Here is a 288,358-nt window from a genome sequence, read left to right on the forward strand (position 1 = left end):
TTATTCTCTTCCGTATCTCTACCTTTCTCGTACCGAGGAAGACAAAGTCAACAGCCTCAGCCGCCAGGCGTACAAGTCAGCCCTGTCCCTTCCCACTTCTACTTTGACGGCTCGGTTACTGTCGATGGGCGTCCACAACTCCCTTACGGAGCTGACGGAGGCCCATCACACGGCCCAGCTCTTTCGTCTCTCATGCATCCGCCCGGGTCGTGCACTTCTCTCCACCCTTAACCTCTCCCCTCTTATTGCTCTTCCAACATCACTGCCCATCTCTCCCCATGTCTCCACCCTCCTAACCGTTATTCTCCTCCCTAAATATATGCATCCAGAACACCACCCCTCCCGTAGAGCAGCGCGAGCCTCCGCGCTCTGGCGTCAGTACGAACGGCAGGCCGCCGTGGCTTACGTAGATGCTGCCTCGAACCGCCGCTACCCAGCACATGCCCTTGCCGTCACTGACAATTTTCTCCGACCCACTCTTACTGCCTCAGTCTACACTTCTACCTCTGTCGAGGCCGAGAAGGCAGCTTCTTGCCTCACGCCCTTCTTGCCCTTGCCATCACGCAAACTTCCGCGAAGTACATCTTCAGCGACTCCAGACCTGCGGTCTACAACTACGCGGTTGGACGAGTGGCACACCCGGCCATCGCAATCTCTCCGCAACCTAACCTACCGTTCCCTCTCGCCCCATCCAAAGCATCTGGGTGCCCGCTCACGCGGCCCATCCTGGTAACGAGGCGGCCAATTCCATCGCTCGAGATTCGACTGACCGAGCAAGCTCGCCCCCGCCGGGAATTACGCGCGACGCGCTCCTCACGTACCGCGATATCACTTGGCACTACCGCCTCTCTCGTCTCACCTTCCCCCTCCGCACCAATCCCTTCCCCAGCACCACCAACACTTATGGCGCCACCTTCAGGCCCATACCTATCTTGTTCCAGCACTCCTTGCCCTCCTCTACCCCGGGACGCACTCGCCGGCCTGCCGCTTATGCGACGGCTCCGCCGACGATTACGCTCACGTCCTATTCTCCTGCCCGGCACACTTGCCCCCTACCTCTTGGTGCCTAACCAGTCCGCAGCAGTGGGAGGCTGCTTTGTTTAGCACCGAGCCGGATCTCCAACTTCGGCTGGTGAACTGGGCGGAGCACGTCGTGACTAGGCATGGCCTGGACGCCACAACCGGCAGCCTGAAGGCCGCCCACAACGCTGCTTTTTACTTTGTTTTTACTTTTGGCCTTCTCATCAATAAACTTTTTTCACCACCACACCACCACCTCCTTCCTTGAACGTTTCCGCAAGCTATCCGCTTTCCGTTCGGGAGCACCTCATTCATCAACAATTCAGAGGCTCTCCCACCCGCTCCACTAGGCGCAAATTTCACTTTCGCAGGCACGGCCAGGCCACAAGCACAACCTTCGCGATGCCTTCAGCGACTACCGAGACCCTGATGCTATCGGAATCCGAGATTTTGCCGCAAGCGGCCGCAGGAGAGCCTTCCGATGTTCTGTGCTCGTACCTTCCGCGGATGGATGGCCTACCGAAGTTTTGCCGGAGTAGCTCTGCCATCTGGTTTCTTCAGCTCGAGAATCACTTCTATGTCAACAACGTGAGTGACCAACACTTGCGCTATCTCGACGCCAGTCACGAGCTGCCAGACTGTCTTCTTTCGGAGCTCCGTCTTCTACCAGGCCTGGGCGTCTACGAGAACCTGCGGTAGGTCGCGATTTCGCACTGTGGCATCATGGTGGCTGCGCCTCGCTCACAACCTACGCTGTTGGGGCTGCCTATAGTACATATCTCTCGTACTGCGTGAACCCGACGTCCTCCACGCGCAATACATTGCGCGCCTGTATGCGCTGTTTCTGTTTCCACTGCCGACATCCCAATCAGGGCTGGACTTTTTAACCTGGACTTCTTAACCCACGCTACGCTTTCTATACGCGCCTTTCGCATGTCTTTCAATCGTGCTTCGCGCTAGGAGGGGGTTCCTGTAGCGGCGCTACTGTCGCCTGCAGAGCCGGTGAAGAGAAGGATGGGCTCACGTGCATGTCAAGCGCGAGCAATAGAACAAGCTAGCGCGCTCGACATGAGCGGCCGCGGTATCGGCCACTTCAGGGATCCCGCGGCACCATGGCTGGCCGGCCTGAATAAACCGTGGCTACCGCCGCTACCTCCTATAGCGCCGCCTTCCACAGAGATATGCAGTCAGACTTCCATAGAAAAATAACGTGAAACGTAATGAAAAGAGGAATGTCGCTAGAACCACACTGCGACAACTCACTCGACGGCTACAGAAGGACGAAAGTATACTCCGGCGTTACGACGGCTCCATTAGGCACATATTTTAAATAGTCGAGAGGCAGGAGTGGCCGAGGGACACTGCTGCTACATGCCACATCAGACAGTAGTAAGGAAGGTCGACAAACCACAAAGATAAGAATTGTATTTGATGCATCTTTATCATCAAAAAAGGGTTATATGAGAATTAAAATCTCGAAACAGGACCAAATCTCAATTACATTCTGGTGCATGTGCCGATTAACTTTCGGTACCACCACAAAGCAATGACAGCTCTAGTGGCCATCATCATCCTCCTTGACGCCCTTTTTATGTGGCACGCTCATGCAAGCTTGTCTCGTGCCGCGAGCTGCGAGGTCAGAAGAATAAAAAAAGAGCTTTTTCTGTTCCCGTCATCGGTCCGAACGGCATTTCGCTCGCTGACTCACACATTGTTGTAGTAGACCTAACCTCGGTCCCTATAACGTGGTGACTCCGAAATGACTTCAACACGCAACCTTCTGATCTGGTCCTATAACCTCGGTCCCTATAACAACTGGTCTGGAGAGAGCATTTTGACAGATTTCAATACACGAAGAGATAGATAGATAGATAGATAGATAGATAGATAGATAGATAGATAGATAGATAGATAGATAGATAGATAGATAGATAGATAGATAGATAGATAGATAGATAGAGAACAATATTTATTGAAATACACAGAATTCTGCCAGCTTATATGTAGGCGCCTACAATACTACTCTGCATAGGGAAGGGGATCGGTGACAGAGAAAGCCATATGAGGAGGAGGGCGGGAAAGAAAAAAGAAAGAAAATTTATGATCACAATATGTACAGGTGAAACAAAACCCCGCCCTGGTTGCTTAGGGGCTATGGTGCCTATAGTGGCTATGCTACCAAGGCTTGTCAAATCAGTAAAAACTTAGGCGAAAAAACGTGTTCGAAGCAGTGCGTCACATTGGAGCTTCTTAGCGCAGTCATTACGTCGGGGCTGCGTAGTTTGCCTGTTTTTCAATTACTTATGAAATACTCGCAGTAATATTGTTACGGGGATGTTGCGAGTATAGAAAGACTATATTTACAATATATATACAGGATGAGTCAGCGTAGTTAAGATGGCTGACCACCAACAACACGCAGCAGCCAGCGTCTCCGACTTATTTATTTATTTATTTATTTATTTATTAGGTTTCCTTACAGGTTTCGTCAGGAACAATGAGTAAGGGGGGGGCGATTGAATCAAACACAAGTTTCACAGAAGCAACGCAGTATCAAACAATACAATGTGGTTGCATAGTACAAATAAACAAAAGGTTAACGTGAAACAAGTACACTGTAGTTACAAAAAGGTTTTGGTTTGCAAAGGCGCAATAATGAAAGAGAGAGAGAGAGAGAAGGGGAAAGGCAGGGAGGTTAACCAGAGAAAAAGATCCGGTTTGCTACCCTACGCTGGGGAGAGAGGGGAGGGGTAGGTAAAGTGGTAACAAAGTAGAGATAAGGAAAGAAAGGAGCATAGACACACAATCACAGTCGGTCACTGTCACCGAATACTGTCAGCGCACAGCACAGTGACACTTGCAGCACTATCAACATCTGTTCAGGCTACAGCCGCTTGTCCAATCCTGTCGCCCTCAAAAACCGCAACAGTGCCCTCGTCGCCTTCTGCTGCGATGGCTTGTGACGGCGGTATTTTAAAATAAGTTCCTCTGTGATAGGTCTTCGGTCAAAGCGCGCTATCGCGATTGCGAGTGATTGTCTCTGTAAATTATAGCGAGGACAGTCACAAAGAAGGTGTTGAAAAGTCTCCTCGTTACCACAGTCCTCACACGAGGCGTCGTCGGCCCATCCAATTCGGTAAGCAAAAGACTTGGTGAAAGCCACCCCTAGCCATATTCGACAAAGCAGGGTAGCTTCGCGACGGCAGAGTCCAGCTGGAATACAAAGGCGTAGAGAGGAGTCAAGATTGTGGAGTCGGTAGTCGTGAAAACTTCCAGCGTTCCATAAGGAGAACGTGATGTCACGGCTGAGCATTCGAAGTTTTCTAGCGGCATCTGTCCTTGATAACGGTATCGGCTCCTCTTCGTCCCCTTGAAGAGCCGACCGAGCAGCGTTATCAGCGTGTTCGTACCCTATGACTCCGCAGTGACTTGGAAGCCACTGAAATCTCATGTGGTGTCCTCTCTCAGTTAAGGTATGGATTAGTTCTCTAATCTCAAATACCAGTTGTTCGTGTGGTCCGCGCCGCAGGGCCGATAGCAAAGATTGCAGTGCTGCCTTCGAGTCACTGAATATTGACCATCTTCGAGATTGTTCTTGGCTGACGAGACGAAGTGCAGCGCGAAAGGTGCAAGTTCCGCAGCCATTGGTGTCGTTGGGTGACATGTCTTGAAACTGATGGTGGTGGCTTTCGCTGGGAAGACCACGGCTCCAGAGGAACACTGAAGAGTTGCCGATCCATCAGTATAAATATGTACGTGTTCGGCGTACCTTTCGTGCAAAAGGAGCAGAGTTAGTTGTTTAAGAGCAGGTGATGACAGCTCAGATTTTTTTCTGATTTCTGGTACGGTGAGGTGCACTGCGGGTCGAGCCAAACACCATGGAGGAATCGATGGCTTAGTTGCGGGAGTGAAGCCTGATGGAAGGCAGGTGTAATACTCCGAAATCGTAGTACAAAATGATGCCTGCGGCCTTTCTGACGGTAGTGTTGCCAGATGGTGGGAACAGGCACGGGCAACGTGCCTAATGTGCACTCTCAACACTTCTACCGCAATGTGTGTTTGTATAGGTTGGACCCGGGCAATCGCAATAGTCGCTGCAGTCGATGTGCATTTTGAAAAACCAAGACAAACCCTGAGAGCCCGAGCTTGAATAGCCTGTAGAGCACGGAGATTTGTCTGGCAGGTGTTGGTCAGTACGGGCAAACTGTATCTCAAGAAACCCAGAAAAAGAGCCCTGTACAATTCAAACATTGCGTGCACTGACATTCCCCAAGTCTTTCCTCCCAGAAACTTGAAAAGTTGGGAGATTGCTGTCAGGCGCTGTTTCAAGTAGGTCACGTGCGGGCTCCATGAGAGATCTCTATCAATGATTATGCCAAACAATTTGTGAGTCTTCTCATAAGAAATTATTTGGCCATTTTTTGAGATGGCGTAGGGTGTCATTGGTTTGCGAGATGCCAATCTATCCATGCGACGTTGAAGTTTCTTTTGTAGTCGTCTGGCTGTCCTAAGGTCTTCGATGGATTTTGTACGCCGGTAACGCCGCTCCGCACGACGACGGAGTGCACGAAGTCGCTCCAACTCTATATACAATTCCGTGTGCTTCGACGAAACCGTGACCGAGCGCGCGGCGTGTAGCATTGCAGACTTGATTGCTTCCTCTAATCCAGAGGACAAGCCCTCTCGACGAGCATCTTCCATGGTGGAAGTAAAATTGGTCCAATCAATTAATCGAATGGTGTTCCGTGGGATGGGACTGGACATCCCTTTGATGACAAGGTACGTGGGAATATGATCACTCCCGTGTGTCTCGATATCCGAAAACCATTTAACATATCTTGTGAAAGTGCTAGAGACGAAAGCTAGGTCAAGACAGCTGCCATAATTCACGCCTCGTATAAACGTTGGGCTGCCGTCATTCAGGAGTGAAAGGCCGTGGTTGCAGGCGAAGTTTGCAAGTCTTTGCCCTCTTGCATTTGTCCGTGCGCTTCCCCTGCTATATGGTGCGCATTTAAATCTCCGATGATGACATATGGGGCAGGGCACACAGACAAGACGTTCGTTAATCGTATGGGATCAAAAATGCTTGAAGGCGACATATAAACGCCTACAAGTGTAAACATAAGTTTGCCCCTTTTTAATTGTTAGGCAAACGTATTGATTCTTATCATGAGGCGGAATAGGCTGGGGAACATAGGTCAGTTCTCGACGAATAAAAACAATGACTCTGCTGCATGCATCAGTTGTTGCGGATATAACAGCTTCGTATCTCGATAATCTGACTGCTTTTGACACATTAGGCTCACATATGACAATGATTGGGTACAAATTAGTATATATATACTGACGAAAGTCTGAAAGGCGTGATTTCAGTTCTCTTGCGTTCCACTGTATGACTGAAGCTGCCTTGACTTCTTCTCGAAACGACGGGCGATGGTTGGCCATGTCTCTATTCGAGGGACTCAAGCACTGGGCTTAAGGCGTCCAGTATTTTCAGTGCATTTTGAGCAGACGTAGTTCCAAGGCTCGACAGAATCACTCGAATGGCATCTATGAGGGGACGCAGCATTGAAAGGACTTGACGATCTGCTTTGGGCGTGTCATCAGCGGCAGCAGTAGGCTCCCGAGCGGGCTTGACAATCCGTAGTTCTGTTGAAAATTGCTGGCTCGGAAGCGCAGGGCCATTCTTCTTGAGACAAATTCCTTTCAGGCGACTTCCTTGTGCTGGTCATCCCCTTTTTGGCCTGATTGGAGAATGTGAGTGCTACATTGGAAGCGGCCCTCTCCTTTCGCGGCTCTGCCTTTTTTGAGGAGGTTCGGTGACGCCGACGCCGACGCCGGATCGCTGCAGCAGCCTCCCTGTGTGTCGAATTGTCCCGAACCATTTGCTTGAGAACAGCGACCTCTTTCTTGATGTGAGGGCAGTCCCTAGACGAGGCAGCATGGGAACCATTGCAGTTGCCGCACTTTAGGACAGTATCCCGGCACGTCTCCTGCGCGTGAGGTTCAGCACAACGGGGACACAGTATCGAGTTTGGGCAGACACCCTTGACATCATCATCATCATCATCATCATCATCATCATCATCATCATCATCATCATCATCATCATCATCATCATCATCATCATCATCATCATCAGTCTGGTTACGCCCACTGCAGGGCAAAGGCCTCTCCCATACTTCTCCAACGACCCCGGTCATGTACTAATTGTGGCCATGCCATGCCTGCAAACTTCTTAATCTCATCCGCCCACCTAACTTTCTGCCGTCCCCTGCTACGCTTCCCTTCCCTTGGGATCCAGTCCGTAACCCTTAATGACCATCGGTTATCTTCCCTCCTCATTACATGTCCTGCCCATGCCCATTTCTTTTTCTTGATTTCAACTAAGATGTCATTAACTCGCGTTTGTTCCCTCACCCAATCTGCTCTTTTCTTATCCCTTAACGTTACACCTATCATTCTTCTTTCCATAGCTCGTTGCGTCGTCCTCAATTTGAAAAGAACCCTTTTCGTAAGCCTCCAGGTTTCTGCCCCGTAGGTGAGTACTGGTAAGACACAGCTATTATATACTTTTCTTTTGAGGGATAATGGCAACCTGCTGTTCATGATCTGAGAATGCCTGCCAAACGCACCCCAGCCCATTCTTATTCTTCTGATTATTTCCGTCTCATGATCGGATCCGCCGTCACTGCCTGCCCTAAGTAGATGTATTCCTTTACGGCTTCAAGTGCCTCACTGCCTATTGTAAATTGCTGTTCTCTTCCGAGACTGTTAGTCATTACTTTAGTTTTCTGAAGATTAATTTTTAGACTCACTCTTCTGCTTTGCCTCTCCAGGTCAGTGAGCATGCTTTGCAATTGGTCCCCTGAGTTACTAAGCAAGGCAATATCATCAGCGAATCGCAAGTTACTAAGGTACTCTCCATTAACTTTTATCCCCAATTTTTCCCAATCCAGGTCTCTGAATACCTCCTGTAAACACGCTGTGAATAGGATTGGAGATATCGTATCTCCCTGCCTGACGCCTTTCTTTATTGGGATTTTGTTGCTCGCTTTATGGAGGGCTACGGTGGCTGTGGAGCCGCTATAGATATCTTTCAGTATTTTTACATACGGCTCGTCTACACCCTGATTCCGTAATGCCTCTAAGACTGCTGAGGTTTCGACAGAATCAAACGCTTTCTCGTAATCAATGAAAGCTATATATAACGGTTGGTTATATTCCGCATATTTCTCTATCACCTGATTGATTGTGTGAATATGATCTATTGTTGAGTAGCCTTTACGGAATCCTTCCTGGTCCTTTGCTTGACAGAAGTCTAAGGTGTTCCTGATTCTATTTGCGATTACCTTAGTAAATAGTTTGTAGGCAATGGACAGTAAGCTGATCGGTCTATAATTTTTCAAGTCTTTGGCGTCCCCTTTCTTATGGATTAGGATTATGTTAGCGTTCTTCCAAGATTCCGGTACGCTCGAGGTCATGAGGCATTGCGTATACAGGGTGGCCAGTCTCTCTAGAACAATCTGTCCACCATCCTTCAACAAATCTGTTGTTACCTGATCCTCCCCAGCTGCCTTCCCCCTTTGCATATCTCCCAAGGCTTTCTTTACTTCTTCCGGCGTTACCTTTGGGATTTCGAATCCCTCTGGACTAATTTCTCTTCCATTATCGTCGAGGGTGCCACTGGTAGTGTATAAATCTCTATAGAAATCCTCAGCCACTTGAACTATCTCATCCATATTAGTAATGATATTGCCGGCTTTGTCTCTTAACGCATACATCTGATTCTTACCAATTCCTAGTTTCTTCTTCACTGTTTTTAGGCTTCCTCCGTTCCTGAGAGCATGTTCAATTCTATCCATATTATACTTCCTTATGTCTGCTGTCTTACGCTTGTTGATTAACTTCGAAAGTTCTGCCAGTTCTATTCTAGCTGTAGGGTTAGAGGCTTTCATACATTGGCGTTTCTTGATCAGATCTTTCGTCTGCTGCGATAGTTTACTGGTGTCCTGCCTAAAGGAGTTACCACCGACTTCCATTGCACACTCCTTAATGATGCCCACAAGATTGTCGTTCATTGCTTCAACACTAAGGTCCTCTTCCGGAGTTAAAGCCGAATACCTGTTCTGTAGCTTGATCTGGAATTCCTCTATTTTCCCTCTCACCGCTAACTCATTAATCGGCTTCTTATGTACCAGTTTCTTCCGTTCCCTCCTCGGGTCTAGGCTAATTCGAGTTCTTACCATCCTGTCGTCACTGCAGCGCACCTTGCCGAGCACGTCCACATCTTGTATGATCCCAGGGTTAGCGCAGAGTATGAAGTCTATTTCATTTCTAGTCTCGCCGTTCGGGCTCCTCCAGGTCCACTTTCGGCTGTCCCGCTTGCGGAAGAAGGTATTCATTATCCTCATATTATTCTGTTCCGCAAACTCTACTAATAACTCTCCCCTGCTATTCCTAGTGCCTATGCTATATTCCCCCACTGCCTTGTCTCCAGCCTGCTTCTTGCCTACCTTGGCATTAAAGTCGCCCATTAGTATAGTGTATTTAGTTTTCATTCTACCCATCGCCGATTCCACGTCTTCATAGAAGCTTTCGACTTCCTGGTCATCATGACTGGATGTAGGGGCGTAGACCTGTACAATCTTCATTTTGTACCTCTTAAGTTTCACAACAAGACCTGCCAACCTCTCGTTAATGCTATAGAATTCCTGTATGTTACCAGCTATATTCTTATTAATCAGGAATCCGACTCCTAGTTCTCTTCTCTCCGTTAAGCCCCGGTAGCACAGGACGTGCCCGCCTTTTAGCACTGTATAGGCTTCTTTCGGCCTCCTAGCTTCACTGAGCCCTATTATATTCCATTTACTGCCCTCTAATTCCTCCAATAGCACTGCTACACTCGCCTCACTAGATAACGTTCTAGCGTTAAACGTTGCCAGGTTCATATTCCAATGGCGGCCTGTCCGGAGCCAGTGATTCTTAGCACCCTCTGCTGCGTCGCAGGTCTGACCGCCGCCATGGTCAGTTGCTTCGCAGCTGCTGTGGACTGAGGGGTCGGGGTTTGATTGTTGTGTTCATATAGGAGGTTGTGGCCAAGCACTGCACCAGGGTGGCCAATCCTGCTCTGGTGAGGGAGTGCGTTACCGGTTCTGGTCACCGGGATCAGGCCACACTCCAGGCCTGTTTGTGCAATTTTATCAACACGCGGATTTTTTTTAATCCGGTGGAAAATTGCCGGCACCGGGATTCGAACCACGGACCTCTTGCACGCGAGGCGGGTGTTCTACTTCTGCGCCACCCTTGACATGTCCAAGCCTAAAGCACTCATGGCATTGAAGAGGCTTTTGTACGAAGGGCCGAACAGGGTGTCGGGAGTGACTGACTTTGACGTGTGTTGGTAAGCAATCTCCTTTGAAGATCAGTTTGACGCAGCGCGATGTTCCAAGGCGGCTCACACGCGTGATGGCAACACCCTCACTTGCTGGTTTGACGAGGATAGACAAGTCCGCATTGGCAATGGCGACATGGATGTCATAAATGACACCTGCTGTGGGAAAAAAGGAGGACTGTCAACGCGACCCATCAACGCAAGCGAGCACGGTGACTCTGAAGTCAAGGCCTGAACGCTGGCCTCACGCCATCGTGTTCGTACCCGAAGAGCCCTCAAACAACCTCCGACTGCTAAACAGGCAAGAACTATCTGTTTTCTTGGAAGGGGTCGTACCGAATGAAATTAAGGACATTCGGATAAATGCACGAAAAAATGTCCTCGCAATAGATGTTACCAAAGAAAGTGCGCTCGAAAAACTGAAGCAAATCACGGAGCTAGGGCGCATCAAAGTGCGTTCATATATAGTAATGCAAGAATGTAAAATACACAAGGGGTGGAGACAGCGTGTTCAATGCGCAGGTAATAGGCGCACGGCAACAACTTGTACGGTAAAAAAGAGAACAAAATGGCGACAATACACCCCCACGTATTCAGAACGACACGCCATTACAGTATTAAAGATGTATAAAGCTGATGCACTTGGTTGCGGAACGATGCGTTCTTTCATCCGTCCGTAACAGAACCCCCGGGTGGCGAAGCGCCGTCTCGGCGCATGTATATAGGCGAAGAATTGCGAGCGAAGTATGGCTTCAGCCTCGAAACGTGCAAGACGTCAACAGGCGTCTGACTTGAAGATGCATCAAAGTGTAGAGGCGAAAACTTGCAATTTACGTCGTTAACTTGGCGTAGGACTTCATAAGGCCCTCTGTAGCGAGAGAGAAGCTTCTGGGAGAGGCCAACCCGACGACATGGTGACGAGAGGAGCACAAAAGCACCTGGCGCGAACTTAACATCGCGATGGCAACGGTTGTAACGCTCTTTTTGTATGTGCTGCGAGGCTAATAAACGAGATCGGGCGACTTGACATGCCACGTGAGCGCGATCGATGACTTCACGAGCATACTCAGTTGCAACACGCGGCACAGAAGGAAGGATGGTGTCAAATGGCAATGTGGGGTCGCGACCATACAAGAGATAAAAGGGCGAATATCCTGCGGTGTCATGTCGGCACGAGCTATAAGCGAACGTCACGTAAGCTAGCGTGGCGTCCCAGTCGCGGTGATCGTTGGAGACATACATCGACAGCATTCCTCTGTTATATCTGGGGTACCTCAGGGCACCGTCTTGGGCCCCCTTCTTTTTCTCATATATATTAATGATTTGCCTGCTAACATATGCTCTAACATTCGCATATTCGCTGATGATTGCGTTATCTACTGGCCGATTACTAACACCGATGACATTTTGTTTCTTCAGTCTGACATTCCGCACGTACTAACCGGGTGTAATTCATGGCTAATGTCCTTAAATGTGAAAAAAAAACATATCTGCTATCATTCCACCGACGTCACTCACAACAATCTTCAAGATATCTAATCGGGAATGCAGAAATCGCTTCAGTATCAACTTACAAGTAGTTAGGCATCCATTTGACACCTAATCTAAATTGATCTTTTCATATATCACAGGTTACTAACGAGGCAAATCACGTCCTTGGTTATTTTCGACGAACTCTGCGACTAGCACCCCCATCGGTGAGATCCCTTCTTACTTAACCTCATCAACATAACCTTTCCACTACTCTTGAATCTGTACAAAATCGCTCAGCTCGTTTCATTTTCTCAGCCTATTCCTATCATGCAAGTGTAACTGAACTAAAACGTAATGCTCATCTCACAACTTTAACGAACCGCCGAAAAATTTTCAGACTGTGTCTGTTTCATAAATTTTTTTATCATCCATCTCTGAACTCCATTATCAGCCCCGCACATAGCATTTCCAATCGCACAAACCACGGGAATAGCCGTCTACCCTCCCCCTGCCCGCACTTCTGCGCACCTCTCATCATTTTTCGTCCATACAGCAAGGGACTGGAATGACCTTCCAAACGCCATCGTTGATCAGATCGACTCATCGTCATTCAGATCGTCCATAGAAGCAATGTACTGCTGAAATTGCACCCCCTCATGTAATACCCCTTCAATGGGGCCCTTGAGGTACTAATAAATAAAAAAAATAAATAAATTGTTCGCTTGAGACGTTCCATAAGACCATTCGTTTCTGGGTGCACAGCTTGTGCTTAGTGACACACGAGCGGAGGAGGTCGTCGAGAACTCGAGATAAGAACGAGCGGCCGCGGTCTGTAAGTAACTGTCGAGGTGCACTGTGGTGGAGGATGACGTCGTGGAGGAGAAAATCGGCGACGTCTGTTGCGCAACTAGTTGGCAACGCCTTTGTTATTGCGTAGCGTGCCCCGTAATCAGTAGCGACGGCGATCCACTTATTCCCTCTAGTCGTCGTCGGAAAAGGGCCAAGCAGGTCAAGGCCTACGCGAAAGAACGGTACAGAGGGAACTTCAATAGGATGGAGTCGTCCTACAGGTGCCAGGGAAGGTTTCTTCCGGCGCTGACACATTTCGCAAGTTGCGACATAACGACGCACAGAGCGCTAGAGACCCGGCCAGAAGAAGCGGCGTCGTACGCGGTCGTATGTACGCAAAACTCCAAGGTGTCCCGCCGTCGGTGCATCGTGAAGTTGTTCGAGAACGACGGATCCCAGATGACGAGGAAGGACAAGGAGCAACTCAGGGCCGTCAGGGTTGATATTGCGGCGGTAGAGGATGCCGTCATGGAGCACGAAGATGAGGCAGGTGCCGTCGGTGCGGCCAGATTGCACTCCGGCGATGATGGAGTGTAAGGATGCGTCGCGTTGTTGTTCAGCGCGCATGTCGGTCATTCAGTCAAAGCCATCACGCAAGTCACCAGATCATGCGCAACAGGATCGGGAGGATCCACGGGTTAACGCGAGAGGCAGACAGCGTCCTTGTGGAGGCGTCCAGTCTTGTAATGGACACTAAATGAAAATTCCTGGAGCCGCAAAGCCCAGCGACCAAGCCGTCCAGTCGGGTCCCAAAGGGAAGACAGCCAGCAGAGTGCGTGATGGTCTGTGACGACCGAAAACTTGCTACCGTACAAATATGGCCGGAACTTGGCCACAGCCCAAACTAAAGCCAAGCACTCCCGCTCGGTGATGGAGTAATTTCTCTCGGCAGGTGACAGCAGGCGGCTGGCGTAAGCTATCACGCACTGGGTACCATTCTGTTGTTGGGCGAGAACAGCGCGGGTGCCATGGCCGCTTGCGTCAGTGTGGACTTCGGTCGGTACAGATGGATCAAAGTCGGCAAGTATGGGAGGGGTGGCCAAAGACCTGATGAGAGCGGCGAACGCGTGAGCCTGCTCCGGGCTCCATGAGAATGACGTGTTCTTCTTTAGAAGATATGTCAAAGGCCGAGCAACATCGGCGAAGTTTTTGACAAAACGACGAAAGTAAGAACACAGGCCGACTAAGCAGCGCAAGTCAGAAGCAGAACGTGGCACAGGGAAACTGCGTACGGCGCAAACTTGTTCCGGATCTGGTTGGACACCAGATGCGTCAACGAGGTGTCCCAACACGGTAATCTGACGGCGCCCGAATTGACACTTCGTGGAGTTCAGTTGAAGGCCGGCTTTTCGGAAGACCGCAAGAATTGCAGTGAGGCGAGTAAGGTGGCTGCCGAACGTGGGAGAAAAAACAATAACGTCGCCAAGGTAACAAAGACAGCTGGTCCATTTGTAGCCTCGCTCAAGAGAGTACATCATACGTTCAAATGCCACACCCGCAAAGTCAAATGCAAAAAGAAGTTTGCGTCCCCACAGAATCCTTGGCTGTCAGATAAGCTTCTAGCCTTGATGCGGAAAAAAGACAATCTGTACAAGGAAACGAAACTACGGCCATTTAACAGCAATTTGACTAGGAGGTACAAAAAGTTTTCCAACTTTATTGCTATCGAACTAAAAACCTAAATAACTTTATTACGAGAAAAAATTATTAGAATGCGGAAAAGACAGTAATAAGAAATGGAAGATAGAAAATGATTTTTTAAATAGGCGAAACAATCGCAATATTTTAAAGGACATTATTCATAACGACAGAGCGTACACCTCCTCACAAGGCATGGCTGATGCTTTTGCAAAATTTTTCTTTAGCAGCGATTCGCATATACCAACGCAATAAAACCATTTATTGCGACGCCTGCCTTACTCATTCTTTCTTTTTCTAACCACACCACAGGAAATAGAAAACATTATAGGAAATGTAAAAACAAGTGCAGGTCTTGATAATATGCATTCGAATAACATCAAGCTAATTGCGCACCTAATCTCAGATGTTCTCGCAAGTATTATTAACCTAGTGTTTAAGACTGGGACCTTCCCACAAGAATTAAAACAAGTTAGAATTACTTCTGTATTTAAAAAGGGTGACCGTGCCTTGATTACTAATTATAGGCCAATTTGCATTCTACCCTTCTTTAGCAAAGTTATTGAACGGCTCGTAGAAAAACGCCTAAGTACCTATCTAAATTTGGTGTTCTTTCACCATTCCGATTCGGCTTCCGCAACGGCCATTCAACCGAACTTGCTCTTATCGCCCTAGCTGAACAATTAAACAAGGCAATCAATAAGGGCATTTAGGCTGCATCAGTGTTCGTGGATCTAGCTAAAACCTTTGATAAGATTAACCACCGCTTTTTATTCTTTAAACTCGAATCTATCGGAATAACAGGTCCTGCTTTAACTTTGACACAAGATTACTAAAAAATAGAACACGAAGAGTTAAAATTAATGAGGTTCTTTCTAAATCAATGATAACAAACATTGGTGTACCTCAGGGATCCATACTTGGCCCACTCTTGTGTTTAATATATGTTAACGACCTGCGTAATTGCCTGCTTTCTTCTAACGGCATTCTTTACGCAGATGACACAACTATCTTTAACTCTGACATTTGTGTAGGGAACCTAGTATCTAAATTTAATACCGACTTAACGTGTTAAATTGGTGCAATACTAACCAGCTCAATATAAGCTCGTCTAAAACTAAATTTGTTTTATTCACGTCCCACCAACGCTCATCCGCATTCATTCCTTCGCTCTACCTTGGTAATAACCTTATCGCGCGTAGTACTTCCTGTAACTACTTGGGTGTAGAGCTTGATTCTAACCTTAAATTTCATCAACACATAGCCAACGTTAGGCAGAGGGCAACATATGGAATAAGGACACTTTTAAAAGCTCGGTAGGTATTTAACCAGGAAACACTACTCTCTTTATACTACTCATTTATCCATTGACATATAGACTATTGCATTGCATACTGGGGCAATACGAATCGTACCCACTTAACATCATTACAAGTATTACAAAACCAGGCTGTTAGAATAATTACATTTAGTCCTTAGCATTTCAATTCCAAACAGTTATTACGTAAGTATAATATTCTTACTGTGGACGAACTTATTAACTTTAGTCTTGGTACGTTTTTATACCGACAACTAGATAACGCTAACCGCAACAGTCTGATACGTCAATCTTGTCTAAATGAATACTAATCTTACGCGATCTGCACGAAAAATAAGTTTATTCTTCCCAAGGTACGCACAAATTATGGTAAGCAGAGTGTCTTCTTTTCGTCCGTTTCCTTCTGGAACACACTACGTCCTACTACTAAGTCATGTAAATCATTTCAATTTAAACGACAACTAAAACACCACACTTTATCATCTGCATACACATCAGTTAAGTCTTTTTTTTCCTTTTCTCCCTTCCAAATGTACATTTGGTTACGCGACACAAACAAAAGTTCATTTGGTTATGTCGCATGATTCATTTGCTTTCATAATGGCGATATAGTTCTGTAATTAGTCGAATGTAATAATTATTTACAGCTGATTTGTATTAGTACTGCCAAACCTAAACCAATACTAAGTTTGGTATTTTTTAATATTTTACACTATTTGTTGCAACTGTTGTTTATATTTTTACTTATACGCTGTAGAGGAGGTCCCATTACAGTCTTTGACCTCGGGACCTTCTCCTGTATATTATTCCCTTGTACTGTATCTCGCCTAATAATAATAATAATAATAATAATAATAATAATAATAATAATAATAATAATAATAATAAAACCTTATTCAAACGTCGCAGGAGCATTGCATAGGCCAAAGGGCATGACTTTGAACGGATATTAGCCATGCGGCGTGATGAAGGACGTCTTCACGCGGTCTATTTCATCAACTGAAATCTCCCAGTAGCTGGATCGGAGATCGATGGACGAGAAGTATTTAGCTCCGTGCAAGCAGTTCAAGGCGTCATCGATGCGTGGTAATGGGTAGACGCCTTTTCGCGTGATCTTGTTTAAGTGGCGATAATCGACGCAAAAACGCCAGGTACGATCTTTCTTTTTCACAAGGTCGACAGGCGAAGCCCAAGGGCTGGCTGATGGCTCGATGGCCCCTTTGCGGAGCATTTTGTCTACTTCTGATTGGATGACTCGACGTTCAGCATACGATAGCCGATAGGGACGCCGACGAATAGGATTCGTGTCTCCAGTTTGGCCTAAAGGCCTGTCACCGAAATCAAAGATGTCACTGTACGATTTAAGCAGGAGACCTATATATGTATGTGGCCTGTGCAGAGGTGTAGTCAGGTGCAATCATTTTCGCGAAGTCATCCGTTAAGGAACCAGAGCTGTGAGCTGCAATTGGCGCTAATAAGCCACTCTCGGCATTCAGACTCTCAGTGTCAAATTCGGAACCACTAGAAACGCTGGCCAAGAACATGCTGGCCGGAATCACTTGAGGGCACAGGCTGAAATTCAGAAGCGGTGGAACGACGTCGTTATTAGTAACCGTGACCATTGCAACGTATGCGGAACAGCAACGTTCCCGTTCAAAAGCACGTCGATGATGGGGCGAAGCACATGTTCACCGTCAGGCACCTGCGGCTGGGCGGTCAACGTGACGTAACTGCCTCGGGTGACAGACGTACATCCTGAAGCGAGCACAAGTGCGGTGGGGCGGTGCTCGGAGCATCGGCGAATTGAGGCAGTTTCAACTGAAGAACGCCGGTCGCGCAGTCGATGAGAGCAGAATGAGCGGATAAAAAGTCCAATCCAAGGATAACGTCGTGAGGGCAGTTGTCGATCACAGAAAAGAGAACAGAAGTAGGGCGGCCGGCTATAATTAAATGCGCAGTATGCATTCCAAGAACAACCAGCATGCCAGCGTCGGCCACACGAAGCGCTCGGGCAGCTGCTGGGGTGAGGACCTTCTTTAAACGTCTACGTAGGCTAGCACTCATCACAGATACGTGGGCTCCAGTGTCGACGAGTGCTTGGACAGGTACGCCGTATTTTAACGTTTATTACGCTTCTTCTTGTGGGCACAGACAGAGGATTTGCTGCGGTAGTAGGCAATGCAGCACCACCTCCGAGGGCTGCACCACCTCCGTAACTATATTAACATCAACGTGCACGTGAGAAAAAAGGTTGAACTAATGTATCACATTTTGCATTGTGTCGTGTACCTTCCCTCTCTATATACTCCAAGCGGCTTGGTGCCACAAAACATTCTCGTCTATGGTGTTGTGCTGCTAAGCACGAGGTCGCGGGATTGAATCCCGGCCGCGGCGGCCGCATTTCGATTGGGACGAAATCCGAAAACACCCGTGTACTTAGATTTAAGTGCACGTTAAAGAACTCCAGGTGGTCCAAATTTCCGGAGTCGCCCACTACGGCGTACCTCATAGTCAGATCGTAGTTTTGGCATGTAAAACCCAATAATTTAATTATAATTTTTCAGGTGAAACAAAAGCGATGGTGTTCATATATAGAGGCTAGAACGTGTTAATTAAACTGATGTCTTCAAAGAATATAAAAAAATTGACTCGCCGTCACGGCCCTGCGAAAGTGGATGTCCCGCGAAGCTGTTGAACACCCTCACTACAATTGCTGAGTGCGGTATGCGACGCTTTATTGCTTTAGAGTAATGGTAAAGTAACGGTAATCTACAGTAATCGTAGTAATGGGAGGAATGGTAATTTTGACTGCACGCCGCCGCTGGTCGTATTGCCGTTTCTTTTTCCCTTTGCCGCTCCTCGTATTCACGCTCCTCCTCGGGAGTCCTAACTATGGGTTGCTTACCCATAGCGGTGCTGCAATAACAGTGAAATCAGTTGCTAGGCCGCGTTCTTTTATATACGAAAGGCTAGTGACATCACTCCCCATGTCACAAGCTGCCGTCGCCACGGCAACTTGCACAACAGTCATCTTTACCGGGAAACGCATGTGGGGAGCGCAACGCGCATTGTTATCAGGAGCACCTTATAATCAAATATGTGGTTCGGATACTTGTTTTGTGTTTATAATTGATTGAAAGGAATGATGAGAGAGAGAGAGAGAGAGTGTGATTCTGAAGAGGAGGAGGCGCTATATTCTGCAGCCCTTTAGGGAGCACGACTCAGCGCCTTGGGGAAGGTGAGGGGAACATAAAAAAGAAAGAAAAAAGAGAAGAGAGAGAAGATCAAGACGATTGCTGTTCTGTATGTTGCATGCGTGATTCCAAAGAATGTACGCACTTCCAGCTTCACTTCGCTGAGTGCTTGAAGCCTGCGTCACCTCCTCCGCGGGTCGGCTCGGTATTTCACTACCTCCGGGATCGGCCCACATTTTTGCCCACGGACATGAGCACGAAAAATGCCGACCAACGAGAGGCTAACAGCTTGGCTGTAAAAGAAATCTTAAAGCTTGCCGTTGCTTTGAAGGAGAAAGCATATGACCTAGCATTTTCTTCTTAAACTAGTGGTTCTTGGAAAACATAGCCTATTTCTCCTAATATAACAATAACTTTCGTTTCTGTAACCTGGACATTCCAACAAAATGTGCTCCAAAGGATAGACGCACTGCGGTACGATAGAATTCCAAGTGGCAGCGATGCAAAAGTTACAACATGGAAAATGTCAAAAGCAACGTTTGGATCAGCTCCAAGCACTTTATTACTAGCAGCAAAAGTGCAACACCTAAGCAAGTTGAAAGATAGCTTTCTAAAAACAATAAAGCAGCCGAAGAACAACATCTCCATTCCCAACGTGATCTTGGGAGCCGACTCGCTAGAAGAAACAGAGAAGCTTGTAAACAGAGAAGCTTTGTAAAAAGGCAAAAATGCATTTTTCAAGTGGCGTTACTGATACAGCGAAAGTTCACGACAAATGAGCCTTGACTACCGAGAAATATAGGCAAACAAGACAAAGAAGCCTAGCCTGCAACCGAATAAATCTGGTTAGTACCAGATGAGTTTTCGTGCCAGATACACTGTGCCTCCCATCTTTTGACATCGTAAACATCGATTCAAGTGGTCAAGTAACGAAGAGGGAAATGTTGCGGCTCACAGCAAGAGTTTACGATCCGCTGAGCTACTTCACTTCCTTCACAGTGGCAGCTAAGTGATGAATGCGAAACATGTTGTGGAAGAGAACATTTTCGGATCACTCGTTGGCCATCAGATGAAACGACGTCGTGGAGGAAGTGGATTCAAAAGCTACTAGTAATTCAAGCATTCAGCATACCAATATAGTTTGACATTAACCATGTAGGGAAACCAGCCTCTGCGCACGGATATTCATTTGCTTTCTGATGTAAGCCCGTACATTTATGGGCAGCCGCCTACCTAACCAAAAAGAAGCTGAGCTACTCGTCGCCAATTTTAAGTTCACCAACGATTACGATATTCCCTAGTGCGAAATTTGAGTGTAGCTTTATACATGTTTTCATTTCGCGATATATTGCGGGCAATCTGTCTCGTGCGGCACATTGCAAACGGAGCGAAGAGTGGCGCAACTGCCTCGCTAATGAGGAGATCGCAAGAGGCATGCGCGTGGGTGACGCGTGGGCGCGATTCACAACAGCCGCCGCACACAGACCTCCGCTCATGCAGCTTTGTTTCCATATATGGTATCGGTCGACGGCGCGCTACTCTGCGCCTTCTCGTAGCGGTCGTCGTCGCAGGGCCCGTCTTGCGCGGCACTGTGCTTTTTTCTCAGCCTTTCGCCATACTCTCCTCCTCCGCTTTCTGCCTTATGCCCTCACTGTAGCCGCCTCCTCCACTTCCTTCCTCCGCTTTCCTCCTCGCGCTCTCCGCTATGGCCACCTTTCATCCCTCGCTGCGCGCCGCGTTCGCTCTTTCATCTTTCGCTGTGCTCGTTCGCTCAGTTACGAGGGACGCCGAGGCACGCTGACGCTCAACGCAGGAACGGGTGCCTAAGGGCCTGTTTACGTTTGAGCCGCGCATCGCCGCAAGCCGCACCGCTCGCGTGCAGTCGCGCGAAAAATTGCACATATCGAAAACTTGTGCACAAATTTCCGTTTACACTGTTTACACAGTGTAAACCGTACACATTGTAAACCGAAATTTGTGCAGGAGTGTTCGACATGTGCAATTTTCCGCGCGACCGCACGCGTGCGGTGCGGCTCGCGGCGATGGGCGGCTCGAGCGTAAACAGAACATAAGAGCTATGCTCTAAAAATGTCGTTGCCAAGATTCGAGCAATAACTGTAACGCTATCTGCACGCCTATCTCAATATATCAGAAGGGTATTGGCAAAAAACAAACTAAATAAACTAAGCTACTGGACAGGCTCGACAATTGTTCCGGGTTGATAACACGGAACGAAAGAAAAGGATATCTTGGTCAAAAATAAAGCGAATGCGGTAAACGAGAGAGAAAGAAAACCTGTCCGAGTGAAAGTACGTTTCAAGTGACCGAGATCCAGCTGATTTCATGAGTAGAGGTACGAGCGCAGAGCGTTGTTAGATTCAGAGCAATGGTAGCATGGTCCAAAATGGTTAGTTATGGATAAGCAAGCTGCTGAGAAGCAGACAAAAAGCAGAAGACACTGAAAATGACAAAAGCTATGCAATTAACGTATACGGGTCTATTGCAACAGTTGTATACGAACAGAAGTGTGTTGCACACGTACAATTGCTCAGAGTGACAACTTGAGTTCTCACGTATATTCTAATTATATATATATATATATATATATATATATATATATATATATATATATATATATATATATATATATATATATATATATATATATATATATATATATATATATATATATATAGCTGAAGAATGTACAGACAATCATAATCAAGCTATAACATAGACTCATACGAGAAGATATAGTACAGTGCAAGAGCATCCATACGAAGACAAAAATGATGTTTCTTCATGGTACAGAAGTCCTCGAATACAGGCAAGGTCTAAGACACAGAGGTCGCCCACTTCAAAGCGTATTAGCTTATAAAGAAAAAAATCAAGGCCATTCCACCCTGCGAAGGTGGTTGACCAGCGGAGCTGTACACATCGTCGTAAGAAAACTTGGGCCAAAGACTTCATTGGCATCCCTCATTGTCACTTGGTGACGACTGTCACAATGACTGTGTGGTCGCTGTGATATACACTGATCGGCATACTCGCAGCTGAAAACACATTCTTGGATAACGTAGAATCGGTGCGCGTACGCCGCTGGGTGGTCGGTTGGGCCAGATCGGTGTGGCATCGCAAGCGATATGTCTGAAACACGACACGCGTAAACTGGCTCGTCCACATTGAAATCACTGACAACAACCACAGTGGTAGTGTCATCGCAACTAACCACGCAAAGTGAGTAGTCATGAACTTTACGGGGCTACGAGCCATTGCATTTTTTGCTTGCTTACGAGAATGTGAGCCACTGATGACGACAACTTTTGGCATGGTGTTCTGTATGTTGTATGCGTGATCACAAAGAATGCAAGCACTGTTAGCTTCACTTTGCTGAGTGTTTGCAGCCCCTGCTTTACGGGGCTATGAGCTATTGCATTTTTTGCTTGCTTACGGGCGTGTGATTGCTAACGGGGGTATGATCCATTGATGGTGATAGTTTTCGTGTGCTGACTGGAAAATTCTATGGTGCCCTAGCCATATACAGCTTCGCTGTAAAACGTCATGCTGCAAAAATGGACGACCAGTACAAAGCTACTGGTACATTATATTGACCAACTCAATCTACATGAAAGAGTACGGATAGCATGATCGCAGCGTTGAACTAAGTACTGGATAATACAAGGAAGACAGCTGGTGAACAAGGTGATTCACGGATGTTTAAAGTGTGAACGACTTGAAGCCAAGTCCCTGTAGCAATAAACAGCCCCACATTCTGCTGACAGAATCAACAAGTGACATCCTTTCGAAATGGTCGGTGTGCGTTTGGCTAGTTCGATGTTTATTTTCAAAAATACGTGACAGGCGCTACAAAGAAGTATGTTGTAATATTTGTATATGCCACGACATAAGCTGTAAATATCGAAGTTGTGAACAACACGACAACATAATCATTCTTACAGGCATTAGAAGATTTGCAGCGAGTGGAGACGTGTTGCATCATACACAATGACAAGACAACGACGTTCAAGACGGCCAACAAGAACATCAGTCGTATGAGGCAGGAACTATAGGAAGGCTCCAACAGGGCAAACTAATTTGACATCAAATAAAACGGAAGTGTATCGCCAAACAGGCACATTGTGGGGAGGCTTTTATTTTTATTTAATTACTTGAATACCTTTAGAGCCCATAGGGCGTTACATAAGGGAGAAGTGACAATCAATAGAAAAAAATACACAAAGTGAATATTAGGTAACATATTTAAGCGCATTCTTAAAGTCACTAGGGTCCTTAATAGATACAATGGAGGTGGGCAAGTTCAAATCATTACAAGTTTGAGGAACGAAAGAATGAAAAGTTTTGGTTAGTGTGACAACGAGGAACAAACGCTTCATAATGATGGTCAATACGAGATGATATGAATGAAAGGTGGGAAAGTAATTCTTGCTTAAGACGAAGGTTATGGTAGTAAATCTTATGAAATAAGGAGAGACGTGCTATTTTCCTCAGTAAGGAAAGGGACGGAAGCCGTGACGCTGTTTTCATAAATGAAACGCTGGAAAGACGGGAGCAGTCGGAAAAAATGAAGCGTGCGCTACGATTCTGTACAGCTTCAAGGCGACTAATAGGACTTTCAGTAAATGGCTCCCACACAGCTGATGCATATTCTAGTTTGGAACGAACAAAAGCTTTATAGAGAAGGAGTTTAAGAGAAGGGGCCATTGAAAAATTACGGAGCAGGTACCCAAGCATGCGGTTAACATTACTGACGATATAATTAATTAAATGTGAAAGAATAGTACGAAGCATCAAAAAAAGAAGGCCGCCGTTTTCCTTGCACAGTTGAGAAATATTTTATTGAAAATAAAACTACTAAGTTCTTACGTATTGACCCTTCTTTCATGTAAGTTCAAGCTTATCTCGCCCTTTATACTACGTTAGTGTTCTGCCCCTTCAGTCTCGTTGTTAAGCTTTCTTTTCTGCAACTTTGTCAATTTGCATCATTTTAATTTTTATGAAAAATTTACGCAAATTTCATGTCTTGCTGTTGTTTTTTTCACAGTAAGTATAAATTGTTGTGATAATTTTAAACCTATTTAACGTAATAGTTCTGCGGAACGCCGGAAAGAAGTAATTACCAAAGGGAAAATGAGACACCCACCCAATCGCAGCAACCGCTACAAAGGAAACCCACACGGGTTCTTTGAAAGAAAAGCCTCGTAGGTGAGGAAAGATTCGTCAGAGTCCGGGACTCAAACCCGCGACCACCACCTTTCCCGGGCAGCCACTCTACCATCTAAGCTACTCCGAAGGCTAGCAGATGCCATGCCGAAGTCGAACTCATCAGCAACTCTAAGCAAAGGTTATGAAGCGAAGACTGCTATCAAGCGAAGATATGCAAACGTTCACAACTGATGTTGACAACTGACAACTGAGGTTCACAAGTTCGCGGGCGGTGATCTTTCCTTTATTGCCCAACAGGTCAGGCCAGTGGACCGACCAGGTGGACCTGTTGCCTGCATATATACAGGGTGTCCCGCATAACTTCAGTCAAGAATTTAAAAATGAAAGGCGCGTCGGAAGGGAATTGACCCGAACGCATACTATTCGCAATAGCCTATAGTAACTCACATTTTTTGTTTTCCCCATAACTCACTATTTATTTAGTTTAATTACCCAAACATTTTAATAATTGGCCGAAGACCCCAAGTATGATACGCAGAGTTGTAGAGCACCTTCAGAAACCACCGATCGAGTTGCTTCCTTTACGACACGTCTCCCGTAGTTCTTTTTTCCGGGTTGCAAAGAAAGCCCGCGAAAGATGAAAAAAGCCACGTGACGGAGCGTTTGCGCTGTGGTATCGTGCTGCTCTGAAGCGTGCGTTCGGTGAACAAGGTCGGCTTTCGTGGTATGACGGTGAAAATGCATGCTGCTGGCCGAGCGCTGCAGATGAGATAAAGAACGTCCTGCCGCTTCCTCGTCGCCAGTCACAATGCAGCCGACCTTTTTTTTCTTTCTGATATGATATGCCTGCATGATTTCTCTGGCCAAAGCATTTCCACTCCTGCTGAAAATACGAATACCGGAAAGAATTGGCTCACAGGCACAGGATCTACAACGCAGAGGCAAATGAAAAGAAGCTTTGTTAGCTACAGAGCGCTCATGTTCCTGCGCCTGATCATTGACGCATGGACCGGTTTGTCTGATACATACCTTTCCGCACTTAGGCGGGATCTCGTACACAACGCCAACGGCTTCTTCTCATGCAAGAACTGCAGTTCTTGCTGCACGCCGCCGTCTTCTCCCTAAGCTTGGTTTGGCGTTTTATAGCAGAAATTCTTCCGTAGCAAAACTTCCAATGCTCAGTTGCCCAGCAGCTTTAAACTATTGGAAGTTAATTTTGCCAGGGTCTTTCAATAATTTAATTTTGCTCTCATGGATATCTTGCAGAAAAATAAAGCCAAAGTAAATAAAACGCTGAATTGCCGAATCCTTAACAAGTTTCACCAAAAATTTCACCGATCAAGAAAACTATCTATAAAGTCTGACTCCTAATATTCTCAGTCAGCTATTGAGAAACCAGCAATGCTTAACATGTTACATGAATATATAGCAGCACTAAAACTTGGAACTTTGCTTGTTAAATTTTGGGGGCGTATTTCTACTTGAACTCCTGCAACCAAATATAATCAGAACTAACCTGCATGGATTGAAAGTACTATGTTGCGGAAAGAGTTCCGTTTTTGTGACGTGTACTAGAAATTTGATAATGAACCGGATTTTCATGTCGTGTTTGCAAAACGTGATGTCATATGGCATGTAAGAGTTGCCAGTGGAATTGGCTTTACAGTGGAACATGACACTCAAGCCTAGACAGGGCGCTGCGCTTGTCCTATGTACCTGCGTGTAGTGTTCCTTGACACAACATGCAACTTCGGCGAAAATGTGCTAACTAGCCTGACAAGATGTTCCGAAGATGTTTCTGCCTTTACAGGTTCTACACTGCCGCAGAGAGGCCAAAAGCACAAAATGTACTCACCAGAGATCGCAGGCGTCATCAACCCTCTCAGAGATGATACACAAAGGTATAGCAAGTCAGCGAAGTTAAAGAGTTGCCGAAAGGTTGAAGCACTAGAGAAGTTGATCTATCATGTGAGGCCAGAGTTCTACCAACTCTTGCAGTGCCAGGTGAAGCTCCATTATCGTAAGAGGAAGGGAAGGACATGTACAAATGTTTTCCGGAACACGCTGGTGTGGTCGAGCCGTTGTGCGGTGTGTGTGTCCACTGTACTGAAACATAAGCTAAAGAGCAGTGTACTATAAGAAATATTCTGCTGTAACACGTGTCGCATAGACGTACTGCTGTAGTTATGTTATGCGTGGCTTATGCTGCACATAAATGACATCAATCTCGATCTCAAAAAACAGCCTGAGAGAAAACCCACTGAAAAACTAAAGCTCCAAAAGCTTGAAAATGAAGAGAAGTTTTCTTACTGATATTTTAATATTTTTGTAATACCGATAGCTGTTAGGACAGTCTTCTGATTAGCCTATCTGTATAAAATATTTCGGCAAATTTCAATAGTTGCATAAACATCATGCAACTTATTCTTTGTGCAGACAGTCATTGCTCCCACACTTGCACCCTCCTCTTCAATGATTATTACGTAGCTACCATATGTGGATCTTGTGATGCTTTTTGAGCTTCCCACAGTAAGGTTGTGCTAGTGCGCATGTTGCTCAGCACTCTTGACTTCAGTGGTTTCATTAATATGGCAACCCGCCGTGGTTGCTCAATGGCTATGGTGTTGGGCTGCTGAGCACGAGGTCACAGGATCAAATCCCGACCATGGCGGCCGCATTTCGATGGAGGCGAAATGCGAAAACACCCGTGTACTTAGATTTAGGTGCACGTTAAAGATCCCCAGGTGGTCGATCTTTCCGGAGTCCTCCGCTACGGCGTGCCTCATAATCATAAAGTCGTTTTGGCACGTAAAACCCCATGATCTCAACTAATATGGCAAAAGCGGGAGGGGGGGGGTTCTCCTTTCGGCAAATTCGCGGATAATATTAATAAGCAAAGAGCATGCTGCACCAGAAACGACTGTTCTAGAAAGGTTGAAATGCTCTCACCTCCTTATGTGTCGACAGCGAAATCCTCATTACGGATGACCTCCAGCCAATGATGAAACTCGTAACGTAGCTCTAACACCTGTCCTATGCTTCAAACAAGTCGCACGAAACTGAGCCTATAGGCTCTGTCAAAGAAAGTGCGTAATGTACAATCAGCGTATTAGAGGAAGGTCTTGAAAACCATTCAAAAGAGAAATGTTCTGAGCAGGTAGCCCTGATGCATTGAATGCAGCCGACTTGCATTTCTTTTAGAACTTACTTCTCCATGTCCCTAAGCAACGCGTTCAATAATACCTTTGTGCATCACTCTGTCCTTGCCGAACCTCTACTGAAGAACAACCGCCGATTGACACATGCTTCTCCTGCATTTCCTGCTTCTCAAAACAAAAAACAAAACAAAACTTAGCGCTATTTGTTGTTATTGTCTTGGAACTGTGCCATTTATGCTTACATGACGATAGAACAAACGAAGTGCATTACAAATTTTTAGAAACATCTGCAATGTGCTCGCGAGGGATTTCGTATTGATACCTTGTTCGCTTAAAACAACAGAAAGCTGAGCTAGTTGGTAAGGATTCATAATGCATAGAAGGGGTAAAGCGTACAGACACGGACACACGAGAAGTGGAGTGGACAACACGAACGCCGACTATCAACTGAGGGAAGCACTGAGGGGAAAAATAAAGAAGACACAAAACTCATCTGCGCATGCTCTGGAAAGGTGGCACCACGTGTCGATCGGGTACACGTGCCGGTCTACGTGAGAGGTACCTGTTAAGGCATTTGATCTCTTCCTTATGCAAGATAATCGAAGGCTGACTCACGCACGCACTTCCACCATTCTTGATATGCCATGCCTCGACCACAAGACGCGTATCTTCATTCCTATGCCTGTACAATATCGCACATTCATCTAACTCACGCGTGCAGCTAAAATCTTGGCAGTCTTGGCAATGTAAGGAGAGATTAAGAGGCGATCCACCGGTTAACAACCTTTTATGTTCCATTAGCCTCTGATTGATACACCGCCCCGTTTGCCCTACGTAGAAATGGTCACAGCTAAAGGGGACTTTATATACCACACCCATACGACAACCGGCGAAATTGTTGTTCTTGATGTGCTTTGCACATCATGAATCCTTACCAACTACTAGAATTACAATCCTTACCAACTAGCTCAGCTTTCTGTCGTTCTAAGCTTCATTTGTAGTACTCTGAGCCCTTTTCCTTGTTCTCCTATTCATCTACACAATCCTGCTTTTTTAGCTTCCTTAATTGCCCCCCCCCCCCCCCCGATGTATATCTTCTGCTCTAGAACTATGTCGTGGTTTACTCGTAATCGTGTCGTCCCATTGGAATTTCAAATGATGTGCGGCTTCCTTCAACCATCAACTGGACATGCCAGGAAGATTGGTGCTATTCTTTCTGCTGAATCGTGGCGCCAAGTTAGGTTTTACGAGGAGTATTTCCTGCGGTCCTGCGAGACAGTTGACGTTGGAACCGCTTTTACGGCGATTATAACAGGTTAGCCGAGCAGCACGCGGACTTCTTGTGGAGGGCAAAACTTCCAGAGCTCCAACAAAGTAAGAGGAAACCCTCTTCTAATAATTCACCGTCAAATAAAGTACTGGTTCTCGGAGATGCCATCGTGAGTAATACTCATTGCAAAATCCATGCTTAACGTCCTAAACACTGTTTTAAACCTAACATAAAACCTGTTGACGTTTTAAGCCTACCGCGCTACATAACCAGGTTTGTCTCGGAAGAACGCACGCGCAGTATTTCAGAGCGCGTTGCAAGCATTAAACAAACGAATATTCATATTAAGATGCCTGACCCGGCACGACGTCGCGGGATCGAATCCCGGCCACGGCGGCCGCATTTCGATGGGGCGAAATGCGAAAACACCCGTGTACTTAGATTTAGGTGCACGTTGAAGAACCCCAGGTGGTCGAAATTTCCGGAGTCCCCAACTATGGCGTGCCTCATAATCAGAAAGCGGTTTTGGCACGTAAAGCCCCATAATTAATGTCTGACCGTGTCCAACCGTTGGTTAAGTGTAGCCTGTGGAGCTGTGGAGCTTTGTGGAGCCTATAAACTTAGACCAGTAATATCAGACAAGGAGGGTTTTTTTCGTAATTATGCCAGATGACATGTTTTCAGTAAAAGCGATATCAGCTATAGAAAAGAACTTTAAGCCAGTAAAACTCAAGCCTTCGGAAGTTACGCAACCTGCGGTTGACCTCCTTTCAACACATAATCTTGATAGGGTTGTCTCTAATGTCAAAAAAGCAAAATCGCTTACCTTAGAACTGTTTTTCTTGGCGAAAACCCATAGGCAAGAGATTCCTTTTCGTGCTATAAGTGTCAGAGAAAGGGACATGGCAGGTCTGTGTGGCTAGTTACCCACAGGACTTCTTACCTTCACTAGTTTTCTCAGACTCCTTTAGTCTTGCGTAATTATCAGGCATTAGTTCAGTTTCTGACGGAGAAAAATCCTGATGATTCTAGAGCTTTTAGTATGGATATCGAAGACTTGTATTGCTCCTTGCCACATGACGGGTTGTTAAACTCCGTAGATGAGTGCATTAAAGAACAAGTACAAGAGTCGGCTTTTATAGATAGATGCGGTGTTTCCACGGGTTCTTTTCTAGAAATTCTTTCAATGCACTTTCAAAGTCGACGCTGGTTCGGTGGAGAGATGGCGTGTTCCTACAGAAATCAGGAATCTGTATAGGTTCAAAGGCTGCCCCTATACTTAGCGATATTTACCTGAGAAAGATTGACAACTGCTTAGAGAAGGCGTTGGGCGATTGTGTTATTAAGGCATTTCGTTACGCTGATGATTACCTGATTTTCTGCGGTAAGGACGAATTTGATTCCGCTACTAACTCAGTAAGCGAGCAATTTAAACTTAATTGTGGAGGATTAAAGTTTACCAAGAAATTTCGTCAGAGACGCGTAATGCAGTTTCTAGACATTTCCTTGGTATTCGAACAAAATCACGTGTGTTGGCAGTACTCCCCTAGATCTTCGAAGCCATTGTTAAACTTTCAATCCAAGCATTCCAAAGTAGTAAAAAACGGAATCGCCATGTCGTGCCTTAAGTGTTCGCTCACCAGATCGTGCATGCACAAAATGAACGCCAGTTTCAGTGCACAGGTCCGGCGCGTATTTGAAGCAGGGTATCCTATAGCGTAGCATGCAGTGGCCACTGTGGCTGAATGCCTAAAGAAGTCGATTTCGATGGGGACGGACATGATTACAGAAGGCAGTAATAGCAAGGAAAGAGTAGTGGCTATTCCTTACATCCATTCAGTATCGCACAGGCTTAAAGAAGTTGCAAGTAGATATGGTGTTAATGTCGTGTCTTAAGTGTTCTCTCACCAGATCGTGCATGCACAAAATGAACGCCAGTTTTAGTGCACAGGTCCGGCGCGTATTTGAAGCAGGGTATCCTATAGCGTAGCATGCAGTGGCCACTGTGGCTGAATGCCTAAAGAAGTCGATTTCGAGGCGGACGGACATGATTACAGAAGGCAGTAATAGCAAGGAAAGAGTAGTGGCTATTCCTTACATCCATTCAGTATCGCACAGGCTTAAAGAAGTTGCAAGTAGATATGGTGTTAATGTCGTTTTCACTGCTCCCAATAAGTTAGGTAAGATATGCGCTGCCGTGCATAGCAGGTGAAAGGCCAAAAAAAAAAAAAGATATTTGTCCAGTGAAGCACATCAAGAACAACAATTTTACTGACTGTCGTATGGGTGTGGTATATAAGGTTCCCTTTAGCTGTGGACATCTCTACGTAGGGCAAACGGGGCGGTGTATCAGTCAGAGGCTAATGGAACATAAAAGGTCGTTAACCTGTGGATCGCCTTCTAATCTCTCCTTACATTGCCAAGACTGCCAAGATTGTAACTGCACGCCTGAGTTAAATGAATGCACGATATTGTACAGGCATAGGAATGAAGATATGCGTCTTATGGTCGAGGCATGGCTTATCAATAATGGTGGAAGTGCGTGCGTGAGTCAGCCTTCGATTACCTTACATAAGGAAGAGATCAATTGCCTTAACAGTGCCTCACGTAGACCGGCACGTGTACCCGACTGACACGTGCTGATACCATTCCTGAGCCTGCGAAGATGAGTTTTGTGTCTTCTTTCTTCTTTCGCCTCAGCGCTTCCTTCATTTGATAGTCGGCGTTCGTGTTGTCCACTTCTCTTGTGTCCGTGTCTGCACGCCTTACGCCTTCTTTGCATTATGAAACCTTGTTCGCAATGTTGCATATCCGAATGAAGCGCTAGTGCTCTTACACGTGTTGCCAAACAAAACTACACATGAAAAAATGCTATATACATTTTCAATATAATTTGCTGAATATTTATCGGCACATTAGCACAAGGAAAGCTATGCAGAAAATGGTCTAGGTACAGCATGTTGCTTGGATCTGCAAGTATACTCGTTGTTTGGAATAAAAAGTTTTTGTTACTGATATGCAAGAAATGTTGACCTGCTGCTCTTCATAGACTTTTTATTATTCACAAATAGCTGTTGTGACAAAAATGGCTTTGGTAGAGTTGTGTTATGCACAGCAAACAGACATGGCATCTGTAGCAATTTTCTGTCTATGAGAAATTGTAGGAAGCTGCCTTAGGTATGTATGATCGTAGTACAGAATGCGCCCATTTGTACTGACTAATGAGATACTCAACTCTACATTATTGTATTGTGTATTGCATGCTTTCCTCTGCGATAGGTTGCTAATAAGAACGGAGAAGAAACCACATTTTTTTGCCTACTTATGCTTTGTTGAAGCAATATAGCCGCGTGGCATGGCATGCTGGCTCGCGCATATTGAACAGAAAAAGATAAGTTTTCACACAGATGCGTTGCACACATGTCGTAAGGAAATTAGGAGCCGAAGGTGTTGAAAACAATCTGAAAGAGGAAAACAGATTGGAAAATTAATGCAAGCGGTGTTGGTTTTCGTTGCCGCCTGCAGAGGAAGTCGTGTGCTCGTCGAGAGCATAGCAGACGACAAACGGGATGGCGTTTCACCCTCACGCATCAAGAAAATCGTTGCCACGGAAACAGGCTTCATTTTTTTGTTTTTTTTTTCTCTCGGAGTTTGGCCTACCAAGCGCCAGGGGAGAAATTGGCGCTCGTGACGTAATTCCCCTTTACCTGGTAGGTATACCAGCTAACCTAGCCGTGGTTAAACTGAGCAGCGGCTGCTTGTGTAGCCGGCGCTGCTGTGACTTTGGGCTGACGCTGCAGGGGCGTACGTGAAGCTAGCATATGTGTGTTTGTGGGAGTAAGGGGGTGAGGGAAGGTGACAGAGATCTTGAGGAAGCCGCGTAGCTCCACGCGTTGTGATGCCGATGACTCGAACGGAGGCCGCGCGGTTGCGCGCTGCGTATCTTTTTTTCTGGATACATGCATTCGGGATTAAGGACGGTGCGCGCCGCTTCGACAAAGTTTTCGCGTTTCTGCCATCACCGCGATTTTAAAAATGACTTTTTCGACAATGAAACATTGGGAAGCAGCCAAGGCACCCTTAAGCGAAGTCATTTTTCGCTTTAATGCACAATTTAGCAGTAGATTACACATATACGAGAAAATTTTTATGTGCATATCAAAGAGGAAGGCAATTAAAGTGGATGTAGCTTCGACACTCATTACTTTGACAGCAGCACAGCCACCTAATTTTCACTAACTTGCTGAACAGACGCGTCATCTAATTAGGTGCTGTTTAAACGTGGCTAACAAGAAAAATATACAATTATCATCAATGCGACTTTGCCAAGATTACTGTAGTATATACTACTCAACTGCAACAAATTTAGCTAAACTAAAATTTGGTTGCAGTGGGGCCTTCACGACCTCAAGGCTTTAAAGCTTCACGCCTTGAGTTCCGGTGGATATTCCAACTCCAGTCATTCTGATCCGCAAAAGAACAAGATAGCCACTATCAGCCCACAGCAGGTTGACAAATGTTGTTTAGTACAGCAATGAAAGCAGCAAATGGCCAAGAAAGGCGATGCTTTAAATGAGATGTTGAAATATACTAATATCGCCATGTGTTTTCCTTTATGTAGTCTTAACAGAATTTTTAAGAATCGACTGTGTCAGAATAGCGCAATTCTACTCCTTGAGCAGGATAACTGGAAGTGCCGGACATTCCTTGCACGAGAAATAGAGCATAGTTGCTAATTATCAATATTTTACTGATTTCATGACTTCCTAACCAATCAGCTTAGGGCACCTCCCGTTGCCGCGTTTAAGTCTGTGATTTCTCAAGGCACCTCCACTAGGAACGAATTTTCAAACTAGCACTTGTTGTGACCTCATGCCATAATCGGACTACTTATGTTCACTGCAGAACGAAGGCGCCTGAAGCGATCTCCAATTGGCAATTACCCCTTCCTTGCGCAAGCTGACCCTATGTTGTACCTGCGAATTTCCTAATTTTATCAGGCCACATGCAGACGGATGTCTTTGACTGCGCTTCTCTCGGCACCCATTCTGTAATTCTCACAGAACACCGGCTATCCGCCCTACGCATTACATAGCCTGCCCACCTCCATTATTAATGCGAGATATTCTTGGCGAATTCAACCCAATTTTCTGTAACGACTATATATGGCAATTACCTGGGCGTTTTTGTGCGCGGAAAAAATAGTGCAGTCTAAAAATGCGGGCCGATCTCGAAAAGTACCAGGTATGTTTGCCTGGGGCCACTGGGTATTTCATTTTCATTTCATGTATTTATTTCCCATCACAACAACAAACATTCTCATCAGTGGGCCTCTTTAACGCCAACTTGGGGTGACGTGGGCCGTTCCCGTGGGTATGTGCCACTGGGTACGTGCCCCGTGATAGGTCGTTCCCGGGGATGGGCACACATGCCGCTGCAGGAACATGGCGCTCTTCAGTGAACCTCTTTGACGGTAACTTCCCGCGTGGCAGAGCGAATCGAGCCTGTGCCAATTCTGCCGCTTCACGCGCAGGCCTTCTCACCTCGAAGCTCTCTCGTAACTGGCGGCTGGGAAAGACCGAGAAACAGAGGACGCACGCACACTTTCTGCTCTGCTCAAATCGCACATTGGACTGACATTCGCTGTGTGACTTCAAAGCTGCGCGTAAGTATGCGCCGTGTTGCCATGGCACCACGCATGTTGCAATTCTGTAGAGGGACGAACTGCTGTCAGCGCGACACACCATCCGTCGCTCTCCGGATTATGCAGTCTGCAGCAATTAATGCGGTCTAAATATGTGTGCCGAGCCGAAGCGCGCTCGGTATGGGGAACTGGGTATGCACCGCTCTACATGCAGTGTAACTCTTTGATGCCAACTTGTATCAGTAGATATATCACAGCAAGCAAAGCACCATGCGCTGCACTCTGCATCAGTTCGCAACACGCTGCAAAAGCACTGACCGCTCACTGCAAGACAGTTATATGATTCGTAAGAACTATTCTCTACCAAAGCGTGAATGCTTCGCATTAAGTAGATGTCAAATGGAGTTGAGTATGCTTAAGCTTTCAACTAGAACACAGAAGTCTTCCTGTCTCTTAACGTTACGCCCACAGAGGATACGCCTAACATTTTTCCGTTGTTACGTCGCTCGTCGCGCGGTCCCTAACTTCTCAAGCTTGTCTGCCTCCCATGTCAGCACACCGGTAGAATGGGAAGATTGTGCGCTTTTCTTTTCAAGGATAGAGATAAGCTGGTAGCCATGGCTTGGTGATGCCTGGCGTATGCGCTTCAACCCATTTTTATTCTTCTGTATATCCCTTCTCGTGATCAATGTTACCTCTGAGTAAGTGACCTACATAAACGTATTCTTGCACAAAGTCTAGGGTCTGACGGACAGTCATGGATTCTTGTTCTTTTGCCAGGCTATTGAGCATTACCTTTGTCTTCTGCATAATAATCTTCAACCCCACTTTGCTAAGGTCCTTAAACATTTGTTGCAAGTCATCTCCAGCGTTGATAAACAGGACAATGCCATCTGCAAACGACAGGTTGCTGAGATATTCGCCGTAGATCCTCAATTATAACCCTTCCAAGTCTAATAGCTTCAATACTTCTAAGCATGCAGTGAATAGCATTGGAGAGATTGTGTTCCCTTGCCTGAACCCTTTCTTTATCGGTACATTTACCGCTTTGCTTGTGAATAGTTAAGGTTGCTGTGGAATCTTTACAGATATTTGCTGATATATTCACGTATGCTTCCTGTACTGCCTCTATAATTCTTGGCTGCTGGTATCTCTACTGAATCCAACGCTTTTTTTCGCAATCGATGAAAGTGTATAGTAAAGGTTGCTTGCACTCCGTGGATTTCTCAAATCTATGAGATGGGTGCGATCCATTGTTGAATATTCCATCCTGAAACCAGCCTGTTCTCCAATTTGGACTGTAGTCAAGTAATGCTCTGATTTCATCGGAAATTACATTGGTGCATAATATTCTGAAGAATACAGAAAGTAATCTAAGAGACCCATAATACTTCATTTAACGTTTCCCTTCTTATGAATCAGTATAATGCTGGCATTCTTCCAACTCTCTGGTACACATGAAGTCGCTAAGAATTGCGTATAAAGGGCAGCAAGCTTTTCAAGTATAATATCCCCTCCCCTATTCTTGATTAAATCGACTGTTATTACATCTTTCCCAGTCACTTCTCAAAGTCCTTCTAACCTCATCACTAATCACACATGGAGCTTATGCATCCTCTTCGTCCCTACTTCCAATCAAGGTTGCGTGACTGCTCTGGGTACTGTACAGGTCAGTATGGAATTCCTCTGCTGCCTTTACTATATTGTCGGAATTGCTGATGGCATTTCCGTGCTTATCTTTCACTGCAGTCTTAAGATAAGGGCCATGAAATGCACGGCTAACTGCACTGTTTTCCCACGTACTTTTTAAACAAAATACCTTCAGAAGCAGTGTAAGACAAATTTAACTGGACCGTCAATACATATCGCAGCACAACTTGGGAACGCAAATCTCGAAACTGCTGCCGGGCTCAGAATTTATAGGAAGTTGATATATGCCTTGCAAGATTACCGACTGCATAAGTTGCCAAATCGGGCCCTGTAGTGATGAGCTGAAATATATAATCAATGGAAGTCTTAATTATTCAATTATGAATTTCAATTTCTTGTGCCAGTAGTGTCCGCCTGTCTTAGTAATACATGCTCAAGGAGCAGAAGGCTGCTTTCTTCCACAGGGTATTTCTAAAAATTTCCATAACGTAAGAATATACCCTAAGTAAACAGAGCGTTTCTCCAAGTTATTTCTTCCCTAAAAAATGAAGAAATAGATAGAAATCTAAATCCGAACCCAAAATTTATTTTCCAAGAATGTTTTTGTCTCAACATTACCGCTCCGCGTACAGGCGTTGCTATATTTCGTTCGACTTTTCAGTTTAGCATACGCGTGCTCGTACTAACTGCGATTTCTGATAGCTGTCACACCCGCTATGTGTACGGCGTCGATTTGGCGTGTTCATCGACCTAAAATATTTCAAGACACATGCTCCTAAAGGTAATGCTACAAAATATGCATGTGTGGCAGACATCGCGTTTGTATTATGTATAAAGACAAAGAGATAATGGCTGAAGACGACAGCTTTCCCAGTGACACTCTCGCTCGAGGCTGATACCTTAACATCATTCAGCAGTATATGGAAGGGAAGGAGAACGGACAGGCCATGTGAAAATATGTGCAAAATTCGTAGTTCGAGAGTTCTCTTTTTTTCTTTTTTTTGTAATTTGCGCACACAATACCCTGGAAGTGTGCCCCCTTGTTCTAATAAAGCAGCCGAGTAAATACATTTCAATAGAAAATGCATCAGCCACATTAAAATCTTTCAAAATCTCACTTTTAACCCCATTTATTTGAATTACACAACCACGACAATAACTTCTTAACAACTTCGAGGTGGTGTTTTCATTGCTAGCTCGCATTTCATTTTTCCTTCATGTCTTCAGTCACAGCTTCCTCCTGAAAAACCGCAGCAGCCAGCCAACTATGAAAAAAAATAATAATAATGAAATATTAACAAATCAATTCGTTGGTGTTGTATATTTCTGTTTGGACTTGAGGAATGCATGGCTTGAAAGAAAAGCAATACTTTTTTCTCCACTTAATATTTACTCAGACAGTTCGGAATTAAAGAATTCGCGCTGTAGTTGGTTACTTTATTGTAGTTAACCTTTTTGTGCAATACACGCTATATAAGACTCTGCAGCAACGAAAGTCGGATTAATTACAACCATCGCTGGTGTCGTAGTATGCATCCAAATTAAGCCCAAGAGCACTCTGCAACGGTCGGGAATGTGGCCGCCCCGGCCGACAATCAAGATTCACCCTCCGCATATAGCAGAAAGCCACCGAGCCGTAGTAGCCGGTGCCACAGGAAAAAAAAAAAAACAACAACAACAACAAGAAACTATGCCATACATTTACGGCGAAAAAAAAAAAAAAATCACTGCCGCCACGCCCGCACTCAGCCAGTGAAAATACAAACTAATGGTTTTCCACCAATTGTTCATAACGCACCCGGAAGCGTGCCTATCTCGCCATCTCGCGGGAGACACATGAGCTTTGATGGTCGACGCTCACCAGCTCAACGTGTTTACGCGCGTAATGATGTATATCGGGAGATGGCGTGGCAGGCGTGTGGCGATGCCACGCGCTTCAGCGTGCGATATCTCGTAGAACATGACCGCTGCCTGTCGCTAGAGCAGCACTGTTTTGGTATCAACTTACGCATTCATATAAACTACGCCGATATCACGAGCGCACCATAGCCGAGCCCACTTCCGGGTCATTTGGAGCGGTACCCACTTGCAAAACGCTCAGGCAAGTGAATACTAATTTCATTCCAGTTTGCCCTACTGCTTTATCTCCATTCTGTAATGCACACAAAATAATCTCGCAATCATAATCAAAACAAAGCAGAAAGGCGAAGAAATGGACACTTGCCTAAGCATATAACAACGATGCGTTACATATGCAATAGGTGCGCCCGTGGCGTGGGCTCCTTTGCTATCGCCACTTCCGCGTCGACGCCGAAAGTCGTACTTCCAGCCGCATTGCGTCGTTCGTTCGCACTTAGCTGGCCGCCGCGTGCCATCAGCTGGACTGCACGTTAATGCGACGCGCGATGCCGCTGGGACAACCGTGCCCCGCAAAAACCGGCCTGTGCGGTGCTCCATCGTTCCCCCTCGTAAGCTCCAAGGTGTGCCGCACCGCGTCCTCAGAGGAGGGACTCACCATGACTCCCGAACGAAGCGGCGCCGCTGTCCACCGCGGCGGCCATGGCTCGCGCCCCGCGCTGCTCCTGTCAAACGCCAGCGCCACATAACCGATCGATGGCACTTGGATGAGAGCTGCGCTCACGAGAGGGCGCCGCAAGGCCGTTCCTCTTAGGGGATGCGCTTCCCGCTGTGAGGGAGCCCATCATCGAGTAGCACCTTCGGACTGCGGCAGCGCCCGTATCCCTCGGATCACGTCCTTTGGGGACGCCTCCCATCGTAGGGAAACAAGGCACCGCAGCGGCATCGTTCGCGAAAGCCAGACTGTGACGCGAAACCCGGCCGTTACGTCAAGTGGGAGCGTCATGCCCATCCGCCCGTGATATGTAGAGCAGCGGCCGTTGGGCAAAGCTCGCGGCCCGTGTGCGCAGCCGTGGGCCGGTGTTTTCCGCGACGCGCTTGGCTGCGCGCATGACTGCGGCGGTCGGTTCGTGCCTCGATCGACTGGACGCCACCGCCACTCCGCTGGTCGGGATCCGGGCCTACACGCAGCGGCCGGCAGTAGCACTGACCGGTGTGGACACGCGCTGCCTTGTCATCCCGTCTCGCTCGCTGGCCGGTCCGCGGCTACGCGGGCCGACCGGCCAACCATGTTGCCCTGCCCTTTTGAAGCGGCACGAGTGGGACCTGCCGCGGCAGGCTTCGCAGTGGCGCCTGCAGATGCCATGGCTGCGATGCCATGGCCACGATGAGGTGAGCCAAGCCCTGTCTTCGCACTCCTTACGCCCGCTCAACGGGTTGCTATAAATGCTGTTATCAGGGATCGGTGCCGTGCTAAAAGCGGCAGAATCAGTGGTGCAGTTTGGTGTAATGTCTATGACTGGCGCCTTAAGCAAATTCTGTGTAGGGGTGAAGTGGGGCCAGCGGCTCGACAAATATCGTATGAATGGATTGCGCAGAGGTACAAGTATGTTTCACGAGTCGCTAGGCTTCGCTTCAACTCACCACTATACTTTGCCTTCAAGCGCAGCCATCGAGTGTACTTTTCCTCTTTTCGAATCGTGGACCTCGCCGTTACCATATACGGCAACAAGCCCTGCTAATAGAGCCGTGGTAACATGCTAGGAACGTTTCTGTAGTGAAGAGGCATGGATGTGACTCGAAACACGCGATCAAGTGTTTTGACCGGAGAGTCTCGAATGTACGGCCGATATAAAGAGCGAAGACGCGTCATTGCGTTGGGGAGAAGCAGCTGAAATATAAAAAACACTTGTAATTATAGAAATACGTCTTCATTTGTGTGTGACCTAAACCAGGTATGAGCAAGCGCATTCTTGTCGGTAGCTTTCAGCAGCTGCGAAGAAGGAGACGTGAATGGAGAGTACATGTACGCTTTTTTCAGACTGAATTGTAGCATGTATAGTCGCGGCAGAACATATGCGGCAAGAAACATTGTATGCGATGTTTTCTTCTTCCCCATGGGTAAAACAGGGTGAAAGAAGTAAAATCGCTGTAACATGACCGCGCATGCTCCGCTCATGGCAGTAGCCGGTTCTGCCTTGCCTCAGTGATCGTGTTGTCTAAACAAGTTAAATATGCCGTGTAAGCAGATGCAAGACCTTGTCGAATGTTTATTCATTCTTGTCACTCTACAAACACTACCAATCTAATAGCGTGAAAATTCATTGTTAGCCTTTCGCCTATTTTCAAACAACGCCAAAGAGGTGAACTTGTGCGTCCACCCTCTTTGCCATAAAGAACAGGCCAGGCAGCGTTTGTTAACATTCATCGGCGATAAATTATTCACCGTGAGTGTCGCTACGGTGACAGGTGTGGAATGGATCGAAGGCCGCCAGTATGACGCTCTTCCGGTTTCAAAGTCTGCCCGCGGTTGAAGGCGAGTGCGTCCTCCTCCCCCAAGCAGAAGGCGTCTCTCCCACGGCCCGCCGGGAGTCAGCTGACTGCCTTAGGGGCGGTGTCCGCGCGCCTTCATTGGCCAGCGCTCGGGAAGGGCAGTGTGTCAGGAGGCCTTTGTTTACGCGAAGAGGGGAGGCGCCGGAGAAAGAGGGAGGTGGGATGCGCGGGATAGGAGCAAGAAAAGGCGCGCGCACCAGGTCATTGGCAACGTTGCAGGGCGCACGCATGCGTGGCGCGCGCCAGTGACCTGATTGCGTGCTTCCCGCAGGAGAGAGGGACCTGTGCGTCCCATAGAATTGTTGGGTGCTTAAATGGGAGCGTGAAACGCACAGGCACATTTGATGACGTGACAGGTTTTGTGACGATCTGGCGACACTGGCGGCTTGCAGCGGCTGCGGCGTGCGTGCCCTGGGAGATCAACGTGCTGGCGGGCGACGGGTCGTCGTGCCGGGCCGCCAGGCATGCGGTCATGCAGCTGCCGCGCTGGCTGCTGGCTTGCGCCCTGGTCAGCCTGGCGGCAGGCGTCACGGGCATCGTGCTGAGGCGCTGGTTCCGCAGCTACGCCATCGGCGACATCCTCTGCATCAGCGGCATGACACTCTTCACCACCATCCTGGCCAGCATCGCGCTCAAGCTGCTGGGCCGCGCGCTCAAGCGCCGCGTGGCCTGCTCGCGCTTCTCCGAGATCCTGGGCGTGGTGACTCTGCGCTCGGGCACGCAGCTCGTCGAGCCGCAGGACGTGCGCCTGCTGCCGGTCGGCACACTCGTCTGCGTAGTGCCGCCCACGCAGCCCGTCTTCTATCCGGACAACGCTGGCGACATGCTCACCATCTTCGAGGACTACGCACAGTTTCCTCAGCAGCCGCCCAGGATGTTCGACACGCACCGCCTGTCGCCGGTGTCCACGGCAAACCACGCCCTTGAGCGTCGCGCTGACACGCCACCTGTCGTCGTCAACACTTCTTCGTCCGAGGCATCCACGCAAGCCGAACCGCCTACCACTTCGGAAGAGGATGACGACGCGACCTCATCGTCAGACCGACCACCGTCCTACGCCCACCTGTGCGGTGAACCGCCGCCACCTTACAAGACCGACAGCATGTCCACCCTGAACGACGACATCGGCTAGCCACAGAGAACGGCCATCAGCTGCGGGATGTCCTTTATTGGTTCACGTCACGTAGACCGGAGGAGCGCTGGGTCCCGCCCGGAACAAGGAGCTGCCGTAGTTGAAGAGCCGCTGGGCACCGACGCTACGCTGATTCCTCGCAGTGGCGACCTGCGTGAACGGTGGACGAGACTGAACTGCGCGCGCCGTGCATGTATACCTGAACACCTCTCCCTTTCTTTGAGAGACCCGCACCTCACCCAAACTTCCAACTCTCGTGCTAAGCGAGCCTACCTCGCTCTCATAGGCCATGTTTTATCTTTGTTGTTGTTGATGTTGCTGTTGTGAAGAAAAATATCGGAGTTCTCTTCTTCTCGTTTACGAGAGACTCTGCGTTTTCTTGAGCGCAATGGCATTTTTGTGGACATAGCGGACACTCGGATTCATCTTGATTGTCCGGCTAAGTGACCACAGAAGCCACTGTGCCACGAATAAACGTTAATCTAAGGAATCGTTATGATTGGTTAGAGTACTTATTCTGTGGCGAAACTTGGAACACTCGTCAATGATCTTTGAGCGTAGTCATCCTTATGTTCAATCAGTGCTATTTCGGGAGTGCTGTCGTTAAGCGGGAAGGTTATGTTACATGACAAGGAATGATGATTCGGCTTCCTTTGTATAAATCTTCAACTTATAGCGCAAGAACATATAAGGTCAGACACGAAGGCACTTGTTCTGTTTCCTTCATGTCTGTCCTTGTGGTGGTGCTACAAACCTATGTACACATTAAACACATTTCTGCCGTATTTCCGGCACGACTTCAACCGGCGTTGGGGCGTTCATATCTCGCTGCAGAATGACCGCTGCGCTATTCCAATCGAAATGCACTTCATATCTTTGCCAATTGATGCACTTGCCCCGTAGCATCTATTTGGGCATGCGTTATTGCGCGGCGTGACATGGACAATTCTGTCGACGTGAGGACCGACTTTAGACGCGGCCGCCGTGTATGAGAACAATTATTAATTTGATCAATGTCACATTGGAAAAACCTTCTCTGACTTTGTCCTTGAGTCAGCGGCCACCACGGGTCTAGAAGGCAACTTTTATATGGCTTATTTGGCCACATTTTCTGATGAAAGCTGCCTTGTTGAAAAAATAGCGATCAGTCAGCGACATCTCTGTCATCCTCAGGGACTGAATTCGGAAGCAACTATTGCTGCCACTGGCATCGTAGTCAGGCATAGGATATATATAGGAGCACTCGGCACAGAGCCAAATGGGCAGGAAGAGCGCTCGTCCTGCCCATTTTGTTCGTCTCGAGCGCAACATTGCTCAAGCCTCGTAAACTGTCAACCAGACTTTTGGCTTTGCTGTTATAATTGTTTATTAGTCGACCACAAATGAAACGCCAGAAATGCGACGCGCGGCAACTCGCAGACGACGTGAATGTGCAAGGAGTTCCGATCCTGATTCAGTAGTTCAAAAATATTGTTTATGGCCTACGTACAAGGTGTCCCAGTTAACTTAGCCAAGCTGTTCAACGAAGAAAAAAAAAAGCTTTAAAAAACACGGTGAAAATTACAATGGTAAGACCTACTGTGTTCGATCATGAGACCTCTGACGAGCGAACAGCATAGGTCTTAAAATCTTGTCTTGCACCGTGTTTATTCAATGCTTTTGTCGTTGTTGTTGTTTTTAAAGCTAGCTTGGACACCCATAGAGGGTGTTTTCATTAGCAGAACCAAATTATTTAAAGATTGCCTATGGCAGATGGCACAATTCTAACCCTAGATCTAAGTTACTCGATGAGGCGGCCATAACTTCTACGAGGAATCAAAAGTTAAATTGAATAATTGATGTAATTATGTTAATTAACATTTCAATTAATTACTTTACCGCACATATTTGAATCTACGAATTGTATGGGTGACTTCGCACGGCGTATCCACTTGGAACGAATTCTTTGGCCAGCACCAGTTCCGAGATATTAATTTTCAGTGTCCGACGAAATGCATTGGCGGTCCAGTTATTTGTTTCAGAAACCGCTGTTTTATGCATTGAAGCGCGAAAGTAACGGGAACGCCAGTGCATTTCGTCGGACGCTTTGAAAATTAATATCTCGGAACTGGTGCTGTCCGGAGAATTCTTTCCAAGTGGGTACGCTGTGCGAACTCAGCGGCTATAATTCGTAGATTGAAATACGTGGCGTAACGTAATTAAGTAAAAAGTTAATTAGCTTAGGTGCGTTAATTATTCAACTGAACATGTTGATTTCGCGTAGAAGTAATGGCCGTCTCATCGAGTAACTTAAATCAAGGGTTAGAATTGTGCCATCTGCCATAGAAAATCTTCAAAAAAGTTTGGTGGAGCTAATAAAAACACACTGTATACTCGGGTTTTCTACTGTATATAGATTACTGGAACCTCCATTCATCACAGACCCACGAAAACTGTGGTCATGAGCACTTGAAGTAATCAAATTCTGCAGCCTTCTTCCAAGAAAACAGGCAGACGTGCCTGCTACGAATAAGATAGGCAACATCACAGTCAATATTTTATCTAAGGATTTCCTGCGGTATAGCGAAGCATACTTCACTTTTTTTTATGCGTGCTTTATTCGAGCTCCCACTTTCGGCAACTTCAGCAGTCACGTTCAGTTATACATTAGTAAAACGTAAACAACCGTATTTCCTTCTCCAATACTCAACTTTTGTTCCTGTGGACATCCGCGACTGCGGTATCTGGCTTCTCGCATATGTGCGGCTTGCAGAATGTAATTTTATTTGTATTGCATGTTTTTGTCCCCTGCTTTGGGGGATACCATTTATTTATTTTTTCACCCCCATAGTCTCCTTCAATGTGTTCTTCTCTTCTGCTTAACAGATTATTCACTCAGGAGATTATTCAGTATGATTCCATTCTACAATTTTACTTTTCATACGCCCAACCAAACAGCCTTCTTTTATACGTTGCGAGGCGCTAATGCATTTCGTGGAAAATTTTAGGAACAGATATTTCGTAACTGCTTTGTGCTAGTTCCCGGATTCTTAATGAAGAGACATTCGTAGAATTAAGCGCTTGTGTGTGTTTCTTGTCATCCTATCTTTGTTCGCGCTTTAAACTTAGTAGATTCAAGGCAGGCTTGAATTGCTCAATTGTAGTAAGTGCTATAAAGTAACTATTTATAAGGTAATTCGTACAGCTTGGTGGTTAGATAACTGCCCATAGTGATTTTTCGTGCAAATTACGCCCAACAGCAGCATTATTAGGCTGGTCAGTCTGACGACACTTATGTTCAATGTGCTGAGACAACGGGTTGGTCCATGCCCACCACAACGGCCTAGTTCCTTTGGGGTTTTGCTGCTGAACACGAGGTCGCAGGTGCAGCGGCCGCGGTGGCCACATTCCTATGGAGGCGGAACGAAAGGACCTCGCATACAATGCGTTGGGGGCACGTCCTCAGTGAATCCTAACCCACATGCACTTAAGCGACGTTGACCTCCATAATTTATTTACACTTAACTGGTGGTTCACACTGTTTCAGTGCTTTTGAAGTTTTCTAGTGTCCGACTCTGAATTCAAGTAATCGAGCAGAAGAGGTGGGCGCTATCGGCAAATATGCTATTTTTAAAAATTTTCTATTAAATTTATTAAAAAAGAAAGCAATTATATCGCCTAATATAAATCATGTAGCCAGTGTGAGCCTGCACTTATTATCTCCGGCTGTGTAGCTGTCTCTTCGTGACCCTCCAGAAAAGAGTACGTCCCGTGAGCCACGCCTAATTAAACATGTTTACGTTAGATGTCCATGAATGCGAATTCCAAAAAGGCGTTCATTTTATTGAAGTGCACTTTACTGGCCTGCTTGTAGGCCCACCTGTTCCCTGCCTTTGGGGGGAAAGCTGCGTTGTCAGTTAGTAGACCGCGGTGCAAGAACATCTGTGTATAATGGGTTCCTGCATGTGCCGCAACAGAGCATGCGCGTAACACATATCCATAGTTCAGGAAGCCTATGTAGTGCATTAGTGGCACCTTTTATGTACTTGTTGGTGACAGATAACTATGAATGTCAGTATTTCTTATGAAGGAAATTATTCATGGCATGTAGTACGTATTTTACTTCGCATTTGCGACTTGCCAGTCTTTGACAACTGACGCAAATAACAATTTGCGAGCGCATACGTCGAGCGCATACGAGATACATGCGAAAAGCGAAACACGCCAATCTGGCCCAGTACAGCAGTGTTTATATTCTTTTACACCAATTAATTTTACAGTTAGTATATGCGTCCCGCAGTCGCAGGTAACACGAGAGTAAAAAACAAAAACATGTGCTAAATGACACGTTATAATTAACGTCGCCATTGCTGTGAAGATACGAGAACTTGATGAGGAAGTTACATCGCCCACGCAAATGATGGCCTCCTTTTTTCGCATTCACAAAGCGAAAGCTTTTTCATCATACAGAACGTCCTGCCCGACGAAGCATACCTTATGATTTTCGTAACGGTACCTAGAAGAGCAACGACACATTTCTACCGTGCGCCCGTGTCGCGTGCAGTGGGGGCACGTTAAGGATCTCCTGGTAGTCGAAATTAATCCGCAGTCTCCCACTACAGGGCATGCGTCATAATCAAATCGTGGTTTTGGCGCGTATAAACCCCAGAATTCATTCATTCATTCATTCATTTCTGCCGTGTTTTCGCCGTGGCGACGTACCAACGTCCATTGATCTTCGTGCACGACGTTGCTTGTCTCCTAGATATTTCTGGTAGATCACGATACATATGCACATTTTTTTTTTGCAAACGAAATGGCAATAAGTGAACATGCGCTTCACACGTATTTTCAGTGAGGGCTGTTCTATCGGCCGGCAGTCCCCCCCAATAGATACTCTAATTCACAGACCTCATCCGTGATTGGTAAATTTTTGCTTAGATTTTTTTCCTTAAGTGCACCCATGGATGAAAAGAAGGGTGCAAGATATCACGAAAGATTTGTGGGGCTTCCCACAGAATAATAATATTTGGGGTTTTACGTGCCCAAACCACTTTATGATTATGAGGCACGCCCTAGTGGAAGACTCCGGAAATTTTGACCACCTGGGGTTCTTTAACGTGCACCTAAATCTAAGCATACGGGTGTTTTCGCATTTCGCCACCATCGAAATGCGGCCGCCGTGGCCGGGATTCGATCCCGCGATCTCGTGCTCAGCAGCCCAACACCATAGCCACTGAGCAACCACGGCGGTTTTCCCACAGAAGGCGTCTATTTCAGGCACAGTAAATATTTTGGCCGTGTTTTTATTTATGTTTACTAACTTTGTCACGCCCGTCAAGCACACATAGTGCTATAAATACAGCACATACGCTGTAGGACATTCTGTATGCATGCACCGCATGTTGTGTTCAGTCTTTTTTCTTTTTTTGCATTGGTACGCAACAGCTTCTACATTACCTTAATGGTGTGATATTAAATCATATCTATTGCAACGCTTCGCCTCTCGTCACAAGAACTCATTGCGTTGTCATCTCCCAGTGCTAAACCATGCTGTGTTGCTGTTAGGACTACTTTAAGTAGCAGCAATAATTAGTCTCTCTTGTAATTAGTCTGCGATTCTACGTTTATAGGAATGGCAACGTGTGCTTCGAAGTGCGCGTGGTGGTTCGTTTGCGAACAGCAGTAGCGTGGAGTGCACCAGGGCATGTCAAGTGTCCCGCCCCGGAATGTTTCATACACTAGCGATCATTGCAGCAGACTCTGCATGGAGAGAGCGGAGCCATTACGTCCAGCACCTTGCAAGTTATCTACGCCGTCTCAACAACTTGCGCGATGCGCGCAACGAGAGAACTTCTGATTTTTCTAAGGTCTTCAGGCCTTAATGAGACTTTATGAACTTGAGTGTACGTGCGTGTTTGTAGGCGTATGTGCTGTTTGTGTGTTTGTGTGACCACTGTGTATAATCATATTTTTCACCCTACACCTGGATTAGCGTGCCAGGCCGTCAGCCAGGTTAACATTTCCAATTTTCATTCTCTCTCTCACCCGTCTCTCTCTCAATGCTGTCTCGCGAATCTTTTATCCACAAAGACTGCGTGCTTTAGGGACTTGCCTGAATAGGCTACTGTGCTCACATGATTCAAGTCGTTTTGTCCTTTCGAATGAAAACAAAGGTGTTCCCATTCATAGTGCTCCTGTGTGTACAGGTACCTCCAAGCAAAATTGTTAACTGGGACAGTTCGTGCGGTCGTGTATCGTTACAGGTCGAAAACACAGGTCTAATTACTTCTCGTTTTTCGTCCGCTCTCTTCTTCAGCATCACAATATGCACTTGTACTGCTAATAATAAATGACAAACATGTAAGCTAAGTTGGTCTCAATGAGTTATCAAGTGGTTCGCAAATGAATCTCTAACTTTTTTTTTCCATCGTTGACCATCATGAGTGAGGCGTATCACACATTGCAGATGCTTTGGAAGAGTATCACGGCCCATCTGACAACACAACCTAAAGATAGCTCGAGCCAGAGTAAAACGCCTACCTCGATAATGTTGCTGACAGAGGCAGGTGTAGCCACCCCTCTGGAGGTAGCAAATGCCCTGGTGCCGGCACGGGTTTGGAGAGCAAGGTCCGTGCCTCTCGTGTGGTTGCCACGAAGGAGCGTCCTTGGCCGGAGGAGGCACGTTAGGGCCGGCGAATTCTGCAAGTGAGCGAGGAGACTATGAAAGGAGACGTTCTGTCTTGGGCTTTTCACTTGTTCATGATAGCCACTTCGGATCCCAGTTCAGAACGAACTTATTCCGGGCCCGCGAGCTTCATCCTCGATATTTTGCTGACGGAAACAGACAGACCAAAGTAATCGGAGTTGTTGGTGCTGATGTTGAGCCCCTTAAATGACCAGGAATGACCCACTGCTCGTTCTAAAAGAGCCAAAACGGGTTTCTCATGTTTTTCTAGCGTCGAGCGAAGGTGGCAGTTTCTGGACACGACCGGGTGTTCCTCTAAGTCAGGCGTTCCCAAATTGGTTTCCGCGAAACCCAGGGGTTCCGCGAACGGCATTCTAGGATTCCTCGAGTGGTGAAAACGAATCCGACTCCATCCTTCCCTGGACGGATCTTTACATTATAGCTTGAATTTAAAAATAAAATTCATCACATTCGCACTTCGGTAGTCTTCGTGAGAAAGTTTTATACACCGCAATAATCATAGAGAGGCCATGGACAAGCACACCCGTGGGGAAAAGATGTAGGGCGCGTTCCGCGGAAGTCAGAAAAGGCAGGTGGGGTTACTCAAGGCCAGAAAGTTTGGGAATGCCTGCTCTACGTGATCGGAGCTATATGATTTCAGAGGACAGGATTTACGTGCGCGTCACCGGCTCAATTCACGGGAATACTTATAAAGCGTTTGTGCCTGAGAACGCAACCTACTTGGGCAACTGTCTGCGCAAATTCGCAACCATAACTCTTTCGAGCTCTCATTTTTGTTCTGGTTGTATAGGAAAATCAAGCTGTCGAGTAAACTTTTATGCACGGTTTGGCAACGTCTTTCTTTTTTTGAGAACACTTTGTCATTGCCTGCATGCATATATGGTGTCTTGGCTGTTCTCTTTTTGTAACGAGGCTAACGAATGCTGTCAACCTGTACATACCCGGCTTGCGTGATACCATCTTTGTGTATACGAGTTCATTTAGAACCCACTATTTCCCACAGCCTCGGTGGATACTCAACCACAAGGCCATACACAACAGGCTGTCCAGCGTAACCTGAAGTTTTTCCGCCAGATAAACGCAAATCCAATATATATATATATATATATATATATATATATATATATATATATATATATATATATATATAGCGTTGCTCTTTAGGTTCTTTAAGAGGTTACAAGGTTTGTGAAAAGTACACTCGGGGATTGTGCGAGTGTGCTTGTGTATCGTGCGCAAGGGTGTTTCAGCCCTTGAACCAAGGAAAGAAGCCTTAGTGCACTATTTGAAGTTAGTAGCGATTCTTCACGCATCACAGCACACATAAGCGAAGACGGACAGAAATGACCCGTGTCTGCACTTCGCAGAAAACCTAAGGACTGACTGCACCCTCGACAGACTTTTGATCGCCTAGGCCTGGCCATGATTCACGCAAGTCGATTCTTCTAAAAGGGCTTCCTGTGCGTAGTTTAAACGAGAACCAGGATTATTCCGTGCATGGAGCATTTGATCATTAAATGTATTCAGTATGTAGTCAGCAGAAATTGAAACAATTTTACTTCATGTTTGCTCACGATATATATGTTATTGTGAAGTGCTCTGAACACGTGGACAATACGAACTGGAACATATAAATAACAAGCGCAATTTTGTGGGCTTGCTGATGAACTATAATATGCCACTTAACATGGCATACCCAAGCGCTAACTAAATGTCTCTAGCTCACGTTGATTGCTTCAATGGAGATTGTTTAGGTCGTGGCTCTCTTCAGAACATTGATATTCGCTTTACCATTCGCATTGCATGTGTCTCCAGCATTTTTCTTATAATTGCGGTTGGTTTTCATCTTAACACCTGCGATGTAGCCATGTTCACTCTTTTATACGAGGTGTTCCTTTTTTAAATGATACAGATTTCTTATACAAAGGCTACGAGATAGTCAACATGCAATTTTTGTAGATAAGTTCTTCGGCGAGGCGGACGTACTTTTCCGCTAATAACCTGAGTATCAGAAGAATAATTTTTAGTTAGCTTTTTTGCTTGAACCTTTGGGACAGTTGTTTCAATGGCAAATTCTGAGGCAGTCTCGTTTTAATGGACCCAATTTTTTAAGGAATCCCGAAAATCATGCCTCCTTGAGAAATTCCATCATGGGATTTCAACGCTCAATCCAGGAAGTGTCGAAACCGAGCGTGCCGTACGTGAGTGCAGAAAAGGCGGCCCCGCCATAATATCAGACGGACAAGCCCCGTGAGGAAAAGCGCGACGAGGTTTGAAAGTGAAAGTCTTGGCCAATTACGGCTGATACTAATACGAAACGTTTTGTCTGGCAAGAGCATCTGCGGAGACGTGCTGCATCAGTATTTTTCGGGACGTGCCATCATTCAAACATCGTCACACATCGTCACACATCGTCACAGGGTGCTTCCGTCTGACGTAGCTGCGACACATGCTGAGTTTCGATATTGCTTGGATTGAGTGCTGAAATTCGATGATGAATATCTTGAATTAAGCGCAAATTTCGAGATTAAGAAAAGTGGTGCATTCAAATGTGACTGCCTCCAAGTTTGCCATTATACAGCTGTCACCAAAGCTCCAATCAAAAGTTAATTAAAGCTTGAAATTGGTCTTCCGATACTCACGTTATTAGCGGCAAAGTATGTCAATTCGCCGAAGAACGTATCTGTAAAACGCCACGTTCGCTACGCTTATAGCTTTTTTTATACAAAATCTGTATGGTAAAAAAAAAATTCACGAAGAAACTCCTCCAGGAGTTGTCTGACTGTGCCACTTGCTCATGTCCACGCAGCCCGGTGTCATTATCAACGTTATGAGACTTGATCCGAACAGTATAAACGACAGCGCTTCGGCGACATGAACTGCTGTGGACGGCGGTGCAAGGTGAACTGATGATGCAAGCAAACTGCTGCAGGTGGCAGCGCCAAGCGCGCTGATGATGTTGTAGCGAAGAGACGCAGCTTTTAGAGATCTGACGCATCAGCTCACCACGGAGACGAAGATGAAGGGGGATGAGCTCCGGCAGGGGCAAGTGCAGATTCGCAGGTACGGCGACGAGAAGTAGCATTCCAACAACTAGGTTTATTAAGTTGGCATTTACGTTAAGTTTACACTGTGCAAATATTTACATACAAAACGATATCATACCCGTCGTTGACGGCCTGCCCGACCGGCCTGGCCTCCCTTGGTGAAGTGCGACGTGTGCTGCTGTATCCTTGCCCCCTAAACTACTCAAACCATTCCTTAAATGACTTTCTGCAGCATTCAAGGGACCCGCGGACCGGCGGGAGGCGCAGGCTTCTCCACCAACGGGTTATTTCGACCAATCAGGCAGGCCGACAGCATCCAATAACAGCCAGAGTATAAAAGGCCAAAAATGGTCGCGTAAACACTCCGCATGCAAAATCAATTCGTCCATAACTAGCCAATATTTGACGCCCGATACAGCCGAGCGTGGGAAGGGGGCGCGACACGTGCACGTAGTCATATCTCAGGTGCGGCGGCGTCGGCCGGGCGGGAGCACGTGCCCGAAGCGCCGTCGCTGTTATTTCTGCACAAAGGCTTCTCCCGCATCGAGGGGCCCACAACATTTGTGGAAAGAAAGAAAAGGGGCCCGCGGTTTACTCTTTTCGCGACAATATACTGATCATTAAAAGCCATTGTCGCTCCTTAGCACCTTGTACACCCGCATCGAATCGTGATCAACCGTACTCCGATGGCGGCTGCGTATGGCGAACTCGAAAGCGATCTGCGATGGGGACAAAGCGCGCCGCGCGCTGATAGCTTCGTGTACGCTGTGTTCTCGCTGCTTAGTTTGCGTTGAAGCGAGAGTTAACAAGAAGGTGAATTCGCTCGCATCTGCGGGCCCTATCTTGAAAGCGATCATCTCCCCCTCCCCTGTGTAGCGCGGTTGAGGTGTCTTCTACTGAGAGACAGTTACTGCGCTGCACCTTAGCCCTATTTTTCACCTTTCCACCATAAGAATGTCCTTTCTTACATGACGGATGAAGGGATGGACGAACGGACGGACGGTCATACGGACAGATTTCCTCTTTGGGTTGGCATAGAAATTATTTAAAAAACGCTGTATAATGCTGTCGTTCGTGTGCAGCGATAGGTGTGTTATGATCGAATAAACAAAACGGTTTTGTCTTACGCTTAGTTGGCTCGCCTATTACACAAAATTTTAGACCTCCGCTGATGTTTTTTTTCTTTCCTTTATTATTTTAACACGAAGTACCCAAACAATCATGCATCATGCATGGGCCCTATAACGTAAAACTATTCCAATATGTTTTTATTCCAATCTCCTGACGTCAAATTTGCGTAACCGCCGACGCAAGCATCGGGCGTTGACCCGCAGGGCTGTCTAAAGAAACCAATCAAACTCTCTCCTCGTGTATAGGAGGTCATTTTTGTTTGCTTTAAAAAGGAATAACATTGCCTACACTGAGCGACTTGTCTTATCTAATTCACTGATAAGAGGCGAGGAGCACGCTCAAGTGGAGAGAGATTTGATGAGGCCGAGCCAGTGCACTGAAAATGGATAACCGGATGATGAGGGTGGTGCCGGAGTCTGCGATTGGTCCGTTTTCCTTTACTTAGCTTGCGGTGGCTCGTCGACAATCGCAGCGGCCTGCAACGGGAGGTTAAGTATACGGCTAAAACGAATCCTCAGCAAAAAAAAAAAAGTTATGCAGATCCCACGCACTGTGGCAATCGATGTAAATGAAGCTTTCCGTGCTGGATACTTTGATTCATGATAATTAGCGGTAATGTTGACAGCTAAAGCTTAATTTCTTTCTAACACGGGAGTGGTGAGTTGATGTTAATCGTTACCTTGCGTGCACCACTGCTGTGTGTCTGCGTAGTACACAGAACACACATGGAGAGGTGTTTACTTGAGGCGTTGTTGTGCGCCATATTTTATAACTTCTGAGAGGGTTGAGCGTTGTCAGTTCCTCACATGGCTCATCGCATTGTGGTAGAAGCATTAAACTTGGATTATGGGGCTGTACGTTCCAAAACCACACTCGGATTATGAGGCAAGCTGTAGTGGCGGACTCTGGATTAATTTTGACACCGTGATGTTCTTTAACGTGTCCCAAAATCTAAGTGCACTTGCGTTTTCTATTTCGCCCTAGGGGAAATGCGGCTGCCGCGATTGGGATCAAATCCACAACCTCTAGCAATGTCATAGCCTCAAAGCTAACGCGGCGGCCACAGAAGTGTTGATTTGACGGTCGATTGCTTCCTTAGTGTCTCCTGGACCCTGCGGTGCGCTTTAATTAATGCAGCTCTGCTTCTGCACGCCCTGCGTAAGTTGCCCGCTTGACATATTTGCATGGCGTTTATTTTTCAGAAATAGCAGCAACGTACAGTACCGTACCTTGAACATAAGCTTATCCTATTTCCCCGCAACCGCCGTTCTATAGGAGTGATGTATCCTTGCCTTTTCACGTCACCTCCCCCTCTCTTATATGGGAACTGCCTCTTCTCCTCCCTCTCGTCCGTCTTCTCCTCTCTACAGTTTTATGTGCGTCCCCTCTGACGTCGCACGTTAGTAGAAAGGGAAGCGCTGCAGTTTCTGCAATGCTTGTGAGGGAAGTCACGGTTAATTACGGCTGTCAAGCGGCTAAAGTGGCGACGGCCAGTGAGCTCCTGAGGGCATTGTGCACATTTGACGTGGTGCATTGGTGGAAGAAAAGTAGGGAAACGACATAAAACGGAGACGTACAAAAGCAAAATTCGCAATAGGGGAGCAGAAAATTTGGTTGTGGGAGATCATAGTGCTTTTTTGTCTTTTTACTTGTTTAACCTAGGTAGGACATTAGGCAGCAAGAGCTTGATGGCCCAACCCACCACCCCGTTCCAAAGGGGACGCTCATAACATGCATCCATCCACGCATCCGTGGTGGTGTGAAAACGAGTTTCTCCCGTCGCCTTTTCTCTCTTACTCGCGCTGTCATCTATATACACGCTCTGAACCACTCCACGACGCGGTGTGCGCGACAGCAGCCCACAGCAGCAGCAGCAGCAGCAGCAGTGGGAAAGTCGAAGGAGAGAGAGAGAGATGAATATAGGAAGGTAGGGATGTTAACCAGTCAAGGGTGTGGTTGGCTACCCTACGCTGGCGGAAGGGAGAAGGGGAAGAGAGAGAGAAGGTGTAGATACGTGTACGGACAGTACTTGAGTTAAAGCCGCTCTATCAAACCAGTCGTTCTGAGAAAGCACAAAAGTGCCTTCACTGCCTTCTGAGCCGATGATCGGTGGGGACGGTGCTCTAGTACTGTCTGTTCACTCACAGGACGATGATCGAATTTCCTGAATGCGTTCGACAAAGACCGTCTTTGTGCTTCAAATTGAGGACAATGGCACAATAAGTGGTCAATGTTCTCCTCGCATCCGCAAACATTACATGTTGGACTTTCAGCCATTGCAATTAGTGCTGAGCAGTCATTCGTGAAGGCAAGTCCAAGCCACAACCGACACAGAAGAGACGGTTCGCGTCGGTGCAGACCGGCCGGACATCTGAGTTGAAGTGACGGGTTTAGTCTGTGCAGTCTTGTGCGCCTTGTATGTGCGGTATCCCACTCTGCTAAGGAGATCTTGCGAGCTAGATTGCGATGAAAACTTTATTTATTTGTCTCGCGGCGTCGGTCCTTGAGAGAGGAATGGGACGCAGCGGTCTTCTTGGTTTGACATCCGAGCTGCCTTATCTGCCTCATCATTTCCTATGGCAACGCAATGACCTGGTATCCACTGAAAAGATATATCATGGCCTTTTTCTCTTAACTGATGGACAAGTTCCACGATTTCGCATGTGAGCTGATCGTGAGTTCCATGTCGGAGAAACGACTGCACACATTGCAAGGCCGGCCTTGAATCGCAGAAGACTGTCCATTTTCTAGCACTTTCAGCACTTATCACATGAAGCGCGTCACGGAGAGCCGCGAGCTCTGCAGCTGTAGACGTAGTGACATGGGAAGTCTTGAACCGCTGGGTTATTCTCATTGTTGGTATAGCTACAGCGCCACCGGAACTGGTTGATGTAGTTGATTCATCAGTTTAGATGTGTGTGCAGTCGCTGTATTTCTCGCACAAAAGAAGTAAAGTTAGTTGCTTGAATGCTGATGACGGCAAGTCCGACTTTTTCTGAAGTCCTGGGATTGTAAGGTTTACTTGAGTACAGCGCACACATCATGGAGGAATGGAAGGTCTTGCCGCATGTGTGTAACCTGACCTGAGAGAAGCACGGTGCGCGAAGACAGTCGCACTGAATGTCGTGTGGGGCCTATCTAGTGGGAGACTTGCGAGGTGGTGGGTAGGGGTCCGGGCGAAGTGTCTTATGTGCACACGCATCGTTTCAATGCTGATGTGCGTTCTAAGAGTGGAATCTTGAGAGACTGCAATAACTTCAGTCGCTGACGCGCTCCACGGTAGGCCAAGGCATATCTTGAGGGCTTGGCCTTGGATGCTTTGGATTATATTCAGGTTAGTTCTGCAGGTGTTGGGCATGACCGGTAGGCTGTACCGCAGGAATCCAATAAAGAGGACTCTGTACATTTACAGCATAGATTGTGTTGGCAATCCCCAGGTCTTTCCTGCTAGGAACTTAAACATATGGCAAATTCCTGCCAGGCGTTTTCTCACATAATTCACATCAGGGGTCCAGGAGAGATTTCTGTCAATGACCACCCTCAAAAATCTGTGACTCGTGCTGTACGAGATCAATTGTCCGTCGGCGGATATCACGTATGGAGATATTGATTTCCTGGTAAACGCCACCACTGCACACTTCTCATATGATATATGAAGTTCTTGTTATCGAAGGTAGGATGATGTTAAAGTGGCTGCCTTCTGAAGCCGCGCGCGAAGCTGCAGTCGCGTCACAGCCGACGTCCAAATGCAAATGTCGTCGGCATTGCTGGGGATCCTAACGGTGCATGACAGGATGTCGGCGAGTCCAATGAGTGTTAGACTGAAGAGCGCTGCGCTCACTAATCCGCCCTGAGGCACCCCATGGTTACTGTAATGCTGAGAGGTCGGGCCATCCTCGGTAAGCACGAAAAAGGATCTCTTATGTAGATAGTTACTTATTAAGAAATAGACCTTTGCCGCCAAGTCCTACTGCCTCTAACGCGTTGAAAATCGCTTCGTGCGTTACGTTATCGTACGCTACTTCAACATCCAGAAACAGGGCAGCAGATAGTCTTTTGCAGGACTTCTGGTGCTCGACGTACGCCACCAAGTCGATAACGTTGTCAATGCAAGAATGCCACGCCTGAAACCGGCCACTGCATCTGGATATAGCTGGTAATGTTCGAGGTACCATTCTAGCCGTGCTAGAACCATCATCTCCATTAGTTTTCCGATGCAACTGACAAGCGCAATTGGTAGATATGATGCAATGTCTACAGGCGACTTGCCAGGCTTGAGCAGTGGAATTAGGCGACTGGTCTTCCATTCCTGGGGAACCGTACCTGACTGCCAGGAGCTGTTGAACAAGAGCAGGAGCACTTTACGAGCCCCTTCGCCAAGATTACATAGGGCACGGTAGGTTATACCGTCGGGTCCTGGTGAAGATGAACGCTTGCACAAGGCCAGTGCAGCTTCGAGTTCGTCCATGTAGGACTGTTCATGCGGGGGTCGCGTGAAATCGGTGAGTGGTGGAGCATCGATGTTCCAGCGGAACTAGTTTCGCCAGCAATCCTCCTGCAGAAAGCTTCAGCGACGTCAGTCTCGCTGCATTGTTGGTGAAGGGCCAAAGACTTAACATGGTGGCACTGCTGAGGGGTTCCACGGAGACCACGAACAGTTCTATATATGTTACACAAAGGTTTTCGTGGATCCAAAGACTCGCAGAATGACTTCTATCTTTGCGATGCAAGTTTGTCCATGAGACGCTGAATTTTCTTTTGAGTTCTTCTGGCCAACCTCAAGTCATGCACAAACTGTATCTTTGCTCTGCACGGCGACGAATTGCACGAAGCTTCTCCAGCTCACTGTCATATTCGGTGCGTGTATAGATTCTCAGAAGCGAATGTGTGGCAGCCTCTATGGCACGCTTTATCATGTCCTCTAGGCTAGAGGACAAGTCATCACTACAGCTGTCTTCAACAATTGATTTGAACATTGGCCAGGCGATGCATTATGTGACGACGGCTAACTTGGAGCCCGTCAGCCCTTCAATCATAAGATAATTGAGTAGGTGGTCACTTCCCCGCGTTTCAATATACGAAAACCACCTGACCTTTCCAGGCAGCTACAGTAGGCAGTTTCACGCAGAAAGGTGGGGTTTCCATCATTTAACAAGCACAGTTCTTGTCCGGAGGCAAATGACACTAATCTTTTGCCTCTCGAGTTTATCTTAGAACTTCCCCAAAGATGGTGATGATCATTAAAATCTCCAGTCATCCCCAAAGGCTGCGGAGTCGCTGTCGTGATTCGCCGTAACCACTCGCAATCCAGCCGACTTGAGGGCGACATGTAGGCTCCAACTACTGGAAATTGAGCTTCCTTTTCTTCACTGTCAGACATACGTACTGGTTTTCTTGGTCAGGTGGCACTGGATGAAGGACATACGTAAGATCACGTCGTATGAATACGATGATCTTGCTGCAGTCTCCGTGGGTGGCGGACATGAAACACTCATACCCGGACAGTCTCATGTTATCTGATAGGGGGCTCGCAGGTGACGATGATTGGGAACTTATTCGTGATCACAAACTGTCGGAAGTCCGACATGCGTGATTTAAGTCCTCTGGCGTTCCACTGAAGTATCGATGCGTTCCGGACTTCGTCACGAAACGACGGCGTCTGGAGAGCCATGATTTCAACCAAGAGCTGCAAGTACTACACTCAATGTGTCCAGCACCTGTAGCGCGCTTTGTGCAGACGAAGATTTCATGTTGGTAAGTATAACGCGAATGGCATTCATGAGCGACCGCAGAATGTTGATGACCTGGAGATCATGAGCCAGCGTCGCTTCATCAGTTGCCGAAGCAGTCGAATTGGGTGCGTTTTGAGGCAACTTAGCAGGGAGTTGTGCCCTCGGTAGCTCAGGCCATTCTTCCGGACGGGCGAGCCTCTCCGCTTTGTTTGCTATCCTTGTATCTGTCTTGGTGGCACTGTGCGTTTACTCGGCAATCGAAATCGGAAGTCTAAGGAGGAGGCAAAAAAAGCTTCGCTTTAAAAGTTGACTGAGTGAGGTCGCCAACGTGCCGAAAGTGCTCGAAAGCGTTACATGGCCACGCGAAAAGTTTTATTCTACGCAAGTAAGCCCATGCTCTCCGGCAGGTGCGAGTAGCCAGTGCCTGAGTGATCGGCGGCAGCCATCTTTTATTTCTTTCGGAACGGGGCAGCCTCCGGCTATTCAGATAAAAATTCAATTTTGTTCGGCATATTAATGCATCTTTAACGCGCACACGTCACTTTGACGCTGCGAGTTTTCGCGGTTTCGTGACGTCGCGTGACAGGCAGGTGAAGTGGCGCAACCCGAAAACTTTTGACAAATAGACGAGGACTAATGGCGAAAAGGCGTCCAATCCGAAATAACTATTTTCCTTTGGTTCAGTCCAATCATGCGTAATCAGAGTACACACGTCATATCAGATGGGGAGCTATCGCGGTTTGCGTGACGTCGCTTGACTGACAGGTAAAGTGGGGGTGGCGAATTGTAGAGGGCTGATTGCAGAATTGGAATAGAAAAGTTTTGAATAGCTTTACGTTATAGCACCCCATAAGTGCATGTAGTTTGTGAAATCTGATCACTACTTACTCATTTTTACTTATTTTACTTGTTATTGCCAGATTTGTCAGTTTCCTATTTTCTGGTTTTACTCGCTTTCTACTTCTTAAGGGGAGGGAGGTTATTGAGGACGTCGTGACTGCCGGACCTTGCGTATATCTATCTTACAAGACTTTCATGACTGAATAAAAAATAAATAGAATTCATGGTCGCGGCTAAATTGTTCTATATTTGTGGACCGTAACATATGTTTACCGGATTGTTAGGTGACGCTAAGGGCACAGCTATAAAAAGCTGGCAGTACCGTCCCTTAATGTGTGCCGAGAAATGGTCATCCCGTCCTACTGATTATCCTTTTTTTCTGTTTCATGCTTGTTTCTTATAGGGCGTTTCTGCTTTTAGCGTTACGCACTCTTCGGCAAATGGGTAAGATTCTCGACAAGAGGCGCGATCATTGGAGTAGGACGTAGAATCAATGCGAAGCACTGCAGATGCAAAATTGCATGCCTGATCGTGAGCCACGACAATGTCACAAACGATGGCAAAATCATAAGGACGAATGCAAACGCAAGTTGAATTTGATTTGTTCGCATTTAAAGCTTGAGGATGGTACTCTGGAAACCTTATGCGGAATGTAAGGACGCAGAAAAGTTTTCGTATGGGCAATTTCTCGAAAGATGAAAAGGAAGAACGCTGAACCTATATAGGCATACCCCTGTACCTTATAACACTGCTAGGCTTTTTAAACGTGTCAAAGGGTTCATAGGAAGATGTAGGCTTAAACAGCTACCGTACAATGGAATTGCCTGAGACTGGAGCCAGCGTAGGCCCCCTGAACGAAGACCTAGTCGCCCTGCCGAAACGTTGCCTTCATGCTGAAACTTCCCATGTGTGGCCATTGTCACTAAATTTTGTCATTTATTGTCGGCAAGGCTTTGCATAAGCCCCAAGGTAACATTCGTTACCTTTAAGATAAGCTCGCCTATAGTAGGTTCGTGTACACGCTCAGAATTGGGTCTTTCTTTTTAGCGTAACCTGACGTTACCGCGTTGCCAATAGCTCATCTGCATGCAGGCACCTGCGTTCATAGCGGAACAGCAGGTATAATAGGCCCGTTCTGGCACGAAGCTCCTTCTACCAGACACAGGCGATCTCATTTAACGGAATCATGAAGAAACTTGTCCGAGTGCACCAATGCTATTGCTGAATGGTTAAACACTACATGGCTCAGTCACAGATTTATGTGCGTGATTAGGCTTGCACGGTCAATCCTGTAGATACCTACAAATGACTCTGCTTGTCTCTTCATCATATAAAGAAGCGCTTGTAGCTGAGAATACTAGACGGAGGCCTTCGCACATGCAGGCTGCACGCATTAGTTTGGTTCAAGCTAAGTATGAGTCGCAGTCACCTAGAAATGCTTGTTCCCATGCTACCTTCTTGAACTTGTTTTTATTTAATGTCTTGGAACCATAGGTTGCTCCAATTTTTGTGTAACATAGCAGGTTTTGGAAATTCAAAGAATTGGCACAGATGCGTATCGTGTTCTCAGGCAATGAATGGCTAAAGTCTAGAGGTTCCTAATGCAATCCGATTTCTCTGGATATTTCAGAGGCAGTAGAATGAAACGAATTGCGGCGAAGGGAGGAATAATTTCAGTAACTTCTTAGCCAGCCGCCTCAACGCAGACATCGCTAGTTGTCGTCTGAGCTGCTTTCAACTCTACTGCTCACATGTCACACATGCCAATTTTTTCTGTCACTCGTGCTTTCAGTGTGTCCATTCTAGTTTCGAGCGAGTGTGTCTATGCTCACCAGTGCAGTCCTCAACCATTTTGGCCCCTTCGAAGGAGAAAGTGTGCTTAGGGCAGGGCTTGCAGCTTGTCTGGCCCTCAGAGTCCTGGTAGTGGTTTTGTGGGCATGGGTGGCACGAGCCGTGCTCCTCGAATGTTCCACTCGGACATTGCACTGCAATATGGAAAACACCGAATGCAACAAAATGAGCCTAACGCAACCAACAAGACACAATATGGGTGCTGTACTGCGTAGCCTGCAGTGTTTGAGAAGGGGAGGCCCTAACTGTACTTTATGTGGACTTATGAATTTTACTTTCTTGTTTCAGATAACCTGAAGGTTCAAGAGCCGCCTGCCACTACTACCAAAGAAACATCTGCGTAACTGTATTACAATGGTTCTTTGATTCTAGATGCCTTGATGTATGACACTGAAGAAGTAAATATATTGCTTTGATTTTAAACCTTTCTCAGAAATGCTAATGGTATATGCAAGGCAGTTTCCAATCAACTGAAAATGATCAAAGGCAAGTGCAAAGCATTACTCGGCGATGAAAATTATTCCAGCATTTCTTAAGCTTCGGGAGGTGGCAGCTCGTTAGGTCACAGGAAGCTATAAACGTCGGATGATTTGAAGCCAGGGGATCTAGTCCTGCATTTTCATAGCCTTTGAGCCTATCTGGCACCCAGACTTCATGTGTAGTACAGTAGTGTAGTTGGAGTGGCGATGGAATGTAGGAATAGGCGGGTTTAGCCTGGTGACCGACACTTGCAATTGCACCGCCTGAGCGCCTCTTGTAATGTCGCTAAGGTATGTTACCACATGTCCAGCAAACCAGTGTCCCTTAGGAATGTAAGAAGGCGTCGACCTTCCTTGCGGATTATAGCGGGTCCCTCAGGAAACATAAGATCTTTTTTTTTGGATCTTCTCAAGAATAGAGTCCGTTTAATCATGTTAGCTTGGGCGCGACAACAGCATGTATGTGACGTCTCCTACCTCGTTTCATTTAGCACAGAGCGGTGAAGCGATACGCCCGTAGCGATTTTAATGTCTATAAGCATACAGTAGTCGAGAGGAAGCATCTGTGTCCTCCTCTCGTCTCTCTGCCGTTAGCTACAAGAACATAAATAACAAAAAGCAGCCTTGTGACGTCATAACCTATCATCTGAGGCAGACGGTGTCTGGTTTGGCACCGAAATCTACTCTACAGGAGCCCGTTACGAACGTAGAGATTATCCACCACTGATTAGGTGGAGTGTGACACGTGTGACGAGTGTGCTTGAGCCAAGTGTGACACTTTGTCGCTTAAGACGCTGGAAACCATGATGCACTTGAAACGTTGACACATTTATGACACCAGCATTTAGGCATTTGATTAGGCGATTAAACGATTACAACGGTTGTGCGTGGGACAGCAGCCTGAAAATCTCATTTAGGCCGCGTCGCGAACGCGACCAGCGCACTATAATTTTGATCACTTCTATGACCGTTTCTGGGTATAGGGAATGTGACACCCACCACAGTGAGCCGTGTTAGCGTCAATAGTGAAGCCGCGGCTGCCGCAGACCAACATGAACCTAGACTGGCGGAAGGAGTCCCGCCAAAGGTCACCGCCGACTTTTGCGATCTCTTGGTAGAAACCTGGATCCGACGTCACGATGTCGTGCGTGAGCACCTGGATCTGTTCGATCACTGTCTCGGCCTCGGGGATGTCATAGCTTGCGTTGACATTGTGCCGTGCCTGGTGGATGTGGAAAAGCAGGTGGAAAAAAAGATGTCAATTTAGAAGATTAACTTATATGCTACGCTAACTTCACGAATAGCTGTGAAGTATCATATACATAGGGACATTATTGATTGAAACACTGAATCGTAACTTATTTCCAGCACATTTGCAGTGTCATGGGGTCAGGACATTCGACCGTTATTTTGTGCGATTATACCTACACTGCGTAGTTAGCGTAGGCGTTGTTGGTAGTTTAGAAGACACTTTGTCCTTAGCCAGTCAGACCGACTTCACTCAATAATGCGATTATCTTTAGATGTCCTTGATGAAGTACATTAAACTGAACGCTCTTACGAGCCCTTACAATATTTTGAGATTGTAAAAATCACGCCTTACGCTTCCCATGTCTACATAGATATTGTCACGAGCATAACAGTTGGCCGTGTAGTGTGTTTGCCGCTTCTGCAGAAGCTGAGGCCAACGACGACGAATACGCACTCTCAGGGAAGGTGTCGGACGGGAACTGTCTGCTTCCATTAGATTAAACTTAATAGTTTTCTTCAAATATATATTAACGTGACTATATTGTATTGCAGATATGTGCACCACGAAATGGAGGAAACATTAATTTAGCTGCAATATTTCCGTATCTAAGGGGGAAGCTGTGAAATCATGACCTTGAACAAATGAAAAACGGGCGTTTACCTGTCGTGGCAAGGCGCAATGACATCATCATAGGAGCTGGGCGTTCTCTCCTACAAAGCTGCGACTGTTGCTGCTCATGTATTTTATCGCCAAGTGAGATCTTTAGTGCAGGCTGAATTTGAAAAAAATTCTCAAGTGCAAGACTACAGGCACTGCTAGCATGTATGGGGTATTGGGATAATGCGACAGTCGATTCTCGACAGCACGATATTGACAAAGTGACCCGTATCAATGGGCTACCGCCCCTTCGAATCGTTCCTTGCCGCACATATGATGCGTTGAGGGCTGTTCAAAAACTTTGGAATGATTTTAACGCCTTAGTAGTACACAAGCGGCTTAATATTATAACACCTCTTACACAATCTACTGTCGATCCGAAGCAGCTGGCCAATGACAAACATTTGTTGCGTATAAGCTTAGCGAATCCGGCAGTTTCGTAGCAACACGAGAGCCTTTTCGGCGCGGAGTCTCAGCGCCTTAAGAGGCGAACCGTGCCACTTTAGGTAAACATAGTCATCATAAAGGACTAGCGATCGGCAGAAGAAGTAGTACTCGGCCGACTCCTGAGGAACAATGGACGACCAACTGACCTGCACAGTCCAGACAACCTTCATAGCATCCGACGCGGAAGAAGGATCAGATGAATTGCGGAGAACAGCTGTCTCGCACATGAAGGTGACGTTGTCGCAAACAGCCTGCAGGCACACATCAGCCGCCCGGTCGAGCAGCGCCTCGGTCAGCGTCGGCATGAAGTCCGTGTGCAGGTTCTCTAGGGAGCAGCTCGGGAGACCCACGTGGAAAGCGAGGCTGCCCTGGAAGTAGGTGGGCGCTGGAAGGCCTGCGCCGAAAAGGACGTTCGGTGAACTCCTTTTCCCTATTGCTTGAGGCAGCAAGGAGCACACGGTAAGACTTCCGAGAACCAAAGTCTTCAGCCAAAAAGTGGAACTCGGTCATTACTGCGCGCGCTATTGATCGCATTGCCTGTGCATGTGCATTGCCGTACCGCTACTTCTCGAGTCACGTTATCTTACATATACTAGCATACCTGCCAACCTGCAAACTTTAAAGGGACTGTTGGCAAAGGTTATTAAAGGACCACTTGAACATGTCTTTGGATTGAGGTGGGAATGAGAAGATTGTGTGCCATATTCACGAAAACGAGCAAACCTGTAACCCATAAACAAGGAAATATATTTTTAACTTGGCTGTGATAGTGGTGCACGAATGGCATTTGGCGCGCTCGACTATGAAACAGTGCAACCATTCCGTGTACCGTCACTTAACCAAGAATCCGCACAGGGAGATTTATTTTTCTTGTATACAATTTCGCATTGCCTGAAATTGCACTTTGCGTTCTGCTAACTCTTTTTTTTTTTGGGTGGGAGAGTAATATCTTTCGTTTCCAGCTAGCGCATGTTGAAAAGTGGCGGAGCCTTGTGTAAACGAACTGAGTCAGGGTGGACGTAGTGGTTGGTGCATTAATGAATGCACTCGGAGATTACCATCGAGTCCAGTAATTAGCATTGTGGGCGTCCGTGCATGTTTTAGGAAGAGACAACGTAGATTTAAAAATTCTGTTTTAAAGAATTCTGCTCGCTTTACAGGGAAGCATTTGCACGTGTACACACTTCCATTGGTAGGCTCTTTCTATTGCGCTACAAAATAGAAGGTCCTTGAAAAATCGGTAGAGAGTTTCTTTTAAATTCGTAAACATGCCGTGCACGGGAGGTGGGGAGGGGGGAGGTAGCAGGCATTTTTAAGAATTTTGCCCTGAGCACACCCCATCTGTGGCATACATATAACTATGATGATTTAGCCTTAGATGCAGCACAGAAGCACTAGGAAACTTGGTGCAGGAGAGACTGCCAAGCAACACATTGTTGTTTAGATTGCAGAGACTTTTTCTGCGACTTTGCTAACGCTTTCACCTGCTTCAGGAACTTGTTTCAATAAACTCACCGGAACCAATTAAGTAGCCTTCTGGTATATGGCATCTTCCGCTGCCACAAGAAAGCAGCGCAAGTACCATCACAATTTCTTTTTTGCGTGCATTTCCTTCAATCTTGCACGGGCCCATCATTCAACTGATTCGATTTTTTTTTACAAATTGAAGTTATTGAAGCTCGATCTCCTGGAATCGCCGTCCCGGTGGCAACATGGCGGAATCGAGGTGCATGGCGCGCCTGATACCCCAGCTCGCGCGTTGTGACGGCCATTTGCCAAGCTCGATCTCCTGGAATAGCCGCCCTAGTGACAACATGGCGGACATGGCTAGCACTGTGTTTCTCCCGCATGGCGTAGAGTCGCAGTGCGAGCACACGTGACCCGGATACGCCCTAATCGGCCTCCCAGTGGCGGCCCTCGGGTACCCTCACCGCCCGAGCTTTCGTCTGCCGAGCGCCCATAAGAAATACGGAAAGAGAAGCAACATGCTCGCTGGAAAGAAAAAAAAAAGAAACTGAAAAGCTGGTGGAACAGGGAGATACGAGAAGCGATCGCCGAACGACAGAAAGCGTCCCGAGTGCACAGAGAGGCAAAATAAGCGCAGTTGCCGCGGGATGAAGTAGCCAGAAAATAGGAAATATACTGGGAGAAAAAAAATATCTATGATTCAAGTACGCATTCAATCAAAGATAAAAGGTGAAAGTAAACGTTGGTTGTCAGAGACATGTGAGAAATAGAAGGCCGCACCTAGAATATTTTGGAACAACATAAATTTATTAGCCAGGAAGTCTGGAACAAGATAACAACATATCCTAGACGAAGATGGAAACAAATTGGAAGTGGACGCGGCATTAAATTACGTCCGAGATATAACAGCCGAATCTTTCCAAGGCAATGACGAGGTTGTATTTGAGGGAAAAAAAGGCATGAAAAAGAACCAGATGCAAAAGGAGCTGGTGCTGACAAACTTCAACTGGAAGAAAGCCGAAGAGAAAATTCCTAAGCGGACAGCCACAAGGCTAGACGAAGTTCCCGTTAGGCTAATTAATGAACTAGGACCAAAGAGTAAGGAAGCCTCTTGAAAGCAGCAGAAAAAAAATTAAAAGATAGACGAATACCCGTAAGTTGGCGACAAACCAGAATGAATTCAATTTATAAAAGTAAGGGGGAGAAATATACAATTCACTCATATTACCATTACTTTCACTCGTTGACCATTGAATTCACTCGTTGACCATTACATCGGTAATATACACGCTAGCAATGCAGGCATTTAAATTAAAGCTGCAAGCATGGGCAGATAAAAATGGAATTTTGCGATAACTTCCGAATGGCTTCAGAATAAATAGGCGTCTATCTGGATGATAACTTATTTGTCCTTACTTAGTGTATTGAAATATCCAGAGTAGAAAGGAGGCCGTTATATGTGGCCTTTTTAGACATTACAGGAGCATGTGACAACGTAGACCGCAATATTTTGTGGGATATTCTGGAAGGGGAAGGCTTAGGCGACGATTGTATACAGCTTTTAAGACCTAGAAAATACCGTTTGCATTGAAAGGGAAGGGATGAGGAGCGAGAAGAAAGTTGATATCAACATAGGACTGAGGCAGGGGTGTCCTTATAGCCACGGCTATTTCTGATGTACATGGTGGGGATTAAAAAGGCGCCAGAGGGAAGTAGTATCGTGTTTAATCTCTCATACAAACAGGCGGGTACAGTAGTAGAGCAGCAGCTTGCAGGTTTGTTTTATGCGGACGACACTGTGTTGCTAGCTAACAAGCAAAGTGATACGCAACTTCTGGCTAATATCCGTGGACAGGAAGGCGAGAATTTAGGTCTGAAATTCAGCGTTAAAAAGTCAGTTGTTATGATATTCAATGAAAACAGTGAACAGACAGTGTCAATGCAGGGCCAGAAAATACCTCGTGTAAAAGAATATAAATATCTTGGTAAGTAGAGGGGAATAGAAAAACGGTCATAATGAAACGCACAAAGCTATGGCGATACAATAGGTACGATGTGCTCCGGAGTATGTGGAAATGTGTAATGGTTCCAGGGCTTACTTTTGGAAATGCGGTTGTTTGCTTGAAATCAGGCGTACAGTCCGGACTCGATGGCAACCAAAGGTTAGTGGGACACCTCACATTGGGCGCTCGCGGGACGACTACAAATGAAGCTGTGCAGGGTGATTAAGGCTGGACAAGTGTTGAAGTGAGGGAAGCTCGCAGTAAAATAATTATGAAGAGCAAGTGAGGAATATAGAAGAAAGTAAATGGGCTGGGAGAGTGTTCAGGTATTTGTACAGGAAAAACATTGACTCACAGAGGAGGAAAGGAACTAGAAAGCTTACCAGCAAGTATGCGACCTGTATGGCGAGCAACATGGCAACAAATAACGTCAAGCGGAAAATGAGAGAGACTGAGATAATCTCATGCGTGGCGGCAGTGGAAAAGAAACCTGCTATGAGTGACTACATAAGAGAAAAAACATGAAATCAGGAAGGAAGCATTTTATAATAACTCAAAGGGAAGCTCATTACGTTTCGAAGCGAGATCATGATGCCTTAGAACGCGCCCTTGTAAAGCGAGATATAAGAAGGAAGAAGAAGCATGTGCTTGCTGCGGTAAAGCTGGGGAAATGATGGACCATGTTTCATTAGATTGTGAAAATATCTACCCAGCGGTCGATTTAGGCACCTCTGGCCTCCTTGAAGCCCTTGGGTACAGCGAGAGCAGGGTGAATGCAAACATATCCGCAATAGAGATTAGAGGCGATTGGAAGAATGGTGGAAGAAAAGTAGGGAAACGACTAACCACAGAGGTGTACAAAAACGATAAGGGTTTCTGAAAATTTGATTATGAGAATTGGCCTCTTTTTTCTTCCTTTTCTTTTTTAACGTAGGTAGGACATTAGGCAATGTGGACGCTCGTAGCTCCATCCATTTTTAGCCTACAAACTTTCTCCCACACTTATCAAAGCGTTTTTATTGCGTAATAAAGAGTGCAAAATTATTATTCCTCATTATACATTGTACTCTTCAGTACTAACTATTTTTAGCCATTGTAAACGCAAAATAATGATCGGCATCATCTACCTCCCACCTGCCGTGGTTGCTCAGTGGCTATGGTGTTGGGCTGCTGAGCACGAGGTCGCGGGATCGAATCCCGGCCACGGCGGCCGCATTTCGGTGGGGGCGAAATGCGAAAACACCCGTGTACTTAGATTTAGGTGCACGTTAAAGAACCCCAGGTGGTTGAAATTTCCGGAGTCCTCCGCTACGGCGTGCCTCATAATCAGACAGTGGTTTTGGCACGTAAAACCCCATAATTTAATTTTTTAATCTACCTCTCACGTGACCTCTGGCCTGGATATAAAAATGTAATGGCCACGTTCGCGTGCACGGCGTACACAGATTCACCGGTTCGTACTCTTCAGCTGGTTGCTTATTTTGTGCTAAAACCAGTCTATTGTGCTTCGGCATATCGCGTTATCTAACTTGGGGTGAACTGACGTGTTTGCGAGCGGATGCGAGTCCGAAAGCTAGGTTTCGGTCGTGAGCCATGCTGTACACGTGTGCACCGAAACGGAAGCCGGATTCTGCTGAAACTGAGGACGGCAATAACGATGAGGCGTTTAATATCGCTGCCTGAATCATTATGTAATGTTCGTCTCGTTAACTTACAGGCTGAGACAAGCTAAATAACTAGATCTTGCATTACATATCGGCATTCGGGACACTCCATTGCTGTTCCCGAAATAAACCTTCAGTGGCGAGTCAGCGTCAGTGTTTGTCATCTTCTAATTCTTGTACTCCTTTATTACGCTATTTGTTCACTTTATGGAGATCCGTATGTCAGTGGGTATGAGAAACGTCGCACACTCGCAGCAGGAAGCAGCACACTCAATCACGAAACAAAGAGATAGCGATATGGGAACGCGCGTCACATTTTTCATCTTGTTGTAGCCGTGGCCAGCGCGACTGAGTAGCTCTATTTTTATATTGGCCGTGTCCGCTGGCAGCTTCTTTTGTCCCCAAAACTAAATGACTCTTTGGTAAATTGAAGTGAAAGTACTGAATCTAATGTGTTAAACAGTTGCAGGCATGGTGTGCGACTAACCGCTGAGCTTCTTGCCTGTGTTGTTGTGTCGTATGTGTTACTGTTCTGACCCAAGAGAGCCTGTACCAAGCATGTCTGACGGGGTCCTTCTGCACTAAGCTGTCGCCGAAGGTGCGTTCAGAGCTGGTGTGCGGTGAATGGCTTACCATCTTGTCTGTGTTATTGCCTCATGCGCTACTGTTCTGCCCCGACAGCGTCTGCGCCAAACACATATTGGTCCTCATCACAGGAGCCCCCGTCTACACCGGGGGACGGAGCCGAATTCGCAAGGTTTTTACTCCACCAACAAAAAAGCGTATGCAGAAGTATTTGGATGAGATATCAAGTCTACGGAGCACAGCGTCAAGACTGAAAAGAGCCTCAGCCATCATTCTCCCAGCACGGATATTGGCCGAGTCAACCAGGTACCTCAACAAAGACTTTCTAGAAGGTCTTCGTGTTCAGTTGCCCCTGCAACCTCTGAACTACTCCGGCCGACTCTGGCCAGAAGAGTTCTGTCAGATCGCCCTTAAACCCAACTTCACTAGCCCAAAGGTGTACAGGTACCTGGCAAACACACTGAGCCTTCAACTAGCAAAAAACAAAAAAATGACAGGCTCTCTTAAGATCTCTCCTAAGAGGTGAACGGCGAAATCTTCCTCTTCCTCCTCTTATCATTCGCCTCATTAGTAAGCATGTTTAGTCATTTGTAATCAGTTGTAGTTACAATTTGTCGTTAGAAATATTGGTCATTAGTAGTGATTACTAGTAATGTCAAGTGATTTCAGTCATAATTAGTCATTACTGCTCACTAATAAGCATTTTTAATCATTTGTAATCAATTGTGGTCATTACAAGCCGTCGTTAGACATGTAGGTCATATCATAGTTATCAGTAGTCACTACAAGTAATTTTAGTCATTATGAGTCATTACTGCTCATTACTAAGCATATTTAGTAATTTCTAATCAATTGTAGTCGTTACAAGTTGTCGTTAGACGTATTGGTCATTTCATAGTCATTACTAGTAATTACAAGTCATTTCAGTCATTATTACTCATTACTGATCACTAGCAAGCATTCTTAGTCATTTGTAATCAGTTGTGGTCATTCAAAGCCGTCGTTAGACATATTGGTCATTTCGTAGTCATTAGTAGTCATTTTAGTCATTACTACTCATTACTGACATTTCTATTCATTTCTAATCAATTGTGGTCATTAAAAGCCGTCGTTAGATATATTGGTCATTCATAGTCATTAGTAGTCATTTTAGTCATTACTACTCATTACTGACATTTCTAGTCATTTCTAATCAATTGTGGTCATTAAAAGCCGTCGTTAGACATATTGGTCAATCGCAGTCATTAGTAGTCATTACAAGTCATTAGTAGTCACTATTAGTCATTACTAGTCATTATTAACCTTTAACAATCTCTGTTATAAGGTTATCATTCACTAACTGTCACTATAAATCATTTTTAATTCTTTAATCTGTCTTTAATCTGTCTTCATATGACATGATGACGCTTTGGCGGACACTCCGGCGGTCAGGTCTGCCGACACAAACTTCACCATAAGCCTAGAAAGGCTTTCACCTTAAAAATATTAAGAACTTGGTTATCGGCAATATCACTCAAACCAGGATTGATGGCAGTGACACTGGATTTCGCAAAAAAAAGGGGGGGGGGCTGTGATGGATAGGGCATGTGTCCTTATGGTTAACGAAATTTCGATAAAACGAAACCTGCAATATGACTCCTAAGCATGATGTTGTTGTTGGCTATATTGACAGCGGCACTGAAAGTTCTGATCGTGTAGCGAACACGGCACTCTTGTTTCTAGTGTCAGGCATAGCGAAGCAGTAGTTCCAGCCTGTAGCGCTTATAACAGGTGAAGGCACAGTTCATTCTGGACCCGTTTTGAGTTTACTACGAGAACTAGTAAGCAAGCTGAAGGACTGTAGTCTTTATGCAAAAGCATTGATCTGCGATCAAGGCAGCAGCAATTGTGCATTTGAGACAGCACTTGGAATAACCCCACAGGATCTTTCTTTTTTTAATGGACGGGGCAAAAAATATATATTACTTTTGATCCACCGCAATTGTTCAAATGTACTAGGAACAACTTGCGGAAATGTGATCTCCACATTGGCAAGGATGTTGTTTCATGGAAACACCTATTCAAAATATACGAGTCCATCCGTCACCTCAAATTGAAACATCTACTAAATATCACTGACAGGCACTTGTACGAAACTTCTTTCGGCATCATGAAGGTCAAATTTGCCTCGCAAGTATTGAGCAACAGAGTGTATTTGGCAATTGAGGCCCTCATTGCTTTTAACGCTTTACCTCCTACTATCACACATATATGTAGCTTTGTAGAAAAAAAATGGACATGCTGTTCGCTGCCTTGAACAGCTCCGCAGTGCGCATAAAAAAACGGAAAACGAGACAAGCCATTAACTCCTCCACAGAGCGCATTGCATTTTTAAAGGCTTGCGGGCTTTGGATTAAGTCCTGGAAGTTCTATTGCCCTCGCCAACCTAGGACGATATTTAGATTGCGCATCACAGTCAAAGCAATCTTGTTGCTGTGAGAAGACCTCCAGTAATCATTAAATTTTCAATTCTTGTTGATATGGCCACTGAATCAGGATTCCCTTGAGAATATTTTCGTGCTCATTCGGCAACAGCACAGTTGCAGTGAAACTCCAAACCTTTACCAGTTTTCTGCCAGACTCAGGCACATTGTTGTATAAAAGCTTTTCGAGCTTTCTGACAAGGGCAATTGCGAGGAGGAAAAGGATGTTCTTTTAACTGAACTTATGGCGACTAACCTTAGCAGAGTGACTGAAGGGGCGCCTAGCTCCACGAGTGCTGCTTTTCCGAAATGCCCCTCTGAAAGCAGTTCAAAAGGAAGTGATGTGCTTGAGTCAAACGTAGTTTACCATGTGTGTGGATATTTGATACACACAATCAAAGAAAAGGCGTTGCAGTTCATGCCACGACCTCCTTAAGAGGAAGCTTTAGCTCGGGTGCTCCTATCTAATACCCCTGACACATGGGCAAAACTGAAGTCCTTTCCAGTAAACCCCTTTTGCTACTCTGAAGGACCATTTGCAGAAAGGAGTTGCGCATATGACACACGGCACCGCACTGAACTTCTTTAGGTAGTTCCCCAGATGAACGCCGCAAGAAAAATAGCGGTGGCTGTTAAAGCCACAAGAGAGAAAACATTCTTAAAAAGCTGCGTATTTAATTACACTTAGCTACTGTAGAACCTAAAAATATATTTTTTTCATTGTTGATGGCTAATAATGCTTATAGTCGTTTATTTTATTCGCGTTTTTGTGTTGTTAGCAGCCATTTAACTTGGTCCGGCAACTATGTGCAGTCGGTGTTTTGCTGTGCGTGCTGCTTATTCTGGCGATGCCCACGTTTCTGTCGTCCTTTTTCACGTCTTTGTCGTCCCTTCCTTTGTGCGCGCAGGCGTAACGTGTTTTATTCAATATGTTATTCCAACAACTGTGGTTTCTTCTGGGTATTTCCTGCGGGCGCTGATTGTGCAGTCTCCATCTCGCGACGTGAACACCCCACATGCGCGCAGCAAACGACGACGACGCTGCTGGAATTCAACATGGCGGCACTAGAGACGTTATGCGAGCGTTTGAGAGTATAGCTAGAGGAAATCTTCACTATTCGACAGCTAATTATTACCGCTAACAATTAAAACATTTTCGCAAGGTAAAAAATATACCTATGGGCACCATAGTTGTGTAGCAGGTTTCCTTCTATTGACGAGTTGTGCACGCTGTGTGCGAGAGTAACTCCTTTTCCGCTCGAAACGTAGTTGCGCGATCTCCTTTCCCGAAAAGGAACTTTGCCGTAAAGGAGATACTCCTTTGTCGTGTGTCACTGCACTTGAACGCCTTTCCGGTAGATGTCCCCTTACCTAAAGGACTTTGGAGTGCCCGTGTGTCAGGGGTATAAATACAACATGTAAAAGGAGAATTTGTTTTTCTAGGCAAAATTTGACGAGGTTTGTTGCATTCAAAAGAAAAACTTAAAATCTAGTGGCTGTTGGTTTCGAATTTTTGATTTAGATTGTCAATTTTTTATGAAAAATTTGGAAAAATCGCATTTTTTTCTAAAACAGAACTATCGAGTTTACAACTCCGTAACTCAGCAATGAAAAATGATATCACAATTCTGTGAATTGGATCTAATAGCACATCTAAAGCGAACAAATTTGATGTGTAACACATGATTTGCAAAACAATTAGTAATATGGGCATACAACTATTGCAGAACCTTTGTACACAACATACAGAATTCACGTAAGATATAACTTGGCATATCGGATTTGTCCGCTTTCAATGATATAATAGATACCGTTTACAGAATTGCAATATCTGTCCTTGATACAGATTTATTAATTTGTAAACTTGGTGCTTCTATTTTTCTAACTTCCGCATTTCTCAAAATTTTTCTAACAAAATTAAAGCCCTAAATCAACATTACACTACCAACAGTGCATTGCAGTGCAGACTGCAAGCAGCAGTTTTTGCAGTAATATGTTCACCTTCAGCTTCTTTGGCATTTGCGGTTTAAAAACCGCGATTCAAGTTTAACAAAAGCACTTAAATCTGCTGCCAAAAGAAAACTGAAGAAGCCGCAGTAGGTAGCTGTCAGGGTTTCTTGCAAAACTAAGCATAATAATGTCTTTAATTTTTTCTTCAACGACTTATAGTTTTCGGTTTCTGTTCCTTAATCAGTTTTCTTGCCTTGTCAAATTATTAAATTGGTGTTTTCAAGTATAACAGTTTTCTCTTTGAATACAAACTTTTTTCATTCTCCATTCATGTTCAACATCATTCTTCTTCCTCATCATAACATAAAAGTCAACCAATTCTTTGCTCATCCTTAATACCAGTCACTGTCTGGTAGCGTAATAACAAATTTGTAACATTATTTTCTAGTGTGATCTGATCTGCCATGTGCAATTCCTCTCCTGAAATAGCTGACGTCTCTTGCATTAACCATGTGGAGTTTGCATTAATATGTAGCGTTTGACTTTTCTCAATGTTTTGACCTTCAGTCCTCGCATAGCGGAGTGACTTCTTTGAAATGCAAGCTTTCTCATTCCCATATTAAGGCGGAAGCCTTTGACGGCTCATTGTCAGGGTCATCTGCTGTTAGCAGAAACTGTCACAGCTTTCCGGCCTCCTGATTGGTCTCCTCTGTGTCGTGACGTCACTGTCTCTAGGCGCAGGTGTGCGCCTCCTGATTAGCTCGCGTGGGTGACGTCACTGTCGTCAGGTACGGGTGTGGGGGTGGTTCGGAGCCGCGCGGGATGACTCATCACATCGTCACGCGTGGCGGCCGTGTGTTCGACGGTGCGCCCTGACGTCGCTGTCTCCAGGCTCTTGCGGTGACTTCCCGATTGGGCGTTGTGTGTCCTGACGTCACTGTCGCGAGGCGAGCGTGGCGACCGTCTGCTTGGGTGTGGTGTGGCGGGGGCGGTGGCGGCAGTTTGCGGTATCGTGTGGGAAAGATGCCTCGTCTCACCAAACAAGTGTCTCACAACACGAGACGTGCGGCAGCCCCTGAACGCATGCGGCGCTCAAGAGAGGCTGAGCGTATACGTCGCATGCATCAGGGCGGCGAGGCGCGTCCAACACCACAGAGTCCAGGGACGCGATGGGCCAACGCAAGAGAGGCAATGCGTTTGAAGCGACTCGCTGCATCTCCGGTACCAAGGCAAATGAAGCTCGGAAGCGCCGTGACCGCCATCTTGCCGCGGCAAGCCGAGCAAGTATAAGTCAATTGTGTGTACATTCCAAACACTCCACAGGGCAGGGCACTCGCCTTCATGCGTCGCGTGAACCCGCCGAGTTGTGTGCCTCCGTAGTGTTTCCGACGTAGCAAATCGCCATTGGCAAAGGTGTCAGGCTTCCGCCATTTCACACTTTAGTCTCGACAAAGTGTCTTCCGTTTTTTATTTCCGGATCCCTGTCTCGCTCACGATCGCTCTTCTTGCTTCATAGCCTCGGTTTTTCCGCGAGGTCCGCCGAAGTGATTGATCGCAGAGTCCGGTTTCGCTGCTGTCTCACTTGGTCATGGTCGTCGTGTTATGTTTCTAGGATGCGGTAACCTGGTCAGCTCCATTGCGAAACCGTCTCTCAAGGCAAGCACCTGCGCTCCTGCAGTCCGCACAGCGACATAGACTCCTTGTTTAGACGGAGTTTAACTGGTGCTCCCCGTTCGTCCTTTCTTGCTGCAGCCGTGGGCAAATTGTACTTGTGGCCTTCCTCGGCCGTGACTTGGCGTGAACGGAGATCAGCATGCGTGCTTAGATGGTCCGAAATGTATGAAGTAGATAGCCACGTGGTTGGAAAGGGAGGCAAAAGTGGCTGCCGAAGGTGATGCCCAAGAATTAAACCGACCATGTACATATTGAGACAAAGTGGGGCACCAAGTCTGAGCGTGCAGGTTGGAAAGGAGGCACCGCTAAAATGTCGGGTAGTCCATGTCGCTGTGTTAGCTGCGACAGCACATGCCCGCGTAACCCGATTGCTTCGCAATGCAAGCTAATTATCTTCAAAGGTGACTGTCGGTGCGAACAGATGGGACTAGCCGCCCAATCTGTTTGCGCTGCTGGTTGTCACTCATGACCGGACCGCCATGTGCGACAACGAAAATGCGCCGTTTACGAGCTCGCGTTAATGGTTTCAGAGTATTTCGACATACAAATTTTATTTTCGCTTTGGTAAGAAGAGGTGCACTGCTTGTACTCTAAATAAATTCGCACATCCTGCTCACTCACTTGTGGCTTATTTGTATGGACGTCAGTAGAGCTCTTTGATCTTCTGGCAATTAGAACGCACCAGCTACACGGTAGCCAAGGCACCGAGGCATGTCGCAAAGCCAGCAGGGCTAGCACGGCTGGTACACTGTAAAATAATTTGCACCCTTAAATGTGAAAAAAGGTGTAAATGTGTCTAAAACTCACACCCTTAGGGTGTCGGTTATATAAATCACACCATAAGGGTGTGAGTTATAGACACAGTTACACCTTCCTTCACTTTTAAGGGTGTAAATTATTTCACAGTGTACCAGTGTATGCTACCGGTAAAAAGCAGCCATATTGGATTTTCCATAAAGAAAAAGAACAAGTTCATTTCCGCTTCCTGTTTGAGCAGTGCCATTTGTCGCATTCTGTCGTAAGTTCCATGCGCTTCCGCTGTTTATTTTTCTACCATAATGTACAGTTTTCCTTCTCTAAAGTGGTTCTTTATTCAATGACAGGCCCTTAACAAATCGCTTACATGGGACCTCTGCTCTCGCGACTTCTTATCGCGCTTGTTGCAACGCTGCCCATTTAGCTAGCGCAGAGGGCGCGCGCACCTGATCAGTTTCGTGGATAGCCGTTCTTTGGCCGCAAGCCGTGACGGGCACACTGTGCTGAACTTTGGGTGAATAAACCGTGTTGGCGACCTGACTCTGGAGCCTTCTCTACGCCGTGTCGGAGAGTCAACGGACCTTGACGTAGCGACCTTTATGCGTTGCGGATTTTAGGAAAGTCGTGCTCTTTCCTGACCGTGGGTCATATTGTGAGCCTTGTGCAAACACATATCTGCAAACGTTAAGAGACAGGAACACAGCGGTGTAGCAAATGGGGGTAACCTATATTCCAATTCCCATTGAGAGGAAACAAGTGAGGCTTGGCGGGCCATGTAATGCGTAGGGGAGATAACCGGTGGTCTGTTAGAGTGACGAAACGTGTGTCAAGGGAGTTCCATAAGCGCAGTCGAGAGCGGCAGATAATGAGGTGCTGTGTTGAAATTAGGAAATTTGCAGGCCTAACTTGGGGGGGGGGGGAATCAGCTATATCCCAAGACAGGCGCAAGTGGAGAAATTTGGGATAGGCCTTCGTCCTGCAGTAGACATAAAAAATAGGTTCATCATGATGATGATGATAAATAAACGTCCATAGAAATTTCTCCCGCGTGAGAGCAGCCATCCTGGCCACAGCTTAAAGCGACGTGGAACCCATGGGAAGGCATCATTCAGTAACAAAGATATCAGTACCACGACAACAGTGCTCAGGTGGAGTAACAGCAGGAGTTACACGATGGACAAAAGTATACTTCGGGACTAGGTTGGGATCTATGAACTGGGACTGCAAGTTGTCACACAAGCCAGAAGTCCGTACACGCTTTCACCTACGGCAATAAAAACACCGCCGCCTGCGCGCATGTCACGGTCACATCGATAAAATGTTAATGAATTTTCGCATTGTAGAATTTCATAATCGGAAATTGTATCAGACAGCCAAGTCTCGCTGAGAATGTCTATATGGCGGAGCAAGTTATCAATAATAGAAGACGACGTGTCACGCTTGTTGCAGACACTGCGTGCATTAGTGTAAATGACAAACAGGCGTTTAACTGATTAGTTACGTGATTGCTAAGAAGAAGACAGTGGTGAATCCTAACACTTCGAAGGACTAACGAAGGGACGGTTAGCCGGCGCGGAAGTCTACATGGTTTTGGCCTCGCACGCGCGGTTGGCCTCGCACGCGCGGACAAACAACGTACCATTATTTTATTAATGCACACTCTGTTAAGACGAAAAGTGTACAGTTGGCCAGTGCTTTTTGCGTAATCCACAAGATTTTTTGGGGAGTTACATGTTGCGCTAAAGAAATCTTCCCCCTCTGAAATGCTGGAGCCACGAAGCTTTATCCGCTCAGAAAGCACACTTCCTTTAGTCTTCGATGAAGTAAGCTTATCGATGAGAACCAAGCCTATGGGTGCGCGATATCGTGTCATCCGATACGTTATTCACTCCATGTTTCGGATGCGCTGTCTGTAATGCCATCAAATGAAAGGTTGTCCCGACGAGAGTGGTCTTCAAGCTCATTTCACCGTATCCGTTACCACGCGTGGTAAATCAGCAACCGTTTGAACCGTATCAAGCGATTCAACTAGAGATCCCCAACCACTGCCACACCACTTGTAACGTCTGGCGCGCGCGCACAAACAAGCGGTAAATAGCTGCACAAACAGGCTGAACGACTTGTGCAGCGCTGCATTGTTGCTGCTTTCTTTCCAGAGGCAAGTGGAACCGGAAGTGTCTCCTGCAGAAGTTTGCGACAAGCGTCCATGGAATGAGTAACCATGATTGAAGGTTGTGAGAAATTCGTAGGTAGATAACATAAGGCTGCAGCCTTATGTTATAGGGACGGAGCAACCTAAGCGTTCAAGGGTACTGCGACCCTTTTCTCTGACACCTATAGGCGATGGAGACTGGTTGATGGTTGTACGAGTGAAACTGGTCGATAGACCTTTTTTGTCCACGCTGTGGCAGCAGTGCATTCATGACCCCAGAAAACTTCCGGCCATGCATTTCTGCAAGTCAAGTTAGCCAAAAAAACGGAAGTATTTTGCGCATAATTTACCGTAGGCACATATTGTTGATGTGTTCAGATATAAATAAAGTGCGACATGTGTCCATCTCTTGCATGGGCCCTTTTTTTTGCAGCGAACAACAAAATTCACTTCTAGAACGCCCCAACTTCACAACAAAACTTACGCCAGCTGGAGGGTTCTGTAATTTTATAGGCTATTTTAACTTGTGTTGTTCCAGAGGGCTTAACCGAAAGTCTTCTGGGAAGCCTGTTTGTAAGCATGAAAAGGGTCTATAGAGGCCACAGAGAAAGCCACTGTAGAATAGGAGCACTCGTAGCGATAAGCGGTTGCTGAAGCGTCAAGTAGAGGCATAAGAAAAGGGCAGTGAGAAAAAGCGCCGGCCTCTTGATATTTCTTTACAAAGCTTGTAGGTGATATCAAAATCATTCTTTTGAGCGAAAATACAGCTATCCAAACGTCCGGACTAGTTCTTGAGCGTGGAAACCCAGCATAAGGTGTGATGGTCTGTAACCATTGTAAAATGGTGGCCGTGCAGATAGGGAAGAAACTGCCGTATGGAACAGACCGCTAGACAACACTGCTCAGTGACAGCAGAGATAGCAAGGTTTAGAACTTGTGTGCTCGTAATGTGTAAACTGCCTGAAAAATATCATTTATAAACGTTAAAATTAACTAAAATATTTTGTGGGGAAAGCAGCACGGGCAGCACGAGTTGTGATTAATACCTATAGTACTACCGAGCGTTGTTGTTAGCTAACTGAGAGCTCCTGTGCGATTAGGAGTTCATTAAATGGGTCATGTACACGAGCATTTGGGCATTTCCTCCCCGCATTTCGACGGGGGCGAAGTGCGAAAACGCCCGTGTACTTAGGTGGACGTTAAAGTAACCCAGGTGGTCGACACCAATCAGGAGCCCTCCACTACCGTGTCTCTCATATTGCCTCAGTGTTGCTATGCGACGTTAAACCCCGCGTATCATTCAATAATCGACAGCTTCTATCAAACCTGGTCAATGGATAAATTCCCAAAGAATTTTTTAAGAATGACCATATTAGACCGGACATATAAACAGCGCAATGTTTACTTTCTTCATCGTTCTCAACACAGTTTCCTCTACGCTGGAGCGGCGCAGATGGCAATGTCCTGCCTACTGCTCCTTTGCTTTTTCTTTTTTTCTTGCGCTGTCTTCCTATGGCAATTAACCTTAAGAGTTGGCGTCCAACAAAAGTGCCAGAAAACCACACAGTAGCCGTGTAAGCACGGGCGGGACACATTAAGAACTGCCGCTTCCCTGTTTGCTAGAAGATCGCACGGGTGTGCATGCCTGCGTGAGTTTTCGCTACGGGAGCGGCCATTTCTCGCTGGCTTGCGTCTATAGGCTGTTGCGCTGGCTATGACGTCAGTGATAGCGGCAAAAGAGAGGGACGTGAAAAGCCGCATGAGATAGCAAGCGATCTATTATGAGAGGTTTTGAGCTCTCGGTACTTCGCGCAGTGGAACATATATATATATATATATATATATATATATATATATATATATATATATATATATATATATATATATATATATATATATATATATATATATATATATGGAAACCTTATTTGACAGGAAAATGTTTTAAGGAGGGGTGGTCGGAGCCCCCCAGTCGCGGGTCCCACTGGCCTCTGCCGCCTGTCTGACCTGGTTGATTAAGGGCTTTTGTCCTGCCAAGTCGGAACGGGCGAGCTGTGCCTCCCATTGTTCCATTGTGTTGTTGCTATTTGGCCTATGAGGACACTTAGTGCACTCCCAGATTACACGTATTAGGGTAGGTATGCCACCGCACCAGGGCAGTTGGCCCTATAGCGAACGGGATATATGGCGTTGAGCAATCTTAGATGGGGGAATACCCAAGCCTGTATTTTGCCCCAATCGGCGGCCTCTTTCCCCGATGTGGGTGAGGCGGCGGGTATTTTTTGCGGACTCCGCGCTGATGAGCAACGATGTTTTTGGCATTTAAATTGATAGGATTTTGAGAGGGATAGTGCGAGGGGTTGGGGTTAGAAGAGAGCGCCGTCGCTCGGTTGGTACACCCTCGAGCTAATGCGTTAGCCTGTTCGTTCCCTTGTACCCCCGTGTGTCCCGGGCACCAGAGTAGGCGATGGGGGTGGTTGAAAGATTTGGGAATAATCGCGAAGCTAGCCGCAGTCACGTGCCCCTTGTGAAACATGCCACATGTCTCCAGGGAGTGCGTGACCACAACCGAGTCCCTTTGCGAACGCCCTGCGTGAGCGAGGGCGATCGCCAATGCTAACATTTCGGCCGAGGTGGGGAATCTCGCCGTGGCCGACGCGGCTATTTGCTGCTGGCAGTTCCCGTTCACGACTGCGAGGGCGTACCTCCTTTGGTAGCGCTGTCCGTGTAGTAAGTATAGTACCTAGGGTTAGTAGAGTAGATCAATTGACTATGTTGTGTCCGTGCTTTCCGCCTTTCCTTGTTGTACTCAGGATGCATGTTCTCGGGAATTGGAGCTACTGTAATTTTGGATCTCGCCGAAAGAGGGAGAGGTACGGCCTGTTCGGTGAGATAAATGGGGTATTCTAGGATATTGAGCCGAGCCAATATTACCCTACCAGCTTTTGTGAAGCTGAGGCGTTCTCTCTATTGCATAGGGTGACCTGTCTGAGTTCATCGAAAGTATTATGTACTCCCAAAGCTAGCATGCGCTCCGTGTAGGTACATTTAGGCAGGCCCAGAGCCGCCTTGAAAGCTGTTCGAATTATCGTGTTTGCCTGCCTTTCCTCTCCCCTGTTCAGGATTTGGTAAGGTAAGCCATACGTAATTCGACTAATTACTAAGGCCTGTACGACCCTCAGGGCATCGTCTTCTCGCATGCCCGCCTTTCGATACGTCACTCAACGTATCATTTGGACTATGTCGTGAGCTGTGTATTTTAGGGTTTTGAGCGTCTGTGCTACTTTCCCGTCGATTTGAAGCCACAAACCCAGGACTCGCATCATGGATACCTCTTGGGCCGTGTGACGTGTGTGTATGTGTGCTAATCGATCATCTTGATTTGTAGCCTTTCCCGTGTATCCGGATGACCTCGGATTTTTCGGGCGCTCACTTGAGCCCGCTTCGCCGGCAAAATTTCTTCACCGCTAATACTGCGCTTAATTTGGAGCTCATATTCTTTATAGCCTAGGGAACCTCTGCTCACCTACAGCATGATGTCGCCCGCGTAGAGCGTGTAACCTAAGTCGGGATGCGATCCAGACCACGTGTGAGGCGACACATCGCCATGTTGAAGAGCAGAGGCGATATTGTCGCTACTTGAGGTGCTCCTTTGCTAGGCATCTTGAATATTTCCGATATGATTTGGCCAACACTGATGCATGCCTCGCGGTTGGAAAGAAACACCTTTATGTAATTGTAGGTACGGTCGCCAGAACCCGCGAGTTCGAGTTCCTCGAGTATTGCGGCGTGAGAGACGTCGTCGAAGGCTCCTTTGAGGTCTAGTGTTAGGACTAGTCTCTCGTCGCCGTAAGGTATATTAGTTGGAATTTCGTCTCTAAGTAGGAGGAACGCGTCTTGACACGATAAACCCGTGCCAAATCCTATCATGCAGTCCGGCAACCAGTTCCGTTCTTCCAGGTATCGCTGAAGTCTGCTATGGATCACCCTCTCCTAGAGCTTTCCCAGGCAGGACGTGAGCGATACCGGCTGGATTGTATCGATCGAGGAATTCTTTTTTGGTTTGGGAATCATGATTATTTTAGCCAATTTCCATTCTTGGTGCAAGTCACCCTTGACCCAGTACTCGCTATTTAATATCTGTTATTTTCGCTCACGTACTGGTCGTTCCCAGAGTCCCTGATAGGGTTCCGCAGAATGTCGCCCACTCGTTTTTAGCTAGCTAGTTGGCGTAGCATTGGGCTTGCTCTGCCAAGAGAGCGATGCGTTGTCTCAGGTGTTTCTTTAGACGTTGTTTGTTCCATCTCTTGGCCAGTTTCCGCCGCTTTTCCCACAGGCTGCCCAATGAGAGTCTATCAACGGTGCCTCCCGCTGCGCGCTCAATTGCTTTGGTGGTGTCCGCGCGCACTTGTTGAAGGAATTGAGTCCATTCCCGCGTGTGGGTCGGGGTGGTATCCGACTCCTCCAGCGCCCTTTGGAGTTCTCTATAACGAGGCCAGTCGGTTAGCTTAGCGGTCCCTATTGTTCGCCGGATGTTGGGCGTGGAGAGCGCTATACTGAGGATGTCGTGGTCGCTTTCGAGGTTTTCATCCAGGGAAATCCACTCTGACGTTAATTGTAAATGCGTGGTCGGGCGCCATGTCTCTGCTGACACTGTTACCCGTCCGCGTCGGTTTGCTGATTTGATTGATTGCCCGCAAGCCCACGGCCGTGGCGGTGCGCTCGAGTAGGAACCCTTTGGGCGACGCTTTCGCGTATCCCCGTGTGTGTGGCGTGCGTTAAAATCACCCGCTATCACTGCCTTACCCCTGGTACCCGTTAAATCTTTTGTTGCCGAGAGAATTTGGAGTAGGTCGTTCGTTTTGCTTTTGGGCCCATGAATTCTACACGTTTGTGATTGTGTGTGCCTTACTTCGTTTCTTTGGTATCACATTGATAACTCTGGAATTAGTATCTCCCTCAGTTTGTGGAAGTGTTAATAATTGAGCGTTTATAGACTTGCTCACCCGCGTGGCAACCTTCGAATTTTGGGGATCGCTAAGAGTGTAGTATCCCTGCATGTTGGCCGGCTTGGCTCCGACCTCCTGCAGACGTATCACGTCCGGAGCGATTTCAGAGTTTTTGATAAACTGTCGGAGAGCTGCCGCTTTCCTGGAGAAGGAGAGGCAGTTGCATTGCCAGATCTTCAATTGTTCTGAATTTGGTATTAATTGATTAGCCATGTTCCCCACTCTTATTTTATGCGCATGACGCTTGCGTGTCCGAGTCGTCGGATTCTGTTACGCAACGGCTTATTTTAGATTTTGCCGAGCCCACTCCTGTCGAAATTGCGCGTTTTTTGGTCGGAACAGCCTTCGTGACTGCCTTAAGTTGTTCCGCCACCAATGCTTTACGTTTTCCTAAGTCATTTGTGCATAGTTGTTGAAATTCCATTAGCTTTTGATTAATTACCGTGATCATTTCATGCATGAATATTTTCTTGTTTTCGTGATCATTGTTTGGATCTGCGCTGGAGTTGTTTGCGTGTTATTTGAAATTGGTGTTGTCGGATACGGCGCAGAGTCCGAGGTTATATCTGCCGCAGCCTTTGATTTGGCTATTTCTTTAGATTACCGCGGCATTTGCAACTGTTGTATTCTGTTATTTAGTCGCGCCTCTAACTGACATTTGTTTCTCTAGTGATTTTCGTTTGCGTTGTTCTTCCAAGAGCTGTTCTCTTAGCCACGCGTTTTCCTTTTCAATTTACTTGATGAGTTTATCATTTTCTCCGGTATCCTGTTTTGGAGCAGTGGAAGAAACAAGCCTCGCCCAGCTCACCTGCTGTTTTTGAGGCAGTGGCGACTTCGACCGCTGCGAAGCCCTGGAGCTGGAGGGGTCCCTCGATGGGGTATTGCTCTTCGCTCTGCTTCCGTGTGGCGATCTGGATCTCAATCGGCGTCGGCAGAAGTCCTCCTCTGTTGACTCGAACCAGCGCCCCGGTGCCTTTTTGATGTTCTGTCCGACCGCTCCGGCGATCGAGGCGTGGGAGTCCGCGTTCGGAGGCAATCAGTTTGTTCGGGCACCGACGTGTCTCGTGCCCCGCCGCCCACGGCGCACTTGACATTCGTGTCCTTGAGGTGGTGAATTTTCGAGTCCGCAGCACCGGCATATGTTCTTGGGGTTTGGACACACGTCTGAGCGGTGCCTCTCTTGCATGTATTCCAGGCACATTTGGATTGTCGGTCTGTACTCCATACACCGCATATCTACTCCCATGTAGTACACGTATTTGGGGCGCGTGCCTCGAGAGAAAGTGAGGAGAGAGGTGTTTTAGCTTCCTAGCATTCCGGCCTTTTCGATGGTCACTTCCTGGGTCTTCACTCGCAGGTGTTGCTGGAGATCTGCTGATTCGGTGTAGGCTGGGAATCCGTGCACCACCCCTTGTTGCTATCTTCTGGATCCGCTACGTATGCTTTGAAGGGATGTTTTCTCGCAGCTTCATGCATGTGATTCGACGAATGACGTCCGCCAGCTCCAGTGAGGCTGTGGAGACGATGATGATATTCGTTCCTTCTTGGATTCGCAGTACGAAATCCTCTCCCGTGATTTTTTGTTGGTTCGGTCCGTTTCCAGTGATTATCGTCCAGGTAGCCCGAATAATCGTTTGTGGTATTTCTATTCTCAGGTATTCCTTCAGCATGAGTCCCTTGTGGGGTTTCAGTATTATCTTGATGGCATTCTTCGGTAATTGTGGCAGAGGCTTCCCCTTCATCGGGCGCATGTTGCGACGACCGGTGCCCGTCTCACCGTTCTGCCCGTCTCCTTACGCGCCGCCATTAAATGGCTGTCCGTTAATCTTATTCTTGTTGTTGGAGGCATTTTGTCTGTTGTTGTGCTTGGTAGCCTCTCAGCGTCGCTGCTATACAACTAACTACCAGCTGTCCGTCGCCTGGTTATGGGCGGCAATCCCCTGGCTTTTGCTAGTCCCTGCTTCATACATTCCTCTTGTGTTCCCGTTTTCGTGCGTGTTGTTATTCGTATGCGGGGGAATTATTTCGAGATTCATATTTTCTGACGCAGCCATCTCCTACGCTCGGTAGGGGTGATCCGGGTATTAACAAGTGGCGAGGCGGTCGCTCGCACGTTAAGCCTATCGGGCCTCCGCCGCTTCAAATTTTCAAAGTCGTGTTGGATGATAAAAAATTCCCTCACGGACTTGAGCTTGGTCTTGAAACGTAGCTTTTGTCGAGCGGAATCCATAAGGATACTCGAGGCAGGTGCACTTGGTGATTTTCGGCTAAAAAGTCGATAGTCGGCGGAGCCCACGTGAATAACGTGTTCCTGCAGTGGAATAATTGGCTCGCATGACCATGGCAGCATCGTCTGCAGATAGCAAACGTCTTTTAGTGTTCAAAAATCGAACAGGAAACATCAGAAGATGGTTTTCTAAGTGGCTGCCCGATAGATCCGAGATATGCTGCTAGGACATTTGGTTAGTTCAACTGGTTAATAATACGAAGCGTGTGGGTGCTGTGTGCGGTCGTCTTCAGTCTCACGCTAAGAATAGGTGAGGAAACAGATCGATACATGTTCTAAATCTATGCTTATATCACCAGACACGTATCACCAGCGTATCGAAGCGCTGCCCGTGCTGCACATCAACCCTCCCCCCCCCCCTTCCTTTTTTTTTTTGGGCTATTACTAAACCAAACAGCTTTCTTTGGCTGCCGTTTTGCGGTTCCATGCTAGTCGGGTAAGGACATAATGAGCAGCCAGGTGGCGCTGCGGAAGCTCCAGTCAAGAGCGCCTTCCTTGCCGCGTTTACAGGTTTCGGGTAGTACAAAACAAGAAGCCCTGCGTGGGAACGCACGGCGCCACGTTACGTCTGAGCTGCACTGCGGTGGGGATTCTGGAGAATTTCATGCACGGGAGGCTTTGTAGCACGCCTTCCGTCGAGAAGGAAGCAATCTGTGGGTACTACACCGCAGCCGGAATGAAAGCCTTACGTTTCTTCTTCCTTCCGCAGCTGCTCTGTTTCTTCGCCTTCGTCTGGAAGCACCTTGCCATCCTTCGTCCAGGTACAGAAAGGCTCCCGCAGACCAGCTGTCACGGAATATGGGCAGTCAATTGCGCCAAATCGCAATTGACTGCGCATGTACAGTCATGATAATGAAAGGACGATTTTTTGGCCGTGTAAATATTTTTCTCGACTATGCATGCTGTGCGAAGTACAATAAATAAAAGTTATGAATATTCCACACACTGTAGAAATGCAATCTTATGAGAAGCACTTGGCAAGTATAGTCTGCCATCCAGCTCGTTTGGGGTTCTATAAAAGCGTTACCAGAATGTGGCTGCTAGTGCTACTGCTGATGACTAAACGGGGCGTGGTTATGCCCATTAAGCCAGTGCCATTGCTCGCTTTTTTTTTTCACCGGGCTCCCAGCATCCCTGTTAATACACAAAATATTGATAGACCACCACGTACGTACGTGTGCGTGTGTGCGTTTAATGCGAGCGTGTGTGAGACAATAACAACACGACAGTATGACGGCGATGGCATGAAAAATGACTTTTTGTACTTCTGGCCAAGACAAAAGAAAAGAATCGTCAACCTGCATCACAGATCGTTGTAAGTAGACATTATGAACATCGCTCCTGAAATGAGCTGTGCTATAGTGCATGGCATTACGTCGAGGCCATTGTGTGCAGAAGCATTCACAGCCAGGGTGCATCTCCCGCGCGACTGTGTTGGAGCAAAGTTCAGGGCACAAGCGTTTACAGAAGTCTCTCTCCCTGTTAGTATGAGCAATCCTCTCCTTGTCAGATGCTCTCTGGAAATCACCGTCTGTAACATGTGTTTTGCGTGTCCGGCTTTTAGTGCGTATCTTTACCGACCTTACAATACGCTTTTTTTAATGAGAAACATTCTTTGCATCATACCAGACACTTTGCGGCAGATCGTTAGGAAGGTTTGTGTCTCGCCTCCCTTCGGGCCTCTTCAAGAGAATAAAATGAATTGGTGTCCGATCGTGGGATTGAACTAGGGTCTCGTAGCACAAAAGCTCAATTCTCTACCCATTAGGTGACAGACGCATGCATCATACTCTTGTGCCACAGCCAACTAGCGCTTCGAGACGATTGGCACGTGCGCAGTGTGGCATAGCAATAAGTTCCTAAGAAATGTGAGAGCTCATGCGCATGAGCTGCAGGTGCAGTAATGGACCACGCGAATGATTGTCAGCCTTAACGCTGTCCTTCACGTGATTCATGTCGACTAGCAACAAGTTGCTTACAGAAGTGAGAGCGTGCCAGTTTTCTCACATTTTATCGCCTTCGGGATCGGTCCAGGTCGTAACAGAGCAGCTTGTAATGTTTTTTCACCTCAGTACCACGAACCGGGGATTATTCCGTCGCTGTAGCAGTCATACTGCATACGCTTTGTCTCAATTACGACAGTGCGCGCGACCAGAAAGTATTTTTATGCATAGTAGTTATGTAAAACTGAAGCAAACTATGTACTAGTGGCTTTACATACTGCCGCACGCAGGAGATCGATTTCGGCCTTTTAACATCTGTAACCGGTGTAGTTCGTGGAATATCAATGATTGTGAAAAAGTTACTACGTTGTCAACGTAATGACTGGAAATATTCAAATCGTACACGGTTTAACCGTTTTCCCAAGCGAGTCAGTATATATAAAGGATTGCTAATAAAGTTCAAAATATAATTGCAGTGAGGCTCGTCGAAGTTGGCTCGGTGGCATGCTGAGCAGCCCGCCGAGGTCGTGAGCAGAGTTGACGCCCTGGGTGGTTGAATTCGTCACCAAAGTCACTAGCGAGAAACAGTGCAGCTTTTACAGGCATATTCCTCGATGTCCATCAAAAATGTTTTTTTATTTTTAATGCGAAGCAGTTACGTAATCACTCCCAGTGTTCTCTTCGTACGTCCGGCGTCCGTGTTGGTAGCCGCGAACACGCCATAACACAAACATACGCATACGTTGGTGGGATGTGAACCAGGGTCCCCTAGCACAGTAGCCCGTGTTCTATCTATTAGGCCACAGATGCATGCATAGCACTACAGAAAATTAGCCTCACAAGTTATTCCCTTGTGACAGCGCTTTGAGACACTACGTAACACCGCACTGCCTTCTGGTTCGGCCAAGGCGGTATCAGCAAGGACGCGCCCGGTGTCGCGTTTTGTGTAGCACTACCATACATGGCAAAAACGACAGTCGCGCGTCTCGTTGTTGTGCCCGCACTGGACTGCCAGGTGCAGCCCGAACAGCCGCACGATACGACGGCGCTCGAAAGTTCGGCGTCTGCTATCATCGTTATAGCGTGGCACCGAGTTGAGAGAAGCACGTGAAATTCGGCATCCACGGGCATTGAAAATTACTGAAGGATAACACGTGTCCTTAAAAAATGCTTCGAACAACATTGGTAACCACGTGGCGTGGTACCTGCTTAATGCCTTCTTTTTGGTGCGAAGTGACAGTATCGAGGCCGCGTGAGTGATATCGTACAGAGCCCCTCGAGGACGCGCTTCTAGTCATGCCCGCACAGCTAGCGCCATGAAACCTGCCAGTGTTCGTGTCCCTGAGGACTTGGTGAAAAAAAAAACGCAGGTGCATTATCGTCGATGAGCTGCTTAATGTAGTCAGCATGGAGCACCTGTATGCGGAATACATAGCCAGAGATAATGTTCATTTTTTTACTTCGCATAATCATGACGCATGCAGAACCGTCTCAAACCCTTCATTCATAACAATGGTCTTGCCCTTCTGCAGTACGGCTCTGTCACCAATAAAGCGGTACCAAGTGCCTTGCTGGCGACGACGACCTTTGTAATGCTGCGTTGAGGATTCTGCAAGACGAAGCCGGAGGTGATGTCGCAGGTCTGAGACTCATTTTTTACTGTTAACGGCCATCGACGCTCAAAGCTTCGATTTGATAATGTGTCCGTAGCTACGCTGCATTAACAAGAGAGTGGAACGTGTTTGTCTCTGAAACGGAAAACCCAATTTCCCTCTCGAAAGGTGATGGTGATTACGTTATCAGGTGGCATTAGGCCTGCATTATTTAGGCGTGTATTTTGGCAGCCTATTTACCTGAATTTCAAGCGCAGGAAAACTTCGGCATGCATGTGTCCGGTGTTCCCCTCTCGCCTGGCCGTGTCCCTGCTCCTTGTACGAACTACTCTGACGTTATGATAGAAAGTAATAGAGAATTTTCATTTTATTCTTGTTTTGGCCGGCACGTAAAACCATAGAATTTAATTTTAAGAGAGTGTTACGTTTATATTTTTGGGTATTCTTCATATTCAGAAAGTGCAATGAAAATCAGCTTCTGACCTGGCTTGATTAAAGCAAATACGCCGTATTTGTAAGTCGAAGGCGATCATCTTGTAGCTTTCTTATAGCTGTATATGTGTCTGGTTCAATCTACCAGATGTAAAAGCTGCTACTTTTCTCACCTTGCGGTCACGACTCCAGAATCGATTGCAGACAGAGTCCCTTGTCGTTTTCTTTCGGTTCGCATCAAACACAGACGTATTCAATTGTGCCGCATATACGACCCTGTTTGTTCCAGCGAATAGTTGTAATTACGGCGGTGAACTAATGGCTCCCTATATTATTCAAAAATATTCAGCACTGTGAAGGCATATGAAATAGCAAAGCAAAGTGTGAACAGAATAGCATATATAGCCTTCAGAAGGTACTTCGTTTCCAGTGCATGTGGTGCATCTAATAGGTTAATTAAGCGTAAAGAGTCCTCATTTTGATGGTGGTATCGAGGCAACCATTGTGAAAAAAGTATAAAAAAATTAACAAAACCACACTGTGGAAGACCTAGGCAATGTGAATTCCAGCGAAATGCCGCTACAGCCGGCGCCAGGATGCCAGCAGTGATCTCGAGCCTAAACGAAAAGCGAAGACGGTCGCCCACTGTCTTGGCCATCTTTGGGCACAACACAAATCGTCAAACCAACGCCGTACCGGTTGGACAGAATGACCACCCTTATGGCTAATACAACGGCGGGCAGCAGGGGACACACATGCACCCTGAACCATTTATCACTGTGGGAGAGTGGATCCTAGAAAAAAAAAACACGTAAACATATCCTTACACAGCAGTTGTCGCCGTTCTTTTTGGACATGTTTAAAATAAGTTGGCCGTTGTAGAAAGCACTTATCGATCTTCTGCCGGATATCATGCGTTAGGTCACGAAAGTATAACAAGTCTGGAGTGTGACGTGGCGGCCTGGGGTGCTCGTACAGGTTGGGAGAAACGATCTGGAATGTGTGTGTGGTCCTTCGAGTTTTCGAGGTTAGCAACGAAGGTAGAAAACTCGGGGATGCTTAGTGAGTCCATCAACCAGCTACTACTTGTGCTCGATTTCACTTGACGCTGAACAGTGCTTAATCGTCGATCGCGTGCTTGGCGACCGAACACTTTTCTGCAAATTATACTCGTAAGAATGCCCATACGGCGTAAAGAAAGCTTGCAAGAGTGCGTCAGTGGTCGAGAAAAACCTGCATTATCCGCGCTATTTGGACGAATCGCACAGTGGTGGCGAGGTGTCACAGCGTGGAGAGAAACTGCTCGTCATTTGCTGCAAGCATACAACTTCTTACCACACCTGGAGATAAATTTAGCGCGCCTTCAGTGCGAGCTTATTAAGGGCACTGTGACTCCGTAGGAATGCTGGGATAATGTCAGCTTGTCTTTACGGGGCTTGGTGGCAAAACCAGACACGTTATGATTTCCTGGCTCTCCGAGAAAGTTTTCATTCATAAGCCAAAACTTCCTGACATTCCCACGCGTGAACTGTCACCGCAGCGCCACCTTTCTCTTTATAGACATGCTTTTGTTGGGATATTTATGGCTGAAAGTGCATTTTCATGGTGAGTACGTTTCATTGCTGTGGCGTTCTAAAGACTCTTTCTGCTCCACTTATACGAATCCGTCCCCTGGCGCACAAGCACCAACTGTCGCTCTCGTAGCATTTTGTGTTAACCACTGGAATACTTGATTATATAAAATGCTACGAGACTTGATAGGCGTATGAGAAACTCAAGGGGAAAAAAGCGTCTGTCAAGAGAACGAATGTGAGTGGGAACGAACGAAAAAAGTGCAAGATGATGCGAGACACAGCGCGGTCTTTCGTCGCATCACACGCAGCGCATGTGGGTAACTAAGGCATCTTGCAACGGTCCTCGACCACAACAGCGCACGCGACACAAGCTGGCAAGCAAAACGTGCCACGAAACTTGCTTAGCCTGAACCGGAGACAGGACGCCACGAGCCTCGGTGGGGCAGCAAAGGTGCATGTGTAACCTCCTAGCCGATCTGGATCCATCACGGAGGTATACTGCTATTGTGGAGTAGTTGCATTACATATGATACCACCTCAGTCTCTCACTGCTGCCGCATCAATATGCTAATCATGGAGTATTCGCGACAAGTTAGAAGGCTTTTGTATCCTGTTTCTGGGCTAAATAAATAAACAACTTAGTATACTATCAGTGACTACAGTTAGTAATTGACAGGCAGCGTTTTTTTCCTTAACCCAGGAATTTTCTCAGATAGTCGGGAGAACATGAAACCAACATTAAATAGAACACTGAAAACATACTGGGCTACATGCTTCCAGAGCACTAAAACGACGAGTGCAGTATAAAGCATTTTGTAGTGTAACCCTCGTCATACTGTCGCAGTTCACAAAGAACAGCTGCAAACATCTTTTTTTTCGTCGACAGCGCACGAATGAAACCGTCTTCCTGATCGTGTAAATGCTGAAGTCATGACTTGTTCTCAACACTTGTTTCATACAGCTTGTAACGAAAGCATTTGGTTTGCTTTAGTGTATTGAAGCGCTAATATGCTCTTATTGTATTGCATTGCATTTCTCTTGTCTTTTGCGTAATGTTATTGTACTAAAGTGATAATGAATTATTTTTGTTGTATTAATGTCCCAAAGTGCTATTGTATTGATGTAGTAATGAATTAATTTGTTACTTCTGCTCACCACTTCTATCTAGGTCAAATGTTGGACAGATAGTATCTTCAAACAAACAAACAAAGTGTAACAAACTATGACAGGCGTAAGCATTTATTAGAGCCGGTGTCGGACAAAGAAAATAATTCTAAAGGCGATTCAACCTTTAGTTGACGTCGATGTCTTCCTGAACGAGTTGCGGTGGAGCGTGGGGTATATGAACGATACAATTTATTCTGAGGCCCGCAGCGTCTCAACGACAGCGTCCAAAAACACTATGACACGAGGGGAAAATGCGAGAACGCTCCCCTTACCACTGTACCACCACACTGCGGTACCACTACCGTGCAGTGGTACTACATGGTTGCACCACCGGTACCAGATCTATTTTGGGGAACGGCGCACATTTTTTAGAATGCGCAGTCTACGGGAGTGGTCCACGAAAGAGTTTAGAAACATACCCAGACGTAAGGGAAGCAAAGTTTTCGCGTCTGTATACGTTCGTCTGTACATATCCGTGCAACCGGCGTCCCCATATACATTCCCCGTAAGACATTATCGAAAAGTCATTTTCATGCTGCGTTGATATGCACTGCGGGCGCGCTAGCTTCTCGTCGGAGCATTTTCGTCGATCGTAAATGCCTTTTTCAGGTGCGTTTTACTGCCGCGAAAAGTTTACAGGCCGCGAGTTTTGCGTAGGGCTAATACCAGCATAATTAGTACATGGAGTCCGTCGAACACTGCTACGTTGTGTTGCTGCCACATAAAAACGGGGATTGGAGTTTCAAATTATAAGGTGCGTTTCAAGGCTTTGTGGCAATCAAGCTTCTATGACCAGTAATCTTTGGACGCCAGCACCACTTAAGAAAGCAAACCGGAAATGGAGCATCAAGATTCGATGTGTTAACCATTTAGAACTTTAACAAGACGCTGATATAAGCGAAAGATATCAGCCCCCGTGCTTCGAAGTTCAAAGGCTGAAAAGCTTACTTGAAATGTTTGGTTGAGCCTGTTAACAGAGGTGTGCGAACGGTAATTTTTACGACCCAACCATATATACATCGAACAGTGCTACAAGCGAATCGAATCGAATAATGAACAGTCATTTTCACATTTAATATAAAACTGTTTACATTCTAGTTTCTCATCGTTAGCAAGCTCCTGTGATTGTACCATGCATTATGCAGCATTGTTTATTAAAAGTACAAATGAGCAGTTTGTTCGCATGCAAAGGACTCTTCGGTAAGCGAAAACAGTAGCATGGCTCTATAGGTGACCAATAGAACGCCATACTGCTCGTCGTTTAAGTGTATACTCTGGCCGCCATGCTGAAATTTATCGTACTTTTGCTCCATCATTATGTTCACAATTTAGAATATTCAAAATTGATTCGGAAAGTATTCTTATTCACGAATGGGACTATGCGCTTCGAAGATAAAATAAATTGGGGAATATTCCACACGTTATTCGAAATTTTCCAATATTCGCACACCATTACTTGTTAGTGGTGTGCGAATATGCATAATTGAAAGGGAACTCGAGCAGAAGTGCTCACAGAATGCAGGCTAGATATGCTCATTAACGCCTCAGTGCGTCTAGTATCGGTCTTGTCGCTCGGTAATTAAGTGTGATGATATATGAACAGACTAATGTGGGCTGGTGGCTTCTCCGAATGAAAGTTGGGGGCTACCGTTGTTTCCGCTGAACTTCCAAAGGTTTTGCACAGCTCATAACGACGCCTGCTGCACAACACTGTGTCTGTCAGAAATGATGAAAACTGGAATGGGAAAGACCGCAGCCAAGAGTAAGATAAAGCCTGCAATATCATAGTTAATGTCCAAAGAACTGTGATAACTATTATACGTATATAACACAATAACAACCTTGTTAAATGAGCAGAGCATTCTATTTAGGTTGGATGACAGACAGAGGTTTATATGTGTATGAATGCACTAACCGAGTAGTGAATGTAAGTTTCTCGCGAGTTCGCTTTAAATTTTAAACGATGTTTCAGCACAACTTTAGAGTGCAAACAGACTGGAATATGTCTCTACGATCGCATTCTCCGTCGGTCAGTGAACCGAGCAACACGTAAGATGAAACCTTCCAATTTTCAAACGCGAACACTTCTAGGAGAGTCGATCATCTTTCCGTTTAAATATGGAAGCAACTGCGTCATTGTAAACTTTGCAGCATCTTGAGGTTCCACACAGCAAAGCAGGTAACAATTGTAGGATAACAGTGCAGGCCAGTCACTTTGGGGTTTGCCGAATAACTAGTTCATACACTCTCGCTCACAGCGAGGTTCCCGTTAGATGATTACATCTGCAAATAAATAAAAAACCTCACTGAAACGCCAATGTTTTCCAACCTTTAAATTTTAGCCTCATTACCAGCGGTATTTCAATGATATTAGGAAATTTCGTAGAGAATCATGAATAGTCGGGCAAGGGAACAAGAAAGAGTGCAGGATTGCCAGTCAGCCTCTAGAGTCTGTGAAGGAGTGCGTTTACCTAGGTCGATTAATCACAGGGAGCCCTGATCATGAGAAGGAAATTCACAGAAGAAGAAAAATGAGTTGGAGCGCACACGGCAGACATTGTCAGCTCCAGACTGGAAGCTTAGCATTATCATTGAAAAGAAAGGTGTACACTCAGTGCATTTTACCAGCGCTTACATATGGGGCAGAAACTTAGAGACCGACAAAGAAGCTTGAGAACAAGTTAAGGACCGCGCAAAGAGCGACGGAACGAAGAATACTAGGCATAACGTTAAAAGACAGAAATAGAGCGGTTCGGATCAGAGCAAACGGGTATAGCCGATAGCCTTATTGACATTTTGAGAAACGAATTGGGCTGGGAAGGTCTTGCAATGCGCAGGTTAGATAACCGGTACACCATTAGGCTTACAGAATGGGTGCCAAGAGAAGGGAAGCGCAGTCGAGGACGGCAGAAGACTAGATGGGACGATGGATGGATGGAAAAACTTTAATAAGGTCCATCGGGGCGTGCACTAGCACGTAGCGGGCTGCTCCCACGTCGGGAAAGAAAGACCTATAGCCTCTCCGGCACGTCGCGGGCCCGTTGGACTGCCCATAGTTGAGATTCAAAATCGGGACTGCGTAGGGCGATGAAATTAGGAAATTCACGGGCGTTAGTAGGAATCGGTTGGCGCAGGACAGGGGTAATTGGAGATCGCTGGGAAAGGTCTTCGTCCTGGAGTGGACATAAAATAGAATGATGATGATGATGGCTTTCCATCCTAATTGCAAATGCGCAAATGCCATTCATCTGCATGATTAAACAGATACGGAATTGATTCGTCTGTCGACCCGAAAAAGTAACACCTTTCTTCCTACTTTGCGTTTTCAATAAGCGCCAGTTAATTTGCGCTTCACTCATTGCGTCTTGTGTGTTCGTGTCACTGTCCTTGTGTACGTAACGGTAGTGCAGGTATCACGGAACCTCACGAAATAGGCCAGTTGCATGCCCCATTCTCATTCAGAAACAGCTGCACACGCGAAACCTTTGCTTTGTGGGAACCCCACAAGGGAAGCCCACGTTCAGTCATTTTTGAAAACCGCTTTTTTTGCGTGTTTCTTCTGCAGTAGATCTTGACTTCGCAGGTAGACGACACGATATATACATTCACGAGGAGATATTCTTGCTGCTCTTCAAAAACCAGTTTCCATGTACTCTGATACCAAAGCGTCGTAGGCGAGACATGGTTGCGCGGATCATGCAGAAGTTTCCTCTGGGGTTAGGAACAGTTCATCAGCTGCGTATACCTTTTTCAACGCAATCAGAGTTGTTGCTGGGCATCGTGCTTTCCTCGGAATTTCATTGCGGCATCGCGTTCGCATCGTTTCAAGCGTCCACGGGTTGCGTCTTCAATCTATGCACATATAGTTAGGAGCGAGGAAGAGAGCGATCACTGACAAAAGGGTCAAGCAGCAACCCTTCGAAGCCTTTCTAATTCGTCAACTCTTGCGCTACAAACTAACTTGGTGGTCAGGGCACACACACTGAGCGAAAAATTAAGCGGAACCTCCATGAACGGGAACCGTCCGAGATATGCTTAGCATGATATGGCTGTCGGCCAGGTGGGGAACGTATTATGCGGGGTAATGTGTGTGTAGGGGTTATGCTGATGGACGTAGTATACGTTATTTATTTATATATGCGTGAGGAGTTCAAACAGAGAAATGCACATGTTTACATTGACGGACGTATACATTCTGCACCACACCGAGCGCCACACAATGTTACTCATATCTTCGACAGGGCTCGTTCAGGGAGATACCGCTTAATTTATTTGCGCAATACCAGGCGCAGTATAACCATAGACAAATAACCAGTCGTCATAGGCAGCGGAGGAGGAACGGTAACGCGTGCATGCGTAATGCACGAGTGGCGTATCTTCTCGTTTTGGGTCCCCTATAGTCACCTTCCATCTTCACTGGTCGGGTGTTTACCAGGGTGTCCCATACTGCATGCGATCCCTTTTTTTAGTATAGGCTTAAGCATTTCTGGACTAAGTTTAACGCCTCCTTTCTGCGCATGTCGTATGGAGAACTGCGAAAGGTGGACGGGCTCGTACAACGTTTTGCGCCGGCACGCCTATTGTTATCGCTGACGATGGGTCGTTCGTCACTGCACTCTGGATGGCAGCTACCAGCCGCACACCCAATGGGTTGCAACTGCGCATTTTCGCCCAGTGTATTGGAAACGGGTTTTCTGGCTTCACATTATTTTCTAGCAACTCGCTATACAATGCTACGCATTAAAATGCTCCGCTGTACGGTAACTCATTAGTGGCAGAGTATACGAGGCGTGCTGCGCGGCAGCCCGCGCTATTCTGCGGCCGAAAGAAATGGCCGCGCGGACAAAAGGTGGTGCAGGGCCCCCTTAACGTCCACGCCGGGGCACTCACGCGTGCAGGCGGGCAGCTCGTCGAGTCCGTATTCCTCCTGGAAGTCGAAGCGGTCTCGTTGGGCGCGGTCGCAGACCACGTAGCCCCTGGCCAGCAGGGGAAGCGACTTGGTGCTCATCACGTGGTCGGTGAAGCACGAGAAGCGGCATGTGATGAGCCCCATGCGCCGCTTGCACTGGATGTTGCCGTTCGCGGGCGCCCTTAGAGACAAACACTGCGACTCTGGAAACGACGCGCATGTTCAGTGCGAGCAGCCAAGCGCGCGTGCCCCGAGAGACGACCATCGGAGCTTGGTCTGTTTGCGCCGCAATCGTCAAGGGTCAGCCAAGGCGCACCCCAGGGAAACCAAGCCAGAGCAGGCCCAACAGTGGTATTGAAGCGCGCCATCGCGGTCAAGAGCAGGCCTGGAGCCATGCGGAGGCGCTTTTGCAGCAGCCACGAGCGGCGATGCAGCCATGCAGCCAGAGCGATTCTACTCACCCCGGAACTGCTCGATCTGCCTCGCGTTCACAACATAGGCACACTGTGTTTCTGCCTGGGTTTTATTGTCTCTAGCCGTACAGGTGACGTTGTACGCGCCGGGCCCAAGCAGAGTGGCCGGATCGCAGATGACCAAGGCGGCGCCGCCGGACGCCGCCTCGAAGGCGGGAGGCTTTAGGTGCACTGGATACTTGTCGTGGACTTCCTGGACGTCTACACAACCGGGCCCCGCTTCGCGAAGGCGGGGAACAGTTTCACCTGCAGGCACAAAAACGGCTCCTTGCACAAGCGCCGCCTCGCACACGGCCGGTCGCGCTCGAACCGCCGCGTGCTCCGCAAACTTCTTACAGCGGCGAAGGTGTGCTGCTGGCTACACAACGCAGCAATCGACGGGGTCTAGAACTGCTCCTATGCAACTTGGCAAAGGCAGGTCACTGTTCATTATTTCCACCAAACAGATCGATTATAATTAACGTTTCTTACGTTCCTGAGTTATTAGTGCGAATCATTATATAGAGAAACGAGAAGCGCAAGCCTACTTGTCGACTGCAGAACATAATAGAACAATTCATTTTCTTGCAACCAACTTTGGTCTACATGTCTGCAGAAAAACAGGATCTAGTTCGGGTCATTATTTGAACAATTTATTATGAATGACCTACACGGATAATTTCAACTTTTATTCATCGTTCACGCGGTTAAAGTTTAGTGGGAAATGGGCTCCCAAACCGCAAACGGTTCGCACATGGCGCTGGAGCGCCATCATCACATCTCCGAGTGCTGGAAGAAAGTTTGCCAGGAATGCGCGCCGCGGTGATCCACGCGCGAGTTCCTACCTTTGACTATTACCTTAAACGCGCAGGACGCCGACGACCTGAGCTCGTGGTCCTCCGCAACGCAGTTGATCTCGTGGTCGCCAAAGTCGGCCAGCATCTCCGGTGTGCAGGTGGCGTTGACTAGTCCGGAACCGGTGCGGAACACAGGCCGTGGCACGGTGGTGTTGCCCAGTTCGTCGGTGCCGAATTCCGTGTCCTCGCAACCACTTACCCGCACTGGGGCTAGTTGCTCTGCGCGAAGTCAGACGCACTTGCGGTCAGATCTGCTTTAGGGTACGAAGAAGTAGCTATACTGGAACAGCGAAGGTCGCTATGACTGTATTCTTTTTTTCTTAGAAGTACTAAATTCCCAGGCATACTTTTCCCTTGGCTGGCGGCAATGTCGCAGAGGACCATTTTCGTGAATAATGCTCAGATGTATGTCTGTCTTGAAGCCCCCAGGGACAGGGGTAGCCTCCAGACTTTCTTCTTTTAAAAAGTAGCAGTAGCTACTAGCTACCATGAACTATCGCACGTTACTTACGTATAAGTAACTGGAGTTAATAAGCATAGTGTTAGTAATAGCTGCCAATAAGAGAAGGTAGTAACCGCTACTTACACACCTGAATTACCACTATCAAAAGTATAGTGGCGTCTATCTTGTGTATAAGCGCTGCTTCCTCGCCTCAATTAGGTTGCTTATAGTTTAAAAGCGCATCCATGTGAAGGAAAAGAAGTAATAAAAATCAAGGAGCGCATTTGCACGTTTAGCTTTGTCATATTGAATAAACCAATAATTACTGCGACATAGTGGTCACACCATAAATACCAACAGCGAGTGACTACTCTGCACAGAAGTTAAGGCACCACAACTAAACGTGTCATAAGAGAGAACACTGAATCGCACAGCACACGGAATGGGCTACAACGCGACCCGTTTTGAAGCACAGCCGCAAACAGGCACATAGCCGCAGCACGTTTTGGAACCGCACATTGTGCCGATGCGTGTGCCGATGCGTATCTTTGTATTTGCTTAAATAAATGACGTTATGGGCATAAATCTGTACAATCGGATATACGCTACCGTGCGGTGAACGCATGTGCAGACAACTGTTAATCAACTCGAACTTAGAAGAAAAAAAACAGAGACTTGAATTCCTTAAACTACTACACACTAACAATTTATCCCTTGACCCATCTGAACATCGCAGCTATCGACCAGAACTACACGCCACCGCAAACATGATGCATTAACCCCTTACTTTACAAGAACAAACACATATAAGTTTTCTTTTTTTTCCTCGAACTGTAACCGAATGGAATTGTATTAATTGAATCCACTTCCTAATCTTGTTTTCCATCGTTCTGTTTGTTTTGTCAATCTGATTTTCTTTGTATGTACCATATGTCGCCCTCCCTGCTTGGACCACGTGTCCGCAGTATTAAATAAATAAAACTACAGCTCATTTAAATGTTCGTCTGAGATTACTATCACGTACCATAATTAACCGGGAGAGACAAGGCCATTATCAACTTAACCACGATTATATATATATATATATATATATATATATATATATATATATATATATATATATATATATATATATATATATATATATATATATATATATATGCAGTGAAGAACTAGTGAAGAGTTAGTGACTGCTTCAAAGGGCGATGCTATAGAGGAACATTAAGCGGACGCGACACACGCGCATGAACTCAGTGCTGAATTCAGTTGAAGTTCCGCACCTGTCTTGTGTGTTCCTTCTTTGTCCCTTGTTTTTGTGCGGTTACATGATGCATTCCACTAACTTGCCCCTTCTGCCTCGTGTGCCGAGCTGAAACCTCCGGTCGGTAACAGCCGCGAAAGAGCCCCGAAGAGCAGAATGCTGGCTACGTTGGCTCATTGGCGCATCAGAGAAAACAGCTCTCAGCGATCGTCGCCAGACCTTGCAACAAAAGGATACCTTATAATCACAAATTAGCCTTTTTTCCTTAATAGCCGCACTCAGCAATCACATGACCTGCTGCCTCAGACGGGTTTGGGTGCGAGCTAGTTGGTACGGATCATTCATATTTAAAATAGCGCCAAAAAACACAGACCTGCTGAGGTAGTTCAGTGGATGTGGCGTTGCGCTGCTGAGCTCAAGGTCGCGGGTTTCGGCCGTGGTGGCCGCATTTTGATGCGGGTGAAATCCAAAAGCGATTGTGTACTTAGGCTTAGTTGCATCTCAAAATAAAAAAAAGCCAGGTGGTAAAACTCTGTCGGGAGGCCGCATTGCGACGTGCCTCATAATCACATCGTGGTTTTGGCGCGTAAAACCCCCGAGTTTAGTTCACCGATCTCATTCTTTAATGACTGAGTGTTCCTGTCATTGATGGCATCAGTGACTCCAGTGCACATAGTTATACATATATGTATATCTATGTACATATTATACATGCACACGTTATACATATATGTATATATTCATCCGGCTAAGCATACTAACAAGCAAAGTGAAACATTTCATGGCGTGAGAGCTACAGGTTAATATACACACTAATATTCGCTTAGGCACTACATGCTTCAAAAGAATGGCCTACGAACAGAACAGCCGATTGTCAAGACTTAAGTGGCCACAGTAGAGAACAAACGAGGAAAAAAAAATAAGTCAGTGAGAATGAATTAGATATTGCAACGTATCTGATATAATTTTGTATTGGCTTTCTTTAAGGTACGTTCGTCCCTGCAGGAAAGGCCAGCTATTCCTCTTTCTGTGATGAAATTATACGCATGCTACAGACAATTTTACACACACATATTATATATATGAAGAAAAAGAGTACGGCGTACGTTGAATAAGCACAGTATATTTGAGTGACGTTTCGGCTGGTGGACTAGCCTTTGTCACAGTAACATGTACATGCATTTGGGCTTCCTTATAAACCCGCGATACATCAGATAAGGTTGTGCGCAATAATAACAAGAAAAATCAACATAAATATAGCGATACCACTGGCGATAGCGATATCACACACGTGGCCCACAGTGCAGAAATGAATCGTTCGTCTACTCAATATTACAATGCAAACCACTTTAAATTAACAATAAAAAATAATACAATTAAAAGAAACATGGAGATAATAGGGCACCGCGCGACACTACATTCAGGGTGCAGGTGAAGCGGACAGCTCAGTAGTCGTCATAGCGAGCAGGATGAATGACATGGAATTTTATTGGCCATGCGTACGCATACCAATAAAAGCCCTGATCATTCATCCTGCTCGCTATGACGACTACTGAGCAGTCAGTCCCCCCCCCCCCCCCCCCCCCCCCAACGTACGTCGTACTCTTTTTCTTCATTTTACTACTGGGGCCAGCGTGATTTTCTCAGCCATAACTATGTATGTATATATTACAGGGTGTTCAATGTTAGACTTTCGAGATTTTAAAAAAAAATTCGAAGAGGAGTATACAGAAGCTATTTTCCTACCTTGGTTATGCGGCTAGGCGGTGGCAAACTGTGAGGGTAATTGTCTTAATTTCAATATTTAATTAAATTTGATAATTAAATTAACTTTTTATTTACTGCAGTTAGCATGTATGTTTATATTGAAAACTCAGAGGCGATGCCATTTGGTGACTATTCCATTTTGTACAGTTTTACTAAGGCGTCTGTGTCCCGAGATATGCACGTCTGAAACTTCAGCCCAAGCCGCCTAGAGAGAAAGAGAGAGAGAGAGAGAATGAAGAGGAAAGGCAGGGAGGTTAACCAGATACGAGTCTCCAGTTTGCTACCCTACACTGGGGATGGGGGATAGGGGTCTAATTACGCATGCGAGACAGCGACACCCGCTATGAGGCCCCTCCCTAGTGTGACGCAGCTGTTGCGTATGACGCTCTGTCTGACAAGAATGCGGGTGGCAGGCGACGGTGATTACTTTTCGCTCTTGACCACCGTTTTCGTTCTTGGCCAGCGAAACAGAAGGATGACTTTGCGTGTCGGCTTGGCCAAGCTCTTTTTTTGAAGCAATGACTTGCAAAGTTGGCGAGAAAGCGCAGTGCCACCGTACACGTAATGTCGAAGCGATGAAGTGCGGGATTACAATACTAGCTTTGGTTGTATATATATTATTATGTTTTTTTGCATTTCGGAGGCTCAAAGTCATGCAAGCGCTAAGCATGAAACAAAGGTGACAGCTGCCGGGCAGCACCTTGGTTGCCAGTGGTGTTCCAGGGACGCTGTACCTGTTCGAAGTGTGTGATTTGAGGGCCCTGCATTGCCTACGCCTGAAAAACTGCTGTGAAATAGAAGGACGACTGTGAACTGGCGTAAGTAGTGCACTTCACAGGTGTAGATGCCTGACGATTTTTTTTATTCTTCGCGGTTTCGCGAAAGTGCCGAACAGATCAGGCATCGCCTTGCAAGCGCATCGAGTGAACCCCTGAGCTTCCATTACGTGCCTTTGCCACTGATTGCTTCTACTAAGCTGGGCCGTTGGACGAAGCAAACCCTGCGTTGGCACCTTCCGCGTTGAAAAATGGCTGCTTTGTCTGGGTCGAGGTACTTTTCTACGGCAAAAGAAAATTGATGATGTGCTATCAATGGCGGAGATAAACGGCAATGCGTCATTAGCAATGAGCCTGTACGCGTTTCGCCATCCGGATCGGTGAGTTCCAACCAAAGCAACATTTGTTAGCATTTTCAGACGTTTTCGCACAACAGGCTCAGTTCACCAAAAAAGACAGCCTAAGAAGCGCGTCATTGATGAGGACTTTGAAACTGACATCCTTGCCTGCGTGCATGCAATGCCAAATGGAAGTATTAGATAGATTTCTAAACAATGCGGGAAAAGCGTGGGAACAGTGCACAACGTTCTAAAAAAGCAAGAATTTCATCCATACTATGTGAGTCTTCATCAGACTTTCAAAAACGGGCAGAGTTTTGTAATTAGGCACTAACAAAAGTTGATCAAAATAAGAATTTCGTAGAAAGAGTGATTTGGACTGATGAAGCTCGATTTTGCAGGAATGGCAGAGTGAACACGCACAATGCTCACTATGGTCGCAAAGAAATCCTCACTGCCTGCGGCAACACAACCTATAAATTTAACGTGCACTTAGATCTAAGTACACGGGTGTTTTCGCATTTCGCCCCCATAGAAATGCGGCCGCCGTGGCCGGGATTCGATCCCGCGACCTCGTGCTCAGCAGCCTAACACCATAGCCACTGAGCAACCACGGCGGGTAAGAACGGAATCATCGTCGCCTATCACCGCACATTCTTGCCCAGACGCAGCACCATACGCAACAGCTGCGTCACACTAGTGAGGGGCCTCGCATTCGTGATTAGGCGGCTTTGGCTGAAATTTCAGACCTGCATATCTCAGTACACATGCGCGTTACTAAAATTGTACAAAATGGAATAACCGCCAAAGCGCACAGTCTCTGAGTTTTCAATACAAACATACATGCTAACTGCAGTAAATGAAAAGTTAATTATCGAATTTAGTTAAATACTGACATTACGACGACAATTATCCTCACCGTTTACGACCGCTTGGCCGTATAACCTCGCGTCTGTGTACTCTTCGCATATTTTCTTAAAAACACAGAAAATCTAACTTTGAACACCCTGTGTGTGTGTGTGTGTGTGCGTATATGTGTATATATATATATATATATATATATATATATATATATATATATATATATGCACGCACACACACACACACACACACACAGACAAGACGAAGGGTGTCGCGCAAGACCCAAAGGTATGGCATTCAAATATATATATATATATATACAGCGCGATATGTTCGATAGTTTCCAAAATGCAAACCTCCCTGGGCCGATGGTGATACCGGCGTAATGTTTAAGTCGAGTGTACTGAGGAAAGAACTGTATTGAAAAAAAAAATAAATACCACGAGTTTGCTTAACTCGAAGGAGAACTTTCACTTCAAATCACTTTCTGGTTCCGATGTATTCTCAGCAATACCTGCGCCATTGCCGTCGACATATTCCCAACGCCACCTATTCATCTCAGTCCAAATCTTTGCCGTAAAAACCCTACAACAGGCATTGCTTGAACATTTTGCTATGGAAACTTACCAGAGTTGATGAATTAGAAAAAATATATTATGGTGTCTCACATGCCATAACAGTGATGTCGGCACGTCGTAGTGGAGGACTTCGGATTTATTTTGGCCATCCGGATTGAAGAAAAAAAGTGAGTGCAAGAAAGGTTCACATCATGGGTGATGCCCGCTACTCCTCTCTAAAGCAAACAATACTTACCAAAAACTGCATGGCTATAATAGTCGCACACACAAAAAGATATACTACATCAACACAACAGGTAAATATCGGTGCGAAAGCGCAAACGCAGGACTTACATCGACGTCAGAATCGATAGAACGTGTAACGAGGTGTAACATCCCGGGGTCCTTTAGGGCGCACCGAGCTCTAGGAAAGTGAGCGTATTTTGCTTTTAGCGCCCATCGAAATGCGGCTGTCGCCATCGAACCCTCGACTAACTCGGCATGCAGAGCCACGCCACAGCCACCAAGCTGTGCCGCGTCGTGTGAGTGGAGTTGATTGCCAGCGCAGTTGATCGCTTAGTGATAGCGGTTCATGTGGGCTATCTTTGCGTCGTAGCAATTGACTTGAATACTTTAAACCAGCAAACCGTGTAATGAGGGAAGCCGTCATGGAGAGCGTCTCGATGATTTTCCCCATTACGTGCGTTTGCGCACGAACGGCGCACACAAGACGATATGAGAGAAGGAAAATGACTCAGCGCCGGGTCTTCTCTGTCGTCCTGCTTGCCATATTAGAGTTGCGTACTACACCGGTCGTTACGCTACGCCAACTAGCCCATCAGTCTGTTCTTTTGAATTTTCATCAAATGAAGAACCTCGAGATATTAGGAAACCTTCCCGCTCAGAGATTCTTCCGCGCCGCTTTATTATTACTTTTTGTTTCATTTAGTCACCCACGAATACGGCTGCCGCCCACACGAGCGGCGGCGTAGCCAGGAGGGCAGATGCAATAGAGAGGACTGGTTCACGTACTCTGGCACAGATGGAAGTCGTCGTTGCTCCAGGAGCCGTTGGGCAAGCACTCCTTCAGGGCCGAGTCGACCTTGCTCTGGGGGATGACGTAGCCGTGCAGCTGACAGATGTACTCGCACACGTCGCCCACTGGGTGCAGGTGACCCTCGGTGACGTTGCGGTCGGCAGAGCAGGACACCCGGCTGTACGGGTCGCTTTGCAGCGGCGGGCACCCGGAGGCTGCATTGGCCAAGTATCGCGAATACTGCCGAGTTCAGGCGGCAGTGTATACACACGTAGCGTCGCAAAGGGTTTTTGACCTTTGTACTGAGGGATCAGGAGGTTCTTTTTTCTTTCTTTAGGTATTACAGGAGCTTCACGTCACTCGGCTTGCTTCAGAGTGAGAAAGTTTAAAAAAAATGCGATTGGTTTTGGCTTTCATGCGGAAGAAAGAAAGCAGCAGACTTGTGCGAGCTTGCAGAATTAGAACCCTATTTCGAACGAAGCTGTTTCTTTTCGAGTAGTTGCAATAAGAATTTCAATAGCCTGCAATTGAATCGCATATTTTGAAACACTGCCAATATATGACTGGTCCGTTTAAAACTTTGCCTGCATATAACGATTTCGAGCACTTAAGAAATTTTTGCAATGACAGTATTACTTCATGCACACACATTTTACTTCGCCAGAGCATTGGCCAAATATAGCACTTGCCACACGAATGGGTATGTGACCTGTCGTGTGTTAAGTACTATATCGGTCAAACGGGACATTGCTTTAATGATCGCTTGAAGGAAAACTGGGCAGCGGGGTCAGTGCTTTAGGCGTTGGTGGCCGCCTGGCTGAGCATCGCCGTTGGTGCTCGTGCACTCGCGAGATTAGGAGGCGCCAGAGACAGGCTGGTAGAAAATTGGAAGCGCCTTACGTAAAAGAAAAAGCCCGTCGCTGGCTCTCACCACAAGAATGTTCGTAGCTGCAAAATAACCTGCGTGTGGGCTTGTTCAGATAGCTTGTGCGTTAAAGTCAGTGAAAGCAAGAAAAAGGGACAAAAAAAAAGATGGAAAGGAAGAAAATTGAATTTCGCTTCTTTGCGTCGGGGCTCTGCGCATCTCGTGAATTGTATACGTTTCATCGCAATAAAGATTCAGTTGAAGTCTAGCGTCGGGTCCTGTGTGCATCTTGATCTGTTCCCAAGTCTTTCTTGCGCTAGTGAAATATGTCTTAAGTACGAAGTGCACACCAACCATTCCCTACTTGTTTCTCTATAAAGTGGAAGCTTGGGCGAGTTGGTGATTCAATATCGACATGTCTGCATAGCGCTAAAGACAAGGACAGATGAAAGGACACAACACGGGCGCTGACTTCAACTAAGCTTTATTTGTGAAATCGGCAGAACTATATACTTTAGGCATGCGCAAAAAAAAAAACATTTACGTGATGTCACACATCTCACGAGACCTTATCGCGTCACAGCCAGCATGCGCAGTGGGTGTGGTTTACATGATTCCCCAGACTTGCGGAAAGAAATACGTCGGCCAAACGGGCAGATGCCTAAAATGAGAGATTGAAAGAGCATTTTTATAATGTTCACACAGCCGTTAAAGGACATCTCATTCACTGCAGAGACTGTCCTTGTGTCCCTGAATGTGAAAAATGCGTTGTAATCTCCAGACACCGCGAACAGCTTACCCGTTAAATCATAGAGGCTGACAAGATACAGCGGTTGGGTGAACTTTGCATCAGCATGCCGTTCATCGCCCTCACCAAAAACTAAATCGAGTATCTGGCTGTGATGCGATAGGGTTTCATGAGACGTGTGACATCATGCAAAAGCTTCTTTCTTCCTCATATCGAAAGCATATAGTTCTGGCGATTTCACAAATAAAGCTTAGTTGAAGTCAGCGCCTGTGTTGTGTCCTATCTACTGCCCTCGTCTTTTGCGCTGTGCAGACGATATTTCTTTAAGTGTAAAAAAGGTGCCATTTAATTTGTCGACGTCACCGGGCTTACCTAGGATAACCAAATACCAAAGAAACTATGGTTCAATATTTACTTGTGACGCCCCCAATGAGGCCAGAAGGGTTAAAATTCCACGCCACGTCGCCACTTAAAATTTCCATTTTTAACAAATACAAACTTGGTCTAACGTATAATTATCTCGAGGCATTGGGAAACATAGCTTACAACGGCCGCGTGACACTTGCAAACACGTGCTTAAGAAACTTTTAAAGCGTCAGCACAGTGGTGGGCCGATCCTGGAGATAGTAAAGACTACAGGTCATATGGGTGTGTGTCACTGGATATGTGCCATCGTCGTCACGCCACCGTCGTATGACATCGCCGTCGCAATGGCGACGTCACGTCGCCATTGTCGTTATAGCTCCTTCGCCGTTCCATCGTCGTCATTGATCGGGAGCGAAAACGCCTAGCAAACAGCACAGCTAACGCTTAAACATTTGCGTTACACACGCGTAACCGTCCTGGTAACCTCGCACACAAATGGTTTACAATGGTTAGTCGCTTTTGCTAAGTTCGGTGTTGATGACAGTTCTATTCATACCAGGGCTGTGTGCTAATTTTGCGCCATTTGTAAACGCCATAACGTTCTGGCGCGCTTGATTACCTGAACCATTTCTCCCGCCGTAATTAACTCAAACGCCTCGAACTTCGCCTACACATGACCCATTACGTGCCCGTTATTTTCCTTAAATATAAACTTGCTATAATGTAGGGTGACCTCGGGTCACTGGGAAACCATGTAAAATGGCTATATAACGTTTTCAAGCACTTGCTAAAGATATATTTAAGAAAGACTGAATTTTATGCACAAACATTCCACTTGCCATGCAAATTTGCCATAGCGTTCCCACCGTGTTCGCTAGATTCGAAGTCAATGGCATTTGTAGTTATGATAGGGTTGCGGGCTAAATTTTGCACCGCTCGTAAAACGAAGACCTAACGCTCCGGAGTACTTGCATGCGTAATTTATTGCAAGGGCCGCAATGAACCAACACACCTTGAACTTTGCCTACGCGTTACCCATAACGTACGCGTCCCTTGTTTTCGCAAAATAAGTATAAACAAGGTGCTTTGTTTAGATTACCGAGCGGCCCGGGCAAACCAACTGCTAACCTCGTGTAACGCTTAAAAATAAGGGGGGAAACAAGGATTCAGTAATAATTTGCATTGCTTCTAAATAGCTATAAAAATGGGAAATTTTTGCCACACATGTTTGGTTTTTACCAGTGGTATCCTTTTTCGTCTGTGTTCCTTTTTTCCTCATTTGGTATGTTTTCTGCTTAGATGTATTCTTCATAACCAATCCCCTCAACTGTTTCGTTCCTGAGGGTAAAATAAATGAAATAAATGAAATAATATTACGTTTACATTCCAAAAATTTTTACAGAATCCGAACTTTGTGTAGTGGATAGTTGTTTTAGGACTCTGGAAAACAGTGCCTATATTGCCAGAATGACAGTCTGGAACAGTTGAATAAGTAAGTTGAATAAGTAACTTTCTATAAAGGCTGCAATTAACCTACACAGAGTAAACAATTCGATTTCGTCACTCACAAAAAGCTTCCCACTTCGACAAAGTATAAATAAGGAGCCTCGCATAGTTCACCGACGAGACCAGGAAAACCAACTACACGCCTTTAGGACGCATGGAAATTAGGAGAAGACGAGTAATTCAGTAATTATTCTTAAAGCACACAGCCTGCACACTTCGAACTTTCGGCCCACGTCACCTATATAGAGGCCCCTATTTCCCCTAAATATGAAATAGCTGCTGTTTTCGATCCGCTCAGAGAATCGGCAAAACTTTGTAAACGGTAAACTTTGTAAATAGGCCGGAAAAGAGGGTTTAGCAAGTTTCTTTTCTCCCCTAAAGAACAAACACTTCAAATTTGTCAGCATATTGCCCCTAACATTCCGCCTAAAATATTCCTAAAAATATGAGCATCGTTAGTGATTTGGTTTTTTCAGAAAACCGTTAAAACAGGCATATAACGTGTTTTAACGTCTCTAGCTAGTCGAATTAACTGCTTTGCTGTAAAAAAAAAAATCATCCGCAGTATTCGAACGCGCTTGGCCATAGAATTCCCGAAAACATAGTGCCACTAACTTCACCATGATTTTTCTACATGTTGCGCAATAATATCTAAAATAGCGCCGTATATACCAGTTACACCAGTTAGACCACCCACCACCACCACCAGATATACACCAGTTAGAGTGGCCGGCAATGGAAAGCACTAGGACAACGGAAGCATTTAGGACTCAATGTAAGCAGAAGCCGACGGAAGGTTGGGTCGAAAGAAAGCAGGTGTATCAACACGTAGAGCGGAGACTCATGAGGCGAACGCATCTGCAAGCTAACCTTAATAACATAGCTGGGAATTTAAGCCTACTGAGCCAGTGAAAATTGCGCTGCAGCGCTGAATCCCGTTGAGTCAGTAGCGTGTCTTCTTTTTTTTAATGCGACACCATTAGGAGCGTCAGAGTGGAAGAAAGTAGGTGTGTGAAGCCGGTCACGTGGTGTGCATATATATATATATATATATAGTTACCCTAACCCGAAAAGTTAATGTAGACGTAATGCTTGTGGCAAAAAGGATGTTTCACATCCTCCGTCAAGGCCATAAGTGGTGCCGTTAGCTAACACTCTCAGGGTTAGTTATAGTAGATAAACATAAATACTCCAGAAAGTGGACGAGAAAATGGCGCCATGGTAGCTCAACTGGTAAGAGCATCGCACGCGTTATGCGAAGACGAGGGTTCGTATCCCACCTGCGGCCGGCTTTTTCATCACTTTCATTTCTATTTATTTATTATTTAGTTCCATGGAAGAACTGCAGATAATTTTCCCAATGCTGTTCTTGGTGTCGTTGTTTGTTGGCGCTTTAGCATATGACTAACAAAAATCGGGCCCTCTCAGTTTCCTTTCTTCTTGTTCGTATATACACGTTTTCAACTGAGTCTGCTCCGGATTACCCAGTTGCACTTAACTCCTCGAAGGGGCCGTGGGTGCGTTGAGTGAGGTATTGAACACATTGCAATGTGGGTTGAACGCGCGGTTTAAATCATGGATCCAGGACCCGAAGGAGGTGCGGCGTAATGCTCATTTCTCTCACGTTCAACGATAAATCGCCATTGATTGTTTTTCTTTAGATGCGCGTCACGTTGTCACAAAATCATACAAACATACGACATAATGGGCTCACCAAGTGCAGTAACATTGTACGTGCACGAAGATGTAGACTGAAGCTCGGTGTCGACGGCGTCGCAAACGATGACGTGCGTACCATAGGTGGTCACGTGCGTGGCGGTACAACGAACGGCGGCATTGGTGCCGTTGAATGCTTTGAATGTTGGTGCTTCGAGGGTGACTGGAAACGACACGTTGCGTCCATCCACGACCACCACTTCGTCTTTGCAGCCTTGAGATAGCTGGGGATCTCGAAGCTCTGCAACGAATGAGGCCGCAAAAGCAGATTTTTGCATGCATGGACCCGCAAACGTCACACTAGCGCGCCTTCCAGAGAAATTGATGCGTAAAGATGACTTTTGTTTTGGTAATTGTTTGTTATGAAAGACAATGACCCTGTTATGCACCACTTAAGGCATTAATTATGCGAACCAACGAATCGACTGATCAGGGGCTTTACACCACTAACAAAGCTTAGGGCAATAAAAGCTCCTTTGACAGTACTTCATTCCATGACAAAAGCTCAAGAACGCACATTTTGTTTTCATTGTGCTACACTGCGGACGCCTCAAGAAACGCCATCATTGCCGTCTGTACTGCCAACGCACCAATTACATAAGTATAGGAATATTCAACTGCAAAATCATGATTATCTATCTATCTATCTATCTATCTATCTATCTATCTATCTATCTATCTATCTATCTATCTATCTATCTATCTATCTATCTATCTATCTATGTATCTATGTATGTATCTATGTATGTATCTATGTATCTATGTATCTATGTATGTATCTATGTATCTATGTATGTATCTATGTATCTATGTATGTATCTATGTATGTATGTATGTATGTATGTATGTATGTATGTATGTATGTATGTATGTATGTATGTATGTATGTATGTATGTATGTATGTATGTATGTATGTATGTATGTATGTATGTATGTATGTATGTATGTATGTATGTATGTATGTATGTATGTATGTATGCGTGTGCGCGCGCGTGTGCGTCAACATACATGCTACTTGCTTCATGACTTTATTAAAGCCCCTACATAGGTACTTACAAAGTGTTAAGATAGAAGGATTTATAATGCCAGGACAAAGGCTGGTATAAGCAGATTCCATGGTCACGCCGACTATAGTAAGACGTGATGTCTTGAGCACAGCCAACATTCCTGCCCCGATCTGAATAGAGCTACAGACTAAAGCTACCCTTCCCCATTTGAAAGGTCACATTTTTCTCAACTGCTGCGACCGTGTACTTAAACCCATCTTTGATAGGTGTGCAGTCATCTCGACGACAGGGCACATAATTGTTGTGGAAATCGTACGTGCGGCCATGGTGTGCAATTGTTGCCCACCTTAGTGTGACTGCTTTGGGAAAGAACTCCATGTGGAAAATAATAAGTTAAAGAAAACCCAATTGCGGGATTTAACGTGCCAAGGCAGAAAACACGGTCTGCGAGGGACGGGGGAGTGGGTTGCGCCGCTAAAATGCCGACCAGCTGGGGCTCTTTAACTAGTGCCGTATGCATGTACCTGAACTGGTAGCGGAACTTAACTAGTTTCTTAAAGGTATTGGGACCTGTCAGCAAAATTAGTCATACAAAAGATGGCATAATTAAAGACCCCTACAGCATATACTTCGAACCAACCGATGCGGCGGAAATATGTGCTATATTTAACTCATTAAGAAATAAAGCACAGGATATCGATGACATTCAGATTGTTCCGATTAAAGACGTGATTAAAATATTAGCTCTAGTTTCGGCCTGCATATATATCCCATCATTATCTACAGGCTGTTTCCCAAAACCTAGGCAAATAGCTAAGGCTAGTATGCATATTAAAACGGGCAACAAGAACGACATGGCCAACTATAGGCCGATTTCTCTATTGCCTATTTTTTCTAAATGCTTGCAGAAAGTAATGTATAAATGAGTACTGAAGTTTTGCATGAAGTTTCAGCTTAGTCCGTCGCAGTAGGGTTCTAACCAAACAGGTCCACAGAAACTGCTCTGTTAAAGCAAAAATAAATAACTCAAGAGGCCTTCCAAATCAAAGAAGTACTTATTGGTGTATTTTCAAATTATTCAAAGGCGTTCGGCCGTATCAACCACCAATTACTGCTGGAAAAATTTGATTTATATCGCATTTGCGGAATCGCAGTTCTTCTAAAAACTTACCTACAATATCGTTGTCAGTATATAGCAGTAGGAAAGCGCATTTCTACTCGCCAACACATCAGCACAGGAGTATCAAAGGAAGCATTCTGGGACCATTGCTATTCATTTCATATGCTAATTATATATTTATTAGTGACAAGCCGAATTATATTCTCTAAGCAGATGACACAAGCTTCCTATTTAAGAACAACAGTATGTAGTCCCCCATCTCACTTAACAAAACAATGGAAAAATTCAGTTCATGGAGAACAGCGAACTGTTTGTTGATAAATTCCAAAGAAATAAAGGCTGAGATGTAGCATGTGCGTCAGAGCTCATTATCACTGCAACCCATGATAACGTTCGAAAATTCAATGCAGAAGTGGTAGGCATGCTAAAAACACTAGGAGTACTCTAACAAGAACATGAGTTCAGATCCTCATTTGAGTTCTGTTACGTCTTACTTAACTAAATGCGTTCGCATAGCAACAATGTTTCGCTCATACCGTCCTGTATCAGTAAAAATAATTATCTATAAAACGTTGTTCTTATCACATCTAAACTATTGCTTCTTGGCTAGGGGAAATACCACACATTCTAATATTAACAAGCTAGTAGTACAAAAGAAAGCAGTACGTTATATTGCCAATGTAGATTATAATGATCAAACTGAGGAGCTTTTTTCGGCAGTTTAAGATTATGCCAGAGTCCAAACTTTACAAACAATGCTTATGCATTAAGTATAAAGCACCTGTATATAATTGCGAGCGTAGCTTTTTTTAAATATATCATCTCTGAAAGCGAGCGCCGAAACTATATCTATTCTGTAACAAAGAATCCGGGTTGCTTTTGTTTTGTAGCAATAAATATGGACTACGAACGTTACGTCATATACTTGCATTGCTGCTGAACAAGCTAATCTGTTGAAATATTTTGGTTGAATTATGCAGCATACACAGTACTCGAGAACATTTCTTGGTGTAACTAAATTTTTTGACGCTACTATGTAATTATGCTGGACCTGTGTTTACTGTGAAGCTGTTCCTTTAGCATTACACTGTTCGAAGAAATGAAGCTCTTTTTAGAATTAGCTCTGTTGTATTTTACTTGTGTTCCTGATGTAATCTTCGTTGTATACCATGTATATACAGAGCTCGGGCACTCTGGAGGGAAAAAAAATTCACTTTTCGCCCGAGCGCGCCCACGTAATGATGCAAATAAGCAGAACTGGAAGCCGGGACCTCGTATTCAGCAACCGAACGTCATAGCTACTGAACCGCAGCGCGCTGATAAAGAGATCAATGAGCATATCATGTCATATGCATGGTGTGCCTGTGCATATATGCATGTGTACAGTATGTTAGTATGTAGGCTTTGTCTACTGAGAAAACGAGTGTGTTTGAACACAGTGATAGTCTGGGGGAGTTGGTGGTTTTAATTCCTATCGTCTTTTAGCATCTAAGTATAGACGAGAGAATGCACGTGCCTCATCGTGCCTCATCTTTCTCTTTTATGCCTTAGTTCACATATAACCATGAACCACTGATACGCCAAACTTCTAAGCTGGCGTTACATGTCTTTATGTGGACATGGTGACTAGATCTAGACCACAGCCAATAGAGAGCGCAAAGAGACCCCCCTCAGGTGAAGAATGTCAGGTATGGATTTTCACCATAAAAGACAATATTGTTTAAATCAACGAAATTAACACGTTACTTGGGCGCATACATATAGCGCGCATATTCAGGCAAACGCTCCTTGTTCATGATAAGAGCACTCACTGAGACACTGCAGGATGCCGGTCTCGTTCCACGTTCCATCGTCAAGGCAGGTAATATCGCCCAGACCGAGTTGGCTTTGCGGGATTACAAATCCATTATCACATATATGCTGGCAGGTTGTCCCGGCCGGCCAATTGCCAACTAAATTGGCACTTTCAGAGCAGTGAAGGACGGAGTTCTGTACAACCTGTGGGCTCTCACAACCAGTTTCTGTAAGGAACAGAAGCTTTATTGAAACGAATCCGCGGAAAGTATAATGTGAATAATGCTTCCAATGTAGTGTGGAGGCTCTGCTCGTGCCGAACTCAAGTAGTACGTTTCCATATAAGCATTGTGCTTGTCTGGGCCCCATGACAAACACTGGGCATGCAGTTTTAATTCGTAATTTTTGTAGTGACGGTCCTGACGATGCCAAAGCACACATGATAACGCCAATATCAGACTAGTTAAACTTGATTTCCTCCAACAATTTATGTCGCACACCGACTGCCAACACGATATGCCGCACAACGGATGCATACAAGGCAATCATTCCAGTGTATTTGGCAAAGAGGTATATAGGAACGCCGACTACTACAGCCTCTTTCATATAGAATAAGACACACAAATATTGCCTTAACGGGACTACCAGTGACACTAGCGGACCTGCCTGCCAGTTGACCTTGAGGTATGTCATACTTTGTCGGACGCCCTTCTCTCTGGCTCTCATTGCCGCAGACTTTCCAATTAAAAGGGATGCTGCAAACCAGGGTTCGTGGTATCCGTACTAGTATTTAATTATGATGTACAAAAGCTAGAAAATTGTGTAGGAAGCAAACGAAATCTACTATCTAAGCATCAATTCTTCAAGCAAAGTCTTAAGCTGGGGCCAGGGAGCATGCAATTGACACCTGGCCTACTGGGGCACGGACATGATCTACCTCCAATACAGCTCTTACATGTGCTTATGAGTGACACCTTCAAGAGGCTCGAGCTGCGCCTGGCGACATGCCACCTTGCAATGAGAAGTTTCAGCTAAGTGAACGAAACTCGGAATAATTCGTTGTGGGGCTAGTTAGTTCATAACTGTATGTTGCAACTCAACCGAAACTACGTAGTAGAAACGAGTAAGCAGGGCTACGACAAGCGGGACAACAGAATTTGCCTGTTTACTGACTTCTACCTCAGCCCTCGTCATTAACTTCGTGCTCCTTCATTCTACGCGATGAAAGGGGATGTTCCCATCGCTTTGAAGCTCATTTCGTCACTCGACCAGTAAAATACTAAACAATGATTACTTGCGTTGCCATCTACACATATTTCTTATTTCTGAAGTTGATTAACTCTTGTTTACAAGCGCAAATTGTTAATTTGTTTCATTCAGCTTGAGGCCGTTCTATAGAAACCCGTTTAGAGGCTCGCAAAATAAGGCAGCAGGGTTCCTTCGCTTGGGCGTTTTAGCCAAGTGGAATAGTACTAGCACAGTTTCAGCAAATTGACGTGCGCTTCTGATCCGCTTTCGTGCGACCACCGCAGTCATAGTGGCAGGTGATTAGAAAAATCAATTCCGCGGTTTGATGTGCCGAAACCACAATCTGATTATGAGGGACGACGTAGTGGGAAGCTCAGGATTGATTTTGACCACTTGCGTTTTTTTCTACAATGCGCCCTGTACGCACGGTACACGAGCGTTTTTGGATACCGCCTCCATCAGAATGCGGCTGCCACGGCCGACCTCGCGGCCTCGCGCTCAGCAGCGCAGCGCCATATGCCACCGCGGCTGGATAGCGGTCGGTGACCCATTCAGCTCGAACATAATATTGTTTTGAACTGAGCCACCGCTAAACCGTTCTTTTTGAGCTATGGCGATGACTGTACTCAACTCTTGCAATACGCGTTATGAGTGTTGCCCCTCATATATTGCAGTACACACAGAGTCCCACCGTTTCTGTGCTCTAATCTGTGCGACTGTAACACGAACACGTCTACACATGTTTGCGTATTGCAATATATTGACACGTGTGCTTGTATATCTTTTTCGGGTGACCGCTTTTCACCGTCTAACATATGTTATCCCTCAGCGCGGGACGCGCTCTCATGCATCGGAAGTTTCTGGAATGTTATCGATGGTTTTGTTGTCACCGAAGCTTGTGTAACCTGATTGCATGTGCGACGCGAATCGCGTAGAACTTTCTGGCACCAGCGATTACTCTGGAGCCTCCGATGGCCCATGTATAAAAGCCGATGCACTTGACCGACAGGCGAGATTTCGACGATCGACGATTTTGTCCGCCGCTATCGTTGTGCTTTAAGTGTAGCTTGTTCTTGTGGGCACAGGTTCGTCCAATAAAAGAGTTTCGTCATTCACAGTTTTGCTGCCTTCTTCACCGTCCCTACTACGGGACAATATAAAAGGAACAACACCCATGTTGAGAACAGGCATGAGTTGAACATACAGACGCCGCCAGGGCTCAAAAGAACAGTTTAGGCAGGAGGCCAGCCTCCAGAGAAAAAAAAAATTTGCCGGAGATAAGAAATACAGCTTACTAGACTGTGCTATAGAGTGCAATTTTTAGGCACACGCCAGCCTTATAATGTGTCTAACAATCATAATAAGCTGTAATTCGTGAGACATGACGGACGAAGCAGTAGAAAGATGCACAATTCATTATACGGCTCCCATGCACTTTTTACAAAACATTTGCATACGCCTTTGACGCCAGACATGCTTACTTAGGCATAGCAATTCCTCCTTCTGATTCCAAGAACCGTCTTCAGAACAAACGAATTGGTTGTGTGGCTCTAGGTCCAGAGGAACGGCGAATCCTTCATTACACACGTATGAACACACCGTACCAAATGGCCGTTTTCCTAAAGCATTAAAATTGGAGGAGCAGTTTAAGGCTGAGTGCGGCACCTTTCCTGGTTCTTCGCAGCCAGTCTCTGTAAGAAAAAAAAAGCAGCGTGTTTACGAATAAAGAAGCTAAAATGTTATGGAATGGATTGCTTCTCTTCCAGGAACGAGTGCACGTATACGAAAAGCGTGAGAAGGGAGGCTTCATGTAAAGGAAGGGGATTCTGAACATCCTTCACTGGTGGGAAATTTTAACAGTTATATTTAGGGTTTTATAGAACATTTTAAGTTGCCTGACAGTAGACTGCGTGAGGCTCGTAGTTATGTTTATGTGTAGATTTCATATTTCAAATATACTTTGTTACACTTACCCCGACAGTGAAGACCTTCCGTTTGATTCCAGGTGCCGTCATCAAGGCAAATAAATAAATTAAGATGAACTTCGTGGCGAGAAACTGCATATCCTTCGTCACATACATGTGAGCACTCGGTTCCCACGGGCCACCGTCCGAATGTATTAGCAGTTCCTGAACAGTTCACCATAGAAAACTGGACAGTAGAAGGATACTCACAGCCGGTTTCTGGTGAAGAGAAAGGTTAGAGCAGAAAAGCGCCTCGATTTTGAGCGTAAGATGTGACAAATTTAAAGGAACATGTCGAAACAGAGTCACTAAATTAACTAAATGTCATAGCATCGCAGCTGCGTTAATAGTAAGGAACTGCGATCCTTTTGCAAGAATACGTACTTTTGCAGCGCAGTTCTTCCGTTTGGTTCCACGTGCCGTCGTCGTGACACGCAATGCGGCTGAAAGGAAGTTGGTTCTTCGCGAGACCATATCCTTCTTTGCAATCATATGAGCATATCGCGCCTGTGGGCCATCTCCCTAAACTGTTGGCCTCCGCCGTGCAGCTGAGTACGGAGTCTTGCACTTGCGTCGGACTTTTACAGCCTGCTTCTGTGGAAGGACAAAAGTCAGATACATTGGTCTTTAATCGCACATTGACTGCCCACTGTGAAAGCTGCGCCACCTAGATTTTTGTGTGAGACATTTCACAGCCATTCCGCTAGAAATGTTGCATAGAAGTGAACTCGCCTTCGCAGAGCAACTGATCTGTCAAGCTCCACGTGCCATCCTCGCGACAGATGAATGAGTTAAGCCCATCTTGTATTTTCGGAACGGCGTATCCTTTGTTGCAATTATACCGACACAGCGTTCCGACAGGCCACTTTCCATCTTCGCTGGTGCCGTTGGAACACTCCAAGACAGAATTGGACACTTTGGGCGGGCTATCACAAGTAACTCCTGCAATGTTGTGTCAGGCTTGTTAAAACGCACCCACAAAGAGGAAGGTGCCAGAACTAAAAATATATACACTGAATGTGTTTAGCATTGACGGTTTGCCTGTGTACTCACTGTGGCATTCTAAATGGGTCTCGTGGTCCCACGTACCGTCCCCTTGGCAAACAAACTGGTTAAAGGACTGCTGGTTCGATGGAAGTGTAAATCCCTTGGAGCAAACAACTTTGCAAATCGTGCCAGTTGGCCGATTGCCGAGATTGTTGGCTTCGTTTGAACACTCAAATGAAGAGTTGGGTGTCAGATCCAGATTCACGCATCCGCTCTCTAAAACGCAATGCGTATCAGATTACACATTTTTCGAGCAAATTTGTCATAGTCACTCACTGATGCAATCTAACTGAGCTGTCTGGTTCCACACGCCGCCCTCCTGGCAAACAAACTGGCTAGAGGATTGATGGATTAACGGAAGCGTGAATCCTTCGTTGCAGCGTACTTCGCAGATCGTGCCGGTTGGCCGATTTCCCAGGTGGTTGGCGTTATTTGAGCATTTCAATGAAGATTTAGGTACCGGATCCGGGGGTGCGCATCCACTCTCTAAAATGCAATGCACATTATATTACGTGGTCCCAAAACTTTATCAAGGTTACTCACCGCGGCATTCCAACTGCGTTGTCTGATTCCACGTTCCATCTTCCAGACAAACAAAGAGGTTCAGAGACTGCAGGTTCAGTGGAAGTGAAAGGCCCTCGTTGCACACTACATTGCAGATGCTGCCTGTAGGCCACTTTCCAAGGTCTTCGCCATCTTTTGAACATTCCAGCGAGGCGCCAGGCACCGGGTCTGGTCTAGCGCATCCACTGTCTAAAATGTGATGTGTAAAAAAATCGGTATCAGGACATTGAATGAGTCGAAATGGAGAATAAATTGACGTTTCGAAAGTGCTAGGTACGTTGCTTGCTCACTGTGTGGTGAGCAAGAACATTTATCAGTTTAAACAGGCAATATAAAGCGTAACAGTTGTCAAACATTTACCGCCGTTTAGCGGCAGTATACTTGACGTTGCACTCACTGCGACATTCTAGCTGTGCTGTCTGATTCCACGTGCCATCTTTTTGGCACACAAAATTGTTAAGAGGCTGGAGGCTCGACGGAAGTGCAAGTCCATCGGCACACACAACTTGGCAGGCCGTGCCTGTAGGCCACTGACCGAATTGGTCAACTTCTGCAGAGCAGTCCAGCGAAGAGTCCGGTACTGGATTCGGACCCGGGCATCCGTTATCTGAGACATAAACGTAGCAATGAACACAATACAGTGGTCATAGATTACTTCAGAAGGAAGAATGAAGCGACTTGTCGGGACAGTGGAGTATTCCTTGTCCAATGCTAACCGGGCTAGCACAAGTCCTTTAGAAAGGCAGGATATGGCGTACTGATCGCGAGTTACAACCGATGCTTGACATTCGTAGCAGCAGATTGGCGGCTGTACTCACTGCGGCATTCTAGCTGTGTCGTCTGGTTCCACGAGCCGTCTTCTTGGCACACAAAATTGTTAAGAGGCTGGAGGCTCGACGGAAGTGCAAGTCCATCGGCACACACAACTCGGCAGGCCGTGCCTGTAGGCCACTGACCGAATTGGTCAACTTCTGCAGAGCAGTCCAGCGAAGAGTCCGGTACTGGATTCGGACCCGGGCATCCGTTATCTGAGACATAAATGTAGAAATGAACACAATACAGTGGTCATAGATTACTTGAAAAGGAAGAATGAAGCGACTTGTCGGGACAGTGGAGTATTCCTTGTTCAATGCTAACCGGGCTAGCACAAGTCCTTTAGAAAGGCAGGATATGGCGTACTGATCGCGAGTTACAACCGATGCTTGACATTCGTAGCAGCAGATTGGCGGCTGTATACTCACTGCGGCATTCTAGCTCTGTCGTCTGGTTCCACGAGCCGTCTTCTTGGCACACAAAATTGTTAAGAGGCTGGAGGCTCGACGGAAGTGCAAGTCCATCGGCACACACAACTCGGCAGGCCGTGCCTGTAGGCCACTGACCGAATTGGTCAACTTCTGCAGAGCAGTCCAGCGAAGAGTCCGGTACTGGATTCGGACCCGGGCATCCGTTATCTGAGACATAAACGTAGCAATGAACACAATACAGTGGTCATAGATTACTTCAGAAGGAAGAATGAAGCGACTTGTCGGGACAGTGGAGTATTCCTTGTCCAATGCTAACCGGGCTAGCACAAGTCCTTTAGAAAGGCAGGATATGGCGTACTGATCGCGAGTTACAACCGATGCTTGACATTCGTAGCAGCAGATTGGCGGCTGTACTCACTGCGGCATTCTAGCTGTGTCGTCTGGTTCCACGAGCCGTCTTCTTGGCACACAAAATTGTTAAGAGGCTGGAGGCTCGACGGAAGTGCAAGTCCATCGGCACACACAACTCGGCAGGCCGTGCCTGTAGGCCACTGACCGAATTGGTCAACTTCTGCAGAGCAGTCCAGCGAAGAGTCCGGTACTGGATTCGGACCCGGGCATCCGTTATCTGAGACATAAATGTAGAAATGAACACAATACAGTGGTCATAGATTACTTGAAAAGGAAGAATGAAGCGACTTGTCGGGACAGTGGAGTATTCCTTGTCCAATGCTAACCGCGCTAACACAAGTCATTTAGAAAGGCAGGATATGGCGTACTGATCGTGAGTTACAACCGATGCTTGACATTCGTAGCAGCAGATGGGCAGCTGTACTCACTGCGGCATTCTAGCTGTGTCGTCTGGTTCCACGAGCCGTCTTCTTGGCACACAAAATAGTTGAGAGGCTGGAGGCTCGACGGAAGTGCAAGTCCATCGGCACACACAACTTGGCAGGCCGTGCCTGTAGGCCACTGGCCGAATTGGTCAACGTCTGGAGAGCAGTCCAGCGAAGAGTTCGGCACTGGACTCGGACTCGGGCATCCGTTATCTGAGACAGAAACGTAGAAATGAACACCATACAGCGGTTAGAGATTACTTAAAAAGGAAGAATGAAGCGACTTGTCGGGACATTGGAGTTTTCCTTGATCAATGCTAACCGGGCTAGCAGAAGTCGTCATTTAAAAAGGTATGATATGGCGTACCGATCCCGAGTTACAACCGATGCTTGACATTCCTAGCAGCAGATGGGCCGCTGTACTCACTGCGGCATTCTAGCTGTGTCGTCTGGTTCCACGTGCCGTCTTCTTGGCACACAAATTGATTAAGGGATTGCAGGCTCGATGGCAGCGAAAGTCCGTCGGCGCACACTACCTTGCAGATCGTGCCTGTAGGGTGCTTGCCGAAACTGTTGGCGGCCATAGAGCATTCCAGCGAGGAACCAGGCACTGGTTTTGAACTTGCACAACCGATACCTAAGATGCAATGTGTTTAGGTCAAATAAGATGAAAGCAGCAAGGTAACGTATTGGACACTACTTACTGCTGCATTCCAGCTGTGTAGTCTGGTTCCAAGTACCGTCTTCTTGGCAAACGAACTGGTTAAGAGCCTGCATGTCCGGCGGAAGACCAAGACCCATGTTACACACAATTTTACACAACGTGCCTGTCGGGTGGTGGCCAAGGTGGTTAGCGTCGTCTGAACATTCCAGCGAAGAGTCAGGCACCAGATCAGGACTTGAGCATCCGCTTTCTAAATAAATAGATAAGCGTACTGGATTAGAGAAAACGTGTCGCTAAAAACAAGGCTCCGCTACTCACTGTGGCACTCAAACTCTGCTGTCTGGTTCCATGTGCCGTCCTCTTCACAAATGATCTCATTAACGTGTTTCTGATTTGGTGAAAGTGTAAACCCTTCTTTACATGCGACCTTGCAAATCGTTCCTGTAGGCCTGTTTCCGAGGTGATTGACTTGTTTTGAACAGTCGAGCAAAGAGTTGGGCAGAATGACAGGGCTGGCACAACCAATCTCTGAAAAAAAAACATGTTTCATAAGCTTTAGGATGTGTTAACGATGCAAGCAATACGCAGAGGCTTTGTACATTCACCGTATACTTTATGAACCCGTTAGGACAAATTTGTAGTTTCTCAAAAAAATTGCCACAATTTACACCCTCGCACTGTTTGCCTTTTTTTTTGTCATTAGCGCCTAATAAAGATGACTAAAATTACATGGGTAGCGTTTGTCGCTAATAAATTATATGAAATAATAATGCTTCACAGCTTTGCTTGACGTTTTTTCTCACCTACGCATAGACAGAATAAATCAGTGTTTTAATTCTGATTGGGCTCACAGCAGAAGAAGCCGCCTCTCGCTCTCTCCTTCTCGCTCTCTGACACACACCCACACACCTACTGCACGTAAAATACAGCTCCAACGTAACCCCGAAACTTAGGCAGACATGCAGCGTCTGCAGGCATCCCAATGGAGACAGTGTTCTTGCAGGCAAAGGCCTCCACCATGCGCTTCTATTTTGAAACACTCGCGCGCCTTGCCCGAAGACGTCAAAACAGCTGCTCATTAAAATCTCACACGAACCACGGGACACGTCGCCACAAGGCCAATATGAAGCTGCCGTTGTTGCAAGCAGAGAGGTCGGCTGCCCTGTGTTGCACACTCAGAAAATTCAATTAATGTGGAGTCAAACAAATACAAATGAGCATGCCACCATGCGGTGCGCTAGAATGCGAGTTATAATGTTCGGGATTGAGACCATCACCTTTAAACTCGTTAAGCTTTAAGATAAAAAGTACTTCAGGGGCAAATTCTTAAAGAAACATGCGGCTACTACATTCCTATGACTTCCAGAGCATCAAGGGCTACATCCTTCGCAGATGTATGCAAATCCGAGAAACCGATACATCAATATCAACGAAGCTGTATGCGAGAGTTGAGACACCCTTCGGGAGTCTTCGAGGCTTGGGGCGCGCCACCACCATAATCTACCCGAGAATTTGCGAATGCTTCCCTATATTATGTGCGATTTCTTCGCTGTACCCGAGTGTTTTTAAATAATTCACAGTATTTGAGCTTATTACTTCTATACTCTCCGCCATACCCTGTGCGTACGATATGCCTCTTCGATGCACAGCCACAAGTTGCTGCTGCCGCATGAAAACCATCGTGGAACTACCCTACGCAGTTTGGTTGCGAAACTCCGTCGTTATGCGTTCGTTGTCTTTCTACGGAGGCACTACAATAATTTCGTGCCTAACTTTGATCGCTGCTGCAATACAGGCGTGCAATACAGCAGAACACATACAGACGGAGGAGTGAAATTTACTGATGAAAAGTTGCACATCCTGTTGTGACTCCTACTTACCAGCGCTAACAACGCCTGGAGAGGCGGTAAGATAATCGAAAATGCGTTCCCTGTCATCAGATTCATTCGAGTGCATTGCAAGCCACATTGGAATAACGGTTAACGAAGCTTAGGACAGAATGAACACTGCGAAGCATACTTCCGATCAACTTACAGGTATACAATTTACTCCATCCTTTTCCAAAGCCGCACATAAAGGATTTAAAGGGACACTAAAGGAAAATATTAAGTCAACATAGACTGTTAAAATACCCCTCCATAAACCTCCCAGCGCTTGTTTCGTGCCAAGACAAGACCTAGTTTAAGAGAAAACCGCGTCTGAAGGCTCCGCATACTTTTAGCGCCATTCAAATCACTTGCCCTCGAGCTGGGGACTGCAAATCGTGTCCTGTATTTACTTCATTTTCTCGAACACAAAAACTTTGGTCACGGTAATATTGAAGCGTTAGACGTTCTGGAGCATTAATCTATTTAACTGGACTTATTATTCGCCCTTAGTGTCCCTTTAAGCGTCAATTAAAGAAGACCTCGAGGTTCGATGACCGGACACAATTGTTTCTTTTGTATAAGACCCTTTGCTACGATTCCCAGCAAACCTTAAGCTAGAACGGGCTCTAACACACTCTTGTATCATCTATGTTTTGAGGCGGTGTACAGACGTCGCTTGATATATATGATGCGGAAAAGCCTAGAGACTGCGTACATCGTGGCACCCCGGATGCTTCTATAGAATGCAACGTCATTGAATGCCCGCAATATGACGAACATGGAGAGAAACTTTAGTATGGTTTGGACGTATTAACTGTAAGGAAGCTGCTCGGACCTTGGTTCTGCCCCTATAAGCAAGAGAAACGGTTGAAGCCTAGAGCGATTTCCTTGTGGGCCGTGACGCGTCACCGGTTCCTTGTGACAGCGCTATTTTCCGGGCGTGATTTTTATCACGTGGTAACGTCACGATGACTTTCTCGTGTCTTGAGTGTTTGCGTATAATGTTTTTTTTCTTTCATCTTATTTTAATACAATGGTAACTTTTCTGCGTTATGCGCTTTATGCGATTCGCTGACAGAGCTATTTCGGCATGAGTAAAGACTACTCAAGCTTGTCATAGGTCCTGCGACGACTTATTACGCGCGATGTGTATATATATTTCCAACTCTATGTCAAGCGAATAGTATGTAAAGTGTTTTCCTTCAGACTGAATGAGTGCGAAAGCTTTTGATTATTTCTATTATTTATACTTATATTGTTCTTTCATTTAGCGTTTATTTGTTTTTTGCTGCGGTCTGAGACGACGGGCTTTTCAGTAGCCAACCTTTCTACACTGTCACAGTTAATAGACGTGAAACAAACATCGCAATGCCCAGATAGCTATACAAAATATTCACAATTCACACTTTATAATTATTACTCAGTGCACTTGTCGCGATTGCGAAGCACAAGAAATTTATTTCAACATTTTGGCCGGGGACTGACGTTGAACTAGCTGGTTATTAATCTACAGGCACGACCACTCTATGGACGAGGGCGAAGTGAGGGGATATAAAAAAGTCGACAGGCAGCGCTGATTGACAAGTGGTTTATTTTTGCGACCGAAAAACATTTAACTGCGTTAGAAAGCTTCGTACAAGGCATCAAAAAGAGAATCACAGGGTGCTCCCGGCCGAAGCGCGTGGTCCCAATTTTGCAGAACAAGTGTGCCATTTACATGCTAGTTAATGAAGCAGATGGCGTAATAACACATATGCTTTCAATTTTGTTTTTCGGCAGCCTTCGATGAGTCCCCGAGTCAGCGTGCCGTCGTATTATGTGGCTTGACTTCATTCTTGTCCTTAGCGCTGTTACCACCTGAAAGCGGCCTTCTAAACGAATGCGAAACTACCGTGTCCACATTATTCCCGCTTAGAAACGCTTATCGCAATTGCAGTAAACAGGACGCGTCAACGAAAAGAATTCCGAAGTCTCTTCGCTCTCTGTCACACACATCATGGTCTCACAGCGTCCTGTTCTGCTCGCCAATTCCTCCGCTCTTTGCGTGTTCCAGCAAAGACACAATTGCGGCTGTAGCGCGGATGCAGCCAGTGACAGAAAAGATGATGAAAGGAACAGTCTGAACACGAAAAAAGCATAGCACAAGCAAACGACAAAGGAATGCGCTTCTGATGAACAGCGACTGTCAAGTTTTTTCGTCGAGCTGAGTGTCGCTCCACTCCCGTCCCCCGCATCATGATCAGGCTACCATACACTTTTTTTTTTCTCCGCTAGGATTGGTAGAACACTTCTGGGATAGCGGACTCTTCGGTGGATTATCCTCTCAGGTTCAGATAATCTAGTAAACTAGTATAAAACTGTTTTTCGATGTTTCTGAGTGAGCTGTTACTGCTGATATCACAAGAAGCCAACAAACACTGACGCCAAGGACAACATAGGGGAAATTACTTGTGCTTAATAAATGAAATAAAGAAACGATAAATTAATGGAAATTAAAGTGGATGAAAAAACAACTTGCCGCAGGTGGGAACCGAACCCACAACCTTCGCATTGTGGGTTCGGTTCCCACCTGCGGCAAGTTGTTTTTTCATCCACTTTAATTTCCATTAATTTATCGTTTCTTTATTTCATTTATTAAGCACAAGTAATTTCCCCTATGTTGTCCTTGGTGTCAGTGTTTGTTGGCTTCTTGTGATGTGACTAATAAAAATCGGGACCCTCGGTTAACCCCCTCTCTCCTCGTTTGTTACTGCTGAGTTTTACGAACACCTGTGCTGCTGCTGCAACTTGAAGTGTTTCAAACGACTCGCCTGTTGCCATGTACGACATCCAGACAGTAAGTGAGAGAGGCATAAAGGCGACATGCTTCGACCTGCACCACTAATGTGTTGCAGGCACGACAACCAGACAATCGTCACTGTGAGGAGTCAAGATATTGAAATCTCTAGGGCGGGTTGCGAATTTCGAATATCCAGACATTCCAATGTCTCACCAGCGATGGGTTTGAGGTTAAAAGTAAATTAATGTAGGCAGCAGCTCTTCCGTTGAAATAGGTTAATTACAGCGGCGAGGATATTTCGCTAGTACCGAGAAACTCCACACCTATAGGAGTCACTGGCTCATGCGTGCTCAATGAAAAGGAAGCGAAAAAAAAAGTTATTCACCTGTCTGCGCCGCACGGCTGTTTTGATTGAATAAAAAAAAGCGTAAACTCACTGACACAATGCGGCTGATCTTCCTGGTGCCACTTTCCGTTGGCTAGGCAAGTGACTTGGGCCAATGGAAGTTGACTCGGCAAGACGTCGTATCCCTTGTCGCACACGTGCCTGCAGATCGTGCCGACGGGTCGCCTGCCCAGGGTGTTGGCATCGGCTGAGCATTCAAGTGCGGAGTTCGGCACCGGCGATGGGTCCTCGCATCCGCTCTCTGCAGTGGCACGTGTAAATGCGCTCGTGCTGTGCACCGAGAACTGTTATTGCGACACGTGACACCATTTCGTGCAATACAATGGCTAAAGAGAAGGCAAATAAAACAATAAAAATGAAAGGCAGCTTGAGTATGGCAACCTGTACGCGACAAGAGGCGAGGAAGGCCTGAGGTGAGGTCAACACCCTGTGCAGCGGACTTGCGTTCGTCAGTTTCCAAACATCTCTGTCGCGTCCTAGAAGGGAGGACAAGTCGGTGCAAGACCTCAAGAATTACGGCGCTGTTTGCGTCCGGTTTCCACTGTCTCGGTTGCATTTCTGTGCTGCTGATCTGAGCGTACGGCATGCCAGAACTAGCCATTTTCTCCCGAATAATCTGCCAGAAAGTAATGACCTCACTGACTATACCTTAAATAAAGAAAATGGCACAGACTCTGCAGCACCGAGTGAAATACTGCCCTAAGCAGCGCCAATGGCATACAATCCTGCTTCACATGACCTATACCAAACGATTGTATACGATCAACTGAAATACTCGCTGAAACAATGCTCAAGACTGGTCTTCACTTGAACGCCACTGTGCAATGCCCAGAGTCTGCTGTCACTTAGGCGTCTGCAAGCGAGCGATTAGGTAGCGACTCGGAATATCGGTGACGGAGAAATTTGATAGTATTCGGCGTGTCAGATACACGAGTCAAAAGAAACATCGACATAGACGTACACCTATACAGTGCGGGAGAGAAGTCATGAGTTGGCATATTCCGGTGCATTCCGATGTTTTAAAGTAATGCGACGAGCAAGTAGTCGAAGTTGCAGGGCATGATCAAGAGAGGCACACGCAAACGCTGGAGTTGTTCGTGGACGCAAGGCGCTGCTTCATCGGCTCTTTCGTTGACGATGATGCACCAGTGAACCGGCAACCACTGAAATTTGATACTGTTCCACTTTTACACCGTCTTGTCGCGACATTATCGTATTTGAGATACCATCTGTTCATGAAGGCCGTGAAGTAGGGCCGCCTTCGAATCACTGAATATGGCCTTCGACGGGTCACATAAATGCAGCGTCAGAAAATATGAAACGCCTTCTTTCATTCTGTCAATTAAAACTGAAAAGGACGGTTAAATGAACAACATGTCTGTATGGATCGATGGATGGATGTTATGAGCGTCCCCTTTGGAACGGAGCGGTGGGTTGCGCCACCAAGCTCTTGCTGTTATACTGCCTGTTGTCCTACCTAGGTTAAAGAAAAGAAAGAAAAAAGCCCTGTGAACTCCCACAACCAAATTTGCTGATCCCCTTTTGCGAACTTTGCTTTTGTATGTCTCTGTTTTTTGTCGTTTCCCTACTTTTCTTCCACCAATCCTCCATTCGCATCTTACTACTTGCATTTCACGAGCGTCGTCAAGCGGAGCGTGCCGAAGAGCATAAGCAAACTTCAGAGTCGGCTTATAATCCTGCCTGGTCTACCTCGATGCGACGCAACATTATTGCCCCGCTTGCGGTTGGCCGCCGCTTTTACTAACCCATTCTCTTTCCGTATATATATATATATATATATATATATATATATATATATATATATATATATATATATATATATATATATATATCGGCATGACTGACAGTGCGCCGTAGCACCTTTGTGACTGCGGCTGCGGCGAAGCCACACAATATATCTTATTTGTATATGTCTACTTATTTCCTTGTAAATCGATCAGTACCTTTAAGCAAGTGTTTCTCTACCATGTTTTCTAGGAGTACTGATCGAACTTTCTAGCACCGTTGTAATCTTTCTTGTGCTCATTAAATTTTGGACGTTCATTATACTAAACTGCGTACGCGCGTGCATGCGTGAGAGAGAGAGAGAGAAAGAGAGAGTGGAAAGGCAGGGAGACTAACCATATCCTAATGTAATGTGCGAAGGGCCCGTAGGGTAAATAAAAGAAAAAATGAACAAATATTCTGATTAACTGCTTCTTTTAAAAATGAGAAGTTGCTTTAACGCGACTGGACGACAGATCACTGAAGAAGAAAAAAAAATAACATGACTATGACCCCGACCGTCATTCACGCTTCAGGTCATAAAAGCACTGCTGGACTTCTTGGACTACTGAGTTCTGCGACCGCCTTTGATTCCTAGGTGAACACTTGGGCACGGGCGCGCGCGCATCACTTGTTCTCTCTTTTTCATTTTCACTTTCCTTTTTTGTTCGCTTCCCTCTCACCCAGTGCAGGATAGCAAACTACGTGCAACCTAGTTAACCTCCCTGCCTCTCTCTCTTTCGAAAGCGCAACATGCAGCAAGTATTGCGATGGCCCCGGCTTTTGGTCAGGTGATTCCGGCTTCAACGGAAGAATACTGCGAGTTTGTACTTGCCAGCTACGGGATAGGTCGGCGACACGTACATCTACACACCCTAGAGCACAGCGCCGTAAATTTCTGAGGTTGGCTAATTATCTTCTGCAAGCCCAGTTTGAAGGCGCTCGTGAATTAGAAGTCATAAAATACTATAAATACAAAATACAAGCCATAAAATTAGCACTGTTGAAGTGGGTGGAGAAAAATTATACAAGGTGTTTCAGCGAACACTTCCAAAAATTTTTTTAAGTTGCCTGTGGCAGATAGCTCAATTCTAGTTTACGAGCCGGTCTACTCGAAGCGGCGGGCACTACGTGCACAAAAAATTGAAACGCAAAATTGACTAATTAACAAGAGAGAGAGAGAGAGAGAGAGAATGAACAGGAAAGGCCGGGAGGTTAACCAGATATGAGTCTCCGGTTTGCTACCCTACACTGGGTATGGGGGATAGGGGTTAGAAAGATGACAAAGAGGAAAACGCTAAAGAAAAAAATAGAAACACGCACACATGGAGACACACACACACAAAAGGCGTTCCAGTTAAAGGCGTTCGAAAAGGCCGGTAGATCGCAAAGAGACTAATTAACAAGAATTCACTAATTAACTTAAGCTAATTCTTATGACCCATATTGCAATTCACAAATTCTAGGAGTGGACTTCGCAAGGCAGATCCACGCAAGGCGGCAGAAAGTTAGATGGGCGGATGAGATTAAGAAGTTTGCAGGGACAACATGGCCACAATTAGCACATGACCGGAGTAGTCGGAGAAGTATGAGAGAGGCCTTTGCGCTGCAGTGGGCGTAGCCAGGCTGCTGTTGCTGGTGCCGCTGCTGCTGCTGCTGATAATAACTTGTACTAACTCAGTGCATATAGACTTTAGTAGCTCAGAGTAAACTCTTATGGATAGCATTTTTTAGATATTAAGGGAGCCTACGACAAAGTAGACAGGTAATGGTTATGGAATATCTTAAAGCACGAAGCCATAGATAACGACTTCATGGAGCTGCTGAGGCAGATACACAGGGCCGACCGTACAAAACGTATGAGAAGGCCGGAAATGCAGTGATGTGGTGGAAATTGACCAAGGACTCAAGCAAGGATGTCGCCTGTCACCATTGTTCTTCACGCTTTATAATAAAGGCATAGAAAGGCAAATGGAGAACAGTGGATAAGGGTTTGATTTATATTACATTTGTAATGGGTAACGGGTTACTTGCTGGCAATGGAAATTATGGTCTTTAATGAAGAGACGAGTAATTACGTGGTGTAAATTGAACAGCACCTCATACGCACAGCCAAGCAATATAAATGCCTGGGCGTATACATGAACTATGGAAAGACCCGCTCAAGCACCCACCAAGATAATCTGAAAATAAAGGGGAAGCGGAAAGCAGCAATAATGAAACAGCGCACTTTGGGGACACAATAAATGTGAGGTAGTGCGTGGAATCTGGAAAGGAGTAATAATACCAGCGGTAACGTTCGCTATATCATTATGTGCTTAAAACCGGATAGCTTGCCTGGGTTAGAAGTTGAAGAAACATTGGTAGGCCGGCTGGCTTTGGCAGCGCACGGGAAAACGACAAATGAGTTAGTGCAGGGTGACACGGGTTGGGTCTCTTTTGAAGTCAAGAGAAGCGGAGGGCAAGATTAGTTTCGAAGAATGACTCAGGAACATCGATGAAAATAAATGGGTGGCAAATGTGCAAAAGTGTCTGTACCTGAAAAGCGTGGACACGGAATGTGGGCAAAGGTCAAGAAAGTTGGCAACCAAGCACAGGCTGATTTAAAGTGTAAATAGACAGACAAAAGCCATCAGAAAGAAAGCGAGAAAAGCAGAGACAGTAAATTGGATGGGAACAAAAAAGACGATGGAGAATTACAAGAATGGAAAGAAACAAATTAGAATGGAAATCTGTACGATAATACAAAGAGAAGTGCTTTGTTATTTGAGGCTCGATCAATCTGGTTGTCTCAGGACAAGAACACACTGGAGCTAATATTATCGACAAGACGAGGCACGACACGTATGCTTCAGAAAAAACACGGAGACCACTCAGCACATCCTAATTGAATGCGAAGGGATTGACCCAGTGAGACCGCGCAGGTAACGCACACCATCCAGAAGTGCTTGAATTTAAAGTGTATGGCAGCATCAACCAGTCAGCAGTCGAGATAACCAAGATAGGCTTAGAGTACAGGTGAAAAAAAGAAAAGATTGATATAACCAGATCCGTTACAGGCATAGGTAGCAGTACAAAGTAGAGTAGGAAGTTTTGAGGAAGAGAGAAAGAACATTAAATAAAGGTTTGACGTAGTAGTTCTGCGGAAACCCGCAAGGTGGAGAAGTAATGAATAAAGGGAAAATGAGACATCCACCCGTTTGTAGCAATTACTACAAAGGAAACCCATACGGGTTCCTCGAAAGAAAAGCCTCAAGTTGAAGAAAAATTCGTCCTGGTCCGGGACTCGAACCCGGGACCACCGCCTTTCCGGGGCAGCCGCTCTACCATCTGAGCTAACCAGGCGGCTAGCAGATGGCAGGGCGAAGTCGAATTTGTCGACAACACGAAGCAAAGGCAAGTGTTTGACGTAGTAGTTCTGCGGAAACCCGCAAGGTGGAGAAGTAATGAATAAAGGGAAAATGAGACATCCACCCGTTTGTAGCAATTACTACAAAGGAAACCCATACGGGTTCCTCGAAAGAAAAGCCTCAAGTTGAAGAAAAATTCGTCCTGGTCCGGGACTCGAACCCGGGACCACCGCCTTTCCGGGGCAGCCGCTCTACCATCTGAGCTAACCAGGCGGCTAGCAGATGGCAGGGCGAAGTCGAATTTGTCGACAACACGAAGCAAAGGCAAGTGTTTGACGTAGTAGTTCTGCGGAAACCCGCAAGGTGGAGAAGTAATGAATAAAGGGAAAATGAGACATCCACCCGTTTGTAGCAATTACAACAAAGGAAACCCATACGGGTTCCTCGAAAGAAAAGCCTCAAGTTGAAGAAAAATTCGTCCTGGTCCGGGACTCGAACCCGGGACCACCGCCTTTCCGGGGCAGCCGCTCTACCATCTCAGCTAACCAGGCGGCTAGCAGATGGCAGGGCGAAGTCGAATTTGTCGACAAACGGGTGGATGTCTCATTTTCCCTTTATTCATTACTTCTCCACCTTGCGGGTTTCCGCAGAACTACTACGTCAAACACTTGCCTTTGCTTCGTGTTGTCGACAAATTCGACTTCGCCCTGCCATCTGCTAGCCGCCTGGTTAGCTCAGATGGTAGAGCGGCTGCCCCGGAAAGGCGGTGGTCCCGGGTTCGAGTCCCGGACCAGGACGAATTTTTCTTCAACTTCAGGCTTTTCTTTCGAGGAGCCCGTATGGGTTTCCTTTGTAGTAATTGCTACAAACGGGTGGATGTCTCATTTTCCCTTTATTCATTACTTCTCCACCTTGCGGGTTTCCGCAGAACTACTACGTCAAACACTTGCCTTTGCTTCGTGTTGTCGACAAATTCGACTTCGCCCTGCCATCTGCTAGCCGCCTGGTTAGCTCAGATGGTAGAGCGGCTGCCCCGGAAAGGCGGTGGTCCCGGGTTCGAGTCCCGGACCAGGACGAATTTTTCTTCAACTTGAGGCTTTTCTTTCGAGGAACCCGTATGGGTTTCCTTTGTAGTAATTGCTACAAACGGGTGGATGTCTCATTTTCCCTTTATTCATTACTTCTCCACCTTGCGGGTTTCCGCAGAACTACTACGTCAAACACTTGCCTTTGCTTCGTGTTGTCGACAAATTCGACTTCGCCCTGCCATCTGCTAGCCGCCTGGTTAGCTCAGATGGTAGAGCGGCTGCCCCGGAAAGGCGGTGGTCCCGGGTTCGAGTCCCGGACCAGGACGAATTTTTCTCCAACTTGAGGCTTTTCTTTCGAGGAACCCGTATGGGTTTCCTTTGTAGTAATTGCTACAAACGGGTGGATGTCTCATTTTCCCTTTATTCATTACTTCTCCACCTTGCGGGTTTCCGCAGAACTACTACGTCAAACACTTGCCTTTGCTTCGTGTTGTCGACAAATTCGACTTCGCCCTGCCATCTGCTAGCCGCCTGGTTAGCTCAGATGGTAGAGCGGCTGCCCCGGAAAGGCGGTGGTCCCGGGTTCGAGTCCCGGACCAGGACGAATTTTTCTTCAACTTGAGGCTTTTCTTTCGAGGAACCCGTATGGGTTTCCTTTGTAGTAATTGCTACAAACGGGTGGATGTCTCATTTCCCCTTTATTAAATAAAGGTGTACAGAATTGAGAGAATGAAAAGTATGTATAACATACCTTACTAGCTCAAGCAGCCTAGGTGACTATTTGTAACCGCCTCGTTTCAAAGGGGATGCCAATAAATCAATAAATAATCAAATCATGATCATCATATACACATTTGGTTAAATTAACGGTATTTTCAGTTTTAAGTAAGGAAATAAATTTCATATTTCTCACGAAATTTTTAATGTGACCCATCAAAAATAATTTCCAAACTATGAGGAAAAGGTTATAACGATTTTTTTAGGAGCAATGCAGTGCGCTTGCGGACTCCAGAAGTAGAGCGCCTGTGTCACTACAGCTGTGGGCTTCTCGGTTCGGAAGTAAATAATACGAGAAGCTCCCGTCTAGGTTGTGGAGGCATTTATGTGATGCAACGCAATTTTAGAGACATAACCAGATTCCGGGTTTCAGCGCCACAAAGAAAAAAACGCATGATGCGAGCAACTGGTGTCAGCAAACGAATATCTGGTTTCAGAACATGCGTCATGCCTTACGAGAAAGTCCAGTACGATGATGAAGGACCAATATAAATCAAACAATAAGTGTATTAGGAGCTTTTTCCTAGAACTGCAATAAACGATGCCTGTGCCTGCTACATTGCGCATAGTGCATAGCCTACAATCCACGCGTCATTGTCATTCGAACTGTCAAAATAATCGTTACCCCCCCCCCCCCCCCCCCGAAGAGTGGCATTTCTTCACCTCTTTCTTTGAAATTCCCTTCCTGAACAATGCATCCATGAGTAACTGCGCCTGCAGGATAGTGTGGGTGTTATACCTCATAGCTTTTTTAGTCTTCAAATATGTCTTTTTTTTTTTTGCTTGGAGATGGCCGACTAGCAAACAAGTAAAACCTCCGCATTATCTTATTTCTTCGACCGTAAGAGCAACGACAGGAGTAGCTGAATTTCGGCGTTCTTTTCCTTGAAATCTTATCGACTCTTACTCGAGGAGGGGTAGTGACCGACAGGAAACATTGTTTTCTCACATAGTTCATAACACATTTTCCTTGTAACCCATCGTGTAGTAAGCGCCTGTCAGATTGCGCCAATGGTAGCTTATTTATTTCTACTTTTATTCTTCCACTTCCAGCATGAACTATAACTCATCTGGTAATCGCTGCGTTTGCGGCAAGGGCGGCTACAAACTCAAGAAGTAGGGGCACATGGTCTCCTCTGTTTGCAGACAATATAGACATCCAGCCCAACCAAGCCTGAACGGTTATTATCACTTTGCCAGAGACCTTACAGGGGCTTGTTGAAGTGTATGACACTAAACCTTTGTTACAGAAATAAGACGTCGGCTATAATGACTTCACTCTGGTTTCCAGCAGACGGATTCAGCAAACGGTCTGGGCTATCCCTTCGCTGCCGCGCTACTCAATCGCACAAAGACGTTGCCTATAGGTAGAAGATAGGTAGGACATTGGGCAAAATAATAACAGCAGCTTGGTGGCACAACTCACCACCCCGTTTCAAAGGAGACGCTTATATACCATCCATCCGTCTATGCGTCCATGCTCAAGGCACCTAGAGGCGGTGTTTCTGCCTGACTTGCCCGTCTTGTCGAAATGCAATAATCTTGAGTTTAGGCCATCCTATAGGCGTTCTCAGTTTCTCATTCCCAATGGTCCTTTCATCCCATTCCCAATGATCCTTTCAATGAGCTTTTCAGGTGCATAAAAATAAAGAAAAAGGATTGTTTCTTGTATTCCCTGGACATAATGATAAACTGCAGGGCGTGGATGGCCCGACGTCGCCTCGCTCGATCCTAGACCGTGACACGCCAGCGCCAGGCCCGTACAGCGGAAGCACCAGTGATGTACGGCAAATTCGAAACCGAGAAAGAACTTCCACGATGTATCGCCAGACCACCAGATGTCTCCCTTTGCTGCATGCATTGGCTGCTCCTGGAACCACAGCGATTCAGCGACCTGGACATGCGCTCTGTCCCGGCCAGTTTTCCTGTGTCCGCTTGGCTTGAGCGCTACGGCTTCAGCATCAGACCGACTAGCCCAAACGTATGTCCTCGTAAGCTGTTCGTCGTGCGTAGTGCGGTGCAAAATATTGAACTCGGCGGTTTTACGTGCCAAAATCACAATATGATTATGAGGTACACCTCCAGATTATTTTGACAACCTGGATTTCTTTAATGTGCACCTAAATCTACATACGTGAGCGTTTTTGCATTTCGCTCCTATCGAAATGCAGCCGCCGCGGCTGGGATCGAACATCTGACCCGCGTTGAGCAGCACAACGCTTTAGCCACTGAGCCATCACGGCTGATGAGCCTGGCTTTAAAACGTTTTGCGATATCATACGAAACTTACTGTGCGGTGTGGTACGGGGTTTGGGCGTGAAAGCACGTCAGAAGCAAAAATACCCACCACACAACTCGCGAATTTTTTTTTTCTTTCGCGGCCTAGGCATGGAGCCAGATATGAAATTGTACACGGAGGAAGTCTACTTATTAATCCAATGTGATGATGTATTGACGAAATTCTAGTTTGCAAGACTGTATAATATTTTTGTTTTTGCTGATCCTGACATTATGGTATCAAGTCTAGTGTCAAACGCCCCTCAAAAGAGTTGCACTTATATAATGCTTCACAGTGGCTACCAAGTTGACGTTTCCAAATTCCCCGAGTTTTCCAGGTTTTCCCAAATGGCTTTTGAAAATTTTCTTAAGTCACACAGAACTTCCGTTTTATCTCAAGACGGGCTGACACAATGACGTCTGATAAAGACAAAATATGGGGTTTTACGTGCCAAAACCACGATCTGATTATGAGATACGCTGTAGTGGGGGTCTCCGGAATAATTCTGACCACCTGCGGTTCTTTAAAATGCACCTAAATCTAAGAACTTGGGTCTTTTCGAATTTCGCCTCCATCGAAATGTGGCCGCCATGGCCGAGAGTTGATCCCGCAACCTCGTGCTTAGCAGCCCAACACCATAGCCACTAAGCAACCACCACAGCTTTATGAAGTATGATGCTGTCACTCTAGTAAACAGGCTAATGAATAAAAATGACTTAGTAGAGGTGCGTGAATATCAAAATTGTTTCTCCAAATCCAATTCCAACAGTAAGTAGTGTCGAATTAAAACAGAAGGGACAGGTTAGTAAAATTGTAAAAGTAAGATTGTAAAAGCTATTTCAAATTGAATCTATAGGAATAATCAAATGTAACTGCATACAAAGCATTTTAGAATCTAATACCTTTTATCTATTGCTAATAGACTGATTGGTTATAGGTCTCGAGCGCTGTCACAAGTGAGATTGCTTCTCATCAAACAAAGCTATAAAATCTAATCACGCAGACCAACGGTAGTTTACGGAGCCCTGCCAATTTTTTGAACTACGGAGACTAAACTCTAACGTTTTTGTTTGTTTGTTTGTTTTGTTGTTGCTGCGTATTTCTTTTAACACGTAGCGCCTGTGAAGCGTGATGGGTGGCCACTCCGTTCACAGTCCACAATTACAAGCGATATTAGGATGCTCGCCATCGATCGGACGGGAGATTCTTGCTCTCAGCCACCTAGAAAAGAGCGTACCCCCCCCCCCCCCCCATACGCGTCATTGCCGTTAATCTCCCCTCTTTACGAAAAGCTACATCTGTCGACTTTGGGCGCGTAGTGAAGACGCTTCCTAGCTTACGGCTTAATTGAAGTGGGCTCATATTCAGCAGTTTTTATGCCAGAAAAGTACATAGCACTGCTGCTGCAGGTCAAAATTATTTGCACTATACTATAAGACAGTGGCGCTCAACGCAAAAAAAGAAGGCGCCGACAACGGTGGGACAAGGTCGCACCGTTGTTGAAAACAGTGCCTACGCCTTACAACAAGCGTGAACATCAACTGCTTTTCGAGAGCCGAAATACGAGCTACGAATAACATTGGGGGCTGGAAAGTCATCCATAACCGTCCTGACACTCTCAGCTCGCGCACAAGGGCCCGTGAGCCAACATTTTTTTGTTACACATTCAAACAAACTGAACATAACGTGCAAAATCTTCGCGAGTTGCCACCCTTTTGCCGCGTGCCCGGTTTTGAACGCGCCGTTCAACACATGAAATCCACAGCTTCCAACACCAAGACATCGACGGCCGTCATTGGATGCACACAATTATTTTCTGATCTCAAGAAAAAATTGGATGTTTACGTTAGCTTCATATATGGATACCTCAACGATATTCGACCGTGAGAGTCCATCTGCGCCACGTTTAAACGTGGACACACCCGCGGTGGTTGCTTAGTGCGCGTTGTGCTGCCAAGCGAGAAGCTCGCGGGATCAAATCCCGGCCGCCGCATTTCGACGAGGGCGAAGTGCAAAAACGTTCATCTCTCGTGCATTGGGGCACGTTAGAGGTCCCCTGGTGGTCAAAATTAATATGGAGTCCCCCACTGCGGCGTTTCTCATAGTCAAATCATTGTGCTGGCACGTAAAACCCCAGAATTCAAACTAAACGCGGACACTAATTCTTTAGCAAACAAGCATGATGTCTGGTATCGCATTTTCACGCTCTCCTTTGCATCCGTCTAACAGCGAACTAAAATTTCCTCTTTCACGCAAGTTTGCTTGACGATTCGTCAAATGCCACCACGAAATAGGAGGCTTGGCTCACTTGCGACCAGTTCGCGCAGCTGTTACCTATTTATTATGAGCTGCAATTGCAAAAGGCCCCGAATTTCACTTCGATAGACTCAAAATGCGTTGTTTATTCTCCAAATTCTTTATATACAAGCTGACTGTTCCTGGTCAAGAAGCAGACAAAGATAAAGTGACAAAGTGGGCCTAAAGCCATTCCGTGAACGAGCCATGTTTTGAGGCAACAACAACAAGAACGTATTGCCGGCCACCGTTGTGGCCGGTGACGCACGGATTCAAGAATGCGTGCCCAGCGTTAGTAAAGCAGGGTTAGCGAAATTGCGGGCTTAAATGAATAGTTGGCAGTGCTCATGTGCAGGACACCACGGGCAACTGTCGTTTTGCGGTCGCTGCGTGGCTTGAGTGTGGCTAACCACGGCCGGATTAGAGAGTACAGGTGCGCGCGTCTTCCCTCACCCGGCCGTGGGCTAACGGGACAAGGTGACGGCCCATAGCGAATGCCACTGGCTTGTCATCCAATTCGCGGTCAATGTAGCGCTAGCGGTCCCGCTTGGAAAAACGCAAAGAACGGCAAGCCGGCTTTTATTCAGTTTTATCGTGCTTGGACGACAAATTACCAACAACTTGTCGCTGTCGAGACACATTCCATGCTCCAATGCTGTTCGGTCTGCTACGATGTACACAGAACTGCTTTGGACCATTTTTACTAGATGGCGCCGCATTCTGTAGCGTTAGCTATATTTGCAGCCTTCTCATCCTGGCCTGTTCTTATTCGAAACACGGTTGTTCAGTCGATGTGCTCCATGCGGTTTCGCAAAGGGCTGTTGGCAACACCGTTTCTTCCATAGAGGAATGCAGCTTAAGTTAGCGAAGTCATCGCGCCCCTAGGCGCTAGGCCGAATTCCCAGCCAAAAGGTACAGCCGCAGAAGTGGGTCACCCGAATATTACTCGTGAATAGAAGGGCCGAACAGCATCGCCGCTGCCTATGGCGAAAAGAAAAAAAAAAGAGAGAAAACAGACCGCAAATCTTGCACGGATAAAGCCTTGTCACGTAGGCACAGTTTATTTTTGCAGGCTTTATGCCCGGCTGCAGTCGAGAGCCCTGCGATGGCGTATACACTCACATTTCGTTCTCGCTTTCTTGCTCTTACGCCGAGTTGTTCAACCGCAGATGCTGTTAGGGCACAGCTAAAGTAAAACGCGAGAGGCACGGCACAACCGAGCGGCAACCTACTTCACCGGCGTACCACGCGCGTCGCATTCGGAATAAGACCGATGCGATGTACGCTGGCATTTACACACACCGCGCTTCTCTGCTCGGCAGAGAAGCGGGCCACGTGTGTGCCCCTGCACGCGTGCGTGTCTGCGGGCCGCCCGATCGACATGTTTGGAGAGGTGCGTACAGGACGTGTAATGGACGGCTAACGGTCTTACTCTTACAGACAGGCGCCGCCGTGTGGTTCCAGCGGTCCCCGAGGCAGCGCCCGGCGAGCTGCGCGGGGTTCTCGGCCACCGGCTCGTAATCCCGGTCGCAGGCAAACGCGCGCTGGGCGCCCGGCGCCACCACAGCGGTCCACCGTCCGGGCAGCGGCCGTCGGGGGCCGTCGCCGGAGGCGCGCATCCCTGGGGGGCTCGCTCCTCCGGAAAGGCGCCGCATCGAGAACGCGCTCGCCGCTTAGTTATGGTTGCATCACCTATATCATTCTCCAGTGTGTGCACATGCGTATGTGTGCACACATGCGTGACGGGCTAGATGGACCGGCGCCTTGTTTCTATTTGACCGAACTGAATTTCTATGTTCATTTTTCTTTTTCTCAGTCGTGCATGAAAAAGGGGCAGCACAGAACTAGTTTGCAGGGGTGTTGCTCACCCGTGATCAAGGCGAGCGCTGTTAGTTCAGGTTAGCGCATGTTAGCTCATCCAGCAAAGACAAATAATTGCTTTCTGTTCCCTTTTGTAGCAACATTAACACTCTCACTGTTTAGCTTCTTTAGCTATGCCTCATCCTGACGTGGACGACGGCAAGTGACAGAGCACAGCCACAGATCTAGTGTGGCGGAAACTACCATTGTAAACTACCATACTACAACGATGCTTGCACTGAAAACAGACTGACGGCCGTGGGGCGCAAATGCTAGTTTACTGTATACGCGTCACATAAAACTTGGCTGCATTTTCAAGCGTCTCGAATAGTCGAATCGACCCACGCCGATTTAACTGCTTTCAGCCGGCGCACAGCCGCAAACACCATCCGCAGACCGCGCTAGACAGGCCGGGGACGCCCGACTGGCGCCGTGTCTAGCACTGCGCGTGTCCGGACTGGAGAGAGCGGAGAAGCAAGAGAGACCCGTGAATAAAACTGCTCCCCAGCTCGCTCTCAGACGAGCTCACTCGAATAGTGACAGCCGTCTTACCTGGAGGTCCAGACACCTCTGTCACAACTTCTGCCTTTTCAGTGAGGTATACTGCGCTATACGAAAGCTGGTTTGGTGTGATTCAAGTAAGAATGAACTAATACAGACATGAGCAGGTTGTTGTCTTAGTTATACGTCGCCCAGATCGGCCACAGGGGGACTATTGCAGGTACTATAGAAAAAAGATTGAGCGAGAGAAAAACAGACGTCGTAAAGGCCCCATTTAGCTTAGCCAAATAGATACAAAATACCCGTAAGGGTTGGTGCACGCATGCATCTTTTCGATTGAGTTTTTCCAACCGTTTTTCAAAAATTTAGTTGATGCGACGTATGAAGCTCTTATTTCAGCGTGCAGAATTTTATACTATCACCCCACTTAACAACATTTGCGAGTTTTGAGCACCTGAATCTCTCTAATTCCGGATCATCGCACACTGCCGGCGGTTGCGCCAGTGCACATGTCCGTACACCTAGCTCTTATTTTGATTTAGCGCTGTCGGTTTCGTTTGTTTAGTACATCTATATTATATTACAATATTACGAATACCTCCCCCCCTCCTGAATTCACGAATGATGATGTAGGGTCACTAAATGCATCAAAATCGCATAATTTTATTCCAGGGCTGTGGATACTCCATTGAATGAAAGTGAAGGTGGAATGACCTTGTGCATATTCCAGCGAGTTTTCATAATTGCGTAGTAATTAAATATCGAACTAGCGCGCAGTCAATCAAAGAGTATATTCTCAATAAAAGTAATTAAAAAACCGACTCAAACCACAAGAAATTATTTTTGTTGTTGTTGTTTTTTGCCCGCTATGTATATACTGAACGGAACTGGCGAAAACAAGTCGCCTACAGTATGCCGTAACTGAAAAGGAACTGATATTGTGGTCCATACTTGTTAAATCTTCGCCTGCTTATGTCCTCGCCTTAATAGCATTGTTGTGAGCGCATTTGCGTAGTATTCCTAACATCATGAAAAAGATACACTGAAGGAGATCTTCAGAACAGGATTCGTGAAACGGGTTCTCAAGTTTTTCGTGCCAACAAAAGCAGTGGAGACAAGATCCTCTATACTGGAGAGACTGGCGCTGCAGTCGGCGTGACGTGGCACGAGCGATCACGTGGGCATAGCTGCCGCGTCGGATGCTACTAAGCTGGGCGCGAGATGAGAACGAAAGCATTAGCGACACTAGGCAAGCCTCAATGATGCTATATATCTATAGCTCGCAATCCACCTACGATAAATACTAAACCATCAAAAAGAATTCAGAGAAAAACACTAAATCATTGCGAAGGGCTATCGCATGTCCGTTGCGCCACGAAGGCTTAGCTACACAGCGAAATTATTTTCGAAGATCGGTGAAAGCGTTCGCAGAAAAATATTCGCTTTTGTCTTGTAATATGTTCATATGCTGCAAGCTAAAGCCCACGGCATGATGCAGATGCGCGCATTAGGTACAGGCATACCACGTTTGGGAGGAGAAAAGGAAAGCGAGGCTACACCGGTGCACAACTAGGCAGGGGCAGAGAAAACACAGCCGTGTCCTGTCCGCTCTTTATTGTCCTTTCTTAATCGTTTTTCGGGCATGGAGTCGTACACCAAGCCAAAAATCAGACTCCTTTGTAGTATACTGATTCATTTGCATTATACATATTATTTAGTTATAGTGAAGACGTTGCTGTAAACATCGATTTGAAAGCGCTTGTGGCCTGTGAGAGGGTTGATCTGAAGCGCGGCAGACGTTATTTCCACAGAAAATCGCAATGTACAGGGAGGTATACTTGGAAAGATTCACTAAATAACTTTTTATTGTTCACATGGTTAGATGTAGAAACCTTGAAATTGAGCAGTTGTGAAATCACCCCTGTCAGCGGAAATTCCACCATTAGCACCATAAGTCACACCTTCATCTCGAAAATTTGGTACGAAATACATTGGCCTTCCTGTTGGAAGGGTCACATGAGCTTAAGGAGGGTTTCGAGCGATTACTGCAGCACCAATGCATACTTTTGCAGATTTCGGGGATCAATATCTCGAAAGCGCATTATGCTGAAGTCTCTGTATTTCTGCTAGACAAATATGACTTCAATATGTTTCGGTTTTAGTCCCGCAATTTCAATGAGTGTATAATTTACTATGTTTTTTTAGTGCATCGTTTTAATTAGCTATATGGACACTTCATTTTCTCATTCAAGTAATGTCTGCCTCTTCATGTAATCCACTTGACCGGATCGACGTACATTACCATTCACTGGCGATCTTGCAAGAACCTGTTCAAACTAAAAAATAGATAAAGAAATGCGAGACACGCAGGCGGTACCGCTCGAAGCGAAATAGAAATATCACAGGATATTGTACACGCGCACGTTCAATTATTCGTTGAGAATTTGTGTGATCGCTGCATTAAGACAACATCGGCTGCTGATTTATAGTGAACAACAAGAATAGATTTGATTGCGTCTTTCGCGCAAAATACCAGCTCGTTGGACTCCATTGCGAGGACCGGACCCACTTGTGAATAGTGTTTTGTGAAGATGTGTCGTGTGTATAGTGATCTTGGTTTACAGTTTGCCCAGGTACACTCTTATTGCGTTTACCAACTTCCCTTATTTTGAAGCCACAGAACTGCACTGTGAGCCACCCGTGCGGTGTTTCGTTTGATCGCCGGTAACCAAATTATGAGGAGTGCGCCGTTTTATCCCAGATACCACGTCAGAGGCACGCTACCGGAAGATGGCGCCACCGTATGTTCTCGCTTCAAATAGTAAAATAATAAGGAAGCGCAGGTGGCCAATTTAGTGGATCAATTGGTTTTTTTTTGTTTGTTTTTTGTTTTTGTTTTTGGCCCAATTTCCTCCTGCCATTTGGTCGCGTTGTATGGCAGAAGCACACATAGTACAGAGCGATACGTGAGCTCGTTTCACCTCTCGCTTGCTTTCCTCTCACCACCATCTTATTAGAATATACAACAAAAGTTGCATGAAACGACATCCATTGAACCAGAGGAAAAAAAAATTAAATTATGGAGTTTTACGTGCCAAAACCACTTTTTGACTATGAGGCACGCCGTAGTGGGGCGACTCCGGAAATTTTGACCACCTGGGGTTCAACCAGAGAACAGGCACGGCACTTGTGTGTCGTTGCCACTTTAGGCTCTCAAAGAAGAAATAGCGGAACGGTGCGCGCAAGAGGAACACACGAAACCTCGTCTATCTTTAGCCTCTGCCAAAGGCGGGCCGAACGAGGGTAATTAGCCGAGCCCCAACCTGTTGTCCGGGGCAGCTCCGTGGGTGCCGGTTCTGTCGAAGCCTCCGGGGGTCCCGTGCAGCCCAGGGTTTTCCTTCCCTGCCACGCACCCGCCACGCAGGAGAAGTGCGTCACGACGCTCAGCGGCGCCCACCGGCACCCCTGGCGACAGCGGGTGCCCTCCCGGGCCACGACCCGGGCCTTGCGCGTCGCGCCGCGATCGCACGACACCCATCCGTGCAACGGCGCCTTGGGCCAGCGACAAGCCAGCTGCTTCCAGCGCTTCGGCGGCCGCGGGGAGCCGGTGGCCTGCAGCCGAGGGGCAACGTCGTCATGACGAAGGCGAAAATGACTGCCGGATAGACCCACAAAGAAAGCAAGGCAAATAAAACATCAAGGCAGGCACCCAGTACATGCAGAGTTGAGATAATCGTTCCATTATATGCGTTCACTGTTCATACCCCAGTGTACTAGGCCGTGCGACTATAGGCTAACATCTCCAGGTGCCATTAAACTCGCTCTATTTTCCAAAGTATGCAAAATGTAAAGTGGCAGACCCCATGAAGGCACTGGTCTGCGCTGTTTGGTCCTTTTTATGCGTTCCACTTTTTTTTAGCTGCTCCCTCCGCAACAGACATAAGACGTCGGTGGTCATTGTTTCACACGAGGCAGCACGCTGTTGCTTGAGGCGTGAAGGATCGCATTGAAAACAGAGCGAAGGCGAAGCTTTAGGAATTTCTGTGACTACACGAGCGGAGGCGAGTGTAAAAGAAAGGCCGCCTGTCGTGGCGGTACAGCGTAAAGACGTTCCACTTCCTCTTCAGTATATTGACAAAGTAAAAAGATTGTACTCTATGTCAAGACTGCCTACGAACATTTCATGGCCAATTGATGTTATGGGCGTAACTTTCTTTAGACGTTCGCTACTTTTGCTTTTTTCTTTGTCTTCTACTAGGCATACAGTGCACGGACAAGCTATCTGCAATGTATAATGTGCCTCTCAAGCTGCTCTGTTCAGGAGTTCCCGGAAGTGAGAGGAGTGAGAACGGTGCGAGCTATTTTTATATTTTCGACACCGTGAGAAGCCGAGGGCGAGCAGTCAGTTGCAAACGCGTCGGGCAACCTTTTTTCTAGAGAGCCCTGAAATGCCACCGAAAGTGACAAAACAGCGATCCTGATAACCGCACTCGTGGTGTGTATTCGTGACACCGAGCTAGAATTATCCAGGACACACGGTATCCATCAGCCCTCGACAGGCGGGGATTCTTTTCTAAACCACGCGAACAGATCATTAGAATAATTTTCTGAGTGTGCCGAGCCGATTTGAGCTGAGCACACGTGAATTATTCATGGATCATATTTCAGTGCTTTTGTTGCGTCCGCTGTTGGGTGAAGCACAGACAGCAACGGGGAGAAAAGCGAAACGTGGGCAAATATCACACTAGGAAGTTGGGCGTCGTTCTTGTCGCGTTGGTATTGTTTCTTCCCGAATGAAAAAAAAGATACCGATCTACGCGTGTAACTGACGCTTAGGGGCATAGTTGCCCTTGTGGTGCGCTTAAATTTTAGCGAGTTGAATTTCCCTCTAAAAAAATATTTTACCTAGTTTATGGTAGGGGGACATCGTTCTGTCATGCATACTATAACTGTCTCGGTCAGTGCGGACACCTAAAGTATTCCACGGCATAAGTGGAGTTATCAGCACTTGCCTTTGCCAAAGGCCGATGATCTCCCTCCACAAAATTGACCAAGCATGATACTTAAATTACGTGGCTTTACGTGCCAAATCCACTTTCTGATTATGAGGCACGCCGTAGTAGTGGACTCCGGAAATTTAGACCACCTGGGGTTCTTTAACGTGCACCTAAATCTAAGTACACGAGTGTTTTCGCCCCCATATAAATGCGGCCGCCGTGGCCGGGATTCGATCCCGCGACCTCTTGCTCAGCAGCGCAACACCATAGCCACTGAGCAACCACGGTGGGTAAGCATAATACTATACGTAGCTTTGGTGATCTCCCAAGAACCGGCGTACTCGGCGTGATATTGCCAATTGGAAGCGCTGTTCGTCGGTCTGTATTTGCTGTATGTGTACTGGGAGACGAAATTTCGGTTCATACGGTTATGCTTTTTGTTCTTTTAAGCGGATGTACGCGCAAGGTGAAATGTTTCTCGAATAAAACTTGAAGTACACGCGAGTAGAGGCCATTCCTTCCGTCATAACATACCAACAGCCTCATCCAACAAGTTTCACACAAGCTTCGAAGTCGAAGCTGTCGAACAGTCGAAGCAGATTCCTTTTCATTTTACAAAGCGTCGTTTTGTGGAACGAATATTTTAGACGTGCTTGTGTTTGCCACCTAAAGCACGAAACACAAGCGCGTGAAGACCATTTGACCCGTGGCTTGACAATAATGCCAACAACTTGTCCAAGAAGGCTGCAACGAGTTGTTCAACAGATTGCAAAGGAATTCCAACAGTCGAGCGACTTCTTTCGACGCGTCGTTGGACATTTAGGATGATCTTTACGCCCATGGTTCTGTGCTAAAATCTGAAGATGTATATATAGTCATTCGCCGTGAATACGAAGTCGTGGTGGGGTGTGCCTCCTGCAGACCAGAAGGCTCTATACTTTGAGAGACAGTGTGGCAAGAGCCACCAACACTAGCACACTTGCACTGTTGGCCTGAAATCTTTTTCTTTTCAAGAAAATAGTAGAAAACGTGCTAAAGAAACCAAATTTGCCAGATGACGCGCCGGGAAAAAAAGATGTTGGAACCCAGCAGAAGCTTGTGGAATGGAGTTAGTATATCAGTGGTGTGTCGAATATGATGGTATTTAGCAACAAACACATGGTGCCCTTATGCAAGATATATCCTATGTATGCGTACGCGTGGCTGGTACCAACAGCGTTCACGTTTCCGACAAGCGTGAACAGATTCGCATATGTTACCAACATGTTGCGCATAGAATGTAATGTCGCGCCGTACCATTTGTCTTCTTCACTCACGTGTGTCTCGAGCTTATATCTGCTATACAGCAGCGGGTTACACAGAGCCAACTACAGACAAGAATCTTTTAATCTCGCACACCCGCTTAGAGCAAGCGCACTTGATTTCGACCCCTGTGGTTAGCTGTCGGCGCAGTCCGCGCTGGACTGTGGGTTTGATGAAGGGGACAGCTGGCGACAAAGCCATGGCGAGAGAACGCTGGCGACAAGCAGGCGATAAGAACAGGCTGAGTGTTATCGCGGTTCTTTCGCTCTTTTCATCAGATGCCACAGTCGCCGGCAAAAGAATGCTGCCCCTAGAAGCACTACATAATCTGAGGCCGCTAATCTGGGCATTGTCAAACTCCGCTGTATCACTGACTTAGACATCCTGTCAGATATCATTGGCGGAGAGGGCTACGGCCTCTGTGGTTTGCTCGAAGTGCCGCTATTGCAGAATTGGGACTTAATATGGCCTAATTTGACAGTGTACAGAATAGCAACCCTGGTCTATAGGGGTTTAATTTTCTTTATCTTGGTCGACGGGACATCAAGTATCTCGCTGGTCGGAGCTCTTTGTTTAGGGTACTGTTTATGCTGATACATAGGCGGCAGTATATCTGCACTGGGACGTAGACTGGCACTCTCTCATCGTATAGGACTCACCATTCTCTGTAAAAATGGCGATAGCTAGATCATGCGTCTTTTGCATACCTTTCTGATATGCGGCTCACGTGTGCCCACGTCAGCGGCTGCCCCTGGTATAGTAGCGCAGCAGTTGAGCAGTGGCAACATAGGTGATAAGGCACAAGGCAAATACATAGCTGTAGATGATGGTATCTAATTAATAATGAAATATCCAATTATGTGGCTGCGTGAGAGCGTTTTACTGATAAGCTTGCTATTCTTCCATAAACGGCTATAGGCTGCTGTCTTGTTCCACCTGCTTCATCGAGCGCAATTTCCTCAAGAGAGAAAAAACTTTACTGCAGGAAAGAAGGTTTTATCGAACCTGCTTTTAGTGAAATACGTTCCACCTTAGGGATTACCCAATAAAGACTCCTGCGTGAGCCGAACAAACACAAAAGGGATACACACGTAGGTAGGGTGGGCGCTGTCCTGTGTGTATCTCTTTTGCGGTCGTCCTGTTCGTGCAGGAGTCTTCTTATTTACTGCAACGCGCCAAGTAGCCCTGCAACGTATATTGCTCAAGTACATCTTAGACATGTCATCCAAATTTTAGTGTGCCCCGACACGGTAATATCTGAAAGTATTGCACTGATTGTTGATTTAAAAATGGTTCAGTTCTCGTTTGATATCGGAAAGATTAGTAAACATCCTTTCATTGAGAGCCATATTGCAGAGGCCGTATCAAGAAACGTCGTCTCACTGAATGGTTTCATCGAACTACAATTTTTTAAAGAGCTGTTTCATATAATTTACAGTGCGTTTTAGTTTCATTTCGTCGCAGGATTTTTCAGATCTGTAACGACGGCTCCGAAAGCGAGAAGCCTGTAGTTGATCTTGCATTTGTTCGTACTTCTTTGTGAAAACTGAAAGACTAGAGAAACCATGGAGTACGCTTCTTCACATATAACTTTTCTTTCATAGCTTCCGAGCATGCTGCATGTGTAAGAAAACGAATTAAAAATGCAGGAGGGCAGGGAGGCCAACAGCTGCTCATTTCAGCAATACCCGCGGATACTGGAGTTGAAGAATAATGAAAATCCAGTGCTTTTAGCTTTACAGATAGCAGAAGGATACGTAAGACCACCTCTGAGTGAAACAGGCATCTCTTATAAAGCAAACTAAACGACTGTACAGCGCCATCACCTTCAGTGCGCATCATCATCTGCCATCATTGCGCCGCGTATATCGCGTGGCTCGACTCACGGGCACAAGAACACGCTCTCGACTGGGCTGGTCTACGCAGCCACCTCACTGCTGGCCGAAGCCTTCCCGAATAAATTTAGAGACGAAGGCAAGGCTCGTCGGACGACGTTGCGTCTTTCTACAATGGTGGGCCGGGAAAACGCGCCTTCAACCTTCCGCTCCCATGGCCTTTCCGCGGCTCTAACCGCCACTCCCACCGTTTCGGCCCGGAGGATGGTTCACCCAGCTGGACGCCATCCTGGCACTGAACGACGTCAGGGCGCAATGGGTGAAATACGCCATCCTCCTTGACACCATCCCGGCAGAAAACGTGCCCTCTTCGTCGTCCCGTCCACTAATGTGCGGCCCTACAACGCTCTGAGGTGCTGGCCTACACGGAGTCCGGTACTTCCAGCTCCCAGAGCTGAACCACAAAGTACCGGCCCTGTCTCCACCAACTCGTTCGGCGTCTACCGCGACAGGTGCGTCCCCCAAAGGTCTCTCTTCTTGCGCCATCCCGCCGCGCAGAAGCCGACCACCTTACTTCGGCTAGCGACCCGTGGACCGATAGGTGCGCTACTCCGGAGTACTCGGCCGCTGCCTTCCATGCGCTGACTCAGTTGTTATAGCCCGCGAACCCTCTTACCGTCACGAGTGCCGGTACACCACAGGTGCCAGCCGTGACACTGGTGAACGCGGTGTCAACGCCCGCGTCTGCAACGCACGATCGGCATCACCGCCGCCTGACTAATCCGTCGTCCCCCTGCCTGTTCTCCCATTAAGCAGGGAAACTTCGACATCCACCGATGAGCTCGTTTACTGGCCATCCGTCCCACGACCTTGCCCCTACAGCTGGCTTGCCCGTTTCCTTGGAACCTCCACCGACGCACGCCAAGCGACAAGAACCTCCACCGGGTCACTCGGCCCTATGAACCCTTTTCACCCGGCCGCCGTGTCTCGTGATCCTTGGACCAGTGCGGCTTGCTGCTGAGCCCTTCGCCACGTCATCCACTACCAGTTTATTGCGCGGCGGCAGCCTGAACTCCATCTAGAGCTGTCTACTTTACCATCAGCGCGCGATGCCATCTTCCACACGACACTCAAGCCGACGCTGCGGACGTTAGGTGCTCTGAAACTCTGCCACCCCGTGCTTACAGAGCTGTCTAGGGAATCCGCCGCCACTGAGGCCACCATTCGTCCGCTTCCTAATTTTGGCACTATGGCGTCCCCTTCTACGCCGGTTCTAAGCGTAGGCGCACAATAACGCACCGCAACCACTATCCCCACTCTGCCGGCAAGCCCGTAGGCAACGATCTGCCGCGTCACCAGCAGCGCCGGATCATCTTTTCCCAAGCTTTAGAAACATTAACCAGTGCCAACATGTTGTCGACCTGGACAGGCAGCCAACTTTGTATATAGGCCACATACTTATTCACTTGGGTTTCATTTATGCGATAATCTGTAGCGTCACCGCCTTTATTGGGCATCATCTGTCATCAACGTGTCGCGCACATCACGAGCATAAGACGAACGCATTCTCGACTGGGCTGGTCTACGCAGCCGCCACTCCGCCTTCCCGAATAAATCTAGGGACGACGGCACGGCTCGTCGACGGTGTGTCTTCCTGCAGGCCGTAACAAACTCCATGAAAAGCGCTAAGGCACATTTCTCTACCAGGTTGCCATATTTGCGGTACGGCGGTGCTAAAGCTTGCAAGTGTCTTTAAATCTCCTATATTTATAAGTATATTTTCATACCCTCAGCTAGCCTTTCGTTTATCATTAGTGGCGAAACGTGTGACAGGAGACTTAGTTATCTGTAGTTTCGTTTTCGATGAAATAGGCAGCTCTATTCTTGTTAAACGGCGTACGCCAAAACAGCGTAGCGTGGGTCACTGGCTGTCCGCTTCCACAAGCAGACACACCGAAAAAACAATTGAGGAAGAAACCATCCTTGATGATTGTCTAAGTCAATCGCATTTCTCCCCTGCACGTGAAACAAAGCCCGAACGAACTCGCGTCCTCCCTGGGAAACGCTCATTCGAGGACCGTCACATGCACTGGCCGCGACACTGATGACGCACGATCGGAACCAGGGCCGGTTTTCGAAAAGTACGCGTCTGCGTCCCGCAAGTGGTGATCCTCCAACGGGCGACACTTCGACTCGGCGGCCTGCGATGCGGCCGTTTGCTTGGCGGGCCGCTGTTCTTCGGCCTCGCGAAGCTTCTCTTGTTTGCGCTCCACGGACGCGCGTACCTCGTCGGCCCGTCGCTTCGCCTCCTGCTTGGACACTGCGGCACGCATCGCATACCTGCGCAGTGTCTGCAGGGTCTTGCATTCTTACGCTCCTTTTCCGCTTGATACATGCGAGGGCTGATTGTGGTATCTGCAAGTAGAGGCCTACGTGCGACATAGCCCAACGAAGCAACGTATATTTGTGGCGCGCACACCGGAACCGGCGAGTGGATCAGGGAGAGGAGGCGCCAAGCCAGTAGCAGTGTGCGGGCGGGCGCATGGGAGAGCACCCGGACGGCCTCGCGTTTGACCTTGGCTCCGACTAGGCGAAGAAATGCTTTGCATTTACGGAAAATCTCGCAGAAACCATGTAACGATCAATGTCACGTTAATGCGATTGACATGCATCGAAGCGATGTAGCGACACACGATATTGCCAACGGCGTAACGTCTATACAGCTGGGCTCGTCTCGGGCTTCTTACGCTTCTTACTGCATACACTGCGCCATCTAGCGCCGGGGCCGTAAAGTCCGTGCGTTACGTGGCCTCGCGTTTGACCTTGACTTCGACTAGGCAAAGAAATGCTTCGCTTTTTAAAAATCTGGCAGAAATAATCTAAAGTCGCATTAATGCGACATTCATACCCCCTGGCACATACCTAGTTACCCAAGTCAACATCAAAGAGGTTCTTGGAAGAGAAGCGCAAGTAACACACATACCCATTGATCTTGTGATAAAGTTGGCATGAAAACTGTTAGAGACATATATAGATATGCAGCCCGAGAACTTCCCTATAGATGCTAACCGCCTTAAAACGTGCACTTATCTCAGTAAAGCATATACTTGTGAAGCAGTGACCCAGGCTGGCGGAAAAATAATCGCAACGGCTGTGTCACGCCAGCAAAGCATATGTTTTAGGATTGCGCTACACAAACAGCATGGCTGTGTGTCACCCGAGCAAGGTCCGCGCTTGGCGCGGATTCGATTGGCATTGTTGGCGAGCATTGGCGTTATTTCTTTCAAAAACTGTTGCCCTCCCCCCCATCACATTATGTGCATTAAAACACACATTTAACACACAGGTATGATTAAACTTTAAAACACAGTTAGGACAACAAGCTTTACAGCTGTGTCTCACTCCAGCAAAGCAAATACTTGAAGGTGTCGGGACACGAACCATACGGCTGCATGTTATTCCAGCAAAGCAAATGTTCTTGGCAACTAAAAAAAAAGAAGAAATTGCCGACGAGTACGATACTTTCTCAAGCGAAATGCGAGCACAGCTCTATGCGTATTTTCATTACGCGACATATTGGCTGGCGCGGACAATGTATCTCGTGCGGCACGTTGCAAACCGAGCGAAGTGTGGGGCGACTGCCTGACTAATCGGACGATCGCGAGAGGCAGCGAGTGGGTGACGCGTAGGCGCGATTCGCAGCACGGACCTCCCAGGCGATTCGCGCTATACTCTGGCTCCATCTCGTAGTGATCGTTGCCGCACTATGCTTTTCTACTCACGCTTTCGCTATTACCCTCCTCCTCCGCTTTCCCGCTCGCGTCCTTCATCATCCACTGCGCTCCACGTTCGCCCTTTCATCCTTTGCTCGTTCACCCAGTTAAGCGGACGCTGACGCTCGCCGCAGAAACACGCGCCTAACAGCTGGGCTCTAAAAACTGGACTTGCTCACGAAGGCATTTACGGAAGCAGATTTTCTCGAGGATAAATTTTGTGACAGACGAGACGTTCCTAACAAGGACTCGACCTTTTATTACCGGCAGCGTCGCTATTCCCTCACGTTATGTATATGTATTATGCATTATGCATAATGCTTAATGCATAATGCATTATTATGCATTATGTATACACACAACAATGTGCTCTCCATTGGCGGCAGTGTCGCTACAAGGCAGCGTGTAACAGTGCTGTCCATTGGCGGCAGTGTCGCTACAAGGCAGCGTGTAACAGTGCTGTGCATTGGCGGCAGTGTCGCTACAAGGCAGCGTGTAACAGTGCGCAGCACTCTATAAACACTGGAGAACACTGGAGCAAACAGCAGTAAGCATAGATGGCCGTCATAGAGTCAAACTCTGTCATTGATCAATTGCAATCAATGGACGAAGAGAATGGACGAAGAGCAGAAGAGTAGAAGAGAAGCGTATATGAGGCGTTGCTTTCATGAAATTATTATGGCCAAGTATATTTTTCACTGAGGGACCAACTCTTTAGTTGAAGGGACGCTTTCTGCCAGTGAACGTTTGTGAACAGGAACACGAGACTTACAGGAAACACTTTCTTCGAAGGCGTCGTGGGCACGCTGGCCTCTGTTGCGGGCCGAGTCGGCATGACCGTATCCGGGACGATGGCGTTTGTCGTGGCGCTCGGTGCCGAATCATTCTTCGCTGAAAAGTTCGGGGAAAATATTAAGACTGAAAACGTAATAAATTGTAATGTTCCTTCCTACGCGTGACGTTTTATACAGCCTCGTCAGCTAATCCAAGAAAATCGCACCGATATAGAGGTCCAACGCCCATTTCAGCCTTCAGAAATGTATTTGATAGCTTCCCTATTCGCTCTTTAATCACATCACGCGGCGAAATTAAGTAAGCCATTTGATGTATCCGCACCTATCTTAATTCTCGGCGTACACGAAAAAAAAAAAAGGCTACTCGTGTCAGTGCGCATGCTGTAAAAGTGCGAATAATCATTTGTACAGCAAAGTTTCTGCTTTGTACGCGCGAGGACGAGTATATGCTTGGGTGCATGTTTGCATTACGCTTGGGAGGAATTTCAATCGCGTCCGTTTGTTAGGCCTTGCATTTTTTCGCTCTTGATGCGCGCATGCGCATTGTAAGCTTACAGCTGCGTTTTGTGTGGCTGGATACAGTTGTGAGTTAGCACCCATCCCGTTTCCTTTCTTGTCTTCGTGTTGTCTTGCGCAACCGCACTCAACGTCTGCAAGTCTTTGAAGGTTGAAATGCTTAGCCTACGTGCCGCTAATTTCTTTCTTAAGGCGTTCACCATTTTTACATAATCGCACACTGATCACGTAATGTACCAAATATATGAAAACACAAGTCGTTAAGCTTGCCGAACTGAATCATTACCCGGCAGAGTACATTTCGTTGTCTTAATGACGATTTTAAGGACGATGATTCGTCGAAATTCGGCTGGCAATATTTTTATGAGTAGAAGCCATTGCAGCGCAGAACCTGTAGCAGTGAACCCTGCTTTTGAATGCAAGACCCTTTCGTCCGTGTATAGTATAGACAGCATGCTAAGCCACCTGACGTAGAGACGCAATCCTCACCCCTGCAGACGGGCGCTGGGTGGGGCGTCCAGGTGACCCGCACGCCGTCATGTATGGCGCAGCGAGCTGCCACCCGCTGTTCGAGCGCGTAGCCCGGTTTGCAGAAGAAGCGACACCGGCTGCCCCAGTGGCGGCCTCGGCTGCAACGCGCGCCCCCGTTGTGGGGTCGTTGCAGCGCTGGACAGCGACGCACTGCAAACAGATCGAAAAGCACAGTTGACGTATAGAGACGATCGCCGATCCGGTGCGCTCAGACCCGCAGGAACAGGATCACTGCTACTTTGCGACAGTTGGGAACTGCAGTATTACAAGAAAGCGCTTCGACGACTAGATTAGCTCGCCAATATCTTGATTTGTGCGAAATACATACAGGACGTCTCAAGCAACATTCTGTCTTTTTGCTCGTTTCGAACTTCCGCGCTTAATTTACAAGCGTCGGAGATGTACTTCCATTCCACTTAAAGAAACTGAAAAACAATAAGGAAATTTATTGGAGTTGAGGTGTTATAAGGTGAAAACATTACCTGCAATCAAGTAACCAATAAGCGATTGGAAATGCAAGTGTTAGTATGCTAATAATATGGTGACATTGCTGTTAGCTACAGACACATTCATACGACCGGCGCGTCCTATCACTTCTTGCTCGCTTTGTTAAGGTTTTGCCTTTTGTGGAGCTAATCTTTCTCAGATACTTTTTTTCTCTACAGCCATCTGATGACTGCAGGAAACACTAAGGTACAATCAGCAGCGTACGTACAAGCTTACTAAAAGAACATGCTATAGACATGATATACAGAAGTGAAGCAAGTTTATTCGGTCATACTTTTTGCCAAATAGAACGAAAATATGATTGAATAAACTTTTATTATAACGACGCAGTGTATCGCGGTCAGTGCCAACTTAAAGTACCGCCTACATGTGTTTCTATAGATTTCAAGTCGCCAGCCACCAGTGCACTTGGACTATCTGCATGGAAACGGAACAACGTTCAGAAGTGCCACCGGCAAAAACTTTCTTGTAACTTCATACGTGTAAGCTGCCCAAGTAAAAGCTGCAGTGCTTCCAGGTGCAAACACATGCGTCGTGAGAACTTGGCCGGCACCCTGTTTCCATAATGGTCCGTCTTTTCCCTGGCCCCGTGCGATTACCCTTGGCAGCGGCTCTACGTGCGAGCAACGGAGCGCAGCTAGCTTACGTGATACGAATGAAGTCATCAGAGCTCCTATGCAACGTCCGTTGCAAAGCGCAAGACCCCGCTTCGCATTCTCCGTTCATGTGCCAAGGCTACAACGCGTACAGTCTGTTGACTTCCCAGAGAGCGTAGCTCGTGCCAAGTGTGGAGCCGTGCGCAGGGACTGCCAAGAAGTGTGTGTTAACGGCACGTCGCTCATCACACCAGCTACCACAATAGGCGATCTACTGAGAGTAGCCACGTGGGAGTGCGGCCACTCAGGAAGCTACGCAGAAGGAAATCACCACATCGCACGCATTCACGAATGCTATATGGCGCGCGTTGTGCGCCCCGTCACGCTTAAATCTACGTCGGCAACTACGTCGATCGAACGAAATCTTTTGCAGCAAAGACTTCACTAAAGAACACACGCGAATGGCGGGTGTTTACCTTTGACCCTGAGCTTGTAGTGACAGCTCTGGGGCGCAATGCCTGGCGCCTGGAACGTAAAGCCCATCTGGTAGACACCCTCCATGACGAGTGAGCCCGGCTGCGGCCCCGCGGTGGCTGTCAGGCGCACTTCTCCTGGAAGAGACGCAAGCCTAGAGAGAGGAGTCCCGCGCTGCTGCGCCCCGGGCCGACCCACCTGGAGCAAGGGCGCAACCGAGGCTTGGGCACCTCGGCGCACGAGAAGCCCGGCCCCACCCACACCGTGCGGTCCTTGGGACAGCGAAGGCACGTCCGCGGCTCGGCGGGCGACACGGCGTTGCTCGGTTCGGGCGCGATGAGCACTGCGTGGGCACAACGTAAAAATGCGCCTCGCGTTTTCTCAATGGTAAACGCCTAAACTGCGGGCATATGCTCATCCTTAGCTGCAATACATGTCACTAGAGTTGCTGCGAACCAATATCCGGTGCCTCTGTAGTACATCTGAAGCTCCGAAGCTCTCGAGATTGAGGGTGAGGGTTGTTTTTGGGAGAATCGGGAATCCTGTAGCTGGCCCTTCTCCACTTCCCCGAGTGATTTCCGGTCGCAAGCTGCTTGGCTCGCATACGTTTGACAGTGCACTAAACAGGGCGTAAAGATGACTAGCTATTATGGGTTCACATGTAACGGCAATTAGAGAAGACGTGCGAAAGTGCTAACAAAACGGAGAGAAAAATAATAACCGCACGTTTTTATTTGTCGTTTTGAGATTTCAGAAAGTCAGCTTATACTACACTGAACGGCGAGTCGATGCGCAGGGTAGAAAAATGCATCTAGATCCTTTATGGCTGAGCAGGAGCCGGCGGTTTCAATTCCTGCCCGCTGAGGCCACATTTTGATGGGGCGGAACGTGAAAACACTTGTGTGAGAAGTATCGCGTGCACATTAAAGAACTTCAACTGGTTAAAATGAATCTGAAGACCACCACCATTACTGTGACTCTCTTAGCCAGAGTGTTGCCTTTGGATGGTAAACCCCAAAAGTAAACACATAGCAACCTTCATGGCAGAAACTCCTGCGCGCTTCATTGAAGATCAGTATATGCTCAAGCACATTTGATAAAGAAAAAGAATATGCATTATATGCACAACACTTCATTCGTCGTAAGACGACAAAAAACAAACTGCAGCACATCTGCTCTTCATTTGCGCAAGTCAAAACTGGGATAGTCATCGCATTTCTCACCGCAGCTGCAATTGAAATGAGACAGCTTGTACAACAGTAACTTGAGAGACGTGTTGGAAGGTATTATGAGAGTTCGGCCGGCAGAAGTGACTGAAAAATATGCGGATCATTTTTACGCACCCTTGCATTTTCCTTGACCAGAAAGGAGACAGACGTTGGCGCACGAATACGGCGGCAGCTACTACTTGACTCTTCTAGATTTAGTGTTTTTCACATACTACGATGCTATACACTCATTTTTGTACATACATGCGACACATACATAAAACGCACTGTACGTGCATATATATGTAGAGCATGTTATATGCGCCTATGATACAGGACGCGCCAGCTACATTTAGCCAGACTTTAAATATATGCAAATGCCACGTAGCTCGACAGAACAAAGGTAATCTTTGCCGCCGCTTGGAGATGCTCAAATTATTTTTTCATTACGCCTAATTAGATTATTAGTCTTATTTAATTAATCAACTTCTCAAACATTATAGTTAGATGAAAAGTCTCAATGAGAAGATTGTAGAGCGACATGAAAAACTCCGGACGCAGCTTTCTGTCGCTCAATACGTGCTGTATAAAACTTGTTTCTTTTTTTTTGAGCGTGAAAGAAGCCCGCGAATACACGCACAGTACCTCGAGCGGTCGGTCTCGCGGCAGATTTTGCGTGCATTCGCGCGCTTCTTTCACGCTCGGAAAAACACTTTTATGCAGCCCGTATCGAGCAACAGAAAGCGGTATCGGGAGTCTTTCATGTCGCTCTACAATCTTCTCAGACATTCTTCAACTAATAATATTCGAGAAATTAATTAGGACTAATTTCTAATTAGGCGGAATGAAAAAGAACATAATTTCAGTATCTCCCAGTGACGGCAAACAAAATTACATTTGCTCTGTCCAGCTACGTGGCATTTGCATATTTTTTTTAAAACTCTGCCTAAAGTTAGCTGGCACACCCTGTATAACATGCTTTGATTTTCACGGTTCACCGACGTGGTAAAATCGCACGGTGCCGTACCTCTGGCGAAGGCGGTTCCCTCTGGGAAGTGCTCCTCCTGTCGCTGAAGATGCGGCGGCGAAGGTGGTGGCGACGGGGATGACGTCAGTCGAGGCGGAGGCAAGTACTGCGGTCGAGATTGGCGCGGTATCGTCCACACGTCTACATAGCCTGTGTAGGGCCCGACGTGGTAGCCTTTTCCCCTGTAAAGAAGCTTGGCCGCCGACTGGCTGCCGAAGCTATAAATTATGTCTGGCACCCTGTGACTGTGCGTCCGCCTTCGATGCTGATGCCTTTGGTGTCGCCTGGTGCTGTGGCCCGACGGTGTGGGCTGCGCTCGGTCCTCGTCAGGCGCGCCGTATGGCAGCGGTCCTGATGACGGCCTCGAGTCCAAGCTGATATGGCTGTCTTTGTCCTTTGTGCCTGGACACAGGGAACCGCAGGTGGCATCAATTTACGACACTTACAGTCCCAAACACGTCATGTTGGAAGACCGGTGAAGTTATCCTTCCTGTTTTACAGCCGGTATTCTACATATCATAAGGGGTCGACGTAGAGCTAGTGGGCGTTTCATTTGGAAGGGGAAGACGAAAACTAATGAAGAACGACTACACATATGCGCTGCGTTTTTCTAATTCTAGACATGATTACATCAAAGAGCGCAACAGATATTTCCGAAACAGGATAAATAAAAAATACCTGCTGAAAAAACGGTCATGCTGCCCAATCGGACAGGCGTTGTTGCCTTTCAATTTCTTCAGCGAAGTCAGAACTATCCTCGACAGCCTCCCACAAAACCACACTACCGGTACAATCCGAGTATCACCAACCCCTCCTTTCGTTTTTATTTTTGAAATACCGAAGTACTCTGGTGTCTGCACATCGCATCATTTTGCTCTTTACAAACGTTACGCGGAGAAGCAAGCACTCCTTTAATAGAGGTGCAACAAGCAGCCCGCCACTATTCAGCCAGTTAAGTTGGTCACACCAGCAAATGCTTTCGGACTGATCAAATCTCAGCGGCGGCGGCGGTCCCAATCCGATCGGCCCTGAAATGCAAAAACGCTCGTGTACCGTGCCATGCACTGGGTGCGCGTTAAGGAACCCCAGGCGGTCAAAATTAATCCGTAGTCCCCCGCTACACCATGCCTCATAATCAGATTGTGTTTTGGTGCGTGATACCACAGAATTAAATTTTGAAATCCTATCGCAGTGCGTGCCAAATACAGCGAAGGTGGGAGGTCATGCATCCTGCAAATAAACAACGCCCGAAAGCCTAAAGCACCATCGCAAAGAGCTGCAGGACGGAAACATTGGACTTAGGCGAGTCCTGTTACGTTGAAGTCATTTACTGCGACAGCAGCAGGTTCTTACAGCAGATAGCGCCATCTTGTCAAAGAACTGTTTTTTTTTTTTTTTTGCGATGCGCACAATTTCGTCCTCTTCAACAGCAGCGTTTCTTTTTGCGGCCTCTGAAATATATATATGCACAAACGAACGCAATAATTAGTGCGTCTATAGCTCCACCCTGCACATTGCTGCAGCCACATAATTTTTAATCCCAGTGGCATGGTGGACGGAAAAGCTTTGATTTTGCTCTATGCTGAAGGTGAAGCCGAGCTGTTAACCGGATATCAGTCGAGCTGATGACACGATAACGGCAACGGCCTGCGGCCGTCAGTGTAACCGAATGACGGGTGCCGCATATCCAGTTTTGAGCTCTAACTGCGGTTGCAGTAAAACGCATACAGCGACCACCTCGGTATGCTGTTACAATTTCAGTACCGGGCTTTCATTCCGACCCGAGTAGCTTCTTATCAGGTTTCATTCGCTCAAAAGACAAAGTGGTGAATTCGGGGTAACGCAATCTTCGCAGCGATAAGCGGACGGCACGCGCTAAGCTCGGTAATTCTTTCCGCGGGCAGCAGGCAGTAGCCTGGCACAATAATGAGATAAGTTTCTTCAGAGGTCTACTTTTTTTTTTTGTGAAGCATGGAACACGCGAATTTTGAAACGACTGTTCATCCAAAGAACTAGTAGAGTATGCAATATATTACGCTGCACCATGAAAGCGTCATTGTCTTCGGACTTTTTTTTTTCTAATGATAGGCATATCAAGGTTGACTTCCTTTTCTGCTTGTGGGAAGAAAGTGAGCAAGGCGGCATTAACAACTGCCACGTACTGATTTAGCCCCGACATTGAAACGCGTGTGAAAAGCACATTATGCGCGTACTTAGCGACAATATGGTGAAATTGCACGATATATGGTAATATGCCGCTGCTAAGCAGTAAAGCACGATTTCATATTAACAGGTTTCCCTCTATACACTCATGAACGAAGCTGACATGCTTACTCAAAGTTATGCATACTTCTTTGGCAAGCTATAGAAGTAAAGCTGTTCACGATGAATCGTGAATTGGGCATTATTTGTTCACGTTCACCGAATGAGTACGAGCATGTTTGAAATAAAGCTAACACGTAAGTTATTTCGTGTATCACAGCTCCCCTACGATGGAACATTGATGAGAAGTTCCTGATGAAGGCCATGCCAGCGTCCTCTACGCGTCTACAGCGCGCAACTTATTGACACTTACGCCTGTGAATGCCCATGCAATTGAAAGCCTTGCCTCAGTCCACCCGCCGGGGCAGCTTCATCTTTCGGTATCGCGGAGCGAGAGCACGTTATTTCGCACATTCGCTTTTTGAAGCATGGCGGTTACAACAGATAGCTAGGATTTGATAACTTTTTGCGTCACGGTAGTTTACCTCCGTCATTATCATACGCCATTTTCAACGTTATTGCCATTATTTCAACAGCCACACACCTGCCACCTGAATGTCAAGGTGGTGTGTGAATGATATGTTGAAAAAAGTAAACAATAACCAAGACAAGCAGCTGCAGACACAGTGTTACTCTCCGTCCATGGAAGCACAAAAAACTGTTTTGCAGGATTCCACGGGCACTTCACGGAGGAGCATTTTTGCATGACGGCTTCGTCTGCTGACCACCTCAAACATTAGTTTTAAAGCATTTCTTTTTCCTAATCCCACAGGTTTCTTTTAGCTTCACCGGCCATCTTTTTCAGTAACATCGTTTTTCTCATACAAGCGAACTCCCGTGCATGAAATAGTTAGGATGGTTCTGTTCACGAAAGTGAAGGTGCCCAACATTATGCGAGGGTACATGCGTTTTCCTGAAGAAAAATTAAATCAAAACTCTGCCCCAATCTAGCGTAGCAATTGTACCATGCTATACACAATCATAACCCTGCTGCATTCAGTGATGCGAGGCCGGATGAAAGGAAATCTGGACGCAAGCAGTTCCCTCGCTTGTTTCCTGTCTACGGAAAAACTGTTGTTTTCAAAACCACACGGCTACCGCGACCTGTGCCTCCTTACCGTATGTCCTTTTCAGGCATTATGGGAAAAAACACATGCAGCAACATGTTGCATGCCGACTGGTGCAAGGCCTTGAGAAGTGAACCGTTTGGAGACGCAATGTGCCTTAATGCTTTGCTTTTTTTAAAAAAAAAGTGTCTGCTTTCTCACAGATTACTGCTTACGCAAACAGACTAGCAGTGCATACTGCAGTGAGCATCTGCTTGCAAACTTTATTCCCGTTTTCTATCGCGCTCTCCTTCATATATGCTGAGAGGACGGCGAATAAATACAAAGAAGCCCCCCCAAAAAGGCTCTCAGATGGCCTCTTTATGCGTGCGGTGAATTTGCCTCCTACAAATGTATGAGGCTCTAAATGGTGCTAGAAGGATGGAATGTCCTCAGTGATACGCTGTTTTCCCAAACATTCAACGTATTCGGATGGCTCATTTAGAAGCGCGTCGCGAAGATAAGGCTTTCAGGTACTAAGCATAAAAATAAGTACTGCGGATCCCGCTTTTGCTTGCGCAAAACACATATCGTTTCTTACCATTAAGTGGAAAATTGCCTAGGAAGTGGTGATGCTCTGTATGGGACCTGAAAAAAATAAGAAAGCTTTAAATTTCTTTTTCCTGTGATCTGGAGATAAGATTTCACTTTTGAAAAAGCGAGCACCTGGCAGCCAGCCATCGTAAATCAGCATTTTTGTGTAACTACGTTTTGACTATGTACTACCTATTTATGAACGCGGCAACGTGAGGTTCACGGCATAATTCAGGAGAGACCACAGCTTTTTTGTGCTTGGTGGTGGCTTGTTCTGCGTGTAAAAAATTTTCAACCAGAGCACGATGTGGGGCTGCTATAAAACAGAGGAAGAGTGAACGAATGCCAGGACAATTTTTTTTCATTGCTTTGCTGACAACACATTCGTTTTTTCGTTATTCGTGCGATAACTCATTACGCCAGTGCAGTTCCATTAAGATAAGGCCTGACCCCTTTTCGTCGCCCTTATCAATTCATCTTTTCGACGACACGCGGACAACTAACTTCCATAATATGTTGGAAGAAGGCAATGGCAGAGCAGGAGGATATGCTGCTGAGCTAGTTGGTGTTTGCTTACAGACTAATTAACGCAGCGCAAGGACAACTACAAACAAAGAAAAAAACGCACAGAGACACAGGCGCTTCCGTCGTGTATGCGTATTTTTCTTCATGGTTGTGTTCTTGTCCTGCATTAATTGTGTCCGTATGCAACGTACACCCCTGAGCGCAGCGACTTGTAATCTCGTACGCATTTGCCTGCTTTAAAGCCAGAAAAGTATTTGATCCGGAGCCAGCGGCTATCTCGGCTGTTTAAATTCTGTGGTAAAACGACAGCATGCTAAACAGATTCACCATAAATGAATCATTCGTCTGCATACATCCTCTGTAGTACAAAGTACTTCAGCTAAACCTAGGTAATTTTTAGACACCGTACCCCCGATATAAACAGGTTATTTCTCGGCGACAATTATTCGCTGCTGCGGACATCAGAAATTGTGCGACAATCACCGATGAAGTTTTCAACGAATGTTATGCCTGTATTTTATATTATATATATATATATATATATATATATATATATATATATATATATATATATATATATATATATATATATATATATTTCCTTTCTTCAGGAAGCCTGTCTCACATGAATAATCGCAGCCAGTCAATGCTCGATGAATGTTGGCTCGGCAGGTGTCTCAATAATATCAGCAGTTTTGAGATACACATCCGTACGATTGTGGCTAAATGTCGAGGGTGATGCACGTGTCTTCCCCAAAAAGCGTCTTTGCTTTACACACTGCGGTACGAAGTTATACGAAACACGAATCACGATGGTCCTGAGAACAAGCCTTGAAAAACTTGCGGCCGTCTCGTCAGTCTCAGTGATTAACACGCCTTGAACACAGATCGGGTTTAGCTAAGCAGTTTAAATGTGCGTCCAAGGGCAATTATTTTGCAATCGCTAAGCTACGGCCGACTGCAGATATCCACCGGTGGAAGTGATGTGTTTTGGAAATAATGAATAATCATCTCTACTCTAGTAACCTCAGGAATTGCTTATTCAGATTGAAACACTCGGTATAAATAGGGTAATCATGCACGTTTGATAATACATATAACTTTGAGCAACATACTAGTGCGCCATGCCACTAGGATGTACCACGCTCCTCACGCTTGATTCGAAACGACAAACGCATGTAGCGTTGAAGAAGCACAGTTCCTAATTTTTTTTAACACTCACAGGCCTATATTTATCCCATATTGTTGGGGGCACACAATTTAAAAAAAAAAGGCTCAAGATCAATCTTTTTAAGTCACACAGGCTAGAAAATCTAGTGCCAAGGCTGAACTCTGCAGCGGATCCCGAATTTTCTTACAACCACAATAGTAAGGCTTTGGGGATCTTTCATGTTTTAGCTATACAGAACTAAGGAGTAGAAAGTCAGAGCTGGCTTGCGGGGTTCCCTTCGTCCTTTATTTTGCCTAAAAGATAAAAGCCTATCAACTCAGCGAACTCTGCTTCTGGAAAGGGCGCTATGTCTGATGCTGCAAGTGACACACGACAAATTTTTTGCCTTCTTGTCAAACGAGCAGTATACGACATAGCTATACGCCTGAGCTATACACCTGATAGGGAGAAGTGATACTGCATTTGTGGCTTGACTATCTCCCGAAATACATCACATCCTGTGGGCTAACAACTTACAAAATAGACACCGAATTCATTCTGCGTCAGCATTTGTTTATAAAAGAGTATAATTCGAGGGTAAACATCAAAACACTGAAGAAGAAAAGACAAAGTGCACAAACAAGCACTGAAAAGTGCAAGAGCATCATATAAGCGTTTTAACTTTGATATATCAAAGACATTTTTTGCCTAATTCATTAAAGTTGAACATGTTAAACCTTTCTTGCGACATATAGGTATTAACGTCTGGAAGAATTATTTCATGTGCGAAGAACACGGCAATGTTACTGTTGTTATTTTCCATGCCGCTGATTTAGTGAGTAAACCACAAAACCATGCAAAAATAGCCCACGTGATGCTCCAACTGAAACGTATTTTTTGAAAGAATATATTTATCGTTCATGCATTCATACATTTATCCTTTAACTTTCTCATTGTCCTAACGCCTGCCGTTTAAAGTGCAGTCACCCTAGGAAAGTTTTCGGCCCCACGCGATTTGATTAACCCGATAGATATGGACAAATTAGGATGGGGGCTCCTTGAACATTTTTCATACAGCCCCGTTTTCGCTCCAAAATAATGGACCATTAAACTCGTCTTGACGGTAGAAGCTTGAACAGAGACGAATGAATTTCAAGCGCAAAACGCGAATATTGCTGAGAAAGCGGATCGAGGTATCTTACATATGGGACCACAGGCGGAAAAATGAGAAAAATGTATTCGTGCACGTGGAGGTTCTCCTAAAGAATAAAAAATTATTTTAAATGAAGCCGCACCTCCGTGTGTAATTTAAGTCTTATATTTCACTTTTACCAGCTTTTCTCGTACGTCATTTATTGCTAACTACTGTTTCGAAGGCCTCCATTTCAGTCATCGACGAGGAGGCTGAAAATAAAGAGAAAACTCTTACACGGCGTAGTAAAAGAAGGTACAGGTTGTCATATGTTTCCAAATGTGACAATAAAAAGAAGAAAGAAACATTGATATTAACGGCCACTGAGATGTAGATTGAAAATGTGCAGCTAATTCGGTCGCGCGAATGAGGGAACCTGTTACATTTGGGTGGTCCGATAGACTGAAAGGAAATAAGATGCTGTCAGACTCGATATGCCTGTGTTCTTAATATTGCCGACAAAGAGCGACGGGCACACAAGATGCAGATGAAGTGAATACGTGCATCGGGACACGTACGAACAAAATGTCAAGGAAAGTGCTTCGTAAGCAGCAGAAGTGAATCCCTCCGTCGGTAGAGACGCGGTTTCCTAACATTGGGAGGGTTTCCTCGAAGGCGACGGGTATATACGCACAACGAAAGGACGAACGCAATTGTTTTGCTTAACAGACACTGGCCTATGGCCTATACGCTGAGATTCGCGCGGTGACTCGTGCTGAAATAGGTACAGGTACACATTAGTAAATATTCTTAGAGAAAGTTCCAACTGTCTCAATGTGGCTTACCGTCTAATGTGAGGGTGACGTTCATGGTGGTAGGTGCACGACACTGCGACCATGGCTGTTGCCACTGCAAGTAAGTGAGAGAAAAAAAGATATCAGACGAAAATGGCGTTTCCCACTGACGCCAATGATCAGTGAACGGAAATAACAGCATGACTACGTGGCACCCAGCTCCCTGCCGGTTTAACTTCGGCTAGGTGCTGCTGAATTACGAAAAATGCTGAAAGCCTGACGAGATCGAAGGACGACCGACAAGATGGATGTTGTTATTGTTGCTTCAAAACATCGCTCATACCCACGAGGGGGATTGGCCAGACTGGAGTTAACGAAAAGTGCACCCAACAAAATACAAAGTAAAAAGCAAACAATCAAAAATGACAGACAAATGAAACAAATTCTTGAGGGGGCTCATTGATAAACTAGAAAAAAGAATGAAGTACACCACGGTTGGTACCCAAGCAGCGTAATCTTCCGGATGCTTTCATGAACATATGCACGGCAGTAATAATAGAACCGTGGCTTGTGCGTAATTGACAGGCACCAAAGGTTAACAAGGTTGGTATTGTAAGTGCTATGTCCAGATTACCAGTTGGAAATGTGAGACATTCTGTGGAGGGAGGAGAAGCGATGGCAAGAGAAAGAAATAGTCAATAATTTCTGATTCGTTACAAAAAGAGCATAGGTTAGTTAGATAATTCAGAGCTATGAAGGTAAAAATTTAGGCGCGGAACTCTACAACGGTAGTTTGATAACATCTTGCATTATCGTGAAGGAAGTGATGGTGCTGATAATGATGATGATATAAGGAAATGACACAAACGCACGGCATGGTTACGGGAAGAATCGGATGGTAGTAGGAAACAACAAAGACAAATGAAAATCACAGCAACCCAATCATGATTGGAATAAAGGAACGCGTAAAAGAGTAGACGCCCTTGCAACAGTAAAATAACAAAAGAAAAACTGTCACAAGGAGGCCACCGAGACAACTCTCGAACATTATCTTCTTTCTCGACACACCGAGTGGCACTGTGTGGCGCACAAAATCGTGATCTCGTTCTTCGTGTGGTGCCGATGCAATGTTCATCATGATGGTTGATGGTTGCGTAACGACTTGACAGAATAATGAGCGTTGCTCGAGGCTTTACGTCTACAAGCTGCGCGCACAGCAGAACAAGGCTCCGGGTTTATTTCGAGCACCTCATGCTCTTATGTATGCGTTTTATCGACGAGCGTGTTCGCATTCGATGCCTATTGGATTCTGGTCCCCGTGGCAGGCAATCGAACTCGTGACCACATGCTCATAGAGGTGAAGCCACTGAACCACCTTCGGTGGGCTTCGCGAAGGCATCAGCGGCTTCGAATCCTTATCATAAGAAACGCACAATGTTTTCAGCGGAAGCGCACGTTTAAATTTCACCTGCTCACTTTAGTCGTTCGTGCGTCTTTCTTCCTTGCTATTGCTTCAACTCCTGTTTAAGGCTTTGCTTCATTTTTATTTTTTGTTAGAAATTTAATTGTATTCTCACAGGCAGCGTGTAAGACTATCAAAGGCATGGAAGCCGAGGTAACCAACAATACTTTGCAGATTTGGCTCGCAAAATAAGTGCTGGCGCCTGTGAAGGCCGTCAAGCGACTTTCTGAGCCCTAGACGCGGCGCCGAAAACGTCATGACTGCGTAGACTTTTCCTCCACACGAACAAATGGTATCTTCATAAGTGGGTGTTTGTGCCAATGGGTCCTTGAAGATTACACTTGATAACGCTTGAGCGCCGTTCCAGAGCTAATTATACTGTACTTAAAACATTAATTTCACGAAGCTTTCATTGATAAATGCTTCGTTTTGTAATTTAATGAGGCGGTGTTGTCATCGCTTGTTCTAGGGCTTTGAGTTATATTTCGAAACCCAAGGACTGTACGCCGCTAAATTAGCGTTAGCCTCTACATCTAACGTAGTTCGAGGCAAAAGGATTCAAGATTGTTGTCTAGGTTGAGGGGAAATAGTTTAACAGCGGCGTTCACTTGAACTGCAACAACGAACGCTAAAGGACTCTTCAGTTGTATGCTGACAGGCGTTGTTAACTCAAGGACGTTTCCACCGGTAGCCTTCAAGCTACACATTGAACGAAGCTGTGGATACGCGTCGTATGGTTGGGATCCCTTGAGTGCACGAAACCATCGCTGTCTCTAATATGCATTACTTTAGTTTTTTTTCTTTTTGCGGCTTGGAGTTTCTCATCACTGGCCTATGAAGCCTCTTTATTCTCAGCCCGTGCGAGAAAGCGCTTCTGCAGGTGCCAACTGCTACGGAGCGTGGTTCTTACGCGACAATGCACACAGTAAAAACTGACCAGATGCTATGACAGATGGGAGCTGAAAATTACATGGTCGATGCAAATCTGTTCGGGTTTCAAACATTTAGGGTTGTGACCTTGCTAAAACTATAAGCACCCACGCTCTGCTCAGGCGGCACCGAATGTTGGGGTATCAAGGCCAGCATCGAGCAAACGCTGATCTTCAAACACGTATCTGTGCAGCTAGTCAAAACTTATGTTATAAATTATATTTTCTAATAAATTAATAATAATAATATGTTATAAATTATCTTATTACATCTTATCTTATAAATTCAGCGGAAGATCAGCTTGTTTTGTTTTCTAACAACGTTCGTTGTGCGCCAAGAGCTCGTAATGATCCGAATGCCTACTCTGCGATTTCTTCCAACACTTTTATGCCAAGTTATATATTATGTTGCAATGGCAGTCAAGAGTCAAGTATATCTCAACAGCACCACATTCCCTAGTGGAAATGCTCAACGTGTTCATACTTTTCACGGTAGAAAAGATGCGAAACCACGTGAAGCACAGATCGGACCGGAAAGAACCTTTCGCGCGAAAGCATGAGAAGAAACAACCAGACAGGAAAGAACCTTTCCTGTCCGGTCGTTCTCATGCTTTCGCGTCTTTTCTATCGCAAGAAGTATGAGGTAACTAGCCCATCAACTAGTAGTGATTCATTAAAGCTCTACATGTGCGGTGGTAATCGGACCTGTAGATCGGATTCTTCGGGTCCAAATGTCCTCATACTATAACATCAGGGGGATGCGTGCGTCTCTCACAGGCACTCTTGCCTGCATTTACAACGCCCACCTAACGAGCGTGTCATGTTTTCCTAATCAAATATCCATCCTCACTAGCAGTTGCTTTCTGAAAAAAGAAAAAAAAACAGCAACTTACTATCGCCACGTCGAAAATAGACCCAATATCATATTTCACTGCCTGCCGACCAACAAGGTCGGCAACAGTGCCAGCAAGACAGCGGGCTCCGTCTCTACCAACGAGTTCGCATCGTGCGCCCTTGCCGTTGTAGAGAACGGACGCCGCGCAGCTTCGGCTACTTTCTCGTCGCAGTACACTATAAGACAGCGGAATTGAGCGGAATTCGCTCCCTCTAGTCTGCACTGCCTTCGATGCGATTTCAACGGGCGTTTGGCATAGCCCGTGCTGCACTAGTGGCGGTGGGACGCCGCGTTTAAAAGCCTACTTTTCTTCGCACAGGAATGGCGAGCAAATTTTGCGGCTGCGACGAAACCATCGAGCATGTGCTCGTCCATGTGCCCTTCTTTTGGCGACGAAATACATTTACCGCGTTGCACACACTAAGCCAATCGGACGGCTGGCCGCGCACAGAACAGTAAATATTAGGGCCCTTGTCTCAAGCGTCGTTCTCACAGAAAAATTGTAGAGGTCCTACTGAGCTTCTTAAGGACCACTGGAATGAGAGGCAACATCTTAATTGGCAGCTAACTGCGTTGCGTGTGCACCTTCTGTCACTTCTTCGACACTTTTTTTCTTGTCTTTGTCTTCGCCTTTCCAACAGTCTATGGTGGCAAAATACGAAACAGTGAGGAGAGTGCAGCCACTCTACGTTTCTGTTTCTTTTTCTCTCAACAATTGAACACTCAGTGTTTCAAAGTTTGCAATCTTTAACGTTACCAGTATCAAAAATCAAGAAAGGGGCTGACAGATGGAATAGCACACTGTGGTATAAAAGTTATAAGCAAAAACAAGGTGCCTCAGAAAGGCTGGCCAGCCTTTCTGAGGCACCTTATCCCTGTTTATAACCTTTATACTACAGTTACCAGTATCAAATCCATGAGAAACACTGCCAGGCGCCTCCGTATTCGCACTATCTTATCTAGCTAAACTCCTACTATCGCCTTCAAAAAATTTCCGGGCGCAGAACCTGCGAAAGAGTTATTTTCTTGGTCTGAACTTGATGTTTATTAACTGCATAAATATTTTGAATCAGAACAGCAATTTGGGCAATCTGCTCTAAGTACAAGATTGAAAAGAAGCACGAAGGGCAGAAATAAAAATGTACAGGTTAGATGAAAGAATAAGACGCAAGCTCTGACTGCCAGCTATTCGTTTTCGCTGAACTGGAATGAAAACCGGAACGGAAAAAAGTTTCGGTTCGACGCTCAGGTCAAGGACGATTTGTACACCATTCGACCCTTAGAGGTGTAAAGTGTTTTCCAGTGCATCATGCACGCCAGGGTAAAAAAAGCCATGTAAACTTTGAGATTGCGGCGACATGGTCGGGATGTCACGAGCTGCATTATAGGGAGTTCTGCTTACGCTGACGTAGCTATTAGATTGGTTGAAAAGAAGATCAATAGTCCATGCGAAGGCGCATGCTTTATCTCTATTTGGGTTGAGGTTTTCAGTTCCAGTATACAGGGCGTTTGTCTTGAGATGGAGCCACGAGTAGTGATGGCTCGGGCGAAAATTCCAAATGCTCATTCACTTCTCCAGCGTTGTGGATGCACACAGTAACGAACCCATGGTCATGAAGTTGCAGAATTGGTGAGTCAGCGCTGGTTCGTGGCAGCACGCACTCTCTGGGGACTGACCGCGCGACGTCTTCCCGAGAAAAGCGGGTCGCGAATGGCAGCTGCTGCGGTCAGGAAGGCGAAACGCGGCAGAAATCGCCCTTCTCCGGGGGCCCGCACCGCTGGAATTAAATTCGCACCCGGCGCTCTTCGGCGCGCCCGTGATGAATTGGCGCCGCGGCCAATGATCGCGACGGCGCCGACGGTTCCCGGCTGGCACGAAGAAACATTCCGAGGATGAGAAAGAAACGCCGGCATTCCTTTCCCTCTATACAACGACGGGCCGTTAGTGTTAAGTTATACGATCGGGACGACGAGAAGGCCACCGCACAGTGATTGCCGCAGCCGCGCGTACCGTCTGAAAACCGGCGAGCGCCCGTGCCTTGAAAGGCAGTCTCACGACGACAGGGGGCACTTACATGGATGGCGACGAGATCAGAAGAAATATCCTAAGAACTCCTGAGGCAAGGCACGTGCTTTATTTTTGGCCAATGACCAAAAGGCCAGCACCGCGCTCTGAAAATATATAGCACGACTAAACGTTTTGACCATACGGAAATGCGTTTGTTCCGTAGTAGCTCTTTTTCAGCTTACATGAATAGTGTTACTGTTAAGCACAACTACATGACTCAGGCTCTCCCGGCTCTCCCTTTGGGTGCCTGCGTAGAATTTCAGCTCATTTGGTTTGTTGCTAAAAAAGAAAGCCAGCGAGGGTACTGTGGCATGTGCAAATTAAGATAAAGTAACGCTCTTTCATAATCGCGAGTACATTTCTTTTGTTCAGGTATAACTCGAGAGAGAGAGATATATAAATGAGATGCGAAAGGCAGGGACGCTAACCGGAAAATACAGACAATCGCCAATGTGTGGGGCCCAAAATTTGCGTCTGTAATTCTTGTTCCAATGAAGTATACAGGGTAGTACAATGCAGACATTTCTTAAATAATGCTGTACGCGTTCTTAAAAGGGCTAAACGTTTGAGACTACTTTTAGGCTTGAAATAGCTTCTTTAGTTATTTCTTTGCAGCAATGAGTGTAACCCATATGCGCTAAATAGTGATATTGTTTTACAGGCATGTTTTGCTACGTGTTGTATTTTGTTTTGTCTCCTCTTTTCTAGTAGTATGCTTCAAATCATTGCGTACAATCCACCATAATATAACGCCCGCTGAGCATAAATATATCTGACACACCTTATAAATACACCTAATTTGTGGCACAGAAGTGGTGATGCACACAGCCAACAATAACCATTTTATTACACCCAGTGCTTTGAATATTGCTTAAGTAATGTATTATCCAAGGACAGTCCCACAGATTAGGTTCACAGAAAACAGTATTGCATATAACGTGCATACTCGGATGTGTTCCGCCTTTAGAGCAAGACAAAGACGGAAATTCCAATGAAAGCATGCAAACCTTCCGCCGTAGACCGAAACGAAACGGCACCAGCCAAAAAGCTTCCGAGTCATGGTGCAAGGTTCGAGGATCTCAGATGAATCTGCCGGCGCTGAAAGCTCATTAACGGCTGCGTATATATGTGAAAAAAAATATCAGCGAGCTTCTTCCGGTTTCCCAAACTCGTTTCTTGGTGCTGAATGACGTTTCAAGAAACAGAAATACAAACGAGCGGGAACGACGTGTCCATAAAAGCGATCAGTATGTCATGTACGCCTTCCACACATGGTGCACGGTAAGCTCGCGAGTGCCAACTCTTGAAAACGAAAGGATGAAAACAGGCCGATCCACCACCGCGCTTCACATCGAATCCATGTCGGCGCTTGGCGACTCCGTGCACTATGCTCCTTGGCTCGTCCACATCAGTGCTTTCTTGATGGAGTCTCGCACGACATACATCTACGCGTAGATAAATGCCAAAAGAATATTTTCTTTATGTGTTTCTTTTACTTCATCTACGGACTTACACCGACATTTTGTTCATCCAGAAAATGTATAAGAACAGTGCTCAATGGCGTTGATGAATCGCGTCAGTTTTAGACAAAAAAAAAGTATCAAATAAATTAACACACCTCGCGGCTACTGTTATAAAGCATAAAACATAGCCGGGGTTCTCAAGCACTTTCTATCAGGGGCCTATAATACACGCATGTCAAAACATGGAAACATTTATCTCGCAGCGCCGGAGTGTGCGGCGTCTTTTCTCCCACGGCGCCTGTTTTCCACTCGGAAGATTAACGATAAGCACACGCATGAGAAAACCTAGAAAATGGCACTACGACCACGTGCAGCAGTTGGCACGCTCGTCATAAGTGGTGAATATTAGGGAATCGGGAATTTATTAGACAGGGCGGAGAGAGACCCCGACAGCGAGAGAAAACAATTAGGGAGCCTGCGATAAACCCAAGGCACACGATCACGCCATACATGTCCTCTCTGGTTGCGGAGACACGCTCGCCTTTCCGGTAGTAGCACACCGGCGAAGCTCCGGGCTTTGTAGGACATTTTGCCCGCTTCCCCAGGCGCGTTTGAGGTGCCCGATGCATACCTGCATTTCAGAATTTAGGAACGCGCAAGCGAGAGACAGCTCCCGCTGGTTGCGCCCCTGTGACGCTTCACTTGCCCGCAGGCTTGGCACGCGAAACGCAACGCCTCTAACTTCTAACTAAGCTTCTCGCTGTAAGATCGTTGCAAGCAACGACAGAACACGACTCCACTGTATAAGTAACGCACATCGGCGCTACACAGGCGATGGTGCGAAAACAAACACTTGTAACACACACACGCACAAAAAGAAGAATTGACAGTCACTTGAGCATACGCTAAAGAGGATGAAAGCTAAAGCCTGCGCGCTAACGAACTTGACATTCTCATTCGAATGCGTTGTTACCTCCTATAACTTCCACCAAAGGTGGAAGTTATAGTTTTTATAGTTTTCCTATAACTTCCACCAAAGGTGGAAGTTATAGGAAAATTAGGCCAAAATTAAGTAGTGAGTTTGAGTGCCTTAATTAACTCTATCTTAATTACTGTGCCTTAACATCGCCTTAATTACCCCAAAAATCGTGGTTATGTTGTCTTAATTATGGCAAAGGTAATTAAGGAACAATTAATTAAGGGAGAGTTAATTAACACCAAAGGTCGAGGGTTCGACCCCCTATTTTGGTGCCATAACACTGGACGGTCAAATTTTCGTCCCATGAGCCACCTAAGGCTTGCGCCTTAATAACGAATGAATTAATTCAATGAACTATGACATTTCAACTTTCCCTTTGCCTGACATTACATGTTTAAGAACAGCCCATTGCAATTCTGCGGGTACACTGAAACGACCATAGCATTGCGCTCCCTGTTTTTCACCATTCACAACCGCATGATCTTCGTCCAACCGATAATCGGAGTTGAAACTATCGCATTTCAATTACTAGAACGTTTTACGTGGTCCTGGCCAATGACTTGGGGAACCAGATCTCTAACACGATGGACGCGCCTAAACTTGTGGAAAAGAAAACACACGGCTGAAGCTGCGCTGCAGCTTGTAAACTATTTTTTTTTCTACCAACCGCTGCTATCTCAACTGTGGCCAGATGGCGTGGCGGTGACCACAGTGGCATTATTTTCCATCACCACAGCGGCGACGCCATCTGATGAATAAGGTTTAATTTAGCAGCGCGTATTACGTTTGTGCGATGTTTATCGGATGATTTGCTGCATAAGCCACGCAACAAAGCAATTAAGTACATTTCTTGGTTTTTGATGAAAGTGCACTAATAGAAGAGCGCTTCTAGGTCGATATTCCTGCACAAACTGTACAGTTAAACCTTTAAAATTGCCTGTTCGCACGTCTTAGTCAGCCACTGCAATGACTTGCCTTCACCTTTCTCTGCACCTGCTGGACATCATTCAGGCAACTATAGAGCGGCCAAGAATGACCCAAGCTGTCCCTGAAAATTATTATGCTTTGCCGTCCGAGGTGCTTCCATTCGCAACATGACCCTGACCACTGTCGTCTCTATAGTGCTACTGAGGTTTGTCTTTTTAAACTTACAAGTGCGTTGTAAGCGTTTGTTTCTGAACCGCACCCGCCGTGCTTGCTTAGTGGCTATGGTGTTGGGCTGCTGAGCACGAGGTCACGGGATCGAATCGCGGCCCCGGTGGCCGCATTTCGATGGGGGCGAAAACACCCGTGTACTATAGATTTGGGTGCACGTTGAAGAACCCCAGAAGGCCGAAATTTCCGGAGTCCCCCACTACGGCGTGCCTCATAATCAGATTGTGGTTTTGCCACGTAAAACCCCACGTTTTTTTTTTCTGAACCGAGCCTATAGTCTCCGGTTGTTAGTGTACTTAAGCAACGTACAACTGATTTCGCAATGCGCGGGCAGCAAAGCGCCGACGTGACCGCGATGGCGCGCCGCGATTCCGCTTGCCTTCCAAGAGTCATGCGCTCCGCGCGGCGACGCTGGTGCAATTATACAGGCGTGGTGTGCGGCGCCAGCCAGCCGGACTCGCCTGTGCACGCGCAGCGCGTGGCTGAACGCGCTCGGCCGTCGTTGACCGCGGCGCCGATGGGCGGTAAATAAGGAAGTCATTTGTCCCACACCCGTGCGAACCAGCCCGCTAGAACGCGCACCCAATGGATTCAGTGCGCGGATTTAGACGAGAAAACTCCCGCTTGTTGAGCAGTTGCAATTTTTCGCACGTCCGCAGAATGCAGCGCCCGTCGAAGCTGCTGGCATGTACGACGGTTGCAAGAAGTGGCGATAATAATTCTTAATGACGGAGGGTGCACCAATAGGACTCTCAGACAGCTGGCGAGGGTTTGACAAAGAAAGGCACGGGCAGCCTTTGGAGTGCGAATAAGCTCAAGAAGAAAGCGGCACACCATTGCCAGAGCCGTCCATCGTCCGCGCAGCCCATGGCCCAAGAACTTAGCCTGTCTTAAGATGCAATATCTGGAAGCTACAGATCAGCTGTACCACGCAAGGCCGAACCCGGTCTCAAAGCATAATCAACAACTATGAAGAAACGCTGTTAACAACGATAAAACTTTGCGTAATTCTAATCTGCTATGCGCACCTAAAGAGAAAAAAAAAAGCGTAATTTATCGTTAATTATTTTGACAACTGTGTTTCTCTTCTCTGTAGCTTTGAGCTAGCATATTAAAACTTTACTTTTGTTTTTTTCACTATCTCAAAGAAATCTTCTGTCCTACCGTACTGTCACGAATAATCTTAAATCATTGTTGGTTGAGACGTCTCTGCCAGTACGGTATTTTTATTGTCATTTTCAAATGTACTACGTTATTCGTGCTTGTCCGCAAAAGTATACTACTACTGCAAGTATTCAGAATTCAGTTCAAATAAGGCGAACACCTTGGCTAATTGGACTGTAATCTCTATGCGCGCTTACGGATGCACGCGTCCTTGTTAGACACGTGTCCTTCTTTCTTTCTTTCCCTCTCTTAATCCAACTTCTCCGTTTTCTCTCTCATCTTGGAGTGCGCATATACTGAGTACACCATTGGTACGCACTTCATTTATTTCAGACTGCGTGGCGGCCCCTTTGCCTCAAGTATGTGGCAGTGTAGGGCTTTTTTTATGTTTTATTAAGAAGGGGGGTATATAAATGCGGGTATTGAAAAGGGGAATATGAAGGGCGATGATATACTTAATAAATTATGTCTTGTAAGGATTGGGAGGCCAATCCCACCGCTCGTAACCAGTTGTCAAGATTGGAGTCGGGCATGAATTAGATGGTAGCTGGCCCATGCCGTCGTCCAACTTATCCACGCTGAAGACGTTGTTGAAGGGAAGGACTGCTTCTCATCGAGAACGAGGAATATGGGTTTATTTACAGTATCTACATAGGGACGTTGCAGTTCATCAGTCTAGCATGACTACGAGAGAAAGTACCCTGAGCAGCCGCACAACAGCGCTTTATAAACACTCGGTCCTCCCTCGATCCCTAGGTGAGGGAAACGTTCGACCAGTAGACGAGCCGCCTCTCTGCGGCAGGGCTTACACACTTCCGCACAGGTTCACGGTCCCCAACCGAGGTCAGACGGTCTTCGCAGGACTTGGGGCTTACGTCAGGAAAGGCGCATCTTATTCCCCGAGCTGACCCCCGCAGCGCGGCCGCCGGTTCTCCATTCTCTTGCGTCCTGAGAGGCGCGTGGGAAGGGGCTCCCACTACGTTCCCTCGGGGACTCCCTTGCTCACAGCAGACCGAATCGGCGGTGGCGTGTTCCGTCGCAAAACCTGGTTCGTCGAACTCATCTCGGCTCCTGCGACGGAGAGTCGAGGACGCGGCGTTGTCCTCCGCACACAGTAGACTTGTGACGCCGTGTGGCTAGAGGGTTGCGGTGGCTTTCCAGGAAAAAGTCGACGCCGCTCTCGCACCTGGCTGGCAAAACTTGCGCCTCAGCGGGCCGTTCTTAACAGTCTCTAGACCGCTGTTTTTCGATTATGCCAAGTTGATCCCGTTGCTTCCCACAGCACCATGCTAGCAGTGGCGTAATTGTTGTCAACACTTGTTCAGGGCCATTCCAATGCACAAGAAAAAAAAGTTAAGCTGTGAGGATGGAAGCTATACACGCATATACAGGAACGTCCCAGTTAACTTTAGCCAGAGCTTAAAACTATGCCGATGCACTCTGAGACGACGCGACCAAATGCACGTTGCTGATAATTGTATGTAGTAAGCCGCACTATTTTTGTATTCTGCTTAATCGCATATTTATTCAAGATTAATTTTAAAAAAATAAATTATGGGGTTTTTCGTGCCAAAACCACTTTATGATAATGAGGCGCGCCGTAGTGGAGGACTCCGGAAATTTCGACCACCTGGGGTTCTTTAACGTGCACCTAAACCTAAGCACACGGGTATTCAAGATTACTTAACAAACTTCTGAAGCAACGAAGTTAGGCAAAAAATTCAATTTAGAAAGTTGTGGAGCACTTTGAAAAACTTGCGAATAAACAATTTGTAAATTCGTATTTATTAGGTATTACTGTTTTTCCGCTTCTTGCAGATACTCGCGAAATACAAAAAGATGCCCGCTTGAGCGTTGTGACTGCAGGGCTCTCAAACGTTTCTCACTCACACGAACATAGCACCTAGCAGGGTGTGCTGCCGCTCAAACGGCGACAGGGCAGTGACGCGGGCGTTGGCTGTGCGATTTACGCCACCGATGTGCTGCCCTCGCTGCGGTTCATCATGGCGAGAAGTAGGCGCAGCGGCAGCACACCCGGCTAAACGCTATGTTCGTCTGTACTCTGAGTGTTTGGAAGCTTTGCAATCACGGCGCGCCAAACGGACATGTCACGTGGTATTATTTGTTTTTTTCCCCGGGGGAATCTGCACTAAGCGGAAAAAAAAAAACTCATGCCTAATGGATAGAAATTTAGACACTGTTTAATCGGACGTTTGCTATGCGCTCTACCACTTCCTAATTGGAATTTTTCGCCTAGCTTCGTTTCTTCCGAAGTTGGTGAATAAATCTCGACTAATTATGCAATTAAGCAGAGTACAAAAATAGCGTGACATACTCCATACAATAGTCAGCAACATGCATTTGGTCGCGTCGTCTCAGAGTGCATCGTCACATTTTAAACTCTGGCTAAAGTTAGCTGGGACTCCCTGTATATATACGAACACCTTCCTTCAGTCTCACCTCCAGAAAGAAACAATTAATAGTTACAAAACAAACTCCCGCTCCGACTAGCTTTAGTCCCATTAAGAAAATACGAAGCTGGAAAGTTAATCCAGCAGAAGAAAAATTCAAAGAAAGCAAGAAAATGCTGGCACAACTTGACGAGAACACGCTTTGTGCTTCGTCCTAGTATGCAGAGGCCGAATTTCATCTCCCTTGAGCGTGGTCCATGGGTCGGCCCTCGTTAAACACGCGATCGAGCCTCCGTCTCGACGTTCATATGAGCACGGAGTGATTCCTACGCGCATAGACACCAGGAGAACAAGACCGCATTTTGCGCCCCAACGTGGATCGAATCTCGGTGACCATGCGCTGCGATGAGTTGAAAGAGCACAAAAACCGGATCGAAAGCAGGCTATGGCATAATCTGTTTGCGTAGCGACAATTTGGCCGCCCGCCCGGTGTGTGCACACTTCCCCATTCACCGATTGCGAAGGGAGGCGCAACGCTTGGCCTCTTCCATCTTAGCTCCTAACTGCGCATGAGGCCCTAATCGAGAAAGCCTTCAATTATCGACGCATAGGAGGTTCAGTGGCTATAATGCGCGCACGCATAACACCGCCCGTCAATGTCTCGCTTAACGAGCTGCTTTGCGGCACACATTAGCCTATGATTACGGTGCGGTGCTTCCAGGTTCCTTTCGAATTAATTACAAGAACACATCTCCTGGTGTAAGAGTTGTGGGCGTGTTGATTCGTTTTCGATGTCATGAACGTATGCGCTCTCTCGTTCTCGTGTTAACAGGCTTATTATAACTGCAGAGGAAATTCCATGAGTAGCTTTTGAGATCGGACTGGTGATTCCAAAGCGCGTACCTATACGTTAACACGCTTTCACCAATATAATCGTTGGCTGGGTTACCTAGAGCCACGAATTCGCCGCTTTAAGACAGGTAGAAGGGCACTCACAATATAATGCGCAAGCGAGCAAAAAAAAACAACCAGACAAACACTTTCTACGACCTTTGCACGTTTCATAGCCTGTTGTCGCGCCGCGATGCCAACGATAACAAAGAGTTAAATGACTAGAAAATGGACTGCTGTCGGAAGCAAGACCGAACGCCTTACATCCTTTGGAGTGGATGCACCCTTATTGTATATGCTTGACGCGTTCGGTAATCAGTGGACATCGAGGCAAAGATTGACAAAATCAGCGCAGGAAGCGTTTCGTACAAGCCACGTCATCCCGAACGTGATTCGCGGCTTCTTTATACGAAAAACAGAGATTTGGCCCACGCCGCGAGGCCAGCGCAAACACATTGCTCTTGTCAAATAAGCTGCACGAACACTTGAAAAGCGCCACGGCACGTCTGCTCCGCAGAGCCGCGCTCCCCAGCCCGGGAGACACGCCCGAAACAGCGAGCGTACCCTGACCGCGGCCGGGCCCCATCTGAGGCTGCGTGCGCGACTGCTGGTCCGGTTGCTGGCACCTCTTGTTTATTGACCCGCAGCATCGCTGTTGCTAAAATGCCGGTGGTCCTGACCGCGAGAGCTCGGTGTTTGCCCGGTGCGCAGAAAAGAAACCACGCAGGCCTCCTTTCTCGGCTCGCCTTCCACGAAAAAGCGCGGCCTCCTCTTTGGATCGGTGATCGAGAGCCACGGCGAGTGTCCGCTCTCGTCTAGCTGCTCGTTACTCTTGCCAGCACTTACCCGCAAGCGCTTGCGCGGCGGCGCGGGAGCCCGTGCAGCCATCATAGACGCTCATCTGGCTGTCCGTACCCGGCTGAGTGCGTTTGGATAGATAGCCCGCTGACTCTCTTTGGAAGCGCTCCCTAATCGCATATGGCCGTCCGCGTTGAACGGCAGGCTATGGCGGCGGGAGTAAGCTATTCGTTTGTCCTTGCAAATCTCCTTTCCGTTCCCCATTCACTTACTTGCTGGTCCTGCACGTAGACAGAGGAAGCGGCCCGTATTTATGGTCAAACTTGGACTGCTCGCTTTAAATTGTCGTCGTTGTCCCTTCAATGATTGGTGCAATGTAAATATAATCAAGTGCTATGCTAGTGCTGTTTATTCCTTGAAAATGGCGCATCGAAGCACGCTTTACATTCAGAAAACTACCTAGTGCAAAGTAGTTTACTGCTAAACACGGCACAGAAGGTCATATACATTTCTCCATAATTCACCTCGATGCTAAGATTATAATGAACGGAAAAAATAAAGTCACAAGAAAGTCAGTTGGGCCCTGAGCGTGCATGTACTGCACCCCTCATACAGTGCCGCCGGCGCGGAGACGCCGACGATTCTTTCCTTTTCTTGGCTGCTTTCTCAATTTATAATATTTACTTGCAGTTTTTATTTCGTATTGTGCAGGCAAATGCATAAGAAGCTGCCAGCCCCGCCTTTATAAAAGCCTAGCAAATGACTGGTTGCCAGCAATACGTACGTGCACGTCACAGTTTTCAGAATGTATCATACACGCCCCAGTCTTGGAAACATTGGAAACCAACACGAAAACGTCAATGTCGTCCACCACGCTGAAATACACCAGGACCCCGACATTCTGCTCGCCCGTGACGGACTTCACCCCAATTTTCTTGGCGTCAAGGTAATGGCTAACAACATCAAGTACAGGCTCAGGAACTCTTTTAAATCGACGCAACCTACAACGCCAATAGATCCTGCGTCCCAGTTAGCTTCAACACAGGAACACACACCTGAAATTTACGACACCAGCTCGCACGCACGTTCCACCGAAGCTAGAACCCAAGAAGCATCTACACAAACGGTGGACGCGGAACCAACACCACCTTTACAACATCCGCGCATACGGAAGCCCACAACCAACCGCGAAGCCTTCACGCAAACAGCTACGTACACTAATAAGCAAACCGATACGCAGACAGACATCGGTGCAGGCCTCAACAAGAAAAGTAAGCGTAAAAAGACACCACCTGAAGATTTTTCGCCCCGGAGGTCTGCCCGAACCAAACAGAAATGACTACCACGCAATAGGGATAGCACACGCAACAACAAATCTCGCCCTTTCCTCCAATCCCGCAAACTCGTCGCCAAACAAACAAATTACATATTTCACCTAAAAACTTACACTAGCTGCATTAAACAGAGGAAAATCCCAAAAGGTCTCAGAATTAAGGTTAGATGCGCCCTTGGTTCTTTACCCTCCAGGCTATTATTAAAGTGGAATGCTGTCCTAAAATATGCATCGCTCTCCCTTATCGACATTCTCGAAGAACACTGCAAAGAACAACTTATGATAATCTCTGATCAACTCGACAGCATGAAGTTAACTGAAATGGAAAGAAGAGAACTTAATCAATTCGTCCAAACTAAGGAGGAAAAATTACTAGATAAATACCAGTGCACAGATATTAGAGCTGCAGATCCACCCAAAGAAACTAATGTAACCCCTGCAGCACGTAGCTCTACCGACAGTCCTACAGGCGAGCATCCAGAGCACTGCAGCAATGTAGTAGACATATCCCAGAGTCTAAGCCCCGAAGAAGTTGATCTCCTGAAACGTGGTCTAACGTTTTGTCCGACGAACAACGCAGTAAACGAATACGAACTCCACAAAGATATAACAGAGTTTTCACGACGCATGCGCATGAAGGAGTTCTTTTTCGGTAAACCAGATGTAGGAAAAGAAGATAGAGACTCTCTTAGACCACCTAGCACGTGGACACCGGAAACCGAACAGTGCCCAGACCTCGATTTATACTTAAAACTGATATCAAAGGAAATTCTAGAGTCAACGCGGCATTGCCGGAAACGCAAAAATTTGATCCCCGCTCAACACCAAATCCTTTAATAACTTGCGAAAAGGAATGATATTGTAATAAAACCAGCAGACAAAGGCGGCAGTATCGTAATCTGGCCTATAGAAAAGTAAAAGAACCACACCCATTACAGAAAACTTGACTAACCCAACTTCAGATTACAGCAATATTGTGTTAAGCACAATAGCGGAGCTCCGGTCCAGGGAACTAATCACGCAATCTGAATATCGCTTCATCATGCCCAAGAACAAAACAGCAGGCCGCTTTTATCTGCTTCCTAAAATACATAAAGTTCCGGTCGAAGAAATATTTACAGCAGAAATCCCAGGTCGGCCCATTGTGTCTAATAACAACACACCTACTGAGTCACTATCTAAATTCTTAAATCACCACCTGTCAAACATCCCCACCACACTCTCATCTTTCGTTCAAGACACGCCGCACTTCCTTCGAATTATCGACGGCATCAACGCCAACTAAATCCTTTCCGACCGTGCTATTCTAGTCACTTTGGATGTTTCTGCCCTTTACACCAACCATGAGTGAAGGAATTGAAGCTGTTTCTAGATCCCTCGCAATCAATCCCCAAGCGCACGCTCCTGAAGTTCACGTATCGCTCCTTAGGTTAGTTCTCACGCTCAACTATTTCGAATTCGATTCTATACACTACCTGCAAATTTTCGGCACTAGCATGGGCACGCCATTCGCTCCCACGTATGCGAACATTTTCATGGGACAGCTTGAAGCAGACCTGCTGAAATCCTACCCTTTAAAACCCCACACCTATCTTCGTTACATTGCCGACATATTTATAATATGGGAGTACGGCACAAGCGCCTTAACCGACTTAATTAGCCATTTCAATCGCTTTCACCCGGGTATTAAATTTACTGCTCACGACTCTCCTAGTCAGATCAACTTCCTGGACACTACGGTCTACATAGAAAACGGAAAACTGAGAACGACACTTCACCGGAAGCCTACAGATAGCCAGCAATATTTAGACTACAACAGTCATCACCCGCGACATTGCAAGCAAGGAATTTTTGTCGGACAAGCGAAACGTATAAGAAGAATCTGCAGCGAAGACCACGATTATATCCACCACCTAAATGACCTTAAATCAACGCTAGCAGAAAGGAACAATCCCCAAGTTGTTCTCGATAGAGCTTATGATACCGCGTCAAGATTGGAGAGACAGTCGGAATTGGCGAAGAGACAGCCCACATTAGAATCTGACAGACCGCCGGCCTTTATAACAAAATATTCTAATGCCCTCCCAAACATAAACAACGTTCTAAGAAAATACCACCCAATATTATCAAGTAACGAGCGTCTGCGAAAAGCGTTCCCGGATGTACCCAGGGTTACCTATCGCCGAAACAAGAACTTTAAAGACATGTTAGTGCACGCAAAAGTCAGCCAGCAGCATTCCCCCGTAATAAAAGCATGTTGTCGCCCTAGGTGCAAAACCTGCAGGCACCTTCATAGTGACATTAATATTAAAAGCACCGTAAATAGTTATACACATGAAGTCAAATCTAGCTTCACTTGCACAAGTTCGGATGTGATTTATATGCTTGAATGTTCCTTCTGTAAGAAACAATATATCGGTGAAACAGGGCAATCAATGAACGTCAGATTAAACGGACATCGCGCGGACACAGCTAAAGAGCTTCCCAAAGCCGTCGCCGAGCATTTCAACCAACCAGGTCATAACTTTGATGAGCTTAAACTCTACATCTTACAGGCAAATTTCCGTTCTGAACGAGACAGAAAATAGAGAATCATACCTTATCCATAAGTTCAAGATATTGCAAGCAATAGGCATAAACGTTTCAAAGGGAGCTTTAGAATCTATTCGCTATGCTAAACCTCAAACTACAGGCAACAACACTTAGTTTGATTTCTTCGCGTATTCTCCCCCCCCCCCCCTTTTCTTTTCCTGTTTCCTTCCTTTATTTTTTTTTTTTGTCCGCCGGCGTCAGACGCCCTTGACACGCCGGCTAACGCGCGTGTGTTGACAGACTGAGGTGGGGGTCGTGGCTTTGACTTTGTACACAGCGTTCCTTTACTCTCAATTCGACACGCTAACACATTTGCCCTCGCTTCCGCGTCCTCCCACCTCACACCCCCTCCCCTTAAGAAGAACCCCACCTATTTATACTGTGGCGAGGAAAGCATATGTCCCCTTGAAGAAGACAAGTCCACTTGTCGAAACGTTTGCTCCTGCATTCACCTTGTTGACGTTTTGCTCAACGCCCCAGTCTTATCACAGCAACCTTCAAAATACGCCCACTTTTAAACGACGCTAACAACCGTACTGTTGTCTTATACGCTGCGGGCAACGAAAGTGGTTATGATACATTTGTAATTTATAGAAAGCCTGCCTGAAGAGTAACGTCTATCTGAGTAGAATGTACAAAAGCAATTTGTCGGCAGCTACGGCGCCACAGGTGTAACGCATGTCAATAGAAAACGCCATAACATGACACCTAGTGCCACAGTTACCTGGTTGGTCCGGGGTTTTCCGTTTTAAACTGAAAAAAAAAAGCAAGAGAAAGAGTACACCGAACTTTCTTTTCAAAATTCGGTGAAATAAGAGCTTAATTGAAAGCAAATTTCCCAGCGATCAGCGTACAGCTGCGAGCTCACATGCGCTCCGATACGAAGAGCCCGGTTGAGGTCAATGTCACGCGTCAGCCCTGTCGCCCAAGCAATCTTTAATTTTTGTTTTCCTTATTTGAGTCCGTTTTGTCTGACGCTGCGATGAAAACAACGGGAATGGGGTTACGCTGAGGTGAAGTATACGGGCCCTGGTCACTGCAGTATTCGCGCTGCGATAGTCGACTGGGCTCGTTTGCTAACGATAACGCAGGATCGTATCTAGCTAGCCGTTTTTTTTTCTGTATGTTTTGTTGGAGCTCTGGTGCCTGCATAATGCTACAAAAAGCACTTATTCTATTCGTGTTCGAACATCAAATGTATTCATACTTGATTCCTGCTAACACACATTGCAGTATGGCGTTGTACTTCTGCTAGACTGCTCCAGGAAAACTTGTTCTTTGTATTAGATGTCACTGCTGCAGTCATACGGCGCGTTTCAACGTTAACAAATTTAGTGAACCAGATATTTACCGATAAAGAGCAAGAAGCTGTAAGCGGTGAAAGTTAACCTGGAACAATGTATTCACCAAAAGAAAGTAAATTTTCGCATGGCAATGAAAACAGAAAAAGATTCCGCCATATTTCGGGGCTAATATAAATCGAAAGCGCTGAACCCCGTGTAACAGATACACATTATATGATGCTAGAAGAAGATGCGCGACACCGCAGTTGCTGAATTTTACTCAGATCTGAGTTGCCTTTCAGACATGACGAAAAATAACGAAGACAAAAAACAGCACGCGTCCATGAAGTTTTAATGCGAAACTATGCGCATTTACAAATGTATCTGTCATCTCTAAATGTTTTGTCATTTGGTCTACGTATGACTTGGGTTCCTGGCGATTTATTTTGGGCTCTAAACATTACTGCCATTGTGGAATTACACTCCGGAAACTCTCACAATGAGGCGAAGAAACGTCTCAGCCATCAGAATATGCCTGGTTAATGCTAGCGATTCGAGCGATTTCGAGCCATTAAGTGAAGTTATTTCAGTGCTAAAGAAAAGAAAAATAACATCAAAATCTCTACCATGTTATCACCTCCGTCTTCTGACCTGCTGTTAACTTCACGTCCTGTCGAACCCGGAGGCGAAGAACAGCTGGCAATTTTCGTTAAAAACATGACCGATTCTTTTCCGTGCTTAAGGGCTAGGCAGTGCGAAATAATTCGCACGATCGCAAAGAGACTGCTGATCTTACCACTAAGAAATTTTAGCCAAACAGAAAAGCAGTCATCTACCCGGTAGCCCTAAAGTAGCTTCAGGCTACTTTGGGGTGTATGTAAACTTTTGTTCCATGAAACTCCCTCGACCTTGGAGATTTCCACAGAATCCATTTGCGCATGCACTCTTATTGCTCCTCGAATTGTCACTTGTTTCCCCTTTGCCTGCAACTACATGCTAGCCGCCTGGTTCGCTCAACTGGCAAAGCAACGCGCCAGGAGTGGCGGAATCGATCCTCGGACCAGGACAATTTTTCCTTCGACTGGGAAGCTTTCTGAAGAACCTGTACATGTCTCGTGTGTAGCTCCGGGCTACTTTAGGATGGATTATAACCATCTCTTGAGCCATTTCACACTCCTAAGTACAATTCAAATGTTTTTCTTGAGAAACACAAAGCAGAACGTGGTTAAACAAGTGCTTCTTTTTTATCGACTACCGCCATCGCCCACTGTAGATTATATAATTGATTAATGGGTTTTTGTGGCCCAAAAGACTGTTCTAGCAAAAGGGCGCCAAACATATGTTGCATCGAGTTAACAATGTACACGATGTCAAGGATGTAACATGGCTCAAAAGGGGCACAAATTCAGTCGATGTATATATGCGTAAAATATGTTTGCACTAAATATGAGGACTACCAGTGAGGTGTGCTATCGTCATAAATATATGTTGCGAATTGATAATAAAAGACAGATGTGAGAATATGCAAGCAGCACTAATGCTTCACCCGGGCCCTTGAGAGCATGGGCCGGGAATCACGTGCTCTAAATGCTACTATCGCGGCAACATACTGATAAGAGGCCGTGTTACGGATCGTTTGCATGTATAACATGCAGTACACGTACATCATCTAAAAAAACCTTAGACTTATTTAGACTCAGACTGAAGAGCGGATAGTTGCCAAGGAACATTGCCGGATGTAGTGGAACTTGTTGACGTTGGGGTAAAGGAAAGTGTTTTTTTTCTGAGAGATTCTAATTCACGACATTCCAGCAACACTTGGAGGATAGTCAACGTCGCGCAGCATTCAACAGGTACGAGTGTGCGCCATACGTGTGACCGATTCTAAGCCGACATATGATAACTACGGTTCGCCGTATTAAGCATCGAATGATTTTAGCTCTCGTGGTCGGCGTTGTAGCTTTCAATAATTTTTAACATGCTACTGTGGGCACGCAGTGTCGACAGATCTCGTAAAATTGCAAAACGCCACGTGGCATCGTAGGCGTCCTCGATGTCTAAAAATGCAGCTTAGAAGTATTGTTTATGAATAAAGGCGTCCCTAATATTTGCCTCAATGCGGAGTAGGTGGTTAGTTGTCGATCTACACTCCCTGAAGCCGCACTGGTATGAGTCGAGCAGTTTATTGCTCTCCAGAAAGTGATGCAGGCGCCGATTGACAATCTTTTCGAACAACTGGCAGAGGCAGCTCGTCAGTGCTATAGGTCTATAACTGGTGGACAAAGACGTGTCCTCGTCCTCTTTCAGAATTGTATTAATGACTGCCTCTTTCGAAGAGGACGGGATATACTCTGAAGACCATACAGCGTTGAATAGAGAGAGGAGAGTTTTATCTGTTTCAGAGTCACGGTAAGCGCTCTATCATTTCATAAATGACTGAAATATATCGTGGACCAGAGTTATTGCAGCAGTTCCGGGATACCTGGAGCTCTGCTAAGTTAAATGGACGGTTGTATGCCTCATTTGGTAAGTATTTCCGTTCCAAAGGCTGTCGTTTTGCTCGTTGTTTGCATCTAAGGAATGTTTCAGGATAGTGCGAAGAACTGTAGATATGTTGAAAACGTGCACCCAGAAAACCTGCCTGATCTTCGAGATTATCTCTCTCAGTATTTACCAAATGCAATGGCTTTGATTGTCGGCTTTTTATTCTATGGGCTCTATTCCTTACTTTTCGCACGTCTGTAAAAGACATTACACCGGAGATATACTTTTGCCAGCTTTTTCTCATAGCCTGTAAACGCGTACTTGTTCCTTGCGATTTTACATGCTTGAGGTTAATTAGGTTTTTCGCAGTTGGAGAATCGCGAAGGAGTCTCCACGCTTTGTTTTGCTGCTTACGCGCTTTCCTACATTGTTTATTCCACCGCGGAACTCGTCGTTTGGTAGTCAAACCTCTTGTCTGTGGGATACATTTGGATGGCGCATCAATAAGGAAAACTCTGAATTATGCAACAGCATCACCTAGGCTTAGTGCGCAGGCTTCATTCTGCGGCAATTGTGCGAGTCCTCGGAAGAGCTTCCAGTCGTCTGATTCGACCTTCCACCGAGGAGGGGAGCATTTGTCCTGTATTGCTGTGTTCAGCACTATAAAAAGTTGTCACTGCCGTAGGGATTTTTAATCACATTCCACTGTATGCACGCCATGAGTGTCGGAGAAGCTATGGTCAAATCTGTAGAGGACGATGTGTTGTGAGCAGTGCTGTGAAAGGTGGTAGTGGTGGTGGTGGTAACAACTTTATTAACAATCCGGCAAATTCGTGGCCTAGGCCTAGGCCGCCCCCGAGGAGTTCCGGAGATCCTGTCTCCTCGCCACCTCACGGGCTTGCTGGATGGCCCATAGTTGATTTTCGAGGTTTGAGCTGCGCAACGCGGCCGTCCATCGCGCCGCAGCTTCATCTGGGGCAACTGCATGTTCTCTGCATATAACCTCACATTCCCAGAGAATGTGTCTAAGAGATCGTGAGCCCTGCCGCATAGTTTGCAGTTATCGTCTGAGTAGATGTCCGGATATATCCTCCTGAGATGGACGGGGTTGGGGAAGGTCTTTGTTTGTAGCTGCCTCCAGTCTACCGCTTGGGCCCTGTCGAGTTTGGGGTTAGGGGCCGGATAAACACGCCTTGAGTTTTGATAAAATTTTGTAATATCACAGCACCTGGACATTCTGTCCCTCTCTGTCCATGCCTCCGTTGGATTTCCAACCCCAAGAGAGGATCCTTCTTCGCGGGCGCGGAATGTCAGACCTCGCGCTACGCGGTGGACCTCCTCGTTGAGGTTGGGTACGGGGGTGTCAAGGGACGTGTGAGCCGGGAACCATACAATGTGTCGTTCCTCCGTCTCCGTCTCCTCGGAGGTGACATAGTTCGCGTTGGCTTTGAGTATAGCCTCAGCCTTTGGCGAAATTCTGCCTTGTGCATAGTTTCTGACCGCCGTCTGCGAGTCACTGAGTACGTATCTGCAACTGGGGTTAAGGATGGCTAAGGCTATCACCACCTCTTCCGCTACCTCAGGGTTTTTGACACGTATGCTACAAGAACTGACGAATTGTTTGTCGGTATTGAGGTCGGCCACTGCAAAAGCACGTCGATCCTCGTATTCTGCAGCGTCTACATACAGTGCTTCCCTGTCCCTACCGAAGGCTAGGAGTAAAGCCTTGGCTCTACTCTCTCTTCGACCCTGATTGAATTCGGGGCTCATGTTCTTGGGTATCTTAGCCACCTGCAGCTTTTCCCTGATCGCGCTTGGAAGGGATGTCTTGTCGCCGTGCTGCTTGTGATAACTTATTCCGAGTTTGTCCAGGATGCTCCTGCCCGTTCGTGTCTCTGCTATAGTCTCTCGAGTTGCAAGATTTGCTGTGCCTCAATTACCTCTTCAAGCGTGTTGTGGACGCCCAGCTGTAGCAGAAGTTCCGTGCTGGTGCTGTCTGGAAGGCCCAGGGCCATCTTGTGTGCTCTTCTAATGAGGGTGTTCAGTTTGGCGTATTCGGCCGCGTACCAGTTGTAGTAGGCGCCACATAGGTAATGTGGCTAATAACGAAGGAGTGTATGAGTCTGACGACGTTGGCCTCCCTCATACCCTGATGTCTGTTGGTGATTCTTCTGATGAGCCTCATCGTGTTCGTGATCTTAATCTCCAAATGCCTGACCGTTTCTCCGTTATTGCCGTTCGATTCTATGATGAGTCCGAGCACCTTATCTGCTTCACCCTGGGTATTTCTTGTCCGTCTTTGGTGCGTATGCAAATTTCTTCGTATGCAGCATGCTGGATGTAAGCCTTGGGGGGTCTTCCCCTAAGCGTCGGGCGGTAGAGGAGGAGTTCCGATTTTTCTGGCGAGCAGACGAGACCGGTTCCGACGAGGTACTCTTCCACCACCTCGACTGCGGTTTGTAATCGCTGTTCGATTTCTCCGTCGCTTTCCTCGGACACCCAGATCGTGATGTCGTCCGCTTATATTGTGTGATGCACTCCTTCGATGGCGTTGAGGCGCTCGGGGAGGCCAATCATAATGAGATTAAAGAGCATCGGCGAGATGACCGAGCCTTGCGGGGTGCCGACGCTGCCTATGTTCCTGTCTTCGGATGAGAGTTTGCCCAGCGTTAAGGATACTTTCCTGATTGTGAGGAAATCCTGAACATAGCTGTACGCTCGGTTTCCTAGATTGAGTGCGGCAATGCTGCGTAGTATGGCTGCGTGAGCTGCGTTGTCGAAGGCTTTCTTGAGGTCTAATCCTAGAATGGCTCTGGTACCTCTTGTCTTGTTGTCGAGTATCTGGTGCTTGGTTTGCAACATTGTATCCTGCGTGGAGAGATGAGCTCGAAACCCGAGCATGGTGTCGGGATACGCTTCCACTTCGTCAGAGTGTGCGTTGATCTGGGTGAGGAAGACGTGCTCCATCAACTTGGCGACGCACGACGTAAGGGATATTGGTCGAAGGTTGGCCAGATCTGGGGGTTTCCCTGGTTTGGGGATGAGCACCATTTTTGCTCTTTTCCACAGGTCGGGGATGCATCCTCGGGTCCAGCAATCGTTAATGTACTTGGTCAGTTCGGAGATGGTCTCGTTGTCCAAGTTACGAAGGGTCTTATTAGTTACGCCGTTTGGTCCCGGGGCCGACTTGCTGTTAAACTTTTGCAAAGCGGCCCGGATTTCCGCCTCGCCAAAGTCTCTGTCCAGAGAGAAATTGGGTTTTCCCGTGTATTCCCCATGTTGAATAGTCGGACTATGCGAAGCGTATCTGTCGCAGAGTTCGGAAAGGATTTCTTCCTCGTCCTTGGCGTGTGTGTGTATTAGCTTGCGCATGGTTTCCCTATGTGTTGCCTTGCTCTTGGTCGGGTCTAGCAGGTGTCGGAGCAGGCGCCATGTGTGACCGGTGCCAATCCGTCCGTCCATCTCATTGCAGATCTCATCCTATTGTTGTTTACTAAGAGTTTTGCAGTGTTCTTCTATTTGTTTGTTGAGTAACGCTATGCGTTTCCTCAACTTCCTATTGTTTGGATCTGACTGCTGGTACGATCTGTTGGGAACTCGGCGCTGACGCCCGTGGTTGTACCTGGGTCGCAAGCCCCAAGGGTAGCGTTGGCCTGGCGGCCTGGGGTACAACTCGAAGCATCCGAAGGTCGCGGCAAAGCATGAGTCGACTGGTAACAACGAAACAACTTGTTTATTTTAACATCGCAAAGAGTTGGCGGTCAGGTTTGACCGAAGTAGAGAGACGGGAGAGCACTTCACTCAACTGAAGAAATCGGAGCCCTCCTTTTGGCGTCCGGGGGCAGCTGTTTTTATACTCTCGCAGTTGAGGGCAAGAAGGAACCCCTCAAAAGACGAGCACGTGAATGTACAATGGGCTAATGGTGACGCACACTGTCGTAGCGATGCCGTAGCACCATGTCGAGCACGATCTCGTAGCACCCCGTCGTGGCGCTGCGCACGATCTCGTAGCACCCTGTCGTGGCGCTGCGCACGATCTCGTAGCACCCTGTCGTGGCGCTGCCGGTCGGACACAATGACTGAAACGAGAGGATGGTCCCTGCTTTGGCATCGCCTGTTTCGGGCACAATGACTGGAACGAGATCCCTGCTTTGGCATCGCCTGTTTCGGGCCCAATAACTGGAATGAGATCCCTGCTTTGGCATCGCCTGTTTCGGGCACAATGACTGGAACGAGATCCCTGCTTTGGCATCGCCTGTTTCGGGCCCAATAACTGGAATGAGATCCCTGCTTTGGCATCGCCTGTTTCGGGCACAATGACTGGAATGCGAGGAGGATCCCTAGGCGGTCGCATCGCCGCAGACGCGCCTGGAAACACCTGGCGATGAGTGTTGCGGCGACGACGATCGGGCCAAAATGTCTGCCGCCCCGCCGCAGTCGCGCCGGCAAAACCACGTGTCGCAGGCGAAACGCAACAGACCGCCCCGCCGGGGGAAGGAGATCCCGATGGACAGGGGACTGCATCCGCTGTCCGGAGGGATGTCGCTCGATGATGCTCATAACCGAAGTCGGGCGTCCCTTGACGTTTCTTGAGCGCAGCGCACAGAGAAGGCCTCGTTCTCTCGTTCAGGTTCGCACGGGACACTGCAAAGTGACTTCGGGAGAGTTCACATTTTTGTTCTCGTTCCCGGCAAGCGTTAGAACTACGCTGAAAACTCAACCGCTCAGTCAGCAAGCACGGCACAACCCTCACTAAGCCCTGCCAGGCTCTTTCCCCTTTTTATACCACTGCCTAGTTCCTTACAGTAGTCTAGCATCACTCAGAACGCGTCCACAAATTGAAAAATTGCACTAGAAAGCATATCATCACTTTGAAACACTAAACAAAAGCAATATGTTAAAAAAAATCCTGCCTCAGGAAGAAAAACATCAGTAACAAACAATTTTGAGGCTGATTCCTACGTTAGGGGCTTCGACTTAAGCCATCGGCGTTACCGTTGAGACTCCCCTTTTTGTAACGCACCTCAAAGGAATATTGTTGTAAAGCGAGGCTCCAGCGCAGGAGGCGGCCATTTTTGGGAGAGATGGTCTGCAGCCATTGGAGAGGGCAGTGATCCGTCTCAATGATAAACCTCGAGCCGGCTAGATAGCATGACAATTTCTGAACGGCCCACACGAGACACGCACACTCTTTCTCGGTGGCGCTATACGCCTGCTCACGACTGGTCAGCTTACGACTAGCATACAGGACGGGGTGTTCTACTTCTCCATTTTCCCGTTGGCACAGTACAACGCCCATGCCTCGCTCACTAGCATCGCACTGAACAATGAACTCTTTTGTATAGTCTGGCGATCGTAGCACAGGCTGGCTTGTTAGGGCACTCTTTAGGGCGCTAAAAGCTCTTTCCTTTGTCTCGTCCCAGACGACTGTTTGAGGCTCTGTTTTTCTTAGAGCATCCGTCAGGGGAGCCGCGATATCAGAGTACCTAGGGATGTACCTCTGATAGTAGCCGGCGACACCCAAGAACGACCGAATATCGGTCTTGGTGCGCGGTTGCGGAAAGTCTCGCACAGCGGCCACTTTTATTTCAGAGGGGCGGCGACGACCCTGACCAATCATGTGACCGAGGTAGACAACCTCGGCCTGTGCTAACTGGCACTTAGGAGCCTTGACTGTCAAGCCCGCTTCGCGCAGGCGGGTTAGCACTGCCCGCAAGTGTGCCATATGCTCAGACCAGGATGCGGAGAATATCGCTACGTCGTCTAGATACGGTAAAGCGAATTCTTGCTGTCCCCGCAACACTTTATCCATGAGACTTGAAAAACAGTATGGCGCGTTCTTCAAACCAAAACTCAACACTTTAGGACGGAATGTTCCCATTGGTGAAATGAACGCCGCATACCTACTAGCCTCTTCTGTAAGTGGAACCTGCCAATAACCCCTGACAAGATCTAGGGTGGAAATAAACTGAGCGCTACTAACTTTCTCAAGGCGCTCCTCGATGTTAGGGATCGGATAAATTTGATCCTTAGTGATGGAATTAAGCCTGCGGTAGTCGACGCAAGGACGAGGTTCCTTGCCCGGTACCTCAACTAAAATCAAAGGGGAGGTATAATCACTCTCACCTGCCTCAATAACACCGAGCTGTAGCATTTTCTTTACCTCAGCCTCCATAATATCGCTCTGGCGGGGTGACACCCGATACGCCTTGGATCGTACTGGCTCTGTGGAGGTAAGTTCTATATCATGAGTAAGTACAGAAGTCCTACCAGGCCTCTCAGAGAACAGACCTTGAAACTCTTGTAATAGCTGGTGTAGTTCGGTTTTCTGCTCAGGCGACAGCGGCGCTTTACTGATAAGGTCACTAATGACTTGACCGGTGTCTTCCCTGTTCGTCACTGAGCCTAGTCCTGGAAGCTCGACCGGAAGCTCTTCAGGAACGTTTACCATCATGCACACCACTGCTTCCCTTTGTCTATAAGGTTTGAGCAGATTACAGTGGTAAACTTGCTGTGCTTTCCGCTTTCCTGGCAGACTTATCACGTAGTTAACGTCCGACAGTTTCTGAACAATTCGTGCTGGGCCCTCCCACTGCACGTCTAGTTTGTTGTTTAGCGATGTGCGCAATATCATGACCTCATCGCCCACCTCAAAACGACGGGCCCTGGCTGTCCGATCATAATAAACCTTGGCCCTCTGCTGGGCCTTTGTCATTGCTTCACCTGACAACTCCTGTGCCCTTCTTAAGCGTTCGAGGAGCTTAAGCACGTACTCCACCACGACTGGGTCGTCGCCCCTACCTTCCCATGATTCTCGAAGCATGCGAAGCGGAGATCGAAGCGAGCGACCGTACACCAGTTCAGCTGGCGAAAACCCCGTAGCCGCATGCGGCGCGGTCCTTAAAGCAAACATCACCCCAGGCAGACACAGCTCCCAGTCAGTTTGATGTTCAAAACACAAGGCTCTCAACACGCGCTTCATGACGGAGTGGAGCTTCTCAACGGAATTCGACTGTGGGTGGTACACTGAGCTGTGTAGCAGCTTTACCCCACACCTTTCGAGAAAAGTTGTCGTCAAAGCGCTAGTAAACACTGTGCCCTGATCTGATTGGATTTCCGCAGGAAAACCAACTCGCGCAAATATGGACAGTAGTGCATTGACTATCTCAACTGAGCTGAGTTCTTTAAGCGGCACTGCTTCAGGGAACTTTGTCGCTGGGCAGATCACAGTCAAAATGTGTCTGTACCCCGTGGCTGTTACCGGCAGAGGTCCCACTGTATCAATAACGAGCCGTCTAAAAGGCTCCGTTATGATAGGTACCAATTTCAACGGCGCCCTTGATTTGTCCCCTGGTTTGCCCACCCGCTGACAAGTGTCACATGTCCTCACGAAATGGTCTGCGTCCCGAAAACACCCTGGCCAATAGTACTCTTGCAAGAGACGGTCCTTAGTTTTCTTAACTCCTAGGTGTCCGGACCACGAACCCCCATGTGACAAGCGCAACAGATCCTGACGATAGCATTGAGGCACGACCAGCTGATCGAACTCCACTCCTCGGCGGTCTAGATACTTCCGGTACAGGACTCCACCTCTTTCCACAAAACGCGCAGTTTTCCTGGCGATACCTTCTTTGACATTGCAGCGCACGTTTTCCAGGCTGCCATCCTTTTTTTGCTCGGCTATCAAAGCCGTCCGGCTGACTTTTAGCAACCTATCAAGTCCGTCTGACGTAGGCGCGATGAGCAAATCAGTAGATAGCTCTTCTAAGTTTCCCGAATCGGGATTTTCCTCTCCAGTATCTGGCGCCTTTAACGTTACAGACTCTAGTTTATTCAGTTCGGGCGTGCTCTGAATATCAGCTTGCTGCGCCTCTGACCCTTTTTCGTTGTTTGATAACGTCGGCCCCGCAACTACCGCCTTTGCAGCGAGCTCCCGAACCTTCGATCTGGTTAAGGCCTGAACACTAGCTTCACCAAACAAAAGCCCCTTCTCGCGCAGGAGGTGATCGGACCTGTTTGAAAATAGGTACGGGTACTGGGGTGGCAGCATAGATGACACTGCCGCCTCTGTCTCAAGCGCTCCGAAAGGTCCTTCAATAAGCACCCTTGCTACTGGCAGACACACGCTATGAGCTTCCACGGCTTGCTTGATCCACGCGCACTCGCCCGTGAACATATGGGGTTCTACGTAAGATGGGTGAACTACATCCATCGTAGCTGCGGAATCGCGAAGCACTCGGCACTCTTTCCCGTTCACGAGGAGGTCTCGCATGTAAGGCTCGAGAAGCTTCATGTTCTCGTCCGTGCTGCCTATTGAAAAAAACACAACTTTTGGTGTTGTTTCCGGACACTGCGCCGAAAAGTGACCCGGCTTCTGGCACGTATAACAAACGCCCGCTCGCCTCATCTCGAACCGCTTTCTGCGTTCGGCTTCGGCTGCCGTCTCTTTACGTTTGGTCGGATTGCTTTCACTCGCATCCTCACTACGCGTGTCCCCCTTAAATCTCATGGGCGTGAACCTTGGCCTCTCAGACTTGGAGCCAAATTCACCCTTTTGACCGTCCTTAGCTCCGCGAGCTCGACGCGTCACAAACTCCTCGGCTAGCTCAGCGGCTCTAGCCACCGTACTCACGTCTGGCCTATCCAAGACCCAGTATCGCACGTTCTCCGGTAACCGACTATAAAACTGTTCTAGCCCGAAGCACTGCAGAACTTTATCGTGGTCACCAAACGCTTTCTCTTCTTTGAGCCACTCCTGCATGTTCGACATAAGCCTATACGCAAACTCTGTATATGACTCACTTTTGCCTTTCTCATTTTCCCGAAACTTCCGACGGAACGCCTCCGCAGACAGCCGGTACTTTTTTAGCAGACTCGATTTTACTTTGTCGAAATCCTCTGCCTCCTCTCTATCCAAGCGAGCGACTACGTCGGCCGCCTCGCCGGGTAACAAAGTGAGCAAGCGCTGTGGCCACGTTTCCCGAGAGAACCCCTGCTTCTCGCACGTTCGCTCAAAGTTAACCAGGAACAAACCAATGTCCTCTCCAAGCTTAAACGGCCGCATCAGGTCAGTCATTTTGAACAATACGCGTTCTCCTGCACCGTGTGCCTGACTTCCATTACGAGCGCGTTCCATTTCTACCTCAAGACGCTTCATTTCCAAAGCGTGTTGACGGTCACGCTCTTGTTGCTCTCGCTCTTTCTGTTCTTTACGTTCACGCTCTTCTTTTTCTTTTGCAGTCTCCCTCTCTTCAATAGTCTCAAGGCATTCCGACAGCTCGTCATCCTCAGCCTCTAACTCAAGAATAGCCTTTAGCAGTTCTGGTTTTCTGAGTTTGTCCGAGACATCCAGACCCAACTCTCTTGCAAGCTCCAACAATTTCGGTTTGCGCAACGACTTCAAATCCATGGCTGCTCTGAATGCTGCTTTCTCTACTGCTTACTATTGTCTTGCCGCAAACTAACCCGGCAGCAACGACAACCACAATTACCAGCTCTGTTTCTGACACTAACAAAAGCCTGGCAAAGCTCAGAAGAAGAAAGTCCCGCACTCACCAAACCTCGCAGGCAGGAATTCCGCGCAGTCGTTCCGCTGCAGGCAACCAGTCGTCACACAGGGCTCGTTGCACTGCTCCCGGATCGTCGTTGAGCTGCTCAGCATACAGTCAACTGCATCTCTTCGCTGCTGGCCTCCGTTGTCGCGATCTCGCCGCTGGCAGACCGTTGTTTGAAGTCGTAGGCGATCTCACCGCTGCCAACCAGATGTTTGGATCTGACTGCTGGTACGATCTGTTGGGAACTCGGCGCTGACGCCCGTGGTTGTACCTGGGTCGCAAGCCCCAAGGGTAGCGTTGGCCTGGCGGCCTGGGGTACAACTCGAAGCATCCGAAGGTCCCGGCAAAGCATGAGTCGACTGGTAACAACGAAACAACTTGTTTATTTTAACATCGCAAAGAGTTGGCGGTCAGGTTTGACCGAAGTAGAGAGACGGGAGAGCACTTCACTCAACTGAAGAAATCGGAGCCCTCCTTTTGGCGTCCGGGGGCAGCTGTTTTTATACTCTCGCAGTTGAGGGCAAGAAGGAACCCCTCAAAAGACGAGCACGTGAATGTACAATGGGCTAATGGTGACGCACACTGTCGTAGCGATGCCGTAGCACCATGTCGAGCACGATCTCGTAGCACCCCGTCGTGGCGCTGCGCACGATCTCGTAGCACCCTGTCGTGGCGCTGCGCACGATCTCGTAGCACCCTGTCGTGGCGCTGCCGGTCGGACACAATGACTGAAACGAGAGGATGGTCCCTGCTTTGGCATCGCCTGTTTCGGGCACAATGACTGGAACGAGATCCCTGCTTTGGCATCGCCTGTTTCGGGCCCAATAACTGGAATGAGATCCCTGCTTTGGCATCGCCTGTTTCGGGCACAATGACTGGAACGAGATCCCTGCTTTGGCATCGCCTGTTTCGGGCCCAATAACTGGAATGAGATCCCTGCTTTGGCATCGCCTGTTTCGGGCACAATGACTGGAATGCGAGGAGGATCCCTAGGCGGTCGCATCGCCGCAGACGCGCCTGGAAACACCTGGCGATGAGTGTTGCGGCGACGACGATCGGGCCAAAATGTCTGCCGCCCCGCCGCAGTCGCGCCGGCAAAACCACGTGTCGCAGGCGAAACGCAACACTATTGTGTCTTGGTTTCTGCCACCTGGCTTGAAGCGATCGTTTGGCCTCCCACATGTGCACCAGGCGGCTGTCGATCTTCTCAACGGGAAGTTCTGGCGTCACGGTCTTTGTTACTTCATTGACGTCCGCTATCACTTTTTCGGCCCATTGTTGAATGTCTGTGATGGGCGCGTGCGTCATTCCGGCTCGATTCTTGCGGAACTGGTCTCAGTCCGTCCATTTGAAGGTTTTGTTGGGTTCGATCTTTAAATTCTCCAATAATTTCGTTTCGAGAATGTTGTGGTCTCTACCAAGGTCTTCGAACGTGTTATTCCAACTCGCTTCTCTTGCGTTGTTCACTAATGTTAGATCGGGCGTGGTGTCTCTTGTCAGCCCTGTTCCCATCCTGGTGGGGAAGCTGGGGTCGGTGATGAGGGTCAGGCCTGTTTCCTGTATATCCTGCCATAAAGCCTTGCCTTTGGTTCTCGTATAGGCATAGCCCCACGCTCCGTGCGGGGCGTTAAAATCTCCCCCGATTAGTAGGGGATGGGAGCCCGCAATGTCGGTGGCCCTCCTAAAAAGGGTTAGGAAGAGCTGTCGTATGTGCGCAGGCTTGCTGTATAGATTGAGGATAAACGTGCTGCATTGGCTCTTGCTTTTGGGTATAATTTCTACGAATACTTGTTCAATCTGCGCTACCTTAATGTCGTGACGAAGGACTACTAAGCCTTTCCTGACCAAAGTAGTTACCGCTTGGTTCTCCCCGGATGGGGGACCGATGGCTTGGTAACCGGGTAGTTTTGCTAATTCGTGTTTCTCTTGTAGCAGTATTACATCGGGTTTCGATTTGCTTTTAAGGTGTTGTTGCAGGACCGCTTTTTTGCGGCGTAACTCCTGCAATTCGACTGCCATATCGTCAGCGCGCCTCTTTTACCGTGCTTGCCTATTTTGGTCTGGTCGTGGGGTGGAGGTCTGAACGACCCCAGATGCTCCTGGGGTGTCTACAGGGGTGTCGTGGAATTGATTAGATGCGACCCCAGTTATGGGGGCCCCTGCGGTGGTAACTGGCTGCAGCTTGGCTACCCTAAGACTTAGGTTGGCCACGTTGCTTTCGAATTTGTCAAATCTCGACATTATGGTCGAGACCGCCAGCGTGAGGTTGCCGACGGCTTCCGCTTGTTCTTTTAGTACATTTTGCATTTCTGTTAATTTCTACCCTAGGTCTGCCAAGTGTGATCCGGTTTGGCTGCTAACGGCTGGAGCCTTTCTCTTAGGTGGCGGAGGGTTGTCGTTCTCCTCCATGCTATTATTAAGGGTTACCGCAGCTGCACCTGCACTACAAGTACTCAGACGGGGAGATATCTCCACCCTTCCACTATTCTTAAGTTCTTGGATTTCTCTCGTGAGGTGTGAGATTAATTCTCTCAACTGCGCATTTTCCCGTCTCATTTCTGCTATTTCTTTAGAAGCTGCAGTCTCCTCAGTTCCGCCGCGGAGCGACGAGCCTTTGACCGCGTCTGCCTAGCTCACCTTGTTGGTGGCCTCTTCTACCGCCGGGCTGCCTCCGCTGCGGCGGGACCGCGAACGCGTACGGCTCCTGGATCTGGTTCGGGCCGGTCCGGGTGTGCGGCTCCGTGATCTGGACTTTCTGGTTCTCGAGCGGGCCCTCGAGCGTGAACGGGGCCTGGTCTCTCGGGAAGGGCGTGCAACTGTTTCCCTCGTAGCCTCCGATGCTAGGAATTCTTCCTGTTGTCGTTGTCTTTCCCAACGTCGTCTCTTGACTATATATGGCGTCTTGAAGCGAGCCTTGCAATTCTTATCGGCCGTTAAGTGCTCACACCTGCTGTGAAAGGTTGGTCCTTTTTTTTTATTTATCAGATATGTCCCAGTGGAAAAGAGAAAGACTTCAATTTATCGGTCCCCCAAATCGCAGCTAGAGACACCCTCCCTCCCTCTCGAAAGTGCAATGCACATCCAATCTTCAAGAACTATATAAGGTTCAAGCAGCTCATCAATTAAGGCCCGAAATTATCGTCTGTGGGGCTGATAATGGGGGGATATGTACATACATCAGATAGTAATAAGTTCATTTCAATGCACAGCGCGAGCTGCAACTGCCTCAAGCGCTGTTTAGAGTTCTAAGCGCTGGTACGCCATACACTCATCAATGATGATTGCAACAGCGCCAGACGACGCAGTAGCCTCGTCGCGCTCTTTACGAAAAATAACGCACCGGCGGAGAAAGTTTGTATGCTTAGTTTTGAAGCGGGTTTCCTGTACACAGAGCACCTTTGGAGCGAATTCGCGGAGGAGTTGTAGAACATAATCGAGGTTACGCAGGAGACCTCTGACGTTCCATTGTAATATTGGAGTATCCATATTGGAAATAATATTGTGCTGTGTGTACCAAACAACAAAGGCATGTTGGTTTAGCTTACAGAGCCTTTCTGGGGCCCTGTAATTCGAGGCGTATGTTTGCTGGAGCGGTCTAACTATTCGCACCACTCCTTATGCTCTGGCTGCGCCATCTGGCTGCGTGTTATGTCCATCGCCTCTTGTGGGGGTGCTGGACACCCGCTCTCGCGAGCGGCGTACCTGCCGTAATATCTCCGCCTCGAAAGACGAGACCTTGTAGCACACACGACCGCAGGTCGATGGGCTCATCTTAGCCAAGCAGAGGCTTCTGGGATGGTGGAGCTCAGGGAATCTAGGGAAGCCGAGCGCTCGCTGCACGTGAATCGGGCGCCTGCCAAGTGCCGTTGTGCTGCTGCCCCCAGGCACCACTGCGGCAAAGGTTGTGTTTTGTGCAAATGATGGAGTGAGACGCTGACCGGCTTCTCTGAGTGTTATTTTCTCCTTGACCTTTAGAGCGATTATTTATCTATTTTTTATTCCAGGCTCCACAATATCTGAACTTCTGAAGTATGATCGCAATTCACGCAATGGGCTTCAGCATCATAGTCGTCGGCAGAATGATCTTTCGTTCCGCACTTCGCGCATGTCAGCTGCACTCGACAGCTGTGGGAAGCATGACCAAACCTCTGAGACTTGAAGCAGCGTTGCGGATTCGGAATGTAGGGCCTCATCTTGTTTCTTTGTCTCCCGTAGTGTGCTCGAGCCAAACTTGGCTATTATATGTGTTTCGTTGATAGTTTGTCGTCGCGCCTGATTTTGATACGCTGGACACTGACCACGTTTTCTTCCTTCCATCCATTCACTAGTTCCTCATCCCTCAAGTCCATTACATAATCTTCTGAAACTACTCCTATAACAGGGTTCATAGTTCGATGCGCAGTTACTATGGTAAGCATATCTCCAAATGCTGCAAGGTTTGTCAGCTGGCACCACAGTTTATCATACTGCGACCGGCAGTGCGCAAATACATCTCGGAGGTTACGTGCAAGTATTGACGTAATCGCCTTAGGTATTATTTAAACACTTCTCTTGAAACAAATTAGACAATTAGCTTCCCTACAGTTTTACCAAGATTGCGTCAATAGTATATACTCCTAATTTATTACCAATTTAGGCAACGTGAAATTTCGTTTCAGTTGTCCTTTTACGTCCCAAAGCAACGCTGGGGCTACGAAAGACGCCGCAATGAAGGAACCCAGATTATTAATCTTGACGCCCTGGAATTCATTAACGTGCGCCTACACCTGAATACACGCGCGCATTTTTCTTTTTTCATTTCGCGTTAACCGAAATGCGGTGCCGAGAATTCAGCCCACAAGCTCGTGCTCAGCAGAACGCCCCCGTGGCGGGCCTTCATGAAGAGAGATTGTCTTCACCCCGCACAGAGTCTTTTCACCCCGTTTCGCGTCCATCACCGTGGCTAACGCAACCAACGAAGGATGACGAGCCTGTCGAGAAGCGGACAGGCACAACTTCGCTCCTTGCGGTATACACGCGTCTACCACGACAACCCGTCTGCTGGGATACCGCGCATCCGTCAAAACAACTGTTTCCCACGAGTGTTGGAAGAAATAATTGCTTGTGGTGCATTATTCATGCGGCCGTTCGACGATACGCGGCCAGACAATGTTCGGGGAAGCCGTTTCCAGGCTGGTTGTCCAAGAGAAGCAGCGGGAACCGGTTTTCTCTTTGGCAAAATGAGTCCCATGTTTACAAAACTATTACGACATGCCTCACACAGCCTTTCACGTGTGGTTTTAATTTTGTCATTGGAGTGCTCTGAAATATTAACGTCGAGTTCAGTCTGTGAGTGTAGCAATGCACTGTCGAGATAGCCTTCGATTATATCGCACTCTATGATCAAGCGGTCGGGCTAAAGAAAAGAATACTACCTCATAAAGGCTTGCCCCGCACACTTTTTCTCAGAAAAGTGCGTGACTCGCAACTGTCAGCACAGCGCCCAAGAGAGAGAGAAAGGACAGGAAAGGCAGCCAACATTCGCGTACAGCGCACTGGCTGCTCAAACACCACACGCATTCGGCATCATACCAGATCACTGACCTCGAAGATTTCGGAGAAGTTAGGAAGTAAAGGTAGGGTGCGATAGTGCGTTCGTCTGTTTACGCGTGCGTTGAAGAGCACTTTCTAATTTACTGCCTTATTCGCAATGGGTCTCCTCGACGCGCACTCGAACGTCGATTTCCAAGAAAATTAACCAATCCTCTTTTGTGCACCAACGCGTGTGCATGTTGACGAGCACGCGGCTTTAAATGCGATATGTCGGATAAAGATCTGGCGGCGACAAGTGTCGTAACCCGTGAGGTCTTGGGGAGAACGCTGGAAATGTTCATGTAATGGAAGCTTCGGTTTAAAACATTGAGTAGAAGTGAATAAATAGGTTCATGCGCATTAGAGAGCAGCAAGCACAAGTAGACATACACACTACCTACATGCAGTAAGCCTAAACATAGTGCTTTTATACAAAACAGAATGGATCCCGATAGAGCAAAATGGCGATCGGAAATCGCCTCTGTATAGCAGCACTTTATCCGCATCTGGCTGCGCTGCGATGGAAAGTGCCCGTGTGACATCAATCGATGTGGCAGGAGGTTTAAATGCTTGTTCATCATCATCATCATCATCATCATCATCATCATCATCAGCCTGGTTACGCCCACTGCAGGGCAAAGGCCTCTCCCATACTTCTCCAACAACCCTGGTCATGTACTAATTGTGGCCATGTCCTCCCTGCAAACTTCTTAATCTCATCCGCCCACCCAACTTTATGCCGCCCCCTGCTACGCTTCCCTTCCCTTGGAATCCAGTCCGTAATCCTTAATGACCATCTGTTATCTTCCCTCCTCATTACATGTCCTGCCAATGCCCATTTCTTTTTCTTGATTTCAACTAAGATGTCATTAACTCGCGCTTGTTCCCTCACCCCAATCTGCTCTTTTCTAATCCCTTAACATAACACCCATCATTCTTCTTTCCATAGCGCGTTGCGTCGTCCTCAATTTAAGTAGAACCCTTTTCGTAAGCCTCCAGGTTTCTGCCCCGTAGGTGAGTACTGTTAAGACACAGCTATTATACACTTTTGTCTTGAGGGATAATGGCAACCTGCTGTTCATAATCTGAGAATGCCTGCCAAACGCACCCCAGCCCATTCTTATTCTTCTGATTATTTCCGCCTCATGATCCGGATCCGCCGTCACTACCTGCCCTAAGTAGATGTATTCCCTTACCACTTCCAGTGCCTCGCTACCTATCGTAAACTGCTGTTCTCTTCCGAGACTGTTTAACATTACTTTAGTTTTCTGCAGATTAATTTTCAGACCCACCCTTCTGCTTTGCCTCTCCAGGTCAGTGAGCATGCATTGCAGTTGGTCCCCTGAGTTACTAAGCAAGACAATATCATCAGCGAATCGCAAGTTACTAGGGTATTCTCCATTAACTTTTATCCCCAATTCTTCCCAATCCAGGTCTCTGAATACCTCCTGTAAACACGCTGTGAATAGCATTGCAGAGATCGTATCTCCCTGCCTGACGCCTTTCTTTATTGGGATTTTGTTGCTTTCTTTATGGAGGACTACGGTGGCTGTGGAGCCGCTATAGATATCTTTCAGTATTTTTACATACGGCTCTTCTACACCCTGGTTCCGTAATGCCTCCATGACTGCTGAGGTTTTGACAGAATCAAACGCTTTCTCGTAATCATTGAAAGCTATATATAAGGGTTGGTTATATTCCGCACATTTCTCTATCACCTGATTGATAGTGTGAATATGGTCTATTGTTGAGTAGCCTTTACGAAATCCTGCCTGGTCCATTGCTTGACAGAAGTCTAAGGTGTTCCTGATTCTATTTGCAATTACCTTCGTTAATTGTTTGTAGGCAACTGACAGTAAGCTGATCGGTCTATAATTTTTCAAGTCTTTGGCGTCCCCTTTTTTATGCATTAGGATGTTAGCGTTCTTCCAAGATTCCGATACGCTCGAGGTCATGAGGCATTGCGTATACAGGGTGGCCAGTTTCTCTAGAACAATCGGCCCACCATCCTTCAACAAATCTGCTGTTACCTGATCCTCCCCAGCTGCCTCCCCCTTTGCATAGCTCCCAAGGCTTTCTTTACTTCTTCCGGCGTTACCTGTGGGATTTCGAATTCCTCTAGACTATTCTCTCTTCCACTATCGTCGTGGGTGCCACTGGTACTGTATAAATCTCTATAGAACTCCTCGGCCACTTGAACTATTTCATCCATATTAGTAATGATATTGCCGGCTTTGTCTCTTAACGCATACATCTGATTCTTGCCTATTCCTAGTTTCTTCACTGCTTTTAGGCTTCCTCCGTTCCTGAGAGCATGTTCAATTCTATATATATATATATATATATATATATATATATATATATATATATATATATATATATATATATATATATATATATTATACTTCCCTATGTCAGCTGTCTTACGCTTGCTGATTAACTGCGAAAGCTCTGCCAGTTCTATTCTAGCTGTAGGGTTAGAGGTTTTCATACATTGGTGTTTCTTGATCAGATCTTTCGTCTCCTGCGATAGCTTACTGGTATCCTGTCTAACGGAGTTACCACCGACTTCTAATCAAATCAAATCATCAAAATCACTTTATTTCAGGGCATTTCCTGCGGAGACAGAGACTAAAGGCTGAAATAGCCTGACTGGGCCCCTGCCCCCGTTCAGTTCATACAGCATTTACGCGTACAATAACATATACAGTAAGGTGCACATTATATTAAAATTACAGTTGCACTCAATGTACAGCTGATGAAGGAAAAAAAAAGTGACTTCTAATACATCAGATAAGAAGTATGAAATGCATACATGTGTACATAGATCACGCAGATAGATATACATATAGAAAAGGTCACACAGGATTTATGTGTTAGATAGCTAGTAGACCCTTTATCATGTTACAGATATGTAGAGAACGATTATGTACCAGTACATTGTGCTTACAAAACATAAAAAAAAGAAACGCAGGAATGTCATGGACATAGTAGAAAGTAATCTAAAACAGTCTACAATACACATGCTGTTCTGACAAGGAACGTTTTGTACATTCTCTGAAGTTTACCACGGCTGTCTGCCCAATTTATTATGTGTTTCTGTTTATTTAGAATCTGTATAGCTTGATACATTACCGATTGTTTCCCGTAATTTGTCCTAATCTTCGGAAGCGTCCTCCTATGCTGCCTAAACCCGTACTTATGTTCAACTACCATATCACTGTCTTTGTATATGTTTGTGGTGTGTATATGTTGCACTAATTTATAGAGATAAATTTGATTGGCCATAAGCATGTTGTGTGTCAGGAATAACTCCCTGGTACGCAAGTCACGGATATCTCCTGCATAATTCAAAAATACGTAGCACGCGCTTTTGTAGTACCGTTAATCTATTATAGTTGCGCTGAGTGGTGGTGCCCCATACTAGCGAACAGTAGGGAATCTTAGAATATACTAGAGTGTAATAAAGAGTTTTTTTAGCCGAAGAGGTATTAATGTAGAAATCTTCCTAATACATCCTATTGATCGAGCTATATCGACTACCAAATGGTCGACGTGACATGACCATACCAAAGACTCTTGGAACCAAACGCCTAGGAATTTTTGCTCAGGTGTTTGCTGAATAATCTCGGTTCTATACGTAATATGCATGTCATGTTGGTCGCGTTTATTTGGAGGAGAAAAAATGATGTATTTAGTTTTAGAGGCATTTAATTGTAGACAATTATCATTTAGCCATTTGGATAGACGAGATTGCACACTCCTTAATGATGCCCACAAGATTGTCGTTCATTGCTTCAACACTAAGGTCCTCTTCCTGAGTTAAAGCCGAATACCTGTTTTGTAGCCTAATCTGGAATTCCTCTATTTTCCCTCTTACCGCTAACTCATTGATCGGCTTTTTATGTACCAGTTGCTTCCGTTCCCTCCGCAGGTCTAGGCTAATTCGAGTTCTTACCATCCTATGGTCACTGCAGCGCACCTTGCTGAGCTCGTCCACATCTTGTATGATGCCTGGGTTAGCGCAGAGTATGAAGTCTATTTCATTTCTAGTCTCGCCGTTCGGGCTCCTCCACGTCCACTTTCGGCTATCCCGCTTGCGGAAGAAGGTATTCATTATCCGCATATTATTCTGCTCTGCAAACTCTACTAATGGTCTCCTTGTCGCCTAATTGTCTCTACCTTGTCTCCAGCCTGCTTCTTGCCTACCTTGGCATTGAAGTCGCCCATCAGTATAGCGAATTTGTTTTCACTCTACCCATCGCCGATTCCACGTCTTCATGGAAGCCTTCGACTTCCTGGTCATCATGACTGGATGTAGGGGCGTAGACCTGTACAACCTTCATTTTGTACCTCTTATTAAGTTTCACAACAAGACCTGCCACCCTCTCATTAATGCTACAGAATTCCTGTATGTTACCAGCTATATTCTTATTAATCAGGAATCCGACTCCTACTTCTCGTCTCTCCGCTCAGCCCCGGTAGTACAGGACGTGCCCGCTTTTTAGCACTGTATATGCTGCTTTTGTCCTCCTAACCTCACTGAGCCCCATTATATCCCATTTACTGCCCGCTAATTCCTCCAATAGCACTGCTAGACTCGCCTCACTAGATAACGTTGTAGCGTTAAACGTTGCCAGGGTCATATTCCAATGGCGGCCTGTGCGGATCCAGGGATCCGGACAGGCCGCCTTGTTCCAAATGCTTGTTCGCTACTGTAGCAAACCGCAGTTCACGTAGCCCGCACTAATCGAATACAATATGCAAAGTACAGAGTTCCTTACGTGTCATGTGCTGTTTTCATCACGTAAACGCTAGCGTGACCGTTTTCTCCCGGTTGTTGGCTCCTGCGTTCCCTCTCTAAACGAACATCATCCAGCAGTAAAACAGCCGCACACTGCCAAGGAAGCAGCCGCTTAGATTGAGTTTTCGAGAAAAGTGCAAGTGAACTCCGCATATTCTGTGAGCGTCTTACGACTGCCATTTGTCGCGGCGCATTGCCAGCGCCTACGTGTGTCGCCGCTTTGCGTCTCTTGGGAAACGGAAAAAAACCCAATCTAACAGCCTTTCTCTTTGTGCGATTTACCCAACCAACCGAGTAACAACTCACCGGCATGACGATCCGGCTTGGCAGACGCGCCCAAAGCACATATACACAAAAAAAGAAAACACTCGCGATGCGCGAAGCTGTCAGCGCGTGCAAACACGCGTGCGGCGTGCTTTCGGTCCGACAAACACTCCCGCGTGTACCGGAAGATCACGGGACCCACTCGCCGTGACTTGGCCGGGAGAGATATATTACGCAGGGAAACAACAAACGGTGCCTAAGTATCCTCAGTGCAACAAATACACACCTTCGAGAGCATAATTTTCTTTTTAAAGCTAGGCCGTCTCTCCTGCTATTTGGCGCGTCTGCTCGGTCGGTTCATTGCTGAGTAATGTGGACAGGTCCAGGAGATTGTCCAGTGTACTAAACTGGCCTGATGCCAGAGATGCAGCAGGTGTGTCAACCGTCGGCAACTGTCTTCAATTATCCGAGGCGACATGATAATTTCTTGCTGGCCAAAATTTGTAACGGCAGCAGACTACAAATTTTGCAAAAATTGCCTGGAAAGTTTTTTTTTTTTTCATTAAGTAAACTTCATGCTAACCAAGTCTGATAATTTAGCGCCAATATATCGACCGCGGAATTGAAGTCGGTCATACAGTACTCAAGGCTTGTCCACCAAGTTTCCTGAGCGTAGTTTTGAGAACATTTGTGCCCAAACATTTAGCGAAATCCACTGGCACTGGGAAGCAGTGCCAGTCTTCTGCGCGGGCTGTATAGTGGAGTTTACACGCCTTTACGTGCCCTTGATGCGACGTACCGAGTCTCCAGACTCACACATGACATGCGCATTAAAGTACCACAAAGCATGTGCCATGCAATTACCCCTCAATACACGGAAGATCGACAAAGGCTGGCTGATACTCCCGTCCGTGTCGACAGCCAACCGTTGTCGTGAGACGTTATACTTGGCGTGATACCTAAGTATATACCCTTGGCGTCACTCTAAACCTGGTATACAGATTATCCAGGCCTTAGTCGGTTCTTTTTTTTTTTATTAGACAGCAGACGTCTGGACTCGAGGCTATAAGTTCACGTGTCCGTTGTGTGCTTTGCCGCTTCCCTCTATAGTCAACCATCCTGTTCCTCGTTCTTTCCCTCTTCTCCCAGTGCAGATTAGCTGGCGAAAGGAATGTGCCTAGGGCCGACCATTCCGCTTTTGTTATGAAGTTTTTTTCTCTCTCTCCGGTGCTCTACGTATCTCTCTCTCTCTCTCTTTTAATCTTGCGGGAGCTCTTAAACGGGAATAAACTGGATGGAACGCCAACCTACTTCGTCGCTGGTTAGCCTGTTACCGAAACTTTGCGTCTTGCGATGTTATTAGCGAAAGATTCGCTTACATTAAACGTGACCAACTGCAAACCTTATATTGCGGTGATAAAATTCACACGACACAGTACGGAGGTAAATCGGAAAATAACAAGGCGCGAAAAAGGCGTGCGCATTTGAGCCTCGCGCTTATACAAGCACCGCCTCTGTCCCCGTGCCCTCCAGCTGAGCGAGCAGTAGGCCTTGACCACTGCTAGGCGAAGACGGACTCGCGACAAGCGCTCGAAGGTGTATACACATAACTCGTTCGTATGCTCAATGTAGTTAAGGGCAGGCGCATTTCCGCCGAGGTAGCCACTTTATTAAACAGCTTTGCACTGTGCTACAGGCAGCCGCTGGTAAAGCTTGCCTGCATGCAGTGCGAAAGCAGGAAGAGGTCCTTGGGCTATCTCCATTTTTCTCACAGTTTCAGCAAAGCAAGAGCTGCCGTGGTACTCAGCTGATCGACGTCGTTTGCTGCCGCAACTGCGCTTAGTGGTGGCGTTGTGCGTGCCTGTGGCTGACGATCACGTGCGCGAGCTGCTCGCGCCTGGCGTATATTCGCTTCGCGCGCGCGTCCTGTTGTGCGAAGGCCGGTCGGCGTTGCCCCCCCCCCCTTTACCCCTGAGTCCCCAGGCGCTGCCAGCGCCGCCGACATAGCCGCGCCGATGGTTTCAAGAGATACGCGGTCGCGCGTCGTTTTCCCTAATTAATGGCCCACTATTTCACCACCGACTTTCTCCGGTATCCGGGTGAGCTCACTGAGAAAAATGGCATGCTTAGTTTCTCTCGATCCATTCGCGCGACCTGGACACGGAAGAAAAACACCCGCATCACGTGACGGAGAGAAATATATCAGGTGTAAAGAAATTAAAAAATGTGGAGGAAAAACAGAAGCAAGCTCCTTGTGGACGCATCTTGTAAGCACCGAGCCAATTCCTGGGGGCATGTACTGCACGTGCCCAAGTGACAATCGTTTTGGTGCTTCGAAACAGCAGGTCCCGTCCTCACACACAAAAAAGTAAATAAATAAATAAAAAGTTCAATGCCATTACACTCTGCGAAAGTGGATGACTGTAAACATCGTGGTAAGAAAACTTGCGGTAAAGACTTTATTGCATCCCTCGTTGTCACTTCGTAACGACGGTCACTACGGCTTTGTGGTCGCTATGGTACACACTGATCGGTACACTCTCATCTGCAAACACATTCTTTGATAACGTCAAATCGATGCACTTACGCTACTGGGTGGTCGGTTGGGCCAGATCGCTGTGGCATCGCAAGCGATATGTCTGCAACACGAAACGCGTAAACCACTCCCTTTTCGATCCCGACACATCCACATTGAAATCCCCGACAAAGACTACATCGCAACTAACCCACGCAAACTGAGTAGCCATGAACATTACGGAGCTATGAGCCATTGCTCGCGGGAGAATGAGCCACTGATGACGACAGTTTTCTACATGCTGATTTGTACGTTGTATGTGTGATTAGAAAGAATGTAAGCACTGTTCGCTTCACTGTGCTGAGGGCTTGTAGCCTCTGCATTACGGGGTTATGAGTCGTTGCAGTTTTTGCTTGCTTACGGGCGTATGAGTGCTAAGGGGTACGAGCCATTGATGATGGTACTTTTTGTGTCCGGACACAAAAGTTCTATGGTACCTTAGCCATATACAGCTCCGGGTACAAAGGTATTTCGTTAGAGACTGCTCCCAAGAAAGAAAAAAAAACGCGCAGATCCAACGAAATGTAATCTAAATGACGCGAAGCTTGTTTGAGATAGCGATGTAGAAAGTAGAAACAGTGGAACATGACGCGAGCACCGCCTCCTTACTTGTAGCTGTTAGCTAAAAAGTCAAATCCTGAGGTTTTACGTTACCACAACCCCGATGTGATTATGAGGCACGCGTAGCTGTTAGCTGCCTGCGTCGCGAGGGCACAGTCAATGTATGATGCTTGTCGAGAAAAGCACGTTGATGAGAAGTGTATGGGCACAGAGAAGTAGGACACATACGTCTTAATACATTTATAGCTCTTGTACAGTTTGTGTTGCGGTGATACAACGTTCATTCTGGGGGCTTGGACAAAAATGGGCGCACAGCCAGTGACGCCTACTCAGTTGCACATACGACTGCCGGCTATGTGTTTGAGCGCATACCCAGTGTCCCAAGTTGTCTGCAAATATCCACAGATGCAACCGGCGAGGTAATGACGACGAATGCCAAACTCCAAGGAAGAGTCTAAAAAAGTTTTAATATATGTTCGCCGGGTTTATTAACGACATTCACGCACTGATAGACGCTGGGTTTCAAGTTGACGCAATATTTTGAGATTTTTCTAAGGCATTTGATCGTGTTCCACATCATAGGTTGTTACATAAACTTTCACAGCTTAACATTCACCCTACTATAATTGCATGGATCATCGATTTTCTCTCATCTAGAATTCAGTTTACATCAGTTAACAATTCCAACTCATGTTATGCTGATGTTACACCTGGAGTTCCACAAGGCAGCGTACTTGGACCTTTACTCTTTCTAATTTATATTAATGGTCTACCCAGTTGCCTGTCATCCAAAATCAGACCATTTGCAGATGATTGTGTACTTTATCGATGTGTAACAAGTAACACTGATAACCACTTACTGCAAACTGACCTGGAGGCAATAAGTGCATGGTGTTCTAATTGGTTAATGCCATTAAATATTTTCAAAACTAAACTCACGTCTTTCACCATTGGGCCACGAATTCCAACCACCCACTCCCTTGGTAACAACGCTGTCGAACTCGCCACAACTTACAAGTACCTTGGCATCAATTTTCAAACTTATCATAGAATAATCATATTAATCTTACCCTTGCCTCGTCAAATCGTACTCTCGGACTTATTAAACATAACTTAAAAGAAGCCCCAATGCACGTTAAAAAACTAGCGTGCTCAACATTCATCATCAGCATCATAAGCCTGGTTACGCCCACTGCACGGCAAAGGCCTCTCCCATACTTCTCCTACTACCCCGGTCATGTGCTAATTGTGGCCATGTCATCCCTGCAAACTTATTGATCTCATCCGCCCACTTAACTTTCTGCCGCCCCCTGCTACGCTTCCCTTCCCTTGGAATCCAGTCCGTAACCCTTAATGAGCATCAGTTATCTTCCCTCCTCATTACATGTCCTGATTACATGTCTTCTTTCCATAGCTTGTTGCGTCGCCCTCAATTTAAGTAGAACCCTTTTCGTAAGCCTCCAGGTTTCTGCCCCGTACGTGAGTATTGGTAAGACACAGCTGGTTGGTTACACACTTCTCTTGAGGGATAATGGCAACTTGCTGTTCATGATCTGAAAATGCCTGCAAACGCACCCCAGCCCATTTTTACACAGCATTAATCCGTCCTAAACTAGAATACGCGTCTGCCATTTGGGATCCCGAACAAACTTATCTCATCAATAACATCGAAGCCTTGCAAAACAGTGCTGCGCAATTTATTTTTTCAGATTATTCACGTTACACCAGCGTCACCTCGTTAAAGAATAAAGCTGAGTTGGACAACTTAGCACTTCGCCGTAAAATTTCTCGCCTATCACTTTTCCATAAGCTTTATTACCATCCATCACTTCACGACGATTTCTTTCAGTTACCACCAGTTATCTTTCCACGCCGTGACCATCGATACAAAGTCAAACACACTAACTGCCAGTCATCCTATTATGCATATTCGTTCTTACCGCGCACAATAACTGAATGAAACGCCTTACCATCAGACATTGCCATGGAACCAGACTTGACTAAGTTTCAAGATTTAATTCACTCTCGACTTGTCAACTAATCTTATTATTATTTTGGCACTTTAACAGTGTTTTCGATGTTTGTTGCTGTTTCCTTTTCATTGCAGTTGCCTTATGTCCTCCTAATATGTACTAATGTTTTCTCTGTATTAATTGTGACTTAACTGGTATATTACCTATGTTTCACTTTATCATTACTTTTGTTATATTGTCTTGTTTTTAGTACGATGTATAATCTATGACCAGTGCCTGTGATCGCCCCCCCCCCCTCATGTAATACCCTCGTAATGAGGGCGTTTGGGGGTATTTTGAATAAATAAATAAATAAATAAATAAACAAATAAATAAACAAATAAATAAATAAAGTCGTCAAGTTGTACATTGCGAAGGCGCCGAGCCAGTAACACGAACACTTACGAACGAAAAACTTGGTTGTATGGTCCCCCCCCCCCCCCCCCCCCCCCCCCCCCAATCCAAAGCGTCTTTATATCCACTTAACTTGCGGGTTATACTCTGCGGTTATAGTGCCCCCTTTGGTATTACACCTCGTTTTTTGAACGGCGAAAATACTGGGCCTGAATGAAAAAAAAAAGAATAATTGGTATATTCTCGTGGCTTCGCAGGTCGGCTTATAATTCGGCAGTGCAGTGTGGCAATTTAACTAATTGACTTACATCGAAAATGTATGTGCAAAGTAGCGCGCGGGCAAAAAGAAAAAGAAAGAAGTATGGCGAAATAAAGGACGCCTGAAGCAGGACGTGTTTGCGTGTTCTCTCTTTCTTAGTTTCTTTTTTTTTTTTCCTTTGCTTGGCCTATGCTTTTGAGAGGGGTAGTTGCATGGAGGAGCATACACTACGATTTCCTCTTATGCAGGGTGTCCCAGCTAAATTTAGGCACAGTTTAAAAATATGCCAATGGCACGTCACTGGACAAAACCAAGGTAATGTTGGCCCTCGCTTGTAGATACTCAGATTATGTTTTTCATTCTACGTAATTAATTACTCCTAATTAATCAACTTCTCAAATGCTATGGTTACATCAACAGTCTCAATGAGAAAATTGTAGAGCAACATGAAAAAAATCCCTATGCAGCTTTCAGTTGCTCGATACGTGCTACATGAAAGTTTTTCCGAGCGTGAAAGGAGCCCGCAAATACACGCAAGGTGCCTCGAGCGGCCAGTCGCGCTGCAATTTTGCGTGCATTTGCGGGCTCCTTTCACGATCGGAAAAACACTTTTATGTAGCGCGTATTGAGCAACAGAAAGCTGTATCGGCAGTTTTTCGTTTCGCTCTACAATTTTCTCAATGATACTTTTCACCTAATGATAATATTTGAGAAGTTGATTAACTAATTAAGACTAATTATCTCATCCGACGGAATGAAAAAAATAATATGAGTATCTCCAAGCGACAGCAAACAACATTACTTTGGTTTTGTCCTCCTACGTGGCATTCGCATACTTTTAAACTGCTGCTAAAGCCAGCTGGGACCCCCTGTATAAGGCAATGCACTGACCGCAACGAAAGTACGTTTTATTTTTATTTCTTTTATGCAACCGTGCTTACATAACAGTTTTTGGTCACGACATTTCAACAACGAAGCGCGTGCACGAGTCAAACTTGTAAAAACTTCAAGCCTGAGGTCACTTCACGGAGCCAGGTAGCCTTTGGCAAGAGCTATATTTCGAACAAACAGCGAGCCATGAGCAGCATGAATAACTGTTCCGGTACGGTGGTGGTCCTACTCTCAGGCGGTTCAGCGGCCAGGAGGGACCAGACGCTTGTGCGGTCAGAGCACAGCACTGACGCTTCCTGCCGCTCGGCAATGAAACAGCGCCTCGCGCTTTTGCCGCGTCGGTAGACGCGCCGCTGTTTGTCAAACAAATAGACGGTGAGTGTAAGCCGGTGCGGCTCCATATCGTGAGCCTCCAATTCCGTCTGGAGCGCTGGTCATCTTCTGCTGCCAAGCCTCCAAAGAGCTGCGTGTATATGTAAATAGCAGGCACCGTGAGTCTAACGTTGACCGGCATCATTTTAAACCGCCTGCTATACACTCCCCACAAAGCAAGGCCGGAGTTGCTCCTCGCGACCTATAGATAGTTTGTGCGCAGCGTTCATCGCCACCACGGGATGATCGTGCATCATGCTCGAAACTATAACCCACTGTTGGCAATTTACTTCACCGAGAGGTGACGCCCAAGTCGCACAAGAAATGGAAGGTATCTCTGAGCTGAATGCAGCTAACTACAGACCCCCACGCTATCTCCAAAGGGTGCTATCGCGAGGAGAATACTGGCGCCGGACGCACGCCTTTCAGCCTTGGCGCCTGAAAGTCTAAACGCCGTGCGCGCGTGATTGCCAGTGCGCGTTCTTCGCGACCAGAAAGGGCAGATTTTGTTGGAGGCTGCGTGCTTCGGTGACGGTTTATTGTGTATCACATCGGGAAAGGGGGGGGGGGGGGGGGGGGCGTGCGAGACGCGACACTTCGCGACACAGACAAGGCTCGCTGCGATCGACGCCACGATGCGAGGTCCTTGAAAGACGTCTCGGCGAGAGACAGTGAGCGGTCGACGAGCGAAAACGCAGAAATATAAAATCGCTGCACCTCTCAGGTTTCAAGAAGATAGCCTGCCTTTACAAACGAAGGGACAGCTTTAGTGTTCGCAGGCGCACGCTACACGTTCTGCGCACCCCAGCACCCCAGCTCTGTGCAGATTTCATTTCACGTCATGTTCGCGGCCACTTTCCCTCTGCGACTTGTTTTGTTTGTCTTGCTGGAGAAGTCATCCACTGGCAAGTGTCTTCGTGTTCACACGACGAGGCACATTTATTTGTACTTGTGCTTTCCGGCTTTGGCTGCAGGACAATGCTCGGGGCGCTGCTTAGCTCGGTGCCAGAACGCCTCTTTTCCCACGCGACTGCTTCCCACATTGAGATAAAAGTGGAATTGTTTTCGCATTTCTCTCTCTCCTCCCCCGTTTCGTTTTTTTTCGCGGAGCACCAACCTGTCTATCACGTCTCCTTGTGGACGAAATTACAGCAAACACCTCAAGCGTCTAAAAAAAAGGAAGTTATATATAGCGCCGTACATCCGTTCATACTTACATTATGGGCAAAGAAATATATTACACACGCACGACTGGCACGGGTTTTTAGCTAAATCCCCTACCACTGCAGATAACGCACAATATAGGCCTACCTACCGCTCAGCAGGAAGGTTAGACGATGTGCCGAAGACTTATGAAGTTGTGCAAAAAACAAAGAAACGAAACAAAAAAAAAACAAGAGGGGCGAGAGGAATGTCGTTATTGTCAGGCTTCATGGAGTAAGCGCGCTGCGCGAATTCTGCAAGAGAACCGGTCGCGCAGCGGGTCAGCAATCAATCATTCCTACCGTACTCAGTCACATTGGGCGGTCGTTTCCTTTTCGATCACATTTTTCACAGTCTATGCCTCGCACATTTTTTCAAGCGAAAAGCGACGTCTTTTGATGTGTGCGCTCCGCTTCCGCGCGGCCCTCCATATTCCGTTGTGGCCCGTCAATGTCACGGTTACGTAGCGCCGGCACGTTGACATAAGCTTGGTTTCGGAGTTGTCTTAAGACTTCGCCACAGCGTATGAGAATTTTCAATGAAACTGATTTGGTACAGATAAAAGAACATCTGCAGTGCTCGCTTGCACCACGCGTATACCATTAACAAAACACGGTTCCATGACTCGAGTGTTGAGGTGCGTACGTGCACATGACACCAACTTTAGCAAAATCCCAAAACAATGTTTCGTTTGCTTTCGGCGTCCACAGTATGCATGTCTTGCTCAGTGCAATGGCCTTTGTGGAGCGTCTGCGAAGTGAGAAAGCAGATTTACATAATGCTATGCAGCAAAGCATTTCCCCGGCTCTTTGGTTCGCCAGTTTTCTGAGGCCAGAGCTGAATATCCCAAAGCATTGTTTTGTCTGTTGGTATGTGGGTCCGGAAGCTACATTCCACTTGCTTTTAGCAGAGCTAGACTCGCCTTAATTATGTGATAAACTAAAGGCACTAAAAAGCTGATTTGTCCCACTTCACTTGTAGGAAAAAAAGGAGCTATGAAGTGGTGTAAAGTACCAACCAAAAAGTGGAGAATTTAATACAGACTAGAGGACCGTGTGATCGTGAGTAATGTGTGGATCGTGGCTGCGCTATTTGAGAACGCAAGACACGCTGCCATTGCCGCCCAGAGACACCAACCGAAGGAAACGGCGCGCCTCAGAGACAGGAAAACAAGGAGAGGAAAGGCAGGGGAGGTAAATCAGACGAGCCTCCGGTTTGCTACCCAGCACTGGAGGCAAGGGAAAAGGGGAAACGAAAGAGCACAGCTTGCGCTCGAGAGGATGCTCAGGAGGACTGCTCACTCGCGCCGGTGCACTTGAAGAGCCCAGTAGTCCGCACACGCGACGCGCTCGCGGCGTACAGCTACGCGCGGTAAGTGCGTTTAGTCAGCAGAGCGGCAAGCGAGCCCGGTGCACGCCACGGATGAGCGGCTCTCGAGCACGTACGCGCGCTCCGTCAAGACGACGCGCAAAGCGCGGCCCGTGGTCGCCGAAACGGAGACACTTTCCGACACGCCGGAATCTGTCGCTTAGTGGCGTTCGCTTAACAATCTACACGGCACGGGATGAAAACTAACGTCATCTTACAACGGTCACAACGGCGATGAGGATATTCGTATGAAGAAAAGCACTACTTACATTAAGTTTATTTTATGCAAAATTTTATGCTAAAGTCACCTTTTATAGAGATATAAAGAGACAAGGAACGAAAGGCGGGGAGGTTAACGAGAGGCACGTCCGGTTTGCTACGTACCCTCCACTGGGGAATGAAGGGGCGAAACAGCAAGAGCTAATTAAGAGATTGTCTTAAAGCAGTGCTCTAACTGAAAGACATATGATAACATACACCTCATTCAAAAGTGAGGGAGGCAAGTAAACAAAGCGTGACAACGGCAAAATAATATTCATAAATAAAAGGAACCGTAGAAAAGGAACGTATATATAAGGAAAACGTTGTCTGCCACCTCTGCCACAGAAGAGTGCAGGCGATGAGCGCGTTATCATACGGCCAGTGTGCAAAGAAAAAAAAAAATTCTCTAGCGCCATGACGGTTTTGACCGTAAGGAGGAATTAACGTGTTGACGCGAGCAGTAGGGAAGCGTGTAGTTTAAGACTTTCGAGCTTGAACAACACGCACGGTGAGGGGCTAGTAGCACAAAGTTAAGTCCGTGCCCGATAATGGAAATCCCCTTGCCACTCGAGCACGATGAAATTAATGAAATGTAGGTTACCTTGACAACCTTCCTTTGCCTTCCTCTGATGTGGATTCGTTTCACTGTTTTGTAGGTAACTAATTACGCTCCGCCATCACACACTGTGCTGAAACGAGCTTAAACGAGTCGTAAATCTTATCAGCTCACGCATATGGGTTCCACTTAATGTCATTGACACTTTCTCAAGCAGCACCAATCCAACGGCATTAAGCCAAATGTCACTTATCATAAATAACGCTAATCTATCCAGTGGCAGTGATATTATTGCTCAAATAAAGTCTTGCTTGGAACCAACATATATAGCCTTCACGTCGAAATAGAATTCCCCGTGAGCATTGCATTTGCGATTTAAATATGCAGGTATAGGGTACAAACGAGATTCTATGGATCGCCAAAGAAAAAAAAAACAGTGAGCTTTTGTCGCATGGGGCGTTACGCAATATCACAGTTTACTTGCAGTGTAAGTTTCATTAGCGTCGAGCCGGAATCAACGTCAAATCAAATTACCAAGCAACACGCCATATGGGGAAAGTTTTTGCAACCCGCCCCCATCGGAATCCCGGCGCCTCAGCCGTGCGACAGCATTCGGCTCAGCGGTATATATATACAGTATGACTGAAAGTGCTCGAAACACGACTACTGACCGAAGGCGATCCATTTTATTCGGTTAACACCACTCTTGTCGACACGCGTTCAGGAATAAGTATGTTTGCGGACTGTCTAGGAGTATGCCGGAAGAGTATATGGGACAGCCGCTCCGCTTCCCACGCCCACTGGACGCCGTGGTTAATCGCCGCGACTGGTCCACTTTTCGCTGTGCCGCATGGACAGCTGAGGACTGTGCTCGCGCTCTGCACGTTGGCGCCAACAAACGCTGGACTCGGCGTTGGCGGATATATATCGGACACGTAGCCGCGCCCGTGTGCGCACGTGACAACGAAAATCGGCCCCGGCGCCCATTTGGACGGCCGCGCGCGGCCCCTTTGTGCGCTGCCCACGGTGGCACAATTAGTGCAGCTGTCTCGCACCGCTTAGCAGACGTAGCCGCCAACGCCTTCGATTTGCGGCCTGCGCCGTCGGTGGGAACACGACGTTCCCAGAAGTCATCCATCAGTCGCGGCATGGCTGTGCGGAGCAGACGCCCGTTCATTTCGAGACCTCTTGCCACCGGGCGGACCCCGTGGCCCGATTTAGCGCGGCGAAAGCTTCAGATGCCGGCGGATGAGAGGCCCCGCCCTGCGGGCTTTCTCTGAGGCGCCTCCGCAGTCCTCGTTACACACCACAGGAGCGAAAGGTGCACCAACTACGCACAAGTGAAACAACGAAGGCACTGAAAGCGTTTAGGCTACTGGATCTTTCCTTCGCGCTCGAAATATAAACACAGACCACATCTTGTTCCACTCGATTTTCCTTTTGTTTGCTTATTATTTAAACCCAGTGGCCAATAACGGCGGCTCCGCTTCGTCCTATAGACAACAAAGAAGGACGAAAACAGAAAATAAAGGGACTCGTGGCTTCCGATCGCTGTGGCATAAGAGGTTTGAATAACCTGTTGCTGTATGCAACAGAGCGTAACAGGTCAGTCTTTTGCGTATTAAAATTTCGTGCCCAAGCAGTGAGCGATTGCATCCCTAGCACAGTCCCGCCTTGTTGAAACCGCGCAAGTGCCGGTGGTTGCAGCATTTCCAACGGTAACCGCAAATTCCGCGCCACGTGCACCCATGCGCGTCATCTCGCGCTGATGGGCGGCGGTGGTGAGCGATCGATAGCGAGCCGGCCCTCAACCGCGGCTCACGCCGTTCCTCATACTTGGGCGTTCAGGCGTTCGCTTCGCGAGATTCCGGGCGCTGTGTATGGCTATTTTTCGCGCCGCAGCGGCGCTTCCCTGCGTGGCGCGCTGCCAGGTTTGCGCAGCTCCACGCAGCGTCGGTCCGTCGCTCCGTTTCTCCCGCGCACATTCGTTCTTTTTTCAGTTCGCCTTGCGGTGGAACGTCAACGCCAAGTCGTTCGAAGGAAGAATGCGTGAAAACGGAGACGAGCGGAACGAAAGATGTCGTCGCGGGAAACTGTGGCGCGAATTCATACTCGCTCGCTCCTCCAGCGGTGTCACTGAGTGAGCAGCATTTGGCGCCCACGCTCCCACGGCACTGCCGCGCAGGCAGCGGGCGACACTCGCGGCGTCACTCCAATGTGCAGAGCTGCGCGCAGAAATGCTCGAGAGCTAGCTGTGAACACATTACGACGTGCTGCTGTCTCGAGTAACAAGATTCAAGTTTCTTGCTTTGAACAAAAAGATGGAGGCGAAAAAGAAAGTACGAGAGAGTGGAGGATGCACATGGAGCCGTGTTTTCACCTTCTCGTCATGGACTTGGCATTTCGGAAGCATCCGGCAGTGCGCACATGGCGTCGGAATCGAATAGCGACATGTTTGCGGCTGCCTCGACAGTGAAAAGTAGGCCAGGGCGACCTTGTTAAGTCGTTTTAATGTAGACGGGCTCTATATACGAATGGCCTCATGCTGCTACGCAAAATATACAGTGCGGTATTTGCGTATTCTGTTTAAACATCTAAGCAGTCCGGACTGACGAGGAGAGAGTGCTCTAGGCAATCCATGCAGTCCCCAAGCTACAAGACCACCAGGTTTCTTCGCGCGTCGTTGCGCGCGCTCGAAATATTGGGTGTGGCCATGTGTAATTTGCTGCTCGTACGGAATACGCGGGAAGCCGGCGAAATATACGAGCGAGGCAAGTAATGAAGAAAGGAAAGGCTAGACAATGCGCACACTGTCAGCAAGAAGGACCCGCTGCAAAGTAGGTCACACTGAGCCGGCGCGTGCGCCAACACACTAGCGAGAAACGCTGGCGGGAAAGCAGACTAAAATAAAGAAAAGAAAGGCGTTGCCCTCCGTTCGCGGATCTCCCTGTCCGGCGCTCTGTCAACACGCCACGTACAGCGCACGAATGCCGATAAATGGCCAGAGCCAAAATCTTTCACAGCGTTCAAAACCCGGGCGTGCTTTTGGTGGTGCACGTGTATCATTTGCCTGTTTACTCGCCTCTTTTTACACGCGCCAACCGCTCTGTTGACCGGAAGCAGACGTGACACTTGACGTGTGCATGGTTTCTCGCATGCTCGCAGGGTAGGCGCTGCCAGCCGGACAAACTCAAGATGCCGCCGCATGCTGACGATCTCACTTTCGCCTCTTCAGAGAACTCTGGGTGACGGTTGGAGACCGCGCAGAAGCGTGGCGCGCAATAACACTCGGAGTTTTTGCGCGCTTTTCTCGGTAATCAAACACCCGAAGAGCCTCAGAGTCATCGCAGCAAAGAGGACTGCTGAGTATAGGGAGGGCGTGCACACTTCGAACGTACACTGCTTACGCTTGTCAATGGCAGAAGCGTCTCGGAATTCTCGTCTTCTGAGGTCGCAGCGCCTCTAAATGTGTCACTGTTGCTCAAATGATTACTTGATATGTCAAGCATGTCGACAGGAGTGGTTCCGATCAGTTGCGACCAGTTGCGAGAAGTGACGGTAATGTGACTCGTATAGCCACAAGTCCTCACAAGCCAACAACACGTCTGTGACATGGGTGAATTGAACTAGCATAATATATCAAGGCGCATCTGCGTCATCATTCACCGAGTTTAACTTTACCAGGCAGACGACATATTCTCCATCTGAGCCATCCTATATATGCCAGAGCCATATATGTTCGCTGCCACAGGAGCCTCAGAGACAGAAGAAGAGGCAAACCTGCGCGGGCGCAAGGCTGCGCCGTGTTGCGTGAACTGGTAAAGAGCGCTCCGCTCTGCAGCCATGGACCCTGTAGAGACGCACGAGGTCCGGTCGACATAACCGAGGCTTATTTAAAGAATCGAGGAGGAAGTGCGCTGAAGAAGTCGTAAAGAATGCGGGTTTTTACGCCAGCGTTTGCGCGGGGTCCTCTTACTCCAACAAAGCGAAGCACGCGGCACGAGCCGCGGCGTTGAGGACCTATCTGCGTTTTCGCGCACTGTTTGTGTGTCTGTGTGCGTGGTGGCCATGCTTGCACAGCTGGCACGCAATGAGCACAGCCTCGCTGCTGTTGCAACACTGCCTCGCGACGAGTCTCTAATTTAAAGACCAAGAAGGAGCGTCCGAGTGACTCAAGCGAGTCTGCAGAGCCCGAGACGCGTTCGCGACGCAAAGCGCGTCTCTCATCTGAAACGTCGCACCGATCATGCCGGTATCACGCGCGCCAACATCTGGCCGACCGCGCGGCTACATCGGGAACTTGGTCACGCGCGAAGACGGGTTCCCCACTTCTCCACCATCGCTCGAAGAAAAAGGCGAAACGCGCACATTCTGAGGCCCGGAATGCTCGCAGCTTTCAGCGATCTCGTTCGAACATTGTGTCGAAATGTGCGTACTCGCCTTCAAGGCCGTCAGTAGCACAGTCTTTTTGCAAGCCACAATCGCGGCGCTACTAGGTCGCGTTAGCATCGTCTCATAAATTTACTTACAAAACGTCTCATCAGCGCCGCCACGCGAAGATACATAACCCGATCCTGCTAGCCCACCTATCCCAGTCTTTCGAACGTGCCCGTTTGACGAGATGTAACCTAAACGGTAATACAAATTATGTGTATATATGAAAGGAATAACTGTAGTTCTTTTATACAGCTGCTTAGTTATGGTTTGCGGTCGTTTCAACGAAATTAATTCGCAATTGGCGACATAAACGAAGTATGTGCGTTAAGTTCCCGATAGAAACAATATACTCACCACAAATGAAAGTTGTTTGCCTTCGTGACAGAAAATTTCCTAATAACCAGAGATCTATTTATTTAAAAGCGAGGATCTTTTGCCCGCATGAGAGTGTTCGCCTGCATGCTGCTCTGAAAAAGAAAGACAGTCCGAAATAGACGGACATTGAAGCTAAAGATGCTGGGGAAGAAGAAAACGCGACTTACGTGATTTAAGTATTGACCATCTTTATTTTCTTTAATAAGGTATCATGAAAGGGCATCAGAGAGGAATATTATCACTCATAAAATTTGTTCCCTATAAAAATAAATTGGTTCCTTCAATCATTGGATGTTCCTTCGGCAGGTATGAAAACGCACACACTTATGACGTGCCTGACAAAGAGCACGTGACAAGACCAAACGCTCGCTTCAGCTCAACGCCACTGGTGAGTGCAGTGGCTGTTCAGTGTAGGATTCTAACTTCAGTGGCGACTGCTCGCCACGTTATCTTTGACCTCTGAAGTACGACGCGGCTGCTATGACGGAATTCCGCGAGTCTTCGATCGCTTGAGGCGCCGCGGCAAAGAATATGAACTGCCATATCTGCGCTCTACTCGTTGCCACGAAAGTGCTATGGTTACACCAATAAACGCTCTCGCATTTAAGAATGAGCGAGGATAGTCTACGCAGAGCTATATCTTGTCATACAGCACCGAAGTGTCTGTAGCACTGATGCGCCTACACTGCGTAAAAAAAGATGTCGTTGCCACTTAGTTGTCACACTACTTAATACGTTAGTGTAACTACAGTTGGTAATGGCAAAGTTAGTAAAATTACTGATTAAACAATAGTCACTGTTACATAGTGGGTCTCTGCTACCACTCTCGGACGCAGTTAGCGTCACAGGATACAAAGTTTTACAACGCTTACGTATACGATCAGCTCTTGCATATTCCGGATCGAGTGTGTCCGATATAGATGTCAAAGGCTATAAACTTTGTATCCAGTGGTGCTAACTGCATTAACAAGTGGTAGTAGAGACCCACTATGTAACAGTGACTACCGGCCTTGTTTAGTCAGTAATGTTACTAACTCTACCGTTACCTACTGCAGTTATACAAAGGTACTAAATAGTGCGACAATTTGTAATTACAACAACCATTTTTTTTTACGAGTATGCTGCGACAACGAACTCGTATGCCCAAGGTTAAGCACGCTTGGGCATCATAGCGCATGTACTGTATCTACGAAAAATATTACGGATTATCGTGCCCGGTGTCGCTTTTTAATTTTCGTGTATTTTCGACATGAAAGACCACACATCGCTAAAACAAGACGAGCAGACGTATAGCGAAAAAGCCTTGAGGGAATACGCTCGAGGAACAACTTTGTTGCGTGGTAGATGGCGCTCGCGATTCGTATATAGGCTTACATGTTTCAACGTCAATTTACTCCACGAGGGAAAGTTTCTAACGAGCCTTTTCGTTGTAAAGAGAAGACGGCCGGCAAGCTCGCCAGCACTGTCGAAACTGGCCAGCCAGCTTGCACGGCCGTCCAGCCTCCCACGCCCGTCGGTGACTGATGATGGGCGCTCGTATCAGGGAACGCGAGGTCCTGGCAGCCTGCTATCGCTGCATAGCGCGCGTGCGTCCCCTTACACTGCAGTGCAAAAACATGTGCAGTCACATTATCAGCTTCCGCCTTGTCCGAACATCAGAAGCCAGACGTGCGAATTAAGAAATTGAAGAGGGCCAAACGCGTTTCGCCTGGCACGGTTTCTTTTATACAGGCCTAACGAAGATGGCTGTGTGTAGAGAATAAGAAAGTATGCCTGCTCTGTGCAGTCAACCACAGAGGTTTACGAGACACAGAAGTGGGGGGGGGGGGAGAAATTCAATTCCCGAGAATCGGCAAATTCAACATCTCAGAGTTTTTAAGACCTACATAGCGATTCATTAAATTGGAAGCGCCATGTCTTGACAAGGATGAAACCCACATCTGTCGCGGAACATGTGTCCTCTAAACCTTTGTCACCTACTGTAGATTTCGTCTGCTCTGTTAAAGCAACTTTTCAGTTTTTGCCTCACTTTTGTGTCCGAACGCAATCTCTCCAAACTTGTCATCTGTACAGCGCCGTGGCTGTACTGCTCAGAAGCAACGGAACGATGAGGTTTCACTTGTGCTGGCAAGCAAGCTCCTCGCTGGTGTCTAATAATGCGATTGGCCAGAGAGGCATTTCACAGAAAGCGAAAAGGTAAGCGGCACACTCGGCTGTTCTTGGCTCACGCCCTCAGGTTCGTGTAGACGATAATGCGTACGCCAACAGTGCATTTCAAAAGTAACAACCGCAACCAAGGTCACGTTGTAACGTCTGGTGCAGTTAAGCCGAAAACATTATTTAAGATGTTTAACATCACTCATTGACACTCTTCACTTATGTGAATAGTTACTATGACGCAGGCAGTTCGCGACTTAGCAGACCGAAAAGTAGGTTATATCTGTTTTACCCGGATGAAAATATAGGACTATTCCCGACCATATAGAGTGGAGATAGCTCCATCTTTTCACGATTAGAGAAGAAAGAAATTTACAGCATTACACGAAGAAAATTCTTCGTGCGAAGTCTTGGCGATGCTAGAGCTTCGTGCTTAGCATGGAGAACTAAATAATTATAACATCGCGGCCCTTTTAAAAATAGTATTCTGCGAAAAGGGCAAACAGTCCAAGTACCTCGTTGAGCGTGACGTTCGTTCAGCTAATGGCTCGATGTCTGTTTCCTTGCTGTTATGTGCTCCTGGATTGCGATATAGTCCGCTTGACTGATGAAAGTGTGGAAAACGAAACTGACTCACAGAATGTCCTTGAAAGTGGAATACGAGCCGCACCATGAAGTACACACTGAACCATTTGCTTCAACAACGACCTCCACCCGGACTGCTCTGAACTGAGTTTTGTGCAGGCTATAACTATAGAACTGCCTTCAAGGAATATCCATCACTCATGGGAATGACTGACAGTGATGCATGCCATGCCTGCAGCTACAAAGCGAGCATTTTCTACCTGTTGCACAAATGTCCCCTATTGGACTTGCACAGACCGTCCCTCTCAAACGCATTGGGACGACTGGTCGACCGATCCATTGTCTATGCAGGCGATATTTGAACATTACAACCTCATCGCTTGTTGGCCCAAAAGTATATATTGGTGCTTATAAGAAAGAAAGAAAACCCGATTGGTGTGTGAGCATGTGCACATTATCCCCGCGCCTCCCCTCGCTGTTTCTCTTTCGATTCCGCTGCAGCCTTCCCCCAATATTACGGGCTCGCTACTAAGCGCATTTCTCTTTTGAAACTTTCTAAAAAAATAGAGATATTGACTACATTTTTTTTCAAGCTTATTGAAAACAAATCTTTTCCCGGACATTACTGCCATGTTGAATTATTCAGTTTGCATTCTGTTGTTACATAAAGGCAATTGCCACAGCATCAGGAGCAACACTTTTTTTTCTCACATATATACAAGACCACTCCCACCCGAACGTCTTGCACGCACTCAAGCCAAACCGCCGCGCTGTGGGAAGTCATACCGCCGATGCGCGTCTCTCAAGCGTCCAAGAGCACAAAGCTCTACTGTGGACTTGCAGGAACCTCTTGCACACCTAGAAAGTGCTTGTTTTAACCAACGGACGGACGCCCCTTCTGAATCATAACCCCGCCTTTTCTCTACCTAGATTGGGATAAGTGTGGGTTTATAATGCCGCTTTCTTGTGCCATCCATGTAAAATAACGCAACAAGCATCAAGTAAAAACGCTGCGCGCCATTTCAAGAGCGCTGCGTTTGCTGACACTGCTACCAACGTTAGCGCAGCTCGCAGGAGCATAAGAGCAGCGTAGGAGCAGCATAGGAAGAACGGTGTATTAAACTGGAAGCTTGCCCTGGCACAGTGAAACACGGTGGCCCCAATGTAAAAAAAAACCTTGTTTCCCTCATTCCATCTCCGAGACGGACACATGTGAAACTGTGCTTCTCATCCGTCGCAATTCCACTGCCGTGCATTCTCGCAAGGACTAGAAAATCCCGCAGGTTACACAACTTCCGGCAAGGCAGGTGTTTGGAAGCAACGATATGGCATTATCAGACAGAGTTCATCCGTTCTACAGCAAAGGATTTGCGCTGACTGCCTTCTGCCTCTGTCGCGCGCACCACGAAGCTTCGGCTGCACGGCTCAAGATAGCAAGAGTGATGTCACCGCTCATCCCACAGGGCAACGTCGCGGGTGGTAGTATCGAGTTCCCTCCGGGAACGCCGCGGTTACACAACGGAACGCCAAGCGAATAATACGCAGACGAAGGCACGACTTCCATTTGACGATACGGAGCAGCTTACTTCCTGAATTGACTGCGTATAACCGCGCAAAAGGGGAAAGGCCCAGAGTTTCGCTATGGCGTTGCTGACAAGGGCGGATCTGCTAGCCACCAGGAAACCATACTCGAGTGAAGTCGTCTTGTGGGACTAAAACTATATATATCTACGGTATTTTATTCACGTTAGAACCCACTGCAAAACAATGCCTGCAGTGAAAGTTTCCGGTGTACCGATAAATAACGACTTGTGCCGCGTAAGTACTATAGCTGCAGGTTCTGATAGAAGCCATAACGGCTGCACTTTGACATCAGCGATGTGCCACAGCGTGCTAAAATGTCCGTGTCACGCAGTAAGTTCGGGATAACTTTAGTTGAGTGCAAGCATTAATAAATAATTTACTGGCATAATTTAATAAGCGCCTTCAGCCTAAAAGCAGACGGCAGATCCAAGGTACCTGTTGGAACCTATGTTAAGCGAAGCTTTGTTGAAACGTATCAATCATATATATGCAAAATACATGCAAAGAGAGACACGATGCGTGAAATTGTTATCGCAGCTGCGTGCAACGGGCTGCTCACATTCTTCTCCAATCTCAAAAAAGTTTCGTGCCGTCTCACTTCGTGATAACGCGCATAACGAATAAGTGCACTGATTCGTTATGCACCCAACAAGACGCTTCTTGGCTTTAACTTCGGTCGAATAACACAGGCGCAGAAATCTGAGCCTTAAGTAGAGAAAATTGCGTGATAAGGAGGATAAAAAAAAATTCTCCGACGATTACGATACTCCCTAATGCGAAATTTGAGCGCAGTTCTATACGTGTTTTCATCTCGACGTGCCAACATTTTGTATTATGATTATATAGGTACTCGTTTTATATGAGGAAGAGAACACTGAGTAGCGTGGCTGACACGGACAATACGTCTAGTGCGGCACGTTGCAGACGGAGCTAAGTGTGGCGCGACTGCCTCGCTAATCGAGAGATAGCGAGAGGCAGCGCGTGGGTGCGATTCAGAGCCGCCGCCGCAGACAGACCTCCGCGCATTCAGCGCTTTCTTTCTATATATGGTATCAGTGGACGCGCTCGCCACATGCCTATTGATGGCGTCATCGGTGAACAGACGACGGTGCGCTACTCTGGCGCCATCTCATAGCGGTCGTTGCCGCAGAGTCCGCCTTGACCGGCACAACGCTTTTCTTCTCAGGCTTTCGCCATGCCCTCCTCTTCCGCTTTTCTCCGCGCGCTGTCTTTGCTTCCGCCTTCTTCCCCCGCTGCGCTCCGCGTTCGCTCTTTTATACTTCGCTACGCTCGTTCACTTGGTTACTCCGAGGGACGCCGACACTCATGCTAGCATCTATGCGAAGCGAAGTTTAAGCTGCATTAAATGTTGTACAGCGAACGGAGATGCGTTCTATTTGGCGATGACAAGTGCATGCACAGAAAAGTACGACGCGTATCGAGCAACATATCGATTCTCTACCGCTTGTGTCACATTATGGTGGATTGGCCAAAAACGGACACACCTTCAGTGGCACATACCGAATGGTTAACCTAAAAAAAGTAAATTAAAGAAGTGAAATATAGCTAACCATCGGCGACGTGCTATAGAAATATCTGTGAGCCGTCATTTCATCAGCTTTTATGTAGGGAGTAAATTTTGTTACGCAGAATGGTCATGTCATGGACATGGTCAGCATACAAGGTTTGTATGAGTTACTTAGCCGGTATACCTTTATATAACCTTTGTATATTAGATAAGACGGAAGCCACGGTGAGGAAAGCTGTGGTGGGTTCTCAAAGAAAGCTTCGCTTTAAAATATTAAACGGCGCATTTAACGAGGCATCTCGCAAAGCGTTTCAACCAAGCACTAACACTTTGATGGGAGCTAGTTGGCTCATATTTGAACTGAGGTTGAACAGCGCGAATAAAAGGACCCGAAGACCTGAAAGACACGTTGCGCATGCAGTCACTGCCCGCGCAACGGTACGCAAGCAACGCTACCTATCAGATACCGCTGAGCAGTGGAAAAACATGTATAGGACAAACGGCACTATGCTTCATTGACAGAGCTCGTAAGCACTGCAGTGACGTAAAGAATGGACATCGAAGTCATTTAGCGGGACATTGTAACAAGTGCGCATGCACTTGTTACAAAAATAGAAAGCTGATACGGAAAGGAAAAAAGAGCGAAAGGGAAATAATAGAGACATATCACATTCGAAAGGAAAGAGATGAATGTGTAAGCGCTGCCTCTCTTGCTTTGTCGGAAAAGGATACCGATTTTTTTTGCATGAAAGATTATGATTTTGCCGATTTTTCTGATGTATATGTGACTGGTGTACGAATGCCTATACTGGGAAAGGTATAAAATGACTGGTGAATTTCAAATAAACTTCAGTTGGCAGTCAGCGCTCGTCTGTGGTGTGTTTCTTGGTTTCCTTGTTTTATTCGCGCTGTTCAACCACACCTCTATCAACCACCTCATAACTTTCCCCCATGCTTGTTTTTTCCTGCTGTTTTGGCTACCTCAGTGTAAGAAAAGCCTCTCACGCCCGTTAACTTCTGCTCATCCAAAGGGGATAACAGCTGCTCGAAGCCTCATCGAAACAAAGCCTTGGTCTGACCGTAACGCCATATATAACCTATACGCAAGCCGACATTCCACGCGAACTTGTGGACGTACAGCCATTGAAACAATCGTGTCCAACTTGTAAATGCAGCAACTTTTTATCTGTTGAGCGCAGTGAGTGCAAGAGCTGCTCGTCTACATCTTCTGGCTGGAATGTGCTGTGAGTAGGTGACCTCGCCCACACGCCTCTCACTCACCCAATTTACTCATTTGGGCCTTTGTTCCTTTGGTACACGTTACAGGCTCCAGTTTCCTCAAATGCCGTGTCGGGTCGCGTACTGTTGCACCTTTCGGACGTTAAACCCCCGCTGCCAGTGTATCGCGTGACATCCCGAGAGGAGCGAAACGGCCCCATTGCTCTCAGCCGTACACGGCCATCGACAAGCGAGACACCTCGCGCCAGCAGTGGCAGCTCGCGGTCACAAAAAGGCGGGAGCCGTGCACGGACGCACCAGATCCATCATGCGCGAACGAGACGGCCGGCCCGACTGGACCGGCCCAGTCGTAATACGACGCACGCGGTGGCGGCCAACACCACATCGAGCGGGGTAATTGCCTCGCAAAGGCGGACAGCGCCGGCGACTCACAGACGCGACCCCGCCGTCCGTTTACTTAGCTCCGTCTCGCTCCCCGGGCCGGAGCAGCGCGGTTCGAGAGGCTTCGTCTCGGATTCCACTCCTATCCATCGAGATTTATTATGGAAATAGGCGCGCAACCAGTTGCCCGCACTCTCCGGCACGTTGATCCGAGACAATGATGCTATAACAGGGCGCGGCAGTCGCGGCGTATACTGGCAATGTGTACGTGCGCCCGCCGTGGCTGCTCGAAGCCCCTTGGAACAGCAGCGGAGAGAGGGACTCGAGCCACCTCATTTTGATAAGCGCCTCTTTCGTGCATCCTCTGCTGGCGGAAAGAAACGTGCGACGAAAGTTGCAATAAACACAGCGCGTCCGTATTTGGGATGCACAAAAGACTTACTGATGTATAGTCGAGAGCAAAAGTCTAGGGACCACCGCGTAAGGGGAAAAAAAAAAGAATCTTTGTCTAGTACAGCCGTGCAGCGCGAAACTGTATAAACGCTCGTCAAGCAGGCGCACGTGGGCAGTACATTTGACTTCAGCCTTTACGGCTGTAGGCTGCGAAGAAAAAGAAATTTAGCGGCGACTCTGGTCCTTAAATTTTTGCACTCGACTGCACGAGCTTAGACCCCTGCAGACTGCCGATTAAAGCGGATAGCCTTCTTTGGCCGTTTTCCTGGTTGTTCAGAGGATCGTGACGGTCGATAGTGGGACTCGACAATAAAAACTTTCGCTCGCACTCACCGAAGAGCGACGACATGTTTCTTTTTTTCTTAATGTATCTTAATTATGGCTATAGATGTTTTTTTGGAGAATCACACGCGCGCCAGAGTGGCTGCGGCGTTCGGCTGTTGGGCCCGAGGCCGCGGCGGCCGCGTTCCGAAAGGAGCCGATTTGAACGCTCGTTTATAGATGCTTAGACGGCAACGGGTAAGAAGAAAGACGGGAGCCAGGGCTTAGCACCAACGCATTTCAAACGCATTCTTTCTGTTGTTTGCCTACACCCTTCTTCTTAACCGTTGCCGTCGAAGCGCCTGTAGCTCGTGCACCGTGCTTTAGGCGCACGTTACAGACCATGCAGCTGGCCTAAATTAATCCACAGCCCCTCGCAACGGCGTCGTGGTTATAGCCGTAAGCTTCAGGACGCGCTAAACCACATCAATAAATAAATCTACAGTGATACACAATAAAATGTTAAGTAACGACGTTATCCGGCAACACTCTTTTAGGAAGATTAGAATGACCTATCATTTCAAAGACCCGTCCACGTCGCAGATTGGTGCAGCGAGGTTATGAGACGTACCGATCGTACGTCTTATACATGATAGTTCGGGAGGCACCCGTCATCCCATGTCTCGAATGCTTAAATTGGGGGGTGGGAATCCGCTTTTCCGCCTCTGCCGAATGATCTTGTAGGCGCCGTCAGAATGACTGGACACTAGGCGTTAAAAAAATGTGAACACAATAGAACGAGCATTATAAGAAAACAATGAAGCGCTACGTTCTATATATGCTTGACAGGCTATATTGAATTCTGGGGGTTTACGTGCCAAAACCATGGCTTGATTATGAGACGCGCCGTGGGGGTCACTCCGGATTAATTTTGACCACGGGGGATCTTGAACGTGCCCCAATTGCACGGGACACGAGCATTCTTGCAGTTCGCCCTCATCGATATGCGGCCGCCGCGACTGCCGCATGCTTTGCAGCGCAACACCACAGCCGCTATACGCCTCCGCGAAGTGTGTCGTAATATATATATATAAATATATATATATATTAGGCTACACTTAGGCTACTATGGACGTGGGTGAAAAAAGGTGAGGCACCAAATGAGGCAGGCAATAGTCGGCCCCGATCCTCCAAGGCAGCCCGCGCGATTATGGACAGCGTGTGATGGAACAGCCGCAGTGCGATGGCTGCCGTGCCATTGACCGCCTTCACAGCAGCGTACCACGATCGTGCACCGCTAGTTATCTTGGAGAATCGCATACCGCTGCTCGAGAGCTTGTTACAAACCGCTACGCCGGCAGTGTCTTCAAAAAACGTGCCCGGCAGTGTCTTGTTTTTTACGCGCACGCAAAGGCGGTGGTTTGAGCGTGTTGGTATTCGGTGACGTTTTCTTGAACTATAGCGCAACTTATAAAATAAGTGAAACAAGACAAACAAAAAACAGGAGGGCGCTAAACTTGCAACTTTTAGTGATATTTGCGAAAAGCATTCACATGTGTATAGAAATAAATAGTTCGAAGTTTGCCGCCTCCTTGTCTCCTGTTCTGACCTGTTTCCTTCACTCATTTTGAGTTGCGCTAATTCAAGAAAAAGTTTGCGCATGCAGGTACCCAGTCCCGACAACTTCACGTAGAAAGTACAGGCTGCTGTTAATCCGTTCAGAGCAACTGTAAAGCTTTGTCGTGCTTTCTTTTCGTTTTCTTGCTCACAGAACCTTAATAGGAGCAGTTCATATATGGGATATCGCGTCTCAATGTTCCGCCAGAACTATGCGAGGTGCCGAGTACGATCGTGCCGAATATCAAACGTGACCTTTGCAAGCTCTGTCAAAGTGACGGCGTCTTCTGCAGCGGTAAAGTGCATTGCAACAATTCTGCCCGCTTGAGGCGCTCTAGATGTGCACCTTACAAAATTTTGATTCCTGCTTAGCTTGCGGACTTGGAGCCGCAAATTTCACTTTGAAAGCTTCATGATTTCACAATTTCGAATAGGCACTGGCAGTCTGAATCAAAGTTCTGCTGCCATCTATCATTAAATTTCCCAATTCATTTCAATCCAACAAATTCAACTAAAATCGGTATCATCAGCATCATCATCATCTGCCGATTTTTGAGCCATAATTCATGGCATCAGCGCGTCGAAATGGAATAAACATGGACCACGTGGGGAAGACAGAGGCAAATTAATTTGTAAGAAAAACAGGCGCGCAATAAATGAACTTGTAAACCAGATTTAAGCATAATGACACGGACTGGCGCTTTTTGTTGCGTCGTTCAGGGTAGCGTGGAGTGTTTGGGAGTCTCACACAAACGTGAAACAAACGCACGGATCAGCCCTTTTGTGAATAAGCACAGGTAAACCGTAACTATCGGCTGGCTTCAGAAGCAGAGCCATCGAAGTGGGAGGTGAGGCACTAAGGCAACCAGTAGGGCGTCATAAAGAACGAATGACCTTATAGAGAAACGACAAAGAATGAAAGTGTTCAAGTCAAGAGATCAGGTAGCGTTCGCGGAAGTGTCAATACAGATCAACAAGGAAAAAAATTAAATTATAGGGTTTTACGTGCCAAAACCACTTTCTCATTATGAGGCACGCCGTAGTGGGGGACTCCGGAAATTTTGACCACCTGGCGTTCTTTAACGTGCGCCTAAATCTAAGTACACGGGTGTTTTCGCATTTCGCCCCCATCGAAATGCGGCCGCCATGGCCGGGATTCGATCCCGCGACCTCGTGCTCAGCAGCCTATGATAAACAAGGAAAGAGTAAAGGATATTCTAAATTATAACGTCAGAAAGACTGAGAAAGCAGTGAAAAAAATGGACGCAGCATTAAATCATTGAGAAGAAAACTTGGCATATGACAAACCAAGATGTATATATGCACTGAAAGATAAGCAGGGTAATATCAGCAATTTGGATGATATAGTAAAAGCAGCGGAACAATTCTATAGTAACCTGTACAGTACATAAACGAGCCACGATACCTCCATTCAAAGCAGTAATGAACAGGTTACAGATGCTCCTTCTATAACTAGCTATAAAGTTAGAAGGGCCTTGCAAAACATGACCCAGAGAAAAGATGCAGCAGAAGATGGAATAATGGTCGATTCAATCAAAGATGGAGGAGACATAATGCTTGGAAAGCTTGTGGCCCGTTGTAAAAAAATATCTCAGGACTTCAAAGGTTGCAGAGAACTGGAACAATGCCAACATTATACTATTCCACAAAATGGTTGACGTTGAAGAATTGAAAAATTATAGGCCCATAAGGTTACTTCCAGTATCGTATAAAATATTCACCATGATAATTTCCAATAGAATAAGAGCAACACTTGACTTCAGTCAACCAAGAGAACAGGCTGTCTTCATTAAGGGATACTCTACAATAGATCACATCAATGTCATCAATCAGGAAATCGATACATCGGCAGAGTACAATCAACCTCTCTATATGGCTTTCATCGATTACGAAAAGGCATTTGATTCAGTAGATACACCAGCAGTCGTACAGGCATTGCGTAATCAATGAGTACAGGAGGCATACGTGAATATCTTGAAAAATATCTACAAAGATTTCACAGCTACCTTTATTCTCCACAAGACAAGTAGAAAGATATCTATGAAGAAAGGGGACAGGCAAGGAGACACAATCTCTTCAATGCTATTCACTGCATGCTTGTAAGAAGTACTCGAGCTATTAAACTGGGAAGGCTTAGGAGTGAGGATCAACGGGGAATATCTCAGCAACCTTCGGTTCGCAGATGACATTGTCCTGTTCAGCAACACTGGGGACAAATTGCAACAAATAATGAAGCACCTTAACAGAGAAAGTGTAAGTGTGGGTTTGAAGATTATTATGCAGAAGACGAAGACAATGCTCAATAGCCTGGCAAGGGAACAAGAGTTCAGGATTGCCAGACAGTCTCTAGAGTCTGTGAAGGAGTACGTTTACCTAGGTCAATTACTCACAGGCGACCCTGATGATGAGAAGGTAATTTACAGAAGGATACAAATGGGTTGGAGTGCATTCGGCAGACACTGTCAGCTCCTGAGTGGAGCTTACATGTTTCTGGCTGCAGCCTCTATCACCTACTGACGTGGCCTGTGCCCATCTGTGCACGGTGCGCCATCCTCTCATCTCGCCTTATATTGTAAATCATGTTTCTGTAAACCCATCTTCGAAAACAGTCATTTTGTTCTGTCACCCTAACCAAACGACACGAGAAATCTCGGAAGCCTATCATATCACCAAAAATGCCGCGCTGTGTGTAAGGCAACCGTCCTTATTAGTACACGATAAAGATTTTATTAATCGATATTCACTCGTGGCTTAGATGTATGCTGTTTTTGTACTTCATCCTGACATGTGCGAAGCGCCCACTTTCTATATATGTATTTTTCCATACGTGCATTAAACATGAGTTGTGAGTGAGCGTGTGTGGCGTGTGTTTATTTTCAACGTCTTTCGTGTTTTAGCGCTCCAAGTTTTTATTAATATGCGTTACCAACTAGCCCACTTATCCATCCTTTTGAAATTAAGAAACTAGCGGGCCCAAGTTGGAGTCCGTTGGCGCAGGACAGAAGTTATTGGAGATTGCAGCGCGAGGCCTTCGTCCTGCAGTGGACTTGAAATGGGCTGGTGACAACGATGAAGTACAGCCAAGGAAATAAGGTACGCTGGAAAATGCAGTTCTGTTAAGAAAAGCATTGTTTCGACATCGTGCACGTGTACAATGCTCAGCGACTGAAACGCTATACTAGGAGCGCCTGGCTGTCCGCGCTTTTTTGCGCCCCCACTGCTTGGTAGACGATGAAAGTGGCAGCCTTTGCGGCGCATTGTGACTCTACTTGGTCCCCCCCAGCGCTCTCCGGTGACGCTGAAAGCGCCGGTCGCCTTGCGGTCCGAGTATGTTTCTATCGCTGGCACTGTACAAATTTGCTGGTGGTAAAAATCTAAACTAATAATAATAATTTTCCAGTTTTACGTGCCAAAATCACGATCTGATTATGAGGCGCGCTGTAGTTGGGGGCGCTGTAATAATCTTGAGCACCTGGGCTTGTTTAACGAGAGCCTAGTGTACGTATATTGGTGGCATGTGAGCGCGTGTTATATGGAGAATGTCGTAGGCTCAATTTCTGAAACTTGTTTTGGGAAAATCTGCTCTAATCTAGCCTGTCTTTTCATTTATCTATGGTTATTTAAGAACACCAACAATATTCCTCATTGTGAACATTGACCACTTTTTCATAATTCAGTTTCTATGCCTCTTTCAAATAGTGCAAAAGCAAATGCGTTCTAAAATTATTTATTGCCTTTTGCTATATACTATAATTGGAAGGAATTTGATCGCTTCCAAATGACGAGGTTACCCATGCGCTCACGTTATTGCTTCATTCAGCATACATGTATACAAAGGAGGACGTCGAATGCACAAAAAAATTATTGGGCCTTTGAACGTGTGCGCTACGAGTGGTAATGGTTACGCGCATTTGTTTCTTTATTACACGGAAGAAGAAGCTGAATGTTACAAGAGGAAAAAAACATTTGCTGACTGACGGTAACATGAAGCGGTCTCAGAGCACACACAATTTAAAGAAAGGAACAAAATACATCTGAAGATTTCCAGCCACTTTAACCAAAGAACACTAAAGAAATCTTAAAGTCAAGAACGCATTATTGCCAGCAACGTTGCCGGCCCAGTGCCGGTAAAAAATACTGCCGAAATAAAAAATATATATAAAGTTACCAGGGTGCCACCACAATCATCTCAGAAGTGTCGAATATGCATTACGACGGTAGACGAACTACTTGTGAAACCGAACATATTAGCAAATAGATGCCTATATAGTAGGCATCCGTGTGTGTTTGCCAGACACTCGTGTCACTACATATGAAGAGACGCCACAAAGAAACAGAGCACTTGATTCATTGCGTCGCGTCTCACTATCGGCAAAGTGAAACTGCCGACAGCGATACGCGACGTAAGGAACCTCGCCAGCCCATTCACTTTCGCCCGCGCGCGGCTGCAGTGGGCGACGTGCGGTCGAGCACATCACGACGCCGCTAAGTAGTACCGCGTGAATTCACGCTTGAGGCAGCGACCTCTCTCGCACACTGGGCTTAACACTTGCGAGTTTCGTTCTTGTGACGCTTTCAGACTTTCGGACAGTTATGTACTGCAGGCATACAGGCGCCGACACAGCATGCGGCATTAGGAAACTCTGTAACGTAAGCGCCTGGACAATTTTGTAACGAGAGAAGTTATATAAAGCGCCACATCGCAGGCAGTTGTGTTCACTATGCCGACTTCGGAATGAAGCGGAGAAAAAAAAAAGAAAACGAACAGATTTAGCGATATGACACTTCCTTTTGAAAAAAAAAAGAAAGTAGGTAAACGGTAAGGAAGCACGCAGTCACCACGATAACCCTTCCATCATTGAACGAAAAAAAAAAAAAAACTGTCTCGCTTTTCGATTATTTACGTGCGCGTAGGTTCCGGTGAAAGTCCCTTCGACATTCGAACACTCGCGCCGAGGCGAACGCCACCGCCGCAAGCGCGCGTCAAGTGTGAATGCACGCTGGCCGGTGTAATCGCCAACCCGGCGTCGGGGAAAGCCCTGGAAGGGTTGTTGCTCACCGTGCAGCCAGAGCCAGAGCCGGGGGGCCATGCGGCGCGCGGAGTGGTAGACGACGGCGACGAGCCCGACTAGTCGACACGCGGTGGTCGCATCTCGGGAGCAGTGCCGGGCTGGGAGCGTGCGGGGCCTCGGACAGAAAAAAACACAGTGCCTCCTTGCAGCGGCTGGCCGTCGCGCTTTCTCAAGCCTGCCGCGGGCGGTCTCCAGCAAGAAAGCGCGTGTGCGTGCTCCCCAACTAGCAGGCGAGTGACTCCGCGAGGGAGAGGAGCGAGGAGGGGGCGGCACCCATCCCCGCTCGAACCGGCGCTGCTCGTTCGCCGGCTTCCGCTGCTGGATCCCAGACACGCGGGCGAACGCGCGCCAAACCACGACTTTGGGGTCCCCGCACGCGCGCACCTGCCTCGGGCCCGGCTGGAGAAGCGATGTCCCCTAGCTGACCGCGACGACGGCAAGGCGTTGCCGCCCATGCGAGCCCCACGATAGCGGCGGCGCACGCCAGAGATAGAGCGGCCGAGGCGGATTCGCGTGCCGTCCGCATTGGCATGCATGCGTTCACCGGCCGCCCACGCGGTCAGCCTCCACGGCGGTGACACACGGCACGAACAACTCTGCACGTACCGGATTCGGGTGAACCTGCTCGACAAAACGCAAAGCCTTGCGTAACGCCCGCCACCGCCGCTGCAAACTCGCCGAGTCGTCGCTGCACAACGGATAATTCCCGAGAAGCGCCGGCAAGGACACGGGTGTCGCGGTACGAGTGTCACGCACTTCGCGACGGCTTAATTTGATGCCGATTGCAGCGCAAGCCTTCGAGCCGCCGCCAAGTGTTTCATGCGTTTCCGTTGGTCATTTCGCACCAAAATTAATTGCCAGAGATCACTCTGGCACCGCAAGTGCATTTGTAGGCTGCGTATTCAAAGCAGTGACCTGTCTTTGTGAACGTCTTTGTGCTCTTTGAATGAGTATGAACGTCACGCATTTCGTTTAATTTTGTACACAAATGTGTCCCGCTGTCCACTTTTGGATGGACCTACAAGTATGTCTGAACTGATGGGAGACAGCCAGTGGTCAGACTGGCGAGGTAACGGAGGCATGCAACCGATGACGACCTATCCGCAAAACTTCCCCAAGTTGCTGCAATCAAGTCGAAGCCCATCACTTCTGGTCTATAGTTCCTGCGACGCACGCCCCGTACCTACCACGGGACTGACTAAGATGTAATAAAGAACTGCAGAAAGCACATTCCATTTAGTTTATTACAAAGCACCAGGCGCCGCTTATCAAAGAACGGCCGCTGATACGGCGAGAACACTTAAGATTACATTGTGTATAAAACTGCGCGTTTCCTGATACGGGTGTAAGCGCTCCAAAATAGACGTCGTTTGCATGTTCACCGAGGAACGTTCCGGATGTCGCACGTTATAGCGCACTATGAACGCAGAAAGGAAAAGCGATTTAGACAGCGTAATATTTCAGGTTCGTTTCTTGGTTCATATTCCATTGCTCGACTGGTTCGACATCAAAGTGAGAATTACCGTGCGCTTCGCTCGCATTTAACAGCCCAAAGAATGCTAGGCATATGGGCGCCTTCATAAGAGGCATCACTTGTCTGAGATTGGTGCGCCTAGCTTTGCTCATCCTACGGCAGCGACACGAGGTGAGAACGCCTATTGCTTGCGCGTTCCATCGCGCCCGTTCGCATACAGGAATGTCGTGCGTGCGCAGCTTGTTACGACTTTGAGGTGGTCCCGTAGCGCTCGTCACCCGTTTCGTGACAGAGCGTTGGTAGCGAAGACTCCGAGTCAGGCGTCGGTGAGAATAACAAAAGGGACTTTATACACTATATACAGGTCATTATACAGGACATGAAGGAATCGGCACTGGGGCCGAGAGCTCACAGCAAACGCGACTGTTCTCGCACGGCGACGTCCGGCGAAACGCGTGACACATCTCACTCCAGTCGAGAGCGGCACTCTGCTCCCGGTGGGTCGGCGGATCCGGTTTTCCAGGCGGCGCGCCGCGGCTTATAAGCCCCCAGAAACCATTGTCACTCAAACGGCCCAATACAAAGTGAGCACTCGACGGTCGTCGGAAGAGGTCCAACCAGCGACCACGCTGGCCACCCCGTTCAAAGTTGGCGGGCGCGGTGACCTCCAGGGAAGGGGAGGTACGGTGCCGGGCTGTCTGGCACTTGGCGACACGTTTGAACATGTTGCCCGCCGATGCTTCTCCGGAGGACACCACTGCCTGACGGCTCAGCATCTTGACTTGTCAAGGGAGAATTAGGGCGCTGGGCCTTTCGGCGCAGCCCCGGGTTTGTCCAAAGGGCGCTCGCAGGAAAATTCTCCATCTTGCAGATTCGGAATCCGGGCTTGTGGTAATGGCACAACAGCATCCCCGCCCTCAGATAAGGCGCCGGGAAGACGAGCTGCCTCCACGTGGCTCGGATGCCAGGCGCGCACGTTCGTCAGGCTCGTCCAAGTTTACGTCCAGTGTCGGGACGCTAGGTCACTTCACGTGCCCAGGTCCCACTCGCCAGGACAGGAGCTCGGCTCACCGCGTTGTCGCCAAGGCACCTCAACCAGCTCCGCTCGGGTCGTTCCTAAGCCCTTGTTTCTCGCCACTGGTCCCGGTTTGTCGTTCTGCAGCTTGCAAAACCGACCGGCAAAAGGCAACACCCAACACGAACAAGTGCCCTCTGTCTCCCGTCAAACACCAGACAAGGCTATAATCCAAATCAACCTAACTGAATTGCTATCCCCCTTTTTGCTCCCGCTGCAACAAGAGGCAGGTGTACGATCTAGTATACAAGGCTCAAACAACCCTTTTTCAAATGAACAACACACCAAAAGATCAGGAACAATTAATAATCAGCAATAACAATGACAAATAGAATGGTCCCCTTGAAATCACTTGGACCGAAAACATACTACTGAGGAAGCAAATGAGGTCATTCATTTTTCCCGGCGATATTTTCGCGGAATCCGAAGCTGCTTACATTTGCGACCCTGCTTATCCGTGTAGCGGCGGTACAATAAGCCAGATTCCTTGCCAAATGAAACCCACTTTTTTTTCACTCCCCGTTTGACGCTCTTCCTCAGATCGGCTAGTGAACAGTCTTCCTGTTGCTCGCGAATCAGAGTTTCTCTTTCAACTGCCGCCTGCTTCTGCCGGCCGGCGGAAACCGGAGCAAGTGTGGAGCCCGCGTCGCCTAATTGCGGCGTCGCGTCTATATCGCGGCTAGCACTGCACGTGTCACTCCCACTCACTTCCAGGACCCGCTCGCCTATGCCAGCCTCCGAGCTCTGCCTCTCCCGTGACTGCTCGCCACTCAAGTTACCTTGATCGGTCCCTGTGCCGCACCGCTGTTCGCTCACTGACGCTAAGTCAAGTTCCCTCGACAGCGGGCGCGCTTTGGATCGCGTGAGGGCCCTGTACGCCACGTCGGCAAAGAATGATTTGCCCTGATCCTTCAGCTGCTGCTCCGAGCTATTTGAGAAGAGGTAGGAAAAGTGCTCCGGGAGGGCGGCTGACACAGCGGCTTCGGTGTTAAGTTTCCCAAACTCTCCTTCAATGATAACCGTTGCGATCGGTAAACAGACACTCTCCTCCTCGGCCACTTGCCGTATCCTAGCACACTCTCCCGTAAAATCACTCGAGGAGATGAAAGACGGGTGGACAACGTCCATAGTTGCTGCAGAGTCCCGAAGTGCTCGGCACTTCTTGCCGTTTACCTTAATTTCCTGCACATAGGGCTCCAATAATCGTATGTTTTTGTGAGTTTCCTGTATTGTTGCAAAAGCAATTTTCTCTTCGCAGTTCGCAGCGATGTGCCCTTGCCTTTTGCAATTGTAGCAGGTTAACGGTTTCCGCTTTTCAAAATAACGCGTCGTATCGTTTCGCTGTTTTGTTGCAAAAGCAATTTTCTCTGGGCATGTCGCAGCGATGTGCCCTTGCTTTTTGCAATTGTAACATTTCCGTTTTTCGGGCTTTCCGGAAAACCCATCTCTCCTATCTGCTTTTTCTACGCGCACTGCCTTGCTGTGCAAGCTGCGGCGGGTGTAATACTCTTCCGCTAACTCTGCTGCCTTGTTTAGCTTAACCTCCTTTAGCCTATCTTGCAGCCAGAGCCTGACATCCTCATCAATGCAACGGTAGAACTGCTCCAACGCGATGCATTCGACGATTTTGTCGCGGTCGTCGTAAACCTCTTCGCCCTTCAGCCATTCCACCAGATCGGCTTTTAGACGAAACGCGCAGTCAACATTCGACTCCTTGCCCTTTTTTGCATACCGGAACCTCTGCCGGAAAGCTTCGGGCGACAATTTGTACTTCCGCAGTAACGCTTCCTTCACATCACTGTAGCTCTCAAACGCCTCTTTCGATAAGCAAGTTATTACGTCTGATGCCTCCCCAGGAAGCAAGGCTAACAGATTCTGTGCCCAGAGGGATCGCTCAATGCTATTCCGTTCGCACACGTGCTCAAATTTCACGAGGTATTTGGCCATATCCTCTCCGACGACAAAGGGTGGAAGTTGATCGCGTATTCTAGGAACGTTAGCAGTGAGACTAGGCGCCGGCGAGCTATTTCGAGTCTCCAACTCTTTCATTTTAAGCTCGTGCTCGCGACGTTCCCTTTCTGCCTGCAACTCCCGACGTTCCTTTTCTGCCTGCCACTCCCGACGTTCCTTTTCTTTCCTTTCCTCTTCGCAACGTTCCTTCTCCCTCTTTTCCTCCTCGCGACGTTCCTTTTCTTTTCTTTCCTCCTCGCAACGTTCCTTCTCCTCCCTTTCCCGACGTTCATTGATACCCGCCAAGGCCTCTGCGGCTTCCTCAGCCGTTACGTCCCCAGTCCTCATGACCTCAAGGATCGCATTCTTTCTTTTGGTTGAGCCCAACTCAATGCCCAACTCCTCACAAATTTCGAGAAGTTCCTTCACCTTGTACTTCTCCATCGTTCACACTGTCCTCCTGCTGTTTACCCTTTTTGAATATACCTGCCGTACGCTACTATAATGCTACTAGTAAGACATATGCAAGTATTTCACACACTGCCCTGTTTACCCCCTCAGCATCCCCTGGTTTTCAAAACACTCTTACTAGGCTTGAAACACACAAGGTTATCACAATGCAATACCAAATCCTTCCCTAAGCTACTATAACCTGTGTCAGAGAAAGTCTGGTGTTTGAGGTAAACTTCAGGCACTCACCGCGCCGAGGTAGCTGATGCCGGTCAATCCCGTAGCTGCCATCCACTGTTACGACTTTGAGGTGGTCCCGTAGCGCTCGTCACCCGTTTCGTGACAGAGCGTTGGTAGCGAAGACTCCGAGTCAGGCGTCGGTGAGAATAACAAAAGGGACTTTATACACTATATACAGGTCATTATACAGGACATGAAGGGATCGGCACTGGGGCCGAGAGCTCACAGCAAACGCGACTGTTCTCGCACGGCGACGTCCGGCGAAAACGCGTGACACATCTCACTCCAGTCGAGAGCGGCACTCTGCTCCCGGTGGGTCGGCGGATCCGGTTTTCCAGGCGGCGCGCCGCGGCTTATAAGCCCCCAGAAACCATTGTCACTCAAACGGCCCAATACAAAGTGAGCACTCGACGGTCGTCGGAAGAGGTCCAACCAGCGACCACGCTGGCCACCCCGTTCAAAGTTGGCGGGCGCGGTGACCTCCAGGGAAGGGGAGGTACGGCGCCGGGCTGTCTGGCACTTGGCGACACGTTTGAACATGTTGCCCGCCGATGCTTCTCCGGAGGACACCACTGCCTGACGGCTCAGCATCTTGACTTGTCAAGGGAGAATTAGGGCGCTGTGCCTTTCGGCGCAGCCCCGGGTTTGTCCAAAGGGCGCTCGCAGGAAAATTCTCCATCTTGCAGATTCGGAATCCGGGCTTGTGGTAATGGCACAACAAGCTGCACGTTTGCAGAAACGGGACATCTAGCTTCGAGATAAGCGATGGCAGGTAACGCCATGTTGCCAGGCTGTGGGCTCAATCGTCGATGTTGAACGGAAGCTTTGATTTCGGGTGCGTACAAGAAGATAAGGGGGGGAGATTGTGTTACTTTTCCACAAAATTTATAAACGCGATATAGTTTGTGACAGCTAGCAAAGTTACGACTATAGCAGTAGAAGAAAACGCGTAGCAAGAATTAAATTATAGGGTTTTACGTGCCAGAACCACTTTCTGATTATGAGGCACGCCGTAGTGGGGGACTCCGGAAATTTCGACCACCTGGGGTTCTTTAACGTGCACCTAAATCTAAGTACACGGGTGTTTTCGCATTTCGCCCCCATCGAAATGCGGCCGCCGTGGCCGGGATTCGATCCCGCGACCTCGTGCTCAGCAGCCTAACACCATAGCCACTGAGAAACCACGGCGGGTACGTAGCAAGAATGAACACACCTCACAAAGCTGCCAGACGAGCCTGCCCAGAGCCCTCCAATGACAGCATAGCGTTCGACACTAGCGTAAAACGATTCTTTTCAATCATGTGTTTTAAACCTCTCGCGCCTCATAAGCTGTTATTTCCCCCTTGCTCATCACAATGGCTCCAGATGACCAAAATCAAGAACGCAGCTGTGTAGATTTTAATAGGTTTACTAAACGCGCATTCCTCTCCCGCAATATCCTCTTGCCTGTGCAGGCATGGCAAATTTCAGCCTGTTTTCGTTACTGCTGGACAACCATCTTTTTACACGCGAGTACTGCCACGTTAAGCTGAACAGGTTGTATTGTGCTGTCCTGAGCGAGCAAGCACCTCGCCACTGGCCTACCAAATCTTTCCTCAACTTTGTTCTTAAAAGCTTTAGGATGTCTATAAGATATCCCCAGGCACCATTAGGCAACACGAGCTACTATTTATCTCTCAGCACACACACACACGCACACAAAAAAAAAAAAAACTGCATTTCCACATATTGAGTGGTTGAAGAGCTCTTTCTGAAAGGGATGAAGAGAAAATTCTGTTTGTGCGTTTTATTTCACATCAAGCCCTTTCACGAGCGTTTTCCCACGGGCCGAGGCTCGCTCGGCATTGTACGGCACGCATGATGCTATAGTACTTACAGGTCGTCTGTAATATCAGCGCTGACTGAGGCATGCTGTGGTAAACAGGAACAGGTTTCGCTCTTGAGTCCCTGCGTTCGCCTGCCGGCTTATGCGTTTATCTGTTTTCTTTTTTCTTCCCAACTAGCACACTGCAGCAGCCACGCCGCTCCACAGCCTGTGAAAAGCAGGAGCAGAGATGACGTGAGATAGCCAGAAACGTCGTGCGGCGTGTTGTCTTTTACGCTCGGCTGCATACGAACGTCCGTCTCTACGCTTAAGAAGCGGAGAGATAAGAAGTCGAAAAAGAAAAAAAAAACACATCTAGCTGACAATAAAGAAACTACCAGAGGTTGCAGCGAAAGTGAAATTGATAAAAATTACGAGGCATGCGGTCTTAGACATATTTATCAAGAAAGATGACCCTTTCGGAGAACGCTTGCCGCGGCAGGTAGAGGCATATATAATCAGCAGCGAAGACATTAAGAACTGCACTAATTTATAATTATTTTTATGTGTTTCGAATACTCCTATGCGGCTCGCGTGCGAGAGAGCGCGTGCATTCTTTATAGTTCAGCAGCAATGGAAGGGGCCCGCATATTTGCATCCCGTTAATCACTTTAGTTAAACCGTATACACGTGACGAATGCGTCACTACTGTTCTGCTCATTGTAAAGGGGCTGCTGTGGAGAGAAAGAAGAAGAAGGAAAGTTGGAAGGCAATTCAACCTCTACTTGACGCCGATCAAAGACAATGCCTTCCTAAACGCGCTGGGCGTGAGAATGGGACGGAGTCACTGCACGCGGCACTCTGTCGCCTCAGGGGAGTAGGAGGAGTGTCGGACTGCTTAAATTTGTTTGCTGCACAACCTTCGGGATCGGCCCACGAAACAGTATCGACGTGACTGCACAGCGCGAAAAAAAAAAGAAAAGCGATGACAGGAAGAGAGGACACAACACAGACCGCTGTGTCGTGTCCTTTCTTCTGTCCTCGTCTTTTGTGCTGTGCAGTCATGTCGATATTGAATCACAAATTCACCCAAGCTTCGACTTTACCACGAAGCAGGCTATAAATACATAACCGATAGGGAAAAGCGGGGGTAACTCGCTAAGAAAGACAGTGCCTTTAAAAATAAAATAGGAATGAACAGGAAACAACAACTAACTAGAAAACACGTCTTAATGAATAAATTAAATAAAAAAAAACTATGAGTGATCCACTCGTCGCAAAATTAAAGGACTCACTTTTTGTTTCGGTGGAGGAGCCATCCACGCCCCGGGCGATTACAGGTAGCGCGTACTAACACCAATATATGGGGTGCTTTCCTTTAGGCCATACCGAAAGCTTTAAAATTGCCTGTGGCAGATAATGTAATTATAGTCATTGAGCTGGATTACTCAGAGCGGCGGACATTACACGCACAATAAATCGAAATACTTAATCGTAAATTTAACAAGAATCCAATACTTAACTGTTTAATTGATTAATTCACGGAACATAGTGCAATTTACGAATTGTAACAATGCGTTTGCAAGCTATATCCACTCGGCACGATTCTCAAGAATCACACAGATTTCGAGATATGTGCCGTGACACTTGCGGTAAGAGTACTATTGTTCCACCTACTTTTTTTAACAAACCAGTGTTTTATACAGTGAAGCTTTAGGCCATACCGAAAGCTTTAAAATTGCCTGTGGCAGATAATGTAATTATAGTCATTGAGCTGGATTACTCAGAGCGGCGGACATTACACGCACAATAAATCGAAATACTTGATCGTGAATTTAGCAAGAATCCAATAATTAACTGTTTAATTGATTAATTTACGGAACATAGTGCAATTTACGAATTGTAGACAATGCGTTTGAAAGGTATATCCACTCGGCACGATTCTTAAGAATCACACAGATTTCGAGATATGTGCCGTGACACTTGCGGTAAGAGTACTATTGTTCCACCTACTTTTTTTTAACAAACCAGTGTTTTATTCAGTGAAGCACGAAAGTAGCTGGAACGCCCATATATTTGGTCGCACCCTTTTGAATGTATATATCGAAACTGCTGTCATTCTGAATATTCGTTCCGACTGCATACGTATGCCTTTTCAACTCATTGGCTGCAATTTGTAAATTGCAATATAAGCCGTAAGGTGTTTAATTAAAAAAATTGGGGCAGAACCCATCTCATGGTGACTGTCAACGGTAATAGGTTTAGCATTGAATCAATATAGCGGCACAGCGTATTGCCACCGTCGCATCGAGTTATCTGCGAGGCGTGTACAGCAGCGGTATTCCTCTTTCACGCTTCGCTAAGAATATCTCGCCATCTAGCACCGCCACCACGAGACCTGCGCGTGGCCTCCGAAATTCATGGCGTGCCGATGTGTACGAACGCTGAGAAATGCGTCATGCGGCAGCCGGGCACCTCTCTCGCTCGTCTCTCTGGACACGCTGCGCCGTCTTGCGGCACTGCCGATAAATCCGAGTGTGGCCTCCGAGATGAGAAGCGTGGCGTGCGGGTGCCCGCGAACGCTGAGAATTGTTGCCTCTCTGGCCGCGCTCACAGGGCCACATATTCAATGACCCAGGTTGGCGAGAGGTAGAAGAGCGGCACACACACCCAGTTCGTACATGGCGCAGCTCGCTAAAGCGTTCGCGTGGAAGGCGTTCATTGAAAAGCGGCACATGTACCCAGTGCGATTGTGGCGCAGCCTGATAACGCGTCGGATTGCTCTCCTTGAGGATCGAACCCTTGTGACGTGGGTTCGATTCCGCTCAGCATTGGCAAAATATAATGGATCTCTCACGTCATTGTTGGGCGGCACAGTCCCAGTGGCACATACCTAGTTGGCGTCAAATAGGTTCATTGAAGAGCGACACACACCTACTGGCGCAGTGACCCAAGTTGGCATCGAAGAGGTTCGTTTTAGAACAGCACGGACCGAGGGCACACACCCAGTGCTCCAAGTCGGCGTGAAATAGTTTCTTCGAAGAGCGGCACCAACCCAGTCCCGCATTATAGAGGGCGTGAAAGAGGTTCGCTGAAGAGCGGCACGTACGAACGCATTGCCACATATTCAATGACCTGTTGCGTTTCGCCTGCGACACGTGGTTTTGCCGGCGCGACTGCGGCAGGGCGGCAGACATTTTGGCCCGATCGTCGTCGCCGCAACACTCATCGCCAGGTGTTTCCAGGCGCGACTGCGGCGATGCGACCGCAAAGGATCACCCTCGCATTCCAGTCATTGTGCCCGAAACAGGCGATGCCAAAGCAGGGATCGTCCCCTCATTACAGTCATTGTGCCCGAAACAGGCGATGCCAAAGCAGGGATCGTCCCCTCATTACAGTCATTGTGCCCGAAACAGGCGATGCCAAAGCAGGGATCATCCTCTCATTCCAGTCATTGTGCCCGAAACAGGCGATGCCAAAGCAGGGATCATCCTCTCATTACAGTCATTGTGCCCGACCGGCAGCGCTACAACAGGGTGCTACGAGATCGTGCTCGACATGGTGCTACGGCATCGCTACGACAGTGTGCGTCACCATTAGCCCATTGTACATTCACGTGCTCGTCTTTTGAGGGGTTCCTTCTTGCCCTCAACTGCGAGAGTATAAAAACAGCTGCCCCGGACGCCAAAAGAAGGGCTCCGATTTCTTCTGTTGAGTGAAGTGCTCTCCCGTCTCTCTACTTCGGTCAAACCTGACCGCCAACTCTTTGCGATGTTAAAATAAACAAGTTGTTTCGTTGTTACCAGTCGACTCATGCTTTGCCGGGACCTTCGGATGCTTCCAGTTGTACCCCAGGCCGCCAGGCCAACGCTACCCTTGGGGCTTGCGACCCAGGTACAACCACGGGCGTCAGCGCCGAGTTCCCAACAGATCGTACCAGCGGTGCGATTCCAAACAGACCCAAGTTGGCACGATGGTTGGTTTCAAACCCTCTCACCTCAGCAAAACGGCCCCGATGCACTGTCTATCCGACGAAGAACTACTCAGTGACCAAGGCATGCGGGAAAAGGGCTAGATAGATAGTCCCCAAAGGTGCGTGAAGCCCCCAAAGAATGCAAACGCATTAAACGATAATTAGTAAATTTTTGATAATAAGGCGAATATATCTGTCAAGGAATGTCTGCTTTGAGTAATCCAGCTCAATAAGTAGGATTATGCTATCTACCAGATGCAATTGTTAAAAATTCTGTATGGTCTAAAAAAAACGCCCCGTATAAACTTCTGGCCCTAGTTCCAGCAGAGGCTTTGGTGATGAATTTACGCCTCACAAGGAAGCCCAACAACAGGAATATTATGTAGGTTACGCCGTGTGCTATATACAGTGAAATACTCAAGAGCAATTTTGACCATCTGGGATTCTTTCGCGTGTACCGGAGTTCCCTCACACGATCGTTTAGAGTTTGCCCTATAGAAATGTACCTGAGCGGCCGGAAGTTTGCGGTTCCTTGCTCTCGAATAGAGCTAGGCTATAGCCACTACTGCGGTTGGTCGTTAGTATAGATAAATAGACGCGGAAGGAAACTTTTGCTCATCTGTGTCATGTGAAACTGACGAAAGTGTAGCGTTTGCCTGTGGCTTCTGCTGAACTCCATCTCGTCAAGGACATACCGGATAGGCATGAACATGGCATCCCTGTATTTATTTATTTATACATACTGCAGCGCAATTTGCGCTATAGCAGGAGTGGGTTAAGAAAAGGTACAGGAAATACATCGGAGTATACAGCGGTAGACACAAGTGAACATTTTTAAAGAGCACTGATGAAAGGAAAATACACAAATAAACACAAGTGAACACTTTTACAAAAAGAGCACTGATGAAAGAAAATGAAAGAAAAAATACACAAGAAGTTATACAAATGCTGTCAGACATGGGTGAGCACGATTATGCATCTGGGATGGCGGTTGCAAAAATTTGGGATGAGCATGAGCGAATGGACCCAGGTAATGAATTCAGTCTTCGATTGAGCGGGGAAAAAAGCTGAATTTGAACATGTTAGTACGTGAGTAGTACGGTATCAAGTTTAGGTCATGATGTCTTCTCGTTGATGATCCCGGCGCGAAGTGAATTAATTATCATTTGAGAACCTAACTAAAGAATTGACAATGCAATGCAAGAATTTTAATGATTCGACACGGCGACGAGAAGAGAGCGTGTTTAGGTTCAAGGAAGAAAGTGTTGAAGAGGGCGAAAAGTCGCGATCGTAACGATGGCATATAAATCGCACAGCTTTTTTCTGTATAGCTTCTAGTTTATAATCTCTAACTGCTTATGCGGGCTCCAAACTACAGATGCATAATCAAGAACAGGGCGGATTAGAGATTTATACATTAGTAACTTTGTGTCTTTAGGAGATCGGGTTAGCGTTCGCCTCAAGTAACCTAATGTTTTTAGTGCTTTACTGCATATGTAATCAATGTGTTTGGACCATGACATGTTGTGCGTAAAAATGACACCAAGATACCTATACTCAGAAACCTTATCTACAGCACGGCCATTGAACGAGTAACTGAAAAGGGAGGGGGAAGATTTGTTGCAGAAAGACATCAGAACGGCTTTATTGAAATTAATGTTCATTTGCCGAGTGTTACACCAATCGCAAAATCTAGAAAACGACTCTTGAAGGCGATAATGATCATTAGAAGATTTAATCACCTCATATAGAACGCAGTCATCACCATAGAGACGGATGTTAGAAGAGTAGTGAAGTGGCAAATCGTTTATGTATAATAAAAAAAGAAGCGGCCCAAGGACGGAGCCTTGGGGCACACCTGATGTCACATCAACAGTAGCGGAGTCAGTCGAACTGTAAGAGACGAACTGGGAGCGAAATGAGAGAAAGCTTAAAATCCAGTTAACTAAATGAGGATTATTCAGTACAGCATTAAGTTTAGCAATAAGTTTAGAATGTAAAACGGCGTGAAATGCCTTCCAGAAATCTATGAATATGGCATCAACCTGGTTGCCTACATCAAGGTTAAATGAAATGTCATGCGTGAACTCAACTAGCTGCGTTGTCGTGCTAAAACCGCGCCTAAACCCATGTTGCATATTAGACAGTAAATTATTTGATTCCAGAAAGAGCATGATGTGCTTATGAATGATGTGTTCCAACATTTTGCATGACTGTGACGTCAGTGAAATTGGTCTGTAGTTCGACAAACACTGCTTATCTCCAGATTTATAAAGAGGGAGCACTTTGGCTAACTTCCATGAAGAAGGTACAGTAGAGGATGATAAGGACTTTCTGAATATGACTGACATATATTTTGATGACCACAACGAATAATGAACAAGGAACGCGTTGTGTATCCCGTCCGGACCGGTGCATTTCTTAACATCCAGGTTTACTATAAGGTTGAGGATGCCTTCGCAGTTTATCTCAACGTCACTGATTGCTTCAGAAGAAACTATATTGGTAAGTGTCGGGATAAGGTTGTTATGGGAAACAAACACGGATTGGAAATACTTGTTGAAAGCCTCGGATATCACCGCCGGGTCGTTGATGACGTCATTATCTATTCTGAAAGAAGTGGATGAAGCATCGCGAGGTAAAATAGAACACCAAAATTTTCGTGGGTCAGTTCTTAACAAATTGTGCAGGCGAACGCGAAAAAAGAAATCCTTGGCATTTTGCAACTTAAGATTGAGTTCATTCTTTGCCTTAACATATCTACCCAACGCCATGGGATCAGCGCCTCTTCTGGAACGCCTTAACCTTCGAACGCGACGGAAAAAATGCAAGATATCACGAGTCATCCATGGAATGTTAGAATTTTTTTTCTTAGTTTTGATGGGCACAAAACGTTCGATACATGATTTGACAAGACGCTCAAAGTAATTAGCAAGGCAGTTGACGTCCTGGTTGTCTGCAAGTGCACTAAACGTATCGAAATGATGAGATAAGACATCAGTAATAGAATTGTCGTCCGCACGAGTGAAATCAGGGAAACTAGTAAACGTGTAGGGGGATTTAGAAATTGGACAGGAGAGTGACACTAAAACGCCTTTATGGTCTGAAATACCATCAATTACCTCGCAAGAAAAGTCACGTTCGGCTAGGTTAGCGCTTAAAAAAACTAAGTCAAGGACGGAATTTAATCTGGTTGCACTAGGAACAACGTGGGTGAGGCCAAAGGACAAGGAAACGTTTATTAGTTCTTTACAAATAGCTGTGTCGCGACCGACTACAGACAATGAAGGCCAGTGGATGCCAGGGGCGTTGAAGTCACCCATACAGATAAAACTCGACGAAGCAATGTTAATCTCGCCCATGAAATTTGCAACAGCATGAAGAACATCAAGAGTAGAGCCGGGGGGACGATATATAACACTAATCACAATACACCGATTATGAAGGTAAATTTTACACCACACGGATTCTGTTTCTGGAGGAGAAGGCAAGACTGAGAATCGTAGATCCGACCGAATAAGCAGTGCCACGCCACCACCAGTACCGCAAATCCTGTCTAAGCGCACGGAAACAAAACCGGGTGGAGTGAACTCAGATTCGTAAATACCATTGTGCAGCCAAGTCTCTGTGATGCCGATAACATGGGGGGAATGAATAGATATAAGGGACAATAAGTCAGGAAATTTTTTAACAATACTACAAGCGTTTATATTTAAGACAACAAGGTTCTCAAAACGGCCAGGATGAATTCAGGAAGTGGATGGAACGGAAGTCAAACGGCAAGACTCAGAAGAAACACGTTGAGCGGGTGCCATTACTAATGACTTTGAACTGTCATCCCAGTTATAACGAACCTTGTTAATGAAAGCATGATCATATCTCAACTTCACAACAGAACCGCTGTCCCGAAAAGAGGCTGATGCGTCCCAGATTTTTTTCCGAATTAACCGAACCCTAGAAGAGAAATCTTTAATGACGAAATTTGAGCCCTTGAGTTTTGAGACGTTCCTAAGAACCTCGGTTCTGTCGCTGAAGTTAGAAAGTTTTAGAATGACGGGACGAATGTAACCAGTGCGTGCTCTACCGAGCCTGTGGCAGCGCTCAATATGAGGGCAGCTAGTCTTCAGGTGCTCAGTAAACACAGATGAAACTGCAGTCAGCAGGGTGGTAGCGTTTTCATTCGTTGCTTCAGAAATACCGTGTATTATCAGATTGTTTCTACGAGAATGATTTTCAAGACTCATTTTTTAAGGCCAAGTCCGTTACCTTAGTAGTCAAGGCACTTATTTCAGTACGTAAATCACACAGTAAACTAGAGTCTTTAAACATAGGAGTGGATTCTAGTGCATGAACACGTGACTCTAAAACATCAAAGCGACGCGCGACTGACTGTTGAAATGACCTAATTTCCGCAACATCTCGTGCCAACTGAGTGTGCCCCTCCAATAATTTAGAGAACATTTCGGATACCGAAGGGTCGTTTTTGTCATGGCTATCAAAGGAAGGGCGAGCATCATCATTCTCATCGAGAGCGGAACCGGATCCACGCCTAGACTTAGACCAAGGGCCCGGGCCAGGATTGATTTCCACATCTCCGCTCAAGAGGAGACAACTTGCGCAATACAATGCATGCGAGCAGCAGGATACAACACGTTGTGGGCGAGGGAGCAGCAGCAGAAAGCGATCATCAGATCGGATACACTCGGCATCAGAATAGTAACATACGTGCATGAAGAACAAGCAGCGATTAACATGGTGCCGGTGCCGCTGCAGCATAGCCCACTGAAGAGTCGATCCGCGCGCTGGACATTTATACCGTCGGCTGTTGACGTCACAGACCGAGAGTCGTCGATGATTGGCTGATCACAGGACAGGACACCGGGGTGACTGGCATGCTGTATCTTGAAGTGGGACACGCCGAGGTAATCGCATATGGTAGCGATAGAGCAATTCCTGGGCAAGCACTCGATAACATCCACGTGCTCGACCGCGAAGGGAGCCAATTGAGACGAGGCAGTTCCAAGCCATGTGATGCCGCAAAGGCGGGGTACAGCAAGGAAGCCGAAGAACTGCATGAAGAACAAGCAGCGATTAAACATGGTGCCGGTGCCGCTGCAGCCTAGCCCACTCAATGGTGGGGATGGTCGCATAGCTTATCAATGCACTTCTCATAGTAAAAAGGCCAACTTCTACAATATCTTGCCTCCCGATTGATGGAGCTACAGGGCTCAAAGGTAAAGTGGAAGTAAGCGAGCCGTCCAGCTGGCCGATGATGCGCGCACCAGCAACCCTCGATGGAATGAATGAGTGAAACCACGTTTATTCCACATTAAAATGCGCCGAAGACGCTGCGGTGGAAAGAGGAGGGATATTATTGCAAAAGGGGAAGGATAAGGCTGCCTCCGTTTTATTAATGAACGTCCTGGAGGCAGCTAAGTGGGGACCGCATGACGCTTGTGGCTGTCGCGGAGCCGATCGCCGACGGGTGGTGCTGCAGGGTCCTGAAGGAACAGCAGCAGTGCTCGCCAGAGCTCGATGGCATGGTCCGGCGGGAGACGCGGTATCCGGGCAAGCCCAAGTCCGGAGACAAGAAGGCCAGGGTCCCCGCTGTATGGTGGCCAGGGCACGAAGCCTTGGTAGGATGTAGAGGGGGCACTCCCAACAAAGGTGGTTTAGATCAGCACGACATGTGCACATGGAACAGAACCCACTTACGGGTGGTGGTGTGCCACCCTTGTGGAAACGGTTCAACAAGTGAGGAGTAAGGAGGGTGCTTGTCTGGATTCTCCGAAGCAAGACTGACTCTCGCCGTGTGAATATCTTCCGTGGAAGTGACGGTATAGAGAGTGGATTGCCCACTGCTGCGAGGTAGGCGGCACGTCGTTGTTTGGTCGCATGCTTGTCTTCTATTGGGTCTGCTACCTCAGGTGTGGTAGCTAGGAGAGGATAAGGATTATCGGAGGCTCTGGCTAGCGCGGTAGAGAGATGAGCGCGCGCCAGTCTATGAGCCTTCTCGTTTCCGTGGATACCGCAGAGCGCAGGGACCCAGTGAATGGTAACATCGTGACCGCATTCACGGAGCAGGCGTGCCTGGTGCCGGATCTTCTGCAGTACGGGATCTGTGTAAGTAATATTAGCACATGCCCGATGGGCAGCCTGGGAATCTGTGTACACATGATGGTGAACAGGGTCAGGTTGAGATGAAGTTGCGAGGGCCCACTCCAAATAATCTAGGATGGCCATTAGCTCAGCACGGGTGCTGGACATTGCTTCTGCTGATATATATGATGGCGGCGGTTCTAATTTTCATTTGTCTGGTCGTACCACGCAGTCGCATAACAGGTGTTACTAACGTCGTCTGCAGGCAGTGCAGCGTCCGTGTATACGATGCGTTCAGTCAAGGAGAGTGAACTCGTAGCCTTAGCATGCCTATTGGCATATGCAAGGCGCCGCATTCGCTGAGTAGGGTCCACATTGAGAGGAAGTGGCCTGCCATCAGTGAGAGCCGTGATTTTCCACGGCGGCGTGTTGTTGGGCAAAATGGGCATTTTGTGGACGTCATACCCGAGGAGCATGAGTGTGTGTCGCCCGGCTTTTGTGGCGCGAAGTCTCGTCTCTTGTGTATAGATGTGCATGTCTACGAGCTCGGACAGGTTGTTGAGTTTGCTACAACTTTTAAGCGCTTCGAGGCTTGTGTACCTTGGGAGTCCAGTTACAATGCGTTTGGCTTCGTTAAGTAACCGGTCGAGCGCGTGCATCTGTGTGCGGTTGACTGGATGATGCGGCAGCCCGTACATGATACGGGAGACAAGAAAATCTTGAGTGAACTGCCGCATTTCACGTTCGTTTACTCCACGGGTGCGGGTAGAGATTCTGCGTAAAGCGTGCAGGATTTGTTTGCTGGTCTTCGTAACGCATTGGAACCAAGTGTTCGCTGTGCAGTTCTCGCCTAGGTGCATACCGAGTATACGGATAGTAGATTTCCGTGTGATGGGTTGGTCACCGATGCACAGTTTAAAAGACTGCTTTTCTTCCTGCTTTCCAAAGGTAGACCTGCCACCATGAATGAATGCCACCATGTCTCTGGGTGGAGCGCTTAATTAGCCGCAAGGCGAACTAGCACTGGAGGTAGTTGATAACCCTCGATGGTGCTGATGCCCCCGTGGTCCTGGTGTCAAGTTTAGAACAATGGAGAGTGCTCCTGTTCCCCCAGGAGTCATTTTTTAATCGTTGCCTTCTCCAGACACTGTAAATAGGGCATTGTGCATTGTCTGCATTTTTCCCTTTCGTTCAAAGTACTTATATAGTATACGCATTCCAACTTTATTTTTATTGATTTTCCTGACGACCTGGAGCTTAATTGTGGCACCGCGTCATCCATAATTTGGTTCTGTTTCATTTTCTACGTTCGTCAGTATTTTGTTCTGAGTGAAGTTTATGACTTAAAGCGCTTTAGCCCATATATGCATAAGTGCAGCAGTAAGAAGCGCTTGCTTCCAGCCTCTCCAACTGCTCACTTAGCTAAATCTATGTTCTCATGCTTGCCGGGTGATGAATCTACTTGAGACCTTATAATGGGCCAAATCGCCTCATTAGCCAATATTTTCTCTCTTTCTTTTTGTCCACCGCAAGGCGAAGCCCTCTCCCAGCAATCTACAATAACCTCTGGCTTGTGCTAGCGGATTCCAAGCTATGACTGCAAATTTCCTTATTTAATCACATCACCTAATTCTGCCAATCTTGACTGCACTTCCCTTCCCTTGACACCCGATCTGTATCTCTATTACTCCACCGGTTATCTGCCCTACGCATTACATAGCCTGCCCAGTGCCATTTTCCCTCTTAATGTCAACTAGAATATCGGCTACAACCGCTTGCACTCTAATCCCCACCGCTGTCTTCCTGTCTCTTTACGTCACGCCTGACATTTTTTGTTCCATCGTTTGTTGCGCGATCTTTAATTTCTTCTTATGCTACCTTGTTCCTACTCCAGGTTTCTGCCACACATGTTAGCACCGGTATAATGCTATAATTGTATACTTTTATTTTCAACGATACCGCTAAGGCCACCGGTCATGATTTGGTAATGCTTGCCGTAGGCGCTCGAACCCATTTTTATGCTGGAAATTTCCTTGTGATTATCAGGGCCCCCTGTGAGTTATAGATGTGGATAGCCTTACTCTTGCACATGTACTACAGGCAGACTGGCAATCATGAATTCTTGTTCTCTTACCAGGCTATGAAACGTTGTCTTCTGCATATTAATATCCAACTCTACTTTTACACTTTATAGGGTAATCATTTGTTGGAATTCATCCCCAACACTGCTGAACAAGACAGTGTCCTCTGCGAACAGTAGCTTGCTGAGATATTCTCCGTTCACCCTTACTCCTAATCCTTCCAGGTCTAACCACTTGGATAACTCCTCTAAGCAGGCCATGAATAGCTCTGCAGAAATTGTGGCTCTTTGACTGCCTCCTTTCTTGAGAGGTATTTTTTTCTTTTCTTCAGGATAAATCACCTATTAGCACCCAATTTCCAGGAGTAGCCAAATTGCAAAAAAACAAAGAAAAACTGAATTATTTCGCCTCACACGACTTCTCCCTCAATCTGCCTTTTTTTCGTTTTCCTGTGGTGTCGTCTGCCGCACGCCGCTGAAAACGCTTTCGAAAGGTGCCGGGGTTTTCGCCGGTTGATTTGTGTACCTGGGCAGATGTTGAGTGGGAGTTAGTTGTGCGTTTCGTGGATGGCGAATAATTATTAATGCATTCGTACCTGGAACCCACGTCGCATTCACCGACTACTGGATGAGCGAGCCTAAGCGCGCTGTTTTGCGAACAGTTGTTACATACGGGACCGTTTCCTGAGCCTACTTCGAGTTCACCAGACCACATCGAATCGCGTCTCAAAGCACATCTACCACGTTCTCGAGGCGCCGCACGTCCAAACAAGTTGGCGTCCCTCTCCTCGTGCGCCGCAGGTGGAGCTATTCACTGCTTGACTCTTCCCGAAAGTGTAGCGGGAGCCTGGCACGGTTCCAGGTAACGCAGGTCTCGAGCAAAGCTGCTTTGCAGCACTGAAACGTCACCCCCATCCGCCTATTGTGACGGCGCTTGCAAGCCGGGAAGGCAACACCGCAGAGAGAAGTAAGCCCTCGGACAATTGGGGCCCAAGGAGCGACCCTCGGCGCCGGGTGTGACACAATCGCACGGGCGTCTACCATTGGTCGAAAATGACGACACCTGAGCGCGCTCGCCGATTGGCCGAACGTGACGTGACTTCGAGACACCGAAGGGCTTAAAAGCCAGAGACCGGGAGCAGCAAGAGAGGATTCCTTCATTCATCTCTTTCGAGCTTCTTGCCACGGGCCGCAGCGTCCGAGTTGCTGACGGCCCGTAATGACTTTATGACTGTTAATTTCTTTGTACTCTCATTGTAAATAATGTCCTAAGTAAATATCACTACCTGCCCTAAGGGCAGGTAGTGACGGCGGATCCGGATCATGAGACGGAAATAATTAGAAGAATAAGAAAGGGGTGCGGGGCGTTTGGCAGCCATTCTCAGATGATGAACAGCAGGCTGCCATTATCCCTCAAGAGAAAAGTGTATAATAGCTGTGTCTTACCAGTACTCACCTACGGGGCAGAAACCTGGAGGCTTACGAAAAGGGTTCTACTTAAATTGAGGACGACGCAACGAGCTATGGAAAGAACAATGATGGGTGTAACGTTAAGGGATAAGAAAAGAGCAGATTGGGTGAGGGAACAAACGCGAGTTAAGGACATCTTAGTTGAAATCAAGAAAAAGAAATGGGGGGGGGGGGGCATGGGCAGGACATGTAATGAGGAGGGAGGATAACCGATGGTCATTAAGGGTTACGGAATGGATTCCAAGGGAAGGGAAGCGTAGCAGGGGGCGGCAGAAAGTTAGGTGGGCGGATGATATTAAGAAGTTTGCATGGACGACGTGCCCACAATTAGTACCTGACCGGGATTGTTGGAGAAGTATGCCAGAGGCCTTTGCCCTGCAGTGGGCGTAATCAGGCTGATGATGATGAAGTAAATAATGTAAATAAACCTCCAGTTTTCATCTCAAAGTCCTCCTCAACCTCGACCAACTTCTGCACCCAACGGCAAGGTCCAAAAATCTGGGGCACAGCAATTGGGATTGTCCTCCAGATTCAACAACTGGTGGCAGCGCTAGGGATGAACCTTCATCCAAAGAGATCCAACAACTGGTTGACAGCGGTGGGATCGTCTCTAAATGCAACACTGTGCGGCCGATAAAGGCGCGCTGAGTTCCGTCTGCCGACGCGGCTGCCTTCGAGTTTGTTGACGTTGATTTCCGCACTTGCACCCAGGTTTTTGTATTCCTTTTACACATTCTTTAGAAATTTTGCATATTCAAAAAGCCTTAGATCGCAGCCTTCCACGTCGTATTTACCAAAGCGGTGCATTTGCTTACACTGATCGACATATAGAGCCACAGCTCGTTAATTGTGACCTTCAGATATTGTGGAAACGGCGCATCGCTGATATAATGTCCGAATATACCAAACATACTTATTTGCGCATTTGATCCGTGTTGTTTTATCCCGGTACGAGTCAATATGAGTTGCCAAGCCACTTAAACAACGGCAACTCTGATCCAGATACATATATTACTTGCTGACATGTATTACTGATTCTCGCTTTTCTTTAACTTCATCACACTTACCGGTTGCGCGTTTCATAAAGTATTACTTAAAAACATTCTGCTTGGCATAAGCGCTCGTTTATAGGTCGTGTAGCTAGTTATGTCATGAAAGAGCGGATGTCATCGCTGACACTGTTGGTATAATTGAGCGAGATGGTATGCTGCTGTATACCGGATGCACCGTCTCTTGTTTCCCGTTTGGCGCAGAGGTAAATAGTGCATCTCTGTAATTAAAAAATCTGCCAGCATAACAACACGTACAGACCCCCCCCCCCCCCATCTACGTACGCAGCGAATGCGACCGGCAGCCTATGCGGGAGTGGTGACGTGTGCAGGTGTTGGAACAGCGCTGTAGTGTGTCGCCGCCTGCCGCGTATTGTGTACGCGCCGTGAGAAGGGCAGAAACTATAAAAGCAGTTGCCTTCATCCTAACTGCTCACCTTTTAAGTCCGGGTCTAGCGGTATACCGGCACACGAACACGACGGTGCAAGGCCTTCGCTAAGCAGGATCAACATTGGCTCGAACTTCATGTGCACGGCTTCGGAGGGTTGAGCTTGTGCATTTCAACTTCGAAGGCACATTTCCACTCATATTGAGCGCGAAGGCGCTGCGGCTATGGCGTTGTTGGTTCGACGGCCGACCGCGTGGGGTTCGTTTGAACGATTGTCGGCACAACGATTTTGTCGGTGTCGTCGACGAGAAAGCCCTTTGCACTACGACAACTCGCGCTCGTCGGTTGCGTCCTTGCCGGCCTGGTGTACGATAAGATGGTTTCAGCAATACACTGTGCTGTCGGCCACATTGTCGGCCAATCGTTGGCCTTAGCGTCCTGTCGGTCTCGTATCGACCACCGCACCTTAAACGAGTAGGTGAAGTGGGACACGCGCTGACACGACCAGCGAGTCAGGTCAGACGCTGCAAGAAGACTTGGTCAGCAACGTGATGCTTGTAAGTGTCGCCCAAGTGTAACGCAGGGATCTTTCGATAAATGCGCTATAGCCATCAATGAAATGCGGCAACAACATTGTTTACGGTGCAACACCGACGAAGCACTGCCCGCTGTCTGTTTCAAAGTGGAGTTGCAGTCTTTAGCTGCGCAAGTATTCGGCACCGCACCGACGTAGAGCAACCAGTGGAGTTTGAGCGCAGTACGTGGCATGCTACAGTACGCGTTCGTGTCCCCCCTTTTTTTTGTTGTTCTTTTATTTCGAGGTCTCCCCCACCCCCTCACCCTCAAGATCGGGCCGCGCGGCTGCACGCGCGTCCCTTCCAAAACAATTTGCGACTAATCCGCCGGGGCAGCGCGCATGCGCCGTCGCGCCTTGTGAATAAAGGCGGGTTCTCCTACTCGTCGGAGCAGCCGAGTAGAAGCGACACTAAAGTTCCTTCTCTTTGAATTCCGTGTGCGGTTTAGCCTCAGAAAGGACTACGGTATTCAACGAGGCTCTTTCGGCTATCGGACGACCAGCAGTGAGCGAGGTTATCCTCTTTCTGCTGCCCACTGTGTGCAACAAAGGACAACCCCTCAAATAAATCTGTGAATACCTTGAGGACACGGCTTCAGTTCAGTTCAGACAGATCGGGACAAGGCCCATAGGGCCCCTACCGCCTCACCTATTACAATCTCTCTTGCCCACGCGCTCTATACGGCGCAGTTTATCTGACCGGTAAAAAGTGCAACGCCGCTTTCCTACAATATCTCCTTCTCCGTCTCGCACTAGGGCAACCGTCACACCGGCCTTGGCTGAGTGTGATACGACGATGATGCAAACGATGGGGCAAGTTGAAAACGCTGAACACAGAGGAAACGTAGCGGATGAGTTGCTTCCGCCGTCGTGATAAGACGCGGTGTTCTCCTGGCCACGTTACAAAGGCTCACGGCAGGAACTGAGCGGAGAGGGCGTCGGGAGTCTCGTATTTCCGACGGCGTCGGATGCACGACCTTGTTCATGCCTCGAACAGCTTAGCGTGCGCCTGCCGTTACCGTGCTGCGACACGCAAATTATTGGAGTTTACTGATCTATTTCATTTCAAATGATTACACATAACCAAATGTGAATAAAAAAAACGAAAGGAGGAAATAGAACCGTTGTCGCCTAATTACTATAGAAGGATTCAGATGTTGCTTGTAAGGCGAGTTAATAATGTTTATTTTTTCTTTTTACTTGCGACAGCTTTTTTTAATGACTCCTGTATTTAATATCACATTTCTGCTTTCGCACTAGGGTTATGCCCCTGGCACACGTACAAGCTAAGTAGAGCCCTTCGAAGATTAAATTACGTTTGCTCACCCAGATAACCATGCTCCGAAGGCACATTTTCCCTATCTAGCACCGGAGATTTTTGAAAAAAATATTTCAGGTATAAAAACAAAAAAATAATATTGGCTGTTTCCGCGAAGGTTTCAGGTAACTTTTTGAAGATCATCTGTGATCGATAGCACAATTATTATCCTCGAGTTAATTTGCTCGAATAGGCGGACATTATTGGACAAGAAATCAAAATACATAATTGAATAGTTAACAAAAATTCACTCATTAAGCTTTTACCTAATTACTTTACAGCATATGTTGCAATTTACAAATTGTAGCCTGGGAGTTCGCATGGCATATACAATTAGAACGAATTGTCAGGATGACACCAGTTTCGAGATAATTCCCGCATTTCGCGAAGAAATACATTGCTGGTCCAGTTACTTTTATGCTTCAATGCATAAAACGACGTTTTGTTAAAATGTAAGTGGACAGTGTATTTTAACAAGTTTGACGGCGCACCCTCACAAAAATTTTTATAGAAAGTCCATAGACACTCTATAGACATTTGTCTATGAAGTCTATAGACTGTATATAGACATTTCGTTAGACTAGTCTATAGACAGTCTATAGATTTATGGCCATACACTTTTTATAGAATAGTCTATAAAAAGTCTGAATCTATAGACTGTCTATACACTGTCTATAGACAGTCTATGGACTTGTGGCCATACTTTTTATAGACTGGTCTATAAGAAGTCTGAGCCTATAAACTGTCTATAGACTTATGGCAATAACTTTTTATAGACTAGTCTATAAAAAGTCTGAGTCTATGGACTGTCTATAGACTTATGGCCATACACTTTTTATAGACTAGTCTATAAAATGTCTGAGTCTATTGACTGTCTATAGAGTGCCTATGGATTAATTAAAATTCATGTTTGTAGACAGTTGTCTGCAGAATGTCTATGGACAAGTGTATAGGCTTACAGTTTTACTCTTGTAGACTGAAGTCTATAGAATGTCTATAGACAATATATGGACTTCAGTCTACAAGAACAGAACTTTATAATCCGATACACTTTATTCTATGACATTGTGCAGGCATTTGCCAACAAACATGAATGTCCATTAATCTATAGACAGTCTATAGACACAGACATTTTATAGACAAGTCTACAAAGAGTGTATAAGGCCATAACTCCATAGCTATCGGCTATCTAAAAGTTTACATCTTTGTTTACATGTGGTAGCAAAAAATTTTGAATGTATTTATGCATGTGCACCTGTTGCGTTTCATCTGCACTTATGCATTAACGTTAGTAGATTAATAATGCTCCTGAACCAGCTGTACTTTCATATATGTTGCATAAACAGAAAGAATTTAGTGCTGAATCATGCAGTGCAAAAAATAAAACAAATGCACCGGCAATGGATTTAGTGTTTTTATTGCACAATATAATAGATGAATTCCTTAATATGCATGTCTTATGCTATTATGGAAGCAGACTAAATATTTATACTACTTCTCCTTGGCAAGCATGGTGGACAGGCTGGCCTTGACCTTTGTGTCATTAGTCCCAAAGGTGCTGCAGGTGTATGCTGCAAATAAGTAGATGCAGCAATATCAGGCAAAAAGAACAAGTGCGTATTCTTTGTATGTTCACTAAGCAGCTTAATAAATTTGCTCAAACCATCTAAGCCAATACTTAATGCGGTTTAACTATGACTACGGGATGCTTGTCAATACAAATGAGTACCTTTATACAATGTTTTATTTTATGGTATGGTGAACAATTAAACAGTCACAACTGCTGCTCGTGCCAGCAACAGTATGTTCCCTTTTATGACAAGTTCATATATGATGCATTAATGTACATCCCAAACGATCTCTATATTTATTGCTGAAACGTTACCCAGTTGGACTGTCTGTACATTTTTTGGCTGGTAGTTAAGTACGCCCATGCAGAGGGATATGCTCAGAAGACGTGACTGGAGTATTCACAGTATCATGCCAAAGATTGTAATTTATATTGCTTAATGCACATTTAAATGTCTTTCCATTCTCTTAAATGAATGGGTCATTGGCCATAAATTCAACAGAAGGCAGATGGATTGATTGTATTGATATGGTCTCTCAGTTTCTTACAGGTAATGAGGCCCCTTGGGCATGCTAACTGGTTTCCAAGTTAGGTATACCACATGAGCACCCGAAATACCACACGAACACTTTGTCATGGCACGACAGATATGCACCTCATAGGAAACAGAACTGATAGTATAGTTCGAATGAATTCTATCACAGTAAATTATTTAAGGTGCTTTAAAAGATGAAATTTTTTTCTAGGGTTTCGAGGTTCAGGACTCTTAGTCAACGAAAATAAAAAAAAAACAAATTCAGTAAGAAATGCCTTGTCAGTATGCTTGACTTTCTTTTTCAATAAATGGAACCGATTCCCCTCAACATTTTATCAGGTGAAACGTTTTAAAAATATATTTAACAGAGAGATTCTCTGGAAAATTTGTATGACATATAACAAGACAGCATACCTGTGTGGCCATTTTAAAATTTCCCGATCTTTTTCCAAGCCTTCCCTGGCTGTTCTCATGAAAATTTTCTGGCAATCTATGACGCCCGCAGCTTAAGTGCAATAAAAATATTGTGGTTTAATGCTTGCCAAGTACTGCCAGTCCATAATATTTAGATAAAACTAATAACACGTCAGTCACTTGACATGCAGTATTAGATTCAACTCACTTGAATCCCTTGTTTAATAAAGCTGAGAAGGGCTTGGGCAAGTTCGTAATTGATGGCCACACAAGTACAGCACGGAAGACAAGGACACAGAGACACACACGTAATGCAAATGCAACAATGTGAGCGAAAACTATTCAATGAGTTATCTTTACGGTTCAATAGTAGTTTTTTATATCATTTTCTCTCATCACTTATGCCTCTAGTTAACTTTGTTTACCTGTAACTAAAGACTACATGGCAATATGAATCAGTACCATTATGATGTTTCGTTATATTACAGTTTGATAAGCAACGAGAAGGAAGGTGGTTAACCGAGGGGCCCGATTTTTATTAGTGGTATCATAAGAAGCCAACAAACACTGACACCAAGGACAACATAGGGGAAATTACTTGTGATTAATAAATGAAATAAAGAAACAATAAAGTAATGGAAATTAAAGTGGACGAAAAATCAACTTGCCGCAGGTGGGAACCGAACCCACAAACTTCGCATGCGAAGGTTGTGGGTTCGGTTAAATGAAAGGAAAAAACGATAAATTAATGGAAATTAAAGTGGATGAAAAAAAAAACTTGCCGCTAATGGGAACTGAACCCACAAACTGCGCATGCGAAGGTTGTGGGTTCATTTCATCCACTTTAATTTCCATTAATTTATCGTTTCTTTATTTCATTTGGTAAGCACAAGTAATTTCCCCTATGTTGTCCTTGGTGTCAGAGTATAATAAGCAGTTAGACAACCGTAATGGTCGCCGGTGCCAGCAACAGTACGTTTCGTTTCAAGACAGGTTCATGTGACACAGTGTATTTATAAAAATAAAAGAAATGCGAGAATCCCAAACTATTCCTATAATAGTAATTGTTGAAACAAAGATATTCGGCTGGATCGACTGTGGACATTTTTCAGGTGTTAATGCAATGTGCCTGTGCCGAACGAACATTCTCAGCATAGTGACTGCAGTTTTGAACAATCACGTTAAGAATTGCAATTTATTTCCGCTTCGAACAGTCTGCAATGTCTCTTATCTCATACTTCGAGATGAATACATTTGCCACACTTTCAGTAGAATGCACATGAATGGGGGCGTATTGATAACGTTACTTATCAACTAAAACATGTTACCATCTCTTAGGTGTGTTGATAAGGGTAGAACAAATGCAATGTCCACTAAATTATTTGAATAATCTGTGAGTTATCTACTAAGAAAAGACCACCAAGTGGATAATCTGGCTCTTTTTCTTTTGTACAGCGCATATAATATACAGTATGTCCAAGACGACGGCACTACATGCTACAGTAATGAAAACCGGAACACTTATTACGCACGACAAGGGCTTCATACGAAGCACCACTGGGACAATGCGAATCTGCGCCAGCAGCTGCCTGGTGATTAACAGCACGTAAACTGCATAACGCCGAAGCATCGAAAAGCGCTTAACGCTTTTCATATAGCCCGAAAGATAACTTCTGCTGCTAAACTGTTTATAAAAGAGACAAAAAATGTTCCAACTACCGTCAAACGCAATGCCTTCAGTTTGAAACGTGCAAAGATGCTTCCCGGAGCGACTGATTTCTTGTTCTCTATTTTTTTCGGCTAAGTTGCGAAGCTGCGAGTGACTGAGCTTATCGCAGGTTTCATACTCCAAAAGCGTTTGTGGTTGCATATAAATAGATTGGGTGAATCTAGATATTTCTGCTAGATATTTCCTCAAGTCTCGTGTTTTGCTTGCGGTAACTTCCCAAAATTATTTAGATTGGTTGGCATGAACCTTAAAGATACTGCTACATTTAAACTATACGAAAACGGCAGCGCACACACTGCTGATGCAGGCCCAGCAAACACGGCCTTTCATCCGAGTACGCTAGAAGTTATTCAACTATACGTGTCTGTTTGAAAATTCTTCATGCTAACAGAATTTCGAGATATATACGTAAAGCGTGTCACGAGAATTTCACTACACATGCGGCGCAGCATTCATCGCGGCCGGATCGAGCACCACGAAATGAAATCTACCACACTGGCTGCCCAACACACACATTCTGCTTAGTGGCAGCTCAGTATCAAGTTAAAACATGGTGTACTTACTTTTTTACGCACCTAAACTATAACGCTAAAATCAACAAGCCCGAGCGATCGCTCGCCGTAAAACATTCCGTATAGTAGAAGCGAGAACAAGAGCGCGTAATCAAATCATGTCAACGACAAACCGACACCACACCCGAGTCGCCTGCGCTGCATTCAGCCGGTTCGCGCTACGAAATGCGCTCACATAATCATGAGCTATTGACGTAAAACATCTTTGCTAAAGCTTACCGTTCAGTGTAGTTGACATGCGATGCCACAAAGACACGCATACACAGCCACCAACATGCAGGCAGACACCGCGCACCGCTACAAGCGTTTACGTGCCTGGCGCACTCGTTGAGAATTCGTATTGACGCGGAGAGACATTGCACCGCCGCGCATGCGCAAGAGCTCCGCGCATGCGCAGGAGTTCCACGCGTAGGGCATGCGCGCGCCGAGGAGTGTGAGCGTCTTTTCCTTCTTTTTTTTTTTGTCTTTTCTCTCTCTGCGCGTCATGTGCGCCGGAACGGGTTGCTTTTCTTTTCCATCTTTCATCTTTTTGCATGGACGAAGGAAATGCGCTGGCAGGTTGTATTACAAACGCTGTGGGCTATCGTGTGGATGGATGAATGCGCTGTTTGCGAAAACCGTTACAGGGCCCTTCAGACGCTTCAGACGCATGATCGCCAGCGACGATGAGTTATACAGCGCATTTGTAGCATATCTTCCAGCGTACCGCCCGCACGTACGTTAGTGCTAATTTTCCGCTCCGATGATAGGTCAAAGCAATCAGTACGGCAATTAGGTACTCATATGCGTGGCTTCGCAGGAATACCCCCGGCGAAATACTAGGTGGGCTCAGAGAATTTGGCACATATCTTAAATGAATGAGGAACTTTGATGAGTGTATAGTGCAGGATATCAGTCAACAAAAAACCGCCAGATGTCAGTGATGCAGCCGAGATATGAAGACAACGTGAAAAGTATCTGAGAATCGGACGACACACAACGCGCACACCACATGCGTGACATCGGTTCATCGCACACTCACAAAGTCCGTGTTGTCAGTTACAAACATTACGAGTCTCTGCGCTGTTAGCCTGATGCCTGTTTGGAATCCACTCGTAGCTGAAGTTCGCGTTCATAACATCTATTATCATAACTGGATCGGCGTTTTGCTTTCTTTATTCTACTACCGCAAAAAGTGATGCTATGACAACTGTGAAGACTGTCTTGGGATTGCCGAGAGCGACTACGAAGATCATATCATTTGGTCAACAAATGCGGAAGTATACACTATATGCATACTAAAGTCTACAAATAGGCTCTACAGCAATCTCAGTTGTATACAACTTCAGTGACTTATATCCAACGGAGCTCCGTATTATCCACAGGTACCTGCAGGCGCTTCGTTACAGCGTACACGGGTTGGGCCCAGATTACCGATGTTTGTCTATTGTCAATCTATAGACGCCTTGTAAACCTGAAGCAATAAGAATTTTACAGTATCGGCTGTTTTATGCTTCATCTTACGCCTTACCATAATCGGTATACGGGCTGTTCGCGCAAGTTAACATGACCATGCATTGGTGACGTCCCACCCTATGGCCTTCACCGGTGATGATATAGGAAACCGTTTAAAATAATTCGAATTGCAAAGAAGTATACGGGGTGTTTCACTTAATTTGAGCCACGTTTTAAGATATGCAAATGCTACGTAGCTGGAGAGAACCAAAGTAATGTTGTTTACCATTGTTTGGAGGCACTCAGATTAATTTTTTGCATTCCCCTGATTAGGTAATTAGTGTTAATTAAATTATCAATTATTTTAATTAGATGAACATTTAGATGAACAAATGTTCATCTAAATGTTCATCTAACTAAATGTTCATTAGATGAACATTTAGTTAGATGAACAACAATTAGGTAAAATTGTAAAGCAACATTAGAAACTCCCGATGCAGTTAGTTTTCTGTTCAACGCGTGCTCCATACAAGTGTTTTTCCGAGGCGGCCGGTTGCGCAGCACTATATATATATATATATATATATATATATATATATATATATATATATATATGTGTGTGTGTGTGTGTGTGTGTGTGTGTGTGTGTGTGTGTGTGTGTGTGTGTGTGTGTGTGTGTGTGTGTGTGTGTGCGTGCGTGTGTGTGTGTGTGAATGCATGCATGTGCGTGTTAGAAAAACTACGTAGAGTGGGAATAGACAAGAAGAAATATACGCCTTATCGACTCTCGTCTATAGACAGTCTAAAGACGAAGAATGAACAACAATAAAGAGAGACTGTATCGACTTTTTTCTATAGACTGTCCATAGACAGCGAATAGACAAAAAGAAGTAGAAATCTTATCGACTTTCGTCTATAGAAAATCTATAGATAAATAACAGGGACTATAAATAGAGCCTGTATCGACTTTTGTCTATTGATAGTCTACAGAGGGGAAGTATAGAAAAAAAACCTTATCGACTTTTTTCTATAGACCGTCTATAGACTGCGTATAGACAAAAATAAATGGAATTCTTATCGACATTCGTCTATAGAAAGTGTATAGACAAATAACAGAGAAAAATAAATAGAGGCTGTATGGACTTTCGTCTATATGTAGTGTATAGAGAGGAGGTAGACAGAAAAGAAACAAACACCGTATCAACTTTTTTCTATAGCCTGTCTATAGACTGCAAATAGACAAAAAGAAATAGAAATCTTATCGACTTTCGTCTACAGAAAGTCTATAGACAAATGATAGAAAAAAATAAATAGAGGCAGTATCGACTTTTGTCTATAGGTGTCTGTAGTGGGAAAGTAGATCGACTTTTTTCTATAGACTGTCTATAGGCTGCGAATAGACAAAAAAGAAATAGAAACTTTACCGACTTTTGTCTATAGACAGTCTATAGACTTTGTTTCAACAAACGTCCAAATCTATAGAAAGGCAAGGTCGTCTACAAAAAGTCTATAGACTTTCTATAGAAAGTCAAAAGTCATTTTTGTAAGGGATGCATACCTCGAAAATGGCGTCATCCACATAGTTCTTTTCAAGTGGATATGCTTTACATTGTAGCGTCGCGAGTTAAAATTTGTAAATTGCCATATGTGAAGTAAGGTAATTAGTTAAAAACTTACTTTGCGAATCTTATTAATTAGTAGATTAGGTACTTCGATTTTTCCTTCAAGTAATGTCCACCTCTTCGGGTAGGCCAGCTCAAGGACTAGAATTGCGCTATCTGCCACAGGCGATTATCAAACATTACTTAGTTTTCGCAGGAACACCTGGTATGTAAAAACTCCTTAGCTTGTTGGGAAAAAGGCGATAGCGAGTGCTGGTCATTGTTCCACGTAATGTTTGGAAAGTTGAAGTCGCCAAGGACGACTATGGGCGACGAAGGGAAGCGATTGCGTACATGGTAAATAGTGTCATGGAATTCATTGGCAAATAAAGATGACGTAGAGGGTGGGCGGTAGAACACATTATTATTATGGTTTGATGACCTTATGCGCCTACTGCAGGAGTAACGCCAGCTAATAGCGAACATACCAACGCATCGTTCACACAAATGATTTTGCCAATGCTTTTCGCAGCTCTTACGGCAATCCTATCTGCTCTGCCATAAGCAAACAACCTACCAGAAGCGAAAGCCTTGTTGCCTCTGGAAGCACTATTGTGTCAACAATCCGGGCCGAGACTGCGGCAGGCAGTACATGAATAACCGCTACAAAAATGTATCTATACTTCAGTGGGATGCCAACAGTCTTCGAAGGAAGTGTGCTGACTTTCGTAAACTGCTTCTTCAATACAACTTTCCAATACTTTGCATTCAGGAGGCGGGAATCAATGATGACTTTCGCCTCTCCAATTATGTTATATACAATACTTCTCGTCAAGGTGCTGTTAGCAGTGTGCTCCTGTGCGTCAGAAAAAACCTACCATCTTATCAAATTCAGTCCAGTGACTCAGACTTCCCAGAAATCATCGCATGTAAGGTATCCTTTGGCAAGCTCTGTATAACAGTGGTTAATCTAAATCTACAACCTTCAAACCGGATTTCAGTAGAAGCGCTAGTGGATATCTTGAAAATAGCTCATTCTAATGTATTTATATTTGGCGACTTCAATGCACACAACATCATCTGGGGCAGTGATCGTTGTGATGCCCGTGGTAACAATATTGAGGCGCCATAGATAAATGCAACTTGACTGTTTTAAAGGATGGGTCGCCAACATTTCTTCGTGGGTATAATTATTCAAGCTGCGTAGACGTTACTCTGTGTTCACGTGATCTAGTGAATGGTGTGGGATGGACAACAGATATGGAAACGCGCGGAAGTGATCATTTTCCCATCCTTGTAAATCGCCCTAGCATTCGCTATGATATCAGGCGTTACAGCAGACTAACCAACTGGCAAGCTTTCCGGTACCGCCTAACGGATCAATTTAATCAACATGCAAAAGTGGAAAGATTTACAGAACTTTTGCAGGATAACATGAACATATGCAGAAAGAAGGTCTCCATTCCAAAAGATTATGGTGCAGTTGACGGAGAGTATGAACACTTAAGAGCCATCAGACGCCGATACGAAAGAACGTACCGACGCAGCGGAAATTTAGAAGTATACAGAAACGCTCAGAAAATACACAAAGTAATGCGCAGAGGCATAGAAAATTTAGGCAAACGGCGCTGGCGCGATTTCTGCGGCACGCTGTCTCCTCACACGTCTGTCCCACGAATTTTTCTAGTAATTCGTTCTTTAAGCGGACCTGTAACACAGAGCTTCCCATTTCGGGCTCTGGCTGTAGCTCGGGACACGTGTGAGATAATAGTCGCAGATGAATTTTGTGAGCTTATTTCAAGACCTGCTTTTTCATCACAATGTGCAGAATTTAATATTTCAGTAGGTTAGCTAAGTAGAAAATTACTGCTTGCTATTGAGCACAACATCCTCAATTAGATCATGCTTTCACATTAAAGGAGCTTCAGTGTGCAATTTCATCATGTCCCCAAAAGTCCGCTGCTGGACCGGACGGCATTATGTACAATATGCTAAGAAACCTCGGACCGACAGGTACACATGCTCTCTTAGACATGTATAATAATTTATGGATAGAAGAAACTGTACCCGACTCTTGGAAAGTCGCTCGAATCATGCCAGCTTTAAAACCGGGTAAGACGCCCTTGTGCCTTGAATCCTGCCGCCCAGTTAGCTTGACAAGTTGTTTATGCAAAGTGATGGTGAAAATGACTGACGCGCGACTTCAATGGTGGTGTAATGAAACGGATGTGTTGTCCAACTACTTAGTAGGTTTTAGAAAACATAGATGCACAATGGATGCAATATTAGATATAGTAACCTGTGTGGAAAACGAGCGTGCACGTGGAAACATGACGATAGCAGTATTCCTAGACATCAAGAGGACATTTGTCATTGTTATCCACGTTCATATTCTGCTAAGCATGTTGGAACTTGAACTGTCTGGCAGGTCTTTGCGATGCATTTCTGAATTTTTATCAGGTCGCAAAATATTTTTTCAGACGGGTGGAGGAAAGAGTACTGAACATGTTGTCAAACAGACAGTACCACAGGGAGGCGTAGTCAGTCCCTTTCTTTTTAACTGAGTCATGGCTGATTTAGCAAGAAGACTGCCATCACAGTTAAAGTTTTCATTGTATGCAAATGATGCAGATGCAGATGATGTGTGTATTTGGACATCTGGATCTATTGCTCAACTAGTTCATATGGCATTGCAAGACGGCATAAATATCATTAACCAATTTTTGAGACAGAGAAATGGTTCTATCACGCGCAAGAACAGCTGTATTGCCCGTCACTCGGAGGAAGTTAAAAAATTTCACCCTTAATCTGGAAGGACACCCTCTAATGTTTGTCAGACAGCATCGATTTCTTGGCATAATGCTTGATAGGCAGCTATCCTGGACACCCCACATAAAAAAAACTCGAAAACGAGGTCAATGTCATAGTGACTGTACTTCACAGACTCGCAGGCACAACATGGGGCGGATCAGTATCGTCCATGCTGACTGTTTACAATGCATTAATATGACAAGAAATTGCGTATTCTGCGCTCATCCTACACGGACTTTCCCACACGTCAGAAGAGCGACTTCAAAGACTTTTAGCTAGAGGACTACGCATATGTCTAGGAGTTCCACGAGCGACTTCTAGTTCTCTTGTAATAGCTGAGGCTCGCCAATCACCATTTTCAGTTATGCGAACTACAGAAACATGCCGGCGTTATTTTCGTCTTCAAACACAGCATAAAAGTCACCCATTCGCTCTAGACACAATGAAACGAGATAAAAGTTATGTTCATGTAGAAATTCGAGGAAATCTTCACATATTGCCAAGAAATGAATTTTGGAACTCACACGTCGAATATTCTCCATGGCTGCTTACACTTCCAAAAATCGAATTTTCAGTAGACGGGATATTCAGAAAAAGAGACATGTTCATTCAAGCTGCTCAACAGCCAGCACTTTACCAGATATATATGCGGTATTCAGGATACACACACGTCTATACAGATGGCTCCAGTACATCAACCTCTTCAACTTCATCATTCATTATACCGCACCTCAACAAACAAGAATCATTTAAGTTATCTCGTGCGACTTCGTCCACGATGGCTGAACTGTTTGCAATGCTATGTGCGATAAAATTTATATTCTCAGTAAGAGATGCGCAAAAATGTCTAATTTTCAGCGATTCACAGGCGGCTCTAACATCACTCTGCAGCACAAGAGGGAAAACATTCAGTGATAGCATAATATACGAGACACTTAAAAACCTCACAAAGGCAAGCGCAGCTAAACATGCAATAGCATTTCAGTGGATACCAGGGCATTGTAACATTCCTGGCAACACAGCAGCCGATGAAGTAGCACGACAAACACACCTAAAAGATGATGTGGTTGCGCTCCCAATATCAAAGAATGAGTTACGTTGCATTATGTGTAGAAACACTTGGTTTGACCAGAATTCCAAGAGCTCGGACTTATACCATATTGATCCGTTCATTGAATTCAAATTTTCATTATCATTAAACAGAACTGTTTCCTTATTCATCGATTAATGCTAGGCACTGCCTACACAAATCATTTCTTACACAGAATTGGCCGTGCGGCAACCTCCGAATGAGATAGTGGATTTGTAGACGAAGATATATATATCACCTCCTTCTAGATTGCCCACATCACGACGCACCAAGATGCCGATTTAAATAAACCCTAATTAAATTAGACCGCAGACCTTTCAGTTTAAAGAAACTTTTTGATCCTTGGCCAACAACGTCTTTGCAGAAGAGCGCTTTAAGAGCACTAAAGACTTTTCTTGAAGACAGCGGCATTGTTGGACGTTATTAAAGCTTTTATTGTTCCTTTCATTTCATTGTCGCTGTATATATGCATGTATTTCTGAATTGTGTTATGATGACTGTTTTGTTTGTGGCTATACGTGATCATGCATTTACACGATGAACGTACCACCCGTTGACGAGAGACTGTGTCATTAGGCGACAGTATCGTTTGTATTTTTGAGACCTTTATCTACATAACTGTGGAGACATTTACCTTGTATATTGTATGTACCATGTGTTCATTATGTCATAGTCATTATGTGAAAACGTTGCGTGATTAGTTCTGGTGCTTCTGTGAAAAGATCAGTTTATATCTAATCTTGAACCCTGTGTGTTGTATGATGGAACCATTCAAGAGATAAGAAGTAGCCGGCGCCTTAAATTGTGCGTCAAGATCTCCTTATATCATATCAATAAAGAAAGGGTAATGGAAGCCCAGACAGTTTCCAGGGACCCGATAACGCTGATGGGAGATGAAGGTACGTCTTTTGATACGGCCAAGAGAACACCGCGCGTCCTCTGTGCGCAGTGCGATCGCAACGGTATAAAATGTAGTTCTGTGCTCAATGAAAAAGTTCAACATCACTGGCATGAGGTGGCAACCATGTTTCGGTTAAGGCAACGATTTGGGCGTCGCATGAGTCTCTTGCGGATGATAAGGGGTCGTATTAAGAATGCTGCGAACGTTGGTAAACAGGACTGATGTCGGAGGACGTGATGACGGTAGACAGCCACTACGCCTCGCGTTTTCCTACGATGCCAAAGTGGAAAAGCTTCTTTCTAGCGATGCGTGTATTAGGCGAAAAGTCTTCGCTTATAGTCATGCCTTTTTTTTAACAGGTTCCACATCGAGAGAAGCCATTCTTTAGTTTTAAAACAAAATTACTTTATAATTACTGGCCGACATTTATTTGGTGCGAAGCGACCAATTCCATGTGCTCGCTCGGTGAGATTGGAAGAAAAGCATTCAAGAACAGAGGTAAAAGTTGCAACTATTTTCTGTTCACTTACTTGCCAAGTTTCCTTGGCGTCCGGTAGACCATAAATGATCAAACTGTCACGACGTGACCGGTCTTCTTGTTCATTCAGTCGAGGTTCTAACAGTTCGTTTCTAGTGGTGAGCTCTTCAAGTGATTTTTGCATTGTTAAGAGTTGTTCCTTGTACCGGTCTAGCTTTTTTGTTCTTTCTTCAAGCACGTCTAGTCTTTTGTTCATTCCACTAATTTTAGCATCTAAGCTTCTCGGTTCATTCTTAACCGTTTTAATATCTGCAGAAAATTCAGCTTGAAACCTGCTACTTTGAAGTGAGCGGTTATGCACATCTTTAATAAAGTCAAAGAGAACCTTCATTTGCCCAGCGGGGTCATTAGGGAAGGAATCGATTTCTAAAAGGGATTCGGAACGAGTATGATCACCAGGGTTAGTCTCAATGTCACCGGAGCATAATAGTACAAAAGTCACAGAGAAGCATTCACATAACGTCTCGCGCAATACCCGTGGGCACGGGAACAGTAGCAGACACAGGGAATTAGATCACTTAGCGTGTAATGATAATTCTGCAGCAACCAGCATCATTAAAGGGAAACGATTAAGAGTCGTGCCGGTAGCGCTGTTCGCGTGCCCTCTGAAGTTGGCTGGTGCAAGTGGCGTATTTATATCATCGGCTTGTATTGAAGACGTTGACGATCTGGCTGAACTCGGGTGAATGAGCCAGCCAGGTAAGGGTGCATCTAGGAAAGGTGCCATCTTGAAGATGTTGGGGATCAGCATTTGCACGCATGTCGGCTGTGAAGGAGATAGTGGCGTAGTATGGTAATCAGTTGTCAGCTCAACGAAACTGCATTTGCCTGCCTTTGTTTACTTTCTATGTTCCACATTTTCTTTTGTACCACTCCCCTCTATAATGCCTCTGGCCCTAAGGGTATGACAAATAAATAAATAAATAAATAAATAAATAAATAAATATGCATACACAAATACAGCAACGCAAAAGGACAGCATGCAACAACATGTCTGCGAATGAATGACCGGTTTTCTTGCCTCGGTCGCCACGTGAGCTGCATGAATTGTTTGACACACGGCAAATGTTGCCAAGGTTTTAATTAATCAATCAAAAACTGACCAATGAACCAACGCCTGAAATGAGGCTCGGGGATCGTGCACCTCACTCTTCATTGAAGGCCACAGGGCCGGGGCGAGGCAGAAAAAGAAACGCCATGCGATTCGAACAAGGCATAGAGCAGTGGACGAGCGGCATCTGTGCAGTTATAAACTTGGCGTTTCGATGGCCATACATAATTCATCACAGTCGAACATAGGCTCCACAGAGGCGCACTGAATTCGCATGAAACGATAAAAACCAGTCCGATGCCAAGCATGTCTGCTTGTAGGGAGTAACAAAACCGTTTCGCTGCTTATAGATTAAGAGTGGGCTACAACAGTTCGGTGTGTTCCTGCCTTCTGTCTTCGTCTTCTTGCGCCGCCCCTTCAAGATGTCCAACAGTTAACATGATGGTTTGCGTGGAACAAATATGGCCCTTGATCGACTTTAGGAATTCTGCATCCAAGATGGTCATTTATAATGCGCGCTTCCAAAAAAGCAACTGTGAGATCAGGAAACGAGTCATTTGGCGAGAAATATGTTCCGTCTTTCGCAAGGAAAAAGGCGTAGCGGCACACCGCGTCTACGAAGGCATATGGAAATTATCTTGTAATAAGGGAAGAGGGGGGAGGGGGGAGGAAACTGCGCTTTAAACACACGGACAACAGAAGTAGATGTGGAGAGGACGCGCGCACTCCTGTCCCCTTCTATTTCTGTAGTCCGTGTGTTTATAGCGCCGTATACCCCCCTTACTACAAGACGAACTTCCACCAGCTATCCCAACTTGACGCTCTATTGAAATAGAAATTATCAGTGTAAATTAACAACCAATCACAACAAGCGATTATACGCATACTTGCGGCATTTACTATTTGTAAACTTGCATACGAGGATATTGCAGCAAATAAAACATGAAGTAGCATTTTGTCTTGGAGCAGGGGATAGCCTCCACGACTCTATTTGTATATTATATACATAATTTACGACGTATGCCATTTAATTACCGTTTAATCAATGTTTAATGCCGTTTAATGCAGCTGCATCCTTCGTTCGTTGTTCTATGTGCATCACCCTTAAATTCCACCTCATTTAAACCATAATTTCATTTTCAGATACACGGGGAAACACAATTGTTTGCGTGGCATACCACCTCCTGCTTGGTTAGCGTTCGCTGTACGCAGGAAGCCGACGGGGCTCAGCAGTGCAGCGTGGAGCTTCCCAGGCCGTGATCCACATTGTTCTGAACAGGAATCTTTGCAATGACGAAAATGTGCATGTTTTCGGACCTGACGCACGTGATTATGCACTAAGCAGTATTTCACAATACCATTTAGTCTCGTGAAAGATCTGTCTGTCTGTCTGTCTGTCTGTCTGTCTGTCTGTCTGTCTGTCTGTCTGTCTGTCTGTCTGTCTGTCTGTCTGTCTGTCTGTCTGTCTGTCTGTCTGTCCGTCCGTCCGTCCGTCCGTCCGTCCGTCCGTCCGTCCGTCCGTCTGTCTGTCTGTCTGTTGTTTTGTTTAATCTATATTTGTTTAATCGTGAGCGATAGACGGGATCAATACAGTAAACAAACTCAAACTCAAAACGAAGAAATGTTAATAAAAATATACGCCAATTATAAGGAAGAAAGATATAATGAATCGCCAGATCTACACATAAATGATAAAACCGTGAATTGCAATGCAACCCTGGGCGAAACCCAAGGTAAATGTGTTACACGTAATACACACTTTTCACACTCTTACATCTGGCTAAATTAAACAATATACATTTAAGTTAACACTCTTTTCTTCCTGCATGTATTTGCAGGAATACTAGATGTTGAACCTAAATTTAAATTGTGTTTAGTTTAGCCAGATGTAAGATTGTCAAGAAAACCATTACATAGACCATAACAGGAGACAGAAATTCTTATACAAATCCCACTACAAATGTCATCCTCCTTGGGCACTCAATTTGAACGCTGACACACCTGTGTTAAATTATTCTGTGTACACTACCAACCAAGGGTGCATATTACTGCTGCCAGCAAAAGGCAAAACATAATTAATTTGTTTTTCAAGGCCGTACCTATACGAGACGCACTAAAGTACACCACCTCTGAATTCTTTCTCATTTAGACCATAATTTGATTTTCTGATATTCGGTGAAACACATTTCATGTGCCACAAGCTGTTGCATGTTTATCGGGAAGGCGCCATAGTGCGCCCGCAGTGTAAAAGTAGTGCCAAGTCTGATGCTTAGTATTTCAGAGAACATCTCATGAAGAGCTGAAATTGCATCACGCACCGACTACGCTTGCAGAATATGGAGAACACTCCGTCTGCCATGCCATACCGGAGCTGCGAAGTGTACGTAGGAGTTGCTCATTCTTTACCTGTGTTTTCGGACTTGTCATGCACGAAATTACGCAGCCGGCAAGCAGCATCTATCATTTAGTGTCGTGAAGTACGTTTAGTTGAGCACGATGCAAGAGGAGTCAAGAAAAGCGTAACATAATGTTCTGACCTAAGGACGCAGAAATGCTTATACAAAGATCAACGTCCTTGAGTGAGTACGGGAACTAAATTTGAAAAACGACACTCGTATGTTCTATTATCTTACATACATCGTCTACCAAGTATGTACTACTGTTGTGAGCAAACGTTATAACTTATTTCAGCTTGAATATGAAGTGCGAACAATTTGTTTTTTAAGGCCCTGCAAGGAGGGAGGCTCACTTAAACTGCATTGTGACATACTGGGGCGTGAAGGGCAGCTTTCATAAGCGTGCTTCTTCCTAATTTCATTAGGAGTGCTTCTAGTGTCGGAAACAGGCCTTCTAATGCTTGTTTACGTGGCGGTATCAAAAAGCAGGTCATATCGAGATCAATCAATGATACTAACGGACTCAGCAGCTACGCAGTTAGAGCTATAAAGCCCTATAGTGCATGTGTGAGCGTGCGGCTGAATTAGTTCCAAATTTGATCCGTGTTGCTTTTAGCATTAGCAACTCAAAATTTCAATTTAGTTATCTGTATCTTGCAAAAAAATGAAATAAATAAACCGCTAATGGGGATAGAGCTGACCCAAACAAAGTATGGAGGAATCTTCAGTGTCCTGTAAAACCGATAGCGTCCTGGAACAGGGCGTTGACACCGTTTCACTTCCCGCGTTGTGTGTGGTGGCGCTCACAACACATTAACAGGGCTTCAATTTCTAGCACCTCAGATTAACTGCAATGTTTGAAAGAGAAAAAAGCTATCCGTTATTAAGGTTCCATCGCCATATTGAAGTGTCCCCAAACATCGTTGGTCGCCAGTACCTCAGGAGAACCGGAGCTTTTAAATTAAAGCAGCCGGAATAGTATTATGTAAAAATGGAAATTGCCTGTAAAATTTCATTTCTACGTTTTGCTGGTCAAAATAAGGAGCGAAAAAAAAAAAGGAAAGCTGATCTTTTTTTTTTTTTTTTGCTGTTACGTTTATTTTTTGCCTATAGTGGCTTTGAAGCAAGGTGAAACAGAAAAAAAAGAGATGGATTGAAAACGACGATAAGTGGAATGAGAGAAGATAGAAAACAATGATACGTGGAATTATAGGTACAGGACACACGCCAGACATACAACATACACAAAGTACACAGCACGCAACATAGTATGTGTAAAGCCTGCAAGATCAGAATAACGCTGGAGGGCCTGGCGATCTGATAGATGTGCAGAAGTGGCGCGCTCCTGTTCTACCAGTACATTCCGACTGAAAGGCGTCAGCGAATATAGCTTTATCTTCAGAATGGTGGCTAGCCGGGCTTGGTGGTACGAACACAGTCTTTAGCAAACAGTGCGAATAACGGGACACAGTGTCGTGTGCCTCTTTTCTGTGTCCCGTTACTCGCGCTGTTTGTTAAAGAATAGCTTTATCATTCCTGCATTCCTTCAGCGAAACACCTGTTCACCGTGATCATATTTTTTGGCAACATCCTACCCCCAAAAACAGGCTTGCGTATGGTTTAAAACAACAACAACCACAACTAGTAGTACCACTGATACTCCAATTAGTACAACTTCTACTGGTTACTACCACTACTACTACTACTACCACTACTACTACTGCTACTACTAACTACCAATTATTACTACTGGTACTGCTGCTGCTACTAGAACTACTACTATTACTACTACTAACACTACAATTTACGATTATATTCATTTCATAGGTTAACGAAATACCTGACAAATTTTACAGGCTTTTTGTGCACAATAAACAAGCCAAGGAAAGAGATAGTGAAATCCGTGACGCCAGACATGCTTCACTGTCCCCGCAGTTAGTGCGCAAATACAAAAAAATGCCTTCTTTGTCGTGTAAAGATATGACAAGTTCTGAAAGAGTAACGTGATATTTTAGCCTCGTTTACTACTTCCCTTTAGCATCATCTTGGGAAATATTTTTCCGCATTGGTTAAAAACGGCGCGATGCTTCCTGATTGAGAAAGTTCACTTTCTCCACTCGCATGCAAGCTTCAAGGCCATCGTGACGTTGTTCATGCGACGACATCAATAACCCTCCTTGGTGGTGACAACATCCAAGATAGAATTGTCAGTCAAGGAGATCGTACGCAAGACAGATGTGTTCATGATAGCGGCACAACAACATGCACTGTACCATATTTACTGTTTATATCCACAGTATAGTCATGCGTGTAAGGATGAATCGTGCCTAGATAATTCCTCTGTCCGCATCTATCGCACCAGACCTGGAGCTAGAACAAAGGTTTAAATTATCTAGAGTGACATCCCTTACTGTCACCGAATTATTTGCTATCCTTTCTGCTTTGCGCTTCATAGCATCAACAGAGATCACATAGAAATGGGTCATTTTTAATGATTTAAAATCCAGCACAAGAAATTACGTTATACGGTATGAGTGGATGCTGGGGCACCACAATATTCATGGAAACACTGTAGCGGACGGTGCTGCAAAGCAGGTCCATGAAATTGATTATATAAGAAATCACCCTTCTCCCGTAGTGAAGTTCACCAGTTGCTGAGACGGATATCCTGTCGACTTAGCACAAACGCTTGGCTTAAATTAAAATCAAAGTGGGCAAAGTTATTTTTTATAGACCATAACATTAAATTGTCCACTCCGTCAAAGTTGAGCGACAATAGAAATTTTATAACCTTATTGCACAGCCTGTAGCCTGGCAGAGCATGTACGCGGCACGTTCTTGCAAAGAATTCAATGCGTTGCTATGTAGTCCGCAGAGCCCTTGTGGCCACGCTCACCAAGACGCTCAACACTTCCTTCTCGAGTGCCTGACACGATATGTCGAGGCCAAGACTAAAGGCTGATTTGATGTGGTTAGACCGTCCACCAGTTCACCCTGAAAAAAAAAATACTTGGTTCATGGCCAAAAATGGCTTTAAGGAAAAAAACACCGGTGGCTTTTCAAGTTTTCGTAAGAAATGCAAAAATATTACGCTCATACCTAATGTTCGTGGTTGAGGACACCATTTGTTTAATGCCATAGACCGCATATGGGTAGCTAACCTCAGTATATGTGCAACTCACGTCTGATGTTATAATGTGTTTATGTGCCGATATGTGGATACGTGAAGATACCTATCATCAATCTCGTGTCTTTTTACTCTCTTCTGAGCCTTCCTTTACTCCTGCGCCGAACTTCGCAAATATCTGTGATATTTGACTCTCTTTAGTGCTTTTCAGTGTTTTGTGCTTTTAGTCTTGCTTTCCCGGGGATGAGGAGTAGCCGGAGACAATAAAGGCTCCTTCAATTACGGATCGTTAAAAACATAGCTAGGTCTTAGTGCGGAGGTAATGTGCGCTCACCTTGTGAGGAATGACCTCTTTAAGAATGCTGCAATTGTTGCCGATCGAACAAACCAACGAAAACTGAAAATCTCTGACCACTCTGCTTTCATTTCTGTTAGTATCAATTACCTAATAAAACATGGTTTTCGCGAACACTGCTGATGTTGCTGCCTACTATGACCAACATTAATTAATTTGGCTCAATCACAAACACAGGAATTATAGGAAGATAGGGAACCGGCGACTTTAGCAGCCACAGGTTGGAAACAAGAGTGTTTTTTTCATTTTATTTTCTTGGGGAATGTCGTTTCCGGCAAACAACTAAACACGCAGGCAACGAGTCGGAAATGCCTGGAGGAATGAGATGCTATGCGCCTATAGCTGCACATGCTGCATGAGTGGAAGCGTTTTTTTGTGTTTCTTTTTTTTTGTGTGTGTGTGGTGGCAAACCTGTTACAATTTGCCTGCGAAGGTCTTAGTATAGATATTTGAGGAAATCGTCGCAATTTTAAAACGTCCTTGCGCAGAGAAGAAAGATTTGAGATGGTTCTACCCGCATATATGTGAATGTTTCAGTGGTTCTATCAAGATTTATCTTTAGCTAGGTGTAAAAGCCCGTTTCTCAGTCATTATCTTCCCATTCATCTACAGTTGATAAACAAACAAAGCAACGGCGTGGTTGCATAATTGGCGTTTTATTATTATTACTTTTTTTCAAAGCAATCATGTCGTAGCCGTGTTGTCTTTCCTGTAGCCAGGTATACGTGCGTATTTGGATGCTGCTATGCGCGCATACACAAAATGATCAGCCCACTGCTTACTTCGGGTTTTGCTCGGTTCGCCCAGTGGCCGGGAAGAGGGTGCCACGGCCAGCGTCATCTCGGCAGTGTCGAAGGTTGAACGCCTTTGGTGCACTCGATACTCCCGCAATACAGGACGCCGTGTGGTGATGGGAGCATGCGCACTCCACTCTGATGTTCCTAACTCCTGAATATGAAATTAATGTCCTTATAACACTTAGTTCATTCGTTCGTTTTTTGTTATATCGATATAACGAAGTCGCATTTGCTGCCCCGTATGCCGGAGAGCAATCGGAAGTGGTTCACCAGCTCCGCTATACCGCATAGAATATGCACTTTGCTCGGTAAACACCAGTGTTTCTTAGTGAGACAGCTCCTATATGCCAGTTTCTTTGAAGTGAAACCACGCTGAGGCTTCAAGGGTCATATTTTGTAATTGTTCGTGTGATTTTCGTTCTACTTGCCCAATGTCGCACGAAACAAAGCCGCACGCCGCTGTCGTTGGAATCGGCCGATCGGCAAGACGGATGAAGAGAAAGTAATAGAATAGGACAAAAATATTCCTTACAGAATACGCGGCCCAGCGACCACATTTTGCAACGATTCTCTTAATTTTTCCTTGTTTTTCCCCTATGTCTTTGGCTCGCCCAACCTGTGCATGCAAAATGTTAGGAGTCCCTTAACAGAACACTGAGCAGTACAGATTTGGTGGCACTTAGCTGGAACACCCTGTAGGTGCGGCCCAGGCGCTAGCGAACGAGAACTTGTAGGTTTTTGTATTTGACACCATACAGGGATTGGAAGTTCACCTTCAATAACACTCATATTGCAAGCACCGTGAAGTGAATGGACTTTTAGATTTTAAAAAGTAGTTTAGATGGGCTTTTCAAAAATAATACTTCTCGTATTTTTTGCCATGCGGGTGTTTAAAGGCGTAGCTTAATATTCAGTCCATTAATTTTTTCTTCTTTAAAAAAAATTATGTGGTTTCATGTGCCAAAACCACATTCTGATTATAAGGCACGCCGTAGTGTAGGACTCCGGAAATTTTGACCACCTGGAATTCTTTAACGTGCACCTAAATCTAAGTACACGGGTGCTTTCGCCTCCGTCGAAAGGCGGCCGCCGTAGCCGGGTTTCGATCCCGCGACCTCGTACTCAGCAGCCCAACACCGTAGCCACTGAGCAACCACGACGGGTTTCTTTTATTTTTTGTTCGTACGTCAAGTAAGTACTATCTTGCATGCGAATCAATTTGTCTAGCACAGCTTGCGGAAGTATTTCAAAAAGACGAAAAATAAATCTTGGTGAGCCTACCGCATAGCCTTGACCCACTAACATGGCAAGAATAGTAAAACAGACATTTTATTTGCGAATGTAAAGCGCTACTTTCTTCGCGACTGCAGTTATTTTTGAAGCATTTAGCTCACTCTGTTCGCTATACGTGAGCCAGGCTGCTTTACCTTTATGATACACTGTCATCACTTCTATAACGGAAACAATCAATCCATGCACGAGCATTCAAACCATGCTGCATGATCGCGTCTTGCTTTCACTCCATCTTCTATGCAACCCGTGATCAAGGCACCACTTGCTTAAACCAGCATTGCCAACTTCCTGTCACATAAGTCACAGCGCTTCTATAACACGTATTCCCCGCCGCACAACGGCCATGCCTACTTCCCTCTTACCTGATGCAGTAGTTCTTTAGAATGCGCTCACCGACCACATCGTGACCTGTGCTAACCGCAATAAATTTCGTAACCATCGACGAATCCCTTTCAATAACGTTTCCTTCCCAGTTTTTAGCATTTCCATTTCGTTACAAATCAGTCTTACAAGTTTACCGATATGTCAACCCTTCCATCTAGTGCACTTTTCGCTTCTGTATGAATGTTGTTTACTTTCCAAACATTTTCTTCGCGTGCTTTGAGTTTGTACCAAACTAGCATTTTTTTCTGACTGTTCGCTTTATTTGTATTTGGTTTCTTTTTTTTTTCTCGTGACCACTTTTACACGAGTACGTTGTATTGCCACTCTAGTGTAATGCATTCGAGCGTTCAAGGTGAGAGTAAATGAAAGTAAATGAAGAGAGGAAAGTTTCTGCAGGCAGCTGAGAAGGTGCGGAAGCATGTAATGGAACATTACCTGTCCTCACTGGCGTCAAATGCAAAATTCTCAGCGTGAAGTTTCGTTTTCACATGAGTGGAAATTCACTTGGCACTGCTACCTGGTTTCTGCCCCATAAACCCGGCGACGAATGCCAAACGAATACAACGAGCTTACAAGCCCCTCTTCCACTCTCGCGCGCATGCGTGTGTGCGTACACACGTGTCGACGTCTTCGTATACGTGCATGCCTTCGTGCCTGCGTGGGAGCGCGTGCGTTTCCGCCGCGTCGAAGGCAGCGCGTGGTTTCCATTCGGGGCGCAACCGCACGCGCGTTGCACCAACCGGTGTCGACCGGCGCTTGCGTTCCGTTGGGTGCGCATCCAGAAATAGTTTAGTGCGCGACCGTAAGTTCTTGAATGAACGCTATCACGCTGAAAGCGGCATCGAACGAGGCCGGATGTTTAGGCAATGAGGAAGCGAGCCGGTTTCGCTAACAATGGGCACTGACGTCTCGAAATGCAGCGTGCACAACCAGCTCTGACTGCCATCATCCCATCAGAATCCCTTTCTCCTTTCTTTTTTTGCTTTTTCCAGCCGCAGGCAGCATGGTTCTTTCGGCGGAAGCTACCGTCTAGTTTACCGAAACGCAAGCCTTCGAGTGATCTTGAAAAAACCTTTCAACTCTCTCTCTCTCTCTCTCTGTTCTTCTTCCCATGTGCCCTAAAGAAGCTGGCGAAGAATGCAAAATGGAAAGGGGGAAGCGCGCACGCGCTTGGTTCGTGTTTCATCTTGCCATTAAAGGCTAGGCATTCATCGGGAGATGGCTTCTGTCCTGAGATGGTAGATTACCTGAATTTTTTCTTTCGGTGGATATATCTTTTTCTAGGTGAAGTTCCACCGGCTTTCCCAGCTAACTTTTCGTGTCGACCTCACAGCGTTCTTTCGGTGAATATCAGGTTTACTCATTTTGTTTACGTTGAAGTTTGGTTGTGCAACACTGCCGTTCCTGCTCTTCAACAAACAGCAGCAACTACAACTACAGCATAAAGTACACAGAATAAGAGTGTCAGAGAAGCAGTCTAGCGAGAGCACTGTTGTAGTTATGTTAGATAGTATTGGAGGGCGCCACGGGTGACCCTTAGTTGTATATATATTCCAACACTAATCGAATAAAGCGAATTTCATTCAGTTAACGTCGTTGGACTTACTTGGGTTGAAGGCCGCTCCGCACACGTCAGCCGGAGGTACAACAGATAGCGACGAGGATGAATAGCATTGGACTTGAATAAGTTCGAAGATGAGCCTGTTTCAGCCAGAATTATTCCTACCAATACCGGGAAAGCCAGTCACCCCATGGAAGCAGGAGCGTAGGCTGTTTGAAATTATCTGCTGGCCTCAGAAAACAACGTCCACCCAGCTGCAAAGTGCTCTTGTTGCACTGTTTGCGAGTAACAGGGCAGCGCATTTCCTATGCATTGCCGGAAGCACAGGTGCCGATTTCGACAAGAAAAGAGCAAGACATGGTAATGAACGAAACGGATGAACCTGACGTTGCATAGGCAAAGCTCGAAGCTTACTTCGTCGCTACAACTAATGTCGTCGTCGAGCTAAAGCTGTTCCGCCAGGGAGCTCAGTCGCTGGGGGAATCAGTGGATTTATTCGTCACTAACCTCCGTGAGCTGTCGGTTACATGCTACTTGGGTACGCGGGTAGACGACATCATTCGGGATCAACTCGTGGAAAAGACTACACACTGCCAGCGACGGGAGCGGCTACTGCTAGAAGGTTCTGCTCTGACTTTGAAACATGCACTCGGCATTACCATGGAGGCAACGTCACAACACTCACTGCAAATTAAACCAGGCACGGATGTGAACGCAGTGGGCCGCCATGCACCATCAACTACGAGACCGGAACGTTCTGCAGCCTTTAGAGCGGTGCCACGCCAGCCACCACCCTCCTCTAGAGTTTGTTGCCGCTTCGGCTCCTCGAGATAACATACCAAGTTCTTCAATGTGCAGAGCCAGAACAATGGCGTGCAATAGGTGTGGCAAAGGGGTCATTTCGAGCGTGTGTGCAGAAGTCAATTAGATGGCAGGAAACATTTGGCCATTCGAGAGGTCACGGACGAAGAGGGAATTCAAGTCATGACAGTTTTTCACCTTGGCCAACGACATACAACAGCACTGCACGTCAACGTGCAAGTACGCGCTACAACTATTTCGCTGCTCCGACACCGGTTCTGCCGTCTCAATTCTGTCTGCAATTACGTACGAGAAGCTCAATCTCTATACGCTGTTGCAGTCCGTCTTCGGCCACTCTCTTCGATTTTTCACGCAACCGCATCGCCTTACAGGATGTTCCACCGCTCCGGCCGTTTTCCGCGACCGCCACGCAGACGTGCGCATTCATGTCGTACCTGAAGGAACGGACATCCTGGGTCTGGATGCCGTCGTCGCCCTCCGTCTGCAAATCAACGGCAGGTTCGTTAATTGCATGCAAATGAGCCATCAAACGTGGCTCATTTTTTTTTAGGGAAGGGGGGGGGGCAATGTAGGTATGTTACATAGTACTGGATGGCGCCACGGGTGACCCTTAGTTGTAAATACAATCCTCCGCTAACCGAATAAAGCGACTTTCGTTCGGCTAACATTGTTGTGCTTACTTGGGCTGAAGACCTTTCCGTACGTGCCAGCCAGAGATACAATAAGCAAAACGCCATGCGACGATGTGACTATGCACGAATTAAGAGCGAGTGCATTTAAGATTCCAATTCATGTAGAATGAGACTTTATGCGTAACATTATGCAATACAGAACTCTGGCGAATAATACGGAAAGAAATGACTAGGTACATACGACTAGGTTTTACCAGCCATTTCGGATGTATGTCAGGTGGTACAAGCCTTATGTCATTGTATGCTTAGGCGGCCGGCTGACGCGTGCCCCCTCCAGGTAAGAGAAAAAAGCTCTTCACTAGAAGGTAGAGATGTTTACCAGTGTGTATACAGCCGCTGGCATGCTACTCTGTATAGCGAGGGGAAGGGGGCTGAAATATTCCAGA

The 288,358-nt window shown here is 46.7% G+C and overlaps 2 protein-coding genes and 6 non-coding genes across 12 annotated transcripts; 5 read left to right on the top strand and 3 right to left on the bottom strand.

Annotated features, from left to right (window-relative positions):
• Positions 1-38,454: 38,454 nt before the first annotated feature.
• Positions 38,455-41,694, top strand: LOC142565969 (uncharacterized). Its single transcript, XM_075676609.1, has 2 exons — positions 38,455-39,041; positions 40,595-41,694. Exon 2 carries the CDS (start codon positions 40,675-40,677, stop codon positions 41,332-41,334), a length of 660 nt encoding a protein of 219 aa, XP_075532724.1. The 5' UTR covers positions 38,455-39,041; positions 40,595-40,674; the 3' UTR covers positions 41,335-41,694.
• Positions 41,351-238,978, bottom strand: LOC142565968 (sushi, von Willebrand factor type A, EGF and pentraxin domain-containing protein 1-like). Of its 5 annotated transcripts, XM_075676605.1 has the most exons (36): positions 238,342-238,974; positions 166,184-166,247; positions 162,539-162,585; positions 158,630-159,031; positions 156,593-156,737; positions 156,397-156,548; positions 154,776-154,967; positions 153,749-153,867; positions 144,393-144,681; positions 127,227-127,436; positions 122,461-122,670; positions 122,183-122,392; positions 121,906-122,115; positions 121,482-121,691; positions 121,061-121,270; positions 120,640-120,849; positions 120,217-120,426; positions 119,796-120,005; positions 119,378-119,587; positions 119,111-119,320; positions 118,841-119,050; positions 118,520-118,729; positions 118,172-118,381; positions 117,797-118,006; positions 117,305-117,514; positions 114,593-114,802; positions 110,652-110,894; positions 105,449-105,667; positions 98,403-98,633; positions 97,567-97,824; positions 97,087-97,308; positions 63,605-63,852; positions 62,102-62,324; positions 60,605-60,757; positions 47,857-48,015; positions 41,351-41,484 (listed from the first exon to the last, which is right to left on the bottom strand). In XM_075676605.1, the coding sequence occupies exons 1-36, from the start codon at positions 238,370-238,372 to the stop codon at positions 41,459-41,461; spliced, it is 6,993 nt and encodes a 2,330-aa protein (XP_075532720.1). In that variant the 5' UTR covers positions 238,373-238,974; the 3' UTR covers positions 41,351-41,458. The 5 variants fall into 5 exon arrangements, 4 of the variants coding, with proteins under 4 accessions (XP_075532720.1, XP_075532721.1, XP_075532722.1 ...); XM_075676606.1 differs by lacking the exon at positions 121,482-121,691 and having other exon boundaries at positions 238,342-238,978; XR_012824936.1 differs by lacking the exons at positions 41,351-41,484; positions 47,857-48,015; positions 60,605-60,757 and adding an exon at positions 71,896-71,956 and having other exon boundaries at positions 62,190-62,324; positions 238,342-238,971.
• TRNAS-GGA (transfer RNA serine (anticodon GGA)) lies at positions 132,251-132,325 on the bottom strand. The gene has a single exon. It is a non-coding gene; the product is annotated as a tRNA-Ser (tRNA).
• Positions 132,529-132,603, bottom strand: TRNAS-GGA (transfer RNA serine (anticodon GGA)). The gene has a single exon. It is a non-coding gene; the product is annotated as a tRNA-Ser (tRNA).
• Positions 133,054-133,128, top strand: TRNAS-GGA (transfer RNA serine (anticodon GGA)). Its single transcript has one exon. It is a non-coding gene; the product is annotated as a tRNA-Ser (tRNA).
• On the top strand, positions 133,332-133,406 carry TRNAS-GGA (transfer RNA serine (anticodon GGA)). The gene has a single exon. It is a non-coding gene; the product is annotated as a tRNA-Ser (tRNA).
• TRNAS-GGA (transfer RNA serine (anticodon GGA)) lies at positions 133,610-133,684 on the top strand. Its single transcript has one exon. It is a non-coding gene; the product is annotated as a tRNA-Ser (tRNA).
• On the top strand, positions 133,888-133,962 carry TRNAS-GGA (transfer RNA serine (anticodon GGA)). Its single transcript has one exon. It is a non-coding gene; the product is annotated as a tRNA-Ser (tRNA).
• Positions 238,979-288,358: the final 49,380 nt, after the last annotated feature.

This window comes from Dermacentor variabilis, unplaced genomic scaffold (assembly GCF_050947875.1).
Source record: "Dermacentor variabilis isolate Ectoservices unplaced genomic scaffold, ASM5094787v1 scaffold_12, whole genome shotgun sequence".
In the NCBI taxonomy this organism is placed as follows: Eukaryota; Metazoa; Arthropoda; class Arachnida; order Ixodida; family Ixodidae; genus Dermacentor; species Dermacentor variabilis.

Coding starts and splice junctions, on each gene's coding strand:
- LOC142565968 (XM_075676605.1), bottom strand. CDS start 238,372: ATGGCCCCCCGGCTCTGGCTCTGGCTGCACG. Junction 122,116..122,182: donor TACACAGCTGGAATGCAGCA/GTAAGTAGTGTC, acceptor ATTGCATCTTAG/GTATCGGTTGTGCAAGTTCA. Junction 110,895..114,592: donor CGGCATCCTGCAGTGTCTCA/GTGAGTGCTCTT, acceptor CATTCGTTGCAG/AGCTTCGAGATCCCCAGCTA.
- LOC142565969 (XM_075676609.1), top strand. CDS start 40,675: ATGCAGCTGCCGCGCTGGCTGCTGGCTTGCGCCCTGGTCAGCCTGGCG.